At 41.5% G+C, this 288,358-nt stretch overlaps 1 protein-coding gene and 1 long non-coding RNA gene across 2 annotated transcripts in view; both read left to right on the forward strand.

Annotated features, from left to right (window-relative positions):
* The first annotated feature begins 40,462 nt into the window (after window positions 1-40,462).
* Window positions 40,463-175,646, forward strand: LOC132370332 (uncharacterized). Its single transcript, XR_009504548.1, has 4 exons — window positions 40,463-40,602; window positions 103,857-103,974; window positions 167,761-167,838; window positions 174,670-175,646. It is a non-coding gene; the product is annotated as an uncharacterized LOC132370332 (long non-coding RNA).
* Window positions 175,647-278,877: 103,231 nt separating this feature from the next.
* Window positions 278,878-288,358, forward strand: part of LOC132369554 (uncharacterized) — a 13,133-nt gene continuing 3,652 nt past the window's right edge. Inside the window, exons 1-4 of the mRNA XM_059929231.1 lie at window positions 278,878-279,024; window positions 279,284-279,362; window positions 279,647-279,871; window positions 280,399-280,480. Of these exons, the coding sequence (XP_059785214.1) occupies window positions 278,878-279,024; window positions 279,284-279,362; window positions 279,647-279,871; window positions 280,399-280,480 (533 nt within the window). The remainder of the gene's footprint in view (window positions 279,025-279,283; window positions 279,363-279,646; window positions 279,872-280,398; window positions 280,481-288,358) is intronic.

A 288,358-nucleotide genomic window follows, 5' to 3' on the forward strand; every position in this document is an offset into this window, starting at 1 on the left:
GCAGCCTGGTGGAGTAATCTAGATCTCCACCCGTGAGGGGTTTGCACACTAAGTTACCTTGACCATTTAAGTTATGGTTGCTGCAGTTGCTGATTTGCTGTCCCTGGACATGAAAACACAGAGAGAAGCCTCAGTGGATCCCTGGCTTCCAGGGGATCCCTCAGACTCCCTGCTCTCACTGTAGAGCAGAAATCCTAATTTTTCATAGTAATCAGGTTTAATTAGCACCAGGAGTCCAGTAATTCTTTTCTTTGACCTCTGGTCCATTGAGGTGAGAAGTGAAAAGTGGCTATCTGGCTGCCCTTTCAGTTCAGTAAAACTGGTGGAAGCCTTCTCTCCAAAGAGCCGAGGACCTTTAACCTGGCAGAGTCTGATGAGGCAGAAAGGGGGAAGCATACATTTTGCAAGTTAAGTCACTGGGAGTGATTCTGAGAGGGTTCAATCATGCTACTCTCCTTTGGTTCCTAGATTCATGTAGTCCAACCTTTGGAGACAGGGGCTATTCCATCCTGCTAATTGGCTGGCTGGCTGTGTGTCATGGGGTACATGGTAACACAGTGAATCCCACGGTCGTATGTCCAATGTTGCACCTCCTTGGCTGTAAAATATTTCTGTTGGTCTGAGGCAATGTTGAGTGTCATACCACATCAATTGATTAGATGTTTGGATTGTGGTACTGGTGAAAGCAACATGCACAGAATGAAAACCCATTTTCTGAACAGGTATAACCTTGTATAGAGAAGAACTACCGCTCCTTTCAGGATGAAAAGGAGCTGATGGAATTGATCCAGCAATAGGTGCTGGCATATTTATAGGGCAGTGCTACTCAAAATGAGGTCCATGGGACGTGATGGGCCTTCTACCAATCTGTGATAAGTATAGAAATTGAAAGGAAGGGTCTAGAAAATTAAAATAATTTGACATTGTTGCCACATTCAAGCATCTAGTAATTTTCTAGTAATTTATTTCACTGTATTATATAAAAGTAATTTCCATAATATTTAAGAGTTTAAAAACAAACAAACCTGGTTGCTCACCACAGATTGATTGAGAAGCACTGTCCTAGAGGAATGGCACCCTGTCAAGCGGTTAAAATCGGTCTCTGTAGCTGGCAGGTTGTGTAATATCAAGAACCCTGGTGGGATGGAGCCCATGCTGTTGTGACCATTGTACTACTCCACCTTTACCGCCGTAGCCGCTCAGGGATGGCTTAGGGGCCCTGAGTCGGTACTAATCCAAGCTGAGAGGCTGGCTGACATCCACAGGAGGGCATGCTGTTTCCCTGGGGACTGAGAACATTTTCTGGGGTGAATGCATTTGGCGGATAGTAACACAAGACAGAAAAATGCTCACCGTTTTCGTGCCCCCTCCCATAGGCCCACTCACAATTGTCTTTCCAAGACCTGCTATTCCCAAGTTGTGGTAGATTGGTGGTAGCCTCCGAAGGTATCTGGTCTTAATTTCTGAAATCTGTAAATATTATCTTATTTGGAAAAATGGTCTTTGCAGACGTGATTAGATTAAGGATCCTGAGATTGTTAGATTATCTAGGATTCTCTGGGTGGGTCTTAAAATCACATGTGTCTTTATAAGAAAGAGGCAGAGGAAGTTGATAGAAACTGAGGAGAAGGCAATGTGAAGACGGAGACCAGACGAGCAATGTGGCCACAAGCTCAGGAGTGCCAGTAGCCATCAGAAGCTGGAAGAGGCGAGGAATGGATTTTCCTTTCAAGCCTCCAGCACCTTTCTTTCAATCCGGTGATAGTATTTTCGGACTTCAGGCCTCCAGAACTGTGAGGGAGTAAATGTCTGTGGCTTTATGCCACGAAGTTTGTGGTACTTTGTAACAGCAGCCATAGGAAATAAATACACAAAAATTCTAGTGGTGTCCCTTTCAGCCAAGTAACTGGACACTTCTCAGGAGTTCATGTACATATTGGGACCTCAGGCCTTCCTCTATATGAAGTGAATGGCCTAGATTACTGTTTTGAAGTTCTGACCTCTGGGAGAATTTTTCTTCACCTGTGTCCTTAGTGTCACTCCTGGATGAGGCTGAAAAGTGTCAGCAGTCCATTTTTGCTAGCACCAAGTATGGTATAGCCCCATTTTTAAACTAGGTTTGAACTATGTGTCTTCTCCTTCATAGGTGTGAGTTGAAGGAGAAATGGGAGAAGGGGCATGGAATTCTGGCCACTCACTCATGTCATTTACTGATGCCTTCTGAATCTTCATAGGCCTGATGCACAATTTCTATCGCCATAGGAATTTCTCCTTACCCACCTGATCTCATGATCAGTTGATTAGATAACACCCACCTTCTGATGGGCAGTCCTCATCACACAACCACTTGGTATCCCATTGTCATTCATTTACCCATAAGCTTCTTTTCAAACGGCAGTCATTTTCTGATGCAGAAGACATGGTTTCCCGCCACCTTCACAGGTCTGTGCTCTAAGTGTCCTAGTGGAGCTTGAAATTCTGTCCATCTTTATCTGTGTCTGGTACCTCTGGTACCTCTAGTACCATTGAATTTAGTCCTGAGTGGCAATTGTATCTGGTCCTGAGTTTGAACTAGAGGCTGGGCCTGTAGCAAAGCCTTATCTTACTCTGAACCTCATTTGAAACTCCACTTAATATCAAGAAGTTCCATCTCATGGCTACATCTCCTATCAGTTCTGTGCTACAGAGAACAGCCACTCTGAGCTTCTCAAAGATGGCAGTGATCCCATCCCAGTGCATTTCTTACTGTCTTAGTGAGGAGAGTGTGCTCTGGGTTCTCCCAGAATGATGGCTTCTAAAATCTTATATTCTAGTGTGTTCAGTTAGAATATAAGAAACCCAGAGCCCACTGGGTTTTGCTGAGCCAGGAAAGAGAGCTGGAAAGCCTTTGACCCTCTCTGCCTGTGATTATTTGAATGAGATAAAGAATAGTAAGTCACACTGGAAGGAAAGTGATAAGGGTCACAGCTGGAGCAGGGATCCAAACAGATGTTTAAAGCAGTGTTATCTGAGTTCACTTGGGTGTAGTTTTGGTAATCGATTATCTCGTGTAGTTGGCTGCTATGGCAGGAAACCCAGAAGAGAACCAGTGGCATGAATCTCTGAAAACCATTCATCCTCCTCATTCCTATGAGACAGCAGCCTCTTTGGCTCACCCATCATCTTTGATGACTGAAAAGCACTTTGGGATGGTCGTGAGCTCCCCAAGTGGAGGAAGTGGCACAGTCCTGTGCCTTCTCGCTGCACAGAGTGGAGACTCTCCCTTGCCCCCAGCTCTGTCCTGTCTCTTCTGCCTGGGCTCTCCTTACAGCCTGGTCCTGGCAAGACTGCTTTTCCACAGTCTGCAACATTCCCTGAGGTGAGGCCTGAATTCTACTCTAGGGTTCCTGGAACAGTGAGAAAGAAGCTAGGAAGGTTACCTTATACATCCTGAGGATTTACTAAGTCATTCTACCCTCTGCCTGTCTGGGTCAGTTCTGAGAAAGAATGATATTCTACTGCCTAGCAAGCCATGGGAAACGGTTGCTCCTAACACCGGTTGTCAGCATTCAGCTTGCGGCTTAACCTTCTGTGGAACAATTTTCCTGACTTGGAATAATTAGCTTCTGTGACAAGGAAAGATAGCCAAATGCAAAATAATTAAGAAGACAAGGTTTGTGCATTTCAATCACTCACTCTCCTTGTCCCTCTGCCCCTCTCTGGCGTAGAGGCAAGGGCCAGGGCTGGAATCCTTTCCAACTGGAACAAGGACCTGTCTCCATTCTGAGCCAAGGCAGAGTTAAATAAGCCATTGTGCCATGTGTTCATGGGTAATTAGGCATGAAAAGAATCTGCCGTCGGCTCCCTCCATTGTTCCTTGCAAGCTGTCCTTTTGCCATGTGCCCGAGCCCCTGGGTCTCGGTGCTGGCATTGCTACAGAGATAGGGGTGTTGTCGTCATGGCAACTCCTCTCTGCTAAGCAACTTTATGGTCTAATATTATTAAGGGGGCAGGGGTCAAAAGCCAGCGAAGGACTTTGTCTCTGAAGCCCAGGATAACTGTGGCGGGGATGGGGCAGGATTGCAAACTCATGGGAGAAGAGGGGATCTCAGTAAGCACCAGTTGCCTCCGCAAAGAACCTTTTGAGGCAGAGAGATGGCCACACCGTGAAGTCAATAAAATATGACTGTGAAACTCCCGGTTTCTCGTCTCCGTGTCCCGTTCTCCCCCTCCAGGTGCCCGGTTCCCTGCTGCTCCCTCCTGGGAAAGGATCTGCTTTCAGTAGTTTCCATCTGAATGTGAATTCTAGTCACTGTTCGTCCCTATTTGTGTTTGTATTTCCAATCTTATCTCCAACTGTGAAATGAAAAGCATTGACTAGGAGGTGGTGGAAAATGTTTGGGGGAGAAAGATCCCTTTTCCCCAAACCCTAAAGTTAAATAGTATATAAAACTGCCTTTTCTTTCTGGTTTAACTCTTTATTCTGGAAGATTTCAAACATTGACAGAAGTGGGGAGAATAGTATCAGGGGATTCCGTGTACCCATCATCCCAGGTACATTTTTTTTTTTTTTTAATAACTTTATTTATTTTTGGCTGTGTTGGGTCTTCGTTTCTGTGCGAGGGCTTTCTCCAGTTGCGGCGAGCGGGGGCCACTCTTCATCGCGGTGCGCGAGCCTCTCAACTGTCGTGGCCTCTCCCGTTGTGGAGCACAGGCTCCAGAAGCGCAGGCTCAGTAGTTGTGGCTCACGGGCCTAGTTGCTCTGCAGCATGTGGGATCTGCCCAGACCAGGGCTCGAACCTGTGTCCTCTGCATCGGCAGGCAGATTCTCAACCACTGCGCCACCAGGGAAGCCCCCCCAGGTGCATTCTTTACAAACGTTCTCCTCAATTGACAGGTAGGTACAGAGCAGAAAGGAGCCCTTATATCTCTTTTACCTCATCCTTAGCCGGGCTCAACAAGCCAGGGTAAAAAATTTCTTCAAGTCTGACACAGAAGAGGAAGTGCTGGGCGCTGCCCAGGTGCCTTTAGAGCACTGGATTAGGTGTTGACTGTTAGTGCTTTCCTTTCCCCACCATCAGCCAGTCAGAAGACCTGGGCATGCCCAGAGCACCCACATATCCAGCCAGTCCGGGGCCAAAGATGGCTGTTACGCATGTTACTTTTCCCTAGTTTGCACCGGCCCTGTTTACAGACTGTGTCATCAAGTAATCTGAACTAGCAGATTGACTCTCAGTGTTGACCAAGAGAAGGGTTCAAAAAACTGTTCTCACATTAGGTGACAAAATGGATCCGCTGTTCTACTAGAATCCCAAAGTGCTGCTACTGCTGCAGAGGTTTTTAAAGTACCCAGATCTTCCTTCTGAACCAGCTTTTGGCCTTCATGGGCAGAGAGTAGAGGGCTGTGCAGTACATGAGACTGTGCTGTAACAAGGTTATTCTCCGCTGTCTGCTAATGAATTAGGTTTATGATACTCCCCAATTATATTAAAATTGGTATCATGGCATGAAAAAACTGGCTTAAAAAAATAAAAGGGTCAACATAGAGTTCTGTGTGAGGTATAAAGATGTAAGAGTTAAGTTCAATTTCAGATTACCAGATGTAATTTCCTATAGTGTAGCTATGACAACAACAGCTACCATCACCAGTGCTTACTACTATCACTGTCATGGCCATTACCACCTAATGTTTACCATTTCTAAAGGGCTGTCTTGCCCATCATAGCTGGAATAACTATTTTCAGGTGAACAAACATGTTAGAATGTTTCCAGGTGAGATGTGTTGATTATCCAGTTATTGGATATTAGTAAAACTCAGCCAAAAGTAAAAGACAGCAATGGCAGGGTAAGTGTAGAACTTCAAGCGCTGTGAGAGAGAGAAAGAAGTGGCAGGTAGGTGGGATGGGGTGGGTGTAGCGTTGTTCAGTAAACCTTCGGCCGATTTTACTAAAGAGAGAATGTAAACAATTGCTCCTATAATTGATATGACTGATGATTATTATTAACACCTCACATTTTCACTTTTTAATATGATACCCAGTGTTTCAATGTATTGAATAATAATTATCCACCCTATGAGAAAAGTAGGTAGATGTTTACATCACTACTTCATAGGTAAGGAAACAGAGATGAGTCTGAATGAGTTGGGCAAGCATTAGCCCCCTTCCCAATCCAGAGTACTTTAGGAACAAATCAGTAGGACCAACATCTGATCCAGTTACTCAAAGTAGCTTACGAACACCTTTTCATTCCATTTTATAGAACGCAAATGGCCTTTCTTTTATATAACCCATGTTCTCCTATTGCCGTACATTTTTCCTTCACTTCACAGACAAGGCTCCTTTAAAAATAACTTCAATCTGGCTCTACTGGTTGCAAAGAAGAGAGAGACTCAACTCAAACTAACTTGAGGAATAAAGGAACTTAATGTACACGTGTCTGCACAGGAAACAAAAAGCTCTCTGGAGCTGAGAGGGTTGTAGAGACCAGTGATATCTTCGTCCTCTTGCAGTGGCCCCACTTCTCTCCACTACCGGATTCTGTTTTTTCTCTCTACCATAGAATTTCTTAGTTTACTTAGAACTCAGTCTTCCTGTAGCTTTGGTCTGTGTGTGACCCATTGTGGCTCTTCTGGCCTTTAAATGATAAGCTTTCTTCAACTTTTCTTCTATTGCCAACTAATAAATTCTCATGATATTTTCTTGATCAGAGTCTTAGGAGAGGAAATACGCTTTGCCCAGTATGCTGAGAATTTAGGATTAGCTGCCCTTGGATCAGGTGTTCATGCCTGGACCAGTCAAATGTGGCCTGTGTTGGGGTTCATGTAAGACAAAACATGGTAGCTTAAGCCTACCATGATTTGTAAAAGAAAGAGATGGAGAACTTGAGTCAGGGTAGTAAAATTAAGCCTACTATGACTTGTAAAAGAAAGAGATGGAGAACTTGAGTCGGGGTGGTAAAATTAAGTCTACCATGATTTGTAAAAGAAAGAGATGGACAACTTGAGTCACGGTAGTAAAATTAAGCCTACCATGATTTGTAAAAGAAAGAGATGGAGAACTTGAGTCAGGGTGGTAAAATTAAGCCTACCATGATTTGTAAAAGAAAGAGGTGGAGAACTTGAGTCAGGGTGGTAAAATTAAGCTTGCTGACTCTACTTGCTTCCCTCTCATTTACTCTTCAGAATGGGCAGGACTGGGGTGAGGAAAATGAGGCACCTGAGGTGAGAGATTTAAGGCAGAACTCACTCTCAGGTGCTGATCCTGCTTGTGTACGACTTTGAGAGCGAGCACCACCTTAAATTTTGTTCCCTGGGTGCCTCACTTGTCTCACCTAGTCCGCATCCCTTCTCCAAATGTGTGCCCACCAAGGTCACCAATGGCCTCTGTATTGTTAAATTCAATGAACATTTTCAGACCTTTAAGATCTCTTTTTTGGCCTTGGTATGTGTTTAACACTCTTTCATTGAGACTCTTCTCTGTATTTTCCTCTTCTATCTCCAGATAACCTATTTCTGAAAGTTTATTTTTTTGAAGTATAGTTGATTTACAATGTTGTGTTAATCACTCTGCTGTACAGCAGATATTCAGTTATACATATATATCTATCCTTTTTCATACTCTTTTCTATTATGGTTTATCACAAGATATTGAATAGTTCCCTGCACTATACAGTGGGACCTTGTTGTTTATCCATTTTATATATAATAGTTTGCATATCTCCAGATAATCTTAATCTCTTGTATGGCTCCCCTTTTCAGCCTGTCTTCATACTTGGGCATACTGTGGTTGTCTCTTAACATACTTCCTTAGGACAGTTGAGCTATACCTGTGGGTTTCCACCAGAACCATGTATTGATGTGATTTTGAAGTTTACATCTTCAAGTTAGATCTATCTCCCGATTGACTGTCCACATCCCATTTGTCTCCCAGACCTCCGCCTTGATGTCTCCCAGGAACATCAAACTCAATATGCCCCAGCACATGTATGTAACTGTCCCACAAAAAAGCTTCCTATGCATTTAGTATCACCCGCATCAGCAAATCCACTAAATCAGTCAAAACAAATCGACCATATTATTCGTGACTCCTCCCCATCACAGCCAGTCAGTCATAAGGCTTTTTGACTGTCTCCTCATATATCTTGTATCTGCCCATTCTTGTCCGTCTCTACTATTGTTGCCTAACTCAGACTCTCATCCATCTCCACTCCAGTTTTCCACAAATTGGTCTTTTTAAGTCCAGTCTTCTTTACTTTCCAATCCATACCGCATGCTATACAGCTAGAGTGGTCTTCCAGAAATGAAATTCTGAACACGTTGGTCCCTTGCTTTAGATTCTTAAACAGCTTAGCATCATCTAAAAGGTTAAAGTCTAAGCTTTTTACTATGGCCTTCAAGATCCTCATAACCTGATCCCTTACTATCTCTGAATCTCATTTACCACCACATTCTCAAAGCCTCTGATCCAGTCATATCATATGACTAGTATTTTCCCCCAAGACAGGTGATTTCATGATGCTGTGCCTTTTATATGCGTTCCTTCTACCATTTTCCCTGTTTGCCCAGAAAACTCCTCCTCATCCTTGAAGACCTACCTCGAGTGTTACATACTATGTGACAGTTTCTCATATAACCAGAGCTGAATGCTGCCTGTATACTGTAGTGTGTTGACACATCTATTCTCCAGTACTCATCCTACTAGATTGCAGTGATTTTTCACTTATTAGACTTTTTCTTTCAAACCAGGGATTTTCTTTACTCATCTTTGCGGCCCTGGTGCCCAGTTGTTTCACAGAGCTAGCACTCAGTACTCAATATATATTTGGAGATGCTTCTACCTTTCTGGGCTCAGCGAATGTTTGTTGCTGAATTAATAGTGCTTTCTGGTTTCCAAAGCATTTTCTTAGGATTCATATTTTGTGGCCTCTTCTTTTGATGGGACCATTTCTGCATTGGATTATTTGGACCATGGCTTCCCCATGGAATTGGTCCCATTGAAGGCAAAGTGGCGTGGCTGGGAGGGGACCAGAACTCTCCTGGGTCTGTCTTTGGTGGTAGCATCACCCAGCTCTCCCATGTCATTGCTTTGGTGGAGCTGCCCTCTCTCCCGCAGGATGTCCAGTGTGTCCCAGCTCTTCTCCTCTGTCCTCAAGAAATAATCTCTCTGTTCCTAGGGAATAATCTGATAAGTTAACTCACCCAAAGGTGAATGACTAATAGCGCTCCAAGTACACCTGCCCTCAAAACCTTCCAAATCACAGCAGTCAGGCCGGCACCAAGCAGCACCTTCAAAAGGAGTGTGTGTGTCTCCCACCCCCCAGTTTCCTTCCTCAGCACTTGTTGCTTCATTTCCTGAATTAAAAAAAAATGTGTGGTAACTTTAAAATATAATATTCAGTAGTCAATCCATTAAATCTTACTAGGATCTTGGCACTTATGAGTTTGTCATAGTATCTTACTTAGCAGAGCTCTGAGAGAATAAGCGTCTGACCAGGGGTAGGAGGGCAGAGGGGAGAACCTGGGAACAGGGAACAGACCTTGTCTGTAAGATCTGGTTGGAGTGGGGGTCATGGGTACCTTGGGAGCAGAGGAGCTGGCTGGCATTTGGATGGTGGTGAGGGGTGGTGAAAAGGGGAGCGAGGGACTGAAAAGCAGAGAGACTATGTTTGGTGATTCATTCAACACTTTTACTGCATTTTACTATGGGCCAGGCACCAGAGTTAATGGAAAAAAATAAAAAGGTGATGCTTCTGCATTGAAGAAACTCATTATCTCGTGGGAGAGTTAGATACTGAAAGTCGCAAAGCAGTGTTTTGAGTATCATGGCAGAGGTTAAATATAACGTGCTCGTGGAGCACACAGGAGGGAACAGTGAACTCTGACGGGGGAAGAGAGGTCAGCAAAGCTGGGGAAGCTGCAGAGAGAAGGTAATCGTTGATTTCTGTCTGGATGGGTAAATATGTCTGAATGGAGAAGAGGAGGAAGAACATTCTAGGGAGGGCAGATGTGGCAAAGGTACTCATGTAACAAATATTTATTTGATGCCTGCTACATGGCAAGTGCTTTTCCAGTTGCTTGGGGTATATCAGTGAACAAACGGACAAGACTCCATGCTTACAGAGTTTACAGTCTAGTTGAGGAGACAGAAAATAAGATGAATAAAGTATACAGTAAGTTACATACGATAAGTGGTGAAGAGCAAGAACGAAGCAGGCATGAGACATATGAAGTGTTTGCAGGGGGACTGACATTTTAGATGGGGGACCAGGAAGGTCTCCCTGAGAAGGCGGCCTCTAGATAAAGGTCTGAAGGAAGTAAGGGAACAAATCCTATGAATATCAGAGGTGAGAATGCTTTGAGTAGAGGAAACAGAAAGGGCCAAGTCCTGAGCTAGGGGCAGACGTGGAGTCTTCGAGGGACACAAAGGAGGTCAGGATGACAAGAATGGAAGGATGGAGTGGAGGCTAGGAGGCAATGAGATGAGAGAAGTAAGGAGGAGGCGGATGATTTGGACTTTGTGGGTCACAGTAAGGACTGTGGCTTTTACTAGGAGCAGATGGAGAAGCATTGGAGGAATCTGAGCGGAGCGGAAAGACGTTCTGACTTAGGCTTTAACAGCACCGCTCCAGCTGTTATGTTGAGAAATGACTGCAGGCAGTCAAGGGCGGAAACGGGGGGACTATTTAGGAGGCCATCTTGACAGTCCAGGTGTGAGGTGGAATTGACTTGAACCGCAGTAGGGTAGTGGGGGTGGTGAGAAATGGTCACTTTTTAGATTTGTTATGATGGGAAGCCACAGAAATTCACACTTTGGACATGAGGTGCGAGAGAAGGAAGAATCAAGAACGGCTCCAAGTTTTTAAGCCTAAGTTGCCATAAATTGAGAAAGGAGAGGAACTGGTTTTGGGAAAAACGACAGGAGCTCAGTTTGGGGGCATGTTAAATTGTGATATCCAAGTGGTGATGTTAAATAGGCAGTTTTGGCTATATGGGGAGAGATCCAGGATCCAGGTTGAAGAAATGACATTGAGAGTCGTCATTACTAGGTAGAGAGTCATCCTAACTATATAGATGGCATTTAAAGTCATGAATCTAGAAGAGGTCATGTAGATCATAGATGACATTATATAGGCAATAAGTATAAATAGTAAGAAAGAAGACATTCTAGAACTGAGCTTTGGGGGAATCTAACATTAAGAAGTCAGATGAGGACAAACCGGGGAAAGCAAATAAGGAGGGGTAGCCAGAAATGGAGAAGGAAAACAAAGATAATGTGTTGTCCTGGAAGCCAAGAATATGAAGTGTTTCAAGGAGAGTTTTCACTTACGTCAAAAGTGGCTGATGGGTAAACAAAGATGAGGACTGAGAAATGACCTTTGGATATAACAGTGTGGAGGTCATTGGTAGCCTTGTGAAGAGTCATTTCAGTGCAGTGATGGGGACAAAAACTTGAGTGTGTTTAAGAAAGAATGGGAACACATAAAAAGATAGATGCTCAACATCATTAGCCATCAGGGAAATGCATCAAAACCACAACGAGCTACCACTTTGCACCCACTAGGATGGCTATAATAAAAATGACAGATAATAACATGAATTGGCAAGGAAAGGATTTGGAGACATTGGAACCTTCATATACTGCTGGTGAGAATGTAAAATGGTGCTGCTACTTTGGAAAACAGTCTGGCAGTTCCTCAAAAAGTTAAACATAGAGTTACCATGTGACCCAATAAATAATTCCATTCCTAGTATATACTCCAGAGAAGTAAAAACATACATCTACACAAAAACATGTACATGAATGTTCATAGCAGCTTTATTCATAATAGCCAAAAAGTAGAAATGACCCAAATGCCCATTAACTGATGAATAAAATATGGTATATCCTCACAGTGGAATACTATTTGGCAGTTAAAAGGAATGACTCACTGATACATGATGCAACAGGGATGAACCTTGAAAACATTAGGCTAAGTGAAAGAATCTAGTCACAAAAGACCACGTATTAATTTCCATGTAAATGAAAAGTCCAGCATGGTCAAATCTGTAGAGACAAAAAGTAGACTAGTGGTTGCCTGGGTCTGGGGGTAGGAGACAGGGATGGGTAGGGAATGACCTGCTAATTGGTAGGAGGTTTCTTTGGGGGTGATAAAAATGTTCTAAAGTTAGACTGCACTAAAGACTGTGCAACTCTGAATACTAAAACCGTTGAATTGTATACTTTAAATGAGTGAATTTTATGGTATGTGAATTATATCTCAATAAAATTCTCTCAAAATGTCATACTATGAGGGAAGGAGAAAAATAAGTAGAAGGAGAAAGCTGGATTAAGGAAGGAATTTTTTTACGATCAGAGAAATACCAGCATATTTTATGATGTTGCTGTTGACCTAATGGAAGGGAAAAGTTTGATGATACAGAAAAGAGAGAAGAGTTGGTGGAGCAAGAGAAAATAAAGATTTAGTGTATAGTGGAGGGCGTATGGTGAACTCGTTCAAAATAATAACAGAGAAAGTGGAGTATATTCACTCTGATTCTGGTAGGTAGGTAGATATGGAGTTGTAGGTATTTAAAATTCTGTTCTAATTGCTTCATTTAAAAAAATTATAGTAGAAAGCAAGATTGACTAGCTGAGAGTGAAGCGGGGGAGGGAGGTGTTGGAAATCAGAGAAGAAAATCTGAAATAGTTGTCCTGGAGAGAGTTAAGAAAGAATGGATTAGGGAAGAAAAGAATGATTTCTGGGAAGTGTTAAGGACCCATATAAGGTTGAGTGAGCACGAATGTAAGATGAGACTAGTTGGCATGCTTGTGTATTTTTCTCCAGCTATTTTCAGTTGCATGGGTTCAGGCATACAGTAAGTGAAGAGTTGGATTTAGCCAGGGTTTTGATTTTGCCAGATTAGATTGGGTTTCCAGAAGACAGACTCTGAGATGGAGATTTGTGTGCAGGAAGTTTATGGAGGAGTGCTCTCAGAAACAACATCTGTGAAGAAGGGAGGGAAGGAGGGCCGGGCAGAGGAGAGGTTGAACGGTGATGCAGGTGTAACAGAGTCTCAGGCAACTCAGTGGGGAGCTGTGGGGCTGGGATGCCTTCAGAGTTGTCCCAGATTGAGGCAAGTGGGGGGGTGGTTTGTGCCCCTTTGTAAATATTTAGATATGGGATTCCCCTGGAGAAGAGGCACTGCCTTGGGCAAGGAGCCTTCCTTTGGGTGAAGGGAATTCTTCAAGAAGCACTTAGCTGTGAGATGAAAGCCATCAATACTGCTAGGAGCTGAGGTCGTAAGTGCCTCAGTCCTAAGGGGAGGTAACATGTGCAAGACCACACAATCCACTGCAGTTCACCCTGTCACTGATTGCTTTTGTACTAAGTTTATCCCTTCTAGGAAGAACTCCTCTAATCTTCTTTCTGACTGATCTCTTTTCCCAGGCAAACTTGCAAGAAGGTTAGTGGGACTAATCGTACCTTTGTCACTGGTTTGGATGCTGTCACTGATAATTCATTAGCTCTGTATTCCTTACCCATTCTAGATTCTCTCCTCCCTTGGCCGGCACATCTGCTTATCTAGATGGCTTACCTGGTTTTCATATATGAGGTGTCTGAGCCCCTGGGGACCAAGCCATTCCCAGGTTTTGGCTGTTGCATTTGTCCATTTACCATCAAAATTGGGCAGGGATGTACCAAGAGATGCCACATTGGATTACCTGGTTGCCAGACACAGTTTTCACTTCCCCCTTATGGAAGAATCATCCTATCTTCTTCTGATGGTCAGGGTCCATTTCTTCTACCAGTATGGTGACACCTTTCTTCAACTGCTGGTATTTTGGTACAAGGAGCTCAAAGTGACCAGGTGACAGGCATAAAGTTTAATGGGAACATAATGTGTTTCTTGTTTGATTTCCATTTTGGGAATGAGGAGCTATAAATCTGTGGGTACAGGAAGCACATATTCCCAAGTGGGTCACTGGGAGTGCTAGTAAGAAGGGCCACCTGGTTCCCAGACCCATGCATTATACATACTGGGGACATGGGATCATAAAGCAGTCATGGGATTAAGGTGTACACTGTCTCCTGGAGGATAGCACCTCATCCTTTCAGAGTCTCGTCTCCAAGCTGGTGCCTCAGCTACGCCTTTGAAAGGTCATTCTACTGCTTAATCAGTTTCATAGATTGGGATGGTGCAGTATATGATGGGACTAGTGGATCTTATGTTCAGGTGCCCTCTGCCACACCTACTTTTACGTAAAGTTTTGTGATGCAGTCAACGTTATATGGTATTTCGTGTCGGCGGATCAAACATTCTGAATGCTCTTGGATAGTAGTGCTGGTCAAGACCTTTTGGGCAGGAAAGGCAAACCCACACTGGGTTTGGGTTTCCTGTGAAAATGAATTGCTGTTCCTTCCAGCATGAAAGAGATTCAGTGTAATAAACTTAACCGCCAATGTCTTGTTAGTCTGCTCTAGTGACAGGGCCACATCAGGGGCTGGCTGTTTGTTGCTAGCAGGTTGAGCATTTGGCAGCCTCAGGAGGCAGCATCAGTACCTAGATGCTGAGTGGTACCAGCATCATTGGATACCACCCACTGCTGAGTGGTATTCCATGCTTTTGGGTCCATGAATAGCCTCTAACCCTATTACCATGGCTACTCTGTTCAGAAGCTTGTTATGCTGGCCCTGGGGTGACAAGTAACAGTGGCTGGATAAATTATTCTGTCCATTTGGTTGTTTAGTGCTTATTCCATGGCATAGCCAGCAATAAAGATTTTCCTATTTTGTGATTCCTCCCATACTTCCATTCACATATCATTTCCCCTGACCCCTTGTCCACAATCTTCCAAACTTCCTAGGTTCTGACCAACAGGCCACGTCCATTATCACTGCCCATGAGTCCATGTATATTTAAATCTCAGGCCATTGCTTTCTCCACACAAGTAGATGAACAGGTTTTTCACCTGAAGTCTGCCCTTTGGGAGAACGTCCTCTCACCACTGTCTTTTGGTGTCACCTTTGAGCGAGGCTGTAATCCAGCAGCAACCCTCATTTGTCTTGTAACTACATACTGAACCAACACAGCCATGACCTGGACTTAAACTTTTTCATCCCCTGCCAGAGTGCTCCTCCACCCCATGCAGTCATAGGTATGAGCTTAGAGACAGACATTGGTGCAACTGTGGTGGATAACACAGGGGGCGGGGCTATCTGCTCCTGCAGCTCGTACATGCCTTCAGTCCTGCTTATGCCTGATGCTGGCGTACCACGTCCATCTTACAGTAAGTTGCCGCTGGGCCCTCCTGACCTTACAAAACATAGATCTCTCCATTCCTTACAGATGGCTAATAGAATCTTGCCCATAATGGGTGGTTCTTGCCATATGGCCACTTAATGTTCAGTGGTCAAATTCTTTATCTCTACCAGGGTCCAGTAGCAATGCAAGGAACATTATGTCAAATAAATTATAGTTATCTGTTAGCAAAAGCATAGCCTTGCTTCAGATGCCTAAGAGTTTGTGTTGTGATTCTTCTATCAAAGCTTGGTATAAAGTCCATATGATGGAAAGTCCATGATTCTGCTGGGTCATATGGCCCAAGTGGTTGATTTTTCCTGCATTGTGGTCTTGATTCCTGTTCAAGACCTTACTTGAAGCTGGAAGACTTCTATGTTTCTCAGTAAGTGGGCAAGGGCAGCATGCCAGGAGTGGAATAAGCTGCCTCTAGAATGTGAAGAGGTTTACCTTCCTTCTTAGTGGTAGAAGGTACAATATACAATAACGTGTGCTTTAATTTAGATGGGTGTCTTCGCATGACCCAAAACCGAACCCCTAAAAACTTCACTGATATGGTGGTCCCCTAATTCTTTGTAAGATTTATTTCCAACTGTCCTGCACTTGTGCCTTATTAATGTACTCACCACTTCTTATTCATCCAGTCAGACTAATGAGATATCATCCATATAGTGGAATGATGTGATGTTCTGTGAAGTGTCCAAACCGTTCAGGTCTTTTTAGACAGTACTATTAAAGAGGAAGGGTCACCTTGGGGCAAATGTGTATACGTGTACTTTTGTCCATTGCACATGGATGCAAACTGCTTCCGATCCTGCTTTTTGATAGGGATGGAAAAGAGCACATTTGCCAGATAAGTGGGTGCCTGAATACCATGTGCTTAAGGCTGTGTAACCAGCAAAGATCCCACATCTGGGAAAGTGGCTGCAACCGGGGTCACTACTTGTTCAAATTTGCTGCATATCACTGTCATCCATCACAATCCATCTGGTCTTTGTAGGGGTCAGAATGGTGCATTAAATGGGATGTGATGGGGACCATCACCCCTGCATTCTTTTGGTCTTGAGGGTGAGCTATCTCTGCCATTGCCTCCTGGGATAAAGTATTGTTTTGATTTACTATCTTAGCCAGAGGATAAGATTTAGAGGATTCCTCTTGGATTTATTTCTCAGTTGATAAATCTTATTCCACAGTCCAAGGAACCATGTGTGGCTCCTGCCAATTTTTAAGCATGTTCTTTTCATGCTTTTTGGGTATCAGAGAAATGACCACTGAGTGGGTCTGTGAATAAGTGGAGCCACTGTAATTTGGACCTGGGACCAGACTCCATGTATTACCTGGTTCCCAAAGCCCCCACTCTAACAGGGTGACCATGAAGATCTCAGATTTCAGTGTGTCTTCACAATACCTAGTCATTCCCCTTTTCTTAATAAATGACTGTCTTTCACTTTGCCTTTTCTGGAAGGATTGGGAAAATTATTTTCACATATGCTTTCTGTGTTCCATAAATTTTCTTCATGGGAACTCAGCCTCTCTTTCAAGTAATGGGCTCTGGATTTGTTCCAGAAACTGCTCAGAGGATTTTGACTCTTGATTGGAGTGACTACCTTCAGTTTCCTATCATCCACGCTTGATTTCTCTTGGTTCTATGAATTAAGCAACTTCCTTTTTAGCGGCCCATCATCTTTCCCTAAGGATTAATAAGAACCATCTTTTATTAATCATCTCCATGGCAGTCCTGCAGGAAGTGGCACATATTCTTTTGCAAAGCCAAGACCTACAAAAAGGAATAAATGTCCTTAAAAAAAGGCATAAATGCCAGCTTAACAAGGAGGAGTGGGCCTGGACCTGCTGCAGGTCCCGGAGGTCGAGGGGCATCTGGAGATTATAGATTTTCAAGTTCATCAACACAGATGTCCCAGTTCCAGTTCTCAGGGTTTCATTTCTTCCTAATCAGGGTCCTAATCTTGGCGTAGCAGCTACCCAGGGTCTGAGAATTCAGCCTCCACTGGGATTCCGCTACACCTATCATTAAGTTGCCCTGGTCCTCGGCTTTCTGATTCTTTAGCTGCAGAAGAGGAGGTCTCTTTAAATACTGGCTTCCATACTTAACCTTTAATTGATGATTAATCACCCACAGCCTTTCATTGTCATTCCTCAATGCATCAGTAGCCCCCAACAACAGTTATTCAACTTCATAGTCTGTGTCTTTCAGGTTCCTGAGATATCCTTCCTAGTGCATTTCATTACACGCGTATCCTATCCAGTTTACCACTGGTGGAAGTTATAACAGTTGTACCATGACAGCGTGCCAGGAGCTACTCATTACCTCTTACCCCCCAGGGATGCAGTCCTGATTGCCAGCTAGCTGGTGTGTGATGTGTCTCCAGAACTTATTTTAGAGTCTGCTTCCAAGAACGCATGGTACCAATTGTCTCAGGTCAGAATTACTTTTTTAAAAAATTTTTATTTTATCTTGGAGTACAGTTGATTAACAATATAGTGTTAGTTTCAGGTGTACAGCAAAATGATAGTTATACATGTATCTATTCTTTTTCAAATTCTTTTCCCATTTAGGTTATTACAGAATATTGAGCAGAATTCCCTGTGCTGTACAAATAGGTCCTTGTTGGTTATCTGTTTTAAATACAGCAGTGTGTACATGTCAATCTCAAGCTCCCAATCTATCCCTCCACTCAACCCTTCCCCCTGGTAACCATAAGTTTAGTCTGTGAGTCTGTTTCTGTTTTGTAAATAAGATCGTTTGTATAATTTTTTCTAGATTCTTCATATAAGCAATATCATATGATATTTGTCTTTCTCTGTCTGACTTACTTCGCTTAGTATGATAATCTCCAAGTCCATCCATGTTGCCATTGCTGCAAATGGCATTATTTCATTCTTTTTTTATGGCTGAGTAATATTCCATCATACATATGTACCACGTCTTTATCCATTCATCTGTCGATGGACTTTTAAGTTGCTTCCATGTCTTGGCTATTGTAAACAGCGCTGCAGTGAACATTGGGGTACATGTATCCTTTCGAACCATGTTTTTCTCCGATATATGCCCAGGAATGGGATTGCAGGATCATATGGTAGCTCTGTTTTTAGTTTCTTGAAACACACTCTGAGGTAGAGATTTGCATGTAGGAAGCTTTGGGGGTTGCGCTTTTGAGAAATACCTGTAAAGGAGTGAGGGTAGCAGATTGGGCAGAGGGGAGGTGGGAGTGTGGTGCTATTGCAATAGAACTGGCAGCACTGTTCCAAATGAAGCCAAGGGGGCTTAGCTCTTATACCCCCTCAGGGACCAATCAGTGGATGTGGGGTGTCTCCAGGCATGGGGCATAACCTTGGTGAAGTGGCTCCCATTGGCTAAGGACAGGTGTCAGGGAGAGACTCAGCCGTGAGCCCTCAGCAGCAAATCCCCCTGGCTTGGGTATTGTACTGGGGGCCTTCGGGGCTGAAGGACTCTTCCCGGCCACCACAGCATCCCCTCTGCTTGATGAGTATGATAACGTGAAAGAGGATCAGGAGAACTGAGGGTGTGCACAGAAGATAACTGATGGTTGCCCATGCTTCTAAGTTTCGTCAGGAGAAAAGTTGGGGCGAGGATAGTGAAAGAGTGGCAGGATCAACAAATTGTAGGTTCCTGAGGGGTTGAAGGATTATTGGAGTTAGAGCAAGTGGTAGAAATTAGTCTGAAAAGATAATTAAGGGCTAGCATGGGAAAGGCCCTAAGCATCCAGCTGAGGAATTTGGCTTGTGTCCCATAGAAAATAGGTAAGTGATAGAGATTTAAAAACACCAATTTGTCTTAATCATATGTGATTTAGAAAGATTAAACTTCCAGTGGCTTAGACACACATATAGTCTAGAACAAGGGTAGCCAATTAAGATGCTTTTGCAATAATCCAGGGTTAGTCCTGGCTTCACATGCTAGATATTTGTGTCAGAGACTGCCAATTGCCTATCCAATTCTATTCTCCCTTATTCCATAGGAAGGGCCTCTATATTGTCAAATGTGGTGTTGTGTGTAGCCTTCCTTACAGATAGAAGGGGCCACTGAATGTAAGAGAAAGGCACTGGATACAGCTTTTGAGAAGTCTATGTTGAGATAGTTAAATCAGCTGCAGGCAAGTGTGGAAAGCTGACTAACGCTCCCCAAAGATGTCTGTGTCCTAATCCCTGGTATCTGTGAATATGTTACCTTACGTGGAAAAGAAGGATTAAAGTTGCAGATAGAATTAAGGTTGTTAATCAGCTGGATCCTAGATTATCCAGGTTGGCCCAATGTCATTATATGGATAAGTATAAGTGAGAGGGGGAAGAGTTCAAAGTAACGCAACATAAGAAGGACTCAACCCGCTAGAGGAAGGGGCCCAAAGCCAAGGAATGCAGTGGCCTCCAGAAGATGGAAAAGACAAGGAAATAGATTCTCTCCTGTAGGCTCCAGAAGGAAATGCTGCCCTACTGACACCTTGATCGTACCCCAGTGAGACCCAGGTCAGATTCTTAACCTGTAAAACTGTAAGGTAATATATATATGTATACATATATTTTAAGCCAATAAGTTTGAGGTAATTTGTTACAGCAGCAATAGAAGACTAATACAGCAGTCATTTTTACTTTTTACTTCACCCTTGCTTCTTTCTAACTTCTGGAAAGCAGATGTGATGGTTGGAGTTCAGCCGCCATATTGGACTATAAAGCAAACCTGAGGATGGACAGTGTGCATTAAAGATGGTAGACCAAAAAGATAAGAAGGACTTGGGTGGCCAAGTTTTGGACTGTCAACCTCTGAATTTCTTTTAAATGAGAGAAAAATAAACCTGTAGGTACTTAAGAGACTGTAATCAGGTTCCTATTAAGAGTTACCTATAATTCCTGACTAAAATAATGGTGTAGGCTGGATATCCTTATCACCCTTACACTCAACATACTCAGTCCAGTAAATGTTTGAGCTTACCATATGTTAGACATGATTTTCTTTCTCCAGATTTCCTGACTTCTGCTAAAGGTACCACCATTCTCTTTAAACACATATTGGATTGGCTAATAAACAGTTTCCCAAATATGCGTCCCATTTTCCTGACTCTGTGGCTCCGAGCCCCCTGACACACCCACCCACACACACCATGGTTTCCGTAACTTATTCTCTCTCATCATTTCCCTTCTGTTTCCTTCCTTTCACTTACATTCACTGTTTATTCGTTTACATAGTTATTTATTTATTTACATTGTCACCAGAAGGTAAGCTCCCTGAGGATGGGAACCATGTCCGTCTCAGTCAGTACCCAATTTCTAGGGCCCAGATGAGTGCCAGAGTAGAGGCTCAGTAAAGATTTGTTAATCGAATGGATGACCGTACTGTCCCTGTAAAGACCATCATAGCTTCGCATAGAGGCGAATTAACATTCAGGCTGGAGAAGACATGACTGTTTCCGTCAACACACCCTTAGATTCAGGATGAGTGCTCATCCTCATGGGAGAAGACAAACAAACAAATCCACTGTTTCGTGATGGCCGGGAGGCCAGGCTGTCTACAGGTCAGAGCACCAGCCTTGATAGAGGGTCCCTCCCCTCTGTGTCCTGGGGCTTCTCTGATCTCTAGGCCATCTCTTCAGATCGAATGAATAAATGTCCTTCCTATTTTACTTTATGGCCGGCTGTGAGATTATTTCGCTGTTTGAAATTCCATTTGTCTTGAGCTTCATCTAACTGCTGGAAACTTAGTTTGCTCTGTAACAGGACAAATAAACACTTGGAATAGGGGACTAAATCTTATTCTTCCCTTAGGCAAAGCCTGAAGCAAACAAAACACCCCCCCACCATGTCTAAACTTACCCCAGACCTCATAATTACAGGAAGGAAAATATGTCTGAGGAAATTTTATTTATTCAACAGCAGGCAAGGAAATATTTTATGCTGCAGGGATCTTCGGTAAAGGAAATGTGTCCTAGCAGCTCAGCAGTGGCTGCTGAAAATGTTACAGGTATGGAGAAGCAATGGATTTACTCATAAGGTACACAGAAACCCCTTTTATTAATCCAAGGAATCAATGCCGGCTAGGCAGGCTTTGTATTAGAGGCTGGACACACCATATTCCTCTGTACACTTAGAGAATTTCTATTTTTTTCATCCTCTGTGACGTCATTTCTTTTCAAACACAAATTGGTGCGTGTGTGTCTAGGCAAATAAGTACTTTAACTCCAAATGAGTATTTAATAATATTTATAATTTGTAATTTGATAAAGAACAGAAACTTATAAATGGTATCCTGAAAATACCAGAAGGAAAACAAAAGACGTTTTGTTATTATTTTAATTATAAAATGCCCTTTCATTACTATGCTGTCTATATTAGGCCCTCTCTCTCTACCTTTCCTCCATCTCTTTTTACCCCAACCCTTTTCATTTGCAGGATAAGAATCCTGCCTTCTCAGACTGTCAGAGAAATAGTCTATTTTTAAATTTCCAGAATGTCAGGCCTCCTGTCATGAAACATGACAGAGGGATTTAAAGAAAGGGAAAGCATTGTTTGAAAAATCATTTTTTTTGGTGTGACCTCGACAGCACAGCAGATTAAATCTGAATTTTGAACATATTTTCAGACTGTCTACTGGCATGTAGCATTTCAGAGAGAGATAACATGTAAGTTGTCAGAAAGGATACATTTGGGGTAGAAATTAAAAAAATTTTTTTTACCCAGAAACTAAGGATCCTCATGGTGTGTTCTAATATGCAGATGACCCTTATTCTGATCTGGGTTTGGAAGCCTGCTCCGGAAAGGCCTTTAAACTGGCATTTAGGACATGGTGTTCTTTAGGAAAAAAGCGATTTTTCTTTTCTCCAGGGGAACTGCGGTTTAGGACAGGCACAAAGCTGGGAACACAACTAAGGGCAGAAAAAAATTCACCCCCGTGTTCTATTTGTCGAACTGACCTGCAGGTCACAACCTGAAAGTTTATGGATCCGTGAGGCCTTGTCTCTGCATAAGCATGTTTTCTGGACTTTGGCTGGAGCTAAATTCCTGACTTCTGAAAGCGGAGTGGGTGTGGACTTCCAGCAGGAATAGCCAGTGGGAAGGAAGTAATATTCATTAAGAGTGTCTCATGCAAGCCGTGCAGGGCTAAGCATGCTCAGTGTAAATTCTCTTGTAGCCTGTCAAGCTATGTTTGAACCCGTTCCAGAATACTGGATTTACTTTTTTTTTTTTTCCACGAGGAAGAATGCTCGATTAGACTGCATTTTGCCCTGCTTTTCTCCCTCTCTTTCTTCCCTTTCTGTCTTTCTCTCTTTCTTTCTCTTTATTTTCTCTCTCATTTCTTCCTGCCAGAAGATTGGAAACAATATCCTTTTCCGATCAGTTCAGTAATACAATGTCCTTCAGTGTTCACACGAGCATTTCAGTGGAGAAGAAAAGAAACTTTGCTACCTGGGAACAGAAGACTACTTAGGTCTGTGAATGCTAATAAAGTCCTTAAGGACTTCTGGAGCCAGGAGTTAACTTTTCTCAACTGTTAAGGTAATCTACAGCAAATTTAATTGCCTTTTCAACTAAGTGGGTGTACATCAGAAAAATTTTTTTCCACACAAAAAGTATGTTTTTCATATGTTGGAGTGATTTTCCAAACACAGGGAAAATATGTCTTTTGGTTAATTTGCATTTGAAAGAACCTCTTTTTGTATTAGAGGTTCTCTCTCTCTACCACAAATTATGTGTTTTTCAAACAAATATTGTGGTGAGCTGATGTAGCCATAATGGTCTGAATGTGGATGTGTTCTGTGTTATATTAATTCTTGGCGTGGGTCGGTTTGGTGAAAGTTATTGCTTTTGTTGCTGCCAAAGATGAAAGGGAGTTTGTTTTTTCATTGCTGTTGTTTTTGGAACTTTTGGTGGGCTTTGAGGCTGCACTGGGAGCCCCTTATAGAGAGGAGAGCCATCTCTTTCTATGTTTTAATGTGCATTTTTCTCAGTGTTCAACTCTGACTCTGAGAAAAGGGGAAAGGGATACAGATTTTATTTTAGAATCTGTGTAGGAGTGGAGTGTTGTGTTTTTTTTAAATGTAGTTTTGGAGGGAAACAGTATTTCGAAAGGCAGAAACAAGGTTTGTAATGAAGGAATTAAATCAAGACCTTCTGGGTGAAAATAAGCAGTGAATGCAAAAATATTGCCTTCTGTATACTCACTGATTTAGTTTAGGTTAATAAGTTTAGCTTTTAATTAAAAAAGTAGATCAGATTTTAAAGTGCTGTCTTTATACTGTCAATGGATAACACAGAAAACTCAGGTTAGAGAGATGTTAGGATCTCAGAAATAGCAAGTTAGCAAAGGCGGCCCCTTTAAAACATCTGAGGACTGAGGTTATGAAACCACATGGCTTCATGTAGGAACAGTGCATCCTGGGCTAAAGCAGTTTAATTTTATTCAAGAATTTTAAGAGTAAAAAGGGGATTTATTTCTTTTCAAAAAAGAACAGCCAGGCGAGGATTATTGATCAGTCAGGGATTAAATATTTGCTGGAATACAAAGCATCACATATTATCAATGTGTAAATCAGACTGGCCAGCTATTCAGGGGATGTAAATGAAAATACCATAGCTTCATACGAAATCAAATGTATTAGCACCTCTGCCCTTCATTCTCCATCTTTATGTCCCAGCAAGGAATGATAGAGGTGGGGCAGCATGTGAAATAAGACTTAGCTGATGGGCTGACCTTGCTCTTTTAACTTCTGTCCATCTGTTCTTACTGGGCAGCTGAAGCAGTGAGCAAAGTGGGAGGGAAGGAACCTCAGGGGAGACGAGGACGAAGAGGCCAGACCCCGCCAGGGCTGTGATCTGCTCCCCGTACTGTGACTTAGACATAAGTAGAGGAGCTAAGTGGATGCATCTAAATCCACTTCTTTCTGCTCCCCGGGCTTTGATTTAGTACCATTGCTGCAATTCTGCACCTGCCTCTGTTTTTCATAAGTAAAAGCTTCTCCGACGCATAGATGGTGGATTATTTGATATAGGTCGATCCCCAAGGAAATAGCCAAAGTAATTCAGTTTTGTTTCGGTTATTCCTTTCTTCCCTAACATGTGGTGTAGATCTTGATGGGTTTAATTGAAACAACAAATCCTTTCTGGGATGGGAGAGCACGGTTCTCCATGGAAGTGTGTGTGTGTGTGTGTGTGTGCGCGCGCACGCGTGCACTCTGGGCTCTGGGACCGTGCTGCCTTGGAAGGCTTTGTATGGCAGAGGGCATTTTTCTGGAGTCGGGGGCCCTTTCACTGTCTTGACTCTGTCTGTATTTAGAGAGAGGAGACACGCATTCTGGAGCATCCTGTAACTCTTTTCTCTGACTCCCCTTTTCTATCGCTGCACCCCTCCCCAACCCTGTTCCCCCCTTCATGACCTGTGTCTTAAAGAATAGCACTGAAACCTTTTGAGGCACAAAGGAAAACCAAAGGGTATGCATAAAGGCAGAGAACAAAGACAGGCCTCTTCATGTTCACATCTGGATAAAATTTAGATTGTGACAAGGGAAAGTGAGTGGGAGAAAAAAAAAAAGGCTGACATCACATTTAAAAAAATGCATATAATTGACTACCTAGAGGTTTTCTTGTCTCCAGTGTTCGAAGTGTTTTTGTATCCTGCCCACACCCTAACAGCTGGGCTTGGGGAAGGCAAGCATCATATCCTTATTTCACAGTGGAGTCCAGTGGCTTGTCCAGAGCAGTGGCCGAGTTAGAACCAGCACACAGAGCCCTCAGGCTCCAGTCCAAGACTCTGCCTACATAAAAATAGGAGTAATCTGGGGTCAGTTTCTGTATCTTGGACTCAGTTTCCCCATTCACTTTGAGGTTTTGGACGATAGTAGTTATTTTGTGCAACAATTTCTCAGACTGAATCCATTACTACGATGGTTTCTTAACTTGGAGAAGTGCTTGAAACCTTTCAGGGAACTTTTACATCTTTCCTTTTATCTTACCTTGAACGCTACCCACTAAAATAGATTGGGCCAGTGTTGACATTTTCCTTTGACAAATGATGAAATCGAAAGATTGAATGACTTGCGGCCCGAGGTCAGATAGAGGATGGGAATTCAGGTTGCCCAACTCAGGATTTGAAGTTCTAGACCATCCTGAATCTAGGTGGGAACCTCTGGGCTCCTGAGGTAGGGAGGATATAATTAGAGGAGTTCCATGATTCATGAAGGTGAGAAGAGTGGCAGTGCCAGGGACTTTAAATACTGTTAGTCCCACGATGAAGGAGAAAACTCAGGCTGGAAAAGTTATGTACGTAAGCCCCAGTCACACTTGAGGTGTTGGGGAGCTGGCTTTGAATCCTATCTGTGGGACCCCAAGGTGTGTGCCATCTGGTGTAGTGACAAAGCGCACGGACTTTTCTGGGTTTCTTTGTGTCTCTGTCTCCTTGTAGGTAGAATGGGGATACCTAGCACAGGGTTGCCGTGGGGATTATATGACATGATGCTCCGTGTAGAGTAAACCCTCCGATGTTTTGAACGGTGCGTGCTCTTATTGTCGTTTGTGTTCTGTGTCTCCCAAGCTAAAGTGCCAGCTCTTCTTACTGGGATTCCCAATCAGCTCTTAGCTCACCTCTCAGACCCTCAGGACAGTTGTGATGGTGAGTTAACCTCATCACATGAGCAGCATCTCGGGCATATTGATTGAAGACTTGGAAGCTGTGCCGAAGGGTCTAAGGAGATAAGTGAGACAAGAGCAGGGGTCACCTTGGTCTCTGTCCAGGGAGAGGCTGGAGGGAGGCGATAGTCTGAGAGAAGTGGTACTGTTGGGTCAGCTCTAGTTACCTCTGGGGGACTTCAGGTGCTGCAAGCAGGCTCCTTGCATGGAAGGCATCTCCATGAAGGGAAGAATGGCTAGTCCGAGTTACTCCCCGACCATGGGTCTCATGGGTCTCTTAGAAAAAAGAGTGAAGGCACATATACAGGCAAGCCATGGAATTGTCAAGAGTTTGTATTTCTTGGCCCTTCTGAACAGCACCAGCTGGGCCGTTGACACTGATGGAGTATGTGGGCTCTGAAGCTCCTGGGCGTGATGTCGCGTTGTGTTACCAAGATCCCCTTAGAGAACTCAAGGGCCCGATTCTGACCGAGTCAGTGCTTACCCACTGAGTATTCTCTGGATAGAGAGGTGTAAGCCCGCCGTCACAGGGCTGCAAAACGAGACGGAGGGCAGGGCCATTTCCCCCAGAGCACGTTCAGTCTCGCTGAATAAATGGTGCATATAAAGGCACAGAGCGCTGAAGTGCAGACCAACAAAACAGGTGTGGAGAGGCAGAAGCACGAAGCACACTTCAGGAACAGTGGAGGGTGAGTGAAGATTTTAAATGTTGATTTAATGCTCTTAAATTCTTTGGAGTTCAGTGTTCTCCTTCATTTGCCTCACAGTGATCTTCAGCCACTTGTCCTTTCTGGGAAGGGAAGGTCACTCTGAGGCGATGGGGTTAGTTGGGTGTTGGTTTCTTGAGTATCTATTATGCACCCAACCCTAGATTTTATGCTTTACCAACATTCGTTAAAGTTCACCATATCCCTGGGAGGTTTCAAGAGGAGGAAAGCTGGTCTGACGGGAGAAGTATACAGTCGGCACTCTGTATCCACGGGCTTGGCATCTGCTGATTCAGCCAACCATGGATGGCCTATGGAGACCAACTGTACCAACCCACTGTACATAAAACTTGAGCATGCGTGGATTTTGGTATCTGTGGGAAGGTGGGGGTTCCTGGAACCAATACCTTGTGGATACTGAGTGCCAGTTGCATATGGCAAAGAGGGTTCATGTGCTCCACCAACTGGGCATACCATGCCACGTGTAATAGGGAAGTCTCCACAAGGCATTTGAGGTGGAAAAAGATGGCTGTGATCCAGTAGACTTGACTGTTGAGTAGTATTTCTGCAAGTTTCTTAGATGGGGGATACCTATGTCTTGTGTAATTCTGGATCCATCTACATGTATGGTCCAGAGTTGGGCAAGTCTGGTCCCAGGAAGAGGTAGTGCTTAATGCTCTATGCACTGGCTGCCTTTGGAGAGGTGTTGCATTTGAACAGCAGATCCAAATTATCTTCCTCCCCAACAATTAGATCCTTAAAAGTTTTGCAGCTTCAGAAGTGAAGACCTCAGTAATCATTAGCATCATGTAGTATCATGATAGGTAGTATCACGTAGTTTAAAAACAATTTGGAGTGACATGACTGGGATCTGGGTCCTGACCCTGAAATTTTCTAGCTGTGTGACTTTGAGTCAATTATTTCACTTCAGCGTGCCTGAAATTTTCATCTGAAAATTGGAATGTAAGCGAGAATTTCCTCAAGTGGGAAGAGCAAATGTTAAAGTGATTTTTAAAAATGTAGCCTGCTATGCAAATACCTGTTATTACTCTTGTCCCCTGGCTGTTATCTCAGAGTTCTAGTGTTTTCACCTTTTCTGTTCTGAAAAGGCTTTCTCTCTCACTTACTTAGATGGAAGTTGGCATGATTAATGGAGCTGGGCAAACTGCTTTGGATCAGAGTACTAAAAACTTTTTTTTTTTTGAATGAGGTATAGTTGGCATACAATGTTACTTTAATTTCAGGTGTATAACATAGTGATTTGACATTTATATACATTACGATATGATCACCATGCTAAGTCTAGTTACCATCTGTCACCATTTAAAGTTATTATAATATTATGGACTATATTCGCTATTCTGTATATCACATCCCCATGAATTATTTGTTTTATAACTGGAACTTTGTGCCTCTTATTCCCTTTCACCTATTTCACCCATACCCCAACCCCTCTCTCCTCTGGAAACCACCAGTTTGTTCTCTGTATCTATGAGTCTGTTTCTGTTTTGTTTGTTCATTTTTTTGTTTTTTAGATTCTACATATAAGTGAAATAATCTGGTATTTGTCTTTGTCTGACTTATTTCACTTAGTATAATACCCTCTAGATCCATCCATGTTGTCACAGATGGTGAGATTTCATTCTTTTTTATGGCTGAATAGTATTCCGTGTTTTTTGTTTTTTTGTGTGTGTGTGTGTATCTCACATTTTCTTTATCCATTCATCTATTGATGGACATTTCAGTTCTTTCTACTGAAATCTCTTTAATTGCCCAAAGTAACTTTACACTTCCTAAATTAGTGAAACATGGAAGACTTTGAAAGGACAGGAAAACTAGATGGAAAATGTAGCCAGAGCAGAATTTGGTTGAGCATGCGAAGTTCCAAGAAGTTACAGTGAGAAATGAACAACAAATTAGGGTACCAAACAAATTGTTGACACACATATATTTCCCCCATACTCTCTGAGAAGATGGGAGAAATGCCACACCCATTAGGATGGCTACTTAAAAAACATTACAGATGTTAGCAAGGGTGTGGAGAAATTGGAACCCTGTGCACTGTTGGTAGAAATGTAAAATGGTGCAGTTGCTATGGAAAACAGTATGGCAGTTTCTCAAAAAGTTAAACATTAGAATTACCATAGGATATAGCAATTCTGCTTCTGAGTATGTAATCAAAATAAGTGAAAGTGGGGTCTCAAAGAGATATTCGTATACCCATGTTCATAGCAGTATTATTCACAGTAGCCAAACGGTGGAAGCAACCCAAGTAACTATCGACAGATGAATGGATAAGCAAAATATAGTATATACATATAATGGAATATTATTCAGTCTAAAAAAAGATGGAAATTCTGTCACATGCTACAACGTGGATGAAGCTTGAGGACAATATGCTAAGTGAAACAAACCAGACACAGAAAAACAAATATAGGTATACCTTGGCGATATTGTGGATTCGCTTCCAGACCACTGCAATAAAGTGATTATAGCAATAAAGCAAGTCACAAATTTTTGGTTTCCTAGTGCATATGAAAGTTATATTTACACTATACTATAGTATATTGACTGTGAGATAGCATTATGTCTAAAACAACAATGTGCATACCTTAATTAAAAAATACTTTATATTGGGCTTCCCTGGTGGCGCAGTGGTTGAGAATCCGCCTGCCAATGCAGGGGACACGGGTTCGAGCCCTGGTCTGGGAAGATCCCACATGCCGCGGAGCAACTGGGCCCGTGAGCCACGATTGCTGAGCCTGCGCATCTGGAGCCTGTGCTCCACAACAAGAGAGGCCGTGACGGTGAGAGGCCTGCGCACCGCGATGAAGAGTGGCCCCCGCTTGCCACAACTAGAGAAAGCCCTCGCACAGAAACGAAGACCCAACACAGCCAAAAATAAATAAATTAATTAATTAAAAAAAAAAAATTAAAAAAAAAATACTTTATTGCTAAAAAATGCTAACCATCATCTGAGTCTCCAGTGAGTTGTAATCTTTTTTGCTGGTGGAGGGTCTTGCCTCGCTGTTGATGGCTGCTGACTGATCAGGGTGGTGGTTCTGAAGATTGGGGTGGCTGTGGTAATTTCTTTTTTTAAAAATTTTTTAAATTAGTTTTTATGGAGTATAGTTGCTTTACAATGTTGTGTTAGTTTCTGCTGTACAGCAAAGTGAAGCAGTTATGCATATACATATACATATCCCATTTTTTGTATTTCCTTCCCATTTAGGTCACCACAGAGCATTGATAGAGTTCCCTGTGCTATACAGTAGATTCTCATTAGTTATCTGTTTTATACATAGTAGTGTATATATGTCAATCCCAATCTCCCAATTCATCCCACCCCCTTTCCCCCCTTGGTATCCATAAGCTTGTTCTCTACATCTGTGTCTCTGTTTCTGCTTTGCAAATAAGTTCATCTGTAGCATTTTTCTAGATTCCACATATGAGCGATATTATATGATATTTGTTTTTCTCTTTCTGACTTACTTCACTCTGTATGACAGTCTCTAGATCCATCCATGTCTCTGCAAGTGGCAAAATTTCGTTCCTTTTTATGGCTGAGTAATGTTCCGTTGTATATATGTACCACATCTTCTTTATCCATTCCTCTGTTGATGGACATTTAGGTTGCTTCCATGTCCTGGCTATTGTAAACAGTGTTGCAATGAACACTGGGGTGCATGTATCTTTTTGAATTATGGTTTTCTCTGGGTATATGCCCAGGAGTGGGATTGCTGGGTCATATGGTAGTTCTATTTTTAGTTTTTAAAGGAATCTCCATACTGTTCTCCATATTGGCTGTACCAATTTATATTCCCACCAACAGTGTAGGAGAGTTCCCTTTTCTCCACACCATCTGCAGCATTTATTGTTTGTAGATTTTTCGATGGTGACCATTCTGACCGGTGTGAGGTGTGAGGGTGGTACCTCACTGTGGTTTTGATTTGCATTTCTCTAATAATTAGTGATGTTGAGCATCTTTTCATGTGTTTGTTTGCCATCTGTATGTCTTTGGAGAAATGTCTATTTAGGTCTTCCGCCCATTTTTTGATTGGGTTGTTTGTTCCTTTTTGATATTGAGCTGCAGGAGCTGTTTGTATATTTTGGAGTTTAATCCCTTGTCAGTTGCTTCATTTGCAAATATTTTCTCCTATTCTAAGGGTTGTCTTTTCATCTTGTTTATGGTTTGGCTGTGGCAATTTCTTAAAATTAAGACAAAATGAAGTTTGCCACACTGACTGACTCTTCCTTTCATGAACACTGCATGTAGCGTGCAATGCTGTTTGATAGCATTTTACCCACAGTAGAACTACTTTCAGACTTGGAGTCAGTCCTCTCAAACCCTGCTGCTGCTTTATCAACTAAGTTTATGTCATATTCTAAATCCTTTGTTGTCATTTCAACAGTCTTCACAGCATCTTTACCAGGAGTAGATTCCATCTTAAGAAACCACTTCTTTTTTTTCTTGCTCAGCCACAGGAAGCAGCTCCTTGTCCCTGAAAATCTTATTACGATATTGTAGCGATTGTCACATCTTCAGGCACCACTTCTAATTCTAGTTCTCCTGCTGTTTCTAACACATCTGCAATTACTTCCTTCACTGAAGTTTTGAGCCCCTCAAAGTCATCCAGGAGGGTTGGAATCAACTTCTTCTAAACTCCTGTTAGTGTTGATATTTTGACCTCTTCCCATGAATCACAGATGATCTTCATGGCATTTTTTCATTTCCAGAAGGTTTTCAATTTACTTTGCCTAGATCCATCAAAGGAATCACTGTCTATGGCAGCTATAGCCTTATGAAATGTATTTCTTAATATAATAAGACTCAAAAGTCAAAGTGACTTCTTGATCCATGGTCTGCAGAATGGATATCATATGAACAGGCATGAAAACAATATCCATCTCACTGTACGTCTCCATCAGAGCTCTTGGGTGAACAGGTGCATTGTCAACGAGCAGTAATATTTTGTAAGGAATCTTTCTGAGCAGGAGGTCTCAACACTGGGCTTAAAATGTTCAGTAAATGACAATGTACACAGATGTGGTGTCATACAGGCTTTGTTGTTCTATTTAGAGAGCACAGGCAGAGTAGAATTGGCATAATTCTTAAGGGCCCTAGGATTTTCAGAATAGTAAATGAGCATTGGCTTCAATTTAAAGTCGCCAACTGCATTAGCCCCTAACGAGAGAGTCAGACTGTCCTTTGAAGCTTTGAAGCCAGGCATTGACTTCTCTGGAGCTATGAAAGTCCTAAATGGCATCTTCTTCCAATAAAAAGCTCTTTTGTCTACATTGAAACTCTCTTGTTTAGTGTCGCCACCTTCATTAATTATCTGAGCTGGATCTTCTGGCTAATTTGCTCCACCTTCTACATTAGCACTTGCTGCTTCATCTTGTGCTTTTATATTATGAAGATGGCTTTTTTCCTTAAACCTCATGAACCAACCTTTGCTAGCTTCAAACTTTGCTTCTGCAGCCTCCTCACCTCTCTTAGCCTTCATAGAGTTGAAGAGAGTTAGGACCTTGCTCTGGATGAGGCTTTTTCTTAAAGGAGTGTTGTGGCTGGTTTTGTCTTCTATCCAAACCACTAAAATTTTCCCCAAATCAGCCACAAGGCTGTTTCACTTTCTTATCATTTGTGTGTACGCTGAAGTAACACTATTAATTTCCTTCAAGAATGTTTACTTTGCATTTGCAACATGGCTAACTGTTTGGGTGTAAGCGACTTAGCTTTTGACATGCCTTCATCACTAAACTTAATCAGTTCTAGCTTTTGATTTAAAGTGAGAGACAGAGGAATGGATAAAGAAGATGTGGTACATATATACAGTGGAATATTAGCCATAAAAAGGAATGAAATTGGGTCATTTGTAGAGACATGGATGGACCTAGAGAGTGTCATACAGAATGAAGTAAGTCAGAAAGAGTAAAGCAAATATCGTGTATTAACACATATATGTGGAATCTAGAAAAATGGTATATATGATCTTATTTGCAAAGCAGAAATAGAGACACAGACGTAGAGAACAAATGTATGGATACCAAGGGGGAAAGGAGGGGTGGTGAGATGAATTGGAGATTGGGATTGACATATATACACTATTGATACTATGTATAAAATAGACAACCGATGGGAACATACTGTATAGCACAGGGAACTCTACCTAATGCACTGTGGTACCTAAATGGGAGGGAAGTCCAAAAGGGAGGGGCTATCTGTATGTGTATGGCTGATTCATTTTGTTGTACAGTGGAGGCTAAAGCAACAACATTGGAAAGCGACTATACTCCAATAAAAATTAATTAAAAAAAATAAATAGAGTGAGAGACATGCAACTCTTCCTTTTACTTGAACACTTAGAGGCCATTGTAGGGTTATTAATTGGCCTAATTTCAATACTGTTGTGTCTCAGGGAATAGGGAGGCTCAAGGAGAGGCAGTGAGATTGGGGAACAGCTGGTCGGTAAAGCAGAATGCATAGGAGGCTTATCGATTAAGTTTGCCATCTTATTTGGGTGCAGTTTGTGGCACCCCAAAACAGTTATAATAGTAACCTCAAAGATCCCTGATCACAGATCACTGTAACAAATGTAATAATAATGAAAAAGTGAAATACTGTCAGAGTTATCAAAATGTGACACAGAGGCACTAAGTGAACAAATGCTGTTGGAAGAATGGTGCCAACAGACTTGCTTGAAGCAGGGTTGGTGTAAATCCTCAGTGTGTAAATAACACCATATATCTGTGAGGCGCAGTAAGTTGAAGCACAATAAAACTAAGAAAATGCAGTATGCCTCTGTTGTATGACTCCACTTTCCACTTACATGAGGTACCTACAGAAGTCAAATTCATAGACAAAGTAAAATGGGGGTTGCTGGGGGAGGGAGAACGGGCAAGTACTCTTTAATGGGACAGAGTTTCAGTTGGGGAGGATGGAATATTCTGGAGATGGATGGTGGTGATGGTTGCGCAGTAATGTGAATGTGCTTAATGCTACTAAACTGTATATTAAAAAACAGTAAAGATGGTAAAATTTTTATTATGTATATTTTAGCACAGTTACAAATGAAAAAGAAATGAGAATATAAAAAAGTCAGTATATTTGATAGTTATGAGGGCTTAGACGCTGGAAGTATTTGTTTCATTACTGAAATTGAGCTGTGTATGAGGAAGAAGATTAGGCTCAATCTGAGCAGGAAAAGAGAATAATGTCATTCAATAAATGCAGTTTGTGGAAGTGAACAAATAAGGGAGAGAATACAGGAGAAAAATAGGCTCTTGGGACAGAGCAGTGGAAATTCCAGAATTTCTCTCCATGATGTGCTTAGGGGTAGGGTTTTGTTTTGACACTCTGTTCACATAACAAGCATGTCACTTTAATTTAAGCTGTTTATTTGGGGTGGCATTTAGTAGCTGATATGGGGAGGTACCAAAAGCCTTCTTGAGCCTCCTATTTTTGGTAGACCCTGAATTTGCTCTCGGATTAAATTTTCGTCAGGCCTCACCTTTGTGAGCCATCCGTGGTGAGAAAGGTTGCAGAACTCAAGAGAAATGAAAAAGCTACTCAATAATCAGGCTGAGGGAGGGAGGAAAAGTAACTAGCATCTGTTAACATGCCTATTTTGTACCAGCTCTTTATGTGTATTACCCATTTAATCCTGTCAGTTGCCTCTAAGGTAAATTTCATGTTGGCATTTGGTAAAGGTGACTTTCCTAAGATGCTTTTGCTACAGAGTGGTGAAGCCAGGACGGGAACCCAGGTCTGTGGGAGCCTAAAGCTTATTGTGTTTCATTACACTTATGGCTTTAGGAATTACATTTCCTTAGTTAATGATCTAGGTGATCCCTCCCTGGCTTTGCCGTTAGCAGCCAGAGAGGAGAAGTTTTCCTGGGACAGATATATGTCTCACACACTCAGCTTAGAGCCATCCGGTGGTGGGGGGGGGAGGCCCAGCATTAGCATTCACAATCTGAACATCATTTTTAATTTTCACAAATACCCGCGGAGCAACGTTTAGCCTTCCTGAGGCAGAAAGCTCCAGACGCACAGGTGTCTGGGAAGTGTCTTTTCTGCAGTGCCATCTCGGGTTCAGGTGTTGGGGTGAATGAACCTGAGGGCACTGGCCCCTCCCTGGAAGGCTGTTCTCAGGCTCCTTTGTTTGGTTTATGTATAGCTGTCAATGCACCATTCCTTCTGCTTCAGCTGTTTGAGAATCCCATCTTCTCTATCGATTTCCCACAGAACGTTTACTGCTCTCCAAGGTGTGACCTGTACCTCTAGCTAATTTATTTCTGTCATGGCCATAGGATTTAGGAATGAAGGGGGAGGGGAGGGAGGGAGGGTGGTGAGAGAGCGATGTGTCCGAGATGTGGGAAATAAATTCAGCCCTGGAACCCCCGACAGGCAGGCCCGCAGCTTGGGAGGGCTGTTCTGTGCCCGCAGCAGCAAGGAGACTTTGCTTGAAAATCTGCTCAGTAAGATGGAGGCTGCAGCCACCGGGTTTCAGGAGGCCAGGAATGATAGCAGGGCCCCATGGGGATGGAAAAGCAAGGGAAGAATGTGTTTGGAAATAACGCCTTGACTGTTCAGGAGCCAGTCACCATATTGAGCAGGATGTGGTAGGATTTTTTTTCCTCTTTTAATGAAATGATGGAAAACCCTTTCAGGGGCAGGGGGGCACCTCGTGAAGTCCTAGTCTCTTCTTCATTATGGGATTTTCAACCTCAGGACATTCCTGTATCAGTCCTGGAACTGTGATTACAATGACTGACGTGTGAGATATCAAATCGAACCACGTTAACATAAACCTTCCTTTCCCTCTGTGCCTAGAACATACTGAGTTACCCTTTCCATGGTATGATTTTACTAGATAACTAATTGAATGCCCACTTCATTTTTTTTTTCCTGTGAAAACAGCTTATATCTTCTTAGAAAATCTGGTTACCAACTTACACAAGGAAGGATGTCGGTTGTTTATTATTTTCTCCTGGATGGTGACTCACATTTGTTAAGCAAGTAGGTACGTTATATGTGAAGGGCATTGTTAAAGTTTTCAAATTTGTTTCATATACTTTATTTCATTTCCATAACAATGCTAAAAAGTAGGGGTTATTATTTTCAGTGCATAGTTAAAGAAATGCTGGCTTCTTAGCTGAGGTCATATGGCTAATAAATAGCAAATACAGGATTCAAGTCTAGGGTTTCTGGTTCCAGATTCAGATTGCAGTATACGACACCCCAGGAGTGCAGGGTTTACTATATTCTACCAACATCACCCCCTGAGTAGCAGAAGCTGGAGAGTAAGAGGCACAAGAGTCAAAATTTACCCACCTGTTAGACACTGATGGAATGAATTTGAATTGAACCAAACATGCAGCCTTCTAAGCTTCTACTTGTATGATTTATGCCTCGGGTCAGTCCGTCTGAGGTGTGAAAAAGCCTTAGGAAGAAGGGTAAAACATTTACTAGTGACTGTTTTCTCCCTCCTTCCCGTATACCAGCCTCCAACCCCACCGCAACTCACATAGAGATTCTTTGTCACTCTTTATAGGGAATAAAATAAGTCATCACCCCTCCATGTATTACCATCCATTATAATGTACCGTGGGCTGGGCGTTAGAATGGCAGTTATTTGTGAGGCTGGCTCATGGAGTTCATGCCTTTAAATCCCAGGCACTCTGAGACCCTCTCCCTTTTTCCCAGTGTGATGTACAAAGGGGCTTCTGGGAGTTAGTAGGAGAGCAAGATGGTGGGGATGGTGGGATGGCGGGTCTTTCACAGTTTGGACCTAGTCTACCTGGAACCATCTAACTCTGGGGAAGAGGAACCCACTTCCTCTTGGAGATGGTGGCCAAATAAACCAACTCCGTGCCACCTCAGAGGCTGACAGAGCCTCAAGAGTCTCCATAAGGAAGCCCCCGACTTGAGCTATTCCATTTTTATAAACATACCGTGATAGTATTATGGAAAGGATTTCTATCCTCAGTAAGTGCTTGTCATAAAAGAAGAAGGGATCTTCTTGTAGATAAATAAAAATGTTCAGTGTGTAGAAATGAAACATAACTGTGAATATCCCTGGAGTAACTGAAATTATTTTGGTTTGAAAAGATCTGGACTTTGAAAAGAAACTTGTATGCTTTCTTTGTAGTCAGCAAACTACATTCTCATCATCTCTGAGGTAACCTTCACCTCAGGACTTAGGATTTGGGGAAGGGATGAGTAAGGTACAAAATAAGAAATGCTCAGAAAAAAGTCATATTTGCTTCCACGTCAACAGTGTGTGATGTGTTTTGCTGCTTCTCCTGCCTGGAGCAATTTTTATTTCTCCACTCCTTTGCTTTTTTGCAGACTGATCTGGGATACTGGTACCTTCCTTGAGGTCAACCTGAAGTGGCATGGTGTTGCAGAGAGAACTCAGGACTTGTAGATTTAAAAAGCCTGATTTTTTTTGAGTCCTGTTTCCACAAATGAAATTGTGTGCTGTGTGGCTACAGGGTTTAACTATCATGATCAATTTCTGCATCAGTAAAATGGGTATATTAACATCTATCCTAACTCACAGGGTCGTTATAAGGACCTCAAGCAACAATGGGTGGTAGAGTGTTTTATAAACTTGAAAGCATGACACAGGAAAGAATTTATCCTCTATTATTTTGAGTTCTTAAAATGTATATGCAATCAGTATTATCTCCATTATCCATGTGATCATAATGGCATCATGGCATCCAGAATGTCATTATGTAACATTAGAACTTATTTGGGGCTATGATTTGGCATCAGCCTACAGCTCACCACTAAATATCAAATGCACACCTTCTCCATTCTCTGCTCCACCTCTCCCCACACTTTCTAACTATCCTGCCACTTTGCTTTGGGATTTTATTCAACCCTCATATCTGCCCCTGTTCCTTTTTGGAGGTTCACCTGGGAACCTCTTTAAGCCTCCTCATCACTAGGAGTCCATCTCACTGCTCCTGGAATTTGCAACCTTACTAGAGCACGGTGGGCTGGGCTGGGCTGGGCTGGGCAGGGTAGGGTGCAGAGAGAAGAACCAGTGCGGGGAGGGTGTGCTGAGTTTCAGACATCTCCATTCTCAACTTGGAATGGGTTTTCTAATAAAAATAATAGGACATATGAATTTTTAAGTCTGATAATGCAATAATGAGTTCTACTACGTGATGGATTAGCTTGTTGGTGGGCTAGTATGAGAATCTAAAAACCATTTATACAATTTTTTATTTGGGAAAATGTGAATTACAAGGACTGACTTACAAACATATATTTAGAGCTAAACCTCGTTGTGACTTGAGGCCTTTCTTGTCCTGAAGTTGAGATCCTTTCTTCCAAATTTAATTTGTATAAATACTTTATACTCAATGTCGTGAGTAGTGACTGGGTTAGTGGGTACAGCTGGATGAACACTGATGCTGGGGGAAATGGAAAGGGAAGGGGTCCTACCCTGGCTTTGCCATTTGCCATCTGTGACACTGGACAGCTACTTAAGCTCTTTACTTCTCAGTTTCCTCACCTACAAAATAAAGAAAAATGGTACAGATGAACATGTTTGCAAGGCAGAAATAGAGACACAGACGTAGAGAACAAATGTATGGACACCAAAGGGGGAAGGGAGGGTGGTGGGATGAAATGGGAGATTGGGATTGACATATATACACTAATATGTATAAAATAGGTAACTAATGAGAGCCTGCCGTATAGCACAGGGAACTCTACTCAATGCTCTGTGGTGACCTAAATGGGAAGGAAATCCAAAAAAGGGGATATATGTATACATATAGCTGATTCACTTTGCTGTACAGCAGAAACTAACACAACATGGTAAAGCAACTATACCCCAATTAAAAAAAAAAACAAACCAAAGATGCTGATAATAGTACTCAATTCTCAGGGTTGTTTTTGTTAGAAATGCATCATAGGCAATAACAGCTTATATGAAGAGAGTTGTTACACTGACTTAGCGCAGTATTCAGTTTTCCATTTTGTTGAACAGGTGGTGACTGGCCTCTGAGTGAGGACTTTTTTTTTTTTTAATATAAATTTACTTATTTATTTACGGCTGTGCTGGGTCTTCGTTGCTGTGCCTGGGCTTTCTCTAGTTGTGATGAGCGAGAGCTACTCTTCGTTGAGGTGTGCAGGCTTCTCATTGCGGTAGCTTCTCTTGTTGCGGAGCGTGGACTCTAGGCACGAGGGCTCAGTAGTTGTGACTCTTGGGCTGTAGAGCACAGGCTCAGTAGTTGTGGTGCACGGGCCTAGTTGCTCTGCGGCATGTGGGATCTTCCTGGACCAGGGCTCGAACCCGTGTCCCCTGCATTGGCAGGCGGATTCTTAACCACTGTGCCACCAGGGAAGTCCTTGAGCGAGGACTCTTAAGATTGTGTTCACTGATGTTAGGGAGATCAGAAATTACCATGAATGCTTTAGGTACACATAAGGAATTGACTTAATTGTGGTATGCACATACAATGGAATATTATTCAACCATAAAAAGAAACGTGATAGTGATACATGCTACAGTGTGGATAAACCTTGAAAATATTATGCTAAGTGGAAGAAGTCAGTCTCAGAAGCTTACTTACTGTATGGTCCCATATATATGAAATCTCCAAAATAGGTAAATCTGCAGAAACAGAAACAGAACAGATTTGTGGTTGCCATGAGCTTAGGGGAGGGAGAAAATGGTGGTGGTGGGGGGTAACGTAATGGGTATGGGGTTTTCTTTTGGGATAACAATGTTTTAGAACTAGATAGAGGTGATAGTTGCACATCATTGTGAATGTACTAAATATCACTGAATCGTTCACTTTAAAATGGTTAATTTTATGTTACGTGCAGTTTTAAAAAAATGCTATGGAAGAAGAAAACCACCTAAATAAGTTGACTGTGTAGAAAGCCTTCCTGACTCTTTATATAGTCTTGGTCTATATAAAGAGTTTGTGAGTTTGTGAAGACAGTCTCTCTTACTTCTTCCCTACATTTTTTTTCCCCTGCCTTTTGTAGTCCTATCTGAACTCCTTGGTTTTCTGTCCCTCCACGAGGACTCAAGTGCTGTTTGAGTCACTTCTTTCATTGATTCCCTGACTCATTCCTTCACCTGGTGTCAAGGAGAGCGATAATTAATATGTGATCTGGGACAGAGGCTGGGCAGCCCTGCTGTGTAACTGCAGGTATCTTAACCTCTCTGGTCTTAGGGAGACATCAACAAAATCATTTCCCGGGATTCTTTCAGCTTTAAATTTCTAGATTTAAGAAATAAGAAATGCATTATTAGGTTTCCTTTAAATATTCTGCCAGCTAATTTCTCCAGTTCTTTTACTTTGAATTCATTTATCAAACCTAGCTAGACAGATAGAAAAAAATAAATTACACTTTGAATTAGCCTCTCCTTTTTCATTAGACCTCAATAATGAGGAGAAAATTCATCTCCACATCTGTGGTAAAACTTCTTTGACCACGGGAAACCTTTCTTCATGTTTTTTTTTAAGATAAAAATGCCCAAAGCATGAAACTGATATACTTTTAAGGTTTGAAAAGCATCAAAATTGATTTTTCTCTTTAATTTTAATATGTAACAGAAAACAAGACACTGCCATAACTTAATAGCCCATCAAAACACTATCTTCAAGGGTCATTTAGCATTTCCATGATAAATTGCTATTTTTAGAAGCTTATGTAACCAAACAAAGAATGTGTTCTTGGCTATGGCCGTGAAGACAAGTTATTATTGTGGGAGGGACAAAGGAATCTGAGAGGCTCATGAGAGACGGAGCCAATTGCAGAGAACATTTTATAGAGCGCCCTTTCTCTTGAGTCTCCATTTTCTGCAATCAGGATAATGCAGTGCCTTTCAGAGCCATTTTCATTTTTGAAGTGCTCTTTCATCATTAGCTAATAAATACTCATCAATGAATTTTCCTCAGCGTCTTGGAAGTTGGAGGAAAAAGAAAATCGCTTTCTATTTCGTAAGTATTATTCCCCTTGGGGCCTCCCTTCTCGTGCTTCTAATGGAAACAAGAAATAAATTATACCTACTTATTTGAAAGGACCAAAGACCACCATTCCTTCCATAGAGAGCACCTGGAAATTTGCATCAGCTATTAATGACCTTCTATAACTACCTCACTGTAGTAGCAGAAGGAATATCTGTCTCCCATTACCAAGCTCTGTTCTGTTTAGTGTCTCATGAGGACAGTTAACTGGAAGGGTGCCTTGGGGGGTCTTCTTGGGGGGGGTCTTCTCAGGGAGCTGAGTGTGGAGAGTCGAGCTGAGAGAAGGTGGTGTCTGTGTGAGCATGGGTTTCCAATGGACTTCATATCTCTGATTTCTAGGGTCAAAAAGTTATGGTTTTGGAATTTTCTGTTCTTTTGTATTATCCATGTTTCTTCTCCCCTATATCATCTTCTTTCCATTTGGACTTGGCTCTGAGTTTCACAGTTGCTGCTGTGGTGAATTGCACTGCACATACTTAAAGCCACTCCAAGACTTTTCTAGTTGCACGTGGGGTTTGAGGAAGACAGTTTGATTCAGAGCATGAGCTATGTCTTACTGGGTTTCTGCTGCCTTGTTGTCTAAAGTAATGTTATCCAACAGACACAGAACACAAACCACACCATGAGCCATTTATAATTTAAAATTTTATGGTAACCACTTAAAAAAGTGAAAATAAAGAGGTGAAATTAATTTTAATAATATAGTTTATTTAACCCAATATATCCAAAATTTTATTACCGTAATATGTAATCAATATAAAATTGTTAATGAGATATTTGACATTCTTTTAAGCCAAACTGGTGAATGCTAATGTGTATTTATACTTACAACACATCTCAGTTTGGACTAGCCACATTTCGTATGCCTCGTGGCTACTGTATTGGACAGCACGGCTCTGTAGGCATAAGTAGACAATATTTGAACAAACATTTTAAAAATAAAAAGCATTTCTGAATTATTTATTACACAGTCAAGTTCTGATATAAATTGCTGTAAGTTTTCTCTTCAAGGCTCTCATAAAGAATGAGGGGATGTTAGAGGGTTCTAGGGTTTATCAGCAGAGAAAGATTTAATGTGTGTTTTCTCAAACCTACCATTCACTCTGGAATTAACACAGCATCAAAGAATTATGATCCCTCCCTCCCCTTTTGCTTTATGTTTTGCTGTACCTTGAGCTCAGATCTACCTAAGAACCAAGAAATGACAAGACTGTTGATTTTAGATAGTGATTAGGATTTAACCATGTTTTTTTTTTTTAATAAATTTTTTATTTATCTGAATTTTAATTTTGGCTGCGTTGGGTCTTCCTTGCTGTGCGCAGGCTTTCTCTAGTTGCATCGAGCAGGGGCTACTCTTCGTTGTGGTGCACGGGCTTCTCATTGCGGTAGCTTCTCTTGTTGCGGAGCACGGGCTCTAGGTGCACGGGCTTCAGTAGTTGTGGCACTTGGGCTCAGTAGTTGTGGCTCACGGGCTCTAGAGCGCAGGCTCAGTAGTTGTGGCACGCGGGCTTAGTTGCTCTGCGGCATGTGGGATCTTCCCGGACCAGGGCTCGAACCTGTGTCCCCTGCATTGGCAGGCGGATTCTTAACCACTGTGCCACCAGGGAAGCCCAGGATTTGGCCATGTTTGATGGAAACCCAGTCTTACAGTAGCTGCACTTTAAGTGGTTCCCACACAATCTTAGTTTTTGATGCTATCATCCTCCAAAGTAATGTTCTGTGCTTATTTTCATGTGGTTGTGTTCTCATGAAGAAAAAGGATACTTTTTATACTTGTAGCTTCTTACCTGAACTCAACTGAAGGAATTCTAAGGGGCGATAGCCATGACCAAAGGAACCAGAGGCACCAAAAACCACCTCTCAAAGGCTTGGCACCTCCATTCTTGGGCTAAATATCTCATTCTGGGGGAGAGCAGTATCACAGATATTTGGTGTGTCTGTCATTCCGTTGACTGGAACTTTAGTCAATGGCACTTCCACACGTTTATGAAAGAATGATGGTTAATGTTGATAATTATTTATCATTGAACATCAACTATGAACGAAACACTCTGGTAGGTGTGGTGAGATATAAAAAGGAAATGCCATCCTCCCTGCCCCCAAAGAGCTTAGCCTGATGGTGAAGATGGTACACATCCTAGTTGAGGTTCTAAAGTGTTAGAGCAGAGCTATCAGCAGGGTACCAGATGACCCTGAGGTCCTGTAAGATCCAGTGAACGAACCTTTGCCAAGGACTCTTTCATGCCAGGAGATGGACTAGGTGTCAGTGACAACTAAGGTGAAGACAGTTTCTCTTCCTACTGATACCCTCATCTACTGTGAGACATGGGTAAAAAATCACCTGCAGTGCCACGTGAGATGTGATATTATGGAGAAACAGAACTCCAGAAAGGCAGAGGAAGGAGAGACGAAGATTTCCAGTCCAAGTTGGGGTCATATCTTCAGAGGCAATGATGATGCGGCCGGCTTTCAAAATGGGAGTTCACGGGCAGGAAGGGGAGATGGAAGCAGCCTGGAAAGAAAGGGGCAGGAGTGAAGGCGAAGGTGGTCCTGGGGCTGGTGAGCGCTGGAGAAAGGTCACACCTGGGCAAGTTCTCCCCAGATCATCTGATCCTGTCTTAGGGCACTTGATTCAAATACTGCTTGTGTTATGTTCTCTACAGTTCATGGATGTTTAAAAAATTATTAAAACTTACTAAGAATGGATCATTTATTTTTTTCACTATTATTTAAAAAGTACCACATCAATGACTATTTTTTTTTTTGATTTAGTTGCGTGATAGTGAAGGATCCACGTCATGGTGGTTAAGAGCTGACTCTGGAAGCCAGAGTGCCTAGATTCAAATCCCAGCACTGCCACTTAAAACTGTGCTGTTTAGCCCTTCTGTACTTCAGCTTCTCCATCTGTAATATGGAAAATAATAATAGCACCTCCCTCAAAGGTTGTTCTTAGTAATAAAGTGAGTTAAGACTTGGGAAGGGCACAGAATAATGTCTGCTTACCATGCTTCATGGTAAGTATCCTAAATGTTTGTTAAATTAAATGAGGGCAGTGCACAAAATTCTAGTGCCTAGTGATGGCAGACAGCTTTCTGTGTGACTGGCATGTGATCAGGTCATTGATGATTTTTTTTTTGAAAGGGTTAATTTGCTTGTTGTCCAGCTGGTCTGAAGTCGTCAGTGACGCGCACTGACACGAATGAAGATTGCAGTACGCATCCCTGCAGTGGGATTGTACAAGTTTTATATTTTATTTTAGTACCTGCTAAAAACACTTTTAGTTGTTCAGAATATCTAAATGATCCACGTCAAAGAACTTGCGTATGAAATATCCAGAAACGCAGGTCTCTTCTAAGAGAATATGTGAGAATATGTGTACATCAATGTTGGATCATATATGAAAATAGTACTTTTGTAAGTAAAAGCAGAACCTTGTCATATTGCAATGATTGATCGATTTGCATTCATGTAAAATTGTTAAGAAAAATTACAAATAGGCATAAAAGTAAAGAGAATAGTATAGTGACCCCTCATATACCCATCATTTAGATTTTAACAATTTTTTTGGTTGAGGTATTTTAAAGCAAATCCCATAAATCGTGGCATTTGAACCCCTAAATATTTGATTAGAAATTTAGGAAGTTTGTTTTCTTGTATAACTACATTATCCCACCAGCAATAATCTTTTTTTGATACATCCCATCTATATTCAAAATGCGCCAGTTGACCCCAAATGGCTTTTACAGAGTTTGCTTGAATCAAGACACAAACAAGGCCTACCCAGTGTATTTGGTTATCAAGACCCTTATGTTTCTCTTAATCTAGGATGGTCTGAATTTCAGTGTTGGTTTGAGAGGGTTTTGTTGTGTGATGGGCTCCAGGTCTGAGACCTAGTTGAAACCAGGTGTTGGGTGTGGCCTCATTCACCTTAGGTAGAAATACTTTTATCAACAAAGTTAAATTATAATTATCTCCCAACCAGTTTTAATGTCAATTTTAAGTATTCTAGGCACGGAGAGAGGCACCGAAGGCCCAGAAATGAATGCGATATGATCCCTGGACTCAGAAATCAGGCAGAGAGTTTCTGCACTTTGACCATGGAAGTTTCTGCTGTACGACCCACCAGAGGATGAGATCTTGAGGGTGAGGGAGGAGGGTGGCAGCCTCTGGGGAGCAAAGCGCAGTGGTGCAGATTCTGGCTCATGGCTTTTCTTTACATCAGACAACTGAGAATGCTGGTAGTTTTACAGCCCAGTTGGAAAGGGGCCTAGTGGTTAGAGATGGGAGACTCTGGGGTCTGCCCTCCATCCTAACAGCCTCTCTCTTAGGGCCATACTGTCTGACGTTTCCTTCCTCCGTGGGTATAAATCGTGTCGAGTCTCCACAAATAGCCAAGCCCTGGAGAGCATTTGAGAAACGGTTAATATCTCCTAGGAAGCGTCATTCTAACGAAAGCACACACACAATATTTCCCGCCTTAGGTCTTTGCTTTATATATGTGTTCTTCCTTCTAATTTGGAAGGAGATCCTGAAGGTGGTAAGTTTACTGAGAAGAAAGGAGACAGTTTTTTTTTTTTCTCCTTCAGGAACATGTATGTTAGGGAGAAAGCATGTTCCGAACACCTGAGGTGGACCAGGAGGATGTGGAGAGAAGATGGTGGGAGTGCGGAAGGCCTGGGCTGAGAAACGGAAAGACCTGGGGTGGAATTCCTCTCTCTTCACTCAGCAGCTGTTTTAACTTGAACAGGTCTCAGAACTTGCTTGAAATCCAATTTTTTAAATCTACAACATGGGTGTAAGCCGGTTAGAATGGGCATCGTCAGAAAATCTCCAAACAACAAAGGCTGGAGAGGGTGTGGAGAAAAGGGAACCCTCTTGCCCTGTTGGTGGGAATGTAAATTGATACAGCCACTATGGAGAACAATATGGAGGTTCCTTAAAAAACTAAAAATAGAGTTACCATATGACCCAGCAATCCCACTACCGGGCATATACCCTGAGAAAACCATAATTCAAAAAGACACATGCACCCCAATGTTCACTGCAGCACTATTTACAATAGCCAGGTCATGGAAGCAACCTAAATGCCCATTGACAGACGAATGGATAAAGAAGATGTGGTACATATAAACAGTGGAATATTACTCATCCATAAAAAGGAACGAAATTGGGTCATTTGTTGAGACGTGGATGGATCTAGAGACTGTCATACAGAGTGAAGTAAGTCAGAAAGAGAAAAACAAATATCGTATATTAATGCATATATGTGGAACCTAGAAAAATGGTACAGATGAACCTGTTTGCAGGGCAGAAATTGAGACACAGATGTAGAGAACAAACGTATGGACACACCAAGCGGGGAAAGCGGTGGGGGGGTGGAGGTGGTGGTGTGTTGAATTGGGAGATTGGGATTGACATGTATACACTGATGTGTATAAAATTGATGACTAATAAGAACCTGCTGTATAAAAAAAAAAATTGGGCGTAAGAATGCCTTTTTCATATAGTCTGTAATGAAGATGAAATAAAAGATTATAGTTTTGAAATTTTCTAGTTTTTGCAGACCCTCTTTACAGGTAGGAAAGGACTACTGTTACTGCCATTAGGAGGAGGAAACCTGTCTCAGTTCTTTGGAAGAACAAATAGTTGTGAGAGTGCTGTGTAGACTAGAGGACGGTCAGCCAAGGTCTTCAAAACTCAGAATGAAGAAAGGTTCAAGATCATGTATTTATTTATTTATTTCCAGAATAAACAATGATGGGAGGACTGAAGAATTTTTAAGAAACGACGTAACTTTGTCTCTATTAGTTTAGGAGCAAGAATAAATTTAAATTGACCTTGCAAACATTGAGGTAGGCTGGATGCCTTCACTGGCAGTGTTAATTAGGAGAGCCTCTGCTTCGCTATGAAACAGGGTTATAATAATGAAAAATTGGCCTTTTGAACATAGGTCTGAATTGGACAGATGACTGGCTCTTCTATAACGTAGAGAGGGCAGTGAATTCCTGGTTCGATAGTCAGTTGATGATTTGCACAGAAATCGTGACTTCAATGCTAGTGAGAAAAAGAAAGGGGAGATTAGACTCTCTGACCCTCATGCAACTGGGAGTCAGAAAATTTCAGGAGGGTGTGACAGAAAGGCAGATTCTAGAACCAGAGGAAGGTTGGAAAACTATAAATCCTACACTCAGATATCCTGTGGTGGTTTAAATCATTTTGTTTTGTTAGCATTTTGGGTGCTCGATCTATGCCATATTATAATACGTGGTGATGTCAACCTTATATTGATAGCAGCCCCCTTCTGTGTTCTAGGCATTCTTGGATGGTCATTAAATGAACCGAGCGTATGCTGACATGCTCAAATGAGCACTTGTGGAATCTCCAGTAGAAAGCCATGGAATTGGAGGATGAAGGGGGAGGGTCAAGAAACATCAAATAAGTGGAGTGGTGAAATTCAGAGTAACAAAGGATTGCTTGTATAATAGCACATCACACACATCTGTTTTAATAGTGTTAGTGTACTGTCCAAAATAAAGGACAATTAAAAACACTGAGCACATCACAACTACGTCACATCGCCACCATAAGAAATGACCATTTCTATTTCTTTAGTATCATCTATTTCTGTATCACACATTATATTTGTTGAACATCTGCTGTGTGGGAGCTCACCACAGTGCTGGGTGTATGTGAAGAAATAGTCTTCATTAGCCAGTGAGAGAGTAAGATCAAGCAAGATGAAAACGGAACAGTAACCAGGGCTCAGTAAATACTAAGGCCTTAGTGGCAAGATCCATTTCTGATGAACGGGAAGAGGATTGATGCAAATAGTTTTTGTTGTGTTTCTTTTCTGGCGGTTTGGGTGTCACAGATATACTCAGACCTTGCACGGGTTCTAAGCTGCAAGCATTGAGGTTGTCTAGAGAGCTAGAGATGTTGAATGGGTTAGCTACCCCATCCTCTGTCTCTAGAACTTGCATACTTTCTATCTCACTGACAGATTTGTAACAAACTGCCCTTAAGACACAATCTTAAGACTTTCTCAATAGAGTATTATCCCCATGAGTGCCGGACTGGCTCTGTCTTGGTCAACTGTAACTCTAGGCCCTCCCATTGTGTTTGAAACAGAGTGGGAATTCAGTAAATAAAAAGCTTCATCATTTTTGGAGAAAGGTCTTCCCTAAAGCTAAAATGTATATCATAAAACTCTGAGGCCATTAGTTTTTAGTCTGAAAAAGCCTTGGAAATAAACACTTTTAGAACCGTTTACATTTCTCCCAATGGACAGGACCCTCCCCATCACAGGAGCACCCATATACGCTTTCTGTCTACACACATGCATACCCACATAGACTCACTTCTGTCCACTTCTTGGTCCTCTGATCTTTGTTATCTAGTTTAGAAGAAGAAGTTAGGGGAAGTGACATGAGTAGAAAGTTGTACATTATAGGTTTTAAGCCTTAAAAGACAGTATATCATCAAAGAAATACATCCTTTCTTCTGAGATGCCTGTACGACTATTATTTTGAGGGGGGCACGTCCTCCCTCTCCTTTTGCAGCTCTGCCTCTTCCTTTCAGTTTCATCCATCATCTCATTTCTTGCAATGAACTTCATTTGGGAACGAAAGTTTTGGCATAGCTGGGAGCTTTTAACGGAAATAAGAGAGAAGACGTCTCTGACATATATAATATGTTCAATATGTTTCCATATATTGCACAATCTCTGATGTGTTACCCAAGATTCATAATGACAGATGGGCCGAGGAGAAGAAGGAGCCTCCCCAAGTGGGGATGTCTTTAGAAACCAGCACTCCTTCCGAGGTGCTTTGAGCTATTCTGAGCAATTGGGGTTCAACACATTCACCCCCAGCAGAAGCAGGTTTCTGCCAACACACTGCCTGTGCGAGCTTTGTTGCCTAGCATTTTGCTTCAAGCAAGAGTCAAGCCAGGCAGCACAGTCCTAGACTTAGAGAAATCTAGAGCCGGAGGATTGAGTTCCCGTGTTCAGCTGTGTGACGAGTTCCTTGACTTCTTTCAACCTGTGATTCTTCAGCCATGTAATAGGGGTGAGAAGCAGTTTCTGTTCACTTCCCAACTCTGAAATAAGCGATGAGAACTTTTTGAGATCATAGTGCAGATTATGAAAGTCTCGATGTTCTTTGCAGCTATCCTTTTTACACGTCTAGAGTGGAAATAGCTAGGAGGGACGTGTCTTTTCCTTTAGTTTACTCAAATCTAATCTAATCATTTGATGACTCAAGATTTCCTGAAATGCAAACCATACATTCCAGAATAATGCAGAATTTTATTTTAGGGTAAGAGGGATGAGAAGTAATGTGATTTGACCATGTATTACGGGGTTAAGAAAAATTTAAAAACATCTTAGTGAAAATATAGGGTCAGAACAATAGCTGTACAGTCATTAGCAATGTTTTCCAGTAGAGTCACTCTAAGAGCATCTTTTACCTTCTCATTTTATTTTTCTACCCAGTATGACTCATGCTATAACAGATCTGAATTTATGGAATATTTTATATGCTGTCTTTCTTAACCATGTTCTGTGAGCTTGAGTTGTTTATCAGAATCTGCTTTTTTTTTTTCTGATCGCTTTTTTTATTTGACTCGAACACAATCTAATTGGCTTTTTTCACCACACCCATACATTGTGCTGACAGAGCCTTGTTTTTTATTTTTTTTTTCCAGCATAGTTTTCCCATCTAGGACGTGTGCTTGTTATTGTAGTAAGATAGATAAAATACCTACGTAAAGACAGACTTGGGCTGAACCCGAGTATATTCCCAGATTTATAGTTTGCTAGAGTAGAAGAGAACTGAGCTGTCTTTGGAATCAGTGCCTTAGCTTTGCAGATGAGGCAAGGACTTAAAGAAAGTACCTGGGTATTAACAGAATTCGTGATTCATCAGGGGAACAACTGCCTTTGGAAGGGAATAACTACCAGTGACAGAAACCCTAGGATGTCTTCCTGGGTTAATTTAGGATTTTTTTTACTGGAAGTAACTGGGGCCATTGGAAGTACAGAAAATTAAGCATATTATCTTGTTTCTTTGAACTAAAAAGAATATTCTTCAAATTGGGAAAACATTATCCTATTGCAGATTGCAAATCAGAAGGTAACTATAACAGGCAGCTCTACTGGCTGTTCACATTTCTCTGGAAAGTGTGTAGTAAAATGACGATAAATAGTTTTTTTCTTTTTTGCATTCTTCACATGCCTACCATGCTGATCACTCCCTGCTTCCCACTGCATACCTTCCCTGCCTCTGCCCCTCCCTCCAGCCTAAACACCCATTGCAAATGTGTCCTCATGAGTTGTTCTCAGCTGGCTTTTTTTCTGGTCTGATCTCAGCCCATCTCCAAAGGCTTGGCTTGGCAGTCTTACACTCCATTCTGCCTCTGGTTTTTAGCCTTGGTGTTTGGCCTTGGCCTCCGTGGAGTCTGGATGTTGATCTGTGCAGTAGATGAGGAAACAGGGCTAAGTGAGAACAGCAAGCCTGAGCTCCCAGCTGGAGGCAAGAGCTCTTCCAGTTGGGGCTTGTTGATGCAGGGACCGTGCCATTCATCACAGAATCGCAGTGACAAGATGTGACCACAAAGGGGGGCTCCTCTATGTCAGGGCCAGTGAGTATGTTCTCACCAGCTTGCCTGCATTAGGGAATCCTGCAGTAGCAGTGAGATGCATGAGACTTCCCTCAAAGGAACACCCCACCATGTGTCCAGAACTTGGCTATTGTAGGTCCTCAGCCACTCACCATGCCCCAGCCATTGTCTAAATCCTCTTCTCCGCTGACCTTACTGTTCACACCTGTGGTGGACATGCCTCACTCTTTTGAATGAGCACACTATTCACCGTCTGTATGACTTGGGTTTTCCTCTGGCTTTACCTTTGTTTCTCCTGTTCAATGTGAGCACCAAGCTTTCAGGTAATAATCCATTCTTTTGCTTCTAGAAACTTCTACAACACCTCCCAATCAGGTGACATTTCACTCCACTCCTTTTGGGTGGATTCATGAAAGTGTATAAGTTGTTCCTTAATCAAAATGTAGATACTCTTTAGAGGGGTGTGTGACTGTGTGTGTGTGTGTGTGTGTGTGTGTATGTGTATGTATGTGTAAATACATCTTCAGAATAGTCCTTTAGCTCCTGATTCACACAAAATAGGCATAGAAGTCTCAGCATGAGGTAGTGGACAGAGTCCTTGACAGGAATCAGCAGACCTGAATTCTGTACCTAGGTCTCTACTAGCCATTGCTGTGTGACAACCTTTATGAAATCTTAGCTGAAAACTACAGAGCTGAGTCATTTGACACTGGCTTCTTTTACAGATTATGGCCATGTGAGACAGACCAATTTAGCATAGATTTGGGGTAACACATGTATGGGAATTTATTATAGAAGTAGATTAGATCTCTTAACCATCAACTGCAGTGGTTTTGGGATACCTGCAAGATTAATTCAGTGGAAGGGGCTGTACATGTTCATAGCTAGTAAGTAGAGGGTGATAGAGAGAATACCCAGAGGACATACATCATTAGCTATTATTCCAGATACTCTGCTTCCATCTGTCTGATACTCTTCACATGACTTTCTGAGAAAATACTCTTCCTGCAGCACTTAACTGGCATGGGCTGTATTTTTGTTTAAGATATTTTGCTCTTCTCACATAAACCAATTAACTGTCATATTTTATCCTTCCAGGAGTATCCAAATATAAGGTTGGCTGACAGCCAGTTTGCTAAGTCCTAGAGGATAATAGCTTATTGTCTATAAACTGCCTTCTTTTAAAGTCTCTCTATTCAATTCTGGCAGTAGTTGTGATACAGAAAATATTTATAAGGCTGTGAAGAAAGGTCATATGTTGGGTGTGAGCTACCCTGAGTAGCCCAAGTGATTTTATTTTTCCGTTCAACAGCTCTTGTTGCGGTAGATGACCAAAACATCGACTCGCTTTTCACTGCTGAAAATTTCACCACTGTCTGAAAGCTTTGATATCGACTTGCTGAGTGGTTTGGAATGGCTCACTGCAATCTTAGGTATATCCTGGAAATACAGATAAATAATAGGAAAATGTATTTAGTCCAATTTGATAGTTCAAATTCATAGGCAACAATATCTTGGTATATTTAGGTTTCTCTTCTGTAAAAAATGACCTTCATATTTAAGAGGAAAATCTGCTTTCAACAACTTCAATGAGAGGGTGATTTTTCTCATCTTAAAAAGCTCATTCAAACCAGCATATTAATGATTTATGAACAAATAAAGGGAGAATATAAGGGATTACATTTCTTTTGAACTGTACAAAGTTGTAAAAAGCTTAGAGAAAAAGGACCCGGTTCAAGATAAATGTTTGTTGAACTGATTTATTGAACCTTCTAAATGCTCTTGGATGAAAAATTCAAATCTGAACTCATTTTTTTTTTTATGTTGCTAAGCTTTCTAGAAGAAGGCTTTGAAACTTGAATGAGCATAGGTTTAATCATAATAGTCCTTGATAATTCCAGTCGAGGATGTGGATACTGTAACTTTAGTGCAAGAAAGAATGGCAGTCAGTTAAGCATCACAGCACCCTAAGAAAAAAGGAAGACCCATGGGACCAGTCTTCTGTTTTGAATCCACTTTCATTATCTCACAATTCCGTGAATATTTGCTGAGTACCTTCTACGTGCTAGCACATGGCTGCATGTTGTAGCCACAGTAATAAAGGAGAAATGAATTCCCTGCCTTCAAGGAGTTTACAGTCCAGTGGAAGGGTCTGGACAAGAAAACTGAAAATGATAAGGCAGTGTCGTCACCAGAGACAAATAGGGTGGTTTTGGAATTCGTGGAGCCCAGAAAGGAAAGCCAGGGTGACTTCCTGGGAGAAGGGTGGTGTGGGCTGAGCCCTGAATGATAAGTTCTTGCAGGTGAAGGGTGGCAGTGGAAGAAGAGAGTTGAAAGCAGAGGGAGCAGTATGTATGAAGGGCTTCGATGACAGAGGACAAATGGGACTAGAGCAGAGAGGGCAGGGGGTGAGTGAGCTTTCCTCGCTCCTCTTCATCATCCTGGAAAGAGCACATTCACTGTGGGTCAGTTGTGTGGCTCTGTGAGCTGTCATAGAGTGAGTGCTTATCAGTGGTTCCCTGCTTGCGAAAAGTACCTTCATTTAAAAAAAACTTGCACACGTATTATCTCATTTAACTCTCCCAGTAAACCTGTGAAATAGATCACATTATCCTGATTTTGTAGATGAGGCTCAGGGATGTGGTAACTTCACCAGGATTACTTGAGTAGTGAACTAGAATTGAGTCTCAAAGTAGTTTTCTCCATTCTCCCTGCCCCCCCCCCCCATCATCATCTTCTCCATCTTCATTTTCGTAGTAATGGCCGCCATTTGTTGAGCCTCTACCATTGGTCATATACTACCAAGCACTCTACAGATATGGGGTCACTTAATCCTCATAACAACCAGGATCATCTGGAGAGGAGGAACCCATGTTCTTTTCACTCATCCTATCTCCTATTTTGTGAAGAATGGGGCTTACCCCTCTTCTGCCTTCTGTCACAGTTGGAAAACATTGATTTGTGGGGTGAGGGGAGATTTTTTTAATAACAATTCCTTTTATATGAAGACTACTGAGGTATTTTATCTTCTGGATACTGTGAAGTGTGTAAGTGATCAGGTTTTCCTCTTTGATTGACTGCCAGCCAGTTGTTTTGTTTTTTTTTTAATAAATTTATTTATTTTTGGCTGCAATGGGTCTTTGCCATGCACGGGCTTTCTCTAGTTGCGGCGAGTGGGGCCTACTCTTTGTTGCAGTACATGGGCTTCTCTTGTTGCGGAGTGTGGGCTCTAGGTGTGTGGGCTTCAGTAGTTGTGGCATGCGGGCTCGGTAGTTGTGGCTCTCGGTCTGTAGAGCACAGGCTCAGTAGTTGTGGTGCATGGGCTTAGTTGCTCCGCAGCGTATGGGATCTTCCTGGACCAGGGCTCAAACCCGTGTCCCCTGCATTGGCAGGTGGATTCTTAAGCACTGCCCCACCAGGGAAGTCACTGCCAGCCAGTTTTGAGCTAAATTTTTACCCGCCTCTTCCCCATGTCCCCTGCAAATCCATAGGTCTTTTTGGTATGTATTTTTATATTAGCTCCACTCCTGTTTCCATTTTATGGTATTATCCTTATTTTTCTCTCCCACATCTAGTTTATCTTACTGTTTCTGGAATAAAGCAGGACATAAATAATTAAAATTTCTTTAAGTTACCTGAGCAGAGCATGAAATTCAAGTGTTTTGCTTTGTTGTTTTCTGCTGCTGGAGGGTAAATTTGTCCACATAATTTCACTCATTCTTACCTAGGACCACAGCTTTTGCTTGTGAGTTGGTAGACCGGGATTTAGGGTGCCCAGGGAGCAGAGGACAGAGACTTGGCTTATCGTCCTCCCAAAATCTTTGCCAATCACCTTAGCCTAATCAGCCTTGTGTTTCTTTCCTCTGAAGCTCACTATTCACTTACTCTTCAGGTTTGCCTTGTCTTCATAAATTACAGCAGCTTTTTTTTTTCTTTTTAAAGAGACGCTTAAGGAAGAAGTCAAAGCTGTGGCATCCTGTGTGCTTTCACCCGAGAAAGATGTACATGTAATTTACTGTAATTTAGAGTGAAGTGATGAGATTCAGTTTAGTAGATTTCTCCAAAAGTGGAGCATCAAGAATATACTGGATCGGATGGAAAATAAGAAACTTATATTTCTTGGAGATGTTTATCTAAATCAGTCAAATAATAACTGTGCTTGGGGCAAAGGGCAATTTCGTATCAAGAGCCTGGGTCTTGGAGCCACGTCTAACTCTGCCACCAACTTTGTGACTTCGGGCTGATGACTTCCTTGTGCATTTTTTAAAAAAATCCTTATTGGTTAAAAGAGAACAGGAACTCCTTAGTCTTGTGGAGATTAATGTGACGCCATGGAATTGCATGGTAGAATGCCTGATGCTCAGTAAGTGTTTGTTATTATCATCATTCAGACTTCCACTTATCCTTTGCATCTAAGCTTAGTTGTTCCATCTCCTGGAAAGATTTTTTTTTTGTAGAAATGATAGTTACTATTATAATAACCACCATGGGGTTATTTTATTATATATGTATACAGTTAGAGTATCCTATATATATTCATATATATACATGTATATATCATATAAATTATATAAATAGAATACTCTATACACATTGTATATAATATGTCTTGTATGTATATATATATATGTATAGAGGTCCAGAGCTCACTTGCCCTCTGCTCTCCTGGTCCCTCTTCTGTTCTTTTTGTTTCTCTAAGCATTTCTCACTATCAAATTTACTACATACTTAACTTCTTTGTTTACTGTTTGTCCATGCCCTGCTAGAAGGTACACTGCAAAAGCGCATGGTGTGTGTGTGTGTGTGTGTGTGTGTATGTGGGTTTGTTCATACTACAGTAATCCTCAACTTCTAGAACATTGCCTGGCATGCAGTAGTCACTCGAAGTTTGAATCAGTGAATGATCTTCAAACATCATCAAATTTTCATTAATATGAGTTTTGATGATACTTGAAAAAGAAAAGGTACTTGTTTGGCTGAGGGCAGAAGCTCTTCCCCATGGAAGTGGGTGCTTGAAAGGCCAAGGGAAGATATGGCTTGCCTGACTCTTTAAAGTGGTTGGTAGCTCAGAATTCTCTAACAAATTAGTTTCAGTCTTTTTGTCATCAGCGACCTGAGTGCTGACTGCGAGCTAGGGACAGACCAAATAGGAAACCTCCAACATGCCTTCAAAACACTAGCCTTTTTTCTATTTATACACAAGTGTATTTTGACAGGACCAAGACATATAAATATCTTAGTTGGAATTCACAGATGTCACATATTTTTCTTGTGCAGTGTCTGGTCTACTGACCCATCTGGGGTCGTGGAAGTTGACTATTTTGTATCCAAATACCCTATTATTAAAAACAATCTAAGTCTTGATGAACACAAGAATTCTAAGATAAATTCAGCTCAACAAATATTCACATAGCACGTATTATAGGCAAGGATTCTTCAAGGCACAGTAGGGGACTTGGAGATATGGTGCTGTGTCCACCCTTTAGGAACTGACAATCAAGTAGAGGGAATGAAAAGAAATGCCAACACCCTGGGCCAAAAACAGTCAGAAAAGTTGTTTTCTTGTCTCTGTGCTTTGTGGAGATTTTAAATTCTTCTGATTATATTAATGAAAAACTTTCTGAAAATGCCTCTCTCTTTATGAAAAGGCTTGAGTATCATTTGCTGCCTATCACAAGTAAAGATGAATATTTTTACATTCTTTGGGCTTCTGGGTTTCTGTATGAAAGGAGGGTATTATTTACCAATACTTCCTCTGTGGCCGATAATGTGCTAGGCGCTGTCCTAGTTATTATCTCATTTATTCCCTACATTTCATTGTGAGTCAGGTCTAATTATGCCCACGTCACCAGTGAGGAAGCTGAAGCACAGAGAGATTAAGTGATTATCCCCAAACCGTGGAGTTAATAAATTCAGTTAGTAAATGGCAAGTAGACTCCAAAAACATTTCTGTGACTCAAATCCCATCTTTCCCCCTGCCCCATTTTCTTTTGTTTTGTTTACACTATAAATCATGGGATATAGAGGCTCTCCTCTTCGAGAAATAAGTAATATTATATCATTAATTTTCCTGGTTAGGAAAGTGAGAATATTACCATATACTATTATATACACAGAAAACCTGCGTTTTAGCCTATAGTAAGTCTTACTCTGGTATATGAGATTTTTTAGGGTAAAGTTTCACTTGAATTATTCATATAAGAGCTGAGTTACTTAGAAGTTTTTCAAATATGAACTATAAATTGGTTACGAAATAGCAAAGAGGCAAGTAGTAGCCAGCAAGGAATGTCGTTCCACGACTGTTAGGACCCCCTAGATGCCAGCTGCAGAGATTTTGCCACAGAAATGAACAAGATGAGGAGAAGGGGTGTCACCGTCATCAAACGGTGTTTGGTTTGCTGGTCTGTTTGTGCTCAGAGCAGCACTGAAGATAAATCTGTTCTTTTGGTCAGCCTATGTTTCACATTGCATCCTGAAAGATGTGTATGTAGTATAACAAAATCTTGTTAATTTGAATTAATTGGTGGGAAGGACAATCTAAATTAATAAGAAATTTGGGGCTTCCCTGGTGGTGCAGTGGTTGAGAATCTACCTGCCAATGCAGGGGACACGGGTTCGAGCCCTGGTCTGGGAAGATCCCACATGCCGTGGAGCAACTGGGCCCGTGAGCCACAATTACTGAGCCTGCGCGTCTGGAGCCTGTGCTCCGCAATGACTGGCCGCAATAGTGAGAGGCCCGCGCACCACGATGAAGAGTGGCCCCCGCTTGTCGCAACTAGAGGAAGCCCTCGCACAGAAACGAAGACCCAACACAGCCAAAAATAAATAAATAAATTGAAAAAAAAACCAAACAAAACATTTAAAAAAAAAAAAAAAGAAATTTGAACCCAATCAGAGATCTAAAAGAAATACATTTTTGTTATTTACAAGAAACTTGCACCAGAGAAAACTGGAGAGCTCAAGAAAGGTCTCTAGTCCTTGGGTAGCATAAGACTAAAGTGTCCTTTTACAGAGCAACCACGGAGACCAGAGAGATCAAGTGATTTTCCCCAAGCTCCCACAGCTGGCAGATGGTCAGAGAAATGCCAGAATCCAGTCTTTCCAGAACAGGGCTGTCTGCTCCCATCCGTGCTGTATGTAGACTTAAAGTGTTGCCCTTTTCATATAACTTTTCATGAATGGATTAAAAAATTATAATATGATATTTATTTATATGTAAGTGGCTGCTGTTACGGTGCTTTAAACCAATTCTGGTTTTATTTTCTTCTTGTTGGTACTAATTGACTTTGTTTTAAAAATTGAGGTATAATTGACAAAATTGTAATATATTTAAAATATACAACCTGATGATTTGATATCCATAGACATTTGAAAAGATTCCTATTGTCAAGGTAATTAACACATCATATATTTACCTATTTTTCCTGTGTGTGAGTACACAAGTTTTAATTTCTTAGCAAATTCCAATTATGACATACAGTATTATCAACTATAGTCATGTTATACCTTAGATCCTCAGACCTTATTCCTCTTACAGCTGAAAGTTTGTACCTGTTTACCAGCCTCTCCCTTTTCCCCTCGCTTTCCTAGCAGCCACCATTCTATTCTCTGTTTCTGTGACTTCGACTTCTTTTTTCCATATATAAGTGATACCATGCAGTATTGTCTTTCTCTGTCTGGCTTACTTCTCTCATCATAATGCCCTCCACGTTCGTTCATGTGGTTGCAAATGACAGAGTTTTCTTCTTTTTTAAGGCTGAATAATATTTCATTGTGTATGTGTATATCACATTTTCTTTAACTGTTCATCCATCAACAGACACTTGCATTGTTTCCATACCTTGACTATTGTGAATAACACTGTAATGAGCACGGGAGTACAGATATCTCTTTGAGATAACGATTTTGTTTCCTATGAATCTGTATTCAGAACTGAGATAGCTGGATCATGTGGTAGTTCTATTTTTAATTTTTTGAGTAATCTCCTTACTGTTTTACATAATGGCTCATTCCAGTGAACCGTGTCTAAGGGTTCCCTTTTCTCTACACTTGCACTAGCATTTGCTGTCTTTTGTGTTTTTGATGAGAGCCATTCTAATGGATATGAGGTGATATTTCACTGTGGTTTTGATTTGCATTTCCCTCATGATTAATGATGTCAAGCACCTTTTCATGTACCTGTTGGCCATTTGTGTATCTTCTTTGGAAAAACATCTATTCGGGTCATTTGCCCATTCTAAAATTGGGTTATTTGTTTTTTTGCTATTGAGTTGTATGAGTTCCTTGTATATTTTGGATATTAATTCCTTATTGGGTATATGGTTTGCAAGTATTTTTCCCATTTCATAACTTGCTTTTTTTCTTTTGTTGATGGCTTCATTTGCTGTGCAGAAGCTTCATTTTGGTTTTTTTTGTTTAAGAGAATTGGCAGTATAGAAGTAACTTTAGCTGTCTGGTTTGAATTATCCTTAATTTGAATTGGTGTGACACAAATTAATGGAATTTTATTTTGACTCTTTTTAAAGAGGTGAGTATCACCATGAAGAAGATGTTCTGTTTGATATTATGCTGAATTCAAGGGAGGTTTCAAATAATGCTTTGACAATCAATTTTCCATGTCCCTTATAAAATTGTTCTCTTCTTTTTTATTACTTACATATCCTGTGACCTTCCAAAGAACATTCATTTAGTATTTTCTTATGGAATTGAGGATTCATTTACAGTGAACGTCTTTTTATTTATTTATTTTTAAAGCTTTTCTATTGTGTCTTATTCTGTTTGCAATGTTCTGTATAAAATCAAGAAGAAGTAATTGATAGCTATAAATGTAACTTTGTAACAGGACCTGTTCAATTGGGTTGAACAATCCCAAATGTGTGAACTTTTTTGGTTTACAGTATTATGTAAGTTTCAAGTGTATAACATAGTGATTCACAATTTTTAAACATTATACTCCATTTATACTTATTATAAAATACTGACTATATCCCCCATGCTACACAATATATCCTTATAGCTTATTTATTTTATATGTAGTAGTTTGTACCTCTTAATCCTCTATCCCTATCTTGTCCCTCCGCACTGGTAACCACTGGTTTGTTTGCTGTATCTGTGAGTCTGTTTCTTTTTTGTTATATTTGCTAGTTTTATTTTTTTGATTCCACATATAGGTGATAACACACAGTATTTGTGTTTGTCTGTCTGATTCATTTCACTAAGCATAATACCTTCTAAGTCCACCCATGCTGTTGCAAATGGAAAAATTTCATTCTTTTTTATGGCCCAGCAGTATTGTGTGTGTGTGTGTGTGTGTGTGTGTGTGTGTGTGTGTTTAATTTAGTTATTTATTTTTGGCTGTGTTGGGTCTTTGTTGCTGCGCACGGGCTCTCTCCAGTTGCGGTGAGCGGGGACCACTCCTCGCCGCAGTGCGTGGACCTCTCACTGCGGTGGCCTCTCCCGTTGTGGAGCACAGGCTCCAGGCGCGCGGGCTTCAGTAGCTGCGGCACGTCAGTAGCTGCGGCACGTGGGCTCAGTAGTTGTGGCTCACAGGCTCCAGAGCACAGGCTCAGCAGTTGTGGCACGTGGGCTTAGTTGCTCTGCGGCAATGTGGGAACTTCCCGGACCAGGGCTTGAACCCGTGTCCCCTGCATTGGCAGGTGGACTCTCAACCACTGCGCCACCAGGGAAGCCCCGAAAGTGACTTTCTTTTAGTTTCACTTTGTAAAGGGCTATTAAAATGAGATTAATACTCAGCTCTTGGGCATTGCTTAAATATTATAGCAAAGTGCTGGGTGCTGACCTGGATTATTATTATTTTTTTCCAGTTTTATTGAGAAATAATTGACATACGTCACTGTGTAAGTTCAAGGCATACAGCATGATGGTTTGATTTACCAATACTGTGAAATGATTACTACAGTATGTTCATCTAACATCTATCTTCTCATAAAGATACAATAAAAAGAAAAGAAAGAAGAATAAAGAAAATAATTCTCCCTTTGTGATGAAAACTTAGTATTTACTCTCTTAACACATTTTTGACCGGAGACGTATTGCGGCCACAGGCGTTAGTTTCTGCAAAAATGCCCCGGTCAGTAATGTGTTACTAACTTTCCTGTACATCTTACAGCAGTGTTAGCTATAGTCATCATGTTGCACATTACACTCCTGGTAATTATTTACCTTACAGCTGGAAGTGTGCACCTTTCGACCATTTTCTTTTCAGTTCCCCCTCCCACCACCCCCACCTCTGGTAACCACAAGTCTTATCTCTTTTTCTATGAGTTTGGGTTTGGTTTCACTTAGCATAATGCCTTCAAGGCCCATTGATGTCACAGATGGTAGGATTTCCTCATTTTTTCATGACTGAATACTACTTCATTGTATGTATATGTATCTCACAACTTCCTGATCCTTTTATCCGCTGCTGGACACAGGTTGTTTCCATGTCTTGGCTATTATAAATAATGCTGTTATGAACATGGGGGTGCAGATATCTTTTCGAGTTAGTGTTTTCATTACCTTTGGATATGTTCCCAGAAGTGGACTTGCTGGATCATATGGTAGTTCTATTTTTAATTTTTTGAGGAGCCTCCACACTGTTTTCCATAGAGGCTCTCTCAATTCACAGTCTCACCAAGAGTGTACAAGAGTTCCCTTTTCTCCATATCCTCACCAGCATTTGTTATCTCTTGTCTTTTTGCTGATAGCCATTCTAACAGGCGTGGGGTGATGGCTCATTGTGGTTTTACTTTGCATTTCCCTGATGGTTAGTGATGCTGAGCATCTTTTCATGTACCTATTGGCCTTTTGTATATCTTCTTTGGAGAAATGTCTAGGCAGGTCCTTGCCCCCTTTTCACTGGGCTATTCGTTGTTGTTTTTGCTATTGAGATGTATGAGTTCTTTATATGTTTTGGATATTAACCCATTATCAGATATATGGTTTACAAATATTTTTCGCATTCCTTAAGTTTTTTCACTTTGTTGATGGTTTCTTTTGCTGTGCAGAAGTTTTTTAGTTTGATATAGTCGCATTTGTTTATTTTTGATTTTCCTTGTGCTTTAAGTGTCACTGGATCATTTCCTAAAGCCTTTTCCAGCTCTAGAATTCCGTTTCTATGATCTACTGTTCCTCAGTTTCAAGGATTCTAGCATTTCAGCTGACAGCGTTGTTTGCACTTGAAATAGTCTGTCATTTGAGGGCTTAGGCTGATGGGGACCCTGTGCCAATGAGAGTACACAAAACCACAATCCTTGTGAATGTAGGGAGTGCCTAAAACCTTCATGTATTCCTACCTGGGTTTGAAGCCAATTGTGGCTCAACAAAACCTGATTGACTCTCCTTGGACTCTTCCAGGGAAGATGTCAGTGTACAGTCGGGTCCCTGGGATTTTGTGCATGCACGTTTCCCCTGATATGAGGTTGCAGATGATGGAAAGCAGCCCCTTTGAGGTGATCATTTTTCCCAGTCTGTGTTTTTCTTGGCTTGGGTATGGAACACGGAGGTCTCCAAGCCTTTGGAAGATGGGCCCCATGCACGTACTGCTCAGCTCCCAGGCCCCCGTTTATGGAAAAAGTTCTTAAAGAAACAAATTGGAGTTGAGTAAGCTCAAGTATTCACTTGTGGGTTTCCATGAAAGTTGTTTAAAAATTTTTTCCCCTTCACTAACTTGTGGAAATGTCTCAGGGCTGCCTCATCTGGAGAGATTTGCACATTAAGCAAAAAAATTTTATAATTTATATCCCTTCCTGTTCTCCCAGGGCTTCAACACACAGTCAGTCTTATTTGCATTCTCCAGCATTCATCTCCCTGCTTCCTGTTTGTTACAGGACTGTCTTAGGGAGTTATAACATCCCTTCTCTCCAGCCCTGCAGCCTAGGTCTATTGTAAGTCAGATATTTGATTGTGCTCAGAGTGGAAGGAAACTGCACTTACTCACATGGAAAGTGCCTTTCTGTACGTCCACTAGCCTCTTTCTGAGCATTTGGAATTCTTGAATTGAGAGCCAGAAGAAATGATAGGAGGCTGAAGGATTCAGTAGCAAAGCCTTAGAACCAAGTACCATTCTCTCTTCTCTCTGCTCCAGAAGTTATTCTTAGCATGATGATTCTTCATAAACATTGGCCTGAGTGTACAGACAGATTCCCCCACTGTAAAAGATGTTCTTCTAAAGGAAGTTAATTTCCTTTAGAAGCAGTGCTAATTCTTTCAGATCAAAGAATGTTCTTAAACATTCTCAAACATCCTAACTAGTAAGTGGAAACCTGTTACTCTGAACATTTTTGAAGCATTGAGAGGTATTTGAGGGAATAATTTCTGTCCTGGGTAAGTCTAGATAATCAAATGCTCCACTAAGAATGATTCCTCTTTGTCTCCACATCAGTGAGGAGCCATACATCAAGCCCTCCTCTGGTATTGTCCCAGTGAGTCCTTTCCTAAGTCTGATGGTGAACATCAGTCCACATCTCATTTAGTCTAGACATCAGGGCCAGAAGGAAAGACGATACTGCAGTCAGCTCACTAACCATCCTTCTGTTTCTGGGTTGCTGCTATATCTTGGAAGAAGTATGGTATAGTACAGTAGTGCATTAATTAATTAGTCTACCCATTCATTCAGTACACACTATATAGGTGCTTATAGTATGTCGGATGCTGGGCTAAATCAATATTTAAGAGCTAAGAGTTCGCTGTTCAAGATAGACAAGTACACAAGTAAATGGACTGAAGCATTATACATGCTATAATAGAATATATGTAAGAACAATGGGTAGAAATAGAGGACCTCTGGCTTGATGAGCAATGCTTGAGATAACAGCACACTTAGCGTTTCCCTTGGCTGGCTTCACCAAGGAATTAACATAAAAATGGAAAGTCTGGTGTTCTCTGAGAAGCAACTTGCACTTTTTCAAACATTCTCGTAGTGCTTCCTAGAAACTGTTACGAAAAGCCTACATCCAAGCCAGCCGACCTCCCAGTGCTGGTGGTTTAGGAGCACCTGATGCTGGTGAGGACTACTGGTATAGAAATATGACCTAGACAAGGTCTGGCTGCGTGTAAGAGTTCATAATGAATTTTACAGCACAGCTCTCAGTATGAATAAATTAATCAGTGACATGGATCCTTTTCTAGCTTTGTTGCTAACTCATTATGTGACCTCCTTGGGTTTTCTGTTTAACAGTTGTAAAAATGGTTGCTTTGCTTTATTTCGTGGGGGCTGATGTAAAAGATCAAGTGAGAAAATCAAGGAAATATTTTGAAATGTGTAAAGTACTTGAAAAAACTATGTACATGTAAGGAAATGCTATTTATCATTGTCTTTTGGGAAAAAAAACCATGACATAGTGAAGGTGGGGAGGAGAGAAGGGAGGAAGGAAGGAACAGAGGGAGGGAGGGAAGGAAAGAAGGATGGAAGGAAGCAAAGAAGGGAGAGAATAGAGGGGAAGGAAAGGAAAGGGAACAGAAGAGAAGAATAAAATGAAACACATTCTTAGACACCTGAATCCAGGCTGTGGTCTCTGCATAATGCCAGGGTGTATGTAGGAGGTATTGAGAGAAATGGAGAATCTGGTCAGGAAGGATCTCATTAGCCTCAAAGACTGTAACCTGCTAGGTTTGTTTGGACTCACTATTCAATGACTGGAGTTGATCTTTGCTGCTTCTACTTCTACTGTAACAGCTGAGGAAAACTTTTTGGGTAAATAAATGACATGAAACCAACCCTCACAAGATAAGAAGAAGTAAGATGTGACATCAAAAACATAAAACATGGAGGGGAAGATTAAAAATGTTGAGCTTGAGAATGGGATCAAACTTAAGTTGTTATTAAAATAGACTGTTATAGATTTAAGTTGTTACATGTAAGCCTCATGATAACCACAGAGCAAAAACCTATAGTAAATACATCAAAGATAAAGAGAAAGGAATATAAGCATACCACTACAGAAAGTCATCAAACCACAAAGGAAGAGAGCAAGAGAAGAAGAAAGGAATAGAGAGGAAGTACAAAACCAGTTAGGAAACAATTAACAAAAGAGCAATAAGCACGTATCTGTCAATAATTACTTTAAATGGACTAAATTCTTCAATCAAAAGACAGAGTTGCTGAATGTACTAAAAAACAAGACCTATCTATATGCTGCCTAAAAGAGACACACTTTAGATCTAAGGAGACCCACAGACTGAATGTGAAGGGATGGAAAAAGTTCCATGCAAATGGAAACCAAAGAAAGCTGGAGTAGCTATACTTATATCAGACAAAGTAGACTTTAAAACAAAGACTGTAATAAGAGACAAAGAAAGATGTTATATAAAGATAAAGGGGTTAATCCAACAAGAAGTTATTACATTTGTACATATTAATACACTCAACATAGGAGTACCTACATATATAAAGCAAATATTAACTGAATTAAAGGGAGAAATAGACAGGAATACAATAACAGTAGAGGACTTTAGTACCCCACTTACATCAACAGGTCAGTCATCCAAACAGAAAATCAAAACAGTAAGGAAACATTGGCCTTAAACAACACGTTAGACCAAAAGGGCTTAACATATTTATAGAATATTCCATCCAAAAGAAGCAGAATATACATTCTTTTCAAGTGCACGTGGAATGTTTTTTATGATAGATCATATGTTAGGCCACAAAACAAGTCCTAATAAATTTAAGAGGATTGAAATCACATCAAGCATCTTTTCCAACCACAATGGAATAAAACTAGAAATTAATTACATGAAGAAAACTGGAATATTCACAAGTATGTGGAGATTTAAAAACATGCTATTGAATGACCAGTGGGTCAAAGAAAAATCAAAATACCTTGAGACAAATGAAAATGGAAATGTAGTATACCAAAATTTATGGGATGCAGCAAAAGCAGCTCCAAGAGGGAAGTTCATAGTGATAAATGCCTACCTCAAGAAACAGGAGAAGTTTCAAAAAAACAACCTAACTTTACACCCTGAGGAACTAGAAGAAGAATAACAAACAAAGCCCAAAGTTAATAGAAAGAAGAAAATAACAAAGATTAGAGTAGAAATAAATGAAATAGAGACCAAAAAGACAATAGGAAATATCAATAAAACTAAGAGCTGGTTCTTTGAAAAAATAAACAAAACTGACAAACTTTTAGCTAGTCTCACCAAGAAAAAAAGAGAACTCAAAATCAGAAATGACAGGAGATGTTGCAGCTGATACTGGAGAAATACAAAGGATTATAAGAGACTGCTATGAACAAGTATATGCCAACAAATTGGACAACCTAGGAGAAATTGATAAATTCCTAGAAGCATATAACCTACCTAGATTGAATCATAATGAAATAGAAAATATGAACAGATCAATTACTAGCAAGGAGATTGAATCAGTAATCAAAAACTTCCCAACAAACAAAAGTGTAGGACCAGACAGCTTCACTGGTGAATTCTACCAAATGTTCAAAGAAGAATTAATACCAGTCCTTCTGAAGCTCTTCCAAAAAATGGAAGAGTGGGAGAACTCTTCCAAACACATTTTATGAGTCCAGCATCACCCTGATACCAGACAAAGAGGCCACCAAAAAATTCATAGGCCAACATCCCTGATGTAGATGCAAGAAATCCTCAACAAAATATTGGCAAACTGAATTTTACCATACATTAAAGGGATCATACATCATGATCAAGTGCGATTCATTCCAGGGATGCAAGAATGGTCCACAAATAAGTCAATCGTGATACACCACCTTAACAAAATGAAGGGTAAAAATCATATGACCATCTCAATAGATGCAGAAAAAGCATTTGACAAAATTCAACATTCATTTATGGTAAAAACTCTCAACAAAGTGGGTATAGAGGGAACCTATCTCAATGAAAGCCATTATAATAAGCCCACATCACACTCAATGGTAAAAAGCTGCAAGCTTTTCCTCTAAGAGCAAGACAAGGGTGTCCACTTTTGCTGCTTTTATTCAACATAGTATTGGTAGTCCTAGCCAGAGCAATTAAGCAAGAAAAAAAAATAAAATGCACCCAAATTGGAAGGAAAGAAGTAAAACTGTCACAATTTGAAGATGACATGATAATATATATAGAAAACCCTAAAGACTCCATCAAAAAACTGTTAGAACTAATCAACAAATTCAGTAAAATTTCAAGATAAAAAACACAATCAATAAACAAAATTTGCTGTACTTCTTTATGCTAATAATGAACTATCAGAACAAGAACTCAAGAAAACAGTTTCATTTACAATTGCATCAATAAGAATAAAATACCTAGGAGTAATTTAACCAAGGAAGTGAAAGCTCTAAGACACTGATGAAAGAAATTGAAGAAGACACAAATAAATGGAAAGATATTCCATGCTCATGGATTAGAAGAATTAATATTGTTAAAATGTTCATACAAAAAGCAATCTATCAATAGATTCAATGCAATCCCTATCAAAATTCCAATGGTATTTTTTACAGAAATATAACAATCCTAAAATTTGTATGGAACCACAAAGGACCTCAAATACCTAAAGCAGTCTTGAGAATGAAGAACAAAGCTGGAGGCATTTCATTCCCTGATTTCAAACTGTTTTACAAAACTGTAGTACTTAAAGCAGTATGGTATTGGCATAAAAACAGACACGTAGGTCCGTGGAACAGAGTAGAGAGCCCAGAATTGAATGCACACTTATATAGCCAATTAATTTATGACAAAGATGAGAATATACAATGGAGAAAGGACAGTCTCTTCAATAAATGGTGTTGGGAAAATTGGACAGCCACATGCAAAAGAATGAAACTAGACTACTGTCTTACACCATCCTGAACATAAGACCTGAAATCATAAAACTGCTAAAGGAAAACATAAATGGTAAGCTTCTTGATATAGGTCTTGGTGATGATTTTTTGAATTTGAAACCAAAAGCAAAAGAAACAAAAGTGAAAATTAGCAAGTGAGACTACATCAAACTAAAAGGCTTCTGCACAGCAGAGGGAACTATCAGCAAAATGAAAAGGTAATCTACTCAATGGAAGAAAATAATTGTAACTCATATATGTGATAAGGGGCTAGTATCCAGAATATACAAAGGACACACAACAGCAAAAAGCAATCTGACTAAAAAATGGGCAGAAGGTCTGAATGGACATTTCTTCCAAAGAATACATACATATGATCAACAGGTACATGAAAAGATGCTCAACATTATTAATCATCTGGGAAATGCAAATCAAAACCATAATGAGATTTCACTTCACGACTGTTAGAGTGGCTGTTATCAAGAAGATAAGAAATAACAGTTGTTGAGAGGATGTAGAGAAAAGGCAACGCTTGTGCTCTGTTGGTGGCAATATAAATTGGTGTAACCACTATGGAAACAGTATAGAGGTTCCTCAAAAAATTAAAAATAGAACTACATTATGATCTAGCAATTCCACTTCTGGGCATTTATCTGAAGAAAATGAAAACTCTAATTCAAAAAGATATCCGTACCCTCAAGTTCATTGCAGCATTTTTTACAATAGCCAAGATATGAAAACAACCTGAGTGTCCATTGATGGATGAATAGATTAAAAAATCACGGTATATATCTACACAATGGAATATTATTTAGCCATAAAAAAGAATGAAATCTTGCTGTTTGCAACACCGTGGATGGACCTTGAGGGTATTATGCTAAATGAAATAAGTCAGACAGAGAAAGACAGATACCGTATGATCACTCTTGTTTTGTGGAACCTAAAACCAAAAGAACAACAGCAACAAAAAAACCCCACAAAACAAAACAAAAACCTAACAAGCCAAGCTCATAGATAAAAAGAATAGATTGGTGGATGCAAGAGGTGGGGTGAGGAGCAGGATAGATGGGTAAACTGATTTTTTTGTTTGTTTAAATAAATTGAATAAAAATTTTAAAAATGTTTGACAAGTGGTTGTGTTACTTGAGCACGTGCTGTGCCCTGAGAACCGTATTAGGTTATTGGGGGCTGGTGAGAGGGTTTGGGATATGGACCAGGGACAGGAGAAACACTTTAAAGGTACAGAGAAATCGTTCTCATTCTTGGTGCAGTGTACTGTTTAGAAGGGATTATACAGTATGCAGAGGAGGAAAAAAACAAACAGTAAATGCCACGTGATATAGTGGAAAGAAGATCTGGGAGTCGGTAGGACTCCCACTCACTGTGTGGATGTGTGTTTTTTAAAAGAAGAAACTGCGATTCAGAAATTTACAACACTTAACCACTGCACTATAACAATAAAAATACCAGCTGACATCTGTATAGAGCTTGTGATGTGCCCAGCACTATGCCAAGTATTTTGTATATATTAACTCATTCAGTTTTCACAAGCCAGTGAGGTAGCTACTGTACTATTACGATCTCTGTTAAACAGCTGAGGACACTGAGTCACAGCAGTTATAAGTCATTGGCCCAATAAATGACAGATCTGGGGTTATATCCAGGCAGACTGGCTCCAGATATCAAGTTTTTAACCATTAAGCTATCCCATCCTTTATTCTATACATAACTGCAGAACAAGTGTAGCATTAATGTAATGACATTACATTCCACACTCAAAAGTGGTGTGTGTGTGTGTGTGTGTGTGTGTGTGTGTGTGTGTGTGTGTGTGTGTGTAGTGGGATATCATAGCAGAGTCTTCCCCAGAAAAATAAGTCTTGAGTATGGCTTGGAAATTGAGGGAGAATGTGATTTTACAGACAGGAAGCAGGAGGGACAGTTCTGGACAGGGGTTGGCCATCACCACAGCAGGACATGATAATGTGTGGGGAACACGAGGTAAGAGGCTGCTGGCCATGTGCACAGACAGCAAGGTGGCAGAGGGCTTCGATAATCAGGCTCCTTGTCAATATTGAGTAGGACAGATAGTGAAAGAGCGTAAATCTTGGTCACGGTTATTCTGATAGATTTAGGAAGAAAGGAAAGATTCAGGGTGTATGGGTAGGAGGCATCAGACTGGTTAGTAGGAGATGCCATTATCCAGGGCAGATGTCCAGAGGAAGAATAAGACCCTAAAGGAAAGGCTGAATGACTGGCTTTTTATGAGACACGTTTTTCTTGTCTGGGGGTCCTTAAAGGAAGCTCAGCTTGTGTTATCTATCTTAGTTTAGTTTAACCTTGTTCCAAGGGAGGGTGGGCTGGCAGTCAGAAATGACAAATACACAGCCTGCCTGTCACCAGCCCTCCACGTCACACCCACAGCAGACGGTACAAAGCTGATCACCATGGCACTTTTTCCCCTGAAGCCAGGTCTGGCCCCAGATATTCAGGAGAGAATTTTAGGAAAGTCTGGGAATTTTCAGATGGTTGAAGGTGACATACAAGTTAGAAGGTGTTAGTCCTCCATGGTTCGTGGATTTTGCGACTTCCCTTAAGAATAGATGATTCTTCCTCCTAAATATCACCCAACCTCTGCTTCTTCTACTGCCGTGCCTTCTCATTCACTTTTGCCTAGATGACTGATAAATGTCTCCTAACCAACTCCCTATCTCCAGCCTTGAGTTCCTTCTCATCCATTCTCTACACTCTTAGCAGATTTGCCTTTTTAAGACAGAGTTCTGATCGTGCCATTGCCTTGCTTAGGTGCTGTGATGGTCCCACTTCCTCTTCAGAAGCAACCCCCAACGCTTTCATGTGGGCAGGAAGGCCCCTTCTCATTGTCCTCTTCCTACTTCTCATTTACTCAAATTTACCGTAACACTGGATGATCTCACTTACATGTGGAAACTAAAAAAGGCCAAACTCATACAGAGTAGAAACCCTGGTGGTTGCCAGGGACTGCGTGGGGTTGTGGCAGGGGAAACATGGGGATGCTGGTACAAGGCTACAAACTTCCAGTTATAAGATGAGTAAGTTCTGGGGACCTAATGTACAGCTTGGTGACTCTGCTTAACAATACTGTATTGTATACTTGAAAGTTGCCATGAGAATAGAGCTTTAAATGTTCTCACCGTTAAAAAAAAAAGTAACTGTGAGGCAGTGGATGTGCTAACTAACCTTATGGTGATAATCATTTCATAATATGTACGTATATCAAATCATCACAATGTACACCTTAAATTTACACCAGATTATATGTCAATTATATCTCAGTAAAGCCGGAAAAAAGCCCACAAATTCACCATTTTTCTAGGCTTACCAAATTACTTGGAATTCTTAAAATTCACTGTGCCATTTCTGCTTTAATATCCATATACTCTCTCTCTCTTTCCTTCTTAACAAAATACACTCACTCCTTTTTTCCTGCCTAACACACTTTCTGCTCACGCTTCAAGACTCAGCCCAAGTTCTCAGTCCTTCTGTAAGACGTTCCCTGACTTTTCCCCAGGACAGCTGGTAGCTCTTTCTTCAGCTCCTCGTGGCCTTTTCAGAGGCAAGAACTTGTCTTTTTCACCTCAGTATCTTGATGCTTAATCTAGTGTCTGGCACACGGTTCATTCTAAAATTTGATTAATAAAAATATACATCGAATGACATGTCAGTATTAGTTTTCCCCAGCCCATTTGGGAATGAATACAGTAAAAGAGAATTGAAACCAGGTTTTCGGACATGCACTCCCTTTGATTTTTCTCCATTTCCATCATTAGGTCAGGCTCTTATTACTTAGACCCCTGAAATGGCCTTGGAACAGGTTTCCTAGGTCCAGAGTTTCCACCAAACGATTCTGCATCCAATCTGCAAGCAGATTAATCTTTCTAAAATTACTATTTATGCCACTTTTCTGTCTAAAATTTTAACCTCTCTTTTTCTACCCAATAAAGTTCAAACTCCTTAGCCATGTATTTAAGGTTTCAGAATCTGTCCCTGAACTTCTTTAACTGCTTTATCTAACACGACTTCCCAAGCAGAAGCTTCTTGTTGTAGCCACCTGCACCACTTCCTGTGGCCGATACGTACCTGGCCAGTCTCTTGTTTGAAATACCTGCCTCTTCATTTCAGTCGTCACCACTACAACTCTCTCCCCATCCTTGTGCCCGTCCTTCCTCTTCTTTTTTCACATCTACTTTGTGATTCCTTTTTGTACCACACCATTCAGAAGTAATCCCACAATTTCTAATCTTCCCCTGCAACACGTAGGTCATTTATACCACCCACTTGGAACTTGTCATATACTGCATTATCTTGAAGACCTAGAACATTTGGGTTCTAATTCTAGCTTCACCATTGGTTAACAAAAATGACTTATTCATCTTTGAAATGGGAATGGTGGTGGGTACCTATCTCACCTTTGTTAGAGTATGGCAGAGATCAAGTATGAAAATGGTTATTTGTGTGAAAGTACTATAAACTGTAGGTGGCTCTTGTTATATTTTATCTTTGATGTTAGGTTGCAATTCTTTTTTTTTCTTTTTTGGCTGTGCCACATGGCATGTGGGATCTTAGTTCCCCGACCGGGAATCGAACCCATGCTCCCTGCAGTGGAAGTGTGGAGTGTTAACCACTGGACCACCAGGAAATTCCCTAGGTTGCAATTCTTATGAAAGCCAGACCTGCATCTTTTTTTTTTTTAACATCTTTATTGGAGTATAATTGCTTTACAATGGTGTGTTAGTTTCTGCTTTATAACAAAGTGAACCAGTTATACATATACATATGTTCCCATATCTCTTCCCTCTTGCATCTCCCTCCCTCCCACCCTCCCCCTCTAGGTGGTCACAAAGCACGGAGCTGATCTCCCTGTGCTATGCGGTTGCTTCCCACTAGCTATCTATTTTACGTTTGGTAGTGTATATATGTCCATGCCACTCTCTCACTTTGTCACATCTTACCCTTCCCCTTCCCCTTCCCCATATCCTCAAGTCCATTCTCTAATAGGTCTGTGTCTTTATTCCCACCTTGCCACTAGGTTCTTCATGACCTTTTTTTTTTTTCACTTAGATTCCATATGTATATGTTAGCATACTGTATTTGTTTTTCTCTTTCTGACTTACTTCACTCTGTATGACATTACTCAGCCATAAAAAGAAACGAAATGGAGTTATTTGTAGTGAGGTGGATGGAGTTAGAGTCTGTCAGACCTGCATCTTATACACAGGCACTTTCCCTTTGCATCCTGAGCACTTTGAAGCCTGTGTCTTGCACGTAGCAGGTGCTCAGGAAATAGCCCTCGAATGAATGATGAATCATCTCCACAGGAAAGAGAAGGAGCCAGCTCATTGTCCTCATAGGGTTTGTTTGTTGACAAATGAGACTAGGGATCATCTAGAAATGTGAGATCATGGAGATTCTCCTTTCAAGCTCCTCTTCCCTCAAAGCCCACCCCCACGTATACTCACACTCACAACTACTTATTCTCCTTTTCTCCCTGCTGTCAGTGTGCTTTAGGAAGTAAATAGCAGAACCACGAACAGCTAGCATCTGCCATTCATTTTACTTTGGTGCTTGTGCTTAGGTGAGCCCCTGGACCCTTTGCCCAAGCAGAAGACCTAGGATGTGTTATCGGGCTGAGTGTCTTTTCTTGGTTATGATAAAAATGACAAAGGCCAATGAACTATTCCACCACATTCTGGAGAGGGAATAAGACAGCCAGAGTTGGAAACTGGATACAGAGAGCTTTGTGCTGCTTGATTTTTCGTGTTTTATTAAAGTCGTGATCTAAAACATGTCCTCGAATGGACACCGCTGCAAAGATTAAAGAACCGTTCTGAACATTATTTTGAAAATGACTCGTCCTCAGAATGAAGGGCCAGTGATGCATCTGGTACCACTGGTGCAGCTGAGGCCCCTGAATAAGAGCTTAAATTTTACCTTTGTGGAATACCTGAGGCAGGTGTCTGGGTGTCACTTGAGTGCCATGCCAAGCCACATTGGAACCTAAGTCAAAAAGAAAAGTCAGTAACACTGATCCTGTCTTTAAAAAAATGTACTGTGTTCATCATGGATTTTTTGGCATTGATTTTATTTGTATAATGCTGCATTAAATATTATTTATCTTGATTACTGAGATTTTTGGCTCTACCTTAAGTCTGTGCCCAAGGCAAGTGCCTCACCCATCTGACCCTAGTTCCAGCTCTGATTCATTTGATTTTAATGTGTGTGTTTGTGTGTGCACTGGTAGCGAATGTAATAGTTTAAAAATTGTCTCAGTTACAAAAAAAAGTGCGTGCTTCCTTAAGGAAGCATAGATTAAGAAGGTAATGAACATAGTTCATATATATAGCCTGCAAAATCATGGAATAATTACCCTTATAATAACAATGATTGTTTTTAGATTTCTGCTAGGTGTTTTCCAGAAGGCTTTGGTCACATGTGATGCCTCTCTTCTTGGAATTTATAATCTAGCAACATAGATATACATGCAGGGAACATTTAGATGTGGTTGACATTTAGTGAGCACCCACAATGTTCTAGATGCTCTCTGAAGCAGGTTTACATGCTTTATCTTCGTTTATCTTTTTCATAGCAGTCCTGTGTGATAACATTATACCCATTAAGAAAGAGACTATTTTTTAGAGTACCTTTTGGTTCATGACAAAATTGAGCAGAAAATAACAGAAAGTTCCCATATACCCCCCCACCCCCACCAACATCTCCCACTGTCATCATCCGCCACCAGAGTGGGGCATTTGTTACAGCTGATGAACCTACACTGACATATCAGAGTCCACAGTTTACATTAAGGTTTACTCTTGGTGTCGTCTGTTCTGTGGGTTTGGACAAATGTTTAATGACACATATCCATCACTGTAGTATCATACAGGATATTTTCACTGCCCTAAAGGTCCTCTGTGCTCTACCTCTTCATCCCTCCCCAACCCCTCACCACAACCCCTGGCAACCACTCATCTTTTTACTTTCTCCATAGTTTTGCCTTTTCCAGGATGTCATGTAAGTGGAATCATACAGTATATAGCCTTTTTCAGATTGGCTTCTTTCACCTAGAAATATTCATTTAAGGTTCTTCCATGTCTTCTCATGGCTTAATAGCTCCTTTCTTTTTTGGCATTGAATAATATTCCATTGTCTGGATGATGATATATCCATTTTCATATGAGGAAAGCGAGGCTCTACACCAAAGTCAGAGTGAGCGGAGGGCTGAGAGTTGAGCTCCAGATCTCCTGATGCCAACTTGAGTGCTGTATTCACAAATCTACAGTTGCTTCAGATATGAACGCAGAGGACATTGTCTAAATATGCATGGATGCAAAAGGAGAGTGCATTGATGGGACCTCGGATAAATGGTGAAGTCTTTGGAGCTTCCTTTTTCGATAAGGCATGTTTGGGACAAGCTGCCATTCTTCCTTTGGTGGTTCCAGGAATGTTTCATGGAGTGAAGAGTCCTTAGGAGGCTTTTAAAAGGCTTCTTAATGAAAGAAAGAGACTGAGATTTGGAAATTTCCCAGGCATATGATATAAATTGAGAAATGTAGAAGGACATGTGAGTAAGTCAACTTCTTGAGAAACTCCCATGCAAAGCACATATAGTCTTATATACTAGCTATCAAAGTAGTACAACTAAAGGATGACAAAAACAGAACTCTTTCAACAGAATCAAGTTACATTTCTCTTATTTTTATATTTTTCTTCTCTACTGAACAATGGATCTAAAGTGGGTATTAAGTTTGCATTTATTAAGTACTTACTGTGTGTCAGGCCTAGTGCTAATTGCTTTATATGTATTGATTTATTTAATTCTCATATGTTTGTAAAGCAGGTTTCATTGTTCGGCCCATTCTACAGATAAGGAAATTCTGTGTCTAAAGAGAGGAGACTTGCCCTGAGATCAGACAGAAAATATTTAACGGAGTGAAGTTTGAACCCATGTTGATCTGATTTCAGAGCCAGACTCTTATTTACTACGTTTTGTAGAATCTGGCATCCAAAGTGTATTAAACTGATGTTAATTATTCTTCATCACATTTGATCATCCTCTCTAGACTTCTGAAAAGAGTCATGCAGGAGAACTTAGCATCAGTAAACAAGCACTAAATCTGTCATTCAATAAGGATGTGCTAGGTACTTCAAGTTGCCCAAATGTAGCCTCGATACTTGTGATAAGAGAAGGGAGAAACATGTTTTATGTCTTTGATATATCTGCAGTTATGTGTAGTTACACCAAACATTTCCACTTCTTAAAAGTAGAGAAGTAAAGTTATATTGTGAGTTGGCAAATTGGCCAGGTCTCGTATATTACATCAACAGCCCTTAATGAATAGAAGAGAAGCCAACATTTATTGAGCACCATGGCAACAATTTTACTCCCTCAGTGATGAGGCGTCATTTTATTCATTTTAGAAGTAAGAAAACCAAAGCTCAGAAAAGTGATTCGTTCAATTACCAAGGAGTCAGTAAGTGGTAGAGTTAGGATTTCCACTCACATCTGTTTGGCTCAAAAGCCTTTGCTCTCTCTAGTACATCCTAATGCTTCTTATTAAGCTCAGTTTTCCGGATAAATGTTGCTTCTGTTTTTTTACACGTTGGCCCTGTTGAATGTGGTACTGTTGGGTGCCTTGTAAAGACAGACACGGTTATTAAAAATGCCTATGAGGAGAAAAGATGTCAGGACCATGATGTGAGTTTAATGGTGCCTCTGAAATACTCAGGTGCTCTGTTAAGGGAACACTCAGATTTATCGGTCCTCTTTCTACAAGGTGAGTGGAAAAATAGTGTAATAATGACTCAGAGGTCTTGCCTTATCTATAAATGAGCTGTATGGCTTTTTGCAACTTTGGACATTGGTTTTCCTCAGTTGCAAAATGAGAAGGGATTGGACACATCACGTTCCTCAGCCTGTGATTTTATAACACACCTCTGATTTGAAAGTGTGCTTCAGCTGAATCTTCTTAATTCAGGTGTGTAAGCTGGATCTTCATCTTGTAAGATCTTTGTTTCTTATTTTTCACTCTAATCACAAAGCATCAATTACAGTTAGACAGCCTTCAATGCTTTCCGTACTTGTGGTGACTTACGTTTGTGTAGCTCTCAGTGGTTTCTAAGGCTCCGTTACGCACTGTGTCTCGTTTTCTCTCTCAATAACCTAGATGAACAGAGGCGGCATCAAACATAGGTTTAAGTTACTTCACTTCTTCATCTGCAAAATGTGCATGGTATCAGCGTCTGTCTCCTCAACTGGCTGTGAGGAAAAAAATAAGATCACGCACATAACATGCTTAGCAGGGGGTCTGCCAGCATAATCGGTGTTGAGCATGTGTTGGCTATTTTCTGGTGTTTTCCTCCAGATCCGCATGTTCCTGATGACAGGGTTGGTCTAGAACCTCAGTGCTCAACTCGAAGAGAAGCACTCTTACTCATACACTCTCCTGTATTTCAAGGTCTGGGAGAGAAACTAGAAGGAAAATGTCTTCTGGGCAAAGAGTGGGTCATTGGCTTTAATCTTGGGGCTGTAAGTGCTGATATATATAGTCAATATACAGACACCCCCTCTGGGTTAGGCACTGTGCTAGGTGCTGAGGATGCTAAAATATAAGGTTGGCCCAATCGTTGTATGCAGAGAGCTCACACATAGTGTGAGAGACAGATATGTAAAAAACAGTGTGCCAGGCTTTCAACAAATGTCATTTTAAATGAATAATGAAAGCAAGTGCAGGGTCCCTTGGCGTGGATAAAGAAGGAAGCACCTAGGTGCCAGGGGAATTTGGCAAAGCTCTGCTTGAGCTGAGAGTCCTGACTGATGAGTTGGTGTTAGCAAGACAAAAGGCTGGAGGAAGGAAGGACATTACAGATAGTGGGAATGGCGTGTACAGAGGAAAGAATGTGAGAGAACAGGACACACTCAGGGAATGCAAGTACCTCCCTATGCCTGGAGCCCAGCAGGAGTCTGAGGGGTTGACAGAAACTGAATCTGAGGAAGAGGGTAGGAGTCATACTGCAAAGCGACTGTATACCATGTAAGGGGCTGGACATTTATCTTGAAAGCAATGGAGTAACATTTCATGATTTCAAACAAGCAAAACATAGCATGTTTGTTTAAGAGAGTATTCTGGTGTTTATGTGGAGAAGGATTGGAGATTACAATTACTGGAAGCAGGGTTTAGATTACTGCTACCGTCTAGGCAAGAGAGACTTTGGATATAGATTAAGACTTCAGCAGAGGCCTTGGAAAATTGCCTAGGTCGATGAGCTATTTTGGAGATATTTGGGAGGATTGGTTATTGGGAGTGGAGAGTAATTTAGAGGGAGGAAGTGGAGTTGACTCCCGGGTTTCTAGCTTGGGTGACAGAGTGAATGGTTGGCCATTATTGGCAAAAGCCAAAGAATGTCATGCATTAGGGGGAGAAAAGGGTGCTGATGATAGCTCTTTTTTAGCCATGTTGAGTTTTAGTTTCCTGGGGGTCATTAAAACAAGTCTTGGGGGACTTTGAAAATCTCTCTCTGGTGTTCTGGAGAGAAACCTAGGATCACAAAAGGAATATGAGTGAGCAGTGTCAGGAAAGTGGGTAGGGGGTAAGCTTCAGCTATGGAATGGCCCAGGGAGAATGGGAGTGAGAAGTCGTTTTGCTTTGCCTGTGTTTGCAGAGACCAGGGAGTTTCGCTACATGAATGAGATTGTTGGATAAAGCTCCTCTAAGAACCGCAGGTCCAGGCATATCACTGTGTCTGCAGAGTAATCAGGAGTAATTTCTCAGAGTAATCAGGAAGGGATGAGGCAGCCAGGAGGTGATTTAGGCTTTCTCCTCCCACCTGTGCTCACCTCTGCCATGTCACTGCTCTTCTGAGGCTGAATCAAATAAAGGTAAGGAGAAGGGAAACGAGAGAGTGCACTGGGCTACATGTGAAAGACCCATAGTTTATCAGGACTGGAGATGAACCCATTAAACTGTTGGTTGTCATAATGCTGTTGTGTTATTTTTGAGTGTGTGTTTCCATTCCCAGATGCTGTTAGGGATGGTGGCAAATTGACCATCTTAATTATGGTCAGTATTCTTTTATGTGTGAGGCATGTTTTATAAAATTTAGTTGTTTTATTAAAAAAAATTAAACGCTCTTCCCCCCCTCCCCCCACCAAGTTCCTTTCTCCAGAAAGCTGCTCCAGAGTCAGTAGTTCTCTGGATATTTTTCTCGGAAGAACTTCTCTTTTCAGTCCAGAATTTTATCAGCAATTCTTATGCTAAGAGGGGTCAGAAGATGAGGCATTTCTCACGTTACCCTTGAAGCTACTCATGAATAATGGCCTATATCACCTCCATTGTCTGCCCCCCAAACATAAGCAAACAGACAGAAAGGCAGAAGAGAAATTAAAGATCACTGAATGAGCCAGAGGGGCAGTCTAAGGCTGAGATAGTAGGAATAGGTGAAAAATGCAAGATGGGGCAGAGGGTGTCGCAGGGGTAAATGTTTGAGTAGATTAATCAGCAGATAGAGAATAAGCCAGATTCCCTGGTTTAAAAGCAAGCAAGAAGGACAACAGAAAAGTATTGTGAAATACTTCACAGTGAGATTAAGGGCATCCCTACCAAAGAGTGACGTAGCTAAAATAAATGAGGGATCATTATTCCGGGCTGAATGCATAATAGATTAAGGAGTTCACAGGGCTTTTCACCGCCCCTTCCTACCGTTACTGGTGATTTATGCTGCAGTTTCTGCTGGGGGGCGGGTGGTAGAATCTGCCTCTCGAAATACTCTCCTCCTTCATCAGTGAGTTGATTTCCTTGGGCTCCACTGGGGTTTTAGGTGTGTAGGGGTTGAAGAGGCAGGAGAAGGTACTAAGAGGGACGACAGAAGTCCAAATAGTTCCACACCGGGCTGGGGGGCCAGTAGGACCCATCCTGGGACATGCAGTTCCGTTTCTTTGTGGGAAAGCTGCGTGTATTTTTTTTGCTGCCTACAGGTGATGCTATGTATGAAAACGGTGCCTTTTCCTAACTTGAAAGCATCGCACCTGCCTACCAGAAAACTCATCCAGGACTCTCGAGAGAGAGGCAACATCTAAAATGAAAACTTGGCGGGGCTTCAGTGCTGTGCCGGCTGAGTCATTTTGTGGCGAGGGGAGGCAACAAAGAACACACCAGCCGAGGAGGTCACGGAGTGTGGCGAGGATCTGTGAGAAGGCCCGCCGTGCTGCCGCGCGAGAGAAAACCAAGCCCTTTGTGCCGGGGGCTCAAGTCCAGGGGGTGGTGGATGCTTTAAGTGCAGAGGAGGCTCAGACCATCCTGTCCTGTGGCCTGGCTGCTGCTGGGCCCTGTGAGATGACTGGCCGGGGGGTGGGGCTCTGGCCTTTTGTTTCAGTGTCTTCCAAGCAGTGACATCAGGTTTGATGGGGTCTTGGCATCTTCCGAGAGGCAAATCTTATGCTCCTGTGTTTCTTATTAAAGCTTGTTAGAAGTAAGTAGAAAGGAGCCCTTTAATCCTAAAGGGGAGTGAGAGCTGAGACTTTTGCATGAGAATAAGGATAAAACCACAGTAAAATCACTGCAACCCTCCAAGCCTTTCTTAAAAGGTTACCTCATGCAATAGCACCATGAAAACAGGAAGAGAGTAAAATAGCATTGCACTCTGGCCTGAATCTTCCTCGTTTTGTTTTCAAACAAGTATTTTAAGGCAACAGTTTCTTCTCCCTACCCGCCCCTTGTCAGCCCAGCACTAGCGAATGTAAACCAGTGGCTGCACTCTGGGGTCCTCTGAGAATATGCTTTGATTTAGTGGCAGTGGTGGCAGTTATGATGGTGGTGGAGAGGATGGTCTTCCATTCCAGAGCTGAGAGGGGTCTGATGTGTGCAGAGTATCTCTCGAGTGAGATGGTTCAGGACTGTTCTAAGGACTGGCTCATACTCACATCATGGACTCTTTGGATTAAAATGGTAACAAATCAGAATCTACCAAATCAGAATTAGACACGGAAAGGGCTTTGCAAGGTCTTTCTTGTCCATCGCACGTTGCTGGGCTGAGAAGCCCTTCAGTTACCCTAGACAGATGAAAATCTCCACCGCTGGACCCTGTGTCCTTCCTTTAAATAAGAATCAGTATACAGTATTAAACACTCCCCTGAAATGACTACCTAGCCCTACCTAGCCAAGAATGGCTCAGTTTTGTTATACTCAGAACACTTTCTCTCTTTTTCTTAACCTACTGAAATCTGACAGATATATGGATGAATTGAATCATTCATTTATCCAACAGGTATTGATATGTTAAGTGCCTAGAGTGGGCACAGTGCTAAACGGAGCACTGTGGTGAATACAAAAGAAATAAAGGAATAGTCCTAGTCCTTGAGGAGTGTATCATATTGAACAGGCAAGAGAGTAATTCATTAAGTGCCTAGAGAACAATGCAGCCCGGTGCAGTGGAACTATGACACTGGGGGAGGGGGAGGCGGTGAGCAGGGGGATGACACGAGCTCTGGGAAGGAAGGAGGTCTCGTGGAACAAGGCCCGTCTTGGATTGGCTTTTGAGGAATGGATTTAAATTGGTAGAAGGATGAGTGTTTGGGAGAAACATCTTAACTTTTGTGTAGACCGTATAGGAATATAAGATTCCTTTTTTCCTTAGCGGCTGCTCCTATCCAAGCTGTAGGGACCATCTCATCTACTTTATAACCCGCACTCCCCATCCTTCCCCAACCAAGGCTTCTATTATTCACGTTGGCAGAGCTTTGTGCTGTTTGCTCTCCAAACAGGACCCTGTCTGTGAGATGCAGATTAGGTGCTGTAGAGGAATTGGTTCCATGGAAAAGACTCTATGCATGCCCACCTTGCCATTCTTTCCTAGTGGTGGGCGGTACTAGACTGGTGTTTCTTTCCACCTTTATCCCTTTCAACGAAGGGCTGGTAAACTGAAGTAGTCAGGGTTCTCCCATTATAGAGCATGGGGCCCACTAATTACAGCCTAATTTCTGCTGGTCAGTATCAGTAATTTCTTCAACCTCATGGATTGCTTCCTTCAGGCCAACGTTCATGAAAATTTTATACTCGAAGCTGGCGTTGCATCTTTTATATCATGATCATGTCAGCTTAAATACCACTTCCTCAGGGAGATCTTCCCTGCAAATCCACATAATCTTTTTCTCTTCTCAACCATGGTACTTCAGTCACAATTGGTGATGATGTATTTACCTGTGTGGGTTACCAGAGTAGCGTTTGAGTCTCCCACTAGAAGGTAAGATCCATGAGTCAGGAACATAATATGCCTTGTTCGCTACTATACACTTAGCCCCTACCCTAGGTACAGAAATAAATGTTTGATGGCTGGAGGAATGAATTTAAAAATAAAAGCGTGAGTGGGTAGAGATGCGTGGTCTTGGGAATTAGGATACCTTGGGATGATTATCAGAGGCAGGGAGGTTTCTGGCTGCTGGCTCTGAAATCACCCATGGGAGCTCGAAGAAAGCAGTTGAGAAAGAAGCCTGCTGTGACAGTCTAGAGAAATGTCATCCCTGTGCCCTCTGCATGAAGTCAGCAGATCCTTGGAACTGGCATCCCAGCTGTTTTAGAGGTGTTACCTTTTCTGTGATTACAGGCTGGATGCCTCTGGCATTGCCACAGGAGTCTATTTTATTGCGGTGTGGATTTTCCGTTAGGGATGCGGAAATCAGATCGGAAAACCAGGTTTAGTTATAGCATATTTCCAGAGGAAAAGAAATTTCCTCTTATCTTATGTTTTCAGTTTCTTACGGACTTTTGACCTGGGGAGCTCAGCCGTGCATTCTGAGTATGAAAACAATAACAATAACAGCTAATTTTTATAGACAGGCACTGTTCAAGTGCCTATGTATATAATTTCATTGAATCTTCAAAACAGCCCTATGGAGTAGATATTGCTGTAATTAAATGCCCATTTGGTAGAGGAGGTATAGAGGGAGGCATCAGAACAAACAAGTAATAGGGCTGGCGTTTGAGCCCAGATTTAATTCTCCACCTCACGTTCCCTATCTGCCTCCTAACACAGGCTGATATTCAAATGCTACCCATGTATCAGACCCAAATATATTGACCAAATATGTTTTCTTATTTAGTTTTATAACAGCCCTACGAGGTGAATACAACTACTGTGCCCATGTTACAGGTGAAGGTACTGAGGCTCAGAGAGGCTAGGGAACTTACTCAGGATCACACAGCTAGTTTTTGGCACAGTTAGACTCAAGCTTCGATTGGCTTCCCTCTAAAGGCCGTATTTCCAGCCACTGTACCTTGCTCCCTACACTGTCCCAGAAACGCCCCGTGTGGACCATTCAGTGTCGTGGCATTGAGGGACTAGTTAATTGTGTGCCAGGCAAAAGCAGTAGAAAACTGACAAGTTTTTCTGCCATTATGCCACAACCTTCCTTTCCCTGTACCTTAAAAAGGGAGAAGCGTTCTTTCTTTTGACTACCCTGCATCATCAATTGACCTGTTTTCCCTAATTGGAAGCCCTCACATTTCCAGTACTAGCACACTTCGGGTAAATGCGCTGTTTCAGTTTTCATCCTTTCCACTTGAACTGATGCTGGCGTTGCAAAGGGAGAAGGTGACCTGAGGCAGGTGTGCCTCTCCTTTTATTTCAGACCAAACTCTACCTTTGTACCTATGAAAAATAAGGAAATTTAAATGATCCAAGACAGTTCTCTATAATAAATCCATCACGTATTTCTTTGGGGAAATCTAAAGCGTAGTTAAGTTTGTGCAAACTAGATGCCCAAATGAATTTGTGCTCCTTGACCTTGACTCAGTCTGTCATCCATGCATCGTCCATGTGCTAGCTCAGGAGGCCAGCCCGATTCCCCCACCCTCTGCACCCTCATGTTCTGTCTTCTTCTCTTCAAGATGCTTTGGCTCCTGTCTTCATCTGGTTCTGTAAGGATGAGCTCAAGCTTGGTCTGATCTCTTCAAACTTTAATTTGTAAATGCTCTTGTCAGTACCTGGGTCTTGGCTTTCTCCTGCTGAGTTTTACTTGATTAACCCCTATGACTCCTGCCTTCCCCTGTTGCCTTAAGGTGGAATCTTCTGCCTTAATCTCAACCCCTCTGAATTCAATTTCAGCCCTTTGGCCATCAAGGCCCATCCAGAGACCCAGCTAGTTTTAGCAGCTGCCTTTATCACCCCCAACATCAGCAGTACAACTTGGCCCAATCCTTAATAATAGGATATTTTTGTCTCACTGTGATAGCAGAAGTCTTTCAGTCCCAGGGATGATGAAATAGAAAAATGCTTTGACGGTTTCATTTATTAGAAAGAATTTAAATACAAACATCTGAATGGAATAGGTGGCCCTGAAACAAGTTTGAATATGTATACTTTATTATACTTAAAATATCAGTGGAGATCAGGATGAAAGGTAGGGAAATTGCCAGTTGACGGGAAAAACCCCCTCAGGTTATATCCTTATCTCACAAAATGCACCAAAATAAAGGTTAGTTATATTACATGCAAAAATTCTTCACATAAAATAACTTGAAGACAATACAGGTGAATATTTAATTGTGAGTGAAAAGTACTTCAAAGTATAAAACCATCTGACGATATCACAAAAGAAAATACCAATAAATTTGCATATATAGAATATAAAGGTTCTGCAAACTAAAAAAAAAATCATAAACAACTTAGAAAACATATTTCCAGTAGTTGATAAAGGGTATATATGTAGATATGTGTGTGTATAAGATATACATATGCATGTATGAACCTTATGACTCAAGAAAAAGAGTAGCAATACAGGAAGGAAATGAAAAAAGGCGAACAGGTAACTAATAAAATAAAAAAGAATAAGTGGTCAATGAATCCTTAAAAGATCAGTCCAATCTCACTAGAATTCAAAGAAATACAATTAAACAGCACTACTAAATATGTAGTAGGTATTAAAATAAGTAAAACAACTAGTGAGACGGCAGAGAAATAAAAATTTCCTCCAATAGTTAAGTACGTAAATTGGCAGAAACTTTCTAAAAAGCAATTTAGCAAGATGTAAAAAAAAAAAAGAAAACACTTTGAGCCAAGAATCCCACTTTCTATACTAAGAAAAGGAGTCAAATAGTTATATAAAAAGATGTCTTTTACAACCTTATGTATAATACAAATCCTAAGTACATCCCAAATGCCCAATATTGGGAAAATAGTTAAATAATGTATCTATCGAATAGAGTATTACATAATGTTTTAATATGTTTTGAAGGTTATTTAAACACCACAAGTGCTTTGGATATGGTGTTAAACTTAGAGTAGGAAGCAAAATTATTTACATTTTGATCCAAATGCTGTAAAGAAAATACCCACATATTAATACATAAACACCCACATATGTAAAAGATTAGAGGGAACTCTATTAAAATACCAAAAGTGGTTATCTTTAATTGCTATTATCATGGGTAATTTTAATTGTCATCTTTAAATTTTTGTTTTCTAAAATTTTGGTAGCGACTGTGTTACTATTATAATCAGGAAAAGTAATAAACATTATTAAAAAGTGTGTACCTTCTTTACTTGAAATTTTTTTTTGAGTGTCTGTTCAATATGAGGAGAGAGAGGCAGACAGGAGGGTGTCTTCCTTCCTTCCCTTGTAGGATCTGGGCCAGAGAAGGTTGTTTGTGAAGCAGGGAATGTGCGTCTCCAGGGCAGTAGACAGGAGTCCTGGTGAGTTGCATATGTCAGCATATGTCACACAGGGCCAGAGAAAATAAAGACCGATATCAAAAAGAGTGATTGTTGCTAGCATTAAACCAGATGAAAAGACTACTGAAATCTGTTCCTCTCTGAGAAATTTCTGGATCCAGACATATCTAATCTCACGAACCTGCTGTCCTGAAAGCTATCCTAGATGCAAAATGAATATCTGGTTTTTCAATTCTAGATTTTCTAGCAAAGCACTCATCTCCCTGAATTGTAATTGTTGTGCCGGCAGACTCTTACACTAGTCTGTAAGCTTTGATGGGGTAGGGACCCGCTGTCTGGTAGAGTCATGCTCAGTAATATTTGCTTAACTGAGTATGTGAATGAATGGACTTGGAACTAAACTAGAGAATAAATAGAAGGGCAGCTTTGTAGCAGCTTCACACTGTTAATATTTTCTTTCTGGCTACAAGTTTTACTTGACTATGTAGATTATGTCTCTTTTTCTCTCAGAGTTTACCCATTGCTGATTTAACCTGTTGGCCATTTGGTCTCACTTTGAACTGAAAATCAGAGTTGATGAAGATCTAAGGGGAAAAAAAAAGGATGAGAGGCAATTGGATGTAGTGGTCAAGAGTGTGGGCTCAGGCATTACATTGCCTGGGTGTGGAACTTGACTGTGCCATGTGCTAGCTCAGTGATCTTGGGCAGGTCACTTGACCTCTCTGTGCTCTAGTTTATTCATCTGTAAGGAGTGATGATGACACTGGAATGTACCTCATAGGGTTGCTGTGAGGCTTAAGTGGGTTATTATGCATAAAGCACTTAGCACATTGCTTGGCCCAGTATAAGTGCTATGTAAGTGGTAGCTGTTATTTTTTTTTTTCTGAAAAGCAGCAGACATTCTCTTCAGTTAACTACAACTATCGAATTAGTATATTTTGGTGTCTGTAAGCCTCCCAATGTTTCCTATCCAAACCATGCAAAGATAATGAACTTGATGTCTTCATAAAGCTTGCTATTTTGTAGCAATTATTTTAATCTCTCTCATATATCGTCTCCTTTCATTAGGTAATAATTATCATGACAAAGTAATAAAAAGGGTCCTTTAAAAATAGTTCTAATATTTCAGATGTCAAACAGCAATTAACCACAAAAATTTACTCCAAGACCTGCAGTATTTTTCTCACTTAAATGCTTTGTAATTATTTTCATTTTATTGATATGATTTAAACATTTTCTTTCCTAGACTCTAAGCTCTTTGAGGACAAACATTGTCCTACTACCCCTCCTACCTGTATTGCTCTTCATGAATATTTTACTGACCTACAAATATTTCTTAAATGAATAATTAGGTCTTTTCTCCTTTTATTACAAGCACGGGGGACCCTCAGTAGTGATATTCTTACCTCTTAGCAAAGGTGTCTCTGACACTTTAGTAGATGATTCCTTGTAATTTCATCTGGGAATTTAAAAATCCTGTTTTCTATCCTCAAACAATGATATCTGCAACGAAGAGAGGATCCACCGGAAGACTGGTTGGCGGTGACCATTCACTTGACACACCTCCTCCGGTAGAAATGACTGCTGAGATCTCCCCTGTAGGTCTGAAATATGTAACTGTGCACACAAGGAGGTGCTGGAGCATATTACTCATCCGCTATTTCTTTCTGTCTTTTTTTAAAAAAATAAATTTACTTATTTATTTCTGGCTACATTGGGTCTTCCGTTGCTGCACGCGGGCTTTCTCTAGTTGTAGTGACTGGGGGCTACTCTTCTTTACGGTGCGTGGGCTTCTCATTGCAGTGGCTTCTCTTGTTGTGGAGCACGGGCTCTAGGCATGCAGGCTTCAGTAGTTGTGGCACGTGGGCTTCAGTAGTTGTGGCTCACGGGCTCTAGAGCACAGGCCCAGTAGTTGTGGCACACAGGCTTAGTTGCTCCACGGCATGTGGGAGCTTCCCGGACCAGGGCTCAAACCCATGTCCCCTGCATTGACAGGTGGATTCTTAACCACTGTGCCACCAGGGAAGCCCTCATCCTCTATGTCTTACACTAAATAACGTATTCATTTTTAAAAGCATTATTGTTATGACAACAATAATACCCTTCTATTATATAGTGCTGAAAAGTTTATAGAATGTCCTGTATACATTATCTCATTTAATCTGTACAGTAAGCTTGTATTTTTATTGCTAGTTTATATGTGGCAATCTGAGCATTCAGAGGAAGAGGGGTTAACTGGTATGCGCCATGTGCTTTACATACATTATCTCATTTAACCTCGTAGCAGCACTTGAGGTAAGCAGTAAGATCTCTGTTTTATCAATAGAAATCTAAGGTTCAGAGTTGCTTAGTAGTATATAATACAACTGAGATTCAAACTCTTGTTTGTCTGGCAACAAAACCTATGCTCTTCCCGCTATACCAGTGGTTGATATTGTAACCTTCATTCCATAGAATCTACTTCTTAGGACTGAAGTCACTGATTCCCCCCCCCCGGCCCCCCCCCCAGGTTTATTGAGGTGTAACTGATAAATAAAAATTGTATGTATTTAAGGTGTTCAATGTGATGATTTGATATATGCATACACTCTAAAATGGGTACCCCAGTCAAGCTAACTAACACATCCATCGCCTCACATAGTTACCACTTTTTGTGTGTAAGAGCACTTAGATCTACTCTCTTAGCAAATTTCCAGTATGCAGTACGGTATTGTTAACTATAGTCACCATGCTGTACGTTAGATCCGTAGAACTTATAACTGAATACCCTTTGACCAATGTCTTCCCATTTCCCTAACCCCCCAGGCCCCGGCAACCACCATTCTACTTTCTGTTCCTGAGTTCAAGTCACTGTTCACCTGTAATAACACTAAGATCTGGACATGCACAGGATTCCAGAGAGCATCCTAGGGCAGCCTTTCTTTGCTTCCTTCTTTCCGCAGAGAACTTGTACTTGGCTTTCCCAGTCTTCCGTCTCTGGTGATAAACATGGAGGATTCAGACACCATGTTGCACTGTTGTCTGTCGCTGTTTGCATTGTCTTGAACCAAGGCAGTGATTTGGGAATGGGCCAACCTTCTTAGCATTCTCATCATTCTTTCCCTGTCCCCCTCTTTCTAAACCTAATTCCTTTCTACAGAATGCCCTAGAAAATGAGGATCACAAATTTGGCATTTTGGCTGGAATAGGAAGCAGAGAGCAATGGCTGCCCAGGCTGATCCTCTGACTTTCATTTCAAGGATGTTTGTTCCAAAATTCCCCAAAATAACCGATTTAACTAGATCTGTGGCAATGTGAGAATACTATAGAGAATCTTGCAAAAAAAGATGAAGCTTGCTCCTCACAAAGCAGTCTGATCTTTGGATCCTAGTAACTCTGGTTGGAAGGTAGAAACACCAGTGTTCACTTTTGGGTCAGGGAGTCCTTGCTCAATATGCTAAGAGAATTCATTTTCCTTGAGTGTTTTTCCTTTCAAGTCACGTTTTACTGCTGGAGTTACTCAGCGAATTAATAGGTATAGAAATGCAAAGATCTTTTCTTATTACATTCTATCGATCTGATTGCAATGTCATTAATTGAAAGACTAGGTACATGTGATGGATAGTTCGGCTCAGGATTCTACATTCGTTTTGGCCCAGATCTGTTGGAAGAAAGCTGCAGGAAACTGACTGAAAGAAGCCGTTTGGTCTGATGTGAATTCTTCTTTCTTTGTCAGTCCTTGTGAGAGCATTCAGTCCTAGTGAGATTTACCATGTGTAATTATAAACTGTTTTTACTCTTAAAGGAGAATCAAAACTTAGGATGCTTATCTGTAGAGTTGGAAAGAATCCATTTTGTACCTGTCTTTTATAGATGACATATATATGACATTAAAAAAAAAAACAGTTCTGACAGAAACAAATTCTGACTCAAAAATAAGGAAGTGGGCATTTTGCTCTTTAAGTAATTTCATTTGGAATATTGTGGTTGTGAAACATTATTTTCATTCATCACCATTTCAACCATCTCATTTTAGTGGTGTGTGAAACTTCAGAGATTGGTATGTGGTTAAGGATTGGTTTTTAGAGTTATTTTCTTTTTGGATTGTTTGACCTACAATCCCTTGAATTTCCCCCATAAATTTAAATTAACTTGAGCATTTTGTATATGTATGGATATGCCCATATATATATATTTAATAAGTGTACTCTAATATGAAAAATGTAAAGGAATCTTTTAAAATATTTTAATCCTCTATGTGAATGAAAACTTCCCAGGCTTGAACAAAACCATGTCAGATTATGTCTAATTTGTTTGCAAAGGCCGAGCTGGACTCCTTACTTTCTGCTTATGCTTTAATGAGCTGGGCTGTTTTTCTCTTGTGTTTATTATTTTAAATGTGTGAACCTTGACGTGAATGGGAGGAATACTAAGATTCAAAGCACATCCATATGACAGAAGACATCATTTGTCTCTTGCTTTTAATAAACGTTGTTTGGAGACGTTTCGAAGTTTAAGACACGTTACTAATAATACATGTCCTGCCAAATATTTTTTTTATCTTTAGTCTATGGTATTGGAATGGTCTTTCTCAAGGTGTGATTACTTCTCCCGGTTGTGCTTTTGGATGGTAGAATAAGGCATCTGTGGAAAAATAGGAAGTGAGCAAATTGCCACGCGGCGTGACCTCATTTTGGAACACATCTTGAAAACGTATTTCATGCTTTCTGAGCGCAGAGACAATGGATTGTGGTTTGGGGTCCTCTTAACCGACCTTTGGCTTGGAGAGAAATGTGGGCTGTTTCCTCTGATCATCAGCTCCGCTGAGAGTGAGAAAGAGACTGCTCCCACGTTAGGATGTGAACGCTGTAGCTGAGCGGACAGGCTGCCTTACCCCTGATATTATGTCTAAAAATACATCCTCGGAGAGGCAGGCATATGCTTGCGCCTCGGTATGGAGGAGCTCTCGCCTGTGTTCCTTGCTATCCCCATCTAGATGCTGGAGTGAGAGATTAAATTATCCCAGAAGCCCTGCCAGTTTTCGATTTGCCATTGTCTCTGCTTCTTCGCCGCCTGTGAATGGGGACCCTCGATGCAGGGCTTTCGAGACCAGCCGGTGCTGATGGGGTCTGTGACTCGCCGCCAGCGCCTTCTCCTTCCGTTCTGCTCTGTCCCAGTCATGCTTTTCTTGCCTTTTTTGGGAGGCAGAGAGCACGGGGCAGAGGTTGCACTTGCACATTTCAACTCCGTTGTCACTGCTGTGGCTGTTACTCCCCTCAGCAAGAGCCAAGGAGCACACAGGACGGTGGGTCACCTCGCCAGCTATTTAACACCGTTTCCCTTCCCCTCTCGACAGGGTTGGGATTTTTTTCTGTCTTAAGTGACAGGGTTTGAAGGGTGGCGGTGGCGGCGGGGTGGTTCCTGAGCCTCGCTCTCTACCCGGCTGTATCTTGCTAGGGACCTGTTTTCTCCTGATTTCTACCACCTCTCCTCATTTTGAAAGCTTGCTGGATTCTCCATCCCTGTCTCTGCAACTCAGTTTTTAGGGTCTGTTGTTGGAGTTTTCTCTTTGAGTGTTATTTCCAAATTTCTCAGCTTCTGTAGTTGCCTCAGAGGTTAAAAGGGGTAAAATGATTGTTGGAATCATTTTGTCCAGGAAGAAGGAAAACAGAATTGCTCTTTAGAGCGACAGTCCTTAAGAAGAGGGATCCATAGCAGAGGGAAATAAGGTGGATCTTTTGCAGCCGTTGCCACAGCTTGGCTGTAAATGCATGTCTTCAGGGAGACTTTCTGTCTTATTTACAGAGTTGGGAAAATATATTAACCTTCAAGATATCTCCCATACCTTATTAGAAAATAATTTCAATTCTAACAACAAGTGCTGAGGAAAGAAATGCAGCTTTTTATGCAACAGAAAAGCAGGGCAAAATCACAGATCACATCAGAAACTAAGTACACCATTCCCTTTGCAATGATCCGTATTCAAAAGTGAGTAAGATCAGCTGTTACTTATTCCTCCCTCTTTCTTTTGTATATTCAAGTTAACAGTATTTTGATGGCCTTGAAAACTGAAGGGCAAAGCCTTGTTTTTCAAAAGGGTTGATTTTTTGAGGTTTCTGCAAAATGAGATAAAAGAATTCTTTGTATTGTTTCAGATGGTTATCAGGATATATCTAATGCAAGTTACAGCAGATACATCCCATGTAAGCTGGTACTCACAACATGTGCAATTAACAAATACACACACACACACACACACACACACACACACACACACACACACATGCACGCTTATACACATTCCAGAAGAAACCCACCTAATGTTAAACAAAATCCAGACTTGAATTTAAACCAAAATAGTTTCATCTATTGTGGAGAAGAATTAGCCTTCTTATATGCTTTTCTATGGCTGAATACTTCCTTCTCCTTTCATCATTATTTTATTAGTTTCTTTCATAAAAGCCACTGAAATGGACAAAGAACTCTATAGTTAATTTAAGTTCTGGTGGCAGTTCATTAAAATGGAGCATGGATCAAATATGTCATAAACTCTTATCTGTCACCTGGTATTTCCTTTCAGTTCAGCTTAATACATTTTATTTCCACTGATGCCAAAGAAACATATATGCCTTTAGACACTCCGTACCTAATTATGCAGCTGGATACATTAATAGCCTGTAATATTACGTAGGTTTGAGCGTAAAACAGGAAAAGGCACTGTTACTCATAGCCAGCAAGTTCCCAGGATCCAGCAAGATCCCAGTGCTGGAGTATTTGCTTGTCTTTCTACCTTTGTTCCTTCAGAGGCAGTGAAGGTCTCAGCTATTGCTGACTAATTGATAGTTGTAGTAACCGCTATAGGCTCCTTAGATCAGAATTGCATGCAGAGATGGGTCTTGATTCAAACACTAAGGAATGCACACTCTCACTTACTTACATGGGCAGAAAGTCTTCGTACTAACAGAGGTGTGATGGAGACTGCAGGACATAGAAGAGAGAGAGAGAAAGAGGGGGTGGGGGGAGATGGCTGGCAGCAAGTAGACCCCTGCAAATAGTTCTAAAATGCATGTGCAAATGCAGAAGCCTTCAGAACCATCCAACAATTCAGACACCCTTTTTTTATTTCTTCTCTGCAGGACACCTCCATCTAGACTATTCACACACACACACACAAAAAAAAAAACCAAAAAAAAAAAAAAACAGGAAAAGGTGAGAGCCCTGCCATCTTAGCTCAGAATTCATCTGATTTCCTTTTTTCCCCCCTGCCTTGTATTCCTCCATCCATTGTCCACGCATCCGATGGCAGCCGCCCTTGCTCTTGAATGCAAGTGTCACAGCAGGAGCAGAAAAGAAGGTTGAGGGAAGGCTTTGTCAAAGCCACCGTTGTCTACTGTTTCTTTGCTCTTACCGCTCTGCTTTTTTTTTTTTCCTGAGGCTCTGCCTTACTAGTGGCCTCTGTCCAGGAGGAGGGAGAAATTGCAAGAGTTGGAAGAGTAGTAGAGGGTAGCTGTTTTTCTTGCACACTGTTTCGATAAACAGCTCAGGGATACGTTCCTCGAAATTAGGAAATACAGCAAGAGTGGGAGGTTCTGGTGGGAGAGTGAGGGGGCGGGGGTCTTCGGAGATTGCTCCAGCCTAGATGCCAAGGGCAGTTTCTTTGCAAAGACTTTTGTGGTTGTATTTGTTTCCTGCTGCATTTTCAGTTTTAAAAAATCATGAGAAAAGTCTCATTCCTCTCTCAGGTTTTCCATTTGTTTATTTTTTGTTCGGCTCAACAACTGGATGGAAATTTTAAGCCAGGCCAGATCTGCTGTTTGTGATTTGCTCAAATGTTGAAATCAGTTCAGCCTGAATTGGTAATTGTCTTTTTCAGATCACTTAAGCTGGCATGTGAAATGTGTGTGGTAACTTTCCAATGTACGTTACAAAAAATGGTTTTGACTATCATTTGTATGGCTATAAATCTTAGGGTTATGCTGTTTTTCACCTAAACTAACCATAGCTGTTCTTTGGGGTGACATTTATGCACAAGTGATTCTCTTCTATGATCAGGCCAACTCCTCTGATAAATCCCAAAGCTGTCAAAGGTTACAGAGGCACACTCTCAAAATAGATTTTTAGGAGAGTATTTCAAATGGGCATTTGACATAAGCGTGAAAATACTGGGACTTTTTCTCAGTGACTTTAACGTCATATAATTTGTATTTCTTCAAGTAAATAAAAGTGATTAAAACTGATTCTATATAGAAGGAATCAGAAGGCAGATTAAATTTGAATTCCGTTTTCCAAAAATTTTGCTAAAAAACAAACACATTTGCATATTTTATAAGTTTACTTTTAGCTTAGAAAAATCACATACCTATATTAGTTCTCCATAGTTTTGTTTTGTTTTTTTCCTTCTAAATACTGTTCTATCTAGAAAAAAGTTATTCTAAGTTGATAATTTTTTTCTCACGCCATCTAACTTCTGGCATGAGCCCAGGACTCCTGATTATTGTCAGAATTCGCTAAGATTCAGCATTTCAATTCCAATATGTATTTTAAGTCAAAAGGGGGATACATCTGCATGCAAAGGAAGACGTTTGTTCTTTTGATGAGCCATTCCATTTTATGACACATGCTGTTGGGTTGATGTTCAGTATGAGCTCATGATTTCTTTCTTTTCCAAATAATGATGGTAGTCTGCATGTGAATATAGGGGTAGAATACCTTCTCGGGTCCATAAGAAAACACCCTAAATTGGAAGTATAAGATCTTCACTATTATGAGCAGCCACTTTGGCACCCTGCAAATACATTCTCTTCCTTTCCATTTTCATTGCCTTGATGTAGGGGACTTGGGCCCAGCCACCCTGCCTCCTTCTTTTGTGAAGAGACATTCTGAAATGTCTATAGAAAGCAAACTTCTCCAAGAAATGCAGAGCGGGCCATGGTTTGAATGCAAGTCTGAATTTAATTGTGGCCACCCTGGTAGCACACTGTTTAATTTCCAGCACACATCTACATGAACCTACAGTAACTCTAGGCCAGGAATTGTGAACAAGGAAAATTTATCTGTGATAAAGCATATCTTTTCCAAGGAGTAGTCACTTGGGGTTGATTCAAAAGTCAAATTTAAACAGATGTTTCCATGCCTTTGTGTACTGGGAAATTGGCATTGCTACTTTGTTCAGAGCATTTTGGACAGAAAGAAATGGAGAGCTCCAACTTTTGACCAATTCTTCTTTGGTAAAGGGTGAAATGAGGGGAAAATGAGAGATATCGCAAGGCTGGCTAGTATTTCCACTTGAAAATACTAAAGACAAAGAGGTTAATGAAAGGCTCAGTGTCTCTATGACTGAAGTAGCATCTAACCCAGTCCCTTCTGCATGGCAGAACAGTGTAATTCTCCATGGAGCTGGGAAGGATGCTCGTCCCCATGGGAGAACAGACTTGGAGGGAACCCCATCTCTCAGCCTGTGCCCCCTGCAGATAGCTAATTTCTGCTGGATCACCTTAAAAGGAACAGCGAAGCTTGTGGTCAAGGTCACTCCCCAGACATTTTAAAGGAACAGGTTCAAGTTCAACCATTAATCCAAATATTTCACAGTATGGTTGTTCCAGTTGATATAAAACTTCCAAATCATGCAGAAGCCCCAACCTGGGCTTTTCTTGAAAATGGAAACCCTACCTCTAATATTATACATATTGAGCACAGTGTGATCAAAATATTATCTGTGCCTTAAATCTCCTGGACCCTAAAAATACAAACATCTTTAAAAACTAAAGGGAAAAATAGCATCTTTGGCATGTTAGAAGAACAACTTAACCAAGTATCAAGCAAAAGGTTACAGGTGTGTGTATATGGAAGATAGGATATAGCTCTTCTACTTCTCTTCACCCATATGCCCTCAGGCTGATTTAAAATAACCTCTAAAATGGCAGGGTATGGTCCAAAATACAAAAGTCATTTTCAATCCTCTCATTCACTGAAAACAGTTTCTTTTTCAAAAGCATATACTCCATTGAGATGCTACAGTTTAGTAGCAGACATACCTTTCAAGGGTTTATTGCTTTGTAAACTCTTAGATTTGTATTTTCCCCTCCAAATTGGGAGAACAAAGTGGAGCTGCCCCTTTTTAAGTAAATAGCACACCTTCCCCTACCTAACTGTATGAGGCCTTCAGAGAGAAAATGCTTATTTAACTTCCTTTGCAGCGTAGGGTTCCTAGTCCTCAAAAGAAATATGACACACATTAGCACTGGACAAAGTCTTCATTTTGCTAATCAACCAGCACAGCAAACTGTTCTTGTGATATCTGGGGAAGCAAACAGAAAGCTCCTAATAGTTTGGTAAATTAGCAAAGAGGTGGCGTTTGGATATGGTGTTACATGTTCAAGGAGTTGTGTTTTAAAATAAGCAGATCTGAAAAATGAGGATTCCATCGATAGAGGGATGCTTTGATGAAGCTCTATTTTCTCCCCAGATTTATTTTTCTAAGGCAGGGGGCATGTAGGCACTAGTCCATTTATATAAACTTGCTAGGCTAACTGTACATGTTTAGAATTTCCTTGAAAAATAATTATCTTATTTTGACAGTTGGTGTTTTAAGGATAGCATAAAACTCCCAAGAATATTCTCAGAGAAGTGATGTGATAATCCAGGGCTGGATTTTTTTCCATATTCATTTAATGTAAAATTCTATGGAAGAGAAACAGTGATGATTTGGCAACAATTCCTTCTCTACTCATTTCTCTGAGTGTAGGTCTGGAAGGGTGGAAGAGGAAGTGTAAAATGCCTACCCCAGAACTGCTAACAAGAAAGTTTGTGGGAGGGTATTAAAAGGGAATCTAACAAGGAACTATATTCAGTATCCTGTAATAAACCATAATGGAAAAGAATATGAGAAAGGCTATATGTATTACTGAATCACTTTCCTGTACAGCAGAAATTAACACAACATTTTAAATCAACTATATACTTCAGTAAAGTAAATTAAAAAAATAAACAAGAATCTAAGATTAGGCTTCCTTCAAGAAGTGAGCGATTTTGTAATGCCTCTCTAACCTTCAGACCCTTTACCTAGTCCCCATCCCTTTGGGTGTTCTTATCCCCACACTTGCCCCAGCCACTGGCAAGGTAGAACTAAAATAAAGCCCAACAGGAATCACAAGTGCCTTGACCCCAGTGAAAGCAGCTCACCCAAGCATAAATCAAGAACTCATAGAATAATTGTTCAACCTCTTGGAGGAAACAGGTTACTGTTACTGCTGCAAAATCTTTTCCCAAGAAGCTAAAGTCGTTTGACTGTCACAATCTAATTCATTGTCATACCTTTGAAAGAGTTTTGTTATTTTTTCCCCCCTGACATAAGGGGAAAAAAATAAGGGGAGACTGAGGACCAAAGGGAGTTTTGGCTTATCCAGCGTTAAAAAACACATGGTGCTGAATCCCGAGACAAAGACCTGATCTTCCTAGCTCATCTCCTTGTGCCAGCATGCATCACTTTTCAAGGGTACACTTGAGATCTTAGAGGAATTCAGTGGCTGCTCTGGGTTGGTTGGTGGGACCCTACTGCCCTTAAGAAGTTAACAGTCAAAAGGAAAAGTTGTTTCAATATGATGCACTTGGCTGGAACCAATTTCCTGGTAGAGAGAATCAACCCTTTTGCCCACTTGAGACATTTTGAATAATTTAGAGCTTTCTTTACACATAAAGCATTAACCAGGTAGGACCTATGGACATTAAGATGGTTAATGCTAGAAGTGTTGAAACTTCTCAAAATGTTTGTTTCTTTTCACTCCTGGCAAATCTGAGAAATGATCTGAAATGGCACCTCAAGTCTGTAGCATGGTGATCTTAACTAAGACCTGTCCTTTCTATATTAGGACTAGTTATTTTGGATATTCCAGACCACTCCATTTTATACAAATGAACTTCAGTTGTAGGGATAATCAGTCGGAATCATTCAAGCCCAGACCAATCTTTTTTTCTAGTGTCAGATTTCACAAAACTAGTCTGTACTGTTGCCTCAGTTCTTGATTTCATTTTGTTCTTCTTGATGGAACCTTAAAATACTGCATTGCAGCTAATCATACAAATGACCTCACTGCAGAAAGAAAATGATCTATCCTAGATCATAGAATTTTAGAGTAATCATGATTCTGGGGACGTTTAAATACAGTGATAATATGTGAATTAAAGTTCACTTACATCCTGTGTCAGGGTCATTATTTTCTGCCTCCAAGTAATTTCATACCTAAACCTACCTGGAAGAAACTCTAAAATTTTTTGACATCTCTGCTATTGTGATATATGATGATGGTGGCCATGCTTTGCATCCCTCCTCCCAGTTGATGTGCTATGATCAATGTTGAGCTTGTTCTTTTTATTTAACTCAAGTTAGTGTAATTTCCCAGCTTCTAGGAAAACTATTTCCTCATTGGTTGCTCATTACCTAACTTAATGTTTTGGATGATGGTGTCACCTAAGTTGTGCCCAGGCATTCAAGAATCGTTGGGTAATTTATAAACTTGTAGAAGCATATTTGTGTTATTTTACTTAAACAGTGGAGAAAAAGAGAGCTTTTGTCATGTTTGTGCTTTCTAAAAGCATGGTAATTATAATTACTGCCTAAAATAAAACCTACCACACAGTGTCTTCCTAACTTTTATTTTAATAATAATGTGAGATTGGATTTATTTTCATAAATATCATGATATTTTAGTTTAGTTTTTAAAAACAAAATTCCCAAACCCTTCCGTTGTGTATAAAGCAATGTTTTTCATTATCCGGTAGGCCTATGTATTATGAATGCATTGAACAGTGATCCAACCCTCAGCTTTGTTGGACTAGAACTTATCACATAAGTAGACATTATTTTTACTCCTGGTTGAGGTTAGTATGGCACATGCCATTCTGGTGAACACATTGGGACAACTGGAGAGGAGGGAGATGGCTGGTCCAGAGAAATAAGCTGGGAATTGGAAAGTGACAGATGCAGACTTTCTAGTGACGTGACGAACCATGCTGAAAAGCAGGATATATGCAGGATGACAGTTGGAGTTGGGGGATGGCCACTGAAAGACTAAGTCCCTCCTTTCCTGGAAACACAGCCGAGAGGGACACTGCATCCTCTCAAGGCAGGCCTAAACTTATTCAGGAATATTCAATAAGAATGTGTTGATGGACAAATATTTTGTTGAATGTTTGCTGTCAGTCCAGGACTGGAGGAGATGAAATTGTTGTTGAAGTTGTGAGAGGGGTAAAAGATGCAGTGAGGGTCCTTGAAGAGCTTATCACCTGGAAAGAAATCACCAGTAAATTCAGTTCAGTTATTCCAGAACCTTGGTGGGTGGAACTGTTTGTCAGGCACTGCGCAGCATGCTACAGGGCAGAAAAAGGTAAAGACATAGTTCCCGGCCCTAGTGTACTCACAGTCTTAGGTAAGGATATGAACTCAGAAACAGGCTTTTGCAGTAGAAGGTGATATTGGCAGTGTGCTGTGGTGGCAGAAGGAAGTCACTGCTGCTTCTTAGAGCTGGTAAATGCTTACCGAGGGGACGGTATCTAGTCTGGGTCTTTTTTTTTTTTTAATTTTTGTTGGAGGATAGTTGATTTACAATGTTGTGTTAATTTCAGGTGTATAGCACAGTGAATCAGTTATACATACATCCACTTTTTTTTTAGATTCTTTCCCCATACAGGTCATTACAGAGTATTGAATAGAGTTCCCTGTCCTATACAGCAGGTTCTTATTAGTTATCTGATATTTGGTAGTGTGTTTCTGTCAATCCCAGTCTCCCAATTTATCCCTCCCCCCCTTATCCCCTGGTAACCATAAGTTTGTTTTTTACATCCGTGATAATCTGGATCTTGACTGAAGTGTTATTAAGTGCCCAGTAAGATTCCAGACCCTTGCTTGAGGCTGCGGATTCAAAGAAGGATAAGATGGTGTCTGTCTTTGAGGAGTTCACGGTCTAAATTAGAAGACAAATGGGTTATGAACCTCCCCCCTCCTCCCGCCCCCCGACACACACACAGAGTAGAAAAGGATGTAACTATAACAGAGGTATGAACAGTTGCTTAGGGGACCACAGGAGGGACCCATATCCTATTGGAGGGAGTCAAGAAAGATGGCCTACCCGAGCCGTTACTCAATATATGAGCACTGTGAATACAATGAGATGAGGGTGTAGAGAAGGGAATAACTAACTCTGCCTGGGAGAGGGTGAAAATTGGTGAAGACTTTGCGGGGGAGATGGACATTGAAAGTCAAGTGGGATTTTCCCAGGTAGGGATAGACAAGAACAGAAGGGAATCCCAAGAAGGTGAGGTGGCGTGAATCAAGACCCGGGGTTGTGGAAGGATGTGGTATGTCTAGAAGAACAAGGTCAAGTTTGGTTTGGCTGGAACCCATGGGACATGGAAGGAATGGGGGGAAACCCAGTCAGGAAAGTGGCCTGTAGCCAGAACGTGAAAGCCAGACTAAAGAATCTCTTGTTTGTTTGCTTGTTTCTGAGAGGTAGTGAGGAACCATTATAATTGGAGGTTTTGAAAAGTAATTTGGGCAGTAGAGGGGGATTGGAGAGGAGAAAGGTTCAAACAGTGGTTCTCAGCAGTGATGGGCAATGTATCAGAATAATCTGGGAAGCTCTTGCAGGATACACAGGCCCAGTTTTTTCCTTAGTCTTCTGTCTTTTCCCTCAGCCGAGTTTCTGATGGCATATGAGGTGATGGGAAGGTAAATAGGGGTATTTTGAAAAAGCTTGGGGGGTGATACTGATACATTCTGCCCTCTGCTATTGCATTACTCTTACTCTTAAGTCAAGAGATGCTCCAGGAAGGCTGAGACAATGGAGATGAGAAAGGCTGATTTGAGGGATGCGTGAGAGTTGGAATTAATAGGATGGATTGGAGGAGGCTATGGTGGAGAAGAAACAAGAAAAATACTTAGGTATCTAGTGCAAGCAACTGAGAAACTATAGACTGAAATGAGCCCACAAAGAGAAGGTTTGACAAGATTGTGGATTCTACTTGAAGTATGTAGAATTTGAGGTCTCTGGAGGCATTTGGTAACATATAAGCTGGAGTTCAGGAGAGCTTAAACCACACACACCCAAGTCAATTATGCAGCAATAGAAAACACCACATCAGTGTTTTTTAAAAGGCAACAGAAAACCAGAGACAAGGGAGATTGTGTTGGCTGGAGCAGACAGGTACGTCTTTGTGGAAAAGTGGAATATGAGTTGCATCTCAAGGCATTAATAGAAAATTCAACTTCAAAGAAGAAGAGATTAAAAATGGAGATTATGTGCCAAAAAGTATGGGGTAAGAAAGAAAAATGCTGTTTCAAAAGGGCAGGACAGTAATATAAATGACTTAATAATAAAACCTAATATACCCTCATTTATTTTTCACTCCTAGAAGGAGCCATTATTATTCACAATTTATAGATGAAGAAATGGGTTCAGAGAGGTTAAACAAATGACCCACATGAGGCCAAGTGGAACAGTGGATCCTTTAACCTAGACTCTTGTTCTGATCCGTGGGGTTACGTGTCCTTAAAGGCAGGGTTCATTTCTTATATGTTGTTAAATACCTCCTGGCTAATGTGTAGCCTGAAAATAGAGTAGACCTGCAAAAGATATCTGTTGAATTACGGAAATGAATCAGTTCTTTTGTGTATCAGTTTAGTCATTTGCCATCTACACTTAAGACTGAATGTGGAATGTAACATTATAGGACTGAACAGTACCTTAGTAATTTTCCAATCCAACCAGGTCACTTTAGAGAGGAGGAAATTCATTCTCAAGAAAGGAAGTGACGTACCTAAAATCTCACACCCGGTTATTAGCAGAGCTGAGCCAGTACCTTGACTTCGACTTCTGTACCCAAGGCTTTTCTCTTGTAACATTCCATCCCAGGGAACCATAACACTTCTCCCTCTTCTGAGCTCTCCAAAGCTTGATGGAAATGAAAAATGTGGATAGGACATAAGAGGTGATTTGATAGGTGAGAACTTTGACTGTCTTTGTAGCCATCCCATCCAATCTTGTATTTAATGGCATGAATAAGAGAAGGCTGACACAGAAATCAGACACAGGAAGTAATGAGCAATTCAGATGAGAAAAGAACAAGCGTTAACAGTGACAAACAAAGGTTAAGTGAGGTAGAGACTTTTTCCACGTGTTGTCATGGAATGCTGTGGGGTCACCTGTGTTTTGTTATCTTTTAAGTGCAAAACATGGTCTCACCTACCCAGGACAGATGAGAAGAAATACCATCCCAGGCTAGAGAACTGATGAGGGAGTGGTGCAAGGCACGGTGGGAAGGGTCCAGGGCTGGGATTCGGGACCCCTGGGGATGCTCATGAGCTGTGTGATTTGGGGGACTTCGCTCTTTCAGGTTTCTTGTCTGTGAACGGGAGGGTTAGATTAGGTCTGTCTAGCTTTTGTCTGTCACTGGAGCTCTCAGCTAAACCTCTGCCCACAGCTGACGAGCCCCTCCTTACCAGCGAGTGGGTTGGGGCCGTGACTTGGGGCGGCTCTGCATCGTCATGGATGTGGGCTCCTAAGGGTGAACAGAGCCCCTGGGGCTGCAGGAGCATTGAGCGGCAGCCTCTGCGCTCAGTCAACGCCGTGTGGGTCCACTTGGCTCCTCCGTTACCTTCAACTTGAGCTGCTGGTATTCGGCGGAAAGCCCACCTCAACCAATCAGCAGCGGGGAGCCCCGTCTTCTCACCTGATCCCCGGCAGCCTGTCCTCGGGGGCTCAACTCTGCTTCTGGGCCTCTGCCCTTTACCTCCATTCTGGATAAGGACCATTGCTAGATCTCACTCTTTATCTACGTATCCCATCCTGCCTCTCGAGTTCTACCCCTTTGATTTTTTTTTATGGCTCATTTTTTTTTCTTTTTAAAAATTTATTTTTTTAATTAACCTACAGTGAAACTGACTTGCTTGCACAGTTCTATGAATTTTAACACATGTATACGTTCATGTAATCATCACCAAAAGCAGGGCACAGAGCAGTTACATCAACTGCAGAAAATGCTTTCATGCTCTTCCTTTATAAGTCATCGCCTCCCCTCACCCCCAGACCCTGGCAGTGCGGAGATGTTGAACGTGTTGTACAAATGGAACTTTGTCTTGAGAATGGCTTCTTTCACTCAACCTTCGAGGTTCATTAGTGTCGTTGTATGTATCCATAATTTGTCCTCTTTAAATTGCTGAGTGATTTTCCAGTGTATGGATGTAACATATTTGGTTTATCCATTCACTGGCAGAAGGACGTTTGGATGGTTCCCAGTTTGGGGTGGTTATAAATAGAGCTGCTATAAATATCCATGTACAGGTGTTTGTGTAAACATAAGTTTTCCCTTCTCTGGGGTAAATGCTGAGAAGTCACAGTGCTGGGTTGACCCCCTTAATTTTGATCACTTCCCACTTTTGAACTAGGTTTGCCCCTCCCGTTGGATTTCTGATACTGGACTCACTCTGCTGCCTTCCCTCTTCCTCAGATGAGCGGGCCCATCTACCAGTGCATTTCTGGTTCCATCTCTTCCCTCCCCTGGTCCTCCTCTTTCTGGCTAGGAGCTCCCAGCACATAATAAAACTGGAGCCCATTTTGATTAGTCTAAATCTTTTTCAGCTCTGAATTTGTGGTGATTTGGATTATTGCACCAGTTTTGTAGTGCCCTCTGCTGGCTGATTCACAAAGCTGGCTTTAGGCCTATGCTAGGGGAGAACTTGTAGGTGCCATGGGAAAAAGAAAAATAATTGGGAAGGGACGTGGTTGTGGCGAACTAGCATTGTCGTGACAGCCTGACGGGGACTCTTCCTGTATTTGATGCTACACATATAGAGAAATGCTGTAATATTTTTGTGGAACCCTACAATATTGTGCCTGTCTTCTCAATTGTGGGCAAAGATGGGCTGTCTGGAAAGCTGGACTCAGCCTGGAGCCTGTTACCCAGATTGCTATTTTGTGAAGATATCCGCATACAAATGACTCAGATCTAAACATTCAAAAATGCTCTTGGAGGGCCATCTGGTTCTTGTTGGTTCTAAAAGCCTCATTCAGCCTGGTAGATGGATCCAGTACAAAAGATAGTGAGGGCTCTTCATTCAGGTTTAAATAGGTTCCACTGACCAAGAAGAGAAGCAGCCTTTTAAAAATAGCCGATACTGATGCTCCCAGAGCCGGAGGATGAAGATTCTGCCTCGTAGGTCAGCGGGGGTCTGATAAATATTTAATTGATGACCATGCACTTGCATGGAGGCTTTGGAACACACACACACACACACACTCACACACACAGAAACACAATTTGGTATCATCATGGAACGCGTGATAATTTGTTTGGGTATCTGAAACAGGCTGGGAATTAGGCTGACCCAGCATGTCAGGCAGTGAGGTCTGTCCGAACCTCGGGATCCTCGTGATGTGTCATATTTAATTCGTGAAGACAGCGCTGCCAGCCTTGCAATTTGAATGGTGGTGCTGATGGATTTGCCATTTGCACTCGCTAGCTGCTGGCCTTTCTGATCAAAGGTATGGCCATACATTCTGTGACCAAGGGACAGGGAGTGTCTCCTCTCTGAGAGGCTGACAGGCTTGGAAAGGGAGGGAATCCTGTGCTCTCAGCCTCAGCTTTGCGCTCCGACCGACTCCAGACGGAGACTGGGCATCTAGGGAGAAGGATGCTGGGTCCCGGGGGACACGAATTTGAGGCAGCCGCATCAGCAAGCAAAACGCATGACATGGCGCTCGCTCCTTGATTAACCTTTTGTTTCCCTGAGCTTTACCTTTCTCATCTGAAAGTGGCACAAGGGGAGGTGTGCTGGTGCTTGTGCTTTCTTTAGTTTATGCAGACAAAACCACAGTATATCTATCCTGTATTATGATGGTGTTATTCATACTTTAATGCTTTCTCACTCCTGAGGATGTCAAGTTATCGGAAGCAGGGATTGCATCTTACTTCTCTATACCCCCAGCTCAGCACAGCACTTGGCCCAAAGAAGAGACAAAAAAGGGAGCTTGGTAAATGCTGTGGGTAGAGGTGTGGCTTTTTAAGGGCATCCATGAGTTTCATGAAGTTTTTAAATGTTGGGACTTTGGGAAAATCATTTCACCTTTGCCTCGGGTAATTTGTCTTTCTCGTGTGCCCTCTCAGTAGAGATGCTGGTTTTCCACATCCTGTCGGACTCATCTATCCAGGACGGTAGCGCTCCAGGAAAAATTCCCTACTGAAGGGGAACCGAGAGCCTGGAGGATCTCTTAGAAAGAAACTGGTAAGTCCTTACCAGCCATTTTCTGAACAAATAACTACAAAGTTCACCTCAGTATCCGCTGTCCCCATGTGAGAACACCAAGCAAAACCTCTTAACAGTCGAGAGTAAAAGTTAATGATTTGGAACTTTTTAGTTTGTCCCACTATGTCTCTCCTATGACAATGGCGCTTAAAATGATTTCTGACTGTTAATGGAGAAATTTCGCGTGATCGGTTTTATAAACCATCTGGTGAGGCTTATGGCCTGCAAGGAAGACTTGGCAGGACTCTGCAGGTGACCAGCTTTATTCGACGCGGGATCCCCTCTTCTCTCAGTGGTCCACACTTTCACAGAGTCTTAACATTTTTGTGAGTGGTTTCTGTCGGACCCTAAACCTAGCCTGGTCTCTTGCAGTGTAGCTGGGGCACCAGAGACTTAAGTTACCTCCTGATGAATTTACTGATGATGGTGACTGCAGTGCCTGTATTTTTTAAAATTTTGGTAAAATACATATAGTATAAAAATTACCATCTCAACCATTTTTAGGTGTTCAGCTCAGGGGTATTAATTGCAGTCACATTGTCACATTACCATCACCACGGTCCATTCACAGAACTCTTTTCATCTCACAGAAGTGAAACTCTGCACTTGTGGGTCAATAACTGCCCATTCTTCCCTCTCCTGCCCTGGCAACTATCATTCTACTTTCTGCCTCTGTAAATGACAGGTGCTTTAAGTACTTCATAGAACTGGAATCATATAATATTTGGTTTTTTGGTGACTGGATTATTTCCCTTAGCACACTGTCCTCAAGGTTCATCCATATTGCAGCGTGTATCAGAACTTCCTTCTTTCTTGAGGTTCAGTAATATTCCATTGTATGTATATATCACATTTTTTTTCATCCATTCATCTGTTGATGGACACTTGGATCACTTCCACCTTTCGGTTATAGTGAAAAATTCTGCCATAAGCACAGATGTACAAGTATCTCTTCAAGACCCTATTTTCAATTCTTTTGGGCATGTACCCAGAAGTGAGATTGTGAAATCAAATGGTAGTTCTATTTTTAAGTTTCGGAGGCACCACCACACTGTTTCCCACACTGGCTGCATCGTTTTACATTCCGCCAACAGTGTGCAAGAGTTTTGATTTCTCCGCATCTTTTCTAACACTTAAACTTCCTGGTTTTTTGATAGTATCCATTCTAATGGGTGTGAGGTGATATTTCATTGTAGTTTTGATTTGCATTTCCCTGATGATTAGTGATTTTGAGCATCCTTTCATGTGCTTATCCGCCATTTGTATGTCGTCTTTAGAGAAATGCCTATTCAAGTCCTTTGCCCATTTTTGAACCGAGTTCTTTGTTTTGTGGTTGAATTGGAGGAGTTCTTTATATATTCTGGATCCCTTATCAGATACACAATTTGTAAATATTTTTCTCCATTCAGTGGGTTGCCTTTTCACTCTGTTAATCGTGTCATTTAATGCGTAGAAGTTTTAAATTTTGATGTAGTCCAATTTATCTATTTTTTTTCTTTTTCTGTTTGGCTTTTGATGTTACATCCAAGAAGTCATTGCCAAATCCTGTTTCGAAACTTTTCCCCTACATTTTCTTCTAAGAGTTTTACAGTTTTCGGTCTTATATTTAGGTCTTTGATGTATTTTCTGCAGTGCTTGTTTTTACCCCTTCCTAGACACTGAATTTCTTGAGCACAGAGACTGTGGCTGTTCATCTTTTTGTTCTTAGCACTTAGAATCTACCTGGCACATAGTAGGTGCTCCGTAAATTATAGTTGAATGAAACAACTTTATCAGACATGATGAGACTAAATCAAAGACTATGTTTATAGTGATTTGCCATTTCCATAATAATTATAGCAGACTGTCTTGGGGACCCAAAAAGAAATCTCTGAAATAAAAAAATGTCATACTGGTTTCAAGGGCTTTTTGGCATTTTATTTATTTACTTTTTCCTGAGGATGTTTAGTGGCATATTTGAATATTTGTCACACTAATTGTGTTCTCATCACGCTTGACCCCTAGTGCCGTTCTCATGAGCTCTGCACAGTGAGCCCCCATCATGATGAGAACGACTGGTCAAGGTTGTCCTACCGTGCATGTGGGTCCCTGAAACCCTGCGTCAACCAGTGGAGGGGGTGGGCACCGGATTGCTAGCTGGCCTTGGGAAACTTATTCCACACCTCTGTGTCTCCCTTAGTTTCGTCATTTATAAAATGAGAGTGTGTACAAGTTTCCTTCTAGTTCTAAAATGATGAAAGTTTAGGTATTGGTGATTGATAGGACATTTCAAACAGGAGTAGAAGTTCAGCCATTTCTGGGAAGAAATAAAGACAAGATTCACCCCCATCCGGCCTCTCCCCGAGAACCTTCCTGCCTCAGAAACGACCTGAGAGTTGGGTAGAGAGACCGCTGTGCCACCTGTGCTGTTATGTTCCTGCACATGCCACACGTGAAGGCAGGGAGGGCAGGGGCTGAGTTGAAAACAAAATTCCTATTATAGTTGTTGTTGTTATTGAATCAAGGACGTCTTCTCCGCATCTCAGCCATTCCAGAGCCAGTTGTCCTGTGCCTGTATATGTGTGAGGCACAACCAGCTTAAAAGATAAGAGAGCTCTTGTTTACACTATTAGCTGAAACCACGAGTACCACACTATGCCCCAACCCCCGTACACCCCATACGTTTCCTGGGTGGGTTTCTGCCATGGGAGAGGCAGTTACAAGTGCAGCCTCCCTGGTGGGAACCCCTGCAGGAGGTGGCCTGAGGTGTACGAGTGTCTGGCTCTGAGGCCTGTCTCTGCTGTGGCCATCATTTGACCTTTCTGAGTCTGGGTAATGGGTCATCTTTAGGGTGCCAATCAAACAGCAAGGCCTGGCGAGGGCATCAGGGAAATCTGAGTTCGCACCTCTACTATTTCCATCTGAATGAGGTTTGGGGATGTGACTTACCCTCACTGGGAATGGGTTTCCACAAGTGTAGGGATTTTATCTGCTGTTTTGCATAGAGAATTGGGTTGTCGAAAGAAGGGGCAAAACTAACGTTTACTGAGCACCTTCTGTGTGCTGGGTCCTGTGTTATATGTTTATATAAATTATCTTGTTTAATGCTCAGTTGGCTCCATGAAGGAGCCATTGTTCGACTGCTCTTAGGATGGGAAAATTGGTGCTTGGAGCGTTGAAGTGCCTTGTTCAGAGCCATACAGCATATACACAGCAGGAACAGGACTCCAACGCACATCTCAATGATGTGGGTCTAAAGTCAGTGCCTTCCCCACATCATCAGACCTGGACATAGAGTAAAGTCAGTGTGTTCTGCACGGATGGGGGCCCCGTCTCCCCCTCCTTCCTCTGCCCACAGTGCTAATTTGCTTCCCTTCGGGCTCCTGAGAAGGGGAGCTCTCTCAGCCTTTGAGTCTTCTGGCCTTTACCTTTGCTGAAGAGCGGATACCACCTGTTTTCCCCAGAAGCCATATTTTCAAGCAAATGAAGTAACTTTTGGTTAAATTTGGGGGCTGGGGCAAAAATGATCCCCAATACAGAGATGCAAGCACAAGTAAGGTGCGTCTACCCGTGCTCCTGCCTTGCCGTCATTGCTTTTCCTCCCTCTTCCTTTTTCTAAACATATTCTTCAAATCCTCATTTTCCTTGGGGGCCCTGGTAAGTGTGATCGTGTCCAGATTTCCACGCTGGGGCCCTGGGTTCACAAAAGGCCAAGTTGACGTCCATTCTGCGTCTGGCTTATTTGACGCCAGAGGAGCGCTGGGGTCTCCTGAGAAGCCAGGGGAGATTTGCTTCCTGCGGAGGTTTGGATAAGCCCCAGCTAATCTCCCTGGCTTCTTAAGGGCACACCTGCCTGTCTGCCAGCCAGCAGCCTCCTCGCTCGTTTCCCGCGGGACAGCTGGGGTCAGAGGGCCTCCAGAGAGCCTTTTATCCCCCGCCGACCCACCAGGCCCCCCTCAGCAGCACCTGGGTCCACACAGAAGACTTCCTTTGAGGGGAGGTTGAGACGTCCCTCCCCGAATGGGGTCTGGTGCCCTTTTCCTTCTTTCTGAGGCAGCTTGCTTGTTCCTTCCTTCTAAAAAGGCATTTAATTCAAGCTTTATCATGCATGGCTCAAACTTTATCCCACTGGGGCGAAGCTGATGTGAATTAGTTTCTGGGCTGCTGAGCTGTGAACACGTAATAGGTGCTCAGTAAATAAAGATGATGTCTGATTATGAGCTGCTTGGGCATCCAGGAAAGATACACTGTCAGCTTTCCCTGTGTTTCATCCCCGGAACGTAATAGTAACGCTGATCATATTAAAACGGCAGAGAATTCAAAAGTCATTTCTGTTTAGCTGTGGGAGTTAGAGGGTCTCTCCTCCCTCTTTTCCCAATGAAAATTGCGGAAAGTGAGAATCAAAACAATGGCTACTTCCTTTCCTCCCAAGATGGACTCTCCCCTGGACCAGCAGTGGGCACTGTGCATGCCCTCACCCCACCTTATTCAAGCACAGTAGACAGCTGTATCAATAAACAGCTATCTCAGAAGGGATTGAGAAAGAAACTGAGCTTTTAGTTTCTAAAAGTTTAAAATTTTAGCTTCTAGTTTGAGTGGGTATGTGTACGTGCCAGGCTTTTTGTGTAGGTCATCTCAGTTGGTCCTCACAGCACCACTTTGAGGTTGGTAGCATCATTCTGATTTTAAAGATGAAGAGACTGAGGTACAGAGGAGGGAAAAGACTTGCTCAACTTCACCCAGTGGTGAAGTCATGGTTCTCGTTCAGATCTGGATGGCTCCCGGGTCCCTGCTCTTTCCCTTTCACTCTGTGTTTCCCAGGGGTGGAACAATCGTGAATGCATTACATCTGCTCATCTGAGATGAGCAAATAGCCATTATCCACGAAAAGTTCTTTGGACATGAAAAGCTTCTCGCTAAGTCTCTGGAAATGTGGAGTCAGCTAACCCAAACCTTCAAGTAATTGGAATGATTCTTGTATATTTCAATTTTAGATGAAAGAGAGAAAGGAGTGGCAGCCCACTTAGTTTAGGAGTTTAGGCAAGGCGTTTGCTTCTTGGATGCACATTTACTTCAGTATGATTTTTTTCAGCTCAATAATAATATACCTTGTGCTCTATTGACCTATGACTTTTAAAGTTTAGAAGGATGACCCAGAGGCGTGGCAAGGGCATACATCATTAAAGGGGACCGAGCAAGAGCATAGAAGGAAAGAGTACTGATTTTGAAAGTCTTAAGAACATTGGCTTGAACCCCCATGCAACCCGTAGGCCCTGGCTCTAGGCAAGTCCATCGCTGTAGCCTTCAGTTCCATCAGCTGCTAGGTAGGCACGTAGTGCCTCAAAAGGTCGTTGTGAAAAGTCAGTGAGACAGCGTGTGTATCAGTCACCTGGTGCAGGGAATGTGCACTGTACCTGCTCAGTAAATGCTAGTTTTCTTCATAAAGCAGAAAGTTAATATTTAACCACAAGTAAGACAAAATGGGTAGTTTTCACTTAGAAGTTTTCCATTTTACTATTTGGGTAGCATCTGTGAAATGGGTCAAGAGGGCTTGGGAGACTCAAGACCATTTCCCTTGGCAGAAGGGCCCTGGGAAATGTGTTCCTGATGTGGAATTTATATCCTGGCAGTCAGCTCTCTGGCTCCTACGTTATTCCTGCTTCCGTCCATGTAGGTCCTCACAATGATTGGCCATATATTGAACAACAGCAAATGACAACAAAGATGTCGAGGTCTGAGTAACCCACAGTACAGTAGAATTTACCAGTTTATTGCTTTAACTCAACAACCCAATTTTCTCTAAGCAGACTCAGTCAAGGGAAGCAAATGGTGTAGTACTAGGCTGAAATCTCCTTGCTTTCTACGTTTCTGTATAATCCATTATTTTATGCCTCCACTCTCTGCCGAAGTATCTCACTCGCCTTCAGAGGTATTTGTTCTTGTTCCTGTGAATCCAGACAGGCCAAGTGTGCGCCAGTAACCCTGACACGATGAAGAACATGAGGAAGAGAATGGCCTCGAAACATGTTGTATTTGCAGATGAGTCCTTAACACTGGGGTTGAGATTACTGTCTGACTTTATAGCGAGGCAGACCTTGGTATGAGTCCTTGACTCACTGCTTACAATCTTTGAGCTTTAGTTTCCTTATTAGTCAGATGTATCTGGCTCATGTAATAAGTTCTCAATACATTTAAGTCATTAAATGAAATTTGCTTTCTGTTTATCCTACTGTTAGTAACCTCATTTAGCTACATCCCAGTCTCTTCTGAGACTGACGTGTAGTTTATCCCCGTCATTCTAAAAATAGTTCACATTATCAGTGTTTTCTCCTTGGATTGGACAGATGGGCACTGCACTCTTTGGGGCTTCTCGGTTGAAGACAACACAATACGGTAACCATCCCCGGCTCCTGCTTTTTCTTTCCTTGCCTCTCCCTCATTCTCTCCCCGCAAGGAGTGGGGGGGGAGTCCCAGTGACAAGGTCGACATGGCAGATGTAGGGCTTCCATCAGGAGTCCTGCCCGTGGAGGACATTTTATTTAAATTTGCAATGATTTGCTTCTTACTGCAGATGCTTCTCTTTAGCATTATTGATCTCCTCTTTCTACTGAGCCACGTCAGATGTCTTTGACCCTGGTTTGCACCAGGAGCAGTGGAGGGGCCGCCCGAGACCGTCTGGCATTGTGATTGAATTCAGTTCCTCTTTATGTTTGCATGGGCCTTTTTCATTCTGCATTGAAATGGGTTGTGCCATTGCAGGTGGGGTCCAGAGTCTGCATCCTTTGTGTCACGCCTCTCAATATAGTAGCGACTTCTCTCGGGGTCAGAATCTCTTTCCTGGATGCATCAGCCTGTCCCAGGGTGGGAAGGACTCTCAAAGCTTGGGTTTCTTCTCTAGGAAATTGGCCAATATAGTTTCTGAATAAAACTAGGAGGGTCCTGGAGAAGACATTATTTAATGAGCACATATAAATGGAAATGATAGCATGAGATGAGAAGGAAAGGGGAATAAAGACTAAAAGTAAGGACGCCATCTTCTTTCTTTTTTCTTAGAGTTGAAAGTTTTCCTGAATTATCTCTAGGGGTTTAGTGAGAAAAGAAGTCAGGGGAATTGTTTCTTTACTGTTTTATATGACCCATCCAAAGAACAGCTAAAAATATTAGTCTCCCCAAATCTCTCTGGCCCATCACACTGCCCTGCTCCAGCATGCCACAGCCCGTGAACTCAAGCCCATTTCTTTTCTCTTTTATTCTGGATCCTGCATGATAACCCAGGACACCTGCCGTTTGTGCTGTCTCACGATTACTGCTTCTGGACAGTTTGAAGCCTTGAGGTCCCTCAGAGAGAAGAGTAATAACCCTGGGGGAGATAGAATAGCCCTGCTTGAAGCGTTTAATTTTCATAAGAGAATGATGATAACTTAAATCAGTAGCAAATATATTGCAGAGAAATAGGCCCCTGGTCCACAGAGAAGGGATCAATAAAGGCTCTGCCAGCATGGTGAAGTAAATCAGGGAGTTGGGGTAATTACTTAAATTTTCTCAAGAACCTCTGCTCAGAAGGGGTTTAATTTGATTGCTTGCTTTAAATTTATGGTCCCCTCAATTCATCAACTTTATCAGATTTTAACTTGTGTAGGCCCAATCTCCTCTCTCTGTCCATTTCTTTCTCTCTCTTTCTCCCCGGCCCCTTTCTGTCTCTCTCCCTCTCTCCCTCTCTCTTTTCCTGTGTGTGTGTGTATATGTGTGTGTGCATGTGTATTTTTCTAGGCAGCTGGAAATTGAGTGATGATCCTCTACCAATAATCTCATCCTTAGTCTAAACTTCATTTCCTTCCAGGACTGGCAATATTATCAAAATTGTTAACAAATCAGTGTGTTAAATTACGGTTCCTAGGAGGTGAAAGACACATAGTTGACTATCACACCATTACCTTTAGTACAGTTCTTTCTGTATAATATAATTATTTTATGTTTTTGCTGGCATGGCTAGCACCAAGCATCCCAGTACATCACATACACTCTGTTGCTTTAACCTGTTGCCATGACAACCTCAACATTCTCCCACAGCAACAAAATTTAAATATGTAGCTATGAATCTGAAGAAACAACTATAAGATTAAATAAAGTTCTACTAACATCAGTCTGTTTCATATAGCATTCTGAGATGATTTCCATAACAACAATTATTGGATATAATTGCATGAGATGCAATCCATAATTAATCTTTCCTGGAAAAGTACAAAGTAATCAGGTTCTTTCATAGGCAAATGGGTGAATGCCCTATTCAGTTATTCACCATCTTTTGAATGTCTATGTATACCACTGTGTTAGGCTCATGTATTAGTTAGGGTACACTCCAGTGACAACCCAAAAATATATAAAGATTTTTTTAAAGAATGGAAGTATAGGGCTTCCCTGGTGGCGCAGTGGTTGAGAATCTGCCTGCTAATGCAGGGGACACGGGTTCGAGCCCTGGTCTGGGAAGATCCCACATGCCGTGGAGCAACTAGGCCCATGAGCCACAACTACTGAGCCTGCGCATCTGGAGCCTGTGCCCCGCAACAAGAGAGGCCGCGACAGTGAGAGGCCCGCGCACCGCGATGACGAGGGGCCCCCACTTGCTGCAACTAAAGAAAGCCCTCGCACAGAAACGAAGACCCAACACAGCCATAAATGATAAATAAATAAATTAATTAATTAAAAAAAAATGGAAGTATAGTTCTTTCTCTTGTAATAATCCAGTACATTGTTTCTAGTCAGTAGTAGCTTTCTTCAGTGCAGTGATCCAGAGACCCAGTTCTTTCCATCACTTAGCTCCGCCAGCTGCTGAGCCCTGTTAACCTCTGCATCTAGCTAGCAGCAGGCGGAAGAGAACATGGAGATGTGGTGTGTTGTAAACACCTCGAAGGGACATACTTCACTTCTGCTCATTTTCCATTGGCTAAAACTAGTCACATGGCCGCCCCTAGGTGTAAATGGACCTGAAAAACCTAGTCCATGGGCGTGGTAGAAGCTTCTCAGCAGCAACTCGGTAAGAGCAGGAGAATCATGAACTTTAGTAGGTAGCTGGCTTGCTCTGTCACTATGCAGGTAGATAGAAAGAAGAGGAAGGTGTGCTTCAAACACACGAAGGGCTCACAGCTTGCGGGGAGAAAGTCATACGGTAGTAAAGGAGTGAACTGAGTGCCACGGGGAGAGCGTGCTTCTGCTTGGCAGGACTGGGGAGGTTGGTGGCGGTGCCTTCACCACAGTGGTACCTTGGATTGCCAAGGAGACATACCCTATAGTAATTGTAAAATACTGGACTTGCTTAATAGCATGTGTATAGGAGTGGGAGGCTAGAGGAGATGGGAGTGAAGAGGAATAATTAGATAATGTAGTTGTCTCTGTTGATTCTCAAGTGATAAGCCTGTATTTCTCCCTCACTCTCCACTTGCCTTACCACGAGTGGGTGACCTTGATGAGACATTTTCAACGTGGTATCTTTGGTTTCTTTTGATCTCCTGTCAGTTGCTATCAGTGTCAGCATGACCTAGCTCCAGTGAAACATTCAGCTTTCGTTTCTGCCTTAGCAGGAATGTTAAATTATGAGGAAATGTCAGGATGGGAGGAAGCCAAACACACGGTGGACACATTACTTGAGGGGGTCATTGAAGGACACTGACCTCTTCTCTCAACGTTACAAGGATTAAGGAGGCCTGTATTTTGACCTTCTGGATTCTTCTACAGTTGGAGTTGATATAACTTGTCACTTGAGCACTGTCTGTCTTGAGTGCTGACTGCCACTGTGTTCTAGCCAGGTGAATTGTAATGGACACCTACTTGCCTGGAGTGAGAATGACCAGTTATCAGTTTACCAAAAGGCTCCAAGACTCTGGACATAACTTTCATTGGTGGGTGAGGTGATTGTCATCAGATTTGTGGTTGTAATGTTCTTTGAGGTATGCTCAGGAAACCCCAAATGCAATGGTCACTAAAAATGCTTTGAAAAGTTATAATGACTTCAATACAAATGAAAGAAGGTACAGAGTAATGATTTCAAATGGAGAATTTCCCTAATGACACTTACATGAAGCACTGTTCAACTAATCTGTCGTACCTAAGGAAAAGCAGAAGTTGGGTTTGTGTGAAGCATTTTGGTGACTCTTTGGGATGCTCGCCAACCATAGTAGGCGTGGCAAGGGATTAAGATGGATAAAAGAAAAGCCTTCAAGTGTTTGGAGATTGGTTTGGGAGACACAACCAACAAGCATGAAATAATTGACAAAACATGAATTTAAATGCATAAACAGGCAGGAGAAACAGAGGCAGTTATTTGGATAATTGGATCAAAACCCCTTATCTATGAATACTGTGCATTTTTATACATTTTGCCGTATAAGAGATTAGTTTTCTCTCTTTGAGAGCTTTTTAAGGAAAAAAAGAGGAGAATTTCATAGTTTAACTTGGTTTTCAGAAATTGGCGCTTAAGTTTTGGTTGTGGCTTTGCTTCTCCTTCACTCTAAAATAGTCAGTATTTTAATAAAATAAAAAAATGAAAGTCGTAGACAAAAAATAATAAACACAGGCTTCCCTAAAATGATCACTTTATTTTCTGCTTCTCTAAAAAATAAAATAAAAGTCAGTCACTTAGCAGCCTGAGCCTGTGTATCTATAAATCTATAAATGTATAAACATATCATATTTTTCTAGAGGTCTTGGATTCTAAGGGTACACACCGAGTGTTTCTACTTTTCATTATGGTTGCTTTTCATATACCCCACATTTGATTAGTTGCATTATGGAAGTTTTAATCATGATGTAGCCTGTCTGCTCCCCTCCACTTTTTCTCTAAGCGCTGGTCTTCCTTTCACCCTATTCTTTATTTTCTCTGGACTTGAATCTCTTCAGGTTCAGTGCTCGGACTTCAGTGAAGTTCTAGACCTCAAAAAAGCCAGGTGCCTCCCAACTCTTCTAATTTATATCTGTAACACTGATGATGTATTATTGGTTAAACAGTTTACTCTTTTTCATGGAGCTTTATGTTCTCTGTTTGGTTGTTGATGGGAGAGGTGACCCCAAATGTCTAAGATGTGCCGAGCTCTAAAATGTCTACATTGACTTTGGCCAGAAAAGGACACAAGCTAAGACCCACTACAGACAGGTGTGTCTGAGTGATGAGCTGGGGCCAGGGTCGTTTATCCTCAAGGCACATAGCTAGGCCCTTGGGGCCCAGGCAGCATAAAGGAACACTGCAAAGTGTTTGAGTGAGAGTAGAATTGACCATTTTCAGCAGTTTCTCCCATGTAATGAACAAGAGGGCTTTCCAGCAGGGATGGGAGGTCCCAGTGATGTCCATATCATAGAATAACCTTGGTGATCTTCTTCTGAGGTCATTGAATCATACAACTTTCCAGTTAGAGGTCGTATTTGAAGTCTTTGGCTCTAACTTTCCAACAACTGAAAGGCTTCCACATACAGTACCCTTGACTAAAGGCCATTCAGCCTCTGTGTGGACCCCAAAGTTATATCAGTAATAAGAAAATGCCATCATTTTGACTGTCTCCCAACTAATTATAAGTTTCAAAAGAGCTCTGAGTGGCTAACATGAAGATCAACTAGCTAATGTAGATCCCAACCAGAGTTTTAATTATGGTAGTAGCAAATATTCTGCATTTAATGTTGGCGAGTAACTGCTGACTGTTAACTGCTTTGTTAATAAGAAAGCAGCCTGCAGTTTTAGAAAATCAAAGCATCTTCAGTATCAGGTATATAGTCATTTAAATCCCTCCTCACACCTGAAATGCCCCTACTCTGGCAGTGTTTGAATAAGGATTGATGATCACTGTGGGAAGGAATTGGGACCACTGACTGAAACCCACTACTACTAAACTCCTAATACTTTCTGCTTCTTATCCGTCTTTCTGCTTTATGTTCTTTTCCTCCCTTCTAATCCCATTTTTTTCCTCCTCCTATTCTTTACAACTCTGATCTGTTCTCCAGTGTATAGATACCTTGTGATTAACTGTGACAATTAAAATCCCAGACCATCTTTACCCGTTTTTATCACAGGTACTGCTAACCTAGAGTGTGCATACTGGGAGGCAAACTAATTATGAATGTATCTTAAGCAAAATCAACTTTAGAGGTAGGTTTGCGTGTGTGCGTATTTATTTATTTATGTGTGTAGAGGGGAATTATAATAATATATAAAACAGATGTTTAGAATTACCGTCTCTCTAAACTTTTCCATAGCAATGCTCCTCTGCATTAGGACCACCCATCTAAAAGTACATTATGTCTTAGATTTCTACAGCCTTAGAAATAACTAAAAAATACGTCAGTCATAAATTTTTTTAAATCCTCAGAACACACCCATATATTAACACATCTTATTGTTCAGTGTCAATATTGTTTTTGCTCATTTGGACTAGATTGTATCACATCTTGTGCACATGGGCTGGTGACTGCTTCCGGGGCTTAGCACATATCTGTTTATCTAGCTGACACTTGGTAAATGGCAGTGATAAATGATCATGTACTTCCCGGGAGCACAAGTGTATTTCCAAAGGTCAAGGCATTTGAGTGATCTGGTGATGCTCTAAGGTGGAAATCAGGAGCCACAGGACAGAACAATAGGAAAAGCTGCAAGTGAAGTTAATCAGGGAGCAGAGTGGCCCCGAGCTGGGAAGCGCTGCATGGCTGGACTCTCGTGCTTTCTCACAAATAACTCTTTTCACAACAGTTCCTGAACTCGGTGAACACATAACCTCGGGACCTAGTGGTGCTAGGGCCTCTGAGAGGGCCCCGCATTCTCTGTAACTGCTTGTGTTAGAGTGAAATGTGGTGGAAATCCTGGAAGGAAACTGCTTCATTGTCTTGGAGACACATTTTTGTCATCCTTCTCCCTCAGAGGCATTTTCTGTAATCATCTGCTTTGCCACTTAAAAAGCCCTTTACTGGCATTCACTAATGAAGCTCACGGTTCCATGGGCTGTGGTTCCCGTTTTTCAGAGCCTGGGTTATTAGATACAGAGCAGTTAGGGTGATTGCCCGACAGCAGGCTGTTTCGATCTGAAATGAACCTAGACATTTAGGATGCCGGTTCTAAAGTGCTATTCCCCAGCCTTTCTGGATCTGAATTGCAATTCTTTTATGTATGACTTAGTAATTTGTTTATTCGTTCAACACACATTTACTGAATGTCATTTTGTACTAGGTTAGATGTTTGAGAAACTAAGACAAGTGTGGTGTCTACCATGGAGGACTTCAGTCTAGAGGGGGGAGAGAGACATAAACAAAAATAATTACAGTATCATGTGGCTGATGCATCAGAGAGGAGTAACTGAACAAGTGCAGATGACAGAGCCCCCAACTCTGCCTGGGCACATCGGAGGCTAGCGGGGGCAGTTTGAGTCCTGACGAATTAGTAGGAGTTTGCCAAGCAGCCCGAAGGGGGCAATGGTATTTTCCATTCTGACTTACCTAGGTAAGCAGCCTCCTCGCTTCCTTTCCTACCTCCTTGCTAAGAAGGTTGGAACCATCTGATTGATGTGAGTCTCCTCAACTTCTTTCCATATCCGAATTTCTCCTAATCTTCACCTTCCTTCCCTTCCCTCTCCTTGAATCAGAGGAGGAAGCGTCTTCCTCTTAGCTGACCCTAGAGCTCCCAGCAGAGCCGCACGAGCTCTCCAGATTCTCTCCGCGTTCACAGATTGGCTACAGCTCTCTCCTGCATCTTTATTCTTCCTCTACTTATAAGTGCCACTCTGATCATGAACAAGAGACCACCTTGTCTGGAAGGGGGAACGACGCCTTTGAACTCACATCCATCTCTCGCCTGCCTTTGGTTGCCAGCATTTCTGAAAGGTAAGCCTGCACTCAGTAGCGTCACTCTCTGACCATCCCTTGTGACTTGCCTTCACCCTCCACCCTTCATGGGATCTGCGTGCTCACTTCCTGGCACTCCCCACTGTGCCACCACCTAGTGGTTCTCTAGCTCACCCTCCTTTACGTCCCCGTGGCGCGTGACACAGCTAGCAGTGACTCACCTGCTTGCTTTAAGACTTCCTTTCCTTGTGCTTCCGTGATGCAGCATTCTGCTGCTTCTCTTTGCTGTTACTTCTCTTTCTCACCCTTGCTAGCTCTTCCTTGATTTTCCCATTTGGATTTGGTAGCGCTCAGCAGCTCTTTCTTCGATAGTTTTATGATTTTTGTTTCTCCTGGGTCTTATCATAGACCGGCTTGCTTTATAATGTTCTTTTCAAGGACTGTATCTTATTCATGATGACGAGAAGCAGCATTGCAGAGTGGTTGGGAGTGCAGTCGGAGTCAAGCGGCCTGGGTTTGAGTCCTAGCCTTGCTGCGTGACCTTGGGGAAAGTACTTAACCTCTCTGTGCTTGTCTCCTTACCTGTAAAACGAGGGTAATAAGACCTTTCTGACAATATTGTTGTGAGGATCAAATGAGTTAACACATACGAAGTGCCCAGAACAGTGACAGGCACATGGTAAGAATCTAAAAGTGTTAATTATCTGCATTTACATCCACCATAGCACCCAGCTCATGAACGATATTAATATTTCTTGTACACATTTATTTAAAAATAAACAATTAATTATAAGTAATCAACATTCCATAAGTTCATTATTACCACCGAGAGCTTACTCTTGGCAGACTTTGGCCCAATCCTTTTCTTGCTTTACCTCATTTCATCCTCACTTCGACCCTAGAAATAGATGCCATTTTATCTCCATTTTGCAGGTGAGGTAGCACTTTCTCTGAGAGGTTAGGGGGCCTGCCCAAGTTCACACGGCTTGTGGTGGAGCTGGTCTGTGGTGGAGAGTGATGGCTCTTAACTACTGTGCTCTTAGTAGGTGTTCCCTAAGTGCCAGCTGATTGACACATTCAGGAATGTTCCTCATCCTCCTCCTAACGGTCCAGAGCCGTCAAACATTGCTCCGTGGTGAATACCCACTCTGGGTTGCTATGTGGAGTTCGAGAATTACGGCATTTTACAAAGTTACAAAGCCAAAGTTGGAATTGCATTGCCTTGCATTCACCTGGGTTTTCTAATTATTTTACCGATGCTTCTTTGGATTCACTGTCACATTTTACGTTCTGAGGGCAAGGGATACTGCCTTCTACTTCTTTCATGTGTCCTCTGTAGCGTCTGAGGCAGCCCTGTGTTCAAATGTTTCTTACTCTTACACGTAACAGGCCAAAAGTTTTCTTTTTTTTTTTTTAACACTTTAATTTTATTTCTTAATACTTTAAATTTTTTTTTTTTTTATTTTGGCTGCACTGAACAGCTTGCAGGATCTTAGTTCCCTGACCAGGGATCAAACCTGCGCCATTGGTAGTGAAAGCGCGGAGTCCTAACCACTGGACCGCCAGGGAATTCCCCAGGCCAGAAGGTTTGACAGAAGCGAATTCAGCTTGAAGGACCTTAGTGACAGGATCCCTCCTCCTCCCCCCTAACCAGCAGCTCCTCTGAAAAGACTTCCTGGGTCCCACCCCCTTCCACCACCCTACCTCCTCCTACCTTCAGGTCAGAACTGGTCACCCCTGGTCTGCCCAGCCCACTCCCAGCACTCATGACACCTCCCCGTTAAACGACAGAGCACCCTGGCCTCTGCAGTCTAGATGACTTACTCCTGTTACAGGTCAGGGACCTATCAACCTGGTTCATTTCCTTTGTGCCTAGCCGTGCTCAGAACGTAGAAAGTTCTCAGTAAATACTAATCCGATAAAGAAATGAAGGAGGGTTTTTAATGAAGCATTCTGAGTCTCCCTAAGAATTTGCAGATGGCAGTAGCACTTGATTCCTTGGGGGCTTCAGGTAGGAGTGGGGGAAGATTTAGTCCCTGGGAGTGTGTATTTTCTGAGCATGAAGGGCAGTGGGCACGTGGTCAGGCGTTCTGCAGTTGGCTCTCTGGGCTGTCCTGTCAGCGCTCCTTCCCCCTGTCTCTGGCTACCCCTGAAACATCACCCACATCTCCACTCCCACCCAGCTACGGCAGTCAGGATACCAGTGTCTCTGGACCTTTCCGCCACACCCCTTGGCTGAGCTACCGCTAGACACGAGCCCCCGTTCCCATACCCCTTCCTTCTCTTTATTCCCCCAGAGAGTCCTGTTAAGCACAATTTTCTCCAGGGAACTTTCGGATCAAGAAATATCGTTAATTTTCCTGTGCGCCAGGTCAAGTTATCATAATGATTTTTTACTTGTTTGCTTTCATAAAGCCCTTTCCCTTCTTGAAGCATCGTTGCATACTCGTTTTCATTTGGACAGAGCAACAGAGGGAGTTTAATAATAATGTCGGCAAAGTAAAATGAACGATCAGTAATATTGCTCAGTGTCTGGTACCAGAATCAATACTTTATATGTTATTCCATTTAATTCCTAAGTGGTGGCTAACGGCGCTCTAGAGCTTGGACGGATTGGATTTGAACCTTGGCTTCCTCACCAGCTGCATGACTCTGGATAACTTACTTCAACTCTCTGTGCCTGTTTCCTTATAAGAAAAAGGGGCATTTAATAGTAAATGTTCCATGGAGTTGTTGTGAATAGGAAATAAGGTAATGCATGTCAAGTGTTATGTACAGTGTTTTGCACCTAGTGAGTATGTATAAGTATTATTTCTCACAGTAAACCTCTTATAAACGATTTTAACAGATGGGTAAAGAGAGGCTTCAAGTCTAGAGTCAAGCTCCATGGATTAACCACCAAGCATCCCACCTTTTAGGTATTGACAGTCATGCATTCTTGTTAGACTGACTTGAAGACTTGGGCCAACTGGTCTTGAAAAGGAATGAAAGCTTCCGACGTGCCACTGTCAGATAATTTTGAATTCTCTTTTTCCCAGGTGGTAGGTGCCAGGCCCTGTAGTCTTTTTCCCTCATCCATCCCTACCCCCACCAGACTATAGGAATAAACTTTTCTGTTTGCAAGGGCAGCGCAGTTCCCCACTATGGTCCAGTGGTCACATCCCAGTCACCGACCTTCCCACCAGCTGTCACGCCCTCTACCTGCTGCCAAGTGGCCCTGGAGGAATCATCCGAGTGATTTCCTGCCCCTGGAGACATCAAAGCCGGCCCCCTCCCTGTCCGCATTCTTCTTAGTGAATGCACCGCTGCTCGATATAAATAGGGGCAAGTGCTCTGCAGCCTCGATGACTTGGGGAGAACTCGGGGCCGCAGGAGTGGGGCTCGAGGGCCAGGGTGGGGAGGGCAAGTCCGGAACCGCGGCCAGGGATACAGCCGGCCACTCAGGTCCTGAAAGCACCCATGAATATACCGGCAGGTGAGCTGCATCATCATATACCCGGCACCCCGTGTGGGTTTCCAAAGAGAAGGCTGCTGCCTTGAGTTATTATTTCTATATTGTATAATAATCGGGCCGCTGTTTGGAGATCATGTCAAAGATAACAAAGCCTCAGAAGCCTCTTCTGCCACTGAAGAACCAATCAACCTAAACTAATACTTTAATGACCACTTTTCCCAACGAGAAAACAAATTCAGGCAAAAAAAAAAAAAAAAAAAATTGAAGGAGGTTTGCTGAGAAGAACCTTGTCTGGTCAATGAAAAGAAGAAAGAGACGTCTGGAGCCATGGCAATGGAGTAGGGATTACTTTGATCTGGAAAATAGGTTTCTTTCTTTCTTTTTTTTTTTCCCTCCAGTGGTTTTTCTCAGGCAGCCAAGAGATGCTATTGAGTTTGATGAGGGAGGCCCTTTCAGAATGAAGGGGCACCTCGGACGAGAATTGAATGACCGCTTTCATGGGCAGCTACTTTAATAGTCTCATGTTTGAAAAATATGCAATTAAAGGAATACTATTACAAATAGCCCCTATTTGTTGCTTTAAAAATACTATCGATTAACTGAAAAATGAGAGCGAGGTGTGCAAGATTATTACATTAAGTGTAAACTGCAGATTGTAGGAGGGAAACACAAACACACAGGCACACACGACCCATGTCTAACACCCAAGGAGCCGGAGAGAGGGCACCTGTAATGAATCAGAAGCTCTTTATTTCTTTACATATTGAAAATGACTTTCAGAGAAAGCCTTGCCCACCGGAGTTTTTAATCACGTTCTTCGTGTCAGTACTGTTCATAAAAATGTGTTATTGGTTAAGAATTCAATTTCTTGTAAGCGTAATCTGCAGCAATTGGGGGTCTTCATGCGTGAGAATGACGCTTTTTAATGAATGCTCCTTGAGCATTTTAAATGAAACAATGGGGATCCCTGGGCAGTTTGATCTTGCATTTTCCACTGATACTGCCTTTACCTTACAGCTCCCTGCCAAGTCCCTCTCCATCCCGCCACCTGCCTGCGCACCACATCCTGACTCCTCTCAGATCTTGCCTTGCGTTAATTGGGAGATATTCAACAAACAAGTGGATGTTTGTCTTTAGCGGAGGATAAAGGAAGACCTTGTCCTTCCCAAAATAGACAGAAACATCTCTGGTTATTCTTTTAAGAGATTTCCAAAATTTTTCTCCAGGTAACCTGCCTCGTTGTCATGGCAACTGCTGGATGGTTCCTGTCTCTGCCGTCTTGTCTTTTTGCCTTCCTGGATTTACTTAACAGTTTTATAACTGATATATAGCTGCCATTTAGAAGTGGATTTCTACTCTCCTGCATACCGGTGGAAAATAAGAAGACTAAAAGTGTAGTTACTATTTTTAGGCATTTGATTTTTTTTTTGGTTCACCCTGGAAAAGTTGACCAGAGATTCGTGTGTCCCTATATTGTGTACAAATTAACCCAACATCCAGGTGAAATTAGTTTTTCATTTTCTTTTTTAAGCTAAATTTTGATAAGCATTTATGATGAGCTAGGCACTGTGTTAAGCCTTTTAACTCTATTTAATCCTCAAAACAAATTTATGTGTTGGCCCTGTTATTGTGCCCATTTTACAGGTGGGAAGCTGAATCTCTGCAAGGTTGAGGAATTGACCTAATGTCACGTAGCTCCCAAGTGCTAGAGCTGGGAGGTAAATCCTGACTCCACAGTCCAAGTGTGGCTATGTCACAAGTGTTTGAAGTAGTCTCCTCAGAGATGACCTATTGTTCTACCACGCAAGAATGCAGAGCTGGGGATTCAGGCCTTGTTAGCATGAAGGGTTTATATCAGACCTAAGTAAGCGTGTCTTCACGGACAGGGCCATTTGACATGGAAATGGGAGACCGTGAGTCAGGGAATCTTCTTAAGAGTCTGACAGTATAGAAGAATCCTGTCTGGAAGCAGAGGGATAAATTAAAATAGCCCTTGGGATCTTTCAGGGTCCTCTGATTTCATGGGGTGGGGGCAGGCTGGTGTTTCAGGGACAGTCTGCTTGCGGGGAGGACCCCCCCCCCCCTGGCCCCTGGGGCAGGTGGGCAGGGGAGACAGTAGAGCACAGTCCCTGGGGACCCAGCACACCAAAGGCTTCTGTGTAGCAGAACTACAAGCTCCCTTCACGGATAGGCTGGCTGCCCCAGGGCTCAGTCACTATCCTGCACCCCAGCTGGGAAAAGTCCATCTCAGAGTAACAAGAGCCTCGCCTGGCACTTTAGAGCCCAGATTAAACTCCTTCAATTTATCTACATAGCCTGCTTGAACTCCGCACAAGTCCTTAATATCCACGGGGCCTTCGACTGGACCATTCTTTCACTCCCTTTTCAACGACTCATCTACTTGAGAGGAAGGACAGGATACTGGTGAAAGGTGTGGTCTCTGAGAGCCAGGCAGCCTGGGTCTGGTCTTCCTCTTACCATTTACGAGTAACTTGGGGCAAATTCTCCTCCGTCGGCCCCCGTTCTCTTATCCGTAGAATGGAATAATGAGAGCATCTGCTCCACAGAGGGAGTGAGAGCATTAAGTGGGGTGTTCCATTCAATACTTGTTGATAGTCACTATTATACAGTTCTTAAAACTTCACGCTAGGCACCAAACTCCCCAAATAACTGCCTCATCGCCCCGTAGGTCAGGGTAGCTGCTGCTGCTTTGTGCTTCTGTGGTACCTGTGCTCCTCTTAACCTAACACAGTTGCTTCTTTGTCTGCCTTCCTTGATAAACTGAGCAGATTTGGGAAGGGAGGGACCCCGTCTTGCTCACCAGCCCACGGCGTAGCGTCTGTGCGTGCTGTTTGCCGTGGAAGAGTACCAGGAATGGGATAGCTAGGCTAGACTCAAGTAGGGCAGGTTTTGTTAAGGTCTCCCAGTAATTATTTGAGAAGTTTTCTGTTGACCTCCTACTGTCTTGGGCACTGGTGGGGAGAGAGAAGAGATGCATTTATGTATTCTGTGCCTTCACAAGAAAGCCAAGCAGTATATTATGGTTCTAAGACATGACTGACCAATGGATGCGACAGTAGAGAGCGATCAGTATGAAATAGAATCTCGTTAGAGAGACATACGTCAAAGGCAGGGCTTCCGGTGAGCCAGACAGGAGGCAGACGATTCGGTGAAGCAGAGGGGACTGATTCAGGAAGGGAGAAGAACAGGAGTAAAAGTGCAGAGCTGGAGACAACCGCTGAGCAGATGCGGGAGGGTGGGGTGGGTGGAGGGTAGACTGAGGGGCTGCATTCATGAATCTGCAGCTCTGTAGGCGATCGGCTCCAGAGTGGTCGAGAGCATGGATCTTACAGTCACAGTAGGCAGGGTTTGAATGCCGGCTCAGCTGCCTACTGGGGAGGTGACCATGGGCAGAGAGACTGGACTCATTAAGTTTCGGTCATCTTTCCTGTAAAATGGGAATAAGAGCATCTCTCATCAGGTTCCTGGGAGGAGTCCGTGAGATGATGCACAAAGGGGTCGAAGCCTGACGTATAGTGAGTGCTCAGCTATTATTTGCTTTGTTACCAAACATACCTCTCTGAATTTAAAAAAGAATTTTTTTTTCTCCTGACTCTGGAGGTTGATGAGACATGTTTCATTTCGAGGTCCACTAGGGAGATTTTACCTATTGTCCCAATTTTATAATCAATGGAACATGCATTCAGCTACCTGAATTGAAGTTACAATTTGCAAAAGGATGATCGTATTTCAGTGATCTGACAGCCTTGTGAGGTAGACTGGGGGACTGTGCTTATTCTCATTTTCCAGTTCAGGCACCCGAGGCATGGAAAGTTTGGAGAATTGTCCCAGGGTTGTGCAGCTAATGAGCAGGGGCACCATGGATCCACTCAGGACTTCTGACACCAGTGTAATCCTCCTCCCTCCCCCCAGACCAAATGGGCGTGTATTTCCGGTGACTGGCTTTGATGAAACCCAAGACCCACTGATGTCTGCCAAATCCTTTTAGAATTTGTATCACATAATTTATAAAACTTGCTAAAGTAAGAATGTATGAAGGCATTTCAAGGGCAGTGATTTTGCATTCATTATCTCTAAAGGACTACTGAAAGAAGAATATAAAGAAGAAATCAATTTACTGGATATCAGCTTCAAAAGTGTCAGAAATCTATTGCACCAAGTGGATAGAGCCGGCAGGGACCTTGTGCTCACTGCCTCTAGACAGACCATAGGCAATATATATGCCACGTATGCTATGGCTCATTGTAGAGACTGTTGTTTGTTTTGAGCTCATAGAGTTGATGTTATGACATATTTTATTTTTGGTTTGGAGTACTTGGCTCCATTAAGTGATGCTGGCAGAAAGCCTGGTCACCATCTTCCAGCAATCAGAAGGGAACCTTTTTAGGAGAGATTTGGGCAGGTCCTGATAGTGTAAATTCCTTCTCAGGTACTACAAGGGCAATTGAATGCTTCTTCCATCCTGGAAACCTAGTACATCCTGTGTTTGAAATGACTTCTTTGGAGACTGCTGGAGATTTTTTTAGCCTCATTTCTGGAATTCATGTGGTGATACACTACTTTCATTTTGTCTTGAAGCAAATACAATAAAAGATCTGAATCACAAGCATGTTTAGCTTCTGATGGTCTCTGGGATACAAGCGCATGTAACAATGGTTATCTTTCATTGATCTTGCTTTTATCTGGGACCAAGACGTTTGATAATTTGATACACTAGTGGGATTATTGAGCACTTTTAAAAAAAAATCCAAGAGCCATCAGTCATTGTTCAGAGACAAATTTCACAAATGAAATCAACAGTCTAGTTAGGACGTTGGTGCTCATACTGCATAACCGAGCCATCTGTCTCAAATTGCAAATTTGGGAATTTCTTTTCCATTCTATTGTGAGGGAAAGGGTGGTATTTTTTGGATGAACCTTCAAAACACATGGTGCAAGGTGATAGAATGATAGAATGTTGGAACTGAAGAATGTTGGAACACAGAATAACAGATATCCCTGAGGTCCTGATTGTTTCCTACCAGAGAATAGTTTATCTACATACAGAATCATAATTCAAATTGATGAAGAACCCTTGCTTTGATTATAGGATTTAAGAAATTACACATATACTGTTACTGCAATGTCTATACAGTTTATACTAATTTACAGTCCTCTTTGGGGATTTCCTTCAATGATAAGTTTTAGTATTTTAAGTACATAATCAAACTTTGCATTTGAAGACTTTGTTTAGTATGTGTCTACAGACTTGGTTCCAGGTCTAGAAATTTATCTGATATTGATGCCCTGAGTCATCAGTACCACTCCCAGGTTTTGTTGTGTTATCTATATCTAATATGCATTCTCCATACTTTGGGTATGTTGCAACGTTTGGTACCCTTAGACTCACCTCTTCAAGTGGATAACCTTGTGTCACATATTTAAAAGGATCTAAGATTGATTTAAAATTTCAACCAAAAAAGGGGATAGGCAAATGAAATTCTGTGAAGAACGGAAGTTACTCACAAGCTGTAAGAATGATTTTTATGCACCTAAAGGTTGGTGGAGAAACTGCATTACTACAATATATTAGAGGGTTGTCCATCCCTACATTGGCTGAGCTATATAGAGGCGGCTGAATGAATCCTAATGAGAGCATTAATAGATACCATGTCTGTTAATGTATAACTGATTATGCCATTGAAAATATTGTCAATGAATGTAACATATTTCAGGCTATGTAGCTTATTTTACCAAAGATTGTTTTTCTGTGGGACTGAATGGAGAAACATTTGTCAATAAGCCATATTATTTTGTAGAATTTTTGGAATATGCTTATAGTAGGCACTCGAGATATATTTTTGGAACAATTCTGATAGACTCTCTCAAAATGGATTAAGATGCTGTTAGTTCTATTGCAAAGTCCTGCTGAAAAGTCACAAAAAGGAGCTAGGGTATTAGTTTTCTGTTGTCACACTTATAATTCAAACTGAGAAACTTTTTTTTAAGAGAAGGAATACTTTCTGGAGCAAAGCATCACTACATCCCAGGAAGAAATTATTGTTAAAATTAACATCTTTTAGGTTACTTTAGACAATTAGACACTTGTTTTATCCCAAAGTAGTCCCCCTGGAAAATTCCAACATCTACATATAAATATGTCAGGGCTAATTAGTCCTAAATAAACATGAAATTCTTACTAATATCTTACTGAAACCCTCTTTGTGTGCTTTGTTTTAAATCGATGTTCCCCTAGAACTATACTCAATATCTTCTAATAATCTATAAAGGAAAAGAATCTGAAAAAGAATATATATGTGTGTGTGTGTGTGTGAACTGAATCACTTTGCTGTATACCTGAAACTAACACAACGTTGTAAATCAACTATACTTCAATAAAAAAATTTTTTAAAAAAATTAATCAATGTTGCCCTAATATGGACAAGGGTAGCAGCCATCATTTTTTTTTTCTGTATAATCAACTCTACCTTCAAAATATATCCCTAATCCTTTTATTTCTCTCTATCTCTATTGCTACCACCCTCGTTCACGTCATCTCTGTTTCTCACCTGGACCACTGTGTGAGTAGTCGGTGACTATGGGACTACTAGATGGCCTCCGAATTGGTCACCTTGCATCTTCTCTTACCACTTCATGATCCAGTCTTCACATTGTAGCCAGAGTTGCATTTTTAAAGGCATGGCAAATCATGTCACTCTTTTCCTTGACATTCTCCAATCATACTTAGAATAAAATCCAGATTCCTTACTTGGTCTACACAGCTCCATGGCATTCATGTGTGTGCATTCATTTGATTGTGTGCTAGCATCTCAGATCTGCAATGACCTGCTTGAGATTGGGAAACTTGATAGGATCTCAGTGATCAACTGACTGGGAGAGGGTAGATCAGAGCTAGAATAAACACAGCTGTAGGAATGTAGTCAAGTCACAATATCAATAGGGCATGGCAAATTTGGGTCCAGTGTAGGCTGGACTCAATATTTTTAGCAGGTCAGTCTGGGAAGGGGATATTACAACGAGGTTCTCAAAGCAGTCAACAATACTCCCTAGGCTGGTGGTAACAGGTAAGGTCAGAGCGCTGCCTGGCAGGGTCCAGTCCCCCATAACAGTTCGCAAATCACCTGGGTTCGGAATAGGAATCCAGTCCAGGAGGGAATGGGTTTATGTTCTGGAAACCCGTGGTTGGGGAACAGGAAAGAGAAAGGAAGTCTTCAGCTTGGTGGACTGAAGTACACCCAGGGCGGAATGACCCCTTGTGGGCTCCACCTGCTGTGGGCCTCCTCAGAACTCACATTCATTCAGGACCAGGCAGTTTCAATTTTTGGCTAAGGCTGCAGTGCTTCCCCAGTGTTCTTGTCTATGATAAGCCTTTGAAGGTGACAAGAGAGTCTACATGTTCCTTTGAGCTTAGTAGGGTCATTCCCATAGTTTCTTTAAACATCTTCTGATTGGCTCACAGAATCACCTCTTCACATTTCTTTCTTTTTTTATTTCTTTCATAAAATACATTAATCCTTTTAAGATCCTCACATTTTCCTTAGGGTTAACCTCCAGCACCCTTATTACATCATACCCACCCTAGTTTGTCTATTAATTTTTTTCTTGCTGGGCTATGGTAATGCTTTTTCTGCATTCTGATTTTCTGTTTTCTTCTTTTTTTTTTTTTTAAAGATTGACGTTTCATTTATTTATTTATTTATTTATTTATTTATTTATTTATTTATTATTTATGGCTGTGTTGGGTCTTCGTTTCTGTGCGAGGGCTTTCTCCAGTTGCGGCAAGCGGGGGCCACTCTTCATTGCGGTGCGCGGGCCTCTCATTATCGCGGCCTCTCTTGTTGCGGAGCACAGGCTCCAGACGCACAGGCTCAGTAGCTGTGGCTCACGGGCCCAGTTGCTCCGCGGCATGTGGGATCTTCCCGGACCAGGGCTCGAACCCATGTCCCCTGCATTGGCAGGCAGATTCTCAACCACTGCGCCACCAGGGAAGCCCCTGTTTTCTTCTTAAAAAGAAATTAAACTTTCACAAAACTCTGAGGTACCAAAGACTGTTCCTTTTTAATATCTAATTTCCGGGTGGAGAGAAAGACATGAGTGTTCCCTGGGAAGGTGCATCAGATAGCCTTCAAGAGACAGGTCTTATTCTGGAGGCAGGCAACAATAATGGGCATAGCAGGGGGTGAAAGGTGATTCAGCGCATCTTTGAGAAATGAGAGTTATATTGTCTTCAGGCTCTCTCTCATCTGAAAACTGGATGTCAAGGCAGAGAAGGGAAAGGCAATTAGATTGTTTCAATGGGAACATTTTCGATTGTCAACAATAAAGACAATTTTTAAACCATCAGCAGAACATTAGCGTCGGTTACCAGTTGTAAATGTGGGGTTCCTAGAAATCATTGAGGACAAGGAGAGCCGGCCGGTCACCTGCCTAACTGGTTTTGGCAGTGTGCTACCTGCAGGTAGGTGGATGGGATGTGCTGAAGATACAGAACAACAACGACTAACGAGAGAAGGGATTAGGTGTGGAGCAGAGGCCATGCTGAGCAGCTTCTGGACCAGGACAATCAGATACGCTCGTCCTCCTCGTCTCCCTTGCACCCATATCCAGCATGTAAAGATTTTGAAGTGTAGTTTTATTTAGATTTAGTTAATGTCAATGACTCTGTGTGGCTAGGGGCTGCCATATTGGATAGAACAGGATAATAGGTGAGCATAGTGCCTGGAACTGAAAGCTATTCCACAAATGCTCATTGACTGACAGGATACATGAAAATACAAATGAACAAAATAATGAAAATAATGAACCAACAATGGCAAAATAAGTGAACACCTATCTACTTGCCTCACAGGTTTGCTGTGAGGATTGAAGGGTTTAATAAACATCCAAGAACTTTAACAGACTTTACAAGCTGCCATTCTTGAGTAAGGTACTCTTTGGAAGTGCATTACTTGAAAATGCGCACATGAGTGAATTTTATTTAAAATTCTTTGCGGATGGAAATCTGAAAAATGTAGCATGTATTCTGTTATCGTCTTAAAACTTAACTCCTCTTAGATTTCACTTATTTCATCCGAGTGAGGGGGTATAAGCAGGTTGGATTTCAAGTTGTATTAAGATGGTTAACTACCGAGAGTAGCTGTGTGCCTAATGCTAGTCCTTTTTGCCATATTATCAACTTGTACTTCTGTTGTCATCACGTTTGACTTAAAGGCCTCTTTCACCCTCTGTCTCCTTGGTTGTTTACAAACTCTAAATATATATACTCTAGATAAATAGAGACACTCTAAACAATCAAGTAAATAAGCTGTTGAGAATTATACGCCAGTGAGTGCTGGGAAAGCTCTGACTGACCAGCTGTATGTGATCCATACATACAGTGTGTACGTCCACCGTGTCTTTGCATCCAGTGGACAAAGTGGTCAGGAGGGCATTTTCATAACAGTTAACTCAGAATTCAGATACCCTTCGCCCTTATTTATTGCTGGACTAAGGCTTTATCCAGAAGGCAAAGTATTGCCTTTTATAGGATTGTGATATTATTGTTTATTGTTTTATTTCTAGGCACAATCTAAGTTAAATTCTTTCTAACTTATAGGAATCCGATGCTTTATACAGGCTCGCTCTTGCAAAAGGATGGAGGGAGGACTAGATTAGATATTAGGCAATGTTAGCTCCATCCATGGCTTAGACAGAAACCTCTATTTGACTTAGAATGAAGGATGTACATGCTTCATTTTGCTACTTTATTGTGCCGTTAAAAAATGAAATAATTTGGACGGTCTTGTTTTATTAGCAAGAATTGCAGCCTGTAGGTTGTTCGGGAAAGGTTCTGACGGATGCATGAGAAAGTACAGGCATGGTCAGAATTGGCCACTAGCCTTCAGGCTTTGTGGTGGCCAGGACAGTGTGCGCCCAGCACCAGCGACAGACATGGGCACAGATTAGAACTCCATAAATAACTGTTGAGTGACTGGTGAATGAATGATGGGTGAAAGAATCAACGTGTGTATGAAAGAATCAACAGCGCATATAACTTGCCATTAGCTTTTTGTGGAATGAGATATGTCCCAGCTCTTCATTAGGCTGGGGAATTTGTGCTACCTTACTCGATTGCCTGGGAAGGCTTTCCCTGGCACACTCAGACACAGCTGTCTGTTCAAATATGATCCAACAGCAGTCTGGTTTGTCAAACACCAGAAGCTGGTCGGCTTGGTCTTTTTCACATCTTTAAGCAACATGAAATGAATATTATGGAGCTGTTCTGAGTCACCTGCTGGCAGTCACTCTTTCCCCAGGGCCAGCTGAGTCAGAGACAGCCACTAGCTCCAGTTCAGTTTCTCTGATGTAATTGGCAATTTTACTGGGTAGCTGGAGGGGGCTCGCCTTCACCTCCGGCAGATGTGACTAAGTCGGACACAGCAGAGGGTCTGGACAGGACTGCTCGGGGACACTTGGGCCCAGCTGGGCAGGCTGCAGGACTCTCCTTCTCGGCATCTCATAGAGGAGTAGACAGGCAGGAGTTGTAGTGCCAACGGCGACCCTGCGACCAGGACAGCTGGCAGGGGCAGCCCCTGCACTCTTCTTGCCCAGGGCCCCTGGTTGATGGGGAGCAGAGAACCTTGGTCTTGGGGGTGACCACAGCCTCTGACCCTGAGTCAGAGGCAACCAGTGGCCAGTGTTTATTTTTATTTTTGTTCTTTGAGGGATGTAGTTTTATGAAAGTAACTAAAAAATAAAATCAACTGAAATAATTTTCATATCAATAAGAGACCTCGAAAGAATGGCATTTTGTTTGGACTTAATGAAACTATTCTCATGCTGGGGGAGGTAGAACCTTCTTCTTCCTCTTCTCTTTCATCTCCACCCCAGTCTTGTACCTTGTACATGTTGTAGTGGTCCAGAGCATATAAGGGCCAAGGTGACTGCAGAATCAGGGGCCTTATAAAAGAGAGCAGCTTAACAACAGTGGTTGTCAATAAATGAAATCAACAAGTCCCAGCACAGCCAGAATGCAGGTCATGAGGCAGAGAGACTGATAAGTGCCGTCGGAGGGGGCCCTTGGACACGTGAGCTGTCAGAGGCCCAGAGGTAGTCCTGGAGGAGCTGGGGTTCCAGCCAATTTGCCAGGGGCACTCAGTGTATACCCGTCTCCCCTCTTTGATTTTAACTCTCTGAACCTTTGAGGTCTGAGAAACTGAGTTATATTTAACTACTAATTCATGTGACTGCATTGTCATCTGCACAGAATTAACCATCTCAACTTGCATTTTTCCTGATGCTTTTGGGAGACACAGAGTACAAGATGAAAGGAAAAAAAGATATACCATCCCTTACTACCTTTGAGGAATTTCAGTCATGTCACAGAGGCTGTAAGTACAGTGTTGACAGAAGTGCCAGACATGTCAATTCTAACAAAGATGATTGAATGAAAAACTTCACCAAAAGCTTCTGTGAGACCCTGATTCATATCAGCTGTTACTGGAGGAGGGCTTCTTCGTAAAGTTATGCCATGGCACCCCTGAGGAGCAGGTCTTTCAGGAACATAGACCCAAATATTCATTCGTGTGTACTTTCACATGTTTTACTCATGGCTGAATATGAAAACCCACAAGTGCCCCACAAAGAACCTTTTCCATAAGATACGGACAGAGTAGATAGAGGTCTTACACAAATGCTCTAAGAAAAGGACAGGAGCATTAGACACCAAGAGCTGACTGAAGGAGTAATCATGACCCATGCTATTAAGTCACACTTGACTAGTTGCAAGCTGATGAATAAATTGAGTAAACAAAAGAAAAAGCATTTAAATGCACACACACACAAACACACACGTGCCACTTGACTAAAAGATCCGTTAGCTTCCCCTTATTGGGAAGCCTTAACTAATCAATCCATGCCAATCAGATGGCGAAATAGATGTAAGAGAAATTGATTTCATGCATCTGACATCAGAGATAGATTGAGCAGCAAACAGTCACCTAGGTGTTGGCACTACCGACAGGTCTTGGGATATCAAATATATGATCCTCAAACCAAGAATGAACACCATGCCTTTGGAACAATAGTTCCTCACATATTGGAACCGTTGTTTGTTTCATGTTGACTGAAGCGTTCCAACAAAGCCAAAAACAATGCTTTTGAGACAAAAAAGCAAAGCAGAGGTTCTCTAACCAAGATGTGTCCAAAAACCACCTGGGAGTTTATTAAAATTGCAGATTCCTGGGGCTCACCAAGAGAGACTGGAATTCAGTAAGCCTCAAGTAGGGCTTGGGAATCTCATCTTTTAACAAGTCCTCAGGTGATTTGGGACCATATTCTGAGAAACACCAAACTATGGCCACCATCAAACTAATGGAAAACATTATACTAGCCAATTTTAAAAAAAATTTTAATTCAAACTGATTAATCAGAACCTCACACATGCCAAGTACAGTGCACGGGATCCAGAGACAAATATTAACAGTTCCTGCCCTTAAGAAGCTCAGAGGTTAGTGGAGCTTAAAAATCCTACAGGGCAGCTGAGTGCTTGTTACCTCTCATCCTATGTCAAATGATATTAATACTAAAGCAAACCAGTTCATTCTCTAATCAAGTTTCTTATATGAAAAAAACAGACTAGGAAAAGGTTATAAGCAATATTATTGGGAATAAAGCAATCAAATGTTAACATTATATGACATAATCTGTAATCTACACCCACTGTCTAGTATAGCAATTTTTCTAAAATAATGTAGTAGCTCAGACGTTGATCTGTTTGGTTATTTATGCCAGAATCCCACTTCCAAGGAATTCCAAATCCCAATCCTAGCCTAGGATCTATCACATCTCCTTGAATTCTTTTTCAAGTGGAAAACTGCAGTTGTTGCCTGGAATGGGAAATGGAGACCTCTGACCCACCACCTACTGGAGGAGATAGTGCCTGGATCCTAGAACAGAGGTTTTGCTTAAGCTTGATGGAATCTGATAATCCAGGTAGCTACGAAAGTTACTAAGCTGTTGTGTGGACAGGCTTAAAGCCTCATCTTGGTGTCAGAGAGAGAGTTATTCTCCATTTTGGGGGTTATGGAATCCATGGCACAGATAATTTAAAGTGATCTTTTAAGGTTGCACTGAAAATTAGTTGCAAAGCTAGGAAGTGAATTTCCACTCCTGTGTCCTCTTCATTAAGAATTTGAGATATAAAGTCCTTTATGTTTCCTCTTGATCATGTTTCCTAGGGGAGGTGGGGATGACTGAGATAGATGTCTATGAAAGAATGAATATTGATGATATATTATGTTAAGGCTCAATGCAAGTTGTGAATCCACCAGATGCTTGGAAAGTCAGCAGCTTCTCGATTATGCATTTCCTTGGCCTAAGCTTGGATGTTTTCCAAAAAGCAGTTACAGAAGCAAGTGGAAGGACCTGGTGGGTGTGAGTGTGTGTGTGCATGTGTATTTTGTGTGTGTTGTTAAAATGAGTAATGTGTGAGCAACTTTCCAGTCTTCCTTTAACTGAATGATGAGCTTAGATTTTATAGGAAATCAAATTAGAGGCTGAAAAAACCCTGATCCTTACTTGTAAGCAAGCTGGCCTCTAGGCAATCATTTTTACAGGAACCAGGTCCTTACCGCTAAGTTTGCTTAGCAACACGTTTTCTTGATGACGGTTCTCAAAGCAGAGGAAAGTGAATGGAGGTCTGATTAACCACAGGCCATAATGGCTATATCAGTTTCTTTTGTAAGTGAAAGATTGTCTTTGCATATTCATAAGGGGGGTGTCTCAGCGGCACTGCTGGAGCTGTCAGGGCTGCTAAACTGTGCTGGATTAGTAAGTGTATGGGAGGCCTCCCAATGGGTGGCCCTGGGGACATTTTTTTCATGATCGAGGAATTCAGATTGTACAGAATTTACTCACTGTAAAAGTTGTCAGGCATAGAAGGAGGTTATAGAATTTATTTTTCCCATAGATCTTCAAGGACAGAACAGAAACTCACTGAATAGGTTGGGTTCAATACAATCCTGAAGCCTTTGAAATTAACTATTACTAGGATGGAAGAGCCAGAGGAAACACAGGAACTGAGAAGCATGAAAGTCAATCCAATTATCTCAGCAGCTGGGGGCGGAGGCTAGTATATAAATTGGACATTGTGTGGGATGAAGGATACATTTTGTACTTTAGGATAACTCAGGTTTTCCTAATAATGTACCACTGTAATGAGCTTGGCCAAATGGCTCTAACCTATTAAAATGTATGTATATACCAGAGTCATCTGAATTAGGAAAATAGAAGGCTTATATCATTTATACTAGAGTCAACCAATTGCTAAAGATAAGGCATTATTTCATTTATATACATATATATAATATGTGTACATATATTATATATATATATATATTTGCCTTTTGAAGTTACTTTTAAATGCATTATCTCATTTAATCCTCCAGACAGGCTTAACTAAATGATGAGGATCTAGGCTCAGTTACTTACATCCTGGCTTGGAATTACTGACAGGGCTAAGATTAGAATCCAGTGCTCTTTCCACTAAAGCACACTGCTTCCTTCTGAACACTTATAATCTTGGCCTTGTCCAGTTCTGCAGTTTTACAAAAGTGTCATTATGTCAAAGAGCATTCCCTTCTAGAGACTTGAATCTAGAGGGGTGATCACAGCTACCTAAGAGTAAATCAGAAATCGATTTCCACACCATGGTTCCACTGCAGCCTACATTTCACAAAGTCTAGGAGTGAGGAATGTGTCCATGGACATTTTGCGAAAGACAAAGGCAAAGTTAAGAGTTAGACTGTCACAGCAGCTTTAAAACAATTCCTACTCAAGAGGCCGACTTAGCCGAGTGAATACACACACTGAACAGTAAAGATGTTTCAGGGAATTGGTTTTGCCTGTGAGCTCCTAGAGACCATTTTTGGGTCCCTAAATTCAGCTTACAGGAACCTTTAAACAAATGTATGCTGCATTATTCTCATTATCCAATTATGACAGTCTTTCCCCCAGCATTTTAATTAGCACTCATTTACTGAGAATTAAACTGTCATTTTAGTTGAACTCAAAGGAGTACCCCAGGGATAAGCATTCCACAAGATAATAAAAGCACCATATAATTCTGATACTTCAACAGTTTAGACTAGAGTCACGACAGGGTTTTTCTGCCAGCGAGTTCTGATGAGACTTCGTCATGACTGTTTACAGGGGTCGGGGGATACCATTGTTCTCACCTGAAAATTTGAGGCCTAATCATCTTGGATCAAGAAAAGCTGATGTTTGATTCCTGTGTGATGATATTAAACAGAAAAGTCAAAAGAAAAGCTCAGCATGTTAGTGTTAGACGTTTGGGTTCCAACCCTGGTTTTGCCCCATGACTGCTGTGTTTTCTAGGTATGAATTGGCCCTGTTTTCCCACAGGTGCCATGGGTACAGGAATAGCTGGTTAGCACATGGGGCTGTGACTGTGGCTTCAGCTGCTTCCTAGATCTGTCCTCATCTCTTCAGAGCCATCGCTTTTTCTTGGCATTTACACTGTGAGATATTTCATGTCTGAGTGTAGCAGGAAACTCTGTCAAGACCATGAGATGGAGAAGCCCTGTAGAATGTCCCATTGTTATGTCTGAAAAATGCCATTTCCTTTCACTTCTGAAGGTTCAAGGGAGAACCAGTGGGTTTTTTTTTTAAGCTCACTTGAGACATGGGTCATCTTACAGATTTTCATGCCTTCTGTGCCATCAGCCAGGTGATTCACCAGCTTTGAAAAGCTGAATGACCTTAGTTCATTAAAACAAGCATAAATCACAGGGGCACAATCAAAATGTACAGACTTCCAGTCATAAGATAAATAAGTCCTGGGGATGTAACATACAGCATGAGAGCTATAGTTAACAGTACTGTATTGTATACTTGAAAGTTGTTAAGAGAATAGATCTTAAAAAATTCTCATCACAAAAAAATTTGTAACTGTGTGAGGTGATAGATGCCAACTAAACTTTCTGTGGTGATCATTTCACAATATAGACAAATACTGAATTATTATGCTGTACATCTTAAACTAATACAATGTTATATGTCAATGATCTCAATAAAACTGGAAAAAAAAAAGTCACAGAACCACAGGATTGTAGAAGAGACACGACCTTAGCAATCCAATAGCATCTAGTGTCCCCATTTTACAATTGGGAAGACTGAGGGTCAGAGAAATTAGGTGACTTTTCCAGGATCAAGTAACTTAATTTGTGGGAGATGAACACTGGAATTCAAGTATCCCGGTTTCCATATATTTGTTTTCTCTACATCCACGAGGCAGTGTATCGTAGCAGGGAGGACCAGGAACTCTGGAGTCCAAATGCCTGGGTATGAATTCCAGGTCCATTCTTTCCTACTGGGTCACTTTAGGAAAATGTCTCAATTTTCATGCAAGTACTTCTCTCAGTGTCTAACATACAGTAAAAGCTCAAAAATAGTATCTGCTGTCATTATTATATCTCCCTGTTTTCCACAAGTCCTTACAGCCACCTGAGAGGAGGAAGCAGGCATCCATGTTTTGTCTGACTGTCTCCTGCCCCTTACCTTCTGCCATGCCTTGTACCAGCTCTTTGTGCTTTGTATCCAAACCTCACAACATCCATGCAAGGTAAGTGTTATCCATCCATCTTTAAGAGATAAAAAATGGACACACAGAAATAATTTGTCCAAGGCCTGTAGCCAACAGATCAGGACTCTCGTTAATTACAAAATCTAGACAACTTCCATTATGTCAGGTTGATATCCATTGTAGTTCGAAGTCTAGACCTTTCAGATGTTGGCTGCTGTCTTTGAGTTTTTGTTGCTCTTGTTGAGGGGCGGGGTGCAAGTACTATGCATCTTCCCAAAACATGTTTTGGAAGTACATTCTGTTGTTTGCCGACGAGATGGCTTCACCTCTAAACCTCTTCCGCCTTAGCAGTAAAGATTAATCTTTTCTTACCTTGGCTTCCCTGAAAGTCAGTTAGGTGGAGAAGGAAGTTTAGAAGTCCTATGAGAAGGGAGGGTGAATTTCTAATCTAAGTGAGACTGTCTTTTTTTGTTTCTTGAGCCTGTTTGCTTTTAACAAGACAGAGCGCAGAAAACGCCTTCTTTTAAAAACCAGGCAAGAATAACATGAGAGAGGAAAAAGTAAGAAAATTCATTTTTTTTCCTTCTCACAAAAATCTCTAGTAACATTCGCTCTGCTTTCATTGATGTTCTACCACATTGATGTTCCCCACACAGAAGGATGCTGAAGTCCAGAGCTCTTACAAGAGTTTCCATTAAATCCTCATTTCCTTTCCGTTCGAGTTCTCTTCTTCTTGTGTGTGATTTTGAATCTTCTTGGCAAAGCTGAAGGGGAAGAAAAATCCATCCTGGACAGATGAGCATCTCTCCTGCTCACGTCGATTTGAGAAAAGGAGCTTCTGCTGCATGCTTTCATCAGGATTGAAGGGTTCTGACGTCTTGCCTACAGGTGCGAAATTGCAGGCAATAGGAAGGACTGAACGATGGTTTCCCAGAGGCCAACCTGAAGCAGGCATTGGCCAGTTATTCTCTTGAACGTAGAATAACAGTCAATCGGTCAGTCAACACTGATCTGTTCTAGGTGCTGGAGAAGCACCAGTGGACATAATGGTATTATCGTCCTTAGGAGTTTTTAACCTCTTAATGAGAAGAAAAGCAGGAAACACATAAATAAATTCAAGATCAGACAATAAGTTAACAATTCTGCATATTAAATAGTAAGTGTAATTCACTAAATGTTTGTCTATGCGTTATTGCACTGAGTCCTCATGAGGATGGGTGGTGGTTTTCTAGGTAGGCCCTAGAGTGGGAGACACGTTCTCTCTGGCTGTCTCTTCCTGTTCAGTTCCTTTCACTTTGGGATGGGGCCGTGCCGTGAATCACCCTTTCTTCCTTTCATGAAGGTAAGAGTCTCCTCCTCTATTCGAGCTCTCTGTCATCCTCTTGTCTTTGTCACTAATCTCTGCCTAGGTGAGCTCATCCAACCCAGTGACTTCATATATCATCACTGATGGTGCTCCCAGATTTGTATCTTCATCCCTATCCTCTCACTTGACTTCCAGATTCTTATATTTAACCAGATAACTAACTGTAGATGATGCCTTTCATGAGATCCCTCATAGGAATCTCAGTGTAAAGATATCCAAGGTGGAGCTCTTGATTTTCTCCTGCTCCCAAACTCTTTCTCATTGCACCCAACCTCCATCCCCCCAAGGCTTGCCTCTAAAGAAAAAAGGAATCACCAGCCACTCATGGGATCAGGCCAGAAACTTAGGAGTTACCCTTCATTTCTGTCCTTCCATCATTCCTAACATCCAGTCTGTGCACAAGTCCTGTTGATTGTACGTCTACAATGTACTTCAAACTGTTTTCCACTTCTTCTCCTTTTAATACCACACCAACCCAAATCATCATTCTATGCTGCCCAGGTTACTGTAGTGGCTGTCTAACCTAGCTAGCTCCCTGCTGCCATTCTGCCCTTCCATCCCACCCCTGAGAAGCCATTCCCCTGCTAGGATCTAGAAAGATCTTTAAAAAACCAAACCAAACCAGCTCATGTCTTTCCCCTGCTGAAATCTTTAAATGACTTCCAATTCTACTCAGAAAACATCTCAGCTCCTTGCCCTGCCTTAAACACCATGTGGCTCTGACTCCTCCCAACCTCATTCCAGGCTCCTGTCCCCTCTGTCAGCATTTCTCAGCCCTCCCTGGCTTTCTGGCACTTTCCAGAGCACTCCACGCTCTTCCCTGCCCTAGGACCTTTGCACCTATTGCTTTCTTTCCCTCTCTGGCTCTTAGCTGGACTGCCCTTCATTTTCCGTGCTTCGTTTTAAATTGAACCTTTCCTGGACACTCCCTCCCTTTACTTTGTTGTCCATCACCACACCTGGTTGATTTTCTTCTCAGAACTTATTTTTGTCTGAAACTATTTACATCTGGAGGTGGAGTAGTCCCTGTGTTTCAGGCCAGTTTCCCATTTTTCTCTGCCTTGGGCTTAGATGCTAAGCCATCTACAGCCTTTTTATATCAATAGCTCCCACAGTGGTATCTTCTAGAATCTAGTCTTACCCTGATTTCCAACAAGGTTAATGGATTTATCCAAGCCGCATAAGAGGCAAGTTTTCTGTTTGCCAATCAAAGCTCTTTGCACTTTACTTAAGCTTCAGGGACAGGGGAGGTTAATGGGTGGGTGGGTTTCAGAATAAGTGAGAAAGAATATGACTGGCGACTGCCAGTTATTGAGACATTTGCCCGAGTGAATTTCCAAACTGTCTATCAGTGAATTTTGCTTAGCTACTATTTGTGTCTCTTCTCTCTCTAGTAAAATGGAAAGAAAACTCTGCTCACCCTCACGTAGACACAATATAAAGACTAATGAATTCTTTGAGCTCAGAAAGCACACTTGCTGCCTCTCTGAGCAGTTCATTCGGGTTTTATTCCACGATGATTTTAAACCCACCAGAGGCAGCTTCTCAGAACAAACATTTTGGGTTTCCACTTGCTTTATTTCTTGCCCATAACATTGTCATCCTTGTTAGGTGCCTGCTGCAGAGCAACCTTTGCTGGAGAGAAAATAAATAAGACAAAGGAAGAAAAACATGACACTGAAAGAAAGTGGTTGGGTCAGAGTGCAGGAGAGGCCAGTATGAACAATCTCCACTCCTGCCTGTTTTAATTATCTCCCAGTTTAGTTCAAGGCTAGCTTCCCGGTGGCTGTCATGAGCTGTGACTTCAGCTCATGGTATTTGAATACATTGAAATTTAACACCACCGACATCGTAATGATGCTCAGTACCACACGCTAATTAAAGCCAGCCAGCGGCAGTCATATGACTCTACGTGCAGGAGATAATGCTGTGAATCTGATGCGTAAGAGAGACAGGAGCAGAGCAAAGAGGGAATCAGGAAGAGCGACAAATCTGAACTCTACACAAGGAAGGTAATTTCCAAGTATTGGCCATTGTCTGCTCCTCAATCCTTGTAGCTCTTAGGAGATACCTCTGCTCTGGTTTTGATTCTTCAGAGTGAGGAGAGATGATGTGGTTCAGTTGGGAGATACTTAAAAGTGAACACACACAAATGCTTCATTCCACAGGGAAGAAAACCAAAGCCTAGAACAGGAGTCCAGTGAAAAACCCAAGCTTCAGCCAGATCATTTTTCATACAAGCACTTAAAGTGTGAGGCTTAGCAAATGATCAATGAATTGATAATTAATCTGATTAATCTGAAATATTGAAGGCCAGGCACCAGTGGTTCTTCTCTACAGGCGGGCTTCTGCTGGCTATGCCATGAAGTTTGCATGAACTCTACCGATACAGAGAGACACAGTTAGGGGTAATGTCATCTCTGCTGATTCTCCCCTCCTCTCCTTAGCCCCAACTGGTCACAATAAATGGCACCATCCCACTTGGTTCCTTAAGTTGAAACCCTTGGTTTCATCCTTGGGTTCGTCGTTGATCCTCTCATTCTTTTTGTGCTGACATTCAGTCCATCAGAGGTCCTGTCACCTGCCTTCATGACAGTCCCATTAAGCCATTGTCCGTCTCAACCACCATCTTAGTCCAAGCCTGTGCTCTCTCCCCTGGACACTGGGCAGGACTCCTGACCAGCCACCTGCTTCCACTCATGCCTTCCTGCCACCAGCCCCCTCAGAGCAGCAGAATATTGTTGTGAATGTAAATCAAACCATGTCACATCCCTGCTTCAAACCCTGCGGTGGTTTCCCATTGCATTTAGAGAAAACCCAAGTCCCTCACCCTGGCCTGTAAGTCCTTACGTGAGTCCTTAGCTCCAGCTAATGTCTTTGACTTCATCTTGTCCCTCTTTCCAGTTTGCTTACCGTACTCTGTTTTATTTTCTTTGTGGCACTTACCACTCTCTGAAATTATTTTATCGTTCCTTGTTATTTGGATCCCTCTCTCTAGAATATAAGGTGTACGTGAGGTGAGACACTGTCTTATCACGCATTTTATTCTCAATGCTGGGAACGATACTGAGTGCACAGAAGGGTCTTGCTCAGTAAATAGTTGTTAAATAAATGAATGAAAAGATGAAGCTCACCATTAACATCACCACCATAGCAGCTGTCACTTTACATGGGCTTGTCACGTGCCAGGCACATTGCCTCAGTTAATCTTCACAACAACCAAATGATAAAAGACTACTCTCGTCAGTTTACAGATGAGGACCTGAAGCCCAGAAAGGTTGTGAAACTTCCCCGTGATCACAGGATATAAAGAATGAAATGAATCTATCTGGCTCCAAAGCCTCTGCTTTTCCAATCTCACACTGAGGTTCACTGTACGGACAGTGGAGCTTTGTGGGGCGTCGGTCTGAATCCATTCACTTGTTCTTCTATCTTGTCAGCTATTTATTAAGTATCAGGTGTGTGCTGGGTGCCATAGGAGGTGCTGTGAGCATTGCAGTGCCTGAGATAGAATCTTTGCTTTCCTCTGTCTTGGACTCCAATGGTTATTTGGTTAATGCTCATAAGAGCATTATTCTGACTGTATTAATCTGCTGGAGCTGCCATAACAAAAGGCAGACTGGGTGGCTTAAACAACAGAAAATGATCTTCTCAGACTTCTGGGGGCTGGAAGTCCAAGATCAAGGTGCTGGCAGGGTTGGATTCCTCTGAGGCCTCTCTCACTGGCTTGCAGATGTTCACTCTCTTGCTATGTCTTCACATGGCCTTTTCTCTGTGCACATATATCCCTGGTGTCTTGTCCTCTTCTTATGAGGACACCCATCATAGTGGATGAGGTCTCGACTGCTGTGACTTCATTTAATCCTAATGAACTTTTTAAAGGACCTATATCCAAATAATATTAGGATTAGGGCTTCATCCTGTGAGTTTTGGGAGGATCCGATTCAGTCCATAAGACTGATCACCTGAAAATGTAAACTCTTTCTTTAGAGGCATGAATAAAATCTGAATTTCTAACTGAATGAGTATCAGCGTTGTCTAAGTCCTGGATTGAACTCATTGGTATTAGTATGTGTTGCCTGTGTTATTTCAAAGCCCAGGACTACGTTTTATTAAGAGGTACACAATCAGTTATTCCTAAGAGAGAAAGACCTGGAGAAATCTTACGGTAAATAAGAAGGGTACTAGCACACGTGACGTTCACAGTAGCATGGGATGGCCAGAGAGGAACAGGTTTATCTTGAATATAGTAGCAAAGGCTGTTTCTGCCACCCATGTCTTCATAAGTGTGTGAGAGACTTATGTACATATTGGATTTCCATACCATGTCTTCTCTTGGCAAAAATGTACAAAGATGGTTCTGAAGGGATTGTGACTGCAGACATGAGGTGTATTCTAGCTGGATTTGAATAATCTCTCCTAACTGATTTTGCAGAACAGTGAGCTAATGGTTGGCTGAGACTTGGCTATTTTTATGATGCCTTGCCTGGAATACCAGCATGGGTCATTCACACTGATGAAGGGGTACAGTGGTTTAAAAATACTTAAAAAATAGAATATAAACAAGAATATCCTTATATTTGAGTTCAAAAATATTTTTTGACCATTTGCCTGTAATAAAAACATTTTTAATTTTAATTTTCCTTAGCACTTCACCAATTAAACCTATAAAAGCTCTAAAGATCAGGGCAGAGTGTGTTTACTTCTTTTTGTCTATCCACAGAATGTAGTAGAGAGGCCTGAACAGGGTCTGCCCAAGAAATTTCAGATTTGTGGACAGATTTTTGGAAAGCCTAGTTAATCAACACAAACTACAACAATAAAAACAGTATTGCATTGTTATTAGAGAAACAGCATGGGTAATGGAAAGAAAGTGGGTATAAACCTGTTTGAGTTCTGTCTTTAAGTTGCTGTGAGGCTTAAGAACACACCTCCCACCTTACCCCTCCCCCCCATCCCCAAAAAGCTCTGGATCTTAATTTTCTCATGTGTAAAATGAGGCAGTAGGTCTGGTTCCAAGTTCTTTCTAAAAATGTCCTGTTTTATGGTGATGGGTGATGATGACCAGTTGGACTCATTACAGGGTTGCCAGACTTAGCAAATGCAAATACAGGTGTCCTGTATTTCATGTCAACCTTAATATTAGAAGTTGTACTGAGAGGCCCCTGGAGAATCCAGAGTCATCAGGAGTAAGTGTAGTGTGTGTGGTCTGCATGCCACATAATAGAGACCTGGCTGCTTATGGTAATTTTTGGAACTTGTAGCATTTCAGAGTGGTTTTGGATTGGTGGAAAATGTTCCTCTCCCTATTAATATAGCCCAGGACCCAGAACTTAGAGGAAGCGAGGTGGCTAAGCGGAACAGACACCCCAGCTCTGTGGTGGTTCCCTAGTGGAGCAGAAGCCTGCCGGTAGCACTTGCTTTGCTAGGGGCTGCCAAGTTCATGCGGTGCCTCTGCCCTTTCAGACTCAGGCTTCCATTGGCGTTCCGGAAGAATTTACATCCATAACTAGGTGCTTTCATGAAAGAAAATACAAATACGTCAGGTTCTCTTCAATCTAGAACCAAACTCACCCGCAACCTGGCCACATTCTTAACAGGATGGGGAAGAAAAGTGTTCTGGGTCAGAGAAAACCACCTCCTTGAAGAATGTTAGAAATGTTCTGTGCGCAAGAAATCAGCAATTTATTTGTTCTTTATACCAGGATAGGGTTGCCCTTCCAGCATTTTCAGAACTGACTTCTCATGGTGCGGGTCAGACACGATAAGTAAATTAGCCAAGTTATCCAACACCATGGCAAAGAAATTCTAAGTGTAGCAAAACAAGGCATGTGGGTTCTGGGTTTTGGGGTCGTAAATACAGGTTAGAAGCTTTATACCAATTACGTCTATCCCTTGACACATTTCCTTTTTAAGGTTAAGTAGGTTTAATTACACAGCTCCTTTTCCCATCTTTGCTTCTTTTTGACATTACATAAGATATTTTAGGAACAGGGAAAGGTTAATGGGCCTATGATGGGGCCTAGAATTAACTTCCTTAATTAAGCCTCCAGAAGACATCTTTTCATTTCTTTTAATGACCTGTCTTGGTTAAAAAAGACCCAAAGCTCCTGCAGTTTTGTGCGGGTCCTGTTTGTGTAAGACCTGCACGATCCATCATAGGGTCGGAGCTTTGTCTTCGGTGGTGTTCCTGATTCAGGCAACTGCTGTTCCTGATTCAGGCAACTGCTGTCACCAGCAGGGGGGCCAAAGAGAAGAAGCATCTGGTCAGTGTTGTGACTTTGGAAAATTCGTTTTTGTGGATTTGGGCATTTACAGTCCATTATCAGTTTATTTTCATAGAATAGATGGATAAATAAGTCCTTCCTCAAATTATGCTCAGCAAGTAATGTAAATTAAATTATACTTTAAAGGTACCAGATCAGTAACAAACATCTCGATAGTTAAACACCTTGCCATGAATCTTCTCTCAAACTCATATTCATACTCTTAATTTCTCTTGTTATTTAAGAATTTTTAGTATGTTTGTCTTAGGTGAGGGTCAGCTGTACATTCATTTCTTCCCTCTTTTTTCAAATTAGATCTCTTTGAGGAGCAGTCATCATTGGTGAGATTTTTACAGAGCCCATTTCAACATATCAGAGTGCTCCAAATTTAAGGACACTTTCTGTATTCCTAAGTCTTCTGGATTAGTTCATCAGTATCTCACTTATATTTCTTGATATTACTGGAGCAAAATATATATGCCATTAGTGTTCTTGCTTTTCCCAGGTGATAATTCTAGTGGTGTTTCCTAATCAGTAATATGTATTAGGATCTCCTTTTAAAATTATGTATCTAAATCTCTATCTACATCTCCAGGCCATAGTGGGCAGGTTCTGATTTAGAGAGATGTAGTAGCACAATGAAATCTAATCTGTGTTTTTCAGAGTGCCACAGGGGATATTGATATGCACCCCTCTATGTACACGTGTTTGGAAATGCAGGCTGCTTTCCAGGTCCAAGCCCAGGGCAGTGGACAGCTTCTGTTCCCTCTTCTGTGAATCTGCTCTCCTACCTGATCACCTAACTGTCTGAAATGGCAATCGTTGCCGAATAGCTTCTTGTGACATCAGCGGTGAGCATGAAACAGAGAGCTGTTATTATCTGAACTATACAAACGTGAGATTAAATGAGTGTGCAGTTCATTGAAAAGGCTGGATAGGGACAAAAATCCCGAATCTGTTCCAGGTGTTTCCACTGATGCCCCCTCCCTGGTAATGGAGCAGTAATGATTTGTGTCTTGTTATGCAGAGCTACTTCAGTTTGTCAATGGACATCCTGTGTTTTGTCACAGAGAGCACTTATGGAGCCTAGATAGATGTCTAGGGAAACGTGCAAAATGATGCACTCTTTTTTTTTTAACTTTTTTTTTATATTGGAGTATAGTTGATTAACAATGTTGTGTTAGTTTCAGTTGAACAACAAAGTGATTCAGTTATACATATACATGTATCTATTCTTTCTCAATTTTTTTTTTTTTTTTTAATTTTATTTTTGGCTGTGTTGGGTCTTCGTTGCTGCGCGCGGGCTTTCTCCAGTTGCGGTGAGCGGGGACTACTCTTCGTTGCCGTGCGCGGGCCTCTCATTGCAGTGGCTTCTCTTGTTGTGGAGCACGGGCTCTAGGCGCCCGGGCCTCAGTAGTTGTGGCTCGCGGGCTCTAGAGCGCAGGCTCAGTAGTTGTGGCGCACGGGCTTAGTTGCTCTACGGCATGTGGGATCTTCCCGGACCAGGGATCGAACCCGGGTTCCCTGCATTGGCAGGCGGATTCTTAACCACTGCACCACCAGGGAAGCCCTCAAATTTTTTTGCCAATTAGGTTGTTACATAATATTGAGCAGAGTTCCCTGTGCTGTACAGTAGGTCCTTGTTGGTTATCCATTTTATTTATTTATCTATTTATTTTTGGTTATCCATTTTAAATATAGCAGTGTGTACGTGTCAATCCCAAACTCCCTAACTATCCCCCCCTTGCTTCCCCCCAGGCAACCGTAAGTTCCTTCTCTGTCTATGAGTCTGTTTCTGTTTTGTGAATAAGTTCATTTGTATCATTTTTTTTTTAGATAGCACATATGAGCTATTCTCTTTCTCTGTCTGACTTACTTCACTCAGTATGACAAACTCTAGGTCCGTCCATGTTGCTGCAAATGGCATTATTTCATTCTTTTTAATGGCTGAGTAATATTCCATTGTGTATATGTACCACATCTTCTTTTTACATTCCTCAGTTGTTGAACATTTAGGTTGCTTCCATGTCTTGGCTATTGTAAACAGCACTGCAATGAACATTGGGGTGCATGTATCCTTTCTGACCATGTTTTTCTCTGGGTATATGCCCAGGAGTGGGATTGCAGGATCATATGGTAGCTCTATTTTTAGTTTCTTAAGGAACCTCCATATTGTTTTCCACAGTGGCTGCACCAGTTTACATTCCCACCAACAGTGTAGGAGGGTCCCTTCTCTCCACACCCTCTTTAGTATTTATTGTCTGTGGATTTTTTGATGATAGCCATTCTGACTGGTGTGAGGTGATATCTCATTGTAGTTTTGATTTGCATTTCTCTAATAATTAGCGATGTTGAACATTTTTCCATGTGCCTCTTGAAAACAGCACCGTGTCTTTCCTCTTTCCCTAATTCAGAGATTATATAGTGCGGGTGCCTGTCATCACTCAGCATTTTATTCATATGACACACCCTGAGTTTAACTGTATCAGCATTAAGTATCCATATTAAATAGAGTGGAAAATAAATGATCCTATGACTGTCTTTTGCTCTCTTCTTCAGGACAGGACTAGAATTAGCAGATTAATCTGTAAAATAGGATGGCCAGACTGGGAGGTGTCAGGGGGCATGTGGCCTGGGGACAGAGGATGTGCCGGTCCATCTCCAAGTTCAGAGCATATTATCTGAGGTGTAAGGAAACCCAAAGAAGTTAAATCATGGAATCTACAGTAAATAGTCCATGATCAAGAGAAACCAAGAAGCCAGCAATAGGTGGAAACTTTTCTGGGTCTCTACTTCCGTCACCTGTAAAATAATTCAGTACCTTGTAAATTGGTTTGTCCTGAAGATTAAACTTGTTAATACACAGGAAGTACCCAGACTGGTGCCTGGCACATAGTTAGGTTGTATTAATGTGTGAAATAGAATTATTATTATTGTTTTCATCAGCAGAAACTGGAGGATAAGGTGGGTTCTGGGCCTCAGCAGCTGGAGGGATAGGTGGAAGACAGGGTAGGGGTGTAGCTTGAGCTCTGAGCAGTAATGCTTAGCTGGAGGTCCTGAAATCTTTCCCGCTCAAGGGCCTCATTAATCTTGAGACCAGTTGAGCTGAGCTTGAAGCAGAACATCCTGTGAACCCCAGTGTGGGCATATGGGGGAGCCCAGTCTGAGACCCAGTTTCTAGAACTGTCTTCTCCAGTTGAGCTCACATCTTGTCTCTCTCCCCTTTTGAGAACACCATCGGGCCTCAAAGGAAAGAGCTCTATGACCACCAGAGAGAGTGGCTGGTGTCCACGTTTACTGTCGGCTCTGCTTTAGGCTGTAATTCTGCTGATCTGGTGTTTAATAAATGATTTGAGGTAGATCATTTCCCTTTAGGGTGGTGGCAGAGCTAACACAGCTATTTTCACTAATAACATCAATTCAATTCCTTAGCATCCATCATTGGAGAATCTCAAAGATTAATCCACTGAAAATATTTCCACAGCTCTGTGGTTGCTGTGTATTTTTCACAGTTCCCAGAGATAGGTGGTAACTATTTTCCACAGCGACTGTATTCATTTAATCATGTAACTCATCAGACAGTCATTGAGTGCCTACTGTATGTTGACAATGGCACTTGATCCTCAAGATACAAAAGAAGAATGTGACGTGGTTCCTGGCTTCAAGGTCTCGTGGAGCAGTGCAAGGACAGAGACAAGCTGACAAACACCGCAGTTCAGTGAAAGTGCTGATAATAGAGCAAATATGAAGTGCTGTCGGGCTCCAAGGATGATCAGCTCTCCCTTGGTGGTAGAGTCATGGTAAGGAAGAGCCTCACAGAGGGGATAAAAAGAATTATTTGGTCTTAAAAGATAAGAAGTGGTTTATCTGGCAGAGAGAGAAAAATGAGTATTCCCAGTAGAGAGGCAGCTTGGGCAAAGGGAGAGGCATGGAACACGTGTATTAGGAGGTTGGCATAAAAGTGGGAGAAATAGGATGGGGCAGGTACAGAAAAACAATATCACCAAAGACCTTGCTTCAAAAACTTGGAAGTATTGACTTTATCAGAAATCGTTAGAGGACTTTAAACCAGAAGATAACACGATGAGGTTTGCCTTTGAGAATGTTCTTTCTGATGACAGTTTGGAGGATGCAATGGACAAGAGCAAAAATACTAGATAGGGAGATAAGGAATGCAATTGAGAGACTAGTTTAATGCCCATGTTATAGATGATAAGGACCTGAGCTAAAGCAGAGCAGTGGGGATGGAAGGGAGGACTCAGATGAAAAAATCTTTTAGAGGTAAAATCAAAAGGACTTGGAGGCAATTGGATGTCTAGAAGTGAAGGAGAGGTGCTTTAATACCAAATATATTTACTCTTGGATATCACAGTTCACAATGCATATTCCTCCTCCAAATGGTCCAAAGCGTATCCATTGTTTGCTCTTAGAGGAAAAAAATGGAGGTGATCTTGCTGCTGGAGCAAAAAAAAGAATACATTTTAAGGAAGTGTTGGATTTTATTGGGGTCCTTTCTTTCTCCATTTAAATGCCCAGAGAACCTGAAGTGGTCCCCTTACTGAAACCTTATAGACAGAGCTAATGGAGAAGGCAGAAAGGCAAGGTCTTCATCTCTAGATCAGTGCTTCCTGCATTTAATGTATACACAATCACCTGGAGATCTTGCTAAAATGCAGATTCTGATGCAGTGGGTCTGTGGTGGGGATTGGGATTCCACCCATTTAACAAAGCTCCCAGGTGATGCCAGTGTACTTGACCTCAATTCGAGCAGCAAGTCTCCAGATTATTTATTATTACCAGAAATACAACTTGGTAGTGCAGTGAGACAGCCACAACCAGATTGCAACAATAGAGGAAAACAGCACACGCCCCAGATTATGCTGCTCTGGTCTTTCAGGTCTTTCAGGTCTCGTCTTGGTGGGGCCTCTTGGGAATGGGCTCTGTCCCAAGAAGAGAACTGACAAAGTCATATACACTCATAGATAGTCTGAGCCAATAGGTGTCCTGGTTTTTACAAAGAGCCACTAAGAATCTTACCACCATGCTGCCCCTGGCAAGTCGCACTGAGTAATGAAATCCTGACTCAAACCTGAAAATAACTCGAACCCACTGGCCTGCAAACAGTCCCACCTAACCAACATGGGATAACGTAAGTTTTGTTAAACTTGCCGTGGGTTGAGGAATATTTTGGGTGAAGTTATAAAAGACTCCTTTAAGCCATTGCAATATTTATGTCCCTGTCACCAGAGACAAACAAGACTGGAAATCTGCAAACTGGCTCCTTCTTATGAGTCAGCACTTGTCCACGTTAGGCCTCTACTTGCCAGCCATGTCGTGCTTAAGTTACAGTTTGTTTGTATATGTCATATGTCAACTCTTTAATCACAAGAGCATAAGTGCTAGGGACCAGGGCCAGATGCCAGGGTTGACATGGCCTGGTGGGAGACTGGCACTGACAAATAGCCTTGGGTGGCTCAGACCCAAGCTGGCCTGCTCTGGTTGCCTGAAATAGAGAGGAAATTTTGCTGTAGAGAGACTGCAGTAGACTGAAATGGAGAGGTGTCTGGTATGAGGAAAAGGGCTGTCTTGGGAGTCAGCAATAACCGGTTATGTGATTTTGGATGAGGCACTTTGTCTTTCTTGGTCTTGATTTCTCTCTCTGAGAAATGAGAAGGTAGGCTAAGTCAGTAGTCCTCAGACTTTCCTCTGCAAAGCCCTGCAGTCCTCATGGAGGATCCAGGAGCATCAGGCAAAACCTACCCAAATCCTTTCCAGCTCTGAGTCATGTGAGTTGGTAGGTCCCCAACATGTCTCTGCCTTTGGTTCTCAGTGTCATGGTAATCTCTTTGCAGTCCGCAGAAGTGTTCTCATTTGTGAGGCCTTTGATTTAGATTTTGGACTTCCTACAAGAGTCCTATCTATACTCAGCACTGATAAAATTCTAGAGGATAAGAAGGCTTCGGAAAAACTTAGCTCTAATGCTGCCCTCAGGAATTCCATGAGCATGGATCACACATGTGGAAAATACTTACAAGAAGAGATATTAACAATACAAATGTGATAGCATCTATTGTATCTCCAGAGTACACCTCATCTTAAGAAAATGGATTGATTTTTGAACAACCAGCTGCAGAATTAATTTTAGTAAGCCAAACCAGAATTAACCAACTTTTTGAGAAATGCAGTTATTTGGGTTCCTGGGCCATGAGCTGGAGTTACATAGCTTGTGCAACCACTAGACTTATCTTTGTCTCAGAATATTTCTTCTAAGCAGCCTAGAATCTTAGCACTTCATTTAAAAGAGATTGGCTTGTTTTCATTGTCTCCGTTGTGTTTATATACGTTTAAATTCTTTCTGTGGACCGCACTCGCAAGGATAGTTACTATTCTGATTTTCCCAGGGCGGTGGTCCTCCAGCAGGGTGTACAGGTATACAGGTGCTGAAGTGCCTAGAGGCAAAGTTCAAAGTGGCTCTGTAACATACAACTTGTAAATACAATGGACCATTTCACAAAGGATTTCCCTTTGTAACACTGACAACAGCACCTTAAAGGCAGCGGGCATACTTGTTGAATGACTGAATGGCCATTCTTTTGTTTATTTGTTCCATGGAGTTGACCCCTTCACAGAGCTTTGTATGAATTACTGTTTTCTCCTTTGGAGAACTGAAATAAAGCTATGCTTTTCCTAATAACTAAACTCTCATTGTGATTCACTTAGCCAGCTGGGGCTTCATGGTTACCTGGCTTTGCAGATCAATCTTTTGGTAGAAGCTATGCACTGTCATTTTACTCTTCTGTTTCCTTGAAAGGGTCCCCCTCTTTGGCTCTTCCCCTTGAGCACAGAAGAATCATTCAACACAGAGGCTACTGACAAAAAGGGGCATTTTGGGTGTAAATAGGGGTAAGTCATGATTAGTTAATAGAAGCTTGATTCTCAAAAATCTAGGGGATTTTTATCACACTCAATATGGTTTTCTATTGGATTGTGTCAGAATATGCAAGTTCATGTGCCCAAATTTTGAATTCGTTTAGATTTTTTTCTTATTACAAACAAAAACCTGATTGAAACATGACATTAGAAGGTTGATAAATTGGACTCTGCTTCTGATGGGCCTGAGAGCATCTCTAGAAAATAGTATTATGTTCCTAGGGAATTGGCATTTTAAAGCATGGTGTATGAGAAAGGTGGTTAATAAACTATAAAAATTATGGGATTATAGGCTCTAGGGAATCTGTTCTGGAACTCAATGGGTAAATGGGTCCAAATCACTTAGCTAAGAAAAATATAGGTAAGATAGCATAAGACATGAGTGCAGACATACTGGGAGAAGGGAACAGAAGCCTGGACTTTTTATCTCCTTGCTTGACCTTGAGCTTCTTTGGAATTATCATGTCCACTCATAAAGCAAGGACAGGAATATCTGTCTCTCACTTTTCAGTGATCTTTGGAGGTTTGTTGAAATGATGATGGGAACGTGATAATGTTAAGTGTCGTAGGTATACAGTGACTCATCGTGATACGGCTATGGCAAAAGCATAGACATTGAAGCCACCCAGACCATTGTTCAAATCTCAAACCCTCCCACTTATTATGATACCTTGAGAAAGGTATTCAACTTTTCTGAGCCACAGAACTATGACATTACCTTTAAAATGGAGACAATAAAGTTGTTGGGGTAAAAATGTAATGTAAATGTGTAAGATACCGTACTTTACACAGTAGATATTCAAATCACGGTTCTTGTTATCATCGTCATCATATCACAGGCAAGAAATAAGAAGTCCATTTCCTAAGCATTCGTTTATTCAACAGGTGTTTTGAGTGTTCAGTGTGTACATTGGAAATTAGATATGGTTTAATGTCAGCTTATGATGTCAGTGGAGACAAAATGAAATCATGTGAATGCACATACAGGGAACATGTTGCCCTTAAATAAAAAGTTAATGTTCATAACTGACCAACAAGATTTAAGTTGCACACAGATTCTTTTTGTTTGTTGTTGTGTTTGTTTTTAGATTTGTATAATAAATCATTCATATCCTTGCCCGTTCTTCCTTGTGATTAACAACATATTTGCAATATGGTCACATAGTAGATTAAAACTGGAACCTAGTTAATAAACTACGGGCTCCTTTTAGTGCCTAGGTATAGCGCATATAGACTTTAGATTTCGTTCTGGAGGAGATAGAAGCCATTTGAAAATTTTGAGCAGAGGAGTACCATGAGCTGACTGGATTTGCAGAGACTTATTCTGCCTCTCCGTGGAGAAGAGATGGTTAAGGGGCAAGGGTGAAGGCAGGGACACCTTCGGATGGTCATTGCAGTGATAAAGGGTAAACATGGTAGTGATTTGGTCTTGAGTGGCAGTGGTAGGAGGCGGTGATACACGGTCAGATTCTGAATCTGATTTGGAGGTAGAACTATAGAATTTGCTGGTGGATTTAGTGTGATGTGAGAAAAAGAACTCAAAGACTCAAGCCTGAGTCCAGAGATTTTGGACTGAGTGATGGGAAGAATGACGTTTCCACTTAATGGAGATGAAGGAGACTAGGAGCAAGTGGGACCATTTTCAGTGAAGATGCAGGGTTGACAATTGGATGTTTGAATCTAGACTTTAGGGGAAATGTTGAAGCAGGACATAGAAATTTGACAATCATTGGAGTTTAGATGGTATTCAGTGTCAAAGGACTAGATCACCGGAGACTGAATGTAGAGAGAAAAGAAGGTGAAGCCCCAAGACTGAACCCTAGAGCCCGTCATTGCTTAGAGGTCAAGAAGGTGAGAAGGAACCAGCAAAGGAGAACAAAAGGCAGACTGATGGGGACGTAGAAAACAAACTTATGGTTACAAAAGGACATAGAAAACAAACTTATGGTTACAAAAGGGGAAGTGGGGGGAGGGATAAATTAGGAGGTTGGGATTAACAGATACACAGTACTATATAAAAAATAGATAACCAACAAGGACCTGCTGTATAGCACAGGGAACTATACTCAATATTTTGTAATCTATAAAGGAAAAGAATCTGAAAAAGAATATGTATATATAAAACTGAATCATTTTGCTGTACACCTGAAACTAACACAACATTGTAAACCAACTCTACTTTAATTAAAAAATGCAAAACAGAATTAAAAAGGCAGACTGACGGGAAGGAGGAGAACTTGAAGAGAGATTGGTGCATCAGAAATGCGAAAGGCAGTAAAAAAGTAAGATGCGTTTAAGGAGACAAAGTGGCCACCTGTGTGTCAAACGCTGCTAATAAGCTAAATAAGATGAAGACTGAGAACTGATTTTTGGATTTGGCAAAGTGAAGGTTCAGTGCTAACCTTGGCAAAAGCTGTGATGCCGGAAAGATTGGAAAGGTGACCTGATTGGAACGTGTTCAGAATAAAAGAGGAAGAGAAATAGAGACAGTGAGAATAGACATCTTTGCTATGAAGGGCAAGAAAGTAATGGGGGAGGAGGGGAGAATGATTCAAAGAAAAGGTAGGGTCTAAGCAGGCGTGATATTAATAAATATGACGCAGGCTCTGATGGATCAGACAGGATGCTGGCTGTGGGTCTGGAGCAGACTTGGTAGGCCTGCTGATCCAGACTTTAACCCTTCGGTTGCTGGACTATGGAATGTCCAGGAGGTCCCAGCGGAGAGGTTGGGTTGGAAAAGTAGGCGAGGGGGTACTTAGGAAGCTCAGGGTAGTGGGTGTTTATCAGCAGGTCCAGAAGTGTTTCGGTATGTTCATAATCAGGATGGTAGTACCAGTGTGTTCCAGCTGAACATCTGCCTTGGTTCCATAAAGAATTTTTTTTTCTTTATTATCTTCACTTTTCAAGTTGAGGATATTGCAGCATATTTCCATGATGCTGAGAATGACCAAAAAAGAGGGAAAATTGGAAAATGTGATGATGTCAGAGAGCAAGGTGAGAATTACAGGACCTCCTTGAGTTGGGGAGTGAGGATGGGGCTAGTGCATAAACGAAAGGGTTGGTTTTGACTGAAACACAATCTCTTTGTTCCTTAGGGCAGGAAGGCACACAGAGGAGAGGGCCACAGACATAACGTTAGCTGCCAAGTGGTGGTGGAGGGCGTGTGGGATTTCTTTCACGGTTGCTTCTATTTTTCTGTGAGAGAGGAAATTTATTGACACCTCACATTTTTCACTTCCTCAGAATGACTATGTACCTACACTTTATCTGAGATTTATGTAGAATTCTGGGGAATCCTGGTTACTAGACCAACTTTTGATTCAGAATCTGCATCTCCCACTAAGACACATCAAACCGCGGAACTTTGGTCCTCTTATTCCAATGGATGATGATTAGAGCCCAGTTTCCTTTAGAGCCAGTTTGTTTGGAATATGATGAACCCTGCTGTCTAGTGCCCTGCTTTGCTATGGAGTGGCCCAGAAAGGAAGCATTTCGTGCCTGCCACAGTGATGTATCCAGGGCCACCCCTGAACCTGACTCAGAGTAGGTAGGTGTTCAATAAATATTTGTTGAATGACTACAGGAAGGAAGGAAGGAAGCAAGCAAGCAAGAAGATAATATTCAGTTTGCATCAAGAAAAGGCACTGCTAATCCAGCCTAGTAACATATGTTTCTGCTCAGGAGATTTACATCTTGTCTATAACTAATTCCTCCGTCGCATGTTTGGCGTTCCAAGATTTTTGCCTAGACTCAGGAATACATCCAGAGTGGCTGAAGGATGGCAATGCTTGATTGCTTGCCTCTCCCTCTACCTCTGAAGTTAATCTGATGCTATCTGAGCGCAAAGACACAGACAGGGTGGAGGTTAATGCAAATTTAGCCAGGAGTCTAGTGCCACTTCACAAAATATTGATTAGGTGTCTGATTTGCTCTCCCCTGACAATGGGCCAAAGGAATGAACCAATGAGGTGGGCTCAACTCCAGCTCGTCATGGTCATTCGATAAAGCCAGACAGCCAATGAGCAGCTGCTACCTTTTGATTGGGTGAGAGGCCAGAGAGGGGGGAAACCATCTTAGCAACAGCAGGAAGGATTGCACACGCCCTTGCACACACGCGCAAACACAGACCTGATGCCTTACCACCCTGCTGCAGGGAACGGTTGCTGATTGTGTCTCTTAAGGCTTTTGTTCAGCCACAGTCCTGGCTTCCAAAGGACCAGTTTCTTTTCACAGACCACACTGCTCACCTGGTCTGTCGGCTCATAATCCCTTTTTAATGGAATGAAGGGACGACCTTCCTCTCTCTGCCCCCTCCAACGCACATCTTATTAAGAGCCAACTTTGATCTGCAGGTAAACGGCACAGGCTTTGTTCTCAAAATGGGCTGTTCTGACCCCTGTCGGGGAGCCGACCCCACCACTGCCCTTCCCGACACCACATGCAGATGGGGAGGGAGGTGGCGTGGAGGCCAGGCCCACTGCCCACCTGTTGTTTCCTGTGCTTTCTGGAAGAACCGTAGAAGGGGTTTCCCCAAGCCAGCGCAGGCTTCTGTGTCGCTGTTATTTTCCGTACAGGCTTCCCCTTCATTGTTCCCTGGCCTTCACAGCCAGGGCCCAGGAAAGCTTTCCTGTTTTCAGCGTGACACTTGGCAATGCCTTTCGTAGCCACTGGGTTCCCAACATTTAACATTGTCATTTCAAAGGCTCCCGTCTTCTGGTCTCCACTGGCTTTTTATGTTTTCTGAGCAGCTGCCCTTATTCCCCAGGTGCCGGGGCCTTGGGGGCTGCCTGCCAACCCTTGGTTTCCCCAGATTAGTAGCTGCCGTGGCCTCCTCGTCTCCCTTCTGTCCCCCCCCACCTCATATCCTGGCTCTGAGTTTATTCTGAGGCCAGGGGTGACGGGGGGGGTGGTAACTGGGGGGCTGCACACGGGTTCCCAACATCTTTCTTTCCTCCGAGGACTTTGCCGCCTTGCTCCGACAGCTGCTTTCAGCATGAATCTTCGATCCAGGAGCATCTGTCCATGGATTATCCAGTCCCGCTGGTGGCTCCTCGTGTTCCCTGCTGACAGCCATAGTTCCGTCTGCGTAGGAAAGCCTATCAGGTGGGACAGACTTCACTGGAAGCGGTGTGTGGCTGTAGTTTGTACCAGAGAAAAAGGAAGTTGAGATCATGTCATAGGAATTTTCCAGTCCAAGAAGGATTATTGTCTAGGAAATGGTAGCCAGCTGTTTTCCATCTTCTTGCCTAGCAAACAAAGGGGAATGGCCTGAAATGGAAGCAAGGGAGAATTAAGACAGACATGAAGAACTCGTTTCTGAATGTTAGGCTTAACAGAACCTGGAAGATGTTACCACATGCACATTTGGAATTACTTTCCGAGTGAGGTATGATCCCCGCCCACTGGAGTTGTGTTCAGGTGTCTCCTCTCACAGGTGCCGTGGGATGGACGTGATGAGCTCCAGAGCAGCACAGCTGGGCTTTGGAGTTAGACTGGCCTAGACTTAAGTTGCAGCTTTGCAGCAGCCCCATAATGTGGTGTTAGCAAACTTCTTAACTTCTCTGAGCCTTTTACAAAAATCTGTACAATGGAAGTCACAATATCAACCATACCGTTTTAAATAAAACCGTATACGTAAGGCGCCTCGCTTAGGGCTTACCATGTAATAAGCATTCCAAACTGTTGACTCTTCCTCCCAATTCTAGAATTCCCAGAGCTTCATTCCATCAGTGGACCTACGGATACAGTAGGTCAATAATTTATTTATTATTTATTAGTAGGTCAATTATTTATTAATCAATTTTAAAAATTGAGCATCTCCCTGGAGCCTAGCTTCATGAGATCTGCCCATGGTTTCTGCCCATGACAATTTATGTTTTAGGCCAGAAAAGAAGCCAAACAAGTGATATAACAGGGCATCCGTGTGGCAAGGCAAAGCTAATCCCACTTGTACAGAGTCAGTGAGTGTAATAGGAATGGGCTGTCTACCCCGGGTTAGAATCATCCAAGAAGACATTGCAGGAAGGTTGGGTTTTAGTTCAGAAACTATCATTTATGTCCTTTGACTCTGTTTTCTTAGCTGTAAAATGGACACAATAATAAGATTAAATGGTATTGGAAGCAGATGAAATGCTGCAGGCACGTTTGACTGCGGAACTCATGCTTTAACCAACACACACACACACACACGGCCCTCGTCACAAGACATCCAATCAAATATTTTTAATGTGTCAAATGAATTGATAAAAGTGATAGCTATGAATGACAGCTGGACGGAATTAATCCTGTGCTGCCGAGGAGCTCCACAACAGTGACCTTCGGTGTCCTCCCTCCCAAGCAGCCGCATAGAGACACGTCTCCCTCTGTGGATTGTGATTCACACATACGCATTTTCCCTTTTATCTCCCCATTTGCATGCTCATATTAGACATGGATTTGGTTGGACCTGCGTCTGTTGAGACGGCCAGCCAATAACAGAAGCCCCATGGGGACGAATGCCGTCTGGTTTCGGGAGTGGGTCTAGCGAGTGAGGTCTAGGTCAGGAAGCTATTAGCCACAGAGATGGGGAATATATTCAGCTGTCATCACTTTTTAATTAAAATAGCCTGGTGGCACTTGCATCCCCCCACTCTGTCGCTCTCCACCCTCTCCCTGGCACTGGGTCCTCCTGCAAAACAGGACAAGTATCTTCTCCCTGGTCCAGGGTCTCTGGGGCTTGTTCAGAGACCATGAGAACCCTGACCTTTAGGAGGAAACAGGCACAATCTGTGTTCTCTCCCCAGCTCCACCTTTTGTAATGGCAGGGTGGTGAGAACATGTATAGCATGGAAATCTGAAAATGCTACAGACCAGGGCTTTTCCCTCCCTGGAGAGTGACACATTAAACATGGACCGTCACACCCCTAGAAGAGACTTGGGGTAAATTCCCAGCTGGTAATTCCTGAGATTACTATCATAACATGGGATTTTCCATACTCTAGATTTTCTTTTTCATTTTCTATCACGTTAAATCCACTTGTTTCATTGCTTAGATGGAATGGAAACTTGAGAAACAAGATGGGCTCATTATTAGAGCCTGCTCAGCTGACCTAAAATCCCTGCTCCTTGATTGCTTGTCACATGCTTTGAACTTTTTACTTAACTATTTTAAGCCTTGGTTTTCTCATCTGTAAAATGGGGCTAATAATAGTATCCACTACTTAAGGTCATTGTGAACAGTCAATGTAATCTTTCACTAAAGCACTGAGTGTGGTACCTGGCATGAAACAATCGTGCCATAAGTGGAGGCTGTCTTATGAATCAGTATTTATCATTCTGGTTGGGGGACACAATAAAAAATTGATCAGGGGTAGACTAGCCATGTTTGATTAGGCTTGTCATGAATGTAGAAGTTTAATAAGGACATTATTTGACACAGTTATCTGAACCATGTAACAGAGAAGTGTATGAATAGGGTGCCACAGCACTTAATTAAAATGTTTCATTTATTACCCTGGTGTTTTCTGCATTTAAAGATACTGTGCACAGCAAAACGTAGCACAGTCCCCACTCTCTCAAATTGGCATAATACGCAAATTATATCTTTAGCACTTATAGCAATATGCAAATAAAGCATCAACATAGTTGCAGCTTCATCAACACAAAGCATTTATTTTGTGCCTATTTTCCATAGGTGCACCAAAACAAAATGATTTTGGACAAATCCAGCTCCTACTCTTTTGGAGTTCATGGTATATAAGAGATAATACAGGCAAACTGTGTTTTAGAGTGCTTCACTTTATTGCGCTTCGCAGATAGATTTTTTTTTTTTTACAAATGGAAGGTTTTACAACCCTGCATTGTCAGATGATGGTTAGCATTTTTTAGCAAGAAAGTATTGTTTAATTAAGGGATGTACATTGTTTTTTTTTAGACATAATGTTATTGCACACAACAGATTATAGGATAGTATAAACATAACTTTTATAGGTACTGGGAAACAAAAGAATTTTTGTGAATTACTTTATTGTGATATTCGCTCTATTGCATTGCTCTGGAATTGAACCCACAGTATCTCAGAGGTATGCCTGATACTGAGATCTAGCATAGGTGGAAAGACAGATCGCAGATTCTGAAGGCAGAATAAAAATTTTTGCACCAGGAGCTAACTCATAGGAAGGTGAAGTTTCTTATCTGTGTGGTGAGATAGAAATTCGTTTTAGGTGAGCGTGAGTAAGCCTCTTTGGAATCTTATACACAGGCCAATAGGCTTTGATTAAAGTCTGTTGCCTAGGTTGACAAATTGTAAATTGTTTTTCTTTGAAGTGCAGTTTTCTTCTTCACGGTGAGCCATGAGGGGCCAGTTGAGCAGCGACCAGTGGCAAAACTCACCCAGCATTTACCAGTCTGTTCTCAGAAGCCACCCCACCCCCGTTTCACTGGTCCCAGTGGTAGCTTTAGATTTAGTGGTTCTCCACAAGGCTCTTCTGTGTGATGAGTCTCCACACTCTCGAGATAACTACCCTCAAGTCACCCTGCATTGGAATCACCTGGGGTGCTTATGAAAATGAAGATTCCTAGGCCAGAGTCCAGTATGGTAAGTCAGGGGGGTGGGACCTAGGAAGTCTGCGTTTGATCGTGGGCCTCGGATCACTGCTCTCCACACCAAACCACTGCTCTAGATCGTACCCTTTCAACATTCATCCTATCCCAGGCCTCCTTATTACTTGTGCTGCTGCTGCCTTAGTTCATGCGTCTAGCCTGGCTACTACAGTCCTCTCTTCACTGGCCTCCTAGTTCTCCTCTTGACTAGTAATAGTAAGCTAAATAAAATTCAAATCTTACAGTGTCAGATCCTATATAAGATCCTACAATCAGCCACTATTTTCTATAGGATGACTTCGTCTCTTTTCTAGGACAAGTAAGGCTCTCGCCAGCCTTGCCTCCTGCCTCATCCCCTGGGTACCCCTTATATGCTGCAGCCACGCTAAAGGCGGGTCTCTGAATACACTCTGCGTCAGGGGTCCGGGCCCTTGCTCGTCTTCTGGCATCTGGCTAGAATGACCCCCCATCACCCCCGCCGCCACCGCCCCTTATTCCGCTCCTGGTTCTCTGACAAATACCTACTTTAACACAACTGCTCAAGAATTACCTCTTCTGAGATGACTTTTCTGTCCTTTTCCCTTTTCGTGCCTGCATTCTCCCTCCCGTCTGTATTTGCTTTGACGATAGCACTTACAGCACTCCACTGCAGTATTAGTTGACAAGTCTGTCACTCCCTTGAAAGCACAGCCCATGTCTTTCTCCTCTTAGTATCTCAAGGAACATATTAATGTTTTCCAGAATAAATGAATGAACCCATGAATTGTACAACATGGAACCTAAATTTATTCCCAGACTAAATTTGCAGCCCAAGAGTTGGCCACATTATCCTTCTTTTCATGATGTGTATCTTATCAAGAGTTTTGAAGATCACAAGCAAAATGAAACAACTTGGAGTTTCCCACATGTGAGTGGGCTCAATCCAGTCTGACTAACACATTCTAAAGCCCACAGAGTGTTCCTTCCCTTCATGATGTGGAGATAAAAATAGGGAGAATGAAATAAATGAAACCAGTGTCTTTGTTATGTAAACCACAGGGTAAATTGGGGTAAATGAGCAATCTTTATGGCAAATGTAACTGATCTTTCTGGAGAGTTATTTTATTTAATTGATTAATTTAATTGCCTAGCAAATGAAATCTGAAAATACCATCCCTGAGAAGACTTACTTGCTGAAAATCCCTTCTCTTCTCTAAACCTCATTGATTCCAATTAATTTCCCATCATTCCTCCTCTCTGTCTACAGTGTGATTTGAGCATTTCACGTTTTCTTTCAAGGCTGAAGTTCAAAGATCGGACACAAAGAGTTGAAGATTTTCAATTCTACTGTCTAAGGCATTTCAAGAATCAGTGGTTGCTCTCATGTGTTGCTGGTGGGGATGTGAAATGGAATAGCCACTTTGGAAAACAGTTTGGCAGTTGCTTAAAATGTGAAATGGAGATTGAGTATGAGACTTCTCCTCTTCACCCCTAAGAATTTACCCAAGACAAATGAAAGGATGTGTACCTGTAAAGACTTTGTACGTGAATATTCACAGCAGCAAAACCATAATACCCCCAAAGTGGAAACAACCCAAATGTTCATGAATTGGTGAATGGAGAAACAAAATGTGGTATATCATACAGTGGAATACTAGTCAACAGTAAAAAGAAATGGAATACCAATGCGTTCTACAACATAGATGAGCCTCAAAAATATGCTAAGAGAAAGAAGACAGTCACAGAGGTATTTATACTGTGTAATGCCATTTATATGAAATGTCCAGAGAAAGCAAATTTATAGAGACAAGAAGCAGAGTGGTGGTTGCATAGGATTGGCGGGGTAGGAGCAGAAACTGCAGCTGGAGGAAACTTGGGGGGTGATTGAAATGTCTGAAAACTGGATTGCGGTTACAGTTGTCCAACTCCCTACATTTACATATAATCATTAAACTGTACAGTTACAATGGGTGGATTCTGTGGTGTGCAAATGACACCTGAATAGAGCTGTAAAAATAGTTGACACTGACGCTTTGCTACCTTCGTATTTTTATTAGAGTGGTGGTACACTTTCAGAAACCTTTCCCAGGTAATATATTTTAAAAGTCTTTAATCACAGCATCTAGATTTTAAGTTGGTTTCTTTCCTTTTCTATGAACTCCTGAGACCCTTCACCTTTATACCAGTGGAGACATATTCAGACTGTAAAAACTTTTTTCTCTATCAAACTAATTAAGCTCTGATGACATCAGCTGTATTTGCAGTGCACCTGATTAAGGCCATGATACTAATTAAATTCTTGAATGATTAAAAATGCAAATTACCAGACTGGGTTGAGCAACAGGCCTTGCTTCTGGGCTCCAAAACAGTAGGGAACAACAAGCCTCATCTCAGGTGATGGAGCTCTCACGTCTAACCTGAGTCAAATGAGGCAATATTAACTGTGAATGACTAAGATTTACCTACTTTTTATGGGGCGATATTTCATTTATAGAGGCCATGCATTTCTAGGTGACTCATACCTTTGTGAGTACACTGAGAAGTGTTGTATTGGGATGGAAGGACCCCCAAGCTTTGGAGTTAGAACTGAGTTCAGATGCTGCCTCTGTCACTTACCAGTGGTGTGATCTTTGGCTAATTATTTAATTTCTCTGAGCATGTATATCTTTATAACAGGGAATTTGATTATCTAGCTTGAAGAGCTTGGGGGCTAATTAAATGAGATCACTTATGTCACTGGGCCTAGCATATAGGGAGCATTTAATAAGTGGGACCATGGGGTAGCTTAGATAATAAGCTCTTGGTTCATTCAACAAATACTAACTGAGTGCCTACCATTCATTTACTCCTTCAATTTATTATTTTATTATTATTTTTTTATTTGGCTGCATCGGGTCTTAGTTGCGGCATGTGGGATCTTCAGAGGTCTTCAGAGAAGCACACGGGCTTCTCTAGTTGTGGCACGCGGGCTTCTCTAGTTGTGGTGCACGGGCTCCAGAGCACGTGGGCTCAGTAGTTGCAGTGCACAGGCTCAGTAGTTGTGGCGCGCAGACTTAGTTGCCCTGCTTCATGTGGGATCTTAGTTCCCCGACCAGGGATCGAACCTGCTTCCCCTGCATTGGAAGGTGGATTCTTAACCACTGGACCACCAGGGAAGTCCCTATTCCTTCAATTTAGAAAATATTTATTGAACGCTTGCTATCTTTCTGGTAGTATTCTTAGTGTTCAGGATCCATAAATGAATTTAAAAAGACAAATTCACACCATAGCAAAGCCTACTTAGAAAATATCTATAAACATAATAAATAATTAAATGCTATGATATGTGGCAAAGTTCTATGTCCTATGGCAAAAAACAGAGTAGGATGGGGGGGGACCTAGAGTGATGGGGGTGAGGGAAAGGATGGATTGCAATTTAGGGCGATGAGGGGAGGGCTCAGTGAGCAGGTAAAAAATGAGCAAAGCCTTGGAGGAGGTGCGGGAGCTGGGCATCACCCAGCAGCTCTAGGGGGGAGCCTTGTAGGCTGAGTAAACAGCCAGCATATAGCACCCCAAGTATCATGTTCCAGACACCTTCAAGGAGTACTGGGAGGCCAGTTACCATGCCAGACACTAGATGCACATGGTAACCCAGTGGTCAGAAGTGAGTTCAAATTCTGTCTCTGTCACTTGCCGGTTTGGTCATCTTTGGCTAATCTTTTAATTTCCTTGAGCTTGTATCGGTTCATCTATAAAATGAGATTTGAATATCTGTTTCAAAGGATTATCTGTCCCAAAGTTTTGAAACAGTCGTTTACCTCAGTCACCTCTGAAGCTGCAGTTTGTAAACGGTGCTTGAGCAGAACGGGAACCATGGTTTTATTCGTGTCTGGCTCTGATCCACGTAGTCACGTAAATAAAGCATCCTGACACGGAGCCTATTCCAGTCCTTCGGCCTGCTTGGTGGGGCAGTTAGGAGATGAGACCGGCTGAAATAGAAGGACCATTCTGAGATGTAAAAAGGAATGAGAGAGAGAGAGCATTAATTTATTCATTCAACCAATAGATAATGGAGCTTCCACTATGTTCCGGGCACTTATTGCTTGGAGAAGAACAATGTGGAGTGTGGTAAAGCGTTTTATATACTGGGAGGATAATACATTTTATACATATGTAAATGTGTGCCTGTGTGTGCATGTGCCTGTGCAGTTTCTCTCAGAATCAACCATGTGCCAAAGGTGACTCAGACATTGATGGAACCTTTATCAGCGACTTCCAGTGAACTGTGGGTTGGGGGGAAAGGACATGGGAGCTCCTTCAACTTCGATACTGGCCTTCTCAGGTGTTTCTCTCCTTCTCTCTCGCTGGCTGTGAACTGTATCCTGGAAAGAACACCGGATTGAGTCAGAAGACCTTGGTTCCACAATCAGCCCTTCAGGTTTTAGCTGTGTGACTTGGGCTTGTCATGTGACTCCTCTGAGCTTTATTTTTCTCATTTATGCAGTGGAAATAAAACTTCTACGTCACCTGCCACCCAAATGTCAAAGGTCAAATGAGGAAATGCATTTGAAATCATTTGATAAACTATAAAACTAAACATGAGTTGAAGGAGGTGCAGGTCATTGTTGGAGAAGGAGGCTGATAGGACATGGGGATGGGCAGTTATCTGTTGTAGGAAAGAATGGTTTTGGCATTTCTCCAAAGAGTAGACATTTGGTGCTAATTTATGCACATTAGTTAATTCTACTTTGCTGGGGGGCTCAGATGGGACTCCCTGATGGATGTGCCATCCATGAAAGAATCATGAAAGCCACATGGCTCAAAACTGTGATCCTTTCAGGGATGGAACTAGAGAGACAGGCTCTTGAGAGGCACAGGCTTGGCTGACAATTTCAAAACCGTTTGCTCAGTGATACCCTGCTGAACCCTGGGCAGTGGGATGAGTAGAGAAAACACTTTTGTCCTAAAAACTGTTAGGTTCATTTTCCACCCCGCTCCCCACTTATCTAGGTTTTACATTCCAGGCATGTAGGGATACAGTCACCCAGTGGTAACTGGTGATGCTGGGCCCTTCTTTCCAAGCTCTGAAACCATCTGGGCTGGCGGAGAGCGAGAAGGGAAAAGGCAGCATACTTTTCAGGAGGCGAAAAACACTCTCAAGAGTCAAACTTGAGGCAAGTTCTTGGAGCAAAGAGAATTATTCAGGGGAAAGGCAGCCAGATGCTCTGTAAAAGCATGTGTCTGGTTATAGCATGAATTGAGGATGGGCAAGAAAGAATCACTGAATCTTAAGAATTGTTGAATCTCATCATGGGCGAGACTCAGGTGACCCACAGATGCCCTTGTATCTCTGTTTATGTGTTGGTCTCACTCTCCACACAGTAAGCTCCCAACTAGGACCAAGTTTTTTGCATTTTTTTCTATCTGTAGTGGTTGTGCCAGTGCTTGTCATTTCACAGTTGCTCCCAATATATGATGGAGTGGGATGGTTCACTGGCCCTTTCCACACACCAAGGCTGGCTAAGGAAGGAGGGCGACCCCTGAGTCTTCTGTGGGGAACTTACCTCGGTGTTTCATAATCCTTAATATTTGGGGAAGATTCTGATTTGGTTAAAAGATAAAAATACTTCTCTTCTTCAGTACCTGTTCATTTTCATTATGCTTGTAGCACGAACAGTGGGCTGGAAATGGACCAGAATGATCTCATTTCTAAGGCAGAGCTTCCCAGGGGCGCTGTGACAGGCTTGGGGTGGCTGGGATAGTTTACAAGGCATTTATTCGAGATATGGATGGTTGGAAGTTTCTTATAGTGGGAAAGTATATAAAAGCAGTTTTGATAACTATTTAGAAATTTTTAACTCTATTTGAACATTCATTGTATGGATTCATCTGTAAACTTGCTGACTTCCGTAACGACTATTTGGGTGTCTAAAACTCTGTGAATAACCCCCTCACCCGCCCCCCCCCACACACACACCAGAGTGTCCTGGGAAGCTACATGCAATTCACTTTCCTTGGATCATCCTGTTAAAATGTCCTGGTATTAGTTTGATTATTTTTTAGTCATGATTTTTTTTTTTTTTTTTACCATCAGTGATGTTCTTTGCTTTGCCTGCCCTATAAAGTGTTAGATTTTTTTCCTGATTTCATTTGCTCTAATATTTTATATTTTGTCTAATAATATAGAAGGCATATGTGATTTTAATCATTACTTTCTTTTTTTTTTTTTTTCGGCTGTGCCATGTGGCTTGTGGGATCTCAGTTCCCCGACCAAGGATCGAACCCAGGCCACGGCAGTGAAAGTGCGGAGTCCTAACCACTTGACTGCCAGGGAATTCCCTAGTCATTACATTTTAAAAGCAGATATTAGATGTTTCTAAATAGAAAATGATTTATTTTACTGGGAGAGTTTATACAAAGTCCATATTTAGTATCTTCTGTAACATTTGCTAATTTAAAAAGTAAGTAATGAAATTTAATTAATTTTATTACTAAGTCTCAAATAGAATCTCCCAGATTTTTTCCAAGGTATCCCAAATATGCAATTGTTATAGCTTCCTGTGTGTGATGATATAAAAAAGTTAGGGCAACAGTGCCATAAATTATTCTTGTTGCAATTTTTCACCCTGGGAGATGGGGTGTAAGTGGAAAGAATGTTAATCTTGGTGGAAAGGATTTGTTAGAGAAATCCAAGATGTTGCTATTTTTGCTTTTAAAGTTCCATTTGCTAAAATAGTGAAATAAGGAGGGCATGTTGAGCTTGAAGATATTTCACAATGCTGGACACTGTCTGATGGGGTTGGCTGTGTTTCTGCAGGTTCATACCTTGCCAGCTGCATCTCCCTTGCTTCTTCCAGGACAGAATGGGTTGAAAGAACCAGCAGGAACTGACAAGGTAAATGTCACTACATCCAGCTGGCCATACTTTGAAATTAAACATGGACTTAACAGATTTCAAAGTGTCGTAGAATTCATACAATTCATGAAACCACATTTAAATGAAAAGCAAGCGGTAACCCTCCTATTTCAAAACATCTGAGCAAGTGTTTTTATATTGAACAAAACACTTAAACTTCATTTCTATTGAATAAATACACCCAGTACAGGAGAAAAAACACCAAATGGGTCTGAAATTGACCTTAGATTACTCGTCCAGTATTCTGGAGGGGTGTGCAAGGGGTACCCCCTTTCTTCTGGAGGGCCGGCTGGGGAGGGAGGTCAATGCTGAGAAAGTGCATCTGCAGCTTTGAGTGCATCTCCCCACCCCTTGCCGCAGGGGGACGGGGAGGCGGGAACAGGCATGAACTCAGGGGTCTCAGGATGAGGCTACCATATTTAGCAAATAAAAATACAGCAACACATGGAATATCGGGGATATATTTATGCGAAAAATTATTTGTTGTTTACCTGAAATTCAGTTTAAATTGGGCATTCTGTTTTTATCTGGCAACCCTACTCAGAAAGAGTTGGGGGGAGAGGGACGTGGGAAAACATGACGCAGCAGAAGAACAGGAGTGTACAATAGCGAATTTTATAGCAGGAAGATGGTGACGGCAGCATCATTCCTGCGTCATGTACTTGGATTGAGATTTGCACAGGATTTCTAAGGACACACAGGGCAAGGTGCTGGTCAGGAAGGGCTTCAGATGGGATCAGTACTGATTCTTGAAGAAGATGGAAAATTACCCACAAAAAGAAGATGGTGGGAGATGAGGAAGGACATTCCAGGCAGAACAATGCAAGTCCAAGGCACGGAGGATGAAACAACTCCAGTATCTGGGTCCACGAAGCCGTTCTGGTCCCACCCAGAGGAACTCCTCCTCCCTTCCTCTGTGCTCTCCTGGCCCTCTGATGGAGCCTCATCGCTGAGCTCTTACGCTTTCTGCTATTGAGACGTCTGTGATGTGGGCCCATCAAGTTACAGGCGGTAGGTTGTAGAACAGCCTCATTTACTGTCCTAGTTGAGCAGTAAACCCAGCCGCGAACTGACTTGAACAGACCCTGCTTTTTGCAGAAGATTGAGAACAAACACATCAAATGTTTTTTCTCAAGCAGTGCAACATGCTGCATATATGTACATGTATGTACTTAAGTAAACACAGAGACTTGATTTATAAAACATCAGACCTTAGGTATCTAGGATTGCTTCCCCACAAGAGAAATAGCAACATGAAAGTAAACGAAATGGAAAAATAAGTAAAATTCCTTGCATTCCCTAAAATTTATCCCCAAGCCAACCTACACTGCTTCAGTATATGAGGTAAATCCTCTGTTGCGCGTCTCATCAGTCTACTGCTTTTGAATGTTCTCTCTCAGAAGAGACAGATTGTCCTATATCCTGTGTGTGGCACTTTTACCCCCCTGCTTAGAATTCCCCAATTAAAGTTCTTCAAGTTACGGTGCTGTGTAAATAAATAAGTAGGACCATGCTTTCTGCCCTTTGGGGCACAGAAACTGAGAAGCCTTGGGTGTCCGCGGGAGGGGAACTTTCTGGCCGTCCTATTCCCATAATAGTATGATTTGGAGGCAGCTTACCCAGAGATAAGAACATTGAGAAGGTGGCTTTGTCTAGTAGCTTTAAGATGGAGCTATAATCCCTTTCTGTGTGCATGTTTGAAAATGTTGCTTTCCAGAACTTTACCAACCAGATTAAGTGCTTTTGTTGTCGTCGTTTGTTTTCATTTTGTTGTTGTTAGGGGGAAGGTTATTTGGAGAATTATACTTTACCCATCGGCCGTCTAAGGGTTCAGACTGGTTTGAGCCTTTCAACTCTAGGAGTGTTCATCTTGCCCCTGAAGTTAATATTGTATGTTGTTTTTCCTTTTCTTTGCACATTTCCTAAAGATGCTGACCGTGCAAGGAATTTACTCAGACCTCTTCCGACCTATCTTGGTTTACCTTTACCTGAGAAATGCCCGTATCTGACTGTATGTTCCGTGGGGACAGTTTGCTTTCTTTGGCACCATGCGGAGGGCCTGGTCCCCTTTGCCTTTCTCAGCCCCAGCGCCTCTCTTGGGGGCAGAATTAATCCCATGCTTTCTTTGGGCCCCACCAAGGGTTGGTTTCTGCTCTCCTGCGCCACCTGCTGTCACCTGCTCCAACCGCAGCCTTCCCAGGCTCCAGCCCCAGGCTCCCCGCAGGAGCCCATGCCAAAACCTCAGCCCAAGCAGATGTTACTCAGGCTGCCAGGTTTCTGTCCTGGTCTTATCTGTGCTGCCTCCACTGGCTCGCCCGATCAGAATCCCAAATGTCCCCAGATGACTTGCCTCAAGTCACGCAGACCCTGAGCTCCTTGGCCCGAAGAAGGGAGGCTGCCAGTGTAGGGGTTGATCAGGGGCTCGTGCCAGCTTCCTGAACATGTGGTCAGTGGAGGCCAGCCTCCGCCCAGCAGTGAAAATGCAAATAGATTTCTGTCACAGTGTCAACACACCCAGGCAGGGCACTGATACTTCATGGGCTGATCAACATGTCCCCAGTGTGTCCCCTGACTGGGCCACTAGTTTCCTCCCAAGTTGCTCAGAAACCGGAAACTTTGTTTTTTTAGCAGTCTGGACCTTCTTACATTCTCACAAAACTTGGTGATTCTAATCAGGGCACCACAAAGAAAGTGGAGTGCTGCTTGTTGTTAATAGGTTAAGTACCCCTGTTTATTCCCTATTGTAGGTTAGGGAATCTCTTGATGGCCGGGACTTCAGCATGTGTTTATTCTCTCACACACAGTCCGGCACATAGTAGGTGCCTCCCAGAAGCTTGTTGAAATGCACAGATTCTCTCTGGCCAAAATCCTTCTTGAAAGTCCTTTTCTATTTGTCTATTAAAAGTAAAAGCTGCCAGATCTGAGATTCTGATTGTTTGTTCCTGATTGAAGCCTGAAAGAAAGTAAGTCTGACTTAGTAGAAAGAAATGATGAGCGATAGCAGTGATTTCTTCTGCTGCTCTCATAAGAATGAGGATGGTCACCAGCTGAGGTTAGAATAAGTAGCAACATATTTGTGCAGGGGAGAGTTGGGTTAGCTACGAGATAGAACTTCCTGAGAGCAAAAGTTACACGATACGCTTATAAATTACAAGTGGGGGTTTATGCCAGCAACACATCCATTTAGTTCAGTAAACATTTATTAAGCTCATACGTCGTGCCAACACTGTGCTAGAAGCTTGATAAAATACAGTGCCCGACCACAGAGAAGACTGAGACACATAAACAGACAATTACAAGTCGTTTCCTAAGTGCCACGAGAGAAAGGTGTGCCTGGGGCGTTGTGGGAGCACGATGAAGGGGTACTGATTTGAGCTGTGTCGTCAGAGAAGGCTTCCTGGAGGAGGTGGTACGTGTACTGAGTTTTACCACTGGATAAGAGGTATCTCGGTGAATAAATGCAGTCAGTGCATTCCAGGAAAGCTGGACAACTGGATTAATTGATGTAGAAACATCTTTAGATGATAGAGAATCCCTTCAGTCCTACTGAGTTGAGTCATCTGCAAAATGACATTGTGCCATAGGAAATGTCTTACAAACCTGGTGACAAAAAGGGGCTCAGTTTTCTGTTCCACGTTTGATCTGTCAGACATTATTAAGATAGCCTTCCGTAATTTTAGGAGGGAAAAGGTAAAGGAGAGAATCTTCTTTTCTTCATGGATCATGGTCCTTTCAGCAGCCTCTCTGCTCCAAAATTGTGAGCACTGCAGAGCTGGCAAGGCCTTGATGCATCAGACTTGACATATTTGGGGGCTGCCCTCAGAGCCATGCCGATGGGAGCTCCAGACCAGGCGTTCTCCATGCGTTCCAGGAGGCCACAGAGAGGAAGGCTGGGGTTGGGCCTGTCTGCTGGCTCAGAGAGAATAAACACACTGCTGCCTAGAAGCTCTCTCAACAGCTTCTCTTTGAATTCCAACAGATTATTTTACCAGGCCCCATTGTACAGGTGGGAAAACTGAGGCTGAAGAACACGAAGCCACTTCCCAGGCCCTGGGGAGTAACGGGTGGCTGCTGTGTATTAATTTAGCTTCTTGTTTGTCACTCCAGTGCCTCAGCTGGTACCTCCCCGGGGTGGGAACCTCTGAGAGGCATTTTTCCCAGAAAGAAGTGCTTTTGAAATGGCAGGCCAGTTAGTAATGGCCCGTTTCCGCTGGATACCCGGCTTATTGGGCTGGCGTGGTGGGGTTGGGGGTTCCCCGCCTCCTCCAGAGAGGTCATTCAGCCCCAGCCATGGCAGCTGGTGTCTCCAGGCCCTGGTCCACCACCGGAGAAAGGCATCCGAGGAAGGACAAAGAGTGCAGCCCCGGCTGCGGACCCGAGCCCTCCACGCCCCCTCGCCCGAGGCGGCCCTGGCCGGGTTGGTGCCAGGCACTGTGCTGCTTCTCCACCCCCTTCCCGGCCCCTCGGCTCATCTGCTTGCTCTCAGCACTCCAGCCATCCTGAATGGGTCTTTGTGTGCGCCCCAGGAGCTGGCTCGGAAGAGCCCTGATAGAAATGCTGGACAGAGATATCTCCTCTGGATCCAGGCGCCGCTCGGCGCGGTGCCCATCTTGTGGAAGGCAGGTCTTTTTTGTGCCGCCGGCTTGTTCCGTATCTGGGAGCGAGCTGGGGCCTGGGTGAATGGAAGAATGTTCTGCACCCCTGCACAGTGGGCTCATCACCAGGGCCAGGGGCATGGCAGTGCCTTGGTCACTTCCCGGAGCTCTCTTTCCCACTCTTTCTCTTTGCTACTTTGCCCCCAGAGGTGACTCCACTCATATTAATACCAAGAGGTGCAATTAAATGGTCACTCCTTATGTGCCAGGCATTGAGTTAAGGGTTTTATCCCTTTGAACTAAATTTTCCCAACAATCCTATGAGATATGCCCCCATTATTATCCCCATTTTACAGGTGAAGAAACCAAGGTCTGGAATATTAAGGAACTTTCCCCGGTAATTCTGAACACAGGTTGGATGGGTCTCTGCTCTTGCCTCCTCCTCCTAGCTTTCAGGGGGTCTCTCACCAGACATGGAAGTCCTAAGCCCCCTTTATGCTTGGCCCCCTGAGAAATCACCACCTCTAGGGTGCTGGCCGCCTCGGGAAACCCAAAAGGAGGCAAAGCCTGGTTCTGGCAAAATGCAGAGAGCCTTCTGGCCTTCTGAAGTCCCATCTTGTTTATACTGTCACCCCTTTGTGCTTTTTTAAAAAAATCAAGAGTAACATTTTATTTTATAAGATAGAAGAAGCTATGGATGTAGAAGGAAAAAGTTGGGATACAACTTCATATTGAAAATTTTGCTAAAGAGCCCTACCTTCACCCCCAGGAAATAGAAAGTTTTTGCGAGGCAAACACCACCCGAGGGCTAAAGCCCAGGATTCATCTTCGGGGTCATCCCCTGCTCTGGCCTAGCGTCCCACTGTAATGAGGGGATAGAGGTTAATTCGCAGTAGCCGACTCTTCAGCACTCTCTGGGCAGAGGTTGAAGTTCAGGCACGAATCTTGCTTTGACTTTTTTCTTAGTAGATAGAAGCAGTGGTCACGATGGCATCTACATTCACACACATATGGCAGGGCTGTCTAGCTTTAGAGGTGTGGTCCAGAGCTTTCTTATGGAGCAAAGCTCAATGGCCCTTTTCAGGGACAGACATTTTAACCATGGATTTGAGAACAGCCCCGTTAGCTGAACCAAATGGCCAGCTGGGAAGGTCTGTGAGTATTTCTCTGTTGGCAAAGAGGCTAGAGCAGTCTATGGTCAAACAAACAAAAACAGCAAGAGAGATGCAGGTTAGATCTTAAGAAGAACTTCCCCACTCTGCATCATGGTGCATTGACAATCAGGCAAAATAAGTTGTCCTTCAGAGTCTGTTTGTATTTGCTTGTTTCTTTTCTTCATTTTCTCCTTTTTTTTTCTTTTTTAAAGAAAAGTTAGCTCTTCACCTTTCTAGGCTGTTATTGTTGTAGTCTGTGTTACTTCTGGGGAAAGGGGAATGACTGTTATAGGCCTTATGTAGAGGGAGATTCCTTTATGTCCATCTTTCACACATGACAAGAAACTCTGCAGAATTGGAATCCTCAGATTTGTGTGTCATGTGGTGTGTCTTCCCCTCTCCCCCACTCCTAGCTGCTCTTGCATTCAGCCCCAGAAATGGCAATGCTGTAAAGATGGGCAAAGTGACTGAGTAATTTTTCTATGTGTTATTCTCCAAGTTGCTTTCTACAGTGTTTATGCATTACTCTGATTAATATCCAAGGATATTTACCCAAGCATGTTTCTCCATTAAACCATTCCTATCATCATGGGGTATTATGACCATCTAATTGTGGTGATCATGTTTTGAGTAACTGAAGCATAAGCACAGAAGAGAAATCCCCATCAAAGTCAAGAGGATAGTCTGTGGACGATTAAGGTCCTGAGATGCAGGGAATCGAACAAAGAAGAGTCACAGACACCCATCGGCTCCCCTTTCTTCTCCACTCAAGCTGCGGTCATTCTTTGGTGTTTTTCTTAGGAGTCACTTGTTCCTTTTTTACTTTGTTCATCTCATTTCTGAGAGTGGAACTCACTATTAAAAGAAGTAGTAGTTAAAGATAGCAGAATTCAAGAGCTTGAGGGATAAGTCAGGTTGGACACAGGAAAAGGACTTTTTGATTGAGACAAGGAAGATGTATAGGAGAGAAACCCATTGGGACAGGACAAGTGAAATTCACCTCCAGTACATGGGCTACTGAAGTTTGAGCAACTTTCTGAGTCTCAGTCCTTTATTCACAGGATGACGTGCGAGTCCCTGGACAGTTTCCTCTTTGTGAATAAAGCTATCAATTTATTCATTGGATTTTGGTCGATAAGCAAGGCAGCATCACCACGTTTGGACTGTGAACAGGCAGCAAAGTATCACCACGAGTGTTTGCACAGAAGAGTGACGTCATCAGGGAGGCACACATCCGGAAGACTCAGCCGAGAGTCATGTGTAAAACGGATTACAGTGGTTTCAGGAAGCTACATGGGAAGATAGAGCAAAAGCCCAGTGGAGAAAAAAAAATGAGAACTTCACCAAGGACGATTGCAGCAGGAATCAAAGAAGAGGACTAATTCAAGAAGTGCAGTGGAGAAAGAATGGACAGAGCTTGGCAACTAAGTGGCCATGAAGGAGGGGCATGAGAGGGAGGAATTCACAATGACACAGTCGCTGTGAGGTTTCCCCAGAGAGCAATTGGGCATTTGTCCAGTGGCCAGTGGGAGTAACTGAACTTTCCGCACTTTTCTTGCTGAGAATCAAGGAGGGAGCAGCAGTGGCCTGTTCACTGTGTAAACTTACCCCTATAACCCATCATTTTGGGTAGACGACGGCCTTGACATAGAGTGAGTGGGATCATATGATCCCGTTGCCACCGCTGTGGCCCCGCTCGTAATGGTGATGATCTCTAACCCTCAGGTTACTGTGAGTTAGTGGGGCTCTCTGCACACAGAAGCAGGGAGAATTCCCCAAAGAATTGAGAGGGGAAAATTTAACAGAAAGTCATACAGAGTGAAGTAGGTCAGAAACAGAAAAACAAATATCATATAATAACACATGTATGTGGAACCTAGAAAAATAGTACAGATGAACCTATTTGCAGGGCAGGAATGGAGATGCAGACGTAGGGAACGGACGTGTGGTCACGGGGTGGTGGTGAATTGGGAGATTGGGATTGACGTATGTGCACTGCCATGTGTAAAACAGATAGCTAGTGGGAACTGCTGTATAGAGCAGGGAGCTCAGCTTGGTGCTCTGTGATGACCTAGCTGGATGGGATGCGGGGTGGGTGGGAGGGAGGTCTCAGAGGGAGGGGATATATGTATACATATAGCTAATTCACTTTGTTGTACAACAGAAACTAACACAACATTGTAAAGCAACTATACCCCAATTAAAAAATATATCTATTAAAAAAAAAAGAAAGCTCCATGGCGATATCCTGCATGACCTATTTTAATATTATTGGGTGACAGTCAGTGTTTTAAATTACTTCGCACCCTCACTCTTCTTGTCACCATTTTCCAATTCATAATTCCAAGGCTCTGATACCAGATTTCCTTGGCGTTAAGAGTGAAATGGGAAAGGAGTGGCAATTGAGTTCTGTGTTCATTGCTGTCGTGCCATCCGAAGACAGCAGGCCCTGGGAAGTGTAGTGAAGATGGCATCTTATTGGCCTTCAAGATGAAAGAGTTCAGTAGGGGGCCACTGGGCTTGTCTCACTGGCATCTCCCGGCGGGCCTCTCAGATAACCTGGCAGCACATTCTTTTACCCTGACTCCAGGACAAGAAAGAATATTCTTTCAATAAGCAAAGCCCAGATGACTAAAAGTTCTTTCTTTAAAAGAAAGGCCCAGGGGGTTTCCTCTTATGATCCAGGTTGGTCTCTGGCCAAGGACCTATGAAATCCCCTGAAGATGAGCATCTCTGGAGGGTCCAGCTGTATTCTTTTTTTTTTTTTTTTTAATGTATTTTTTTAAACGCATTGTTTTACTTTTGGGTTTTTATTTATTTATTTATTTTTGGCTGTCTTGGGTCTTCGTCTCTGTGCGAGGGCCTTCTCTAGTTGTGGCAAGTGGGGGCCACCCTTCATCGCGGTGCGCGGGTCTCTCACCATCGCGGCCTCTCTTGTTGCGGAGCACAGGCTCCAGACGCGCAGGCTCAGTAATTGTGGCTCACGGGCCTAGCTACTCCGCGGCATGTGGGACCTTCCCAGACCAGGGCTCGAACCCGTGTGCCCTGCATTGGCAGGCAGACTCTCAACCACTGCGCCACCAGGGAAGCCCCCAGCTGTATTCTTAATAAAGTGCAAGAAATTTGACTCTACTCACAACCTCACTTGGTTTCCTACATTGAGGCTGCTTTTAGCCTAAGCTATCCTTTCTTTTCTTGGTTGGAAATGCCAATATCTACTCTTCATGAATTGATATAGGAAAACTAAGCATCCCTGTTGTTAGGTCAGGCGAACCTCAGTTTGTAAATTTTCCTCCAAAGCATGGAGATGGGGTTACTTCTTTTCTTTTTTTTAATTTTAATTTTAATTTTTTGGCTGCGTTGGGTCTTTGTTGCTGCGCGTGGGCTTTCTCTAGTTGCGGCGAGTGGGGGCTACTCTTCATTGCGGTGCACAGGCTTCTCATTGCAGTGGCTTCTCTTGTTGCAGAGCATGGGCTCTAGGCGTGCAGGCTTCAATAGTTGTGGTGCGTGGGCTCAGTAGCTGTGGCTCACGGGCTCTAGAGCACAGGCTCAGTAGTTGTGGTGCACGAGCTTAGTTGCTCCACGGCATGTGGGATCTTCCCGGACCAAGGCTCGAACTCGTGTCTCCTGCATTGGCAGGTGGATTCTTAACCACTGCGCCACCAGGGAAGCCCAAGATGGGGTTACTTCTGATTGCCAGGTCCCCACAGCGGCTGGAAACTGCTGGAGAGCTTCTGGGTCAGCTGGTGTGGTGGGCTGTTGGATGAGCCCATTCCTAGGAGGGTTCTCAGTATCAGCCCTCTTGCTCTAATGCCAGGCTTTTTGATAAAATCACTGAAGCCAGCTTAGGTCCCTAGAATGTATTTACCCATCTGCAAATGTGACTTGCCCTGATTTCCGTCTTCTAAAAATGGCAGGTTTGACCCCAGAACCCTTTAGTTTCCATCTGAGTAGGAAAGCTCAGTACTGAATGACTGCTCTAGGTGTTTCTGGATGCATGTGGGTCATCTTGCCATGTGAGAATGTGTTCAAATTTTACTTTTCAAGAGACCCTGTTTCCCCCACCTGAAGAATACCCTCAGACTCGGAGCATGAACCTGCAACTCTGTCGCCTGAGCCATGCACTGACGCCAAGAAATGAGGAAGTACTTCTATGATCATTTTCTTGTTGTTGTTGTTTTTGCAAGGCCATTTGGCTAATCTTGCAGGCACTTCTCAGAGGCAGTCAGTTCTCAGTGATCTGCACGTGAATTACAGGCCTTGTGAATTATTCACGGATAATTGTTAATTCCAAAGTGGCTGTGCCACTGCTTGACAGGCTCCCATGAAGATAGTCCTCAAGGTTTTCCCCTCAGCTAGGGACACCTGGGAAGCATTACCAAATTCTAACGTTCGCATGATAGAAAATAAACGGCGAGGTAAACTGATTGAAAAAGCATCATATAACAATTTCCAAATCAGAAAAAAACCCACAAAACTTTGGAGTAATCCTTTATGGAATTGGATTATTTCTACCCAAACATCCCTCCGTGATTATTAAAAAAAAAAAAAAAAAAAAATCAAGCCATCTATAGACTGACTCCGTCTTCTTCCCAAAGCCACAGCTTACAAGAATGTAATTACAATATTGAACCCTGAACTGAGTGGAAGTTCAGGAATGAGAGAGGGTATTGACACACATAAATTCTTCTGCCAACTTGGGATCCCATGGGGCTTGCACTAAAAGCTTCCCTAGCCCTTTCTCAAGACAGTCTTCAACGGAGCTGACTCCAAGCTGTCTTATCCATCATCTTAAATGGAATGAAACCCAATCGAGCAATATAAAACCAAAGCAAAAATTAGTTGTGCCTCATCCCCTCTTTGGTCAAAGCCTCCCATGCCTCCGCCACCTTAAAAGTGGAGCGTGCATTTTCTGTGTGCAGAGACTGCACGAAGTGGGCCCCCTGCTCTTTTCAGGGAGGGAATGTAAGCAGATCCCTGAAGAAACCACTTGGCTCAGCGATTTTAGGGCTTGTTGTTATTGGCCTGGCCTAAAAGAATTCAGCGAGCTGCACCTTTGCCAAGGAAAATGCAAAAGCTTCCCCAAAACAGTCGTTGAGGGTCATGGGCTCATCTGTGAACCCAAGTAGGAAAGCAAGGCAGACAGAAAATTCAGGAAATTGGAGAGGCTCCTTAGAGATGGTTTTCTCACTTAGCCATGGGCGGAGGCCAAAGGAGCTGAAGAGGTCACGCCAGGCAGGGTGAGTGGGGTCCAGAGGGGAAGGAGCTCAGGCAGAAGGCTTCCTCCTTCTGTCATGAGCTCCTGATTTCCTTGAGGAGTAGAGTCAGTTTCTTGCCCAGTCTGGCTCCGCGCCAGTCCCCAGCAGTCCTCTGCTGGGCTCGGCATCTGCCCCCTTGCTCTGGACCCTGAGAAGTTGTCAGGCAATGCTCTCTGCCATTCTCAGGCCAGCAAGAAACTTGCCATGGCCTGACTCCTCCTGCTTCTCTTGGCTTCTCACATCTCTTTTTTGTTAAAAATGTGAAAATCACGAACCCTATTTTTCTACGTCATCTTTCTCTGAAGCACCCTATAATTCTTCGTAGCAGTTTTACATTTGGCTCCACCCCCACCCCCCCACTATCTGTGACCTCCATGTCGATAGGCCTGGTGATCCCAACTGTATAGCTCGTGCTGACCATGGTCCCCAGCTGTAGTAGTTCCTAAATCAACGATTGTTAATTGACTGATAGTAATTAAGATTACTACGGGACATTCTTTAGCATGACTTTTTACTAACACTTTGATTTCTATTTCTATCATATGTCTGAGCATATAGGAGGTGTTTAGTCAACACCTGACGGATTCAGATTTTTCTGATGGATTAACAATCTTTTGCAGCCAGGAAGAGACTAAGTCTTATGATGAGTCTAGCTTCCTCTCTGCTTCTTTCCACTCTGGAGATCTTTCAGGGCTTTGTCTCTTGCATCCCCCTAAACATTTACCCTTATCCCCACCTCTCACCATCTCTTGAGACCCCACGATGGTTTTGGAAACATCCCAAGTATCTTGGACCTCCCTTGAGGCTCTCTCCTCACTTCTCCCTACCTCTCAATTCCCTCACTGATCTCGTGTTTCTCCCTTTTCCTCCATCCCTAAACTCTATGTCTTTTCCCTCCTCCACTTAAGCCCTCCATCCTCTCTGCTCAATCAGAGGTCAGTTCTTTAATGCTCCATTTCTCTTGTCTGCCATCCCCACCCGCTTTGCACTCATTTTTATAACTCTGCCCCAGTCCCCATCATACAAGCAAGTGAAATACATACCACGTACCAGCATCCCTCGAAGCCCCATACCTTGCTTTCCTCCTTATTAGCAACCTTCACCATTTTAATTTCTCCTGCCCCTATTCTTCTGTCTTCCCACCCGGCACTGGAAGGCTTGCACATATACGCAAAAGATAGCATGACGAGCAACAGTTTCACCTGTGCTTTTTACCAGTACCATGTGTCATAAGTAGTGGCCACTCACACTGGAGGTGGTATTTTATTTTATTTTATTTTACTTTATTTTTTCACTTTTTCATTGAAGTACAGTTGATTTACAATGTTGTGTTAGTTTCAGGTGTACAGCACAGTGATTCATTTATACATATGTATCTATCTTTCTATTTATTCTTGTTCAGATTCTTTTCCCTTATAGGTTATTACAAAATATTGAGTTCCCTGTGCTATATAGTAGGTCCTTGTTGGTTATCTATTTTGTATTTAGTAGTGTGTATCTGTTAATCCCAAACTCCTAATTTATCCCTCCCCCACTTCCCCTTTGGTAACCAGAAGTTTGTTTTCTGTCTGTGGGTCTATTTCTATTTTGTAAATAAGTTTATTTGTTTTGGAGGTGGTATTTTAAAAATTTACTACAATCTGACTTTTTATAATCCTTATTAATATCGGGTTCTGTCATTATACTCTGATACAGTGCATATTAAAGGTACCATTTTTCTTTGCCTTTGTTTCCATGTCTTGCTGATGCATTTTACATGTGTATATCTTTGCAAATTTCCCCATTGGAATGGCCAACAGTGAAATTAGCTTTGGAGGCAGCATTCAAACAGAGATCAGGCAACACTCAAACAGGGAAGATAAGGAAGGAATTCAGACATGAGGGGTGGGGGTCTTTGACCAGTTGGCTTCTAAACATCTCTTTTAAAACCTGAGATTCTCCTTAAACTGATGAGAGGGTGGGAGTGTGGCCTTCTCCTTTGTGTTTTCCACTATTCTAAAGGGCATTTGCCTCACCTAGGAGGTACTTAAATATTGGAATTCCTGAGACAGTATAATAAATAATTCTGTTCAAGAGAAACAGAGGGCTTCCCTGGTGGCGCAGTGGTTGAGAATCCGCCTGCCAATGCAGGGGACATGGGTTCGAGCCCTGGTCTGGGAAGATCCCACATGCCGCGGAGCAACTGGGCCCGTGAGCCACAACTACTGAGCCTGCGCATCTGGAGCCTGTGCTCCGCAACAAGAGAGGCCGTGATAGTGAGAGGCCCGTGCACCGCGATGAAGAGTGGCCCCTGCTTGCCGCAACTAGAGAAAGCCCTCGCACAGAAACGAAGACCCAACACAGTCAAAAATTTAAATAAATAAATAAATAAATAAATAAATAAATAAAAGTATACGGTTTAAAAAAAAAAAGAGAGAGAAACAGAGGAAAAGGCGTGAGCACATTTTGCATTTAGGTGATCATTGAATATATTAGGACATGTGATCCCTAAATAGGAGTTACACGCTCTGTGTGAGGATTTCCTGCGTTTCTCTTGTCTGCTTTCTCCTCTTGGAACTCAGGTTGTTCAGAGACCCCAACACGCTTAGAGCTAAAGGGATCCCCAAGGGTTACTTCAGTCCAGAAGGTCTTCCTGCCTGGGCCCATCCTTTGACCAAAGAACTTCCAATGACAGAGCCCTCCTGACCTTCTCCAGACAGGAAGTGATCCTTCTAATTTTGGATTGAGCTAGCAGAGTATTTTTCTTCTGTGAGTCAAAAAGCATTCTCTTTGGAGTTTCTCCCCATTGGTTCCATCGTATTCCCTGAAAGCTAGAGCAAATCCCATCCCTGTCTACCTGAGAGCCCTTTGGATATATGAAGATAGCAGTCATTTCCTGTACGGAGTCGTATCTTCACCTGCCTAAACATTTCCACTTTTCCAGATTCCTCCTGAGATGACTTCGGGTCCCTTCTATCCTATGGTTGCTCTGTTATCAGCATACTCTATTTTGCCTGGTTTGGAGCAGAATGGGATGCTCCGACCAGCTCAAAGGGAAACAAGACTCTCCCTCCCACCCCACTCACTTTCCTATTCTTCCACCCCTGAGCGTGTGTCCTTCGCGTGCTCCAGACCCTCTGATACCTTCTCTTTGAGAAGTATTCCTGGATTTTTATTCCATTCTTCACAGCAGTCCTGTCACTGAAGGTCCTCAGGTTGAGATCCAATTACATGAAAGGAATCTTTTTTTGTTTCTGCAGCTTTCCTTGAATTCTCCAAATCCTTGTTGCTGTTTTTTTACTTGAATTCAGTTTATAACAACATGTAAGTGTCTTCAGGGTGGGTTGCCTCTTTCACATTCAGTCCAGAGCCCAGTATAGGTATAGGTATAGGATAGAAATATTTAGTGAGTCCATATCATGACTTGACGCGTCTCCTTCATCACATTATTTCAGCTCCTTTTGCCCAAGGTATTTGTGTGTTTGTTTTATCTTTGGTCCTATAGTGTCAAGGTTGCTTATGGAGAAAGAGCCAATGAAGAAGCGATGGTTTTCAGTAAGTGGGAGTTTTATATTTTTACTCCCAGCTCAGTCTTTCCGTGTGGTTCAGTACAGAGCTGCTACCAACATCAGGGAGGTAATGGAGTTTAAATAGAGATCAGCGGGAATTGGCTTGAGATTTGGCTTGCTGAAATTAATATGCCATGGCCCGAGTCCCCTGGCCAGGACAGCTAGAAGAGTCACGGAGGCAATGTGATATGGTGAGAAGAGATCTAGACTGAAATAGATTTAGGTTTGATCCCTATCATGGCCACTTATCTTATGGGCAATTAACCACTCTGAACTCAGTTTCTTCATCTATAAAATGGGGTTAACCCAACTCCATCTCAGAAATGGTATAAGGGTGAAGTGAGATAATGTGTCACTACACACGTGGTGGCATGTGAACTCTGGCCGGGGCACTGTTGTCGCTCTGCAGCTTCCTTACTCGGTTCTGGCAAATAAAGAACATCCCAGTAGGCCCACTGGTTGTTTCCCCAGCTTTTGACATAATGACACAGTCTCTCCGGCAGGCTCGGTCTGGGTCCAGCTGTCTGTGTCACACCCAGCACGTGGTCTTCACAGCCACCGCGTCGATCAGTACTCCTTCAGGGTGCCGCTCATCGCCCTGCACTGAGGAAGGTCCGGGAGCCCCACCTCCCCTGCTCTCCAGAGACAGAACACAGTCTAGACACAGGAGGCATGAGGAAGTCGGGAAACCTGGGCCCTTAGCTCCACCGATGGCTTTTCTAGGGCATTGGACACCTTTCTAGGTTGCATGAGCCTCCCATTCTGTTTGCAGAAAGAGTGCTATATTTGATTTCCTACTTGACTGCCAGGGTAGGTGGGAATGAATGAGGCGGAATCTCTCCGGAGAAAGATACTATGTGAACATACAGTCTGTTTCCATCAAGTGGGGAGCAGGAAGTTGCCAGGACTCCAAAAGGATGGGTGCCCACGCTGGCCAGAGTCCAAGAGCCTGGACCATCTCCCTGTCCTCAGACGGCAGAGACCACGCCTGTCTCACCAGAATAGCCCTGTGTGAATGTCCGACTTTATGATACATTTGTGCTGGTGGGGGAATTGGACGTGAAGAAGAGGCAAGTGGTTGCCAATCACCACGTCCATACAGAGTGTAAACTGTGCAAGCTCATGACTCATGCCATTCTCACCTGGACCAGAGACCCCCCAGGCATGGGGAACTCTGTCTCTCCCCAAAGCGGTTCCCTGATTAATTACAGAGGGGCTCACACAGGGGCTGTTACTCATGGCTTGAGCGGGACTCCACAGCCCCGGGGGGGCGCACCCCTGGGGTGTGTGAGCTCCTCTCTCTCCCCCTCCTCCTGGAGGCCCCGACCCGCCTGGGTACCGCCTTGCCATGCCCTGCATCTTCCACAAGGGGGAGCCCCTGGAGGGCAGCAGAATTTGGGAAGCGCTGAAGTTTTCTCCTCCTGTCCTCTAACTGATTTTCACGTACCCAACTGTTAGATTCCTTTGTTGCAATGTTGGGGCCTGAGCTGACACTTCTGGAAGCTTCGGGTGAGAACCACAGCTGATATGCCATCTTTTCTGGTTTGTTGTTATTTACCTAGCATCATCAACTAAGGTGGAAAAGTAACAAAGAGCTTGAAGACTTTCATGGATCCCAGGCCCTGGACGGAGGCAGGAGGCTTCAGACAGCATCAGACAGAGAACCAAGAAAGCCGAGGGGCAGCCGGAAGGTGCCTGTGGCCACCGAGCCCAGGTAGGTACCCGGGAGAGGACAACGGAGGGGCACACGGGGCACAGAGCCCTTGATGGTGGGAAAAGTGGATGGACAGGAGAGACGGAGGGGGAGAAGTGCAGACAGGACCTGGGAGATTGAGGGAGAGCGAGGGAGGAGCCCCAAAAGAGTGCAAAAGAAAAACTACTCGCGCTCGTAGGTCGTGATGCAAAAGACTGACCACAGAGCCGGAGAGGGAGGGCTTGGGGGCTGAATCAGAGACTTAAACTTGTTTGAAGTTGGTTCCAACTCAGCTGCCCAGAAACTTCACAGGACATTGGAGGCCAGGAGTTTGAGAGCAAATGCTCAGTTGCACAAGAAAATTCAAAGTGAGTAAGTGTGCCTGGAAGTCGCTCTAGCCGTTCTGGTTGTGTGTCACAGGGCCACACCTACTCCGGCCTTTTGACCTAAACGAGGAAGAATTCTGGTCTGACGGCGGTGTGTTCAGGTTCTTCCCACTGTGAACCAATGTCTCACGCTTTCCCTCCTTCCTTCCAGTTTCCCACAGTTGCTCTCAGGAATGACTAGGAGTCAAGTTCTCATTCTGCCATTTAGTGAGATTAGCTTAAGCAAGGAAACCTCTCGTCTCCGTTTTCTTTGTCTGTAAAAGGGACATAATAATATATTACTGATGAGCCTTATAGGATTTTTCTGAGGGTTGAATAAGTAAGATAATGTGAATAAATGCTCTTAATAGATTATGATTGCTAGCCAAATAAAAGATGGCATTAATAATAATTAGTTAATATACCCTTACTACTCTCAGCAGGGTATTTTCTTACGGAGCTTTGGAGGAACCCGTGTGAGTGTGTGTGTGTTTGTGTGTGTGTGTCTATATATATGCGTGTCTTTGGCAGATAAGTGGGAAACTTTGTGTTCTTTCCCTTTTAGCCATCTTTGAATGTTCCTTTTCCCAGCCTCAGCTACATTTTTCTGTGTCTCAAACATGCAGATAGTGATTGATGGTGTCTGCTTTGCTCCGTGGAAGAGTGGTTTGGCTGTGTCCTGGACTCTGTGCCGCCCAAGTCAGTGTCACACCGTGTCTCAGGCACATGCTCAGACTGAACATGTTTGGAAGAAGCGAATAAGAGGCTGTGTTTTTAATCCCGTCACCATATTCCCTGCCTGGGATGTTCTTTCCAGTCCGCTTGTTACTTAACTCACTAAAATCCCTCACGTGGGAAACTGGGCTCTGCATTCTGAGTCAGGCTGGTTGAGGTGACCTATGAAGGCTGCTGAGGTTGGCTTTGATACCTGTGGACACATTCACCCTTTCTGCGGGTTCCAGGTGAGTGTGGAATACAGGGAAGGCAGTGTAGACCGGGAGCAAATCCTTGGACTTCACTGAGCCATCTCTTCCCCATCTGTCAGGTGAAGTCCTTACTACCCTTCCTTGCTGCATCCAGATGTAGATGTGAGGCACTCCTGAGATTATATCTGAACACACCAAAAGTTTGTAACTCTACAGTGTTACATAATTATAAGGTATCATCATTGTTATTCTGCTGCAGGTTTTTTACTAGTGATTTATCCATATTTTACAACTTACATTATTTTAAAAGCTATCTTTCCCCAGATGTTAATGTACTCTCCTTTTCTTCTCCACCAATTGACCGATAAATCATATTTTTACAGAGATGCTAAATGATACACCTACTCACCTTCAAAAAGTTGGTATCCCATCCAAATCACGTGTATACACGCACAATATGTACATAGACTGTATTTTTCTACAACCTCCAAGCACATATGTATCCCTTCTATTTTCAAGCATGTACTTACTCCCTTTTTAATATAAAATATATGCAAATATATATTTGAGTAAAAGACATATGCTGACATTCACACAGCATACTTACTTAGCAGATTTAATGGGCAAGAGGAAAGACACATCACCCTATCAGCATTCCAGCTCTTTTCGAGTCCGGAAGTGACTACAATACCCAATTCGTGTGGTTAAAAAAAAATCATGGATCAATTTCTGCCCTGTTCCTAGTAATGAATATCAATATCTTACCTCTTGCAGACAGACTCTCAGCAGCTTTAGATAATTTTAAATGAGTTTTTTTTTAAAGAAATACACTTGCAAAGTCAATTATTTTGAATCTCATCTGAAGCAATTAAAAAACATCCTGACATTTAAGGTGATACTTTTTTCCCAAGTAAAATAATTATAAATAATACTAATTATGAGCAAATCATTCAGTTACTCTCAGTCTGGTTCAACCTTTAGGTTAATAAACCAATCCATTAAAATTCATCTTGCTCAAAGGAACAATTTGTTAAAAAATGTAGTGACCTTTCACTGCAAGTATGATTGATATTTTCTTTAACAATAATCAGAGCTGTCTTTCCCAGAAGAGAGTGTGGTCAAGTGGTAGGTGTAGAAAACTAGGGTTCTTTTATGCCTGTCTCAGTAATACTTCTCAGGTACAGCATGATGTTGATGAAGATGGTGATGGTAATACACAAAACTAAAACTCTGATTTCAAAAAGTACCTAAAAGAGATGTCTGTAAGCCTTAGGACAGTTGCTCACAAGAAGTGACAAAATCATTAGCACTGGGAAAGATTTTAGCAAGCCTTTCTGTCTGCCTCTGGGGTTTCATTTCCTCCAAAGATGTAGGGCAGGGATTTGCAAATATGGCCCATGGGCCAAATCCAGTCTGCCACCTGTTTCTGTAAATAAAGTTTTATTGGAACCAAGCATATCCTTTCATTTGCATATTGTCAGTGGTTGCTTTCCTGCTATGAAGGCAGAGTTGAGTAGTTGCAGTAGACCCCATACAGTCCACAAAGCCTAAAGTATTTCTTATTTGGCCCTTTACAGAAAAAAGTTTGCTGACTCCAGGTGTAGGGTAATGAAAACGAAAACAAAACCAGTTGTCTTTGAATTTACGCCAACAACTAATACTTAAGCAGCGCTTTGCAGTTTATAAAGTCTGACCACGTTCTTTTGCAATTTAGAGGACAGAGAAATTGCAGACTTTTCCGTGGTCATTGAGCCAGTAAGTGGTGTGGGTAAGACTTAGCCTCTAGAGAGGGAGGGGCCCCGCCCTGATGGCAGCCTGGACGGGAGCGGCCTGCGGAGGTGGCTCTCAGGGGGAAGTGACGGCCCTCCATCTCTTTCGTCTGCGCAGAAGTGCTCGTTGCTGAAAGACAGTTGAGGAAGCAAAGCTCTTGACGTTCTGCTCCCTCTCTATCTGACCTTGACATGGGTGTTTTTAACCTTGTTCTGCTTCTACCTCCCTCTTCTCATAACCAGAATGGTACTAATAAACAAAAAGGAGAGGAAGGTGATTTGCAGTCAAACAAAGCTAGGCTTTCTTGCTTCAACTCTCGCCTATCCGCACTGAAGGAATGTGTCCACCCTGAAATTGGCACTGGGGCGCGGATATTCTGAAATAGCCAGTCACAGCAAAGTCTTTTTGGAGTATGCTATCTTTTTTAAAGTTTGCTTTTTGAAATGGCAATACCTCTCAACTATGTTTTCCTTTTACTGGGTTTATGGTCAAAATTATATTTTCTCACTTGAGCTTGTTGTATCTACTAGCAAGGTGGGCCACAGGAACTGGATATAGGAGGAAGGAAGGCTGGGATGAATACCTTGCCTTTGAGATCTGTGGATATAAACCTAGTTCTTTGCAGAGACCAAAGACTTTCTGAATCTTATATTTTCTTGGAAAGGAGGTAAGGGATAAAACGAGAGAGATGAGAATAACAAAATTCCAAGTCAAACCTTTCCTGAAGATTCTGAGCCAAAGGTAAGGATTTAAACCATTGATCTAATTCAGGTTTTCCTCTAACAATGTTTATTTGGAGTGTCCACTCTGGCACACACCACTAGGAGTTGAAGGAGTATCACATTGACTAAGATTCAGATATTCTTCAGGAAATGATTTATCAGAGAAATGAACATGCGTGTACGTGTCTATAATGCAATTAGAAATAATTAATGGAAAGGGAGCACAGATAAAATCTGCACATGCTCAAAGAGACATTATTCTTTCTTATTGGAACATCACTGATGATACTGTGGAGGAAGTGGCATTTGGTGAGACTCAAAGAGTACGTAGATTTTAGACATTTGGAAATAGTAGGAGGTGGGCATTCTAAGAGGAAACAGGGAACAAAGTCACAGAGCAAAGTGTAGGATTTGTATGTGATCAGAAAATCGTTCATCTTATTGGGAGCATATGGTTATATAAGCATGCAGGAAGGTATGGCAGGTGAAGAAGGTCAGAGCCAGAATCTAGAGGGAGTTGTAGAGTAAAAAGTTTGGTCTGTTTTCAGTCGATGATGAGAACCATCGCATATTTTTCTGCAGGAGAATTACATGATCATACCTGTGATTTATTGGAAAAGAGTGTAACAGATGTTTGAAAAGAACTTGGATGCAAGGTCGCAGTTAGAAGCTAGAGCAGTGGTCCAGGCAAGGCGAATAACGTTAATTCCTTTGCCTTGTGCTGTGTTCACAAGAATGCTCCTCTACAACCTGACTGTCATAGGTTATGGCACTGGCTGGGGGCTTTCTGAGGGCATTTATTTAAACACATGTCAGTGGCATTTACTCATAAAACCAAAAAGCCATTGGGGCCAGAAATAGGGGTTTTGGTTACTTCCCCAGACAGGATGCAGTTGGGGTGATTATACATGTGATTCATCGAGGTCGGGAAACAAGTCCTCCACAAACAAACACCCCTCCCCTCCAAGCCCAGTGACTCACGGCTTCTTAAGTTTGGAAAGCTCTGGAGTCCAGGCAGAATGTGAGGTATGATGTTAAATCATAAATCCTCAGTGTTCATTGTTACAAGAGAAACATTTTTATTCATTCTTATGATCATTGAAGCAATAAACATCGAGTGAACTCTTACTGTTTTAGGCACAGGGACATGAAGTTATAAAAACATAGTTCCTGCCATAAAGTATTTTCCAGTTTACCTGGGAAAACAGATATAACATAAGTAGAGTATCCCATAACTGTTATAATAGAGAGATGCAAACAGTACTAAAGGGTCAGAGGAAAGACCTGTAACTGCTCTGGGAAAGGAAGAGTGGCATTGGAGTTGGGTCCTGCACGATGACTGTTCATCATGTATTCGCTCATTCAGCAAATAATTATCGAGCACTTACCGTATGCCAGGCACGGTTCTAGACAAGAGATTTCATACTTTTATGGCGCTTGCTTTCCAGCAGGACAACTCAGATATTAAATAGAGCTGGGAGCCAAACAAACAAATTGCTATCCTCAGGGAATTTACGTTCTTGTAGAGGAACATTACAGAGAGTGGCAGCTAACACTTCGTTCCAAGAGAGAGCAACAAATGCAAAAAGAAACATGAAGCCAGCCCTACTGGGAAAGAATGGAGAAAGGAACTGCAGGTTTGGGGGTATCCAATATGACAAGAGGGCTTATTTATAGACCTGAAATTGGATGCACAAGTCTCCATGCTGTTCTTTGGCTGGAGTTGACAGAAAATGGAGACTCTTCTTACATGGAGATTCACAGCATTGCATCCCCAGACATTCTGAGTTTGCAGTGCCTAACAGGCTACTGGGGTCACTGATTCAGGAATCTGAGTACTGTGGTTTGGACTCACTGATGATTTTTCTGTACCTTTGTCTGACTGTCCTGCAGTGGCCCAGTGCCATGGAGATAAAAATTTAAGACACTGGCTGCCTCCTTGCTTAAATATTCAGGTCAAATTCTGTCACAGCCAACTCTGGCTTGGAGGTCATGCTTGATTCTCATTTTATCAGGTTGTCTAAAATAAGCCGGCCAGGAGGTGGTTATTGTAATGGTACTCACTGGAATGGGATTTGACCTATATAAGGAAAAGAACTAGGGCAGAAATAGCTCTTCAGCCCATCACAGACTTGGAGAAATCCAGTATAAGCAACTGCAGAATCACAGGGCTGGAAGGGACTCAAGGTGACTTAAGGTGATATTGACACCTGCCTCTAGGCAGATATATGCCTGTCTGGAAATTTAATATAAATTCTAGAAGTCATTATTTTAACAATACGTAAAAATTTACCCATCCTGAATAGTATAGTTCCCTTGAGGGCAGTGATGTTGCCTAGCTTCGGGCAAAACATCTTTGCGCCTCCTATTCTACAGCAGGCCTCAGAGCCCATAGCAGATTCTTGTGGATATACTTAGTAGGAGGAAATGGTTGTCTTTGGAGGCTGTTTTGCATTTTCTAAAAACCAAGTGCCGTATCCAGTTGGTCCAGCTGAATGATACCATTTTTTAAAAATTAATTAATTAATTTATTTTTGGCTGTGTTGGGTCTTCATTTCTGTGCGAGGGCTTTCTCCAGTTGCGGCGAGCGGGGGCCACTCTTCATCGCAGTGCGCGCGCCTCTCACTATCGTGGCCTCTCTTGTTGCGGAGCACAGGCTCCAGACGCGCAGGCTCAGTAGTTGTGGCTCACGGGCCTAGTTGCTCCGCGGCATGTGGGATCTTCCCAGACCAGGGTTCGAACCCATGTCCCCTGCATTGGCAGGCAGGTTCTCAACCACTGCGCCACCAGGGAAGCCCAATGATACCATTTTTTATTAAAAATGAATTTAAATGCAGTTATGAAATTATGAGGTGACATTTTTGTTTGGCTCGTAACCGGTTCAAAGGAGACTTGTCAGCACTTGCAAAAATAATAAGTACATATTCTCCCAGATGGCTAATTTGAGGGTCTGTGAGCTCTGGTAAGCTGTACAACTTCTTATTCTACTTGGTGAACTACTTGAGGTCAAGGAGTGTGCCTTGTCTCAAAACACCCACCTCCCAGGTGCATGCCAGGGGCTAGTTATAGAATTAAGTAGAAAACATAATATCATCACTTTATAGTCGTATCGTGAATTCTGTGCCCATTGTGATTTTTTCACCAAATGTGAACCCCGTTATCACTTCTTACCTTGAGGCTAATTACCCAGCAAATGGCAACAAGGGCAGCAGTCTGTGTGGATACAGCACTGTTCTGGGAAGAGAGTTCAGCTTCTGTTGTGAGTCGGATGGGTAACTTGGGGAAAAATGCTCAAGCCTGTGTCCCCATCTTTAAATAAAGAGATTGAACTCGATGATGGGAAAAGATCCATTTGAGGAATAAAATATCGAGTAGCTACTTCGCGCCTATCTCTGCATGTTGTGGGAGATATTAGTAAGGTCTTAGTGTGGATCCGGGTTCTTGTGTTTGCAAGTGACAGAAAACCAGCTTGACTAAGTTGAGGTAGAAAACCAAACTTCAGCAAAGGCAGGGGTCCACCAGACTCCAGACATCACCAGTCAGGGACTCAAGCACTTCCACGACACCCTTCCTCCAACTTTGTCCTCGGCTTCTCTCTCCCAGTCAGCTCTATTCTCTCAGATTTGCTTCCTCGGTGAGCCTGAAGAAATTTTCAAAACCTCTGGGAAGTCCTCTGGGCCAGGGGAACAAGATACCGTGCATGACCTGTAGCTGCTGTTAGAACCGTGAGGTTGGCTGGAGAGAGGGGCAGCTCCCCCAGAGAAGGGGCTGCTGTACAGCCCAAAAGTAGAACCTCTCTAAAGCCTGCTGTCGCGCTTTGCTGCCCACTCCCACCCTTTTCTCTCAGCTCCACGCCCATTGGCTGGAGACCTTCTACTCTTCTTGAAGCTTCTGCCCAACTTCAGTGTCTCTGAGGGGCCGAGCAGCACAATCCCTACCTGTCTACACTCCCAGAGCACCTTGAACCCATCTGCACCCCGGGATGTTGCTTGTTGTGGTCTCTTGATTGGTCTTTCTCCCTCATGAGACTGGGAACTCCTCAAAGGCGATAACTGCCTTAATTGGTTTTGTGTTACTTTGTGTATTTATTAGATTACTTATTTATTAATTATTGACAGCCTACGGTGTACTAGATTGTGGGGATTCAAAGTGAAGGAACCCAAGATCGCTGTTCTCAAGATGCCCAAGGTCAAGTGGGGACATGATAAACAGACACTCGCAGTACAGCGTGGTGGTGTGAGTGCTCCAGAGACGACCGCACTGGTGCTCTGGGAGCGCACGGCACACAGGAGAGTCTCCTCCCTAAGCGAGGACAGGGGTCGAGAAGTCCAGAGAGAGTTGCCGAGAGGTAGGAAGGGGCCACCCCTGGTCTGTGCTGGGTTCTGTTGCATAGGATTGAACCTGGTTGTATAGGGTCTAGAGGGAGGGGACATTCTTCAGGGGTCTCTGAAAGTACAGTGTAACCAAAGGCTTATGTTTGAGTGGGATAGATAAGGCAGATATTCATTAAATAATTGGTAAATAAGACAGTTTTCAATAAAGTACTAGTTTTACTAGTACTTTGCACAAGGAATACAGAAAAAATTGAGATTACCATGAATTTATAAGGGACATCCTTTGGAGCACGTGGGTAGTGCTTCGCTTCATGGGGAGTTGACAGTGCTGAAATCAGAGAGACTGGGTTTCAGTCTCACTCTGCCAGCTATTAGTTTGGTGATAATCTCTCAATCTCTAACTTCTGCACCATAAAATGAGGACACTAAGTTCCTCCTCTCAGAGTTATACTGAGGATAAAATAAGACACGTAAATGAAAGTACTTCATAAACTGTAAAGCACTAAGCAAACTTAAGTTATTCTTCAAATCCGTTTATTGTTACAACAGAGAGTTCTTAATTGACAACAATATATGGAAATATGAAAAAATGTATCAATACAGTTACATGGAAAGATACAGTGTTCGCATTGAGAGTTATGTTAATTTTACTCACTGGCTAAACATTGTGGTTAATGCTGTTGCAAAATGCATCACACATTAACGAGTTGACAGAATTTTCCTGTATCTCTGACTCTGAGGATAGTGCAGTTTGACTCAGCTGGCCATGTCACAGGGTAGGAATTAAATCGTTTGGATGTAGTGATTATAAGGTGTTCTCTCCACCAAGTGAACTGTATTTCTGTAGACAGAAGGTTCGCCTAAGGATTTCCCTCTAGCTATACTACTCTAAGAGGTGAAACTTTCCCTTCAGTGCCTCTGTTTCCTCCTCTTTGAATAATCATAAATAATGATAGTATTGTAAAGAGTCACACTCACACAGAGGATCTGAAGAAGTGTGATCCCATTATATTCTGTGTGAATTTGTCTTAAATTCTGCTCAGGTGTGGGAGAGGGCAGGGAAGTACAGCCAGCGGATACAGAATGACGCGCTAAAGGAGTCTGAACTTTGAGTCCAGAGACTAGGATGAAATACTGAATTTTAGTTGTCCCAGTGGTTTAGGCACACTGTATAAATAATCTTTCACTCCATGTGCTCCTCCAGTTTTCCAGAGCTCTTGGCCATCACCTGGGTAGGAACCCCTGCCTTGTCTCCCACGGACACCACCAAGGCCAACCCGGAGCTGCCCGTTACGGGAGAGATTGACTCTACTGCTTCTCCATGTTGCTGTGAGGGTAGCCCTGAAAATCATGGAACGAGGCATTAGATATTTGTCACTCACTCTTATTCAGTGATGAACCCAGAGTCCATGGAAGTAAAGGCTTATCACTCCCAGGCATGGGGTCAAAACCATGGCCAGTTGGTAGTTTTCTTTCTCCACCCATTATTCAATTTACCTCGTCTTTCTAAAAGTTATGTAAGGAAAGAGAACATGGCTCCTTTTTGGAATACTTAGACCTATGAGATAGTAGTACAAGTTCCACAAAATAACAGGGTATTCCAAGGTCAAACAAGTTTGAGAAATTCTGAATATGTCTCCAGTAGAGACACAAAATGTACATGCACATGTCTAAGGCTGCAAAAAATTGAACTCAACTTTCCCAAAGTTATTTGACTCTAGAAGTGTTTTATTTAGTAATATTCATTAGCATCTTAAGTGCCTCTTTTTTTCTTTAGTACAGTTTGGAAAATGCTATTTTCAGAGAAGCTTCAGTAAATCTTCCTATTAAAGGCTGAAGTCTATGTCTTAGCTTGAAGAAAAGTTGAACATAGCTTAGATATGACCTTGTAAATAGGGAATACTTGTCTGCCATCCCCAAGATTCTTTTCAACAGCCCATTCTTTATTAAATTGGAGGTTTGCAGGGAGGGGAGCTGAAATAAGCAATTGGCGTTCTAGTTTGTTCATCCAGTAAAGCTCTATTTTCAAGATTAATTCAGAAAAAAAGTTTTTCTTCTTTTTCGTTAGACTGGATAGATCTCATGGAAAATCCCTTGAAAATGTTGAAATTGATGCCCTTCCCTCCCCTCTGCCCTTTTGCCTTTCTTTGTAGAGAATAAGTCTGGGTTTGATTTATAACTATTATGGTTTGTATTTGATGGAACCCTATGGAAACCTATTCGCCAAGGGAAAGAGTAATAACTAGTAGTTTTAGCTGTAATCACAGAAAAATCCTTTCCTCTCCTTCAGTCTTTCCATTGCTCTGTGATCACAAGCCATACCTTTAATGAAACCTTTCTAGTAAGTGCTAAGGTTGTGTTCTCTTTCCATAGGTTCTCCAAAGTATGTTTTCTTCCTACTGACAAAATAGTCAGGAAGATAGTGGAAATGGGATCAACTCCATTCATCATATGCTTTATTTTATTCCTCTTCTCAACGTTCATTGATGAACTTTCTTCTCCAGTCACTGGTTTCCCCTGCATCGCTTCAGAGTTTATTCATTTCATAGGATGTCATATTACCTGTGGTGACACAATGCTTTGCAACTGACCTCAATCCATTCATATATGTATTTTCTCTGCCAGCTAGAACTTAAAGTTTATTGGAGGTAGGTACAATATATTTACATCTTTCGCATTATCTTCAGAGTCTCATTCGTATATAGTGCTCTGTACAGAGTAGACATTCATTTATTTGAATTGATTTAAGAATAATTTCTATGGAGTTGAATGTGAGTGAGGATAGCAGCTCCTCTTTGGGGCTTAATATCTCTGTGCCTAGAACATAAATGTTGGAGTCCACCTGACCTGAGTTCAAATGCCAGGCCAAAGAAACATTAATGTGTGCTCTTGCTCAGGTTACTTCCGTGAGCTTCCATTTCCTATACATAATGGAGATAGTATATCTACCTTTTTTAAAGCACTAATGAAGATAGTAGTTAATAGTTTAAGTTCTGGTGTCAGACAGATCTGAGTTTGAATCTCATCTCTGCATCTTACTTGCTACATGATCCTGAGGAAGTTAGTGAGCCTCTCTGAGCCTCATTTCCCTCCTGCTAGAACTGGGGTCCTTCATAGTATTTATCTCATGGAGTAGTTTGAGTTAAATAAAATAATGCCTGTAAAACTTAGAATGGTACCTCATACCTAGTAAGAATTCAATTAATGTCAACCATTACTATTGAAGAGCCCCTAGCATACCTGGCACTGGTGGCCTCAAATAAACTTTAGTTCTTTCTCCTGCTAATTCCCATCTTTAAAATAGCTGCCACCAGCAGACACACTTTTTAGACCCGTTGGCTAATGGGACTTCAGCATAACTTTTGTGAGTGGTTCTCTGACTCTTTTACCTGTCTTAAATGGCACCAAAGTCTTCTGAAGAAAAGGCTTTTATGCGGGGGAGATCATGAACATCTGGATTAAAAAGAGTTTGCATTCTTAAAGTGAGGAGGTGGGTTGGAGATATTTTTTATTAAACATAGCCATTTTGTGATTTGATTTCCCCAGGATATGAATCAGAGAGAAAAAAACTGAAGTTTTGTCCCAGAAAAAAAGGGGAGGACAGGCAGAGGATTTTTCACTGGTAAGGCAATTTACACACTTGTCCTTTTCATAGTGACTCATGGTCTGTGATACATTTCATAGCGATGTCTATGAGTTTCCAAATCTGGAAGAAGACGTATCAGCCAAATAAGGGAGAGAGAAGAAAACAGACTTTTAATCCACCTAGTTACCATTCACAGAGCTTTAGAAGTAGAACTACAAAAAATGGCTATTCCAGCACCCCACGTTTAGTCACATCTTTAAACCCATTGAGAGAGAGAATTAGCTAATCACTTCCAAAATATCGTCAGCAGACCAGCAGAGGAATTCAATCTCTAGCTCCAGTGTTCTAGAAAAAGTTCTTTCTTCCCAATCTCTTCTCTTCCCCAACCCTCACCCTTTCTTTTTTTTGCTATAATTTGAGGCTAAATCTTCACTCTTTTTTAGCTTTCATATTGTCTGGCCTAAGTCCATCTTAAAATGAGTTTGTAAACTTTTAAAAAAGTTATTAAAGCTTACCCCTTAGTCTTTTTATTTTACTATTTAAGCAGTCTCAACTCATTTAAAAAACTGTCTTTAAGTCCAATTTTTTCCCTACTAAACATAATTTCAGGTTACTATTCTGAGGGTGTTCCCCAGATAGTCTAATAATAGAGTAAAAAACACCAACACTTTGTTATATCCACTTGGGTACCCCCAGGACCTAGTGCACTCAGCATACAAGTGCTTAAATAAATGTTGAGCGAATGCATAAATATGGCTTCATGTTTGTATAGCTTCTAATACTTTATGGAAAACTTTAACTTCCTTAAAAATTTGTCTGAGGTTCTCTTACTTTCACAACAAAAAAATCTTCCTTTTAGTTATAAACCCAGTTAGTGGTAAAATGGAGACCGGACCTTAAGTCTCCAATTCTCAGTCACATAAGTTTCTTGACTTAACTTGAACATTTTCTAAAGCAGAGCTGCTGGGGTTTTGAAAAATACAGACCCCCAAACTCAACCTTATACTCAGATAATGGAGAGAATGATGGAAAGAGCGCATACCAGTTCTAACATGTCTTTGTTTGGAAATATATCTGAACGTCATGTTATTTTTTCATTGTAAAATGTGATTTGTTCAATAGATAGCTTTCCGTCTCCTCTGACCCTGAGCTCCAATTCCACTGCCTTTCTGCAAGCTTATCACTTTTTTTTTTTCACATAGTATCTCCATATTTTGTTATGGGCATGAGCTATTAGTAGGACATGACAGGGCACTTTTAAACTCTTCATCAAGATGTACATGATGCCTTGATTAAATGGTGCATGATCAGTGTAACGGTCTTAGGACACCTCACGACGCAGTCCTTGCTGGTCCAAGATTTCTTTAGTGCTGAAATCAACCAGTTTACCATTTATTTCATTTACTTTGCTAGAACTGACAAAGGTGGGTATTAAATGATTAGGGAGACAGGGTATCTTGAATTGAGCTCTTTAAAGTCAGGGACTGTGTCAGAAATTTTTATACTCCCTTCCCCTAATCCATGGTCTGGCACAGAGCAGGTGCTTAATACATATTTCTTATATTGAATTGGCATCTATAAGAAAATCCCAGACATCTGAGACTCAGTCTTGACTTTGTCCATAACAATGTGCCCTTGAATAGGTCACTGAGCTTTGTTGTGTCATATGTAAAATGGGATATGTATCTACTCTTAAAGAACTAATGAGAGTGTGAGAATTACAGGAAGTTGGGCTTTACAGAATATTGGTTTTGGATTTCACAGACCAGGCGGAGTTCTGTTCTTTAAATAAATACTTTACAAACTGATGGTCTTTGTGTCATAATCCTCTATCAAGCAAATAATCAAAGCAAAGTGACTCTTGGTGACCTACTTGTGGATTAATATTTGTAATTAGAATGTCATTTTTGACAAATTCCTACAACCCTCAATATCTATTTTTTCCCTCAATTCACATTCCATTGCGAATTTATTGTTGAAATGGAATTGTCAACTTGAAGCTAATTTGAAAAATGGTTTGCTGCAGTCTGGGTTCATAAATCTTAACAGGAAGAGCCAAGAGCCAAGTAGCTCAGAGCATTGTGAAATCATTAAATTAGGCTCCTGGAATATATGAGTAGTCTTCTACTTTCTCGTTAATCTGAAGCAGAATGCCCAGAAAGAGTATTTCATAAATGTTAGTGTTGGGTGCTGGATGACCTACGAGTGTATCGCGTGTATCAGTGGAGGCAATCTGTATTCTAATGTTGCCTTGTTAAAAAAATAAGTCATTGTAAACTTGAAAATGAACAATAATGATGATTTCTCTCATTTTGTTTCCTCAGTGTTTCTTAAACCAAATGCCTAACACAAAGTAGGCATTAGAATCACCTGGAGGACTTGTTAATTCACAGATAGTTGGATACTATCATCAGAGTTTCTGATGAGATAGACTTGGAGTGGGATGGGTCCCAAGAATTTGCAATTCTAACAAGTTTCCTGGTGTTGCTATTGCTTCAGGTCCAAGGACCACACACTGAGAGCAGTTACCTGATCTCCCTTATGATTGCCAAGGCTGATAAAAACAAATATTCCACGAACTGCTCCTCTTTTTCAACCTACTTTACTAAAATGGGACTTTGAAAAGCCATCAATGGCACAAACCACAGGTGGACATCCATGGGTCAGAGTGTCTATATAGAACTGTGATGAACACTAAAAAAAGAAAGCCAGATTTTTTTTTTTTAAGTTAAACTTCTAGCTCCTTCACACTATTTTGGTCTTTTCCAAACTTCTTCTTGAGTCATCTGAAAATATATTACCTGAATCTTTAAATGCAAAAGAAGGAAGATGTGTCTCCATTTTCCCCCAGGTTGTCATTTTTGGTTCCATACTCTCTTTCCCAGAAAATAGACCATGTATGCAGGTATGTATTCAGGTATCTTCTCTTCTTGCTTTAGGTTAGACTTGGATCCTAGACAGTAATTCTCTATCAAGCTATTTTAAGTCAAGCCCTTATTTCCTATAGGCACGATGTTATCAATACAGGGGTTTTTTGGGGTGTATTTTTTTTTGTTTTTACTGGAAGCCTATTTCATTCAATTCAATTCAACACCCATTGAGTGATTTCATATGCCTAGCACTATTCTAGATGTTCAGGAAAAGACATGACCAAGAGCTACTCAAATTCCTGCCCTTGCAGAGCCTACATTCTAGCAGAGACAGACAGTAAACATAATACATAAAGCAGTAGTAGATGCTATGGAAAGGAGGAAAATAAAGCAGGGTAATAAGGTTCAGGACTTCAGGGGCTGGCAGGAAAGGGTCGTGTGTACACTTGCAATTTTAAACAGGGTGCCATTTGAGCAAAAACCTAAGACAGGTAGACTGTCTAAGACTGTAAGCATGTAGTTATCTAGGGAAGAGTGTCACAGGCAGAGAGAACAGCCTGTGTGAAGGCCAAAGGGCAGGAGCATGGCTGGCATATTTAAGGAACAGCAAAGAGGACCGTGGGGCTGAAGCAAAGTGTGTGAAGGGGAAGTAGTGATAGATAGGAGAGGTAATATCAAGGCGAGGTCATGATCATGTAATGTTTGGTAGGTCACTGAAAAAGACGTTGGCTTTAATCTGAGTGAAAAAGGAGTCATTGCAAAATGCTGACTTTTTAAGAAGGACCTGTTCAAGTGTTGTGTTTAGAGAATACTGAGTAGGGCAAGGATAGGAGCTAAGAGACTAGTTACAAGGTTATGCCAGTAACCCAAGCAAGAGATGATGTGACTTGGGCCATGTGTTGATTGATCAGTACAGGTGGTGAAAAGCAGTTAAATTCTATATATTTTGAAAGTAAAGTGCAACAGGATTTCATGAGACATTGGATGTAGAATGTTAAAGGAATCCAGATGTTGGCCTGAGAAGCTACAAAGATGAAATTGCTGTCAGTTGAGATGTAAAAGGCTGTAGGAAGAGCAAGTTTGTGGAGAATGTTGGGATTTTGATTTTGGATATACTGAGTTTGAAATGACTATTAGACACCTGATGGGAGATGTAGAGTTGGTTGCTGGTCATGCACACATGGGGCTTACGAGAGTATGCGGAGTATGCTTGGGCTAAAGGTAGAGTCATCAGCTTGTCAGTATTGAAAGTTGTGAGGCTGAATGAGACGATCAAGGGAGTGGGTGTAGATAAAGCAGAGAAGGAGAAAAGGACTCAGCCCTGGGATTCTCTAGCACTAAGAGGTCAAGAAGGAAAAGAGACACCACCAAGGAGAGATTGAGGAGTGACCATCCAAGGAGAAAAACTGGGAGGGTTTGGTGTCCTAAAAACCAAGAGAAGGAAGTGTACCAGTTAGAGGGGAGTGAAAAATAGTGTCAGATGCTGCTGTTGGGTCAAGTAAGATGACAACTGAAAATTTACTATTGAATTTCACAACTAGAGAACATCAGTAACCTTAACAAGAACATATTTGGTGGCATGGCGATGGTTAAGGTCTGCTCTAAATAGTGTAAGAGGGTGATAGGAGAAGATTTGGAAATGGTGAGGAAAGACAACTCTTGAAGTTCCTGCCGAAGAAAGCACAGAAATGGGAGGGAAACAGGTGAGGAAAGTGGGGTCCCGCCAAGGGTGTGTTGGTGGGAGTGGTGGTGTTTGTGCTTGTTTGGGGTTGGGAGAAATAACGATATGGTTGTGCGATGATGTAAGTGATCCAGTCGAGAGGGACAGATTAATGTTTTAGGAAAGATAGGAAGGATTCCTTAAGCAATTTCATTGGGTCTGCAAATAGTGGTAGAGTCTAGAATCCAGGTGGAAGATTCGGCATCCCAGAAATCAGGGATTTTTATCTATGGTAGCAGGCGTGTTTGGGGGGGATTAATGCTGGTGGGGCAGTAGGCGTACTTGTTGAGACCATGTGTAAAATCCCTTTTGATTGTTTCAGTTTTTTCCATGAGGGAAGAGCCAACATTATCTCGTAAAATATCAAAAATGATTCAAAAGAAAATACAGCCCACATATATGCCTCTTCAAATATTTATTCAGAAAATAAAACAAAGCCAAACACAATATGAAAAGTATGCAATAAATGTTTCATTTTAGGAGCTTTTCTAAATGAACTGAATTGACTGAGGTTTTTGAATAGAGATGTAATGTCTTTTCAAGTAGGGACTCTTCCTGACGAATGTCTCTGTATCAAGCATAGGCATTCTTTGTTGCTCTACTGGCCTTCACATTTATTTAAAATTAAGGGTATTTGTATAGAAATTTTTATTTGCCAATTCAGTGTGCATGAATGTCTACGTATGACATTTTTTCAGATGGTGAATGTGGGTAGAATGTCTCCATGAGAACTCTTCTACAGTGATCTCTTGCTCTCCATTTCAACAGTATGGGTGATCACTACCATCTTGTCAGTGGGGTCAATTTGACATTTTGTAGCTATTGGCTGCAGTTCTTAAGCAGATATTAATAGGAGTTTTAGCCATTCTTATTTATGATGAGGTCATAAAGTTAATCAGAGATAGGAAACACCTATATGATTAAAAAAAGAGAGATAATGGGCCCTTTAAATAGTTTCCTCTCTGGGGTAAAAAATAGGTCACTTTCTGGAGGATTGAAACTGTATCTTAGTATACAGTATCAATGCTTTGTATCTTAGTGCTTTGCTTGAACAAATTTGAAAAACATAATTCAGAAGGCATTCTGTAATGTTTTGCAGTGATGATAAAAAATGCTTAAGTAAGATGGATGGTTAGAAAATACTCATTGGGGTTCTTCATATTGGGGAACAAGTGAGTTTGAAGCAGAAGAGAATAACCATAGTATTGAACTCATAGGGTTGTAGGGAAAATGAAATGAGATTGCCCATGTAAAGTTCTTGTTACTGTAGATGGCTCATGTAAGTGTCCAGTAAATTATTATAGTAGGTATAAGGTGATGGGGTTCCATTGGAAAGATACAACAAAATTGTCAAAATTAGGGGACTGTTCTTAGTTAGCTGTGGTTTTTCTTCTTTTTAGGGGTGTCGGGGAGGGTGGCAGAAGGTTATTACAGCCCAACATTGCTTTATTGAGAACCAACCTTTAGCAGTAGAACCATATGGGGGCCAAGTGAACAAGAAACGATCATTCAGCTTTTATGTGCCAGGGCCTATAGTAAGCATCTAATGTATACATTTTATTTGGTCCTTACGAAAGACCCGCACAGTAAGTTGTATTAACCCAATTGTATGGATGAAGAATTGAACTGGGGAGAAATGTTCAAGTGCTACAACAGGAAAACTGCGAAATTTTAAGTAAATTAAAAGACTGACCCCATCAACTAAGCTGCTCACAAAAGAGCAATATCCTTACCAAGATCACAATGTGATTTGATTCCTAAGCTCCCAGTCTTACTATACAGGTTATTGAATAGCTCATCTAAATCCAACTCAAATCCAAATGCCTGTTGCTGGCTTGGTCAGAATCAAGGAGTCAGCTTACTTTGCTGTCTTTCATGGTATTCAGTTCATGCTTCCAAACAAGTATATAGAAATGGTTCACGCTTTGGTATTAAAAGGTTGAAGACAAAAGGAAAATCTCATCTTCTGTCCCCTGAGGGAAAAAACTCTTCCCATTCCCAAAAGCTACAACATAGTTTCTTTGGAACCTGGTTGCATTTCATATTCAAACTAATATCACTCTGGTTGATGAGAAAGAGAACATTCGCTCTCTCTTCCTAGGGGAATGCTGAAATTGAAAGAACAAAAAACCCAAAAAGAATATCCAACCCAGTAATTGATATCTAGTCTCATAGTCTGTCATACAGAGTGAAGTAAGTCAGAAAGAGAAAAACAAATACCGTATGCTAACACATATATATGGAATCTAAAAAAAAAAATGGTTCTGAAGAACCTAGGGGCAGGACAGGAATAAAGACCCAGATGTAGAGAATGGACTTGAGGACACGGGGAGGGGGAAGGGTAAGCTGGGACGAAATGAGAGAGTGGCACGGACATATACACTCTACCAGATGTAAAGTAGATAGCTAGTGAGCAGCAGCTGCCTAGCACAAGGAGATCAGCTCAGTGCTTTGTGACCACCTAGAGGGGTGGGAGGGAGATGCAAGAGGGAGGAGATGTGGGGATGTATGTATACATATAGCTGATTCACTTTGTTATACAGCAGAAACTAACACAACATTGTAAAGCAACTATACTCAAATAAAGATGTTAAAAAAAAAAGAGCATTAAGAAAAAAAAGAATATCCAACCCAACTTAAAAACCTTTCTATTCGAACAAAAGAAAATCCAGTAGAACAATAACTTCCTTTTTTCAAGGGGAACCAAATGGTGGTATCTTGGTTTTAACAACGTTCTGGAGAATTCTTCATTCATGGTAATCAATTGATTAACACTGAGCAGCTCCATTTGTGAAGGAAGCAGGAATAGTTTGGCTGGCAGAACAACTTACAAAATTCTGTTCGTGAATATTATGTAAATTCAATAAATTCACTCAATAACGAATATGTGCAATATAATATTTTACACCTGAGTGTAATCCAAAACAAAAAAAGAAAACACCAGCATTTTGAAAAAATGTTAATATGGAAATGTCAAATCACCAGCTCTTAACCTTCTCAATTTTTTGTTTTTTCTTAAGATAGGAAGGTGTAAACTCTCCACTCAGTCTATAGCCACCTGAAATAGGAAAAATGATGCCAGGACATCAAAAAAAATTTTTTTTTCCTTTCTATAACCTGAGGTGGGGCGTTGGGAAGTTCTCATTTGAGAAGGGACAGGAGAATTTCCTGGGTTTCCATTATGAGTTTAGTATGATAATACGTGCAAATATAGGAAGGATACATACTTTTCGATGGGCAAAGCCAAAATCATTCATCCATGTCCACAAAGACCAGTTTAGAGACATTGAAGCTAGTTTTAGCACAGAACTTAATGGCTAAAAGGGTAGATAAAGACAGAAATTAGTTACTAAGAGGAATCATGATTTTCTTTTTCCCCAAAGAACTTAAAAATCTGTGTTGGCTCCATCTTGGATAACCTAAGTGCCCTTCTACCTGGAGACAGGATTCAGCAGGAATGATTCTCATGGGCGCAGAGGATCCTGGGAAAGTCTTCCTTCTCCCTGTCTCAGGACTTGTTTATACAGTGTATATGTTTTATACTGCAAATGAAACTTCATTTCACTTGTTTGACAATTTCTCATTGCCCAGTGGCCAACTCACTTGTTCCTTTTGGCTGATTGCAGAAGGGCTGCAATCCCTGGGGAGGAGAAGAACAATGAAGAGGGCAGAGACCCAACCCAGCTTCCTCCAGCTTTAGTCCACTTCATTTGAGGAGTCTGTGACTCATCCCTGAGCTCCCCCCACCCCCAAGCAACTTCCATCAAATCAGAGTCCCCAGATGTGTTGTTGAACATTTTCTTTAGTGGTGCCATCTTGTTCTGAGATTACAGGGAATGCCGATTTTATTAGAGTTCTTTCAACAAACTCGTTCATTGTTGCGGCCCCTCGGCAAGAGCTGAGTCACTCTCAGTGCTTCATAGCATTCCAGGGACACCTCATCCTTCTAACTTTCCTTTTTTTTTTTATGTCTTCCTTTTGTTTGGTTTAGAACAAGTCTCTCCTCTTTTTTCCCCAACAGACTTGTCTTTGGAAAAGACTCAGAAGAGCCAGTAAACTTGGCTTCTTCAGTTCTGCTTCTCATGTGAGTATAATTTATATTTCTAACTATTATGCAAGTGTCATTAAACAGCATATTTCCCCAGGTTTTTGTGGAAGAACTGCTTGTTTGATCTTTGCGACGCTAGCACTCTTTTAGAATTAACCACGGAAAAACTTGATGACACTTCCGTGCTTCTTGTAAAATTCATCTTCGGGGTAATTTTATGGTGTGTGTTTTCCCCCTTGAAAGTTTTAAAGAGCTGGATTTCTCTCTCTTTACAGAGTGTTCTAGCAGCTGTGTCTCATTTGCTTTTGCAAGGGCATTGGAAGAAATTGCTATTTTGGAAACTCCTTAACATATGGGATAATTGTGTACAGCACTTTACAGTTTGCATAGTGCTTGCCCATTATTTTACCTAGTCATTTCTCATAGAAGCCCAGGACATATTATATACATTTTCCAAAAAGAGAAATAGAGGTCCTGAATAAATAGCAGGAGCTTGGCAGGACAATTTATCTCACTCTGGAATTAATCAATAGATTAAAATCTCTTCCTTCAGATCCTTTAATACCTATGACCAGAAAGCCTCATGCTTTTAGACCAACACACCCACTATGCACCTGAGGAATATGTGGTCCACTAGTTTTAGGTCTACCTTAACAAAAAGCTGTCTGAGTGATTGGACATTGGGAACTGTGCTGTTTAACTGCTTTTATTAAAAGTGATACAGTGGATGGCTAAAAGCACTGGTTCCAGGGTCACACTGCCCGGGTTTAAATCCAAGCTCCAACCTTTATCAGCTGTGTGGCACTGGATGAATTACTTGACCTTTCTCAGCCTCATTTTTCTTATCTGTAAAGTGGGAATATTAGTTGCTCCTTCTTGGAATTATTGTGAGGCTGAATAGACCGAATTCATGTAAAGCTCTAAGCATTGCACCTAGCACAGAGTAAGCCCTCAGGAAATGTTAGCTGTTACCATGCTGTGATTCAAAAGGTGGTTCTCTGGTCATTTTTTCTGAGATTCATTTAAGTTGATTTGTTTCATGAAATTACACAAATGGCTCAGTCAAGACCGGAGATTTTTTTCTGAGATTAATTTAAGTTGATTTGTTTCATGAAATTACACAAATGGCTCAGTCAAGACTGGAGATAGTTGGCAGTCGTAAGAGGTGGTTGGTGGGGTAGACAGACCTTATACTAGTATTTCCTCTGCTCTTAAGAGCTGTGATCATCATAACTTCTCAGTCTCTCTGTCATTCTCTTTAAAGCACAAAGCTGCAATGCTGTTCCTCCCAAATAATACGGGATTTTGACAAACAGTCCTATTCACTAGTACCCACTGTATTTCATCCTAGCACTTTTGGAATGGTAGCACACAAAAAAGACAAAAGATGACATTGGTTTTCTTACAGTTCCAGGCAGAAGTAAGGTATAGAGGAAATAGCAGGGATTTGCCTAGTTGCGAATGTTCTCTTGTTGGAAGACAGAAGACTGAGTCACACGTCTGCCTCAGGTTTGCTGGGTAAACTGGGCAGAGCACTTTGCTTCTCTGTGCCTCAGTTTCCCCAACTACAAAGAGGAATTATAATACCCACAGGATGATCAACCCGTCCCCCATTTGCTGGGACTTTCCCATGGCAAGTGCCGCGTCCCCAGAGCCTCCTCCATCCTGGGGAGACCGGGATGGTGGGTCACCCTGAATATCTGCCTCTCATCTTACTGGGGTCACCATAAGGGCAGTGGATATAAATGTGCTTTGAAATTTCATGGGCTGAACAGTATAGGCAACCCAAATCTGAACACCTAAGTTCCCAGAATAGTGCTATGGGCTATTGGAAGGAAAACATGGTAATACAGTATATCGTTTCTTAAGTAAGAATATCATACTTTAATTCTTGGTACATATTTTATAAACTGCTTAGAAATATATGATGTGACTGGCAAATTCCACTAATGGATAGATCGTGTTTTACATCATTCTTAAATGTTTAAATGCATGTAATTGAAAGTATACAAAGGCGTATTCATACAGAACAGTTAGGACAATTACTTTCACATCACTGACAAAGATAATTTGCATTGGAAAAACCTCCTTTGAAACATCTTTACTGCCTGAAAAGTTCAGTTTTGCACCCAAGGCATATCTTTGAAAGGATTGCCATTTACAATAAATGGATTAGTGATTTGTCTTCGAAAACTTCAAAGGAAAACCAGGTAGTCTGGGGAAGATAACGTAGCTGACCATCTATTTGGTATTTGAGAAAGAAGTACGCACCAAGGATAACAGCCCATGACTGGGAATTAACCTGAGGCAGCAGCATCAGTGTTTAAAAGATGTGCAAAAAAAAAAATGTTTTTTTTTTGGCTGCATTGGGTCTTAGTTGCGGCAAGTGGGATCTTCGCTGAGGCACGCGGGATCTTTTGTTGCGTGGGCTCTTTGTTGTGGTGTGTGGGCTTCTCTGTAGTTGCGGCATCCGGGTTTTTCTCTTGTTGTGGCGCACAGGCTCCAGAGAGCGTGGGCTCTTTAGCCTGTGGCACGTGGGCTCTAGTTGAGGCGTGCGAGCTCAGTAGTTGTGGCACGCAGACTTAGTTGCCCCGCGGCATGTGGGATCTTAGTTCCCCGACCAGGGATGAAACCCGTGTCCCCTGCATTGGAAGGTGGATTCTTTACCACTGGACCACCAGGGAAGTCCCAAGATGTGCAAAAATATTAACTGAAGTGCACACTCAGGAATTAGAGTAGTTTCCCCAAGATGATTCATTTAATTTTCTTTCTTTTTTTTTTTTTTATAAACCACTTTATTGAGATAATATATCACACAAGTTTTCCTTCATATCATATAGAGAGTGCACTCGAGTGGAACTTCAAAATGTACAAGGATGCATTTGTTTGGAAATTCAGAGTTTTTTTGATGGACTTTTATTTGTGTTTTACCTAGAGGCATCCAACCAGAATTCAAGCCAGTGTAAAGTCTGTAAGTGAGGCTTTTTGTAGACATGAATAACAAGATAAATAATACAATAATATGTATTAGTAAATACAATGATATATATTAGTAGAAGCATAAAAACAAGTTCAGTCAGACTCAGTTGCTTACATTAATAGAGAAAAGTAATATTTATCTTAAAAGTTAGACTTCTAAAATATAACAGCTTGTTTTCTGCTTGGCTTTTAAAATGGAACATGTAAACCTCTAAAAAGATATTAAGATACTTGAAGACCCTGAACGTGTCACAGAGTTTTTCTTTATCTACCCCAGAGGAACTACTGCAGCCTTGGGTACATGACAGACGCTCAGTAAAATCTTGTTAACTTATATTGAGTGTTCTATGTACTAATAATAATTCAAAATAACATAATGAAACCGAGTGAAAAAGGCATGGTCTACCATTCCACATTCAAATTTTTCCCAAGGAATGAACTACTTTGCCTCTCAGATAGAACCAAAGAACTCATTCAAAAGCAGAGCTGAAGGCTGATGGAGTTATTGTTTATATTTCTCTGGACAGAGGAGTAATTCTGTTGGCTTCAAAGGCCTTTTCTTCTACCTTCCATCACGACGTGCTCGTGCAGGAAGAAGCCTTCATCCTATTCCTACATTTTACAAATGGAAACCCAGAGGAGGGAACAATTTGCCCCAGGTCAGATTCAGACCTTCCCAGATGTTTGTTAACCTGAATTTAATTTTTCCAAATTTCACCAAACAGAGCCGTAGGGACTTTTCTTGGCCCCTTTTTAGTCCAGGAGACTCCCTCCTCCCTCTTTCTTGCCCTCCCATCCGTTATTATCCCAATGCCTCTGCTCCTTAAACAACTCCACTGCCTTCTGTCACTTTCCAATGGCATTTTATTTGCTCTCAGACAACACACTTGAACCTCCTCTCCAAGGTCTCAAGCTAAAGGAATCTTCTAGATTACCCAGAGTGGAATATAAATTGAAGGGCCATTCCTGCATTTCTTCTTAGGCCTGCAGCCTTGGAAACAGTGATGCGTAGCTCCGGGCTTGTACTGATTACTCTCAAGCTTCAGTAATGCGAGTCAAGGCTTTGCTTTATAGTTAATTTAGCTGATGATGAGAGCAAGGTGAAACTTGTGAGGACAGACATAAGTTGGAACAAACCGAGGTCATAGCTTGAGCAGAACCTCCAAGAAAACAGATTGCCTATGGCTCTTAGAGCATCCTTTCCCCAACAGTAGTGAGGCAGACCGAAAGTAGAAAAATGACAGTCTCCTTTGAGGGGCATATGAGGGCACAAAGATTTTTCAAAACTCAGCCCCACAGAGAGGAAATCTGCTTGATATTTATTCAGGCCCCTTTCTTTTAAATCTTGATTACCCTTGGCTCAGCTAGGTGCTAAAATTTATGCACCAGCGACAGGTGATTCTTACGTAAGGATGGAATCTCGGGTGTGATAAATTTGGTCTTGAGACATCTCAGCTCGCTTGCTGCAGATGGCAGTGTCATGATGGCAGAGTTAGAGAGTGGTGTCCTGCTGGGCTGTGGGCTGTCTGTGAAATGGCTACTCAGTTCAGAACTGTCTGAGCCAATTCCTTGAGCCTCAAGGTCATGACCAAGGGGCTCAGCCCAACTATAGGGTTGACATTCATTCTAGCAACATTCTTTCCTGCCCCCTTAGACACTCCTGCTGACTCACTCCTGCTCAAAAGTCCAACAAGAATCAGGTAATCTGTGTTCTTTGTGAATATCTTTGTAATTTGAGGTCTTTGTCTGTTGTGATTAACCGTTGTTAGGAGTGAACTCTATGTTTGTAAGGAATTGCTTATACTACAGAATTTGCATCAACCTGGTTGGTTTGGCTAAGGAGGTATTTTTACCCGCTACATCCCTATCGGGTCCTGCAACTTTCAGGGCACAGGTTCTTAGTCTTTGTTTTGAGGACTCTGAAAATCCCCCCAAAATGCACATACACACACAAATTGTAAACATACATGTCTCTTTCTGGGGAGATCAGCTTTCATAAAATTATCATAGAAGTCTGAGATCCAACAAGTAGTAAGAGTCACTATTGTAGCTGAAGGAAATGTTCTGGAGCATCCTTTGTTCTTTTCAAGTAGATTTCCCACTTTGAATTTTAGATGGAACTTGATCAGAGGGTAGCAACATCAGGCAAGCTTTGGAGTCACATAGCCTTGATTCTGGCTTAGACCCTGGCTCTACATTTCCTGACTGTGCGAGCTTAGACATACCACGTCTGTATGCCTCACATCCTTATTTAGACAACGGATAAAACGGGGAAAATATCACCTCCTTCGTTATGCTATTGTGGGAATTAAATGAGAATATATATAAATCTTGTGGTGTACCTGGCATTTGTTTACTGTTCAATCAGCTGTAGCTAGCAGTGGTAGGAGTCGCGTGGAACTCATGTCTCTAGAGCATGTGGGGTGATGCCCAATGTCATGTGTCTTCTACCTTGCTGCAGTTTAAACCTATATCCTGTCTTTATCTAATCACTGAGTCATTAGCTGCCATTTCATATTCTTCACAAGCATCAACACGGTTTACCCACCACTCTTAAGAAATGTCACATTCCCGTCCTCTAGCCCACCTCTTATGGGCAAAAGAGTGATACTAACTGGCATTAAACTCCTGGATTCCCATTTTACAAGTGTTACTTTCTTCAGAAAAATCACAGTTTACTAATTTTAACGATTCTTCAAAAGGGATATATAATGTATATTTTAGCTAGGGACATTTTTTTCTTACCTTTATGTGCAATAACTTACTTCATCTCCTAGCACATAGTAAGTACTGGTCAATATTTGCTGAATGAATGAAAAAGAAAATCTTAACAAACTAAAAACAAGGGATGTATGCATGAGAACATTAGTTCTTTTCCTAGTCATTATCTTGTCCATCCTTATTCCCCCATTCTTCTTCTCTAAAGACCCCCACAAGCATGACTCACCTTGGAAACTACGGAAAATGATGGCTCTATTTGAGGACATTTATCATCCTGGTATCATGTGCTGCTTTTCATTTTGGGATTCGAGGCCAACAGTATCCAATCTCAGTCTCTCTTTTTAAAACTGATATTTCTGTAGCAAGTGTAAAATCATCCTAAATGGGGAACCCCATTTTTTTTATACTAGAGATGACAGTTTTTTGAGATTGGCCAAAAAAATTTTTTGAAGAGAGAATGCACTCAGTAAAAAAGCTGTGTTTATGAAACTGTCATGCGAGCTAAATGTGATGCACTGGAAAAACAGGATGGTAAATTTCACTCTGTACCCATGAGATCTATATCTCAACTCTATCGATAAATACTATTCAAGGGTATGTAAAAATTCCTTCTGTATATATGCATTTTTGTTGGTCTAGCTCATTGCCTAGTCCACGGAAGTTACTTAATAAATATTTGTTGAATGGATGGATTCATATTATATTTTTATTATAATATAAATAACTTATTATTTATATTTATATCATTCCAATAAGGAAAATGTAGTAGTTCTCCATGTAATATCTTTATGGACATATATTTCTGAAGCTCAGCTGACTGATAAACCATTAAAACAAAGTATCTTCTACACCTGTTTTCTATGCCAGATAGAAATTTTAGAGAAGATCGGTGTAAGGCTGTTGAGTGAGTGTGAATTGCCATTTAGTGTGTTAGCAGTTGAGTTTCGCCATTACACCCATTCAGATAGAACAATACTTAAGGAGCCAACAGCAGTCTTGTGGGCGTGCCCCCTTCCCTCTTTCTCTCAACCTTACCTTTTTCATAAGAGAAATGACAAGCAGAATCAGAATGGCACTGGCCTGCCTGACTTAGGGCTCAGACCACGTAAGTGCAGCAGCGCATTCAGCAAGAAGTCTCTGGAGCCTCTCGTCACAGGGGGGGAGACTCACCTGAGAAGTTAGGGGAAAGGTAGCTGTGTGGCCAGAAGAGCTCCCTCTAGCAGCCAGTTTCCTCGTGAGGCGTAATTGCATCTGCGTCATTGGCATCCAGAAGCTAGTGGTTATGTGGGAGAACCATAGAAATAGGGAGGTTACGAGAGTAAAAGGTAATGAAACAGAAAGAGATTATCCCCCGAAGGAACCGTATCTTTCTTTCCTCTCTCCTTTATTGCTACCCCAAGCTCTGTATTCACCTTTGATTACTCAGTACTCTATCTCAGGTGTGTTTTCCCACATCACCACTGATGCTGCTCTTTCATCCTCCTTGTCTTACAAAAACACCTAAGCAAACACATGGCATTGGTCCTTACCTTACATTTCTTTTAGGGATTGAGAAAAAGTAATCAACATTTATCGGGCATCTATAGGGGCCAGGTAATTTTACTCACTCTCCAACTCAACAGGTTTTAGATGAGGAAAAGTAAGTATGAGGAAGTTACGTAACTTATCCAGAGCTGCCACCTAAGTGGTGAAACTGGGTTTAAAACCCTTGGCTGTCAAGCCTCTGCATTTCTCCATGGAGCTCCTCAGGACAGATAGAAGATCCCGAGAAACTGAATACAAGGACATGCTTAGGGATAAAGAGCGTTCAGTTTGAAGATGTACGTTTTTACTTCCTTGAATTTCTTCTTTACACAGACCCACACAGAGAGGCTCTCATTTGTGTACCTGTATATGTGAGCTTAAGCCTTCTCCCATCTTCCTACTCAGACAACAGCGAAGGTTCCATTTCACAGTTGTGGAGATTAGGGGCTATGACTGCGCTTCTGGTGTCGGGCAGACCAAGATTGTCATGGGAGGTGAAAAAGTAGAAGAGGGGTGGATCGTGATTGCCAGACCAAAGAGTTGTGTGTGACCAAATACTGGAGCACTTTGGTTTTCCTCTTGCCCATGTTGGTGTTCGGAGTCATTGCGCTTGAGTTTGAATTTGACTCAATAATATAACCCATTTGGGGGTTCCTTTTTCAAGTAGCTTCATTCATTGTTGAAGTGCCTGTGCTCCTGTCTTGATAATCTCTCAAATTCCTTCTCCTCATCCTCGCTCCCTGCCACTCTTCTCTACTGAGTTTGAATCCCTGGTACAGAATAGTACACTGAATGCCAGGTGTAAGTCAACAGGTATCTCTGTGAAAATCAGGAAAAACAAAAGCTTACCACTTCCCAGTACTTGTTAAAACATCCCGAAACAGCTTGTGGGCTGGTGCCAAGGTCAAGGAGGTCAGCCCACACTTGAGCTCAGGCGTTTGAGTCTGTCAAATGAGTCAGTCAAATGGGAATGTTGGGGTTTCTTGGCTGGATGCGTGTCAATATCACTGTGTACAGAAGATGTCTGTCTGCTGTACCAGCGTTTGCCATCACACTAAACCATCAACTTAAAGACTGAATAATGTCCTGAGCACATTTGTCTTTACAAGAAGTTCCTTGCTTCAGGGGCAGATGAATTTTGTCGACTATTCTTTGGTCTCCTGTTTCCTTTCCTGGTCTCTCCCTGATCACCTCCTGTCTCCTTCATGCCTCTCTGCACCTCTGCATGAGGAATTGTACTCTCTCCTTGCCCGTTGGCAACATCAGCACACATGCAACGCCTTGTACACCATCCGTCTTCGCTGCTAAAGTGGTCATTCCACGCAGACCTGTTTTCCCACTCATATATAATTCATCTGCCAAGTACATGGCTTGCATAAACTAGGCATTCAATAAATGTTTGTTGAATGAATGCAAGATAGAATGAATAGACAAGCACATTAGTTTATTTTGCTGCGTGTTTGGCTTCACTGAACCATTTGGATTTTTTTCTTTTCAGTGTCATTCATTCTTACTGCCTTTCTGCCTTCCTCAGTCAATATTTATTGAGAGTCTTTGCTGTGTCAGGCACTGGGCTGTATGTCAGCATGAGTGAGACATGGTCCCTACCTCCTTGGAAGGTCCAGAGTGGGTTGTACTGATTATGTTGGTTCTGAGTCAGGCAGCCATACTTGATGAATCACCAACCACGGGGAGTGGAGCCTTGAAGTGGCTGTTTGTGGGAGGATGCAGAGGAGGAAGACATTATCCCAACCTTGAGACTCTCACAGCTCATGGGGTAGTGAACAAATAAAGACGTGAAATATATAGGATAATATATGCTTAGCAATAGGAAATGGTGGGGTACAATAGAAATGGCTGGGGTGTCCTGCAGAGGTAACATAATAAGTTTTTCTCCCTGGTACAAAATCTCCTTGATACCTTTAAACAGTACATAATTTATATAACAAATATTTTTTCTGTACTACTATGTGCTTGACATTATGCCAGGGCTGGGCACAGGGCAATGCAAAGGAAAAGCGTGAAACTTGCTTCTAGGAAGGTGCAAGCCAAAACACAAAATGGAAGTAAGGATGAGTGAGCAGAAGTGAGAGTGAGAGAGAAGAAAGCAGGCATGGGGATGGGAAGAAAGAGACCAAATCTAAGAGCTCCTGGTCAGTCCCCTTCTTTTAGGTCCAAAGAATTCCAAAGATGGGAGCTTTAAACTCAGGAATGTTAGCTTTCTCCCTTAGAAATTTTTTTTCAAGAAAGAGCTTGACACTTTTGAGGTGACAGAATGTGAATTTTAAAAAATAGAAATATGAGAAATGTCTAAATAACTCCAGCAGTCTAAGTTATTGGAGGCTAGCTTATTTCCAGGTGACTTAACTCTGACCTAAGATTTCCAAAGAATTTTCAGATTTAGCCATCTCTACTATCCATACACTATCAACCATTTAAACAAAGTTTTAAGTCTGTTTCTACTTTCACAATGACTATGATCATTAGACCTTGTGTTCATTTAGTGCATATTTGGAGTTTTTTTGTTGTTTGTTTTTTAACTTTTTATTTCACATTGGAGTATAGTTGATTAACAATGTTATGATAGTTTCATGTGTACAGCAAAGTGATTCAGTTATATATGTACGTGTATCTATTCTTTCTCAAATTATTTTCCCACTTAGGTTTTTACATAATATTGAGCAGAGTTCCCTGTGCTGTACAGTAGGTCCTTGTTGGTTATCCATTTTAAATATAGCAGTGTGTACATGTCAATCCCAAACTCCCTAACTATCCCTTCTCCCCATCCTTCCCTCCCTGGTAACCATAAGTTCATTCTCTGAGTGTGTGAGTCTGTTTCTGTTTTGTAAATAAGTTCATTTGTATCATTTCTTTTTAGATTCCACATATAAGCGTTATCATACGATATTTCTCTTTCTCTGTCTGACTTACATCACTCAGTATGACAATCTGTAGGTCCATCCATGTTGCAGCAAATGACATTATTTCATTCAGGTGCATATTTATTTGGTACTTACCATGTGCCAGGCAGCGTCCTAGGCCCTAGGAATCCATCAGCCCCAAATCATTGACCCTGTGCTGGCATCAATAATTTTGACTTTCCTTTTATAAGGTATATTTCAAGGAGCCTCTGGAAGGGTCTTTAGACTATTTTTTGTTAAAAGGATTCATCATGCACGTGTGTGATTTGGTTGTAATCATTAAAGGGAGTATGGAGCAGAGCTGAATAACATAGAAACTCTAAAATTAAAACAATTTGAGAATTTCTAGAAGCATGCCCCCTTGAATAATCCTAAATCAACACTCTATCAGGCTCCCATGAGGAAGGCAAGAGAGGCTCAAAGGACAATTACCCTCTGTACTATCACAGGAAGAAGAGTGGTTTCTTTTAAACGTTGACCTAATGCTTAATATGCCTTGGACACAAGGCTAGACACTTTACATGCATTATTTCATTCAGTTCTCCCAATAACCTTGTGGAATGGGTCTTCTTATTAACCCCATTTTACAGGTAAGGCAGTTGGCGCTCTGAGTGACTAAGGCAGTCACCCAAGACAATACCCCTAATAAAGAGGACAGAGAACACTTAAATCCAGATTCGTTGACTTCCAACACTTGCCTTAGGTAGAAATCTCTTTCCGAATATTCTTATTAAGACTTAGAGCCATTTCTTGGTGGGTCTAAGAAGCTCTTCTCTATCTGAAGACTGAAGGAGGGATTAATTTGGTGTTGGATTTTGTCTTCTAAAAACCTTTGGGATTTCTTAGAGGATGCTATCACCTGCCATTTCTTGGCCTGCCACACATAGGACATGCTAGAGGGTCCCTCTTCAACTCAGCCGTCTCTGCTCTTGGCTTTGAATTTCCATGAAAATGACTGGACACATTCCTCTTATTCCACTCATACCCAAGGCCAGAGAGACATTCTGCTGGCTTTTGTCAGTAATATTTCCTAACGTTGTTATCAGTATCTGTTCCAGGGTCTTCATACCACCTTCCCTTTCTTGTGTGTGTTTGTGTATGTTTGTTATATTATTTCTTATAGTAATTACATTATGTTAATATATTACAATTATAACACAAATACATTAAAATTCAAAAATTGTATATTTTAATCATTAAGAACCAATGCTCAGAGAATGTCCTTACCAGTTGGTTTTAGTAATTAAAGAATATAAGGCGCAAGAACAAATAACAAGTAGCTTCTGAATTTGAAAAGTATCCAAATGGTAGCCCAGGGACCCAAAGGCAGCTCATACCAGGTCTGAACAGTCCATCTTATATGGCTCAGGTACAGGAGTGCCTAAAGGCAGGGAACTGGATTAGTCATGGTCATAGAATTTTACAAGTTAAAGGAGCATTTGCCATCCAACCTCTACATTGTACAGAAGGAACTGAATTCTGGAAAGGTTAGTGGTTTGCCCAGAGTCAAACAGGAAGGCAGAACAGCATCTAAAGCAGTGATTCTCAGACTTTTTAATCTGTAGATAAAAAGGAGATTGTTACAATACAGATTCCTGAATCACAGTCCCAGAGAATCTGATTCAGATCGGAGGTGGGGCCCAGGAATCTGTATGATTAATAAGCCTCCTGGGTGATTTGGTGGCTGGTGGTCCTGAGACCACACTTTAAGGAACACTGCTGTGGAATCTAGGCCTCATGACTCTCAGTCCAGTTTCTTCCCAAAGGACTAGGCTGCCTCCCCACATGAAAAAACATTCCAAACAAGACATAAGACTCCTGGTGACTCACATTAGGGCTCTTCTGTCCTAACTCAACAATTAATTCCTGAAAGCATCACTCATTGAGTAGTTTTCTTTCACTCACTCCATCAGCCCCTCTGATGTGCCAGGTGCTAGAGATACAAAGATTAAAACACAACTCCACCTCCAAGGAACCCATCCACAGCAGGAGTTGTAGCTACCATTTCCTGAGCCCGTTATTTTATTTTTTAAAATTTTGTTTATTTATTTATTTAATTATTTATTTATTTATTTTTGGCTGTGTTGGGTCTTCGTTTCTGTGCGAGGGCTTTCTCTAGTTGCGGCAAGTGGGGGCCACTCTTCATCGTGGTGCGCGGGCCTCTCACTATCGCGGCCTCTCTTGTTGCGGAGCACAGGCTCCAGACGCGCAGGCTCAGTAATTGTGGCTCACGGACTTAGTCGCTCCGTGGCATGTGGGATCTTCCCAGACCAGGGCTCGAACCTGTGTCCCCTGCATTGGCAGGCAGATTCTCAACCACTGTGCCACCAGGGAAGCCCTTATTTTATTTTTTGACCAGGCCATGCGGCATGTAGGATCTTAGTTCCCCAGCCAGGGATCAAACTGATGCCCCCTGCATTGGAAGTGAGGAGTCTTAACCACTGGACCATCAGGGAAGTCTTGTGAGCGCATTAGTTATCCATCCTTCATAGAGCTTATCTCATTCCTTACGTTTAGGTAAGCCTGTACAGAATAACAACATGATTTGGGAGTTGTTTGTATATATAGAATCATGCATATTCTCTGAAATTTGTTCTTCACCCTTAATACATATTTGAAGTATTTCTCTTTGTTCTTTATATATGCTAGTCTTTGTAATGGCTACAGAGTATTTTCCAATATTGATGTATTTAACCATTCCCATATAGGCGGATATTAAATTGCTTCTATTGTCTCCTATTGCAAATAGTGCCATGATGGATTCCAAAGTAAGTCTTTTTATCCCCATTTTACAGAGGAGGAGATAGAGGAAAGTTGGTTACCTTGTCCAAGGTCTCACAATGGCAGAATTAGGATTCAAACTGAGGCTTGTCTGTCTCAAAGACCACAGAGTTACTTCCTTTTCACTATTACACCTTTTAATAATTGCAGTAGAATGGGGTAAGTGCTGGACGAGGTGGGTACTGTTGGACTCCTAAAACCCAGCTGCTGCTGATAGGACCTCGGGGTCTTCAGGGAAATGATGTTTGAGCAGAATTTAGGAGTCTTCTGGGCAGAGGGAGAAAGCCAGCCTAGAAGGAGATATAGGTTTATTGCAAAACAATCAGTCACACATATTGATCACCTACTAAAGGAAACCTATAATACACGCTTGTGGGGAGATTCACAGAAAAAAAGATGTGATATTCGCACACTGGGATCTTACAGCATGATGGTGTGTGTGTGTGTGTGTGTGTGCGTGAAAATACTAGAACAACAAACTAGTGAGCATGGTATAAATAAACACCCACCTCATTTGGCAGCCTCGTCAGAGCCCTGGAAATGAGTGGGCCATGGGGTCCTGTCTGCAAGGCATGTCAAAGAAACGTGCCCTCTTAATAACTTGGTTTCTTCCTCTGAAACGAAGGAAGTACTGTCTAGTCCCTGCCTACTTGTCAGGGATGTTGCAAAGCTTGGTTAATATCTGTAAATGTTTTGAGCTCCTCCAAGGTGTGTGTTCTATAAATAGGAAGTATTAGTAGCAGCCATCAGAACCCAGATGAAACTGAACTGAACTGCAGTTCTCTGAGAAAAAACCGGAAATGCCCTCAAAGCCTAAAGCCCACCCTGGGTCCGTCACATTGACCCTCCTTTAAAAGGGAGCCTGGGTCTCATATAGGGCATCGCCGGAGCTCAAGTGGGAAAATTCAGGAGACTCGCTGGATTTTCTAACATTTAATTTCCCAGCTGATTACTGTGATTTAAGAGCCCATCTGGCACAGCCCATTTGTGAGGTATGTGTGCGCAGGGAAGTGGGACTCTAGTAAAGGCAGAGATCTAACAGAGAAAAAGAACACGCAGAGTGGAGCCAGGCCATGTTGGAGCCCTTGGCTAAGATGTTTAAATAGGAATTTCATCGTATTAGTGTTAGTGAGGCCAATAGGCCATATGTTGTAAGAAAGGCAGTTAGGGTGCCAGCGTTTCTCTTTCTCAGGGCTTTTATGTTCGCTTAGTGAGGATTTGGTGGTGCCTTTGTCTGCCAGGGGTCTAGGGGGAGCTGTGAACAAGCTCAGAAGAAAATCCAGCTCTGGGTTTCAGCAGCAACATATGAACATCTCTACCCGCAAACTCATGGGAGCTAAGCAGATGCTGGGAGACGCACACTACACTCCCGCACAGGGATAGTGGGGATCGTTTAGGACAGGGGGGTGCCCTGGAGCTCATGGCCCCCTTACTCTCATTCCCCCCAAAGAGCGGGGGATGGAGGAAGCCATATGTCAGCGCTCATATCCTCATGGCCCCTTCAGCGTAACTGCAGTTCCAAATCAAGCCACAGGCAAGTGGATTTCATAAGCACTAATAGGACTTACAGATGTGCAGAAACCGACGTTGTGAGGCTCAGCTGAACTCCCGGATGGAATTTCTCGTAATTTTCCATTACCCGGGGGATCCTATGTAAACCTGGTCCAGACAGAGTTTTTATTGTATCTTATTTCTGAGCTCCAACCGGGCCTTCCCTCTGGAGGTCAAGCCTCTCGGTCTCCTTGAAAATTCCGATCTGAAAGGTAGAGGCTCCTGATTCCTGCGGTCACCACTTCTGCTGGGGCTCCAGGTCCACAAGGAAAAGTCATCAGCGACTTGATCTTAATCCTTCGCTGCCTGTGCACAGGTCACTGAAAACCATCTGGCAGTCCCGACCCTTCATGTCCGTTTGCCAAATGTATTGAAGCGGGGAAGAACTGGCGAGTCCATCTGTGGTCCTCCGTGGTGACGGAGGGATGGACTAGGTAAAGGTCTGACTTTGGGAGGACCTGTGAGCCCTGCCCGTGCCGCTCAGTCAGAAGGATCGCTGACCTCTCTTCCCTGGTTGGAAGATTTGCACCTTGACAGGCTGCGAGGCTGAGTTCTTGGGGCTGAGGCTAGGAAAACGTCCTCTCCCACACCTCAGAAATGTGAAAATAAACTTGGCGCCCCTACAGGTTGGAATCAATACCTAATTCCCCGTGGGAGATTCCTACCCTGCCTCTTGGGAAAGCGGATTGCATAGCCCACAGCGTGGAGTTCGGCAGAGAAAGATCACTAGGAGTGAGGAAGTCTTTGATGTGGTCCCCTTAGGCTTCTGCTTCTGGAAAGGGACTTTTCCTCTAATTACTTGGACCACAGACAAAAGTTTCGCCTTCTTGAAGGGACAGGCATCCATTAGCGAACCTATGAAATACAGTGAGACCTCGTTTACAGTGATGGAGCTTCCTCAGGGCCTAAGGATGTCTGGTGAACTCTGTGTCTGAGTGCCCTGAAGACAGGGCAAGTCTCCTGATTTCAGGTCCTGTTTCATCACAGATGTCTAACCTCCTAGCAGCAGGGAGCTTGGCAAAGTCAACGAGGTAGGAGGGAAGGCATCCGTAGCTCATCATTGTCTTCTCCTTGCCCCTGCTGGCCCTCACCTAGCACCAGGAACCTTCCAGTCTTCCCAGGAGAAATGGTAGTGCCAATCTGGACCAGCTGCATTGCCCAGAGAGAGGTCTTTGTTATAAAATGCATCATCGCACATAGATTCTGCGGAGAACTAAATTAGGATAAATGGATTTGGCATCCCGGGCTGCACAGAAATTGCTCTTTGTCATGATTTTCCTTGCCTTCAACAGAGACTTAACCTGTCAGGAGGTTTGCATCTCTCAGTGATTGAGGGAAGAAGATGGGAGTTGTTTTGCAATTTTTTCTACCTTATTCTATTAACTTAGAGAGTACTCTAAAGATTGTGTGAATAAAATATGTAAGACCTATTACATATAAGATAAAAATTCAACCTGAATTCCTTTTTTATTAGCTAGAATGTCCAGAAATAATATAATAATAACAATTATACTTTACAGGAATTAAAAACTTTATCACATAGAGGTTGCTAAATAGCTAGCTCTTCCCATTGTCATGAAGAAGACAATGCAAGAGGATTTGGGGGTCAGTCAGGAATGGCAAATAACTTAGTATATGTTTCACCATCATCCTCCTTCTCCCAGGGCAGTGACAACTTACTAACGCTCATAAAACTCTTTCCTACTGCGATCAGGCAGGATTTCAGAATCCTTCTCGGTTTGTACTCCAGACACCTTCTACTAGTCAGTCAGAGTTGGCACAAGGGGTTTCATTCTTAAAAAATAAAGATAGAAAAAGGTGTCATCTTGAGTTTTTCATGGCATCATTAAAATGTTTCAAGAAGGGATTTTGGACTATATCTGTGGCTTTTGCCAGCCTTTTCTGTTTACCAATCATTTAGGCGGGATTCAAGACTCGACTTTCCACTTACCCCACCCATTCTTGTCTGCCACCCCAAAAATATCACACCAAAAGAAATGGGAAATATGATCGTGCTTTTATGAGCCATCCATGAGGTGATGTCTGGTCCATATTAAATGTCAGAAATAAATTATTTATGTGAGAAGAAAACACAGAGGTGTCATTATATTATGGATATTAATCCTACCCAAGAAGAGCAGCTTAACCACCTTGAGTCCCCCTGAGGGACACTAGGAGTTTTCCAGTTATCCTTTAATAACCACCCACCTTGGGAATATATAGAAAATCTGTCAACATTTTTCACAGGACAGTGTACATTTGATGCCCTCTCTTCAAATCTTGAACTCATCTTCTCCTCGTTCCTGCCCCATGTGTGAAAACAAATAAAACTTCAGCAAGCACTAACAATTACACAGGGAAATGGATAGACTGGGTGTAGATATGCTAAAAGCATTTTGTGGACTCAGGTGACCTGTTGTCTGTCACTCCTGGTCAGAGTTATAGGACCACACAGTTGGATTGGCTTGACTGGAACACACTGCTAGAGACCTTTCTCAAACTTAGTTGACCTCTGACATCAACCTCCAATATGAGTGTTTGGTGGTTTATTCTTTGGGGTTTACCAAGATGGCAGCTGCTAGCGTACATGTGGCCAAGGTCTCCTGTATTTGGGAATTATATGTGATACAAATGCCTGACTAACAAATAAAGCAGAGTGAGAGAAGGGGCACCATGAAATTCCTTCAGCCTGACCTAGGACCCTCTCACCAATTTCGGGGTAGGGAGGAGAGTCTTAATTCTGATGCTGTCATTACAATAATATATGAGCTTTGGAAAGACTCTTAACTTTCCTCTCTGTCAGCTCTCTACCACAACATGGAGTAATAATATCAACTAGACTTACTGATGTGTAGAGCATTTTGCAATCTGAAGCATTAGCTCATATGAGATGGAGAGGCCAAACATTCTGTTCCTTACCCTGTGTGCGGAGTATAAGACTGAATTTCAGGGTGGACTAAGGGAAGGTCAGTTTACAAAATGTGAAAAAGATGTGGTCTTTGACCTCAAGGCTAGAGGTGAGAGATTTGGATGACAAGTGTGTGTGTGTGTGTATACATATATATGTATATAGGTGTGTGTGTGTTTATATACACACACACAGATATGTACCTATACCCATGTTAAATTAGAAGTTGCATTACTTTATACTTTGAGAGGTGTCTCTGGGCAGCATTTTAGTTTGCCAGCCACTGTTAATATGACTATTTTTCTTTCTGCATCTCAAAGGACAGACTCCTTAAAGATTTTACAATATGATGTGAAAAACCATATTTTTATCTGAATGTTATCTGAATTGACTTTGTATGCATCTGATGCAGTCTTTCTTCCAGACTAGCCTGGCTGTGTTGATCATTTGTTTACTGGTATCTTTCCGTTGTCCACAAAGGACTGGCAGGGTTGGAGGGAGGGCAGGTGGTGCTGTAATGAGAGGTATCTGACATGTTTTCTGTTCTTTGGGGCATTTGAGAAAGCAGTAAGCCAACTTATGAAGGAAAGCACTTCTTTGGCAATCTAGACGGAAAAGAATCCTTCACTGCAGGACTAGGTGTTGCACTGACCTTGTAAATTAGTTCTTCCTGTCTTTGATGCTCTAGGATCATGCAGCATCCTAGCAAATATGTCCTCACATTAGGGCAAGACAGCCCTCTTGTTTCCAGCAGGCAGGACAAATAGCCAACAGGCGACAAGGCAGGGTTTCCTGGGGTTTGGGCTACTGCAGCTTCCTGGACAAATGAAAAAATGCAGGTGTCACTGCCCTGCCCCCAGGCCAGGCGGGTCACAGGGCAATTGCCCAGTTGCCCGCTGGGAGAGGCCCACCCTGCTCTTTTCCCTGCAGGTTCATTTTTCATGTTGATTGAGCCACGATGCCTCTGTGGCACAGAACATCTGAGGACATGCCTTGTAGGGAAAAGGTCAGAAAGGACGCCAGCGATCTCCACGTCCCTAAAATCCAGGGCTCGCTTGCATGGAGTCGTTTGTAAAGGCTGGGCCAGCAGGGCTGGTTGCAGGGCTCTGTCTTTCTCTACGAATGGCAGGAGCAAACCCTCCATCTTGCTAGCTTCAGGGTTGCCTGGCTGCCTTATTTCAACTGAGGCAGCACAGCTTGCTTTAGCTTTGAAGTGTGAAAACCAAATACAGGTTGGCAAAGGGAAGAGATGGAAGCTGCATAGCCTTCTTGGAGCATGAAGGCACACACTCCGCTCTATGCAGCAAACGCAGGAACTTTTCCCGTCTCCTTAGCAATTCCTTATCCCATGGGCACCCCTGAGAATTGTGATTGAAAACAGCAGCGGGCCTTGTTGGTTGCCCCTCACTGGGGCTCTTCGGTTGTAGCCGGTGGGCAGATGCTGTGAATTTCTCTAATTTGGGAAGGGACCCGTAGCTGTCCCCTTCCAACTCTCTGGTGTGTGTCTTCCTAATCTGCTCATGACAGCGAGGCAGGGACACACAAACACACACATACACACACACACACACACACACACACACACACACACACGCACACAGACTTGACTGGTTTGTCCCAGCACCCTGAGCAATGATTTTGGCTATTTATTATCTCCCCCCTTCTATGTCCTAGAGAAGATTTTAGAAATTCTAATACAGGAGGCTGAGAAAGGAAAATATTGGCTTCTACAGTACAAACATCTCTGTCCTGAAAGAAAATGTTAATTTTCCCCTAAATCAAATGTTGACATATATCGGCCGCTGCTGAAGATGTGTCACTATGGGAGAAGGTCTCTGCTCCAGAGCATGGATATCGGGCCGGGGTCTGTCCTCTGAAGCGCTAGCTGGTTTAGAATCTAAACAGGTTTGGTTCAGAGGTTTTATGAATCGTTGCAGTTAGTTTTCAGAAAGCTGATCTCTCTGGGACACCCTCCTGAGCAGGGAAGCAGGGAGCCAGGGTTCCACTCTGTGCAGCGCACTCTTTTCTGCAGAAGCCTGGGCCCCTCCTGGGCGTCTGCAGTGATGCAGGCGCTGCTTACCTCTGCCCAGGGATACAGGATTTTAACCGGCGATATGGGAGGGGAGAAAAGGCCAGCAGAGTGGCGAAAGGACGGAATCCACAGGCAAAGGGAAATTTCCAGTGCTTTACCTGCCCCTTTCCCCACTGCCCCCAAAACACACGGTCTAAATATTCTTCTTTGTTCAACACCTATGTTTTTAAAATTCCAAATTAAGTTCCCCCACCCACTCTCTCCCTCCAACTAGACGTACACACGCGCGTGCACACCCTTTTCTCTTGTTAAGTTTGAAAGATGATATATACAACCAGCATGCTTTGCCAGTCTGCACGGTGAAGGCCAAGATTGATGCAGAAGGTTGGTGCAACGCCGCCGCAGAGCAGCGTGATCAGAATACAAGATGGAGCACAGGGGGAAAGGCCAAGAAATACGTCTGTGCTTGGAGTTTACACAAGTCTCCTTAGCAACTTGTCTGAATTTATTTTTCCCTTAATGTGTGTGGGTTTCTTCCAAACGCAGAGTGAAAGGGGAGTGGAGTGTCTAAGTCCCCTCTTTCTCTTCCCTGAGGGCGGAATCCTTGAGTTGCTGAGGGAGCCTTTCTCCCCCTTACCAGCGCCTGCCCACCCCTCCCCTCCCCCATCTAGGTAGCTCTGATCCTTTGCATTGTGACTCTGTGGACAGTTGGTGGCTTTCCAGAAATTCCCATCCCCGTGGGGGAATGATGGGACCTGTTTCTGATGGCCACAGCTGTGCAGGTTTCTGCCACAGCCTCCCGCTCCTGGTGCCTGCTCTCGTGTGTGGCATCTGTGGAAAGGTGCCTGTTTACACGCCAGCGTGTTGTAAAATAAGGGAGAAATAGCATAGCTCCTTTCCTCTCAACTGTGTCTTTTATTTTTCTGTCTTGCTCGTTTCCCTTTCTGTCTTTCATCACCTCCTGACACACACACACACACACACACACACACACACACACACACACACACATGCGGTACTGTAATTCTAATTAGAAGATGAATATAAAGCTTTCAGAAAAAAACCTGACTCTTAGGAATCTGATACGTTGGATTTTATGTGACTGGGCTTGCTTCAGGGGAGACAGCCGTAAATACTGCAGTGGTTTTCCCTACAATTGCTGTACCTGGAAATAACTCTAGGGAAGTACAGTTGCTGCCTCGTTGGAGCCGATGTTGAATATAAATCTTAATATTTCTTCTTCTTGCCCCCTCCCCTTTTAGAGTCAGGGGAAAAAGGAAAAAAAGAAACCTAGCCAAAAAACCGTTAAGGTTTGATTCTGGCTTTTTTACAAACAGATGTTGCTTGTCATTCTGTTGGTGTTAAGTAGGCACCAGATTGGACCAAGCGGCAGTGTGTGTGTGTGTGTGTGCGTGTGTGTGTGTGTGTGTGTGTGTGTGTGAAAGAGAGAGAAGCAGAAGAAGGAGGGAGGGTGGGAGAGAGAGAGAGAGAGGCTTGGAGGAGAGAGAAAGAGTGTGTTGGGGGTGGGTAGAGGGCCGGAAGGCAAAACCAGATCGATTTTGGGAAAAGTTGAGAGCAAGAAGTAGGTAATATAGATTCATACCTCTTTTTTCTTTCCAAACTTCAATTTGACGGAGACTTTATAAAATCATATTCCATTTGGTTGATTTTTGTTGTTCCGGAGGAAGGGGGAAATGTGGAAATCAGTAGATGTGGAGAGCCCTGGGTGAGACAGGCTAAGCTCTCCTGGAGTGAAACGCAGAGAGGGTTGGCCCGCTCTCCCTGGGTGAATCTCTCCCTGGAGTAAGGCAAAAGGTCTCTGTTTCAGCTGAACTTAGTTTCTTGTGTTTGATGGGCGCTTCTTTTTGTAAGTATCATTGTGGAGGCTCCAGGCTCTTTTGTACTTTTCCCAGAACAAGAATCCCCCTGTTACACAGCCAAGGTTCTAAGGAAATACAGACTCTTTACCTATTGCATAGCTCCTTGCCTGCAGGATCCAAGTGATCTAATCCTCAATATTCCCCCCAGCCACCCTGTACCCTCACTTAATTTGTAGCTTTCTAATCCAATTGTGGTATGCTTTCTCAAGAACAAAACATAGCTTTGAACGTAAAAGTGTTAAAGTGGCCTGGCATATAGAAAGCTTTGTGCAGCATATAATTCGTTTATATTCAAGAAATGACAGACATCCGATTTTTTAAAAACATGTGTCTCGTGTTTCCATACCAGAATCAGGGTCTTCTATGTTTTTTAAAATTTTAGTTCTGGTAAAAGCCTTTTTGGCTTTATTAACAATATAGCTAGAAAGGAATTTGTAGGCTGGCACCCTTGCCTGTATTTTAAAAAGCAAGAAAAATTGTCATCCTGAGCAAACTTAACGCTTTCAAAAGTGAAAGCGACCTCCTTAGCCAGCTGCACACGAAACAACTTGTTACTGGCAGCCCCTCTCTCTTTTGTTTCCTCGGGTGTGTCAAAAGCAAATTTGCCTCCAACTTCTTACTCTTAAAGAGTCGGTCCCTGTTATACATCTGTTGTAAGTGAACATTTAGTGGGTTTAAGATCGGTTTTAAATTACCCCCCCCAAAAAAAAGCCCACTACTCAAATTATCTGAGGGCATCTTTTGTTTTCATCCAATCTATTTTATTCTATCACGCCATTTTTCATGTCTTTGTTCTTTAGCCGACCTAGCCACACTTTCATTTTTCATTTGACGTAAAATATTTATTTTTTTTTTAATACAGGGAGTATGTAGTAGGAAGGTTATAAATATCAGTTCCTAATTTTCCCTCTGCCCGAAAGGAACGCGAAAACCATGGCGTTGCTTTGCCAGTCTCCTCCCTCCCCTGCTCCCTTCTGGTCAGTTTTTCCTGGGGAGAGAAGAATTCCTTCTACCTAAGCTAGCTGGCTCTGGTGCCGGAAGCCTCTGTCTGTCTGCACAAGGTGCTTGAGGGACACTCGCACCCTGGGGGCTGGTGTCCTGGTGGCCAGGTCGCAGGTGGAGAAAATGTGCTGTGATGCGTGGCACCCGTGAATTACTCTTGGAGGAGCACTTGCTGGACGTGCCTCTTTTGTTGAGGTGACTGGATCTTTCTACAAAGAGCAGGGGCTGCAGAGGGTGAGAGAAAAGACATCAGGAGAACTGGAAAGCCATAGGGAGACCAAGACTAGCTGTTTCTCCTGCTTCGTGATGTCAGGTTAATGCCAGGGATAGATTTGAGTTCTCCCTCTCTCTCTTTCCTCCTTTCTTCCTTTCTCTCTCTCTCTCTCTCTCTCTCTCTCCCGCTCTCCCCCCCACCACCCTTCTGCCTGCCCTTCCTCCTTCTCTTTCTTCCTTCCTCCTTTCCTCCCTCCTTCCCTCCCTCCCTCCTTCCCTCCCTTCCTTCCTTCCTTCCTCTCTCTCCATTTTCTCCATCTCTCGCTTTCTGTTTAATTCTCTCTCCTTTTTCTCTCTCTGTCTCTTTGTCTCTTTCTCCTCCCTCCCTCTCTTTCTCTCTTTCTCTCTTTCTCTCTTTCTTTCTCTTTCTTTCATAACAGGTTGTTCAGTTGAATTGCTCTTTCCCCCCAGGACAAAGGAGGTCTGCTGAGATTCTGTACAAGGGATACCTCTTTTAAAGAGAAGGAGGGTGGAAGGGCAGGGAATCTGTCTGTCGGTGTCGTTCTGCTGACATCACCGTGGATTTGGTGTTCAAGTCCACAGCCAGGCAAAACTCAAGTACATTTTCCCTTTTGCGAGCAGCTGCACAGTGAGTTTTCCTTCCACTAGTAAAGGAACAATGAAGGAAAAGCAAACCCTGCGTCTAAAACCTGGCCAATGAAAGACCGTTGGAATGGAAGCCAAGAAGCCCGCTGGGGTGGAGGGGGACAGACTCCTGAATCCACCACAATCAGATATTTTACTTCTTTTTTAGCGGCCCCATCAGCAGAGAGAAATAATGACTCCCGAATCATTTCTGAATCAAAAAGTTAAAACAGTGTCTCAGTGATGCTACATCATGCCAGGTAATGATTGCCCAACTTGATTATACCTTAACCCTGCTTAATTATTGATAGCCTGTCTCTTAATCATGTTTAGCAAATGAGCGGTTTGGTATAAAACATTGGAATTTGGGAGGATTCCGAGACGTCGCATTCCTATTTGATCATTTTTCTGGTAAAATCGTTCTCAAGATTCATCGGTAGCCAGGGAAATTCCAGGAAAAATGTGAAAGTGACTTATTTGCAGAACCTTTCTATCATGTGTAGTTCTGGAGATGAAGAAAACATAATGCTGCCCAGTGTTTTTCTAGAATTACTTTTATTTCAGTTTTTTGTGTTCCTTTTTACTCTCATTTTGGCATGAATTCTAGTTTAGCTTTATAAAAGAGTTGGGTGACAAAAAGAAACCAACCACAAACCAAGCAAAAAATCTTGATCCATTTAAAATAATTTTATTTTCCAGACGCAGGCAAATTGTTCGAAGATGCTGGCCTAGCAAGATGGCAACAGGTTTAAAAAAATAGGATTCATAAGAAGTTCCTTTTTTCAGGTAATTATATTTTCCTATAATTTCCCCAAACCTTCCATTTCCTCAAGTATTACAAGTTTTTAGGGCGTGCTTGAATCATTTAATTATGAAGAATAACTATTTTAAGCTTGATTTTTTGACAATAGCAACTAGTTTTATAATATTCGTAGCCAATGAGCAGATCATTCAGTTCTACGGAGCTCAGAAAAATATTTTGAAAGTTATTACTTAACAGTGCTTATTTCTTTTGACAACGATTTAGGCAAAACTCATTTGAAACCATCAGGCGCCGTTCTTAAACTCTGTGGCTATCTTTAGTCATTGTACTTAGAAATATAAGTATTAGAGGATTATCTCTAAAAAGCCTAACATGTGCTCTGAATTCCTAGAAGATATGGCTTATAGAAGTTGCATAATAACTAGTGCTTTATAACATAATAATTGCATAATAGTTGATGTTTTAACTTTAGTCCTAGATTAGTAATACTGTATGTCTACATACTTACAGTATGTAGACATATTTTATACAACTATACTTACACAGGTCCAGTGACTAAGATTTGAGCCCAGCTATCATGATATAAGTAGTTTCCTTTCAGTGTTATTGGAGGACTTCGTGCTACGTAAATATGTTTAACAACACAAATGATATATTTGCTTGATTAATTACCTTACCCTACTTTTGCCATTGTTTATAGGCATTTGCCTACATTTTCCAACTTAATTATTAGTGTTACTATCTAAGAATCTTGCTTAAGAAAGCAGGACAAACTTTCCTCTGAAAAGAACCCTTATTATTCTACTCAACACAAAGACGGTTCTTGAAGGAGGTATTCAATTGATATTTTGGGGAAAATGTCTATTCCCAAATAAACCATTCTTCTACTAGGTCGGTATTTGACTTTCTCTTTTTTCTGCCATCTAGGCATCTTCTGATTTCTCTTTTATTTTCTAAAATTAAAACTCTGGATTGTTTGGAAATTAACACTACAAACCCTTCAGAATGAATAACTTTTCTCTGTCCTGTATTTTCCACACACACACACACACACACACACACACACACAAAAGACACAGAGAAGCCCCCAATTGAAACACGGCATTGAGCTTCTTTTTATGGACTTCGAGGGTGCAGATTTACAAAGGTGATGCTTCTTGAATGATTCAGTGTAACACTCTGACAGATCTTCATCCGTTGCTGACAAATATTGCATTCTATCTTTTTAATAAATGATAACAACAGTTCTCATCACTTTGGGAGCCTGAGCCTATTCCTTTATACATTAATAAGAGCTCCTGGGTCACACACATTCCAGCCATCCTGAACAGTATGCAAAGTGCCCATCCTCAAATACCTCCGGCCCTATGACCTTGTCAGGGAGATCAAAGAAAAATAAGAGGCTTGGAGTTTATTTTAAAACCTTTTGTTCTATAAAGGAAATGAACATTTTAAAATAACAGAAAGTCCAAACCATTTTGAGGTAACTGGTTTGGATCCTCCTTGCTTCCACTTGGGATTGTTGTTTCTTTGGATCTTAAAAGTCAAGCCACGGAGCTGCAACGAAATTCTCGGTCTTGGCAACCTTCACAGCACCAGCGAACTCTGAGCAGTGATGCTTGTGGCTCCATCGTGATTAAACAGGCAGACAATGGAGTGTCTACCAACCATTGCCTCCTCTTCCCTGTTTGTCCCACTGTTGGTTTCCTGTTCTCTCGCTTTCACCTTTTAAGTTGTATACATCGGGGCCTGCTCTTTTCTCTGAATAATTCCCACATTCAGCTGTGTTTTTTTGTTATTAGGAGAGCCTCCCAGATTCTTGAGATAGGAATGAATGTTTCTCTGTCAAGGCAAATATCTGTTTTTTTTTTTTGTTTTTTTTTTTGAGAACCAGGATCTACGGTCATTGCTAACAAAAGTTGAAAAGGTCTCTTTTTAGGTCCTACAAAGAGATGGAGGCATATGTTTTTCCCCACATCTAGGGAGATGGATGATTATTTTGCTTTCCATCATTTGTCCTTGAAGTACTCACGCTTAAGACTCTGTCCTCCATAAAATTCACAGAAGGAGCCATTAATGAAAGTACATTGTCTTGGCTGCTCCTTTCTTACTTGTAGAGCGCTGATTTTGAAGAAAGGATGTTAACGCTGACAAACAAAATCCTTTTATGAGACGTCCTTAGAAATAGAGTTATCCCCACAACCTGGGACAGTTTTGAGGGGAGCAACTATACAATTTCTTTTCTGGTTCAGATTTTATAAAATATGCCCAGACTTGCTCATTGTTGGTATTTGGACCAATAATGGGGGCAGAGTGAGGGTGAAATACAAACTTTTCCTGAAGACGAATCTTCCAATTTAATATAACTGGAAATCTCCTCTAGAATAATTTTCAGGAAATACTAACAAGCCCATTGGTGGTGCTTGCTAGTTTATTGCAGCTGTTTGCCAGAATGCAAATAAAAAAGGAAAATTTCACCATCTTTTTTTCGTGTAATTACAGGTATTTAAAAGAATGAACTTGCATTTGGGTTCGCCAATGTTTCTCTCTTTCTCTCCCTACAACTGAAAGACTTTTCTTTATTCTGCTCATTTGCCATACTGATATCACTATGCTCAGTGTGCGTGTTAAGGTCTGAATTAATGAGTCTTCTGTGATATTAAACAGTAAAATGATGAGGTTTACCTGAAGCCCGTTTTGTCTGTGAATAAGTGAAAACAGGGAAGTATGTGGGGGAGAACCTAGAAGATGCTGCTTAACTTTTGCCCTTTTAAGAGCGGGATGAAGTTTTCCTGTTTCTGGCGTGAAATGATAGAATGGCAGAACCTTTGGTTGGACTAATGGTGTTAACGTTTCATTTTCAGACATGTCAGACACCCACACGAGAGAGATACTAAGGCCTGTTGCCACAAACCCGTAGATCCGAACTTGTGATGATGGTCCACACAAGCTTGTGTCTATAGGTATGTGTCTGTGGGCAATCTCGCAGACCACGGGCTTTGCCTGTCTGCCATCAGAATCCCTTCCAGTTCCTTGATTCTCCTCCTCTTCCCCTTAGTTTCCTCTAAGAGGGGTAGACACGGAAAGAGGGGCCGGTGCGGAGGAAGGAGATCTTTTGTCCTGAAATGGATGAGGCTCTTCAATGATTAATTTATAGGCTCACCCTCAATTCCCTTCTTTGTTCTAACTACTCTCAGCTGTCAAACAAAGAGCCAGGGCTCACAGGTGAGGCAGCAGGAATGGGGGTGACTCAGACAACTTACTGTTGAGTGGTGAGTAAATAGATACATACATGAGGGTTTGTTTTGTTTTCTGTGAGCCTGACTAATTGTTTTCAAAGTTATCATGATCTTTTTTGGAAAGTGACAGAGACTTGTTTACAAGACCTGTTTCACCCTGGTTTGGATTGTATCAGTACCTTGTAGCAAGTCTTCCTTTCCCATTGTTCTCCAAGTGCCTTCAAATCAGTCCTTACCTTTAAAAATAAAATTAATGAGGGGAATGGATGTGCTTAACTATTTATACTTCTGGACATACCCAGCGCTGTAAGAAAAAGAACTTTTATAAAAAAGAAATGGCTCATTTAGGTCCAGCTTCATATTTGTCCAGAGCTGTTTTATAACTCTTCACCATGGTTAAAAGGCTGGAATGAAAATAATTTTATCCCCTTGCCTCTTAAATGTCACCATTGTGCCAGGATTGGAAAGCCAAACTGACTCCAGATCAAAGCAAAATTGGCTATATTTGTCTCATTCCAACAATGTGAGCTGAAGAGTCTGTAAACAGAACCCAGGGTGAAAAGTTGATCAGATTTGGATGACTCTGAAACTTTTGCATTCCCTTTTGGTCAAACATAGTGCCAGGAATTCCCTTAAGACTTTTCTTTTTTTTTTTTTGGTGAAGCCTCTTCTAACAAAAAAGAGTCAATATGAAGTAGTTATTAACATCAGCAAAAGGTTTGAAATTCAAATGGATACATTTTTTTCTTTTGTTTACTAAATGCTGTCTCCTCAGAAGAGCCGCACTGTTCACGGGTAGCGAGAGCTCTTCTATCAAGCATGTAAAAATGAAATTTTGTATGTCGGAATTAGGAAGGCTCAGATACAGGTGACATTGTTTAAAGATGTCTTGGAGAATACCAAGCTCTGCAAGTGCTACACCCTGAGGATGTCGTGTGTATGCGTTTCCTTTGTGTTTGCTCTGCAAAGCATTGAGGAGGGTGGTCTGTAGATCTTGACTTCCAGCTTACTGAGAAATTGTTGCTTCGCTCTGGAATGATGGAACATTACATCCAGAAGAAAAAGTCTGTCCCCATTGGTGTGTATCATGTATAATTCTTTGCCCAAGGCCTTTATCTGCCCATTAAGCAAACAATCTACTCGGTTGGTTTTATACACCTCTTTGAAGTGGTCGACTTGGAATGGATAAGCTGCTAGCAAATTAAACCTGTACCTTCCCTGGATAAACATTACGTTTGATAAAGGCAAAATCGTGTCTCTACTCATCATCCCTTTAACCTGCTATTAAATGTGCTACCAGTGGGACCAATAGAGTTCATGAATCTAGGGGATGCTGGCAGACTAAATTCCCTATACAGGGACAACATTAAGACTGCAGGGTGACCGGTGGGTGACGATCAGATCGTTTCTTTTAAGGGGGTTTTTTAAACCCAGTCATTACCCTAAGAAAAAAGATTATGCAGAACAGTCCATCTTTTCAAAGTTTCTGAAAGGCCTAGGACATGATTATTTGATTCACCTGGCTAGAAAATATTCTAGTGGAAAGCCCAAAGCCCCTGGACACTGGTCACAAGAAACAAGATATTAAATATTTTACAAGATGATGAAATTCAGTATTTTTCCCTTCTTCCATGTTCATGAATGAGTGGTTCTGTAGCTATTAATTATTCCCTTGGGACTCCCTCAGAGTGGACCAGGTATTTTACAGGAAGCTGCAGAAAGTAAAATAACTTTAGGTTTTCCTCAGAAAGACTCTAAAATATATATTCAGTAGTCATTATTGCATGGGGGTGTAGAGAGAATGGGTATAAAACAAACTAGTTTTATTAAAATTCTCAAATTATCAAAAATATATTTATGAAGCTGTCACACGAGGATATAATTTAGATTTTTTTTTTAAGAGAAAAAAATAATTATTATTCCAAGAATTGTGTTTGATAAAGCAGTTCACCCTTTATCACCAGAGTTTGGAGAGAGTAGGGGGAACTGGTGTTTAATTTTGAAAGGGTTTCTTGTTTGTGTTTCAAAATTAATAAATGGATTTCTCTTCATGGGAAGAAACTGATACATATAGGACAAAATTAACTTTGAATTTTAAGTTAACATGATTTCTTGTTTTTCAGTGTGCTTACCAGTCATTCCCCAGCATTTGTTAGGTACTCTGGATCTTTGTTCGCTGACTGTGTTATTTAACTTCATCAGATGTCACCTAGCCTCTCTAATTGAGATTCTAAAAGTTTCTTAGGCCTGTAACAGTGCTGAAGTTTTACAGAGAAGTCAATACGAATGGCTGTCCCAAACTTGCAGAGATTTATTAACACCTAACATGTTGCTCAATAAAGTATGAGTTGGAATAAAGCCACTTTTTTAGTTCGCTGTAGCCATATGGCTAGACAAATTATAAGATGCATCCACTCGTTCATTCAGCAAACCTTTATGAATGCTTACTATGTGTTCAGTACTTTGCTAGAGGGTGAAGACGTTACTCTGGCTTCAAAAAACTGATTATCTGGTCAGGAGTCCCTTTGCAGAATTGCTTGTCGGCCATACCGACACAGACTTTAATGAATCATATGTTTTAATCATAACATTTGTCCAACTTCCAAACACCAAATCGATACAGAATATGTTTACTAGTGGGGAGTCCCTGCTTTTCCGTAATCTCAGACACTCATAGCATTGTTCAAGGTTCATCCTCCCTTCATTTGGAAAGATTGCTGCTCGTAGCACTTAAAACCTCAGTGTTCAATAGTCTGAGAGTCTGTCTGCATATATTCAGAATACCTTTAAAATATGTTTTTTAAAGTTAAAGAGTAAAATAGATTCTCTATACCTAAAGATGTGTAACTTCTGTTCTCCTATAAATGCTATTTATTTTATTTTTTTACTTTCCCTTTTCAATAAGACCTTTTATGACATCATTCCATATCATAATTGCATGTTGTTATTACATGCCTACAAATATTTACACTAATTATGTAATGAGCCATAATTGCACTAATACATGATAATGGGCTAAAATCAGTGTAAATAAACAAGGAAATTCACACAACTAAAAGAGCAGGGTGTTGAAAACCATTAGTATTCTAAGAGCAACATCTTTTTATCTTTGACCCCTAGAAGAAGAAGGTACATGGAGAAAAGGTGAATGTTTCCATTTCCAGATATTTAAAAGCTCTGTAAGCTATATGCTTATACTCATATACTAGTATTCTAGCACACTGAAACTTAACCTCTCTTTGTTGTATCTTCTTTTGCTTTCTCTTACCTGCCCCTCCACTGCCTTGTTTCCCATTTATAAGAGTTATATCCTGACTGTGTTTATAGAATCAGGCAAATGGTCAGTGCAAGGAAATGACTTATATTTTCTTTTAGTGCCCCAGTGGATATTAAATCATATGCATAAGTGAGTATCTAAAAGGCAGGGGACTTGGAGTTACTTCTTGAATTTCCATATGAGATCCAGGACTTCAGCCATACTTGTCAGGTTGAATTCAGTCATTCTACAATTATCCCCCCTCTGGAATCTTGATAGCAAAGCCACCTTCCTATGATTGAAGTTACAATGTAAATGGAAGAACAGGGGACCTGACATAAAAATAAAAATCGCCTAGCCTTTAACTTTAGGTTCATTTATACTCCCACTTTATTCTTTCGTTCATACATGTTTGTTTTCATGAACATGCTTTTAAGTCTCTACTGTGTGCCAGGTCGTAGGCATGCAGGTGGTACCAGATTTGCAAAGGTGAGTAGTGCAGCCTCATCTTCAAATAGCTCAGGGTCTAGTGAAGGAGACAGATAAGTGGTAATGCAGTGGTGTTAGGGCTAGATTAGAAATGTGTGTATGAAGTTACGAGATAATCAGAGAAAGAACTCTTTGAATTGAGGCTGGAAGGATGAAGGGGAGTTTGCTTGGTAAAAGTAACGTCCCAGTCTTTCCCCCAAACCAGGTAGCATTGATTGAAGGAGAGGCAGCCTCCTCGAAAAAGCAGCCTTACTCCTCGATGGCTGCGTGAGGGAACAGGGTTGGAAAAATTGGGAAAGTGATCCTTCGCCAAGTTCGTTGAGTAACATGAAGAAACACCAGCTCTTCAGCGTTTGGATCTGTCTTTTGAACACAATCAGCATGATAGAATTATCACTCTTTGATTCCCTGTGCGCTCAGACACCCCTCCATCTTACACGGTTAGGCCCAGCCCCTCTGAGGAACAGCCTTTACCAGGCAAAACCAGAGTCCACTTGAGCGATGAGGAGAGATGGCCACAGAGCAGTCCTCATGGGAAAATACAAACCTGACCAAACATGGGAACACACAGAGATGGGAAGTCACCAAGCTTATGAGTCTGTCTGTCACTTCAACATTGAACCGGCCCTGAAGATAAAGGAAAGACCCAGTTTAAAAATGAAAAGTACAGACAGGGAAATTTAATTCCTTATAATGAAAAAAACATAGAGTCACATCTCTATACATTGCTAATAAAAGTTAGGGATAGACTTTGTGAAAAAAGTGCTGAAGCAGTCAATTCTGGAAAATGAGCGCTTTATAAATATGTGAATTACGTGATGTACATTATCAATACTGTTGAGCGAATGTTCACCGTAACTTCTATATTATTTGTTTATCTCTAATTTGTTCAGAATCCTGTTTCCTTTACCTTTTCACCATGTTTTGGCTTAAACTATTTCCCCTTGTTTACCAACCCTTTAGAGATTCCAGTTTTCCAGGTTCACAAGGGAAACATTTGTCTTCCTAATTCTTTCTTCAGCTACTCGAGTTTAAATATTGGTCTGCTTTCGTTGTTCTGTTAACAGGTACCAGAGGACATTAGATTGATCAGAACGACAGCCATTTTATAACCTTACCATAATTTTCATGTGCAAATAATTTCTAGAAGACCGATCCCAAGTATTTCCTTCCTTCCAGTCTGCACAGTAATCTCATGCCAAGGTTCTTGTGTTATTTTCTTTACTGTCGGACTCTTTGATGTGCTGTCTCTTATGAATGGCCCAAATAAGTGACAGCACGAAGAACAATTGTAAGACTAACTTGTAATTTCATTGCTTAAGAAATGGTAGCTTTCCAGCCATTGTGACTGCATGCTCCCAGGTTGAGGTAGTAGGTTGTATAGTTTAGAATTACATCAAGGGAGATAACTGTACAGCCTCCTAGCTTTCCTTGGGTCTTGCACAAAGCAACATGCCGAGAATGATCATGGTTCCTCCGGGCCTTTTCTTTTCCTAAGAAAGCCTATTAAAGGTAAGATTGGGTACAGTTATTTTAGAATTCATGTTTTATTTAATTCTTGCACCCTGAAGGTCTACAGGAGAAATAGGAGCAAGACCCTCAGGCTCCTATATGGTCTTCATTTCTTAGCTAATACATCCACCCTTTAGAAGAGCCTGTGGCCTTGCCCTGGAAGACACTGTCATTACTTTGTCACATTTATTATGAGTTTGACAGGAAACACAGCTATTACCTGTGTCTGTGTTGGATAAGAGTTTGTGTATTAAACATCTGTAGCCACTTGACATATAAGGACCTACTTAGTATTGTTTATACATTTATAAAGCTTTTTTTTTTTTTAATCAAATTACTTCCCTGTGCAGGACAATAATGTCCTCTCCTTTTCAGTGGCATAAACTTGAGTGATTTCACAAAGCCATGGTTTCCAAGGGCAAAGTAGTGTTTGGGGTCCTGTTTCTGAAGGCAGACTAACTGTCATATGGTTGAATTTCTACTGACTCGGTAATAAGGTTGTATCTACCAGAGTTTAAATCATGCCATCTTTGCTTTCAGAGTGGCTGTGGTGTGTAGGAGGTCATACCCTTGTGTTTTTTGGCCAGTAGCTCATGGTTGGACACAGAGTTTGGGAACTGCAAGGAAAATAAATTATGGAGGCCACTTTAGATACAACTTAGTGTCAGTTTCATCAGTAATGGATGGGTAAAGCATTCTTCAAAACAATTCATTCCTTATCTTCATCTTTGGTGAGTATGGGTTCTGTTTCCTTAGGGAAACTCTTCACTGAATTTTATATCTGACAATCATTCTTAGCCCCAGAAATCCGAAGTACACGATTAATACAAATTACCATAGTTTGTCTTCTGAGAATTAATCTTAGGATTTAAAAAGAAAAAAAAAAAAAAAGAGTTGCAGCATGCTACATTTTTAAAATATCCTCAAGGAATTATAATAGCTATAATGGGTGATGTAAGTGTTATTTTAACTTTTCAGAATCCAGTGATTTAAACCAGCTATTTTCTAGCACACACATAAGTTTCAAAACATAAATGTGTTGCTGGCAACTTGACCTTCTTCATCAATCAAAGAATGTTTTGCTGACACAGTTTACGGAGACTCTGGCCAGTTAGAATAGCAAGTTAATAAACTTTCTTGAAGACATGTCACCTGTACTTCTTTATTTGCACTCATCAGATTCTTTTTGACTTGGTTCATTAGTAGAGGCATTTAACTAGTATGTGATAACCCAGTCAACCCCCTTCTGGTACTGGGTAATTATGCATTTCCACAGTCATTCTTGTCGGGACAAACACTAGCCTTCTCAAAGCTGGCTTTGGCTTATTGTCTTCCCCGAGCCTTACTAGAAGACCCAGGGAGGAATAAGTAAGCCAAGTTTTTATTAATTCAATCAATATGTATTTTCTAAATATTTAGTGCAAATTTGAACTGCAAATAGAATAATACCTCACCTCATTTCTATTCTTGTCCCACTGTACTATTTTCCCTTCATCTCTTGCCCTCCAAATTCTAACCCCACTGAAACACTTGTTCTTCTATTCTGAGACCAATCTTTGATGGTCTTTAATAGCTTGTTTCTCTAACACTTGTCCTTCCAAGTTCTATTGACTGCTTCCTTTAAATAGTGTTTATCAAACTTTAATGAACAGGAATCCCCCAGGGATCTTGTTAAAATGCAGATTCTGATTTAGTAGGTCTGAATGGGGCCTGAAGTGCGGTATTCCTACCAACTCTTAAGCGAGGCTGATGCTTTCGGTGTGTGGAGCACACTCTTGGGTAGCCAAGTTTTACATAATCAGATGTTTCTAAATTCCAAGATGTCCAGACACTTAGGCTGAGGGGAAGACATTTGGAGACAGCTCCCCGTCTTTAGATAAGTACAGCAAAATTCTCCTTTAATTGCAATCACACGGCTTACCTTTTACAAATATTTTAGTTTCTTTCACTAATACAGAACCCTAAGATGCAGCGCTATGAAAGTTGCATTGTAGAAATAAGGACCTTGTGACATGGAGTATGGTCCCAAAGATCTTCTTCATGTTACACTGATCATTCAGCAGACACATCCTTAAGTAGAGCCTGTAAAGAGAATTCACCAGGGGCGTGAGTGCAGGTGCCGAACCTGGTTCTGCCCTACTCAAATCATTTCAGCCTTCTGAACATCAGTGCCCAGTTATGGTAACCCACGGACTAGACCTGGACAATTTCTGAGTGACCTTTAGTATAGAATATTCTGCAATTCTCAGACTGTCATTCAGGAATTGTAGATGGCAGTGACTAGAACCTTACTTTTTAGCCTCCATGGCCTCCTGTCTTATAACGTGAAAACAGAAATTTCCAATTCTCCGTCTATACTGTCAAAGGGACATGAGCAGAGTGGTAAGGAGCGATTTGCAGTAATGTTACCGCAACAATCCGCTAACACGGAAAGCCACATTAAGGTGACGGATAAAACAGCCTAAGAAAACAGTGAATATTAATTCCCTTGTTCCTTCCATGGTTTGTAGATCATTAGGGTAATAAAGAAAAGTAAATTAATTTCTGCCTAGTTAATGTCTGTGAACAGGGTTAAAAGCACTGAATATCATTTTACAGTAGAGATTAGCTCAGTGGTGAACAGGAGGGGGGCTATGTCGGACATGTGAAATTCACCACCTCCTTCCCTGCTTCCTGTTTGTGCTCTTTCTAAACAAAAATGATGTGCTTCGTGCTCTACCGCCAACAGCAGTATGGAGCACACGAGAGCTTCTGTGGCCCTTCTCAACCTTTTTACATCAGTCACAGAACTCCCACTGTTCTGTGCTAATGCAAAATGCAATAACGTTTAGCATCAGGACATCTCTGAGTCAAGAGGTTAACGGAAAACACATCTCCCATTGTGTTCCTGCAGCTCTGATACTGTTAATGGTGAAAACACCATGGAGACAAATAGATCTCTCTTTATTCAGGATGCTTTGAGTGAAGAGAAAATATATATGACATGGTTACAATGTGAGAGCCCTCTCTATATGGTGCATTAAGGAAGAATGGGGGAGAGGAGACGTTCATGTAACATCATGCTTGATGTGGCTTGAGTCTTGTCTAGAGGGAGTTTTCTGTTGCCTTCATTTCCTTTCTGTTGCTTTAATTCTTCCAGTTCTGGTGGTGGGGGGAGTGAGATTTAACCTTTCAAGGTACAAATGCAAAGAAAGAGGACTCTTTGGATAAGCATAGTGGAAGGCTTTATGGAGTGTGTTCTAACATGTGGCGGGAAGAGATATACGATCACGTAGCTGCCACTTTCTTATCCTACTCTTGTGCATCTTCCCTTTCTCTGGTGTGTGCTTCCAGTATAGAGACTGTGGACCAATATGTTTGTAAAAGGGAACCAAGGGGGAAAAAAAAACAAACCGAAAACACACACATTATAATTATGCTGAGATTTTTACTTAAAAATTACCTGAAAGTCGACTGAATGTTCTTTGTGGCCAAATAAAGATCAGTGTGGTCTTATTATCCATTCACTTGAGAGTATCCCTTAGGAAAATCTTAGACAAGGTCACTTCTTGTTCCTGTAGAACTTTAAAAAGAAATTTGTTTTACAGTTTATGAATTGTGATTAGAAACTAAAATTGGAGTGTTCCATTCTTTAGGACCTAAAAACTTTTCACTCTGTGGTCAAAAATTCTGGTTCAAGAATCCATTTGGGGAGGGGTATCTGCACAGGTTTAGATGTACCAAATAATTATCAAATTTTTAATGTTATATGTAGTTTTTGAAGCATTTGGAGGATATACATTATTGATTACCACTCAATCTGGTTAGATGACTACACTGGCTTTGGTGGGGGTGGGGGTGAAGGGGAAGAGTGGGGACTTGCATTCAGCTTTTACATTGAACTGGACACTCTGAGATGTATTTTCAAACCAGGCTGATGCCCTTCAATACTAGTATTCTAATTGTTGATTCCATTGCATCAAGGGCAGCCAGATTTCATGGATAAAATTTATCAAGTCCAGGAAAGAGGGAAAGGACTTCCAGAATGACTCATTGTTTAATGAATTAGGCCCCAAGTATTCTGTGGTTGCCATTTTAAAATTTGAGGAAAAAGCATAGACTCCAAACATAGCTTGAATTCCAGATTGGGGCAGAGCATGCTCAATGGTGAGGCTGCAGTGTTATAGCGATATGTTGTTTCTGGTCAACTGCTAATAAGCAACTTCAGAGCATAAATGGGGCACTCATGATGTGTGTTCTGAATCCTCTAAGGGTTTAAGAGCCTTTAATCTATTTGTAGCTTTTTGTTATTGAGTAATGAAGTGCTGCTAATATACTGGAACCAATGAGCAAAACACATATTAAATCAAGCATAATTCAAGGAGAATATATCCCCCAAAGACTGAACAGAAAGGTGCAAAATGAATTCATGGGAAGTAAACTTTTGGCGGGGGGGTGGAGACAGTAAACTTTTTATTACCTTTCATAACCACCAAGAAGGAGAGTTTTCTGGTTAACCAATATAGTTTTTAACAAAACTGTCGTGTATGAGATTCATGAACGACTGGATTAAAAAATTAAAGATTATATTCTGCTTAAGGCTAAGATCATTCTAAATACAATATTTCTTTAAGATTTATAAGTTATTCAGAATCCTGTATGCTTCAAGATCAGCATCATAAAGCAAAATTTATGTTGTTTAGTTAGTTGACGTGTAGAAGTGCCAATTACAGATCTCAGCTTGGTAGAATAGTGGTTAAATTAGATTTTACCATTTATGTTCTACAGTTTAAGTTGGAAACTTGTGTTAATACTGACTGTGATCTCATCTAATGGAAAAGTGCCAAAATTCTCTGTTGCAAATGAAACACTATTAACCGGTCTACCAAAATATTTAGTTATGAATAAGGCATATACGTTATCCTGTGAACTTGGGTGGTTCTAAATTTAGCCAGTTCAGTTGACTATTCTCTGCTTTGACAGATGTTCCCTCTACCTTTTTCTGTCCTGTTCTGCGCTCTTGGAGGTTGGCCTTCATTGGCTGTCTCAACAATCCCTTTTCCCTTCTGACTTCTGCATGTGTTTCACCAAAGGGAGGCACCAGCAGGAGACCCAGCGGAAAGTAGAGAGAGAGGTTAGAGCTTAATCCTCCTGCCTTTCTTCCTGCAGGCCATGGAGTTGACCTGGCTTCATTCCTTACTGAAGTTGGTGGCACCTCTTACAAATCCTAATTCTCTCTCCACCTTCTGATAACCACTCCCTCTCCTTGTTCTCTCAGGCCTAGGTGGGTAATGACTTCCTCTCTTGTCAGTCCTCAGATACCTTACCATTTCTTTTTAATCTCTCTTAACTCTGCCCAATCTTTGTAAATAATCCTTACACTAAACTTCCCTTTGCTTCCCCATCAGAGTCTGACATTTTCCTGTCCGGACTCTGATTTTCTAGCTAAGTCAATACAAGCTAGAAAACAGAAATTAGTCACTCACTTTCCGTCCTGCGTGGGAGGTGAGGGATGGGCGAGTAGATATTTATCTTTTCCATAGTACTGTGAGCTCTGGAAGGGCAGGGACCATGTGTAATGTCCTTTATAATCCTCGACAGCACCTGCAGAGGGCTTAGTCCACGGTGCATGCAGCTCAGTGAACATGGAGAGTCTTACTGAGTTCCTCTGTAATCCTCAAATTTGTCATTGGCTTAAATGGATTGTAAGCTCTTGACTTAGGATGTAGACTTCAAAAAATCAAGGACCACACTTTTTTCAACAACATTTTTAGTATAATTTCATGTGACACAAATATCATACCCACACTGGAAATACTAACTCAATAAAAATAGAAGATTTACTTCATAGGTTAGGTTGATTTGTGTTTAGTAGATGAGAAATAATTATGTTTAAAATGTTTAGATCTAACTTTTCTTTTACATTACCAACTCATCTCCTATTTGTTAGTTTTACCTATTTGTGCTGTTTTTGTATATTTGTTTATCTGGCTTTTACCTCTTCAGTTGTAATGACAGTTTTCTGAATATAATCTGGGTAGAGGGAACATATCTGGCATGGTTAAAATAGGACTTAAGAACTGCGGAATAAAAAGAATAGTTACCAGAAGAGGTATCTTCACTGTTTCTTTGTGGTTCACATTGCTGATTCACTATTTGACTTTTACCATAGTGCCAAACCTCTCCATACGTTTAAGTTTCAAAATTATTCCCAATTCTATGAAACGTAGCAAATGGAAATGGAAAACACTTTGACTCATAAAGTAGTAAGCTGTTATCGTATTGTGTTCTACTGTATTCACTTCCTACTTTGCGCAAATCAATGTTTTAACATCTAATTGCTCCAAAATTTGGGAAACTAGATTAGGAAAATCAGTTAGGAAGAACTTGCCTTTTGACTTCCTTTACTGAAGGGAAACTGCTTGGTTAGTTCAAAGAGCAGATTCCGCACTGTTCATATTTTGAAAACAAGATCATTTCTTCAACAAATGGAGGTGGTTGAAACACTATCAACTCAGATAAATTAAACTTTGTGTCTCCCTGATAAGTGAAACTGTTTAATGATAATTTTACTAGTCCACTTGGGAAGTGACCAAAGCACTATTAGATAAGTTAAAACCAAAAAACACGGAAAATATTTTTGCCAACTGTTTCTTCTTGGCCTCTTGGCAAAGATCAACAATTACGTTCCCTATCTAGGGACTATCTCTTGTGGGCCAGACCGGATGATCTAAGAGGTCTTTATAATCTCTAAATACTGTGACTTTTATCCCCAAGTGAACTACATAGTTTATTTACATAGAAACACGCTCACAGGCTTAAGGAAATGCAGTATGACTAATGGTAAGAAGAGTGAGCCAGGATGACTCAAGTGACTTTTTTTTCTAAATAGGATAAGTAAATTAAAATCATAGACGTTCTCTCTAGTTCTCCTCTAGCATCTCAAGATGTAGATCTTAGATGTCAGAATTTCCCAGTAGTGAGTTAGTTTCCTGTCACCGCAAATTATAAATGTATTACCCTGTTAAATCAGCAAACCTTTTTTGCTGTACTTATCAAGAAAGCTCTTCAGTGGAGATTCGGTTTAATTGTTTTAATTTCACATTCTGTCCTGGGCACATGGGAAATTAAAAATGTTAGGAATGATAGAAAAATAAAAATTGCTAGAAGAATACAAGCATGATAAAGCATACTCACTGTGCATTTCAGCTTTATTAAGAATGTGTTTTTGTAGTCTTGGGCTACATTTATCTAGACAAATGATGCTTTGGAAGGAATCTCATTTTTAATTAAAAAAAATTGTTTCCTCAGGACTTTGTTGGCAAAGAGAACGTTTTTGAGGTCTCTTTTCTTTCTCTATGTTATACAAACATTTCATGCTTCTCCATAAGGTAATACTTTGAATAGTCTAGCTGGGACTAAAAATCATAATTGTTGTCACTGTTGTTGTTGATGCTTTTAAATTTTTTTAAATCAAATCTCTTCCATACTCGACATAGGACTCCTTTAAAAATAAATATAAGGACAGTCAAGAGATCTTACTTCCAGAAGGCTTCGAGTTTCTCAGCTGATTACTTGCCCAACTTACTCTGAGGGGATACACAGGGTAGAAGAATGTGGTTAAGATACTACCAATTGAGAAGGCAGATAACAAAACCCTAGTATTACCCATGGATTGTGTCCCTACGACCACTGGACAAACTTCAGGCCATTCTCTTTTTTTGTTGTTAAAGATTTTTTGATGTGGACCCTTTTTTAAAGTCTTTATTGAATCTGTTACAATATTGCTTCTGTTTTATGTTTTGGTTTTTTGGCCCTGAAGCATGTGGGATCTCAGCTCCCCGACCAGGGGTCGAGCCCACACCCCCTGCACTGGAAGGTGAAGTCTTAACCACTGGCCCACCAGGGAAGTCCCCCAGGCCATTCTTTATTTTCAGAGGAGGTGTCCAGGTACTGATCCTTTCTGATGAAAATGGTGGTGGTGGGGAGTTCTGTCTGGGGGCTTGATGAGCGATCCATCTATTCTCTTGTGTTTTCTGCTTTCAGAGTCCTGATTTATCATTTGGAAATCCCTTTTATTTCAGCCCTGAGGAGCAGGGCCATATAAATATCATGCATTGTTTTCTGACACCCTATAGCTTATTGCACAACTGATTATATTGCTTATCCTTAAACTAAAGCGTTTCTTAAAAGATGATAATTTTTCTACAGATTCTTTCATAGTATATACTGAAAGCCCCAGTAAGTCACTCTCAACCTCCTCTGTGTCATGGGAAGTCAGCTGTCAGGGTCACGTCCCACAATAAATTCAATACAGAATGGAGCATATATTCCTCAGCCTGCAGTCTCACGGTTTAAGTGAGAATATCACCCTCAGGAACATAGCTCATTTTACTAATTTATCTCAGTTTAGTATCTCATCACACATTCTACCTATGATTTATCTTTGGTCTCAATTACTTTCATAGTTCATGCTTTGAAATAACCCTAAAACTTAGGTTTCTGCCAAGGGCTCTGTTCATGGTTGAGGATACCTTTGTTTTAACGGTTTGTGTCTTCCCAGGTCTAGCTGAAAGGTCATCATCTCTCTTTCTGTTTCCCTCTCACCTCCCTCAGGCAGCTCTTTCTTTTGTGTTCACTTAATACTTTGTTCAAACAGCTACCCCATCATATGATGTGAGCGTTACACAGGTCTGTTTTACTGATAGTTATTGTGAATTCTTTGATGGAATGGACACCATTTTAATCATCCTTCTCTTCCCAGGCTGACACATAATAGTTATTTAATAAGTGTTGGTTCAGTTGTATCACATTTTCTTTCAGTAAACAATTTTTGACAGGTCTGTGATTTAGGAAATATTAAACTTGGATAACCCACCTATGTGGGTTCTGTATTTAAGTTCTATATTGTAGTATTCTGTGACATCTATAGAGTTTTTTCCTTTCATTCTACTATTGTTTCAGTGCACAAGATTGAATCTGAAATCAGGTCAGTAGCCAAGTCAAAACAGGGTGCGACTGAAGCTTGGCTTTTAAAAAGTTTCCTTAGGATGTTGGGAGTTGCCAGAAATTAAAGGCTTTATTAAGCTACAGGAACAAAGAATAAGCCCCAAAGAGAAGTATTCGCATGCTTATCAGAACAAAATTGACTAAGTTTCATTACTTAATTTTTATTTCAGAGTAATCACATGCAGTTTCCTTGCAATGGGGCAGAAGTACTGGGGACGCAATCTCCCTTGATGTTGTACCCTTTTCTGCATTGTTCATTGAGTGTAAATAGAACCATCGTGGTCATGAAGATGATGAATGGTTGTCTTTGATGTTACTAAGCTTCCACAGTTGTTGTAGCTTCCTACTGGGCTACATTCTAGTAGAGTTTTTGAAGTGTTTTTAAACTAAGGAATATATTTTATGATGCTGGTGGTAGTGATGGTAATGATGGTGATTTGTTTCATTCGTGTCCACTGTGCAAATGGAATCGACAATAAATACCAAGTTACTTTTTTAAGTTAATCAAAATTTAAAAGTCCTTCAAATTAAGTGATGTGCCATTACAGTAACATCTATCCAATTTAAGAATTCATAGAATACAATTAGTCTTATGTTATCTTTTAGTTTTTAATCCCAGGAATGAAATAAATAAACCTTGCTATCTGGAAGGATTTCAGTACAACGTAAAGAGTTAATGTTACAATAGTTAACCACTCATCAGTTTCTCCAATCAATTTCATGTCACTTTATCAAGTAACTGATAACTTATTACTGTTTTGTTCTCTTTTCCCCTATGTCTATTTCAAGTTTTACTGTATCAATAATATGGGCCATTAACAATGTTTTCAATCTTCTCTGTTATACATAGATCATATTATATAGACATATATATATTATGTCCATACCCATATTGCATATATATCTCGCATTCATTCATTCATTTATTAAATAGTACTTTACTGAGCATTTGTGCTAGATGTTGTCATGAATGCAAGATAGATATGATATTTCCTGCCCTCAAAGATCTTGAAATGTAGTGAGGAGAATAAAATAATTACTTCACAAATACAAATGCATTAAGTGCAATTCCAAAATGCTATGGTGAGTCAGAGAAAGAGAATATTTCCAAAGGTTGAATCAGAGGAGGTTTCATAGAAGAGATGTATTTTGAGCTGGGGCTTGAAGAATGGGTAAGATTTTGAGGGATAGAGATTAGGGGTAAAATATTTCTGATAAAGGGAAAATATAAATAAGGGGCTTGATTAGAGAGAAGTAGGAACTATTTGGGAATGGAAATAGTCCATTTGGGCTTAGACATAGTATAAAATGGATTTAATAGAAGAAAAGTCTTGACAAGTAATCTGAAATCAGTTCTTAAAGGGATTTTAATGCCATATAAAGGTGTTTGGAATTTTGCCAGGTAGCTGTAGGGAGCATGTAGGTTGATTAACTGTCTACTTTAAGATGATTAATTAGCTTATAAAGTGGACAAGACAGGATAGGGGGAGACTAGTTAAGAACTTATTACCACAGACAGGTGATCTATGTATCAGTTTGAACTAGAGTCTTGGCAGTTATGTGTAGAAGGGAGGGAATACTTGCCAGATCCTGTCTCTGCAATTGGGATTCAACAGTAGATGGATAAGAATGGTAAAGATTTGTTGAAGGTTGATTGGGTAAATTAATTCATTTTGGATTTTAACAGTATGGTATTGTGAATTTTTGCAGAAATACTTTGCAGGCCAGGAATGAAAGCAGAGGAAACAAATGGTGATTACTCATGATCATAATTTGGAAAATGAAAAGATGTAAAAGGTCAAAAGATAATAGATCCTGGGGTGCTGGTGAAAGCATCATTGAAATGACTTCACAAGCGTTATTGACTAAAGTAGAGCTAGATAAGAATGATTGGCTTGGGGGATTCATTGGAATTTTGGAGTTTCTATGTCACAAATTGAAATTGAATAGATTCAGTAGAAGTGAGGAGTGGATATGTGATAATTAAGAGAGGCTTTCCTGAGGTTGAAACAGTTCCAGCTTTTGATGAATTTCAGGTTGTGGCCATGTGTACTAATGACTAAAATGGAAAGGAAATAAATATCATTGGACTTGATGAGGCCAAGGTACTCAAAGACCCTCAGTGTAGCCAGGGTGGGGGAAAAGACCATAAACTGAGATAGAACGAAATTATAGAATTAAAGTACCCCCAAACTGAATGAAAGTTCAGAGACAAATGTCCATGCACTGTCCCCATCTCTAAGAAAAGTGTGATACTGAAATTGGGCAAGTCTTAGTGAAGAAGCCCCACTCTTTCTGCCGGGTTCTAATAAGTGAAGAATTCTCAGTTACTTTCTAATTTTCTGAGAATTCAATTCATCTTTTCAAATCCAAATATTATACTTATTCACTAAAGGCAAGAACATAACTTCACAGTCATTGGACATGTTTAAAGGTATGATCAGTCCTCATTATTTATGAATCTCATATTTGCAAATTCACCCACTCACTAGAAGTTATTTATTTGTAAACCCAAATTAATACTGGCGGTGCTTTTGTGGTCAGTTGGAGACATGTGCAAGGCAGTGAAAATTTGTTTTGCTGGTACACACAACCTCCTAGCTGGGGTTGAACAAGGCGACTCTGCCTTCTTGTTGAAGCTCTCTTACTGTGTCCTTTTTGGGATTTATTTAGTGCCATGTTTTTTGCATTTTTGCACATTTTGTCGAAGATTTCACTGTTTAAAATGGCCCACAGGGGCAGTGCTGCAGTGCTGTTGAGTGTTCCTAAACACAGAAAGCTGTCATGCGCCTTATGGAAAAAATATGTGTGTTAGATACGCTTCATTCACACATGTGAGTTATGGTGCTGATGGCCATGAGTTCAATGTTAATGAATCAACAATATATATTAAATAAGGTGTCTCTAAACAGAAACACACATAAAACAAAATTATGTACTGATTAGTTGATGAAAACATGACCAGAGGCTTGCAGGAAACTAAGCCGGTATTTCCCCTAGGAGGGATTCTTCAGTATTCACTAATTCAGTGTTCGCAGCAACTCTATAGGAGATAACTGCCACGAATAATGGAAATCAATTGTGGCTTGTTTTTGTTAAAGGTAGCTGTCTTTGTTGTTTGGATCCCCACTCAAGTTCTTTATCCCTCATGACCATTCCCTGTGAGAAGTGTATGAACTTTGCATAGACACTATTCTCTTGTTAATTTGTTGATGAAACCAAAATATGATTTATTTAAATGGTATTTTGAAGTAATTTTAGACCTATGGGCAAGTTGCAAAATAGTAGAGTGTTCATCTAGATTCCCTTAATGTTAACATTTTTACAACCACAGTACCATTATCATAACTAAGAAGTTAACATTGTTATAGTGCTACTAACTAATTACAGACCTTATTAGAATTTCTCCCCATTTCCCTTTAATGTCATTTTTCTGGTCCAGGGACCAATTTGGTATCCCACATTGCATTTAGTGTCTTGTTCCTCGGTCTCTTTCAGTCTGGGACAGTTCTTCAGTCTTTCTTTGTCTTCCATGGCCCCACCATTATTAAAGAGTACTACTGCTCAGGTATTTTGTAGACTGTCCCTTAGTTTGGATTTATGTGATGTTTTTTCATGATTAGATTGAGGTTATCCATTTTTGGCAAAGATGCCACCAAAGAGATGATGACATCATATCAGGGTCAATGATGTCTATATGCTATCTTACTGGTGATGTTAATTTTGATCACTTGGTTAAGGTAGTGTCTGCCATGTTTTTCCACTATAAAGTTACTATTTTTCTCTTTGTGATTAGTAAGTGGAGGAAGTTTTTTTTAACGTTAAAATTTTCTAGGAGATTACTTTTCAATCAGCAAGCACATTAGCACCAATCAATTCCATTCTGAACACAGTGATAAGTAGGTGGCATAATTTTTAAATGGTATTCTTTTCATCACTGAGGACTAACAGTCTAGTTGGGAAGATAGAAATAGCACACACTAAACAACATTATACAAGGAAAGGTAAAGAGAACTACATTGTGGCAAGTTGTGCGACACAAAATATAAAAGCTATAGGATTGATTAGGGAAGGCTTCCTGTGGAAAGCGGGAACTCCTATTGTACTCTGAAGAGTGGGTAGGGTTTTTCCAGGTAGAACTTTATAATTCAGTGAAGTATATTGAGTACTTCAACTCCTTGGGAACTGTGCTACGATCCAGGAATGTATAGATACAAAAACAGAATCCTTACCTTCAAGAAGCTCCCAGTCTAGAGCATCCTCCAGCGCAAGATGGCACCACGGGAATCCCTACTACAGGCTGTCTGAGGGAACGCCGAACTACTGCATCCACCACTGGTTTCCAGCCGTGTGGCTGACAGGGTCTTGGTGCTCCGGCCGGGTGTCAGGCCTGAGCCTCTGAGGTGGGAGAGCCGAGTTCAGGACATTGGTCCGCCAGAGACCTCCCGCCCCATGTAATATCAGATGGTGAAAGCTCTCCCAGAGATTTCCATCTCAACACTAAGACCCAGCTCCACTCAACGACCAGCAAGCTACAGTGCTGGACACCCTATGCTAAACAATTAGCAAGACAGGAAAACAACCCCACCCATTAGCAGAGAGGCTGCCTAAAATCATAATAAGTTCACAGACACCCCAAAACACACCACCAGATGCGGTCCAGCCCACCAGAAAGACAAGATCCAGCCTCCTCCACCAGAACACAGGCACCAGTCCCCTCCACGAGGAAGCCTACAAAACCCACTGGACCAACCTTACCCACTGGGGGCAGACACCAAAAACAATGGGAACTAGGAACCTGCAGCCTGCGAAAAGGAGACCCCAAACACAGTAGGTTAAGCAAAATGAGAAGACAGAGAAACACACAGCATATGAAGGAGCAAGGTAAAAACTCACCAGACCAAATAAATGAAGAGGAAATAGGCAGTCTACCTGAAAAAGAATTCAGAGTAGTGATAGTAAAGATGATCCAAAATCTTGGAAATAGAATGGAGAAAATACAAGAAACGTCTAACAAGGACCTAGAAGAACTAAAGAGCAAACAAACAGTGATGAACAACACAATAAATGAAATTAAAAATTCTCTAGAAGGAATCAATAGCAGAATAACTGAGGCAGGAGAACGGATAAGTGACCTGGAAGATAAAATAGTGGAAGAAACTACCATAGAGCAGAATAAAGAAAAAAGAATGAAAAGAATTGAGGACAGTGTCAGAGACCTCTGGGACAACATTAAACACACCAACATTCAAATTATAGGGGTCCCAGAAGAAGAAGAGAAAAAGAAAGGGACTGAGAAAATATTTGAAGAGATTATAGGTGAAAACTTCCCTAAGTTTTCCTTATGGGAAAGGAAATAGTTAATGAAGTCCAGGAAGCACAGAGTCCCATAAAGGATAAATCCAAGGAGAACCATGCCAAGACATATATTAATCAAACTATCAAAAATTAAATACAAAGAAAAAATATTAAAAGCAGCAAGGGAAAAGCAACAAATAACATGTAAGGGAATCCCCATAAGGTTAATAGCTGATCTTTCAACAGAAACTCTGCAAGCCAGAAGGGAGTGGCAGGACATATTTAAAGTGATGAAAGGGAAAAACCTACAACCAAGACTACTCTACCCAGCAAGGATCTCATATTCAACAGAGATTCGACAGAGAAATTAAAACCTTTACAGACAAGCAAAAGCTAAGAGAATTCAACACCACCAAACCAGTTTTACAACAAATGCTAAAGGAACTTCTCTAGGCAGGAAACGAAGGAAAAGACCTACAATGACAAAGCCAAAACAATTAAGAAAATGGTAATAGGAACATACATATTGATACCTACCTTAAATGTAAATGGATTAAATGCTCCAACCAAAAGACGTAGACTGGCTGAATGGATACAAAAACAAGACCCATATATATGCTGTCTACAAGAGACCCACTTCAGACCTAGGGACACATACAGACTGAATGTGAGGGGATGGAAAAAGATATTCCATGCAAATGGAAATCAAAAGAAAGCTGGAGTAGCAATTCTCATATCAGACAAAATAGACTTTAAAATAAAGACTATTACAAGAGACAAAGAAGGACACTACATAATGCTGAAGGGATCAATCCAAGAAGAAGATAGAACAATTGTAAATATTTATGCACCCAACATAGGAGCACCTCAATACAGAAGGCCAATGCTAACAGCCATAAAAGGGAAAAGCGACAGTAACACAATAATAGTAGGGGACTTTAACACCCCACTATCACAGATGGACAGATCATCCAATGCCACTACTGTGCATATACCCTGAGAAAACCATAATTCAAAAAGAGTCATGTACCACAATGTTCATTACAGCTCTGTTTACAGTAGCCAGGACATGGAAGCAACCTAACTGTCCATCGACAGATGAATGGATAAAGAAGATGTGGCACATATATACAATGGAATATTACTCAGCCATAAAAAGAAATGAAATTGAGTTATTTGTAGTGAGGTGGATGGACCTAGAGTCTGTCATACAGAGTGAAGTAAGTCAGAGAAAAACAAATACTGTATGCTAACACATATATATGTAATCTAAAAAAAAGGTTCTGAAGAACCTAGAAGCAGGACAGGAATAAAGACACAGACATAGAGAATGGACTTGACATGGGAAGGGGGAAGGGTAAGCTGGGACGAAGTGAGAGAGTGGCATGGACATATATACACTACCAAACGTAAAATAGATAGCTCATGGGAAGAAGCCACATAGCACAGGGAGATCAGCTCAGTGCTTTGTGTCTACCTAGAGGGGTGGGGTAGGGAGGGTGGGAGGGAGATGCAAGAGGGAGGAGATGTGGGGATATATGTATATGTATATGTATGATATATGTATATGTATGTATGTATGTATGTATATGACAAGACAAGGTTGTCTGCTCTCACCACTATTACTCAACATAGTTTTGGAATTTTTAGCCACAGCAATCAGAAAAGAAAAAGAAATAAAAGGAATCCAAATTGGAAAAGAAGAAGTAAAACTGTCACTGTTTGCAGACGACATGATACTATACGTAGAGAATCCTAAAGAGGCTACCAGAAAACTACTAGAGCTAATCAATGAATTTGGTAAAGTAGCAGGATACAAAATTAATGCACAGAAATCTCTTGCATTCCTATACACTAATGATTAAACATCTGAAAGAGAAATTAAGGAAACACTCCCAGTTACCATTGCAACAAAAAGAATAAAATACCTAGGGATAAACCTACCTAATGAGACAAAATATCTGTATGCAGAAAACTATAAGACACTGATGAAAGAAATTAAAGATGATACCCACAGATGGAGAGATATACCATTTTCTTGAATTGGAAGCATTAACATTGTGAAAATGACTATACTACCCAAAGTAATCTACTGATTCAGTGCAATCCCTATCAAACTACCAATGGCATTTTTCACAGAACTAGAACAACAAATTTCACAATTTGTATGGAAACATAAAAGACCCTGAATAGCCAAAGCAATTTTGAGAAAGAAAAACGGAGCTGGAGGAATCAGGCTCCCTGACTTCAGACTATACTACAAAGCTTCAGTTATCAAGACAGTATGGTACTGGCACAAAAACAGAAATATAGATCAATGGAACAGAATAGAAAGCCCAGAGATAAACCCATGCACATATGGTCACCTTATCTTTGATAAAGGAGGCAAGAACATACAATGGAGAAAAGGCAGCCTCTTCAATAAGTGGTGCTGGGAAAACTGGGCAGCTACATGTAAAAGAATGAAATTAGAACACTCCCTAACACCATACACAATAAACTCAAAATGGATTAAAGACCTAAATATAAGGCCAGACACTATAAAACTCTTAGAGGAAAACATAGGCAGAACACTCTTTGACATAAATCACAGCAAGATCCTTTCTGACCCACCTCCTAGAGAAATGGAAGTAAAAACAAAAATAAACAAATGGTACCTAATGAAACTTAAAAGCTTTAGCACAGCAAAGGAAAACATAAGACAAAAAGACAACCCTCAGAATGGGAGAAAATATTTGCAAATGAAGCAACTGACAAAGGATTAATCTCCAAAATATACAAGCAGCTCATGCAGCTCAATGTCAAAAAACAAACAACCCAATCCAAAAATGGGCAGAAGACCTAAGTAGACATTTCTCCAAAGATGTACAGATTGCCAAACAAACACATCAAAGGATGCTCAACATCACTAATCATTAGAGAAATGCAAATCAAAACCAAATGAGGTATCACCTCGCACCAGTCAGAATGGCCATCATCAAAAAATCTACAAACAATAAATGCTGGAGAGGGTGTGGAGAAAAGGGAACCCTCTTGCACTGTTGGTGGGAATGTAAATTGATACAACCACTATGGAGAACAATATGGAGGTTCCTTAAAAAATTAAAAATAGAACTACCATATGACCCAGCAGTCCCACTACTGGGCATGTAGAAAACCATAATTCAAAAAGTCATGTACCACAACGTTCATTGCAGCTCTGTTTACAATAACCAGGACATGGAAGCAACCTAAGTGTCCATCGACAGATGAATGGGTAAAGAAAATGTGGCACATATATACAATGGTATATTACTCAGCCATATAAAGAAATGAAATTGAGTTATTTGTAGTAAGGTGGATGGACCTAGAGACTGTCATACAGAGTGAAGTAAGTCAGAAAGAGAAAAACAAATACTATATGCTAACACATATATATGGAACCTTTAAAAAAAAATGGTTCTGAAGAAACTAGGGGCAGGACAGGAATAAAGACGCAGACATAGAGAATGCACTTGAGGAAACGGGGAGGGCGAAGGGTAAGCTGGGATGAAGTGAGAAAGTGGCATGGACATATATACACTATCAAATGTAAAATAGCTAGCTAGTGGGAAGCAGCCACATAGCACAGGGAGATCAGCTCGGTGCTTTGTGACCACCTAGAGGGGTAGAATAGGAAGGTGGGAGGGAGGTGCAAGAAGGAGGGGATATAGCGATATATGTATACATATAGCTGATTCACTTTGTTATACAGCAGCAACTAACACAACATTGTAAAGCAATTATACTCCAATAAAGATGTTAAAAAAAAAAAAGGTCCCATTCTAGTGAGAAGGACATAGATGTCTATAAATGGAGAGCAGATATGATCATTGTTGTGTGGAGATGGGAGAGGAGAGGGTATTACAGGTGTGGCAGAGCGATACCACATCTTGGAGATGAAAAGAACATAACCTTCATGTTATCTAGCCTAAATCTCTGCACTCTAAGAATGCCAGAAAAGTTCCTGTGATGATGTCACTCAATCTATATTTAAACTCTTCTAAGTCACAAGAAGTTTATTTCTCAAAGCATCTTATCCCACAGATTTATATCTTTTACTGATAGAAAAAGTTTTTTTGTTTTTTTTTTTCTGTTGACCTAAAATTTACCTCCTCCAAACTTTCACCAATGAGTCTAGCTCTTTCCTCCTTTGCTATGAGGGAATATTTCTACTCTCTCTTTTTGGGAGACAGTCCTTGAAAGTAGATATTAAATCCTTTCTTAATGTCCTCCTTTCAAATTAAACATGAGTAAATCTATATACAGATCTTTCACAAGTCTTCATGTATTTGTTTGTCAATTGATATGGCAACCAGAATTGAGAATATTCTGCGGCTTTCCAACCAGTGGAGAACACCATGTAACTAGTCTCTCCCTTATTCTAGACAACATAATTCTATTAATACAGCCTGTGTGTGCTTTGGTTCTTTTGGAGGCAAAACTGTTGGCTTGGTTTGTATTTTCCTTATAAATAATCCATGCCCCCTTGAATGCCCTCACACTTATTCTGATCTCCTCCCCTGGAAATATTTTAGAATAATTATTATATGAACTCTCTCCCACACAATTCAGTTGGAGTTTTGAGCCTAGCATTCAAAACTAATTTATTCCTGTCATATTTTGTGCTCTTTATTTTGACTTCCTGTTGGAGTTCTCTTTGAACTTTGATCTTGTCATCTGGCACAGCTTTTATTTTCCCCCACTTTCAATATCTACAGATTTCATAAGAATCGAATCTATTTTTATCCAAGGCTTTAATGAAATAAACAAGACAGGATCAAGAACAGAGCTCTTCGGCAAACCATATATGTCTGGTCATTTCACAATATAAAAAGCTCCCAGTTGGGCTGTCATTCAGCCTCCCTGTCTCTGTCTGCAGGGTACGGGTATGGGGGAGAGCAGGGCATGCTCTTTGACAGTGATGAGTCTGACCTAACCAGAGCCTGAGGTGGCATGTTGGCCAGCCGTTCCAAATCAGGTCATACTTCACGGAAGGTGGGTTACTTGGTGTCATGTCCTAAAAGCCAGGAAGAACCATAATTGCTAAAGACAAGAATTCTATAATGTTTTACTGCTTGTGGAGTTTTCACACATGCACGGTCTTGTAACTATGAAACGGTATCAGTTGCCAATGAAGATTTGGGGCTAGGGAATGACAAAAGAAAAACAGAATTTAAAGCAGAGTGTTCTGTTAATGGAACTCCAGATAGACCAGAGGAGGGAGAAACTGGAGGATGGGAGGCTAGCAAGGAAGCTACCAGAGGTACCCGGGAGGTGAAGAGGTGAAGAAGTTACACACACAGGAGTGAAAAGTGAAGAGGAAGGAGCAGATCAAAGACATATGTTCCACAGAAGAGCAATGGGACTTTGTAACTAAAAATGGGTTTGGGGAGGGAGGGGGAGGGACAAATAAAAGACCATTCCCACATTTTAAATCTCGAAGAATGACGGCCCAGTTGACAGAAACAAAGGAGCTGGTAAAGGGAATCCAGTTTCGGGTGAGGTTGGTTTTTCTTGTTTTAGTGTAACACTTCGGTAAGAACCTAAGACTGAAGAGTCATCATCCGCATTAGCAGAGAGGGTTTCTGAGGAATTGTTATTCTCAAGTCAAAACTTAAATGGCCCCCTTCGTGGCATGGCAGCCTTGTAGCGTCACCGTGGCTGTCAGCCCCTTTTGGTTTCCTGGTGCATCGGTGGACTACTGTAAAAGTAGTAAATACTGTTTCCGGTTGAACCAAGGATCTCTTAAGCTTGCAGGTCCATTTAAGATGTTGCCAGTGGTAAATGTGGTTGTGAAAATCTTGGAAATGGAGGTTAGCTAGGATAAATGATGTCCAAATCATAGAATGAGTCATAGGAATAAAATCTTGGATATCTCATTCTTTAACCATCAGCAGATATTTTGACAAAGCTATCTACCTACTCCTAATGGAACATTCTACTTGTTTCTTTCAGTGAATGTTCAATTTTTAGTCTCTCTACACCCACATGCACACACACAAATGAGTGCTAAAGAGAGAGTGAAAAGATATTAACTCGAAGCCCCATTAATCAGCCTTCAGAAATGACCCTGTTATTAAGCTCTTGATCATCATCATCACCAGCTATTCATTAAGCACCTGATTGTGCTTATGCTAAGGATGCGCACACTGGGCAAAAGTCACGGGGGGGGGGGGGTGCCCTCTCTGGGCATATAGACGCTGCATACAAGAGCAAGAGAGAAAATAATGTAAAATGGACAAACAAAAATGCTAAGTGAACAATGATTCAGTTTATCGTATTCTGGAGAAAGGGAAATTGGGCAAGACATTTCTGCTTGATTTGATAGGGTACCTTCTCTCTCGTTTTCACAAGCTTCCCTTTAATCAGTCTCCCTAAAGATTTTGGCTCTAAAGGGATTGTATAATACGGGGTGGTTTGAAGACCCAAGAGCTAAATATATTTGACTCTCTCTTTGTTCTTTTTTGTTGTTGATTCCTATTATTGAACATGGATATTTTTCTTTTAAGTCCAATGTGTCATTCTTTTTCTTGTAAGCAAACCTCCCCTATTCCTGATGTGGCATCAGTGCAGATATCCCCATGTCTGCATCTAACTTTGTATTATCTAGAAGAGGGGACCATCAAACTTTATCTATAAAGGTCCAGAGAGGAAATAATTACAATATCACAGTATGGACTTTGCAGGTCATATGATCTTTGTTACAACCACTCAACTCTCTCGTAGTGACAAAGAAGCTATAGACGAGAGAAAACAAATGCGTGTGACTAGATTCCAATAAAACAGGGAGTGGACGGGATTGGACTCCAGAGCTGTAGTTTGCTGACCCCTAAACTGAAAGAAAGAAGTTTGTTTACTAACAAAAATGTGTTAAAAACCAACCCACATCTCCCTATATGTGATGAAGAATTCTTCACCCGTAGACAGAGGAATATGAAGAAATGACAAAGCTCGTCTGAGGTCTTCAAGCACAGAATTTCTCAACAAATATAACTGCTCTCATCTATAATTTGCCATTTCAGTCAGACATTCCTGTGAAGTAGTCTTTGGAAGTTTGATTATATTATCCATTTTATTTCTGGGAGAAGGGATGCCTGTGTTCCGTTTACTAAATGTGTCTGGTAACTTCTTAAAAACGATCTCCTAGAAATTTTCCTAAACGTGCATTTCCTCTTCTTAGCAGCTGCATTAAGCAGTCTCCTCCTGCCTTGACTTTCTGTAGTCAGTGCCCTTGCTGTACCCATCATTCCCCTTTCTCCTTGAAATCTTCACACTGGGACCACATATACTGACCATTTGTTTTTTGGTTGGTTTATTCTTTGTTTAGACAGTAGTCTACTCTCCACTGACTGCACCAATAGAGACAAGTGACGTAGATAATCTAGAAACAATGGATAATCCCCAGGTCACTCCAACTTTGGAATGCTTTATATGATTTTTGTGGGGACAAATTTACCTTGGTAATTGTATTCTGCCCAACCTACTATTAAAATCAACTCTCATTTCTAGAGCACCTCATTGACCGAAGTGATTGAAAGGTGTGTCTCTGATTAAGAAAATCATTTGATACGGATAACACTTAGGCAGATAATAAGAGATTTGAGTATATGAATAGCTAGATGGCAACTGACATGTCAATCAGCAAATATGTTTAAAAGCACTACTATTTGTCATGGACATGTAGCATCTACTTAAATATTACTAGGTACTTTTATAGGCATTATTTTAACCCTTAGGTCAACTGTATTATGGGGATATTATCAGCTTCGTTTTTGTTTTGTTTTTTAAAGATTTATTACTTATTACTTATTTTATTTATTTTTGGCTGCATCAGGTCTTAGTTGCAGCACACGGGGTCTTCATTGAGGCACGTGGGATCTTTCGTTGCGGCGCACGGGCTCTTTGTTGTGGTGCACGGGCTTCTCTCTAGCCGTGGTATGCGGGTTTTCTCTCCTCTAGTTGTGGCATGCAGGCTCCAGAGCACGTGGGCTCTGTAGTTTGTGGCATGAGGGCTCTAGCTGAGGCGCGTGAGCTCAGTAGTTGTGGCACACGGGCTTAGTTGCCCTGTGGCATGTGCGATCTTAGTTCCCCGACCAGGGATCGAACCTGCGTCCCCTGCATTGGAAGGCAGATTCTTTACCACTGGACCACCAGGGAAGTCCCTCAGCTTCAGTTTGAAGATTAGGCTTTGAGAGGTAAAATGACTTCCTGCAGGTCTCAGAAGGATAAGGAGAGGGTTGGGATTTGTGCTCAGTCCTCCAATAGTAGTAGATCTAGCACTCTTTAGACAGCTACCTGTGGGTATAGTGAACAGATTCCATGCAATTCAGAAACAGCATTGCCCTGCTTTTTTCGGGACACTGAGAGGACTGTATACATAATACAAGACAGGGTTGTTACTTGGAGGGAATTTGAAAGCTATTCTCAGATATTAAGATACATAGGCATTCACACTTCTGTGCCTTTGTTCCTGTGCTTCTCTTGACAGTCCCCATCTTTATGTTAGCAAATTTACTTAGTTTATATGCAACAGAGTGCATCCATTTAAAATATATAATTGATGAGTCTCTACAGGCTTACATCCATAAAATAGCCATGACAATCAAGTTATAGAACATCTTCATTATCTCCAAAAGTTTCCTTGTGCCCCTTGGCAATCCGTCTCTCCTTCTGGCCCTGGCCCTAGGCAAGCACTGATCTTTGGGTCTCTATAGATTAGTTTGTATTTTCTACAGTTTTATATAAATGGAATCATACAGTATGTACTCTTTTGTGTTGGCTTCTTTCATTCAGTATAAAGATTTTGAGACTCATCCATGTTGCATGTGTAAGTAGTTTGTTCCTTTTTACTGCTGAGTAGTAGTTTATGGTAGTATGGATATATCACAATTTGTTTATTCATTCTCCAGTTGCTAGACATTTGGGTTGTTTCCAGTTTGGGGCCACTCTGAACATTTGTGTGTAAGTTTTGGTGTGGACGTATGTTTTTATTTCCCAGTAGAATTGCTGGGTCGTATGGTAGATATATATTTAACTGCCAGTTGTCCTCTGTGGCTTACCATTTTACATTCCCACTAAGAGCATGTGTGAGTTCCAATTTCTCAATATTCTTGTCACAACTTGTTATTGTCAGTCTTTAATTTTTAATTTTTATTTGCTTTTTATACAATTTTAAAGGTTACACTCCATTTACAGTTATTACAAAATAGTGGCTGTATTCCCTGTGTTGTACAATACATCCTTGTAGCCTACCTTAGGTAGCTGTTCTAATGAGCATGTAGTGGTTCGGTATCTCCTTGTGATTTTAACTTGCATTTCCCTGATGACTAAGGACTTTGAACATCTTTTCATGTCCTTATTTGTATATCTTCTTTTGTGAAGAGTTTGTTTAAATTTTTATCTTTTTTGTTAGGTTGTCATTATTATTCGGTTATGAGAGGTCCTTATATATACAAACTAGATACCAATCTGTCATATTATATGCATGGCAAATATTTTCTCTCAATTTATTGTGTGTATTTTCCTTTTGTTAATGGTGTCTTTTAAAGAGCAAAAGATTTACGTTTTGATCAAGTCCAATTCATTGAATTTTTTCTCTTACAGTTCTTTTATTCCTGGAATAAATTCTAATTGGTAATAATGTGTTTTTTTTTAATGTTGTTAGATTTGATTTATTAAAATTTTATTAAGGATTTTTACATCTGTGTTCAATCTATGTTCATGAAAGGTATTGGTCTGTAATTGCCTTGTCATTTATTTATCCAATTTTAGTAAAAATTCAGTTTGAAAGTGTTCTCTTTCTTATCTTTGCCTACCCCCAAAGTTTCAGAGAGTTTCTCCTATATTTTCTTCTAAAAGATTAATAGCTTTAGCTTTTATATTCAAGTCTGTTGTTTACTGTGAGATAATTTTTGTATGTGTTATGAAATAAGGGTCAATGTTCTTTCTTTTCTATACAGTTATCTTGTTCTAACGTCATTTGTTGAAATGACTCCACCCCCTCCGTTGAGTTGCCTTGGCACTTTTGTCAAAAAATCAGTTGACCATATAAAGTGTAGATCTATTCTGGATTCTGTTCTGTTCCATTGGTTTGTAGGTCTTTTCTGTCCTCCAGTACCACACTGTCTTTATTATTATACCTCTATAGTAAATCTTGAAATAAAGTAGTATAAAACCTCTGTTCTTTAAAAATTACTTTGAAAATTCTGGAAACTTTGTGTTTCGATATTAATTTTAGAATAAACTTGTCAATTTTTGCAAAAAAAAAAAAGGGGGGGGGGCTGACTTGCTGAGATTACTTTGAATCTCTAGCTAGGTTTGCATAGAATTGACATGTCAATGATACTGGAGTCTTCCAGTCTATGAACCTGGTATGTCTCTGCACTTCTTTAGGTCTTTAACTTCTCCCAGCAGTATTTTGCCATTTTCACTGTAAGCTCTTACACATTGTATTAGTTTCCCAGAGCTACTGTTATAAATTATCACTAACTGCTTGGCTGAAAATAACAAATTTATTTTCACTGTTCAGGAGGCCAAAAGTCCAAAATCAAGGTATTGGCAGGTTGGTTCCTCTGGACACTCTGAGGGAGAAACCATTCCATACCTAGCTTCTGGTGTCTGCCAGACATCCTTGGCGTTCCTTGGCCAGTTTCTTACCTCTGTTTCACCTCGTGTTCTCCTTCTATGTCTCAGTGTCTTCTCCTTGTCTATCTCTTACAAGGATACTGTTGTTGGATTTAGGGACCACCCTAATCCAGGATGATCTCATCTCAATATTTTTACCTTACTTACAACTGCAAAGACACTTTTTCCCCCCAAAAGACTACATTCTGAGGTTCCAGGTGGGCATATCTTTTAGGAGCCACAATCCAACTCACTATGCACATATTTTTGAAAATTTATTCCTAAGTAGTTTATGTTTTATGATGCTCTTATAAATGGATTTTTAAAATTTCATTTCCAATGATTTGTTGCTAGTGTATAAAAATATAATTGACTTGTATGTATTAATCTTGTATCTTGTGATTTTACTAAATGCAGCTATTAGTTCTGGTCATTGCTATGTAGATGCCTTTAGGATTTTTTACATCAACAAACATGCCCCTTAAAAATAGAGGCAATTTTACTTCTTTTTCTATCTATGCCTTTTATTTTTCTTGCTTTATTATAAATTGCTAGGATGTCCAATGAAATGCTGACTAGAAGTGGTAAGCACAGGCATCTTTACCTTGTTCCCAATCTTAGGGGAAAATAATTTTATAATTAACTATCAAGGATGATGCTGACAATAGGTTTTTTATAGAATGCCCCTCGTCGGATTGAGAAAATTTATTTCTATTCCTAATATGCTGAAAGTTTTTTCTTTTCTTTTTTTTTGTCATGAATGGGTGTTGAATTTTGTCAAATGATTTTTCTGCACCTATTGAAATAATAATATGCTTTTCTCCATTTATCCTATTACTATGGTGAATTACATTGATTGAATTTTAAATATATCAATAAAACCAATATTACATTCCTGGAATAAATTCTAATGGTAATGATGTATTTTTATGCTGTTAGATTTGTTTTATTAAAATTTTATTAAGGATTTTTACATCTATGTTCAATCTATGTTCATGAAGGATATTGGTCTGTAATTGCCTTGTAATTTATTTATCCAATTTTGGTAAAAATTCAGTTTGGAAGTGTTCTCTTTTTCTCTGTTTTCTGGAAGAATTTTCTAAGATTAATGTTATTTCTTACTTGAATATTTGATAGAAATCACCAGTGATACCATTTGGATCTGGCATTTTCTCTGTGGAGAGGTTTAGATAGTGAATTTAATTGCTGTAATAGATATAAGGCTATTTAGATTTTCTGTTTCACCTGTGTCAGTTTTGGTAAGTTGTATTTTTCAGTGAATTTTTCAATTTTATTTACGTTTTAACCTACATATTTTTATTTATCTAACCTAGATATTTTCTCTTCTGTGAAACCTTCCCTGATACCTCCATTAGAAGTGATTTCTCATCCTTTGTGCCACTACTTTGTCTAGTATCATTTGTCCTCCCCACCTTCCTTTGAGGTTGTCTCTTCATATATCTCTTCCTATGCTAAATTAAGATCCCTGAAGTTCGATGATTGCATCTTATATATCTTTGAGTCTTTGCCACCTTTTATGGTGCTTGGCACATAATAGATGACCCTCCATCCCAATTTAAGTTATCAAATTATTCCATCTGTTGTTGTCTAATTTATAGTTACACAAGCATGTGTCTAATTTCCCCAGTAGACAATGAGCATCTTTTGCAAAAATGGCAAGTATTATTCAATGTTCATATTCCTTCTATGTCTTATATTTAGAATAGTTTTTTAAACTATTAAACTGAATAGACTCTGCACAGTACAGAAAAATCAGTATTCTATGAACTCAGAGAAGAGAGGTTAAATGGAAACTTGGAAAGCACGCATTAATAAAGGAAGAGAAATAAAGGAACTAACATTATTGAGCACTTACTATGTGCCAGACATTGTGATCAACAGTTTATATTCCTTATCTCATTTAACCTTAAAATAATTAGGGATAGAAGATATTATCATCCTCATTTTACAGATCAGGAATCTGAAGTTCAGAAAAGTTAAGTACTTTGCCCAAGCCCACAAAGTTATTAAGTGGCAGATCTGGGTTTCAGACCCAAGTCTGAATGATCCCATCATCCATGTTCTTGGTTTCAATCATACTTTTGCCCATTTGGTTTTCTTCAAGACACTTGATGGATTTTCCCAAGTTCCCTTTAAACTTTGCTAGAGTAGAATATTCTGTGGTCCCCCTAATTGAGCACTGGAATCATTGTAAGTTTGGAAAAACTACAAAATATTCCCTGGGTACATGTTCCACCTATGGCATGAAATAGACAGAAGAAGCATAGAAGATCCAAAAGAGACTTATCTCAAAGTATGCTGCATAACTCCCTGTGGTCTTCCCACTATTCTTCATCAGCCTTTTGTCTACAACCCTGTTGTTCTTTTGATGATATCAGTTACCACCATTCTGGCTAATTGGAGGCATCCTTGGTTCCTGAATCCCTACCCAAATAGCATAAGGGAAATTAAGAGGCCAAGACCATGATAACTCAAACAATTTCCATGACTTGATGTGAAAGAAGAGGATCTTTCCTGACAGCTGATCTTACCTTTATGGATGTTTCATATTGGTTCTGTTTAGAAAGATCTGTGGGCTATTTTGTACAATGCAGTCCTTCTCCTTATGCCTTGGTACAAGATAGGTCAAACACCAGATCCAATCATATAGCGTCTCTGCTGCTGCCAACTAAGATGTTTCTATCTTCAGTCTATTTTCTCTCTCAACACAACAGTACTCTGTAAGTCACCTAGATCTGGATTGCCTATGATAATGCAGCTCTTCCCAAGTAGAAAAATGAAAAATGAAAAAATGCACCATTTTACCAATACATCTTAGCCAAAGAACTGGGACGGGAAGAAGTTTTTCTGTGATTTCAGCCTGTCAGTTGAAACAGGATGTTTCTGAGGTCTTCCCAATGTGGAAAAAAAAATAATAATAACAATAATAGCATTTGTTTATTTATTTGCATACGATACTGTGGTCAGGAACTTGCTACTTCTCCAGGGAAACTGTTTGCAGCGCATCATTGAGGTGACAACTTAGCAATTCACACTGATCATTCCCTGTGGTCTGCCATGGTGAGGGTGATGCTTTCATGTATTATAAGCACCAGGCAAGGGAGCTGGATCAATTCTCTCGAAATTCTAGTCTTGGTTGGAATAACTCCCTTAGGCACCCACAGCTCTAGGTTTTTTCAGACTAAAAAGTGTAGCAAATACTCTCAGAGCTGTTCACATTAGGAGAAAAGAAATCTAAAAAGCATCCCTGCCTTTTAAATGTCAGAGATCAACATGGGTATCTTTCTTGCTTTAAGGAGTAGATAATGGCTTCTTTGTGGTCTGAGCTTCAAATTTGTTGAGGGGAGTATGTTGTTGAGACTTAGAATTAATTAATAATGTTTATCATGCAAACCTGGGTCAGATGATATTCCACATGGAGGTAAGAAAGAAGAAAATGGCATAAATACATGACCCCTTGGAAGCTGTTTTCAGTTGAGATTTTTGAGTAGGCAGTTGAAATCAAGGGAAATATAGGAAGAGTAGGAGCTGGGAAGAAAAGAAGGGCAGAATGTAACCACTTTTTCCTTCCCACCTAACACTATGCTTAGGCAAAGCACAGTCCACAGGAGAGTATTTTCTAAAATCTTGCTGAATAAATGAAAGAAATGGATGGATAGATGGATGGATGGATGGATGGATGGATGGATGGATGGATGTGAGGTTCTGAACTTTCTTACACGGTAGCTTCAGATTGTGGTGATTTTGTTGTGTTCTATCTGGGTGCTGCCGAAGCCCAAGAAAGACCTTCCTATTTATTAGATCCTAGAAACTGAACATGTACTCTTCACTGCCTGGACAAGACCAACTTCTGCAGTTCTCTTTATCCAGAGGCAGAAGGGACCCTCTTGCCTGCAGCTGGAGTACTGTTGCCAGTTTCAACAAAGAACCTATAATATATTGCCTAAGGAAACAGTGTTTCCTCTTACAATGTTCAATCTTCGCTCCTTTGCCATGAGGGGGGCTGTTCTTAGAAATGTCCTCCAGAGACTTTGCTATTAAACCAGGATGCAAGTTGCATTGCTATGTTAATTCCCCTGCTGAGGCCCTATGAAAGGAATGAGTCGGGACAGATACAGCAGGATATTAGGACACATTTCCCCATTCTTCATCCTGCACAACACAGAAGTGAACTTGATTTCAACAAGATAACCCAATTCTCAGCATGCTTTTCTACCCACTTTTACCCGTAACACTTCCAAATTACTGTCTTTAATTCAAACTGTGCAGCGCAACGAGAAAATGAAAAGAAGATAAATGAGTTAGTCAAAAGTAAAATGGCATTTAATTAAAACCTAAGCTTGCAAATTCATGGAAAATAAAAGTATTTTGCTCAAAAAAAAAGGTCGTGTGATTAAACCTCAGGGCAGCATCACTGTCCTTTTGTGGTTCTGAGTGTATTTCATTTGTACATTGGAAGTAGATATTTGTTGTATTGTTAATAATCGCTCTACTAAATTGTTCACTCAGCATTGCCATCATTTTAACTTTTTTTAGTCTCAGGCTTTCATCTTCTTTCTGTACTTAAGTTTCTGAGTGACGGTTTGTTCTCATAAGCTTTCAATTAAAAAAAAAATTATTGAAGTATAGTTGATTTACAATGCTGTGTTAATTTCCGCTATACAGCAAAGTGATTCAGTTATACATATATTTATATTCTTTTTTATGTTCTTTTCCATTATGGTTTATCTCAGCATATTGAATATAGTTCCCTGTGCTCTACAGTAGGACCTTGTTGTTTATCCATCCTGTGTGTAACAGTTTGCATCTGCCAACCCCAAACTCCCAGTCCTTCCCTCCCCCAACCCCCTCCCCCTTGGCAACCAAGTCTGTTCCCTGTGCCTTTGAGTCTGCCTCTGTTTCCTAGATAGGTTCATTTGTGTCACAATCCACTTATTTCACTAGGTATCTTTATTCACTTAAAGGTGAAGACTCAGATTGTGATTGTGTTGTAAATAAGTCAGCTCTTTCCTTCACTTTCATGGAAAAGCTGTGGATGCTAAAAAAGAATGGAAAGAAATAAAAATTTGGCTAGTCTGTTATGAACTCAGCCATTAGAGTAAGTAGAGCTAACTCTGAGGGGAAAAAAAGAAGAAAATGGAAAAGGTGTTTTTAGAGCTTTTAATCGAAGCCCCCCAGTGTCCCCCTGCTCTGTTTCTTTCTACTACCTTTACCCCACCCCTGCCCCACAGTCAGAATCCAGGGCACAGGCCAGCTCAGAAGCTGAAAGGAGAATAAGAGGCAGGCTCTGGATTATCCTTCCCCAGTAATCTTGAAAGATCGAGGCCAAAAGACTCTGCCTGGAGGAGCTCCTCTTTACAGTTCTAAAACTGCATCAGGGAAACTTCTAAATTGCATCAACGATCCTAAAATCTTTATAAGTAAAGAATTTTCTACATTTACAAAACTTAATCTTGTTGGGATCTTTTGCGGTAGAACACTATGAAGAGAGGTAAACATCCCCTATATTCTGATGTATTGGGCACGCTCTTTGAAACGTTGGAGGGACTGTTTGCCAAAAAGTCTTGGCAGTTTTCAAAGATGGCTGGCCAAGTCATAAGAGAATGAGGAGAAGAAGAGGTTTATGTAGAACTGAGTCCAGCATTGTGTGTAAAACACAGGTTTCAGTGTAAAGAAATCTGTTGCCTAAAAACCTTGGGAAATATATCATCCTGTCTTGTCTTTACTACATAGATACCCCACACAAGTAGCCTGTTCTTTAAAAAAAATTTTTTTTAGAAGATAAGAATATAAGAAGATAAAGATGGTCCTAAAGAAACAAATCTCTTTATTTTAATTTTCTTTTCCTTTTCCTTTTCCATTTAAGAGTTAAGACAACATTTCAGCAGAGAAATGTGGAGAAGGGTAAAGGGAAATCAATAAAGTTATTCTGTGACTTTTCCAGGAGGGAGGTGTGTTCATCAAGAATGGCTTGCTTGGCTATATATTGAGTCCAAGGAGAGCAGGAGTTTATTTTGAAACAGATTTCCCAGCTAGACTGAAAAAAAAAATATATATATATATACACACACACACACATAAATATGTATATATGTATATGTAAGTATGTGTATATGTATATATACACATGTACATACACATATACACACATATATACATACATAGATATATAATTCTATAAGAATGGTGTATTGTGTGTATTAATACTATCATATATATTTTAATATATATTTAAAATGTGTGTGTAAGTATATATGCACACATTTAAAATATATATGTTTGTGTGTATATGTATATATACACACACACATTTAAAAAGTAGATAAGAGTAGTTTCTTTAGATAACTAGTAATACCAGACAAAAAATTCTTCTCATAATGTTTTATATACATTGATTTGGGTCATTTTACACTTTATAAGTTTCTCTTATAAGTCTTTTGACTCCTAAAGAAGGCAATTGGTTACAAGATCCTAAAAAGAGAGAAAAAGGAATGTAAACCAGATTTCCTAACCCCAGGCCAGTAGAAGTGTCTGTGACCACAAGAAATCTTCTGAAGAGTCTCTGTGTCATTTGTGTGGTCACTTTCTCTAGAGACCACATTACAGAAATTTTTAGCAAGTGTGATTTTAGCATGAAAGTCAAGGTGGCCAGGAGACAGTTCTGCTGGGCTGGGGCGCCATGTTCTCATGTTTATCAGAAACAGTGGTGGTTTCTTCATGGACAAATTTGAACAACATAATTGGGTGGAGACAGGATACCTGGGAGTCAGGCATGACTTCACCTTCACAGTGTGATCTTGAGTGAGTTATCCATCCTTTCTGAACTTCAGTTTCTTTGACTATGAAATGGAATGGATACTGATTCTTGCCCCTTTCCAACAACATGCTTTCTTACTGCCCAAGAATCTTGTCAAAATTTCTTTGTTCCACTCAATGATCAGGAGATTTTGGAGACAAGTTAATGGGCATCCCCTTTTCTCGACCCAGTCTAGTATGGTGAATCCCCCCATACTAAGACTCTTAACATTTTTCTTCTCTTGTTTTGTATATTCAGACTTTAAATTGTTTTTAACATCAGCTAAGATATTCTCTTTCTTTTCTAAATCCAAATCCCATGTATATCATAACCATTAAGACAATATTCTTGTAAGGTAATAGAATCTAGACAGAGAGAGGGACTAGGCAATTCTAGAATTTCCCTGGAGGGAACTTCAGAATTCATCTAATCCAATCCTCTCATTTTATAGTTGTGGGAGCTAATGATCTGAGAGGCGAAATGTCTTGTCCGAGGTGACTGTGACAGAGGTAAGCAGAGAACTCATGTCTCTTTAACTTTCAATTCTATATTCTTTCCGTTGGTTCATCTGTCTCAGGACCACTATAACCAGAAATAGAACGTGAAGTTCAAGAAAGCAGACCAGACAAGGGTGTGTAAGCCTTCGATTTTCCCCAGGGCCAGATTCCAACTCTGTGTGCACATCTTGGCCAGCAGGGCTTTAATATCTTCATGGAGGACGGAGGATTCATGGTTGCCGGAGCCTCTTCTTTGCCCCTTCTTGTCCCATAAGACCCAGCCCAGAAGCTGGATCCAATTGAACTCCCACCTTTCCGTGTTTATTATGGACATGGTTGCATTTGCACTTTATCCTATAGTTCTTAAATTTGATCTTCCAGTTGACTTTCCTCATTTTATATTCAGCATTTACCGAGAGCTTGCCTTGTGACAGTCATGGTACAGTGGGATAGGTACACACAGAGTGGGCGCCACAGTCACTCCCAGTGCTGGGGGCCACTGGGGAAAGAGAGACTGAAGTCATCCAAACGAGTCAAGGAAGACAGCAGATGGGGTGTTACTTCTTTCTCATCAGCACAGAAAAGTTCATTCTCTGCAGTGGTATTTTCCAGACTAATCTCTCCCTTGTTTTCAATAGAAGAGGAGGATTATGTAGGATTTTTCCCCCACCTTCAGGTCCACTCAGGTTTTACCTTGCTTGTTCTCCGTGAATTGTCTGAACAGAGCTGTTTCCTGTTTCCTGATCCTTCAATCATTTCTTACTGCACAGTCAAAAATAGTCATCAGGGCTCCGAGATTTTATTTTATATATATATAACCATATATGGTATATGGTTAGAGGGAAGATACTGTTTACCAAGTATGTCCTCCCCTACTTTAGTTTTCTGATCTGTCTTCTCTGTTTACTTTGCTTTTAAAAAGACATTGACAACTAGATACCTAGATGTTTCCAAGAAACACGCAAAGCATTATTAACATTTTAAATAGAATCTAAACACCAGCCAGATTTTTTGTTTAATTTTTGAAATTCTTTTCCTCCTTCCTTACCTTAGAACGTTTTTCTCTTTTCCATACGTTTTAAGATATGGATTTTGAGTCACTAAGCTCATGGCAGGAGAGGAAAATCATCAACTAGAGGTTACTTGTCTCTTGTCTCCTATCACAGTTGATAGGTCTGTGTTACATGACATTATGGCCCTAGACTATGTTAAATTCCCAGAAAAGTACAGAACGAACGGTAATTTGTAAAGCACCTATTACATGGCAGGCAGAGTTCTAAGCGTAGTAGAAACAAAATCAGCACATGTGCAGGTAAATCCCTTGCAGAGCCGGGCATACAGACCCCAAGGCCCATAAACTGAACAGTCCAGCAGTCTTGGGGTAGATAGTCAAAATATCACAGTGAATCTTTAAAGACCTAGGAAGGCCGAAAGAATTTACTCAACCTCCCCTAGTTTGGGAATGCAGGTTGGCCTCAAATTGTAGTTGGTTTGCTCTGGGCCAGCCTGCGTTGGAGCGCACCATCCAACATTCCTGGAGGGCGAAGCATCAGACCGCAGAAGGCGAGCCGGCTCCCTCTGACTTAGTTCTCTGTGGTCCTCATGTCATTGCTCGTTGTAGCATGGAGAGACTCCTTGAGAAGTGTTGGATGTGCCAAGTTTAAAATCTCTGAGGTAGCAGTTTCCACCCTTAAGTTATTCCTCGGCTTCTTCCCAGAGCACTCCCTATTCATCGCTCTCTGTTTTCATCTCAGCAGGAATTCTGATACTGCCGCTGCCCCTCAGTCCCCAAAACGTGTTTCAAAGTGTTTCTGTATTCTTTTAGTTTTACTAATTCTGCACGCTCAGTGCTTTTGAAACTCATCTATTTTACAAATGCTCAAGTAGACATAATCGTATCTTTTGGAAACCCTTCCCGACTGCGCTGTCATTAGTTAATAATGGGGGAAACCAAGGTGCACAGGGCATGATCATTCTTAACGATACCTTGGGTTTACACAAACTCACTCTGACTGAACTTGCGGTGGTTCATTCTCAACAGCTGGGTTGAGAGACCTAGATTCTATTCTTGGTGCTCTAAACACCTTCTTGGGGAAATGTACTGAGCCACGAATGGCCCTTGGTTCCCAACTATGAAAGGGGAATAATGACATGAGGATATTTGCTTCCCCCTCTCCTTGTCCTAAATCTTTAGAACTAAAACAGCTTTAAAAGATCCGAAAAGTCTGAACGTGAAGAAGGAGTGTGTCTTAACTTTATGACTGTTAATGGAAAGGTGAGGGGCAGTATTAGGAGCTTGACTGGAAACCTTGAAATCTGAATCGTAGTTCAATCTCTTCTTGATGATGGGTCATTGTCCTGGATGGATACCTCTCTCCTTTATAGGGAGAAAGTACTGTATAGTACAAAATAGTATACTGGGAGGTACTCAGAGATCCAGAACACAATAAAAGGGGCCGAGTCTTCTAAAGAGCATGACTTTGGTCAGCAAAGATGACTCTAAGAACCATGGCATCCACAGGACTGAATGTGAGATAAGAACTCTTGGCTTCCAAAGCTTTACCCTTCCCCCACCTCTCTCCTTTCCCTCACAACCTCCAGGCTTTGTAGCAGTTTCAAAAAATATGCAAACTCAAGACCAAGTCCCTAGCCTGTATCCTTGGTTGCATATCATCTCTAGACCCTCAGCCTAGCAATCTCAATCTTCCAAAGTCTCAGCGGGTGGAAATATGCCTCTTTTCTTGCCAGCCTAAACCTAATGACTGAATAGCAGGAAGCCTAGACCAAAATAGAACTTGGCTCCTAGATGACACACATAAGCCAAGAATAATGATCTTTATAATGTTGGGTTCAATTCTCTTACTGGACAGGTAATAGGGATCTCGCCTTTTAGAAGGGTCTTGATCCTCTCCCTCTCTCTCTTTCTCAGTTTACCCACTATTAACAGGAATGAAAGATTTTCTCTTTTATTTTTCTAGACCCTAAAGACTATTGAAACGTACTTCCTACAAATTGGGAGAGTCGGGCCACAAGGCAATGGACAGTAGATTATCTTTCAGAGAACTTCACAAACCACATGGGTCCATCAGATAAACTCTCCTCTGTGGAGTTAAGCTAGAAACCTGGAAAAGTCCTCTGAAACTCACCTGATGAGGCATAAGGAGACAAGAGAATTATTTTATATATTTATATCAAACAATGTTGTTAAATATATATACTGAAGGATTATCTCACCATTGATTTTTCCTAATATCCTAAAAGGCTAAAGGAAAGCAAAAAAAAATTTATTTTTCACTGAGCCAAAATCCAACTATTTAGCTTGACATTACTCAGTCTGAGACCCTTGGAGCAGGTTTGAGGTATAAAATCTGCCAGATGACTCCTTTTGAGACCACGTGAACTACAGATAGCCCGTACCAGACACTGCTCCCTACCAGTTCAAAGTGTCATTGCTTTAGGAAAAGGGCATTGCTAACCAAACAGTGCATAACTAAGCTTCCTCTTCCTCACCTTCCTAGGAAGAACAGTAAGGAGTGTTTTTGATAATTGACGAGGGACTCTTGCCAACAGAAGTTAGATAGTTCACATCTAAAGCACATTTAGAGTTTATGGGCTGGAGTAGACAAACTCCATCCAGCTCTCCCGTGAGAGGTGCCTCCAGCCCCCAAGGATGCATCTTTAGAAACTGTGTTCTGGGTTAATATAATGGAAATTACCCCAGCCTAGTGAAGATTGTAACTGAATCAGTGGTGCCTAAACCCTGAACATGCATGGATGCCTGTCGAAGGACAGACTGAATGCCATCCTATTCCCCTTGCCCTCTATTCAGAGACAGGGATTCCTCAGATGAAGACCAGCAGAGAAGCTAGCCTGCCTGGGATACCATTTATACATACTTAAATATTCTTTCCTTAGGCGAAAGAAGGAATTGTCGAATCTTTTTGTCAGAAGACACATTATGAAAAACCCTGGAGCCTTTAGGTCAGATGGTCATGAACCACTTCTAGCTTCTCAACCTCTTTTTCTGAAATGAGGGCATCTGAACTGGGTTGCCAGTCTCAGGTCTAGACTTACCCACACCCTCTAAAGTGTAAAAGATGTCTCTCTGCACGTAGCTCAGAACAGTGCTTCACGACCATGTCATCCTGGACGCTTTATCAGTTGATGCTACCTCCTAATCCCCAGAGCAGTGAGATTTCAGACAAAGTACATCTGGCTTCCAACTGCACACCTTTGGAACTTTTAGAATAGATGAAACAGACCAATTTGCTCTTTTTCAGACACACAAACATGAGTATAGGTGGGACCTCTGCCAGAGTATCATCATGGGCAATAAGGCTGCAATTCACCATGTATTAAATGCTACTTTTCTGTAGCATTTTACTAAGCATTATTCCCAGGGTTATTTAGACCTGAATCCCCCCTCTCCAAAAGTTACAATCAAAATCACATTTATGTGAGTGTGAAAGTTTATTCAAAAACTGCTTGGCAAGCTCCTGCTGTGTGCCAGGTGCTGTATACTGGGAATACAAACGTGACCATGTCACAGCCCCTGTCTTCATTCACCTTCGAGTTTGGAGGTGGAGATAGCATAGTATTTAGGCAGTGCCAATACCATAGCATCTTCTTCTCTCCTCTAGCTAAGGAAATCACACTGCCCAGCACAGGGCCTGACACAGAGTCAAGTCAATAAATATTTATTGAAAAAAATGAACTAAATGAAAAAGAATAAACAAATGCTAAGATAAAGTGTAGGGTGCTATGCAAACTACATAGAAGGAGAAACTAGGCTAGTTTGAGAGGGTTACCTGCAGAAAGTGTCATTTACTCTGAGACAGGCAATAGAAGAGTGTACTGATGCAAAGGAAAAGATCATGCTTATGGAGTTAGACCTGGGTTCAAATCCTAGGGGCAATTTCAAACCTTACCCTTTGCATCTGTAAAACACTGGTGATGGCTTTCAAGGCTGTTTTGAGGGTTAAATGAGATACTAGTTATCTGTGAGTGTCTGGCCCATCGAAGAACCCCAATAACAGCTTAGAGGGGTCACAGAGAACGGAATTGCAACAGTAAAGCAAAAGTACCCAAGTAGTAAGGTTAAGAGCACAAATATTTTGAGGGTCAGAGAGCAATACTAAGCTTAAAATCATGGTGGAAACAAGGGAGAGGTGCTACCTCTTTTAGCCTCCCAGTCCACGCAGGGGTGGAGGGGGCAGGTGACTTGTCGAGGTTTGTCTTCCTCCTCAGAGCCATCCCAGAAGGCTTTCATGTTCCGCTTTTAGCTACAGGACCAGGTATCACCTTCCTGTCGCTGTTCACAGTATGGTAAATACCCTTGCAGGTAATCACATGGTCTTGGGATATTGGGATGTGTGGAAGCAATTTGTGTGTGTGTTTGTGTGCACACACATGCATGCATACATAAAAATATAATTTTTACCTGTATGTTCTCGTAATAATTAGCTTCTGTTGCTTTTATCCTAAATATCACAAATATACCAGACTCCCTTCCTCTGTTCTTCCTTCCACCCATGTACATCAGACCCTTTCCCGCTACATTCATGTAGTTAGATCAGTTAACACACCCACACCCACACCCTATTCTCTACTGGCTTCAGCTCTTTTTAGGTGACCTTTTGGGAAGTGCCGTGAGATGCATTGGCTTGCTGGCTATGTTAATGTGGGTGGGGAAAGACTGGGTTGGGAGAGATGCCAGCAGCCGACTTGTGGTTTGAGTTTTCAGTCCAAGACATGAGATAGGACTGTATTTTAATATGACAAAAAAAAAAAAAAAAAGTCCAACAAGAGAGTGAGAGAGGCCAAAGAAAGGAGATGGTGGTGGCCAGAGATGAAAGAAGCTCTAAGACATAAAAAGATTTTAGACCTAAAAATGTGGGGAGGGGAGAAGTAGAAGTGTTTAAAATGATGATGGGGGAGGGAAGGCAGTTGATTGGGCCTTTGAAACCATGCCAGGAACCAAGAGCCAGGGGCAGTGGCAGAGGAGAAGGCCAGGTAGGACAATTAAAGTGGAAATCTGGCTCCCTACGGGCAGCATGGAGCAGGGCTACAGAATTTGCTGCCGTGGGAGGTGGGGCCAGTCTGGCACAGTCTGTGGGTCTGAAAGGAGCTGGGCGGGTTGGAGAATGCCAGTCCGCCTTTGTAGTTCTGAGCTCAGGGAGGGGGTGACAAATACTGGGCTTCAGGTCAGAAGCCTGGCTTGGGTGGCTTCTGGAGAAATTTTCCCTCTGCTCCCAAACTCTTAAAATGAGCTCATCACACCACTGGCTTCCAATCACAGCATAAACACGTGTCCTGGAGGCCGTCCTCCAAGCAGAGATTTCAGCAGTGGTACCTGTTGGCCGACTAATGGGGCCCTTTCCCTTTCCTATTCCCTAGAGACCGTAAACTGGGCTGAATACAATATCCTTGCATATTTCCCATCACCCTCCCAACATGCTTCACATCTCCCAGACTCCTAGGGTTAATCCCCAAGACAACCTTGCTTTGAAAGAAAAAATGTGGTGAGCCTACTTGAAGATTTGGATCCCAGAGGCCTCTTGTCTGTCCTGCCTCAGCCAGACACCGGGCTCAAGGAGATGGACGTTTACAGAGAAAGAAGCAGTAAGTTCTTGTTGTTGTTTGTTTTCAAGGCTTGATTGCGCTCCAGATTTAGGGTCCCTGAAAGCAATGGGTTTTTCTTTTTTCTTTTCCTTCCTTCTTTATTTATTTTTCTTTCTTTCTCTGCAGAAATTAATAATGTCCTATCCTGCAGATGATTCATAAACGCGATTGCATTAGAAAGCGCTTCTTCGTTGCTGTTTGTAGCCCGGGTTAAAGATACCTAAAGTTGATCTGTGTGTGCCTGTTCTCAACACGCTAATATTTGGAACTATATCTGCATTTGTGACAATAATCTGTACTGCTGGTTCTTCTCCAGAATAAATGCTACATAACCGGCTGATTGATTGTAATTGTGATGAATTTGTCCCAGGACTGGCATGGACGTCTTCTTTGGGGATTTTTGTGCCTATTTGCTGCTCATCAAAAGGGATGGATAGACAGACTTTGGAATGAGGGTGTGGTCCGGCTGATTCAGCTTCCTTCCCGGCCCATCTCTGACTCCTGCCTTCAGCTCCTCCCCTCCCACCCTGGCTCCTCCGATCCAAATGAAATGGCATCTACCTTTCTTTCCTCTTACCTCCTGTGTTCCACTCGGTCAGGTCGGAGACCACTCCCCGTACTCAAACTCATCACGTTTGTGATCTCAGCATATTTTCAATCCAGTTGAAATCTACTCCCTCAGCTTCTCCCATCCTGGGATTATTCATCAATGTAGTAAGAGCAATAATAATACTGTATTTAGAAGTTCCTTAGCACATTGCATCTCTGAGAGTCTTACAGATGTTATCTAATTAATCTTCACAACACCCCATACAGGAGCAGTAAATATTATTAACCGTAACAGAATACACACACACACACACACACACACACACACACACACACACACATATGTGCTAAGGACAGCAAAATAGTTCACTTATTTATCATGGTTCACTTGATATAGTAACTGGTATTTTTGAAACACCCATCATAGATACAATAATTAGAGATGTGCTTTTGTTAACAAAACCACTACCCACTTCTAGCATACCCTTGGGTACTAAATAATTACCCACTTTGTGTGGTTATCTAGCTCACTAATTACCCACAGAAATTGGGGTCAGGTGTTAACTGCTTGAAATAAGTATCCTCCAAAGACATGGCTGAGTTGTATAGAAAAAATGATGTGTTCATAGCAAAACTTTTATAAGTTACATATTTGTATATCTTGATAACCTGAGTGAATACAGACAGCGACAAATTAGCTCAGTGTGTGAAAATCATGCTGAACCATTGTTGCAAATATCTAGAGGTTTCAGAGAATCTCAGGAAATGTCATTCTCTGTCTACCTTTCCTTCTTGAAGATGAGTACAACCATGATTCCCATAATCTGGACTTCATATACAAGGACACTAAGACAATTGATGATTCTCGTTAGGAATGATTCATTTTGGCGTTACAGGGAGGCACCCAGTGAGTCAAAGATTTTTTTTTTGACAGCTCCACCCTTTATGATTATTCTAGCATGTTTCTTTTTCTCCATCAGTCTAGTGCAAACACCCTTTTAGCCAAATCTGAAAAAGATTCTAACCCAGTCTCCAACCTCTGCCGACCATCTTTTTCTCCTTCCCAATAAAGAGAAAGAGAAAAAAAAGGTATTAAAGGAAACCCAACACTATGATTGTAGGTCTTTCTCTTTTTGCCTCAATTTGTTCTCCTTTCCTCTCTCCTCCTCTCCTCCCTCTCCCTTGTTCTTCTCTCTGCGTCTCCTTCTCGTTTGTGCTTTTTCTTCTCCTTTTCCTTGGCATCCAGCCGTGCTTCTGCAGGTCTCACAGTCAGAGACAAAGCACAATATCTGAGTTGAGCACAAAGAAACTACCTTTTAAAAACATCGACTTGGAAGAAACCTGCATCCTCAGCTACCTCCCTCCCTTCCTTGCTCCTTACAGAGCCCAGCATTATATTTAACACAGCACTGCCTGTTGTCTGCATGATTCTAGCCTCGAAAATTGGGTGAAGATGGCAGTATACCCACTGTGTGTACAGATAGGTAGAGACCCTAATTTTCAAGAGCTACCTGCTTTACAAAATCCTCCTGTAGCCGAGCTTTTAAGATGTGTGCCCGCAGAAATGATAGGATATGCTCCCTTGGTCAATTCAGGATGTCTTTCGTTTTTTTTCTTGTGCCACGTTTTTTTTTTTTTTTTTTGTCGTCTGAATGATTACTTATCATGATCAAGGGACTTTAGGCTGATCAATGAAGTGTGCATAGAACCGATGGACGTTCGAAGAGAAATGCTTCAGGAATAAGGAAAAATGTCTGCAGTAGAAGCGAAGGGTTAGGATGAGCTACAGTCACTGATAAGTTCATTTCCAAATCCAAGGGAATGTAAGTGGTAAATTAGTACACATGGCAAACAGAGTCAATGCGTAAAACCCAGCCACTGAAAAGAAAGAGATTTTTAGCATTGTAGTTATCACATGCCTTAATAGAGCGTCTGCGTACTTTAAATATAGATTTGAATCACTGCTCTTTTATCCCTCTAAATGCCGATTTCAAAGAAGTCTTTGGGCATTGTTGACTTTCTGTCCATAAAGAAAACCCACCCAGCTTCCCCAACTACATCACCTGCACTTACACATGCATGCGTGTTTTAAATGCCCATGGGATGTGGAACAATTAGGCAGAGGTCTGCACTGTGGTCTCTCGTTTTCACTCCTCCCCACCCACCCCCTTTTTTCTTCCCTTTTAGAAAATGTGATACCTGATCTCTGGGTCTAGCAGGGCTGAGGATTTTTTTTGTATTTGTATAATACAGTGTCTGGCCTTCCCCCTGACCTGCTGGTGTATTTTTGGTCTCATTAGTAGTCAGGCAGAAGCCTTAGTGCATCCGGTGCTGGGAGTCAGGGATGAGACACACGACAGCAGAGAGAAGGAGCGGGCGAGAGGATATTAGAAGAGAGGCTTGCCTCCAAGATATGGAAGGAAGTGAGAAATGACAGGACGACGGCAAGCTTTGTATGGAGGAGCCTGGCAGGGCGGGGGAGCGGTGAGGAGCGCGAAGTGGGTTCTCAGAAGCCCTAGAAGAGCTAAAGGTGATTAGAGGGGGATATTGATTCCTTACTCTGCCAGAGATTTAAGCAGGCATGCGAGGAATCCGCACCATGGTTGGCAAAAGGAGACCCATTGCCTCCTGTAACCAGACACTCTCGGGCTTTCCAGGAGCCCAGGGAGAGAGCCGAGAAGAAAGGGGGCAGTGTGGTCTAGGAAAATCCAACTTGTCGCTGATTTGTGCCCGATGCTTGCTGTCCGTCAGCAGCCTCCCTTACAATCTTTTTTTCCTCTCTCTCCCTTTTTTTCTTGCCTTCTCCTTCTTCACTGAAGCCTAGGGGAGCCAGTAAAGATTAAATGTGCTTTCTCAAAGGCAGCCACTTCACGCTGCTATGTCGAAAGGGCCATTATTATTATGTTTTTAACAGTAAAAGAAAAAGGGAGAGAGGTTGTGAGAGAGAGAGAGAGAGAGAGAGAGAGAAGCTAGGTAGGATGATGACGGACTAGCTTTTCTGAGAGGAAAAGGAAAAGGGAAGGGAGAGAAAAAGGAGAGACCCTGAACTGAACAGAGGATTGTGCCTGCGAAGAACCTACAGAGGTGAGAAAAAAAAGTTGTCTTGAAGATGGGGGGAGGGGGAGTGGGATGTTGAATAACCCTGTACAGAGGGAAAAGAGACATAATTTAGCTGTCTTGCTCCTATGATTCTGTTTTGCAAGGCGGGGGGGGTGGGGGGGTGGGCAGAGGTGGGTAGATCCTGGAACTTTAACGGTTTTTAGTTGCACATGGAAATATATACAAAATATTTAGCATTTTTCCTAAGTGCCCGAGGCCCCCTCCAGTGCCTTCCTTGCAGGGGCTGCTTTGTCATTCTCTTTGACTAGCCATCCATCCACCTTGCTCAGGCTGGAATAAAAGAAGAAAAAGAAGGAGGAAAGGAAAGGAAACAGAAGGAAAGAAAAAAAAGGGAAGAAAAAAATTTTTTAAAGAGTCATCTTCCCACCCACTTCCCCTCCCTTTCGTTTCATTTTTGGAGGCGGCACTAGGAGCCATCTCCGCAGAGGAAAGCCCAGCTTCCAGGCAGACGCGAGGAAGCGACGATCTATCAGGTACAGAGCCCGTAGCTGTCTGCGAAGATGGAGGGGAATTGTGCTTCGGATTCCTCCGAAATATTGGCAAACGGCTTCAAAGGATCCGCGGCGGGAGTGGGGCGGGGGAGATGCGCCTCCCCGGCTCGCGCCCACCCCTTCCCACTCGCCTCGACCAAGTGACAGCCTGGTGCTGGCTCGGGGTGATTTGGCCTTGGCTTCAGCCAAGCAGCTGATGCACAGGAGGCCCTTCGCAGGACTGGCAAAGTGCACGCTAAAGAAAGAAGGAGGAAATTTTGAAAAGCAGCCCTGGGGAGGGTTCTCATTCTTCGAAAAACATTTTTTTTTTTAATTTTTAACCGAATATTCTCAAAATTTGATCAGTCCCAGTCCCTCCCTCCATTCCCACCGAATCGCCTTTTTTGCCCCCCTCTCTCGTCAAAGCATAAACTACAGAGTTACAGACTCTAGATTTGGTGTATCGCTTCCTGCCCCCGCCTCCCCCTCCCTGCCCAGTTCTCAGTCCTCTATTGAAACACCTCGCCCAGGCAAAGCGCCCTGCAGCTCACATTTCCCCCCCTGGCCCGGACGGTGCTACTGGAGGCTGCAGCCCGACTCCACTTCCAATGGGTGAGTTTCAAACGCTCTTCGTATGTATACTTTCCAAGCCTCCAAATCCTACTGCTTGGTCTTCTCCTTCTCGAAACCTGATTTGGATGGTTTTGCATGCGGCATGCTCGCCCAGGGGGGAAGAGATGCCTCGGATTTTCTTTACCGTCATTGGTGCTAGTTGTAAATTAAAGCTTTGACGTTTAATCTTGATTGTAGACCGTGGTTTGAAAAACGTGGGCATTTCTGAGTCTATTCATATTGTTTTCCATTTTAGTAAACTCTTTTGCCCAAAGCTTCAAAGAGTTTTCTCTGATAGCCTGGCGATTGTATGTTCAGGTATGTATATGCGCCCACGGACGCTGCGTACGTTTGTATGTATCTACTATACTTACGTGGAATCCAAATTTTGTGAAGGAAGGCAGCTTAGAGAGCGAGGGAATATCCTGCCACCTGTTTGTTGTCTTTCAGTCGTGAACCTCGAGCAGAAATTGCTTGTCATTCCTGTTTTGCTTTGTTTTGTCTCAAGAAAGAACAATTTAGCGCTCCTCTCAATCCCTGAGACCCTAACTTGTGATGTTTACCGTTTAAATCCACGGGTTAGGCTCTTGGGAGCTGCGAGCCGTGCCTTTGCATCCTGGAAATTTGGTGGAACTTTTTTTTTTTCTCTGAAGCAAAAACAAAAGAAAAGAAAGTTTGTCTGAAGTGCTTGAGTGCACCTCTGAGGTTTTCATTGTTAGGTGGGATCAGGTGACCAGAAAAGTGGCAGCACCTGGATTTCTGTGAAAGTAGGTATATATTGTGTGATAATAGCGCGTCGGCTGCGATGGGTACGCATGTTTATTATTGATGCCTGAGGCTTGTGGAACTCACCTACCCTGGTCTATTCCTTGAGAGCAACACGCAGTACGATCTGAGCCTAACAAGAACACCTCAGAACCTGGTGCTTGACCTCAGAACATATCAGCCGAAGTCCCAGCATGCCCCATGCCTCCAACTTTTCAACTCAACAGTTAATCTTAAAATTGTGCCCAATTAAAATGGGCATGTGGATAGAGTATATATTCAGTGCCCACATATGTGTATCATATATGGCTGGACAGTGAACTCACAGACACAAATAGGGACGAACCAATAGTGTGAGCTAAAATACCAGTAGGCTAAAAATTCCACTCTTGCTAGACTTACAAGAAGGATGGAATTTATGGTGTTAACAAAGATTAAATTTGTATTACTTGGCAAGATTTTAAAAAATAAAATAAAAGGAGAGGTTATAGCTTCCTTGCCTGACATCTATTTTAAACTGTTATACACAATGAGTTTAAAAGTAATAAGGATTGGAAATGTGCTTTCTAAACATATAAAAGGAAAGAAATAAAAGGAAATATATATTTTTAAACATATAAAAGGAAACAGCACACGCACACAATTATTGTATCATTTAGAAGTTATCAATGCCTGTTTTTTATTTAAAAATTGGAAAAAATTGATCAGGATTTATATAATCCAACGAAGTTATTTATAACATCAAACTGTACAGTTAAAATAATCTTCTCTTAAGGTAATTGTTAGCATTACCCAGTTTGCAGTTTTCTAAAACTGTAACTTTTGATACCACAAGAATCTCGGTGATTTAGATCTATCTCATAGTTAGAGAAGAGAAACAGTAACTTACCTTTTCTTTGTTGTGAAAAATTCCAGTATACAATTTCATTTAAACCATTTTAGTATTCTTGAGCCAACATTTATCTTCTATTTTTGGAAAATACCTAAGTCAACCCTGACTTCAAATGCTTTCTTCTTTTAAAGACTTTATGTCGGTTATAACCTTGTTTTATATGTCGCCGAAGGTTAAGGAAACTGTTCTTTTCCTGCTTTTCTTTTTTTAAGTGTTTATTGCCATTTTAGTCATTGACTCCAAATCGTAGTCAAGAAACCATTTTGTATCAGAAGACTGAATTGAGAAAACGAATTGTGCAACAATTGCATTGTGCTTTTTGTTGAAACCTCCTAGTAGTTGTAATGTTTAAATATTACTTTCAAGCCTTTGATAGCCTGAATATGCGTCAGAGAAAAGAGCTATTTGATTTTCAAGTTATCTTTTGGTTTCTATACAATGGATTAATGATTTTCCCCCATCTTAGCTGATGTGCATGCATAGGCATTTGGAAATTATGGAAAGGCATCTATTTAACTTATGGATATATATTACCACTTGACTCATATCAAGTATTTGCCAAACATTTGGTGCTTTTTGAAGTCAAAATATAGCTGCATCTTATTCTATGAAACTGTATGCAGGGATCAATAAAAGCATGCTGGATGTAATTCTTCTGTGATTTTTAAATGATAACAGCATAGTAATTTAATACAAGTGATACAGTTTATATTGCAAGGCACTCTTTCGGTTTTTTTACATGTTTTCACCTGGATTGCTCATGTCCTAAGGTTGCTATCATAGGATTGATCACACAGGCATTTAGGAGTGCGTAACGACACACGAGATTTTGTATTTCAGCAGGGAACTGCTTCAGTATAAGGGCAGATTTCTCAACACCGCTTCTTCCTCACCAAGCCCATCAGTGAAGTTCAGTGAAATGAATAACATAATTGGTGGTTGGTTCAATCACTACCAGTCTAGACTAGCCCAGACGCATCAATTAGAGGGGGCTGTCTTTTAAAGGGAGAGTGCCACCGAAACAAGCAGGGCATTATTGATACTGATCTTTAAAAGTGCAAATCCAGCTTGGCAGATAAAAAAAAAAAATAAGGCGGGGAAATTGGTGGGGGGGGGGGGTGTATTGCGGGAAGAAAAGAGAAAGAAGTGAACTGGAGCTTTTGGACACAGAAGGTCAGGAAGCTTGAGAGAAAAGGAGAGGAATCAGGAGTGAAATGCAATGCAGCACTTCCTTGCAGCACACAGTTACAATTCAGTTCACCGGGCACACTGGTTCACCGTATTTTTAACTAGATTCCCCCCGCCCCACCTTTTTTTTTCATTCCTTTTTTGCCTCTGTTTCCAAAGAAGTGCCAGCTTAAAATCAATGCAGTTGGAAATTTAACAGCTCTAGGAAGCTCTAGAGAGAATAAAGCCAGGAGTAAGATGAACCAGCCAAAACTCCTTTTGCAACATTTTTCCCCAAAAGAAAAACACAGAAGATGTTTATTTTTCAAGTCTCTAATTCAACCTTAAAAAAAAAAAAAAAATCAACTGTACAAGTGAACAGGACTCATTTTAAACCCAGCACCTGGGAACTAATTTTATGGGCAAGACACCTTTAGGTAAACAGCTCACAGTCTTCTGTTGAATACAGTAAAATTATGAAGAATGTAACAAAAGGCTTTGGTAATTTGGTGGTTGGTTTTTTCTTTTTTCTTTTTCTTTTTTTTGGATGGATAAAGCACAGATGATTTAGAAAGCGTTAGGAGCACATCAAGCCCCAGGGAAGGAAAATGTTTGATTGGTATTAATTAAAACACTGCTAATATATTCTAATAAAATCAAATTTAACATTCTAAACTAATCCGCTTGGTATGTCAAAGGAAAAGAAAAGTATTATCTTATTTGCATCTCTGCAATCCAAATGCATTTGCTCATTCAGCAGAATTAATTTTTATCACCAGTCTGTTTAATCTCCTCACAGATTTAGCCAAACTTATTCTTTCAAACTAAAAAGGATCAGGGTAGGGAATCCATAAAGGTATTCGGAAGACTAGTGACTGTATTTAGTACCGGCTTTATTTTATGATTTTTTTTTTTTTTTCTCTTCATTCGCTATAATGGGGTGTGGAGGAGAACGGTGAGTCTGCAGCGAGAATGGTGAATGGTTAATTCTCCCTCTTTCTCTCCTACCTACCGGGTTATTTAGGAATTCCAGTTGCCAAATTATGTGAGTGGCATTTATTTACAGGAGTGATGTTGGTCTGTTGATTAATACCTCACTTATTTCTAATTTCAGAATCCTATTTGTTACAAATTCCTAATGAAAAAAAGGATCTTAAACCAGAGACCAATTGCCTTTTCTCAATTATTTTCAACTGTAGGCCTCCTAAGAGAAAGTGGGGAGGTGAATGTAAAATTTTTGTCACTAAGAACTGAGTTCTTTGTTTCCTTTTTAAGTCAAAATTTCTACAGAAAAATTCATACTTTTATGAAACGGCGAGTTTTACGCTCTTTACTGTTAAACTCTCACAATGGATAAAATTGTCCCAAAATGACATCATAGCCAAAATGTTTCTCCTCTCATTAGTCTCCCATGACTATGATATCCTATGTAAATATGTGCCTCACACACAAAATGAATGGGCCATAAATATCAAGGACCACATTTTGTATATTTAAAAAAAAAACAACGAGGAATTCTGCACACTCTCTAGGAGATGTAAAACCACTGACTCAACCACTGATGATACTGCCTCTTGCTCCACTGCCTTTTTCAGTTCTTGGACGTAAAAGAGCAATCGCAGTTCGGTTTCACATGTATTGTTCTATAATCCAGGCAATAAATGCTAATTAGTAATGCTCAAGGATCCGACCATTCAGGGTAATTATCATAATTTACTTCTTCCTTGTTAAAGACATTCCTTGCTGATTAAAAAAAAAAAAAAATTAAGTCGTCCTTTTACCACTGCACTGCAGTGGAAATACACTGGAGAGATGTTCAAGGTATAGGAATATCGCTCTGGCTGCATTTGAAGTCACCGACATGTGCCTCTTAGCTTATTCCAAATGGAATTGCAACTTGATTTTGAAAAAGAAATTCATGTAAATGCACAAAGTTTTGCATGTGCACCAGGACTGTATGATTGTATTTTACAAACCCCAAGGCTCCTCCTTCCCCGCCCACCCCCTTTTCTAAAACCACTTACTGAGCAGAACAAAGGAAACTGCTAACTATAGAGGCATCATTAAATATGAGCAGCAACAGCGTGATAAAGTATGTGATATGACAACATATTTCATTGCACAAAAGTGCAGATAATTAAATAATTCAATAGTAACCCTGGTTAATTAGCAGAAAGTTCTTTAAGGAGGAGTCAAGAAAATGGATCCAATCAACTTGAATAATATGCTCCATTCTCCAAGATCACAAATATGTATTTGGTTATTTGATGATTGATTGATTGATACAGAAAGATGAGGACAAATGCCTATTCTTCAAAACGGAGCTTTGACCTTGTGTCGTCTTTAGGACAAATTAGTCATATGTTTTAACAGAGCAGAATTGAATGTAGGGCAGTCTCTGCTTTCAGTCCAAGGTGTAATCTGCCATTCTCTTGCACACTTCTCTTTTAGCAGTTGATCTAAAAAATCATCAATCCCTTAGCTTTTCATATCATTGCCTCAGAATATGTATGGAGACTTCCCCACATTTTCTAATGAGGCTCTTGTTTAAGTTTTTTTCTTATTGCTTGAAGCAAATAAGGATCCTCTGCACAGAAGGAACAGAATAAATAACCATATGCTGAACACTATCTTTGGTGGACCCCTCCCCTCTTGCTTTATCCATCAAGGTAATATTCCCAATGTTCATTGTTCATTGGTCCTTTAAGGAAGAGCTTCAGCTTTTACATGAGGGCTGTAAGCACATTAGAGGAATAATTCCCTTTGGATACTATACAGAAGGAGCCACCTGCAAAATGTTGATGCTGTTATTGAAATCTCAAGTGGAATCAGCTTTCAAAAAATTAGATATTAGATACATCCGATATAATTTGCAATGTGTAATTATACTAATGTGCATATAGTTGTGTGTTGCTTTACATGTTGCCTACTTGAGATTTTTACCCACCCCCCTTGGGCATTTCTCCTCATTTGAAATGGCTCCTGAGTAGAATGTTTTTAAAGTCAGCTTTTATTTTTTTTAACTCCTTGTTAATTAATATAAGAAGCAAAGAACTTTGTGTTCTCATGCAAGAATGAATGTGTCTGACCTAGATGTTGGAAGCTAACGATTACTAAAAGGGTTATCATTGTGGATACTTGCATTATTCGTAAAATATTTGCTGTTCTTTACTGATTTAGTCTTCATCTTGACTTTGGGCAACTTGAAGTAATGGAGAATGTTAGAACAGTAAATCGTATTCATAAGATATCCATTTCCTTTATTAGAATAATGAGATCAAATGCCAGGGAAATGGCCTTAGGCAGAGATAATAATCTTAATTTAATCAAAGTAATCAAAATCATAACAATAACAAACAACAACTTTTCTCTTTTTCCTCCACTTTGCGTGGCACATGATGAATAACTGAAACTCTGCCTCAGGTCATTTATGCACTCATATCACTTTCCCTTTTGGTGTCTCCATATGGTGTCTCCTGGACTGGAGACCCCACCACACCAAGGAGCTGACCCCTGAATATCCAGCCATTAAGGCACGATCCAGGCAGAGAAACAGTGAGGGGATTGGTCAGCTTGGCACTTGGCACTTCCTATGTGCTCAGTGGGTGGAGATGCTTCTGATATAAATTTGGAGAATCATCCCCATCAGATCACAGAGGGACCTCAAGCAAGGCAATGCAAGGGTCCCAATTTACGCTTATACATTCAGGAGACAAAGAGGATTCCAAGGGAGGCTCATGTTAAGATGATACAAGATATTACTCGTTCCAATTAAGTAGTCACAGGCCCCAAAGAAAGCTGATTTGTTAAACTTTTGACTCATAATAGACACCTGGAGTATGGTGCTTTGCATGTTTATACTATTTATTCCTCAAAATTCATTTTGCTGATGGGGTCCAGAGACATTATGCATGGGCTATATCTATGCAGCACCAACACAATACGTTGATTTACTTTTCATCTGCTCATGTATACAAGAGCTTTGCATTATTAGCTACCCAAAGGAGTCACACAAGAATTTTGTGACACGTCCTTCCTTGCTGCAATGGCGTTTTAGTTGATTCACAAATGAGTCTCATACACATGTATCAAAAGCTTAGCACCTCACCCTCCCATTCTATGTTCACAAAATAATAAATTCTAAAATCTGTAAGATGTATATTTAATTACTCATCCAGGATCAGTTATTGCATGCTTGATCAGAACAGAAAAATATCTATTAACAATATTTAACAGTAGGTTATTTTACCGGTTTTCGGAAATACATATATATTATACCTGCCATCTAGAAAGAGAACCAACATTTTCAATGTGTCCAAAGCGTTTAGTGCAGAAAGAGGGGTGTGTGGTAGTAAATCCCTTTTGATGTACCTAACTCATTATGCATCTTCATTGTGCTAGCATAATGAAGAAGCTGACAATAAAGGCTTTAGTTAATTTCAGGTCCACCTGCAAAGTATACTGCATTCATAACAACTTTTGTAGAATGAAAGAAACATTAATACAGCTCTTCCCAAATATCCTTGTCTGTAAAATAAGTGGGTTGGATTAGTTGGTCTCTAAACTCTTCTCCAGCAGGGAATTTTTGAAGCGATTCTTATAGAGGTATAAGAACAATTTCAGGACCCTTGAATCCGCAGTCTATTTGCACCAACAGCTGCCCTTTAAAGTTATATTTGATCCCACCTCCAGGCGCTGTACTTACTAACATATTTTGCCTTGATGCTAAAACAGTGAAGACTGAAGTTTCAGGAAGGGCAGGGACAGAAAAGAGGAACAGGCGAAGAATGAGAAAAGCTACACAGTGGGAGAAGGAATTTATTGATCTGAGATCTAAGCCCATTTCCTTCAACATTAACATAGAAGAAACCCAGAGGAGCACCTGCCTTTCTATTTTAAGACCATATTCTTTAGTCCTTTTGCCTTCATTAATTGCTTGCAGTATCCTTTGGTTTATTTCCATTGGGTTGACATCTTTGAGTTTCATTTTCCCCTTTCTACTTGATGCATTTATATCATGTTAATATCCCCTTCAAATGCCTACAGTCGTTACG

The sequence above is a fragment of the Balaenoptera ricei genome, chromosome 8, assembly GCF_028023285.1.
Source record: "Balaenoptera ricei isolate mBalRic1 chromosome 8, mBalRic1.hap2, whole genome shotgun sequence".
NCBI lineage: Eukaryota > Metazoa > Chordata > Mammalia > Artiodactyla > Balaenopteridae > Balaenoptera > Balaenoptera ricei.